Source organism: Talpa europaea (genome assembly GCF_964194135.1).
Source record: "Talpa europaea genome assembly, chromosome: 12".
NCBI lineage: Eukaryota > Metazoa > Chordata > Mammalia > Eulipotyphla > Talpidae > Talpa > Talpa europaea.
In genome coordinates, this window is record NC_140079.1 from 40,488,312 (window position 1) to 40,766,104 (window position 277,793).

At 50.7% G+C, this 277,793-nt stretch overlaps 25 protein-coding genes and 1 pseudogene across 45 annotated transcripts; 13 read left to right on the plus strand and 13 right to left on the minus strand.

Annotated features, from left to right (window-relative positions):
- Positions 1-9,668: 9,668 nt before the first annotated feature.
- Positions 9,669-25,910, minus strand: MAN2B1 (mannosidase alpha class 2B member 1; the record flags this gene model as incomplete). The annotated part of the gene is made up of 24 exons (XM_084249973.1): positions 9,669-9,850; positions 10,275-10,377; positions 10,480-10,635; positions 11,230-11,457; positions 11,839-11,919; positions 12,582-12,669; positions 12,807-12,908; positions 13,004-13,122; positions 13,831-13,948; positions 14,041-14,138; positions 15,436-15,609; positions 16,968-17,084; positions 17,350-17,457; positions 18,322-18,431; positions 18,617-18,695; positions 18,774-18,894; positions 18,991-19,070; positions 22,088-22,210; positions 22,613-22,758; positions 23,106-23,238; positions 24,187-24,380; positions 24,637-24,810; positions 24,983-25,085; positions 25,761-25,910. 24 exons carry the CDS (start codon positions 25,908-25,910, stop codon positions 9,669-9,671), a joined length of 3,087 nt encoding a protein of 1,028 aa, XP_084106099.1.
- A 1,123-nt stretch (positions 25,911-27,033) lies between these two features.
- WDR83OS (WD repeat domain 83 opposite strand) lies at positions 27,034-28,047 on the minus strand (the record flags this gene model as incomplete). The annotated part of the gene is made up of 4 exons (XM_084250828.1): positions 27,034-27,100; positions 27,192-27,289; positions 27,777-27,882; positions 27,998-28,047. 4 exons carry the CDS (start codon positions 28,045-28,047, stop codon positions 27,034-27,036), a joined length of 321 nt encoding a protein of 106 aa, XP_084106954.1.
- A 379-nt stretch (positions 28,048-28,426) lies between these two features.
- On the plus strand, positions 28,427-32,136 carry WDR83 (WD repeat domain 83; the record flags this gene model as incomplete). The annotated part of the gene is made up of 9 exons (XM_084251103.1): positions 28,427-28,529; positions 28,609-28,729; positions 28,811-28,916; positions 29,176-29,224; positions 29,314-29,440; positions 30,493-30,560; positions 30,634-30,742; positions 30,820-30,934; positions 31,930-32,136. The coding sequence occupies 9 exons, from the start codon at positions 28,427-28,429 to the stop codon at positions 32,077-32,079; spliced, it is 948 nt and encodes a 315-aa protein (XP_084107229.1). The 3' UTR covers positions 32,080-32,136.
- Positions 32,137-32,167: 31 nt separating this feature from the next.
- On the minus strand, positions 32,168-36,219 carry DHPS (deoxyhypusine synthase). 3 transcript variants are annotated; one of them, XM_084251104.1, is made up of 9 exons: positions 35,914-36,219; positions 35,130-35,294; positions 34,755-34,876; positions 34,584-34,680; positions 34,419-34,505; positions 33,517-33,622; positions 33,336-33,439; positions 32,426-32,551; positions 32,168-32,340 (listed from the first exon to the last, which is right to left on the minus strand). In XM_084251104.1, the coding sequence occupies exons 1-9, from the start codon at positions 36,118-36,120 to the stop codon at positions 32,245-32,247; spliced, it is 1,110 nt and encodes a 369-aa protein (XP_084107230.1). In that variant the 5' UTR covers positions 36,121-36,219; the 3' UTR covers positions 32,168-32,244. The 3 variants fall into 3 exon arrangements, with proteins under 3 accessions (XP_084107230.1, XP_084107231.1, XP_084107232.1); XM_084251105.1 differs by having other exon boundaries at positions 32,426-32,475; positions 33,321-33,439; XM_084251106.1 differs by lacking the exon at positions 33,336-33,439 and having other exon boundaries at positions 32,426-32,509; positions 33,512-33,622.
- Positions 36,220-42,730: 6,511 nt separating this feature from the next.
- On the plus strand, positions 42,731-43,056 carry GNG14 (G protein subunit gamma 14; the record flags this gene model as incomplete). The annotated part of the gene is made up of 2 exons (XM_084248862.1): positions 42,731-42,847; positions 42,931-43,056. The coding sequence occupies 2 exons, from the start codon at positions 42,731-42,733 to the stop codon at positions 43,054-43,056; spliced, it is 243 nt and encodes an 80-aa protein (XP_084104988.1).
- Positions 43,057-43,936: 880 nt separating this feature from the next.
- On the minus strand, positions 43,937-48,712 carry FBXW9 (F-box and WD repeat domain containing 9; the record flags this gene model as incomplete). The annotated part of the gene is made up of 10 exons (XM_084249311.1): positions 43,937-44,011; positions 44,085-44,150; positions 44,231-44,320; positions 44,434-44,547; positions 44,636-44,784; positions 45,601-45,692; positions 45,778-45,890; positions 46,863-46,991; positions 47,072-47,211; positions 48,304-48,712. The coding sequence occupies 10 exons, from the start codon at positions 48,710-48,712 to the stop codon at positions 43,937-43,939; spliced, it is 1,377 nt and encodes a 458-aa protein (XP_084105437.1).
- Positions 48,713-52,367: 3,655 nt separating this feature from the next.
- TNPO2 (transportin 2) lies at positions 52,368-65,810 on the minus strand (the record flags this gene model as incomplete). 4 transcript variants are annotated; one of them, XM_084250582.1, is made up of 23 exons in its annotated part: positions 52,368-52,475; positions 52,583-52,657; positions 52,737-52,836; positions 53,086-53,191; positions 53,450-53,545; positions 54,074-54,172; positions 54,364-54,451; positions 54,921-55,079; positions 55,176-55,283; positions 55,363-55,449; positions 55,851-56,022; positions 56,220-56,445; positions 59,106-59,258; positions 59,448-59,613; positions 59,738-59,798; positions 60,625-60,743; positions 60,836-60,958; positions 61,034-61,115; positions 61,206-61,339; positions 61,431-61,537; positions 64,436-64,585; positions 64,668-64,743; positions 65,447-65,810. In XM_084250582.1, the coding sequence occupies 23 exons, from the start codon at positions 65,627-65,629 to the stop codon at positions 52,368-52,370; spliced, it is 2,778 nt and encodes a 925-aa protein (XP_084106708.1). The 4 variants fall into 4 exon arrangements, with proteins under 4 accessions (XP_084106708.1, XP_084106710.1, XP_084106709.1 ...); XM_084250584.1 differs by having other exon boundaries at positions 53,086-53,161; positions 53,450-53,539; positions 65,447-65,545; XM_084250583.1 differs by having other exon boundaries at positions 53,086-53,161; positions 65,447-65,545.
- A 6,535-nt stretch (positions 65,811-72,345) lies between these two features.
- Positions 72,346-75,065, minus strand: TRIR (telomerase RNA component interacting RNase; the record flags this gene model as incomplete). 3 transcript variants are annotated; one of them, XM_084251107.1, is made up of 3 exons in its annotated part: positions 72,346-72,453; positions 72,753-72,830; positions 74,718-75,065. In XM_084251107.1, the coding sequence occupies 3 exons, from the start codon at positions 75,063-75,065 to the stop codon at positions 72,346-72,348; spliced, it is 534 nt and encodes a 177-aa protein (XP_084107233.1). The 3 variants fall into 3 exon arrangements, with proteins under 3 accessions (XP_084107233.1, XP_084107234.1, XP_084107235.1); XM_084251108.1 differs by lacking the exon at positions 72,753-72,830; XM_084251109.1 differs by lacking the exon at positions 72,346-72,453 and having other exon boundaries at positions 72,754-72,830; positions 74,741-75,065.
- Positions 75,066-76,558: 1,493 nt separating this feature from the next.
- Positions 76,559-84,185, plus strand: GET3 (guided entry of tail-anchored proteins factor 3, ATPase; the record flags this gene model as incomplete). The annotated part of the gene is made up of 7 exons (XM_084248726.1): positions 76,559-76,719; positions 77,490-77,637; positions 81,824-81,972; positions 82,051-82,201; positions 82,893-83,000; positions 83,095-83,292; positions 83,888-84,185. The coding sequence occupies 7 exons, from the start codon at positions 76,559-76,561 to the stop codon at positions 84,017-84,019; spliced, it is 1,047 nt and encodes a 348-aa protein (XP_084104852.1). The 3' UTR covers positions 84,020-84,185.
- A 4,762-nt stretch (positions 84,186-88,947) lies between these two features.
- BEST2 (bestrophin 2) lies at positions 88,948-93,041 on the plus strand (the record flags this gene model as incomplete). Its single annotated transcript, XM_084249974.1, has 9 exons — positions 88,948-89,166; positions 89,349-89,443; positions 90,529-90,762; positions 90,843-90,997; positions 91,258-91,335; positions 91,499-91,651; positions 91,726-91,806; positions 91,990-92,144; positions 92,597-93,041. The coding sequence occupies exons 1-9, from the start codon at positions 89,015-89,017 to the stop codon at positions 93,039-93,041; spliced, it is 1,548 nt and encodes a 515-aa protein (XP_084106100.1). The 5' UTR covers positions 88,948-89,014.
- A 2,824-nt stretch (positions 93,042-95,865) lies between these two features.
- Positions 95,866-113,485, minus strand: HOOK2 (hook microtubule tethering protein 2; the record flags this gene model as incomplete). 8 transcript variants are annotated; one of them, XM_084249082.1, is made up of 22 exons in its annotated part: positions 113,433-113,485; positions 105,272-105,357; positions 105,130-105,202; positions 104,127-104,177; positions 103,901-104,033; positions 103,753-103,820; positions 103,331-103,393; positions 102,829-102,909; positions 102,562-102,722; positions 102,334-102,474; positions 101,190-101,391; positions 100,744-100,854; positions 100,547-100,634; positions 100,124-100,193; positions 99,354-99,491; positions 99,170-99,257; positions 98,940-98,974; positions 96,730-96,812; positions 96,546-96,649; positions 96,236-96,346; positions 96,096-96,167; positions 95,866-96,015 (listed from the first exon to the last, which is right to left on the minus strand). In XM_084249082.1, the coding sequence occupies exons 6-22, from the start codon at positions 103,801-103,803 to the stop codon at positions 95,866-95,868; spliced, it is 1,749 nt and encodes a 582-aa protein (XP_084105208.1). In that variant the 5' UTR covers positions 103,804-103,820; positions 103,901-104,033; positions 104,127-104,177; positions 105,130-105,202; positions 105,272-105,357; positions 113,433-113,485. The 8 variants fall into 8 exon arrangements, with proteins under 8 accessions (XP_084105208.1, XP_084105214.1, XP_084105212.1 ...); XM_084249088.1 differs by lacking the exon at positions 113,433-113,485 and adding an exon at positions 105,855-105,993 and having other exon boundaries at positions 101,190-101,319; XM_084249086.1 differs by lacking the exon at positions 113,433-113,485 and adding an exon at positions 105,855-105,993 and having other exon boundaries at positions 96,236-96,337; positions 96,546-96,646.
- Positions 113,486-119,921: 6,436 nt separating this feature from the next.
- On the plus strand, positions 119,922-120,965 carry JUNB (JunB proto-oncogene, AP-1 transcription factor subunit; the record flags this gene model as incomplete). The annotated part of the gene is made up of 1 exon (XM_084249020.1): positions 119,922-120,965. The coding sequence occupies one exon, from the start codon at positions 119,922-119,924 to the stop codon at positions 120,963-120,965; it is 1,044 nt and encodes a 347-aa protein (XP_084105146.1).
- A 2,941-nt stretch (positions 120,966-123,906) lies between these two features.
- Positions 123,907-126,647, minus strand: PRDX2 (peroxiredoxin 2). Its single transcript, XM_084251497.1, has 6 exons — positions 126,581-126,647; positions 126,030-126,141; positions 125,782-125,935; positions 125,071-125,193; positions 124,767-124,897; positions 123,907-124,222 (listed from the first exon to the last, which is right to left on the minus strand). The coding sequence occupies exons 2-6, from the start codon at positions 126,130-126,132 to the stop codon at positions 124,137-124,139; spliced, it is 597 nt and encodes a 198-aa protein (XP_084107623.1). The 5' UTR covers positions 126,133-126,141; positions 126,581-126,647; the 3' UTR covers positions 123,907-124,136.
- Positions 126,648-126,921: 274 nt separating this feature from the next.
- On the plus strand, positions 126,922-128,306 carry THSD8 (thrombospondin type 1 domain containing 8; the record flags this gene model as incomplete). Its single annotated transcript, XM_084248728.1, has 2 exons — positions 126,922-127,075; positions 128,107-128,306. 2 exons carry the CDS (start codon positions 126,922-126,924, stop codon positions 128,304-128,306), a joined length of 354 nt encoding a protein of 117 aa, XP_084104854.1.
- Positions 128,307-130,005: 1,699 nt separating this feature from the next.
- On the plus strand, positions 130,006-134,267 carry RNASEH2A (ribonuclease H2 subunit A; the record flags this gene model as incomplete). Its single annotated transcript, XM_084249312.1, has 8 exons — positions 130,006-130,132; positions 130,272-130,343; positions 130,469-130,595; positions 130,683-130,770; positions 131,621-131,758; positions 131,861-131,948; positions 133,907-134,030; positions 134,132-134,267. 8 exons carry the CDS (start codon positions 130,006-130,008, stop codon positions 134,265-134,267), a joined length of 900 nt encoding a protein of 299 aa, XP_084105438.1.
- A 21,420-nt stretch (positions 134,268-155,687) lies between these two features.
- Positions 155,688-183,920, plus strand: MAST1 (microtubule associated serine/threonine kinase 1; the record flags this gene model as incomplete). The annotated part of the gene is made up of 26 exons (XM_084251287.1): positions 155,688-155,770; positions 157,409-157,500; positions 157,976-158,051; positions 159,963-160,041; positions 164,064-164,224; positions 164,401-164,476; positions 164,622-164,831; positions 168,423-168,524; positions 168,604-168,736; positions 168,814-168,881; positions 173,213-173,298; positions 173,388-173,596; positions 177,725-177,863; positions 177,978-178,110; positions 178,256-178,421; positions 178,524-178,625; positions 178,803-178,925; positions 179,464-179,573; positions 180,120-180,289; positions 180,366-180,613; positions 180,935-181,141; positions 181,362-181,591; positions 181,873-181,995; positions 182,101-182,237; positions 182,395-182,582; positions 182,686-183,920. 26 exons carry the CDS (start codon positions 155,688-155,690, stop codon positions 183,918-183,920), a joined length of 4,686 nt encoding a protein of 1,561 aa, XP_084107413.1.
- Positions 183,921-184,339: 419 nt separating this feature from the next.
- DNASE2 (deoxyribonuclease 2, lysosomal) lies at positions 184,340-186,438 on the minus strand (the record flags this gene model as incomplete). Its single annotated transcript, XM_084249975.1, has 6 exons — positions 184,340-184,734; positions 185,147-185,344; positions 185,432-185,596; positions 185,881-185,959; positions 186,049-186,229; positions 186,344-186,438. The coding sequence occupies 6 exons, from the start codon at positions 186,436-186,438 to the stop codon at positions 184,340-184,342; spliced, it is 1,113 nt and encodes a 370-aa protein (XP_084106101.1).
- Positions 186,439-187,758: 1,320 nt separating this feature from the next.
- KLF1 (KLF transcription factor 1) lies at positions 187,759-190,789 on the minus strand (the record flags this gene model as incomplete). The annotated part of the gene is made up of 3 exons (XM_084248863.1): positions 187,759-187,981; positions 189,222-190,038; positions 190,703-190,789. The coding sequence occupies 3 exons, from the start codon at positions 190,787-190,789 to the stop codon at positions 187,806-187,808; spliced, it is 1,080 nt and encodes a 359-aa protein (XP_084104989.1). The 3' UTR covers positions 187,759-187,805.
- A 5,229-nt stretch (positions 190,790-196,018) lies between these two features.
- GCDH (glutaryl-CoA dehydrogenase) lies at positions 196,019-201,479 on the plus strand (the record flags this gene model as incomplete). Its single annotated transcript, XM_084249575.1, has 11 exons — positions 196,019-196,109; positions 196,189-196,224; positions 196,489-196,632; positions 196,766-196,828; positions 197,024-197,194; positions 197,839-197,968; positions 198,051-198,267; positions 198,928-199,031; positions 199,276-199,401; positions 199,702-199,862; positions 201,406-201,479. 11 exons carry the CDS (start codon positions 196,019-196,021, stop codon positions 201,477-201,479), a joined length of 1,317 nt encoding a protein of 438 aa, XP_084105701.1.
- A 208-nt stretch (positions 201,480-201,687) lies between these two features.
- SYCE2 (synaptonemal complex central element protein 2) lies at positions 201,688-204,750 on the minus strand (the record flags this gene model as incomplete). The annotated part of the gene is made up of 3 exons (XM_084249976.1): positions 204,475-204,750; positions 202,389-202,577; positions 201,688-201,726 (listed from the first exon to the last, which is right to left on the minus strand). The coding sequence occupies exons 1-3, from the start codon at positions 204,628-204,630 to the stop codon at positions 201,688-201,690; spliced, it is 384 nt and encodes a 127-aa protein (XP_084106102.1). The 5' UTR covers positions 204,631-204,750.
- An 11,746-nt stretch (positions 204,751-216,496) lies between these two features.
- On the minus strand, positions 216,497-228,060 carry FARSA (phenylalanyl-tRNA synthetase subunit alpha; the record flags this gene model as incomplete). Its single annotated transcript, XM_084249977.1, has 15 exons — positions 227,896-228,060; positions 225,822-225,959; positions 225,639-225,737; positions 225,433-225,551; positions 224,479-224,571; positions 224,262-224,390; positions 224,070-224,185; positions 221,895-221,979; positions 221,710-221,809; positions 221,435-221,603; positions 221,249-221,326; positions 220,972-221,086; positions 220,287-220,419; positions 217,224-217,370; positions 216,497-216,616 (listed from the first exon to the last, which is right to left on the minus strand). Exons 1-15 carry the CDS (start codon positions 228,040-228,042, stop codon positions 216,497-216,499), a joined length of 1,788 nt encoding a protein of 595 aa, XP_084106103.1. The 5' UTR covers positions 228,043-228,060.
- A 6,035-nt stretch (positions 228,061-234,095) lies between these two features.
- On the plus strand, positions 234,096-238,281 carry CALR (calreticulin; the record flags this gene model as incomplete). Its single annotated transcript, XM_084250330.1, has 9 exons — positions 234,096-234,186; positions 234,549-234,650; positions 234,837-235,040; positions 235,416-235,510; positions 235,600-235,809; positions 235,883-235,996; positions 236,086-236,229; positions 237,678-237,770; positions 237,852-238,281. 9 exons carry the CDS (start codon positions 234,096-234,098, stop codon positions 238,050-238,052), a joined length of 1,254 nt encoding a protein of 417 aa, XP_084106456.1. The 3' UTR covers positions 238,053-238,281.
- Positions 238,282-242,130: 3,849 nt separating this feature from the next.
- On the plus strand, positions 242,131-249,087 carry RAD23A (RAD23 homolog A, nucleotide excision repair protein; the record flags this gene model as incomplete). 6 transcript variants are annotated; one of them, XM_084250967.1, is made up of 9 exons in its annotated part: positions 242,131-242,217; positions 245,002-245,163; positions 245,333-245,514; positions 245,654-245,709; positions 245,843-245,970; positions 246,242-246,320; positions 246,434-246,567; positions 248,117-248,281; positions 248,361-249,087. In XM_084250967.1, the coding sequence occupies 9 exons, from the start codon at positions 242,146-242,148 to the stop codon at positions 248,472-248,474; spliced, it is 1,092 nt and encodes a 363-aa protein (XP_084107093.1). In that variant the 3' UTR covers positions 248,475-249,087. The 6 variants fall into 6 exon arrangements, with proteins under 6 accessions (XP_084107093.1, XP_084107094.1, XP_084107097.1 ...); XM_084250968.1 differs by having other exon boundaries at positions 242,146-242,217; positions 246,434-246,593; positions 248,125-248,281; XM_084250971.1 differs by having other exon boundaries at positions 242,146-242,217; positions 248,117-248,216.
- Positions 249,088-249,615: 528 nt separating this feature from the next.
- On the minus strand, positions 249,616-251,467 carry GADD45GIP1 (GADD45G interacting protein 1; the record flags this gene model as incomplete). The annotated part of the gene is made up of 2 exons (XM_084249021.1): positions 251,117-251,467; positions 249,616-249,931 (listed from the first exon to the last, which is right to left on the minus strand). Exons 1-2 carry the CDS (start codon positions 251,464-251,466, stop codon positions 249,616-249,618), a joined length of 666 nt encoding a protein of 221 aa, XP_084105147.1. The 5' UTR covers position 251,467.
- Positions 251,468-254,581: 3,114 nt separating this feature from the next.
- On the plus strand, positions 254,582-255,102 carry LOC311181516 (adenylate kinase 4, mitochondrial-like; annotated as a pseudogene). The gene has a single exon. The product of its transcript is annotated as an adenylate kinase 4, mitochondrial-like (transcript).
- Positions 255,103-273,047: 17,945 nt separating this feature from the next.
- On the plus strand, positions 273,048-276,631 carry DAND5 (DAN domain BMP antagonist family member 5; the record flags this gene model as incomplete). Its single annotated transcript, XM_084248729.1, has 2 exons — positions 273,048-273,347; positions 276,386-276,631. The coding sequence occupies 2 exons, from the start codon at positions 273,048-273,050 to the stop codon at positions 276,629-276,631; spliced, it is 546 nt and encodes a 181-aa protein (XP_084104855.1).
- Between the last annotated feature and the right edge of the window lie 1,162 nt (positions 276,632-277,793).

Below are 277,793 nucleotides of genomic sequence, written 5' to 3' on the forward strand. Positions count from 1 at the left end.
GGCCACAGCCAGAGTCTTGTGGTGCTGTGGCTTTGGGGACCCTTGGAAATTCCCTGATTGGGCTCAGCCTGGGCATCTTGGAGCCAGGCCCTGCAACAGGGACCTTTAGCTACTCCAAGAGGTCCGGTCAATCAGAGTCCCACTTGCCCAAGTAAGTGCACCTGGAAGTCTCACTGACCAACAACAGTCTTTTTGATGGCTGCTAATGGGAGCCCATGCCCCTGTCCCCACCAGGCTGTCACAATGGCTCAGGAAGCATGAAGATCCATACAAACCCAAGTAAGAGAGCCCAGAAGTCCTGCACAGCAACAGCAGTGGTCTGGTAGAAAGGTGCTGTGGGAGTCAACAACCCCAGACCCACCAAGCTGTCACAGCAGCCCAAGCAGTGGCAGATCCATTCATGGCCCATAAGAACCTCCAGAAGTCATGCCCACCAGAACCAGCAGTCAGGTGGCTCTTTGGCTAAAACAAACCCCAAAGCAAACAGTGGGGAGAAAGAAAAATACAAATGGTCGATCAAGTCCTCCTAGGAAGAAGACACCACAAAAAGAAAATCAGGGCTTCCTTGGTGGTTCAAGGGGTTGTCTCAGCACTGTGAAGCTATTGCCAGTCACTGTAGCACAAGTTTGATCCCCAACCAGAGAGCTAATCCACCTGGTGCAGTAGACCTCTCCTGCCATGCCTGCTACTCCCTCAGCAATGTATTTCAGTAGATCTGCCTGATATGCTCCGTACTCTGTCTCTGGTGAGTCCTCTCACCCTCCACACTTGTGGCCTACATCCCAGCTCTTGTATGCATAAATAAATAAATCTTTAAAAAAAAAGAAAGAAAGAAAATCAGCCCCCAGAACTCAACAACATAACAAAACTGACAATGGAAGAATTTCTCTGCCTGACAGATAAAGACTTCAAAAGCTTCATAATTTAAAAAACTAGAAGATGCAGAAAGGATAAATGAAAGAAAAGAATGCTATTGGGAATATAATCAACAAACAGAAGGATATAATTGAATCTTTAAATAAGAAAATAAAGGAACTTCAGGATATTAAAAGATCAATAGAGGAACTAAAAAATTCTGGGAAAATGCACGAAACTAGAATAGATAAAATGGAAGAAAGAATCAGTACTCTGTTGGGAGCCTGCCTCCCTTTGGAGCTGGAGTTTTTGGAGAATACCTGTGTACTCCGCATATGGAGTTCCAGGACGTTAGAAGTTCTGCAAAAAGAACTTCTTCCCATAATTGACTCCTGTTCTGTCGAGACATACTGGTTTGTGTGCATTTTCCCTACTAATGAGGAAAACAAAGAACTCACATGACTCAACAAAAGCAAAGTAAACAATCCAGCCAAGAAATGGGCAGAAGAACTTAAAAGACACTTCTCCAAAGAGGAAATGCAAATGGCCAACAGGCATATGAAAAAATGTTCAACCTCCCTTATAATTAATTAGGGAAATGCAAATCAAAATCACAATGAGATACCACTTTGCACCAGTAAGAATGGCTCATATCAAACAACTAGCAACAACAAATGTTCCCAAGGATGTGGTGAAAAAGGAACTCTCCTACATTGCTGGTGGGAGTGGAAACTGGTCCAACCACTATGGAAAGCTGTCTGGAGTTTCCTCAGAACACTAAAAATGGAGCTACCATATGACACAGCAATTCCACTCCTAGGATTCTACCAAAAGGACATAAAAACACTAATTTGAAAGGAAACCTGCACCCCTATGTTTATTGTATCACTATTTACAATAGCCAAGATATGAAAACAACCCAAATGCCCCAACACAAAGGGATCAAAAAACTGCCCTATATTTGCACAATGGACTATTACTCAGCAATCAAAAAAAGACAAACTCATGCCTTTGTGGTATTATGGATGGAGCTGGAAGGGATTATGCTAGCCAAAATCAGTCAGAAGGGAAAAGATAAATATTGGATGGCCTCACTTATATGCAGAATACAGAGAACCCAAGCAAAAGGTCAAGAAAAAGACAAAATTTACAAGCTGACCATAGATCTGAGGCACACAGCACGAGAGTGTTAGAGAGAGGGTTAAAACAGGGGAGGGGGGTCTCCCTGGTGGTGCAAGGGGTTAAGACGCAACCTATGAAGCTCTCTGCAGCCACTGCAGTACGAGTTCGATCCCTGGCTAGGGAGCAACCCACATGGAACAGCAGACATCTCCTGACTGCCCGCTGCTCCCCTCAGCAGTGTACTTCAGTCGATCTGCCTGTTCTGTTCCTCATTCCGTCTCTGGTGAATCCTCTCACCCTCCACACCTGGTCTGTACCCCAGTTCTTACATATATAAATAAATACATCTTTAAATATAAATAAATAAATAAATAAATATAAATACATACATCTTTAAAAAAAAAAAAACAGGGGAGTGGAGAACACAAAGGGATATGGTGATGGTTCATGGGTAAAATGGTAATGGGAGAACTATGGAGACCTCACCTGAGGGGAGAAACCAATTATTGTACAAAAATGAACAATGATGTAAGAAAATGAAATAGGGCCTCCCCAGTGGTGCAGCGGGTTGAGCGCAGTGCTGTGAAGCTGTCCACAGTCTCTGCAGCACTGGTTCGATTCCCGGCTGGCCAGGGAGATTCCCACATGGCGCAGCAGACCTCTCCCATCTCACCCGCTGCTTCCCTCAGCAGTGCCTTTGGTCCATCTTCCTGTTCTGCTCCCCACTCTGTCTCTGACCTGTACCCCTGTTCTTGCATAACAAAATAAATAAATAAATAAATAAATCTTTTTTAAAATGCAATAAATAAACTTTTACTCTAAGATCAGGAACAAAACAATTAAGACAGGACACCCACTTTCACCACTTTTATTCAACACATTACTGGAAGTCCTAGTCAGAGCAATTAGGCAAGAAAAATAAATAAAAGTTATCCAAATTAGAAAGGGAAAAAGTAAAATATCTCTGTTCACATGATCTTATTATATGTAGGAAAAACTGTTAGAGCTAATTTTAAAAGCAGCAAATTTGTAAGGAGAAAAAAATCAACAAGCAAAATTATTTTTTGAATTTATTTATATATAATTTACATCACTGTTCATTTTTAAACAATGTTTGTTTCCCCGCCCCCTCAGGTGTAGTCAATTTCCTCTAGCAATTCATACACCATCACCACAGTTCCCTGTACTCCTTCCTCTCTCCTTCTGAATCAATGTTTTTGTGTCCTTCAGGTAGATCCCCAAACATATGTGGCACCCCAGCCCCACATGGGTCCTTCCAAAGTGATCTATTAATGCACTTGCCTGCCACCTTTCTCTAAAGGGGATGGGGGAGTGGGAGTAGGGAGATGAGTATTAGAGTCCATATGTGACTTTGACTGGGCCCAGAACTTCCCCCCCTGGGCCTTCCTAGGCCTTCCCGGGCCTCCCTGGACCAGTAGGGCTGGTTACCTCCTCCAGTAGAGACTTTGAAGAATAGGGAGACATGAGGGAAAAATCCAGCAATTGCGCTCCACAGGAATCTGTGGGTCTGACAGGAAGGTCCCCCCAAACCCAGGCCAAGTGCCCTCCTTCCTGTAGGACTTGGAAACTTTTTTGAGAGGCACAGTACCAACTCAGGACCATGGCTGTGCCCAAGGTCCTGAGGATGGGACCCCAAGCGGGAACACATCCAGCTGCTGGCTGCCTTCCTCAACCTTCATGACTGGCCAACTTTCTCAAGGAAACATAAAATTGTTTTGCAGAGAGGGCCTCCAGTGACCAGGCCCTAATTGACCATTGAATAGATTTCAGATGCCATCCCTGGGCTTCAATCCAGACCTCACGTGAGCTGTGGACAAGCAGCCCAGATCCCCTGCAGCGGTTTTCCAACTCAGCCTGGGCCAGTCCAGGCCTAGTGAGAGGGACTTAGAAAACTTTTCAGGAAGTGATCTTAAACTTTCACACCCACTCAGGACTATCACAGGTCAGAGCATCCCTAACCAGCCTCTCTTGCCAGCCTGGACCCATGTCCACCCCTAAAGGTGAAAGAAAGCAAAAACTAGGTCTTCGTCCCTCTCCCCAGGATACACTGGCCCATGATATCCCATCCATAGCATCAGAGAGAACTAGAAATATTTTGGGTAGACATCTCCTAAAATAGGGTCTCAGACAAGACCATGGTCATGCCACCTTCCACCCCAGAATTCCCTGTCTGGCCCTGAACCTGTCTACCACCCCAGATCAGAACTTAGAAATGTTTTAAGGGAGTACTTTTGTCAAAAGGATCCCATGATTAACCAGGTTGGGGTGCCCTTAGGCCTCCATGCATAGAAACTTTTTAGAAAGGTACACCCAATGACTGAGTCCCAACAGTGACAGCACCTTGGTTTCTGACACCCTCCATGGGATTACTTGTCCAGCCAGGCCTGTGCCCTTTTATTTTTTTGTTTCATTCATAAAATTTTATTCCACTTGCATCAACTCAATACATGTGTACTTAACAATTATGCTTGAATTGTTCATGAAAATTTCACGACATTAAACAAAGCTAGACATCATCTCAAGCTATTTCCCTGTTAACTATTTTGACAGCACAAGCGTGTTAGGCAAGCATCAAAAAAAAAATCACAAAAACCAAAAAAGGGCCTCCCTGGTGGTGCAGAGGTTGAGTATGGCACTGTGAAGCTGTCCACAGCCTCTACAGCATGAGTTCGATTCCCAGCCGGCCCAGGAGCAACCCACATGGTGCAGCAGACCTCTCCTGTCTCACCTGCTGCTCCCCTCAGCAGTGTCTTTCAGTCAGTCTGCCTGTTCTGTGTCCCACTCTGGTGAATTCTCTCATTCCTGGCACCTCTCGCCTGTACCCCAGTTCTTGTATGCACAAATAAATAAATATTTAAAAAATTAAAAAGGCAAAAAAAAAAACCCACAAAAAGTTAGATAGGAGGCTTCCCTGGTGGCCTAGGGGTTAAGTCTCAGTGCTATCACACGACAGCTTCAATCCCCAGCCAGGGAGCTACCCACATGGTGCAGCAGACATCTCTTCTTGCCCGCTGCTCCCCTCAGCAGTGTATTTCAGTAAATTCACCTGTTCTGCTCCCCACTCTGTTTCTGGTGAATCCGCTCACCCCACCCTCACCAGCACCTCTGGCCTACACACCCCAGGTCTTCAATGCAAAAATAAGTTTAAAAAAAAGTTAAATATGCAGGGGCCCTTAGCCTCAACCAGCTAAGATGCTGGTAAACAAGAGAAAGGGCCTCACACCATGAGGCCGAAGACTAATCTGCAACCCACAAACATCCCCTTGTTTTTTGTTCTTGGTCATATAAGAAAAAACTTCTCGGAAAGTACATTGGGCAATAAATTATACGTATAAGAATACTGTAAATGAGTTGCACTAAGAATTACCTGCTTAGAAACATTAATTCCAAAGAGCACCTGCACCCCTATGTTTATAGCAGCATTGTTTACAATAGCTAAGCTTTGGAATCAACCCAAATGCCCAAAAATAGATGACTGGATCGAGAAGATGTGGTACATATACACAATGGAATATTACTCAGCATTCAAAAAAGATAAACACATGCAATTTGCAGCAACATGTATGGTGCTGGAAGGGATCATGCTCAGCGAAATAAGCCAGAAAGAAAAAGAAAAACACCGGATGGGTTCACTCATAACAGGAATCTAGAAAACTTAAATAAGGGACCAGGAAAAAGAATAACTATAAGAAAGAAAAAAATCAAAATCAACAAACAAATATGAACCAGAGACACACTTTGCGGGGGGGAGGAGGGAGGCGGGGAAAGGAGGGATTGGGGTCAAAATCAGGGGGTTGCAATTGTATGAGGAATATAAAAATAAAAAATAAAAGAATTACCTGCTTAAAAATTAAACATTAAAAATCCGGCCCTTTTAACAATGGGAAATAATTTGTTATACATGAACATGCCGGACAAGCAATCCAGGACAACGACTATAGCAATTCCTTCTTTTGCCTTTTTAGAAGCTTCTTAGGAAATTTTTTTAAAAATGATCTATGAAGTTAATTGTGTTAAGAAGTTTCTAGGTAGAAAACCTTGTTAGCTGAATACCAGAAAGCAGTTGGTCTCCGACTGAAGGCCATATGGATAGAGGAGTCTTTTGATGCTTAGGCTTAAGCTGATAGGAGTGTACCGACGGCTATCGGCTGTCTTAGGTAATTGTCCAAGCTAAAATAATGAGTTTTAGTGTAAGGTTTAGTTTTTTTTTAATTTTTTATCTATTAACCTTGAAGGCTACCTTCTTGCTGAGACCCGTAGGAGCCAGATGTCCATGGGAAAAGAATGCACTGATTGTTTCTGCTTTGCTTCCATGCATTTGTTGGTGTAATCTCACTGCTTGCCTGAACGTATAAATAAAGACCTGCTGAGACCCTCAGTAGGAGATACTTGCACAAGACATTGTGTGTGTCTGCCTCATTCCTCAATTGTGCCGCCAACGCCATCCCATCCTTCAGAAACCCCTAACACCCAGTTTGCCAAGGCTGGTCCCGGCAAAATATGTTTTTTGTTTTACTGCTATGTTTTATCTACATGACGTAATGGACACCAAGCAATTCATTTTTACTGCATCTTTACTTGTGCATTTGTTCTTAATTTGCCTAAAATATTTAAATACAAATAAAATGAGTGTAGCAAAAGTAGTGAAACAAACAGCTGATAACTTCACAAATAATGGAATGTGAACCATATCTGCCCTGAACCATGGTAAAATGGGTCACAGCTTGGTCTCAAGGAACACTTTTCTGCACCTGTAGGCAAAGTTGTGTACATTATGTATTCCACAGATACACATGTTCTGACAAGTAATATTCATGGGATATATGTTTCTACTACAGCCTTGTAAGTGCTCCAAATCTGAAAGTAGCCACAGAACTACACTGTTGACTGAACCAATTATCTCTTTTATTCCCCACCAGGACAAACCAATATGCAGGCAATTTTCTTTGCTCAGACATGAAAGCAGTTCTAACAATGGCCGTTGGGAAGCCACAATGCACCCAAAGTACTATGCCAAACATTAATAACTTGTATAAAAATTCCACATCACCGGGCCTCCCCTGGTGGCACAGTGGTTGAGTGCCGGGCTGCGAGGCTGCCCGCAGCCTCCGCAGCGCCGGTTTGTTACCCGGTCACCGGCAAGGGTTCCACAAAAAAAAATTCCACATCACCATATTGGCCACCTCAAAATGAATACAGGTAATTCCCTAAATATTAACTGGCTCTACTCCAGTGCTTCCCCTTTAATCCAGAATGCAGACATGTCTCCAGGAGGCACCACCAAATGGTTCAAAAACAAGACCCAGCAGAACCACAGCCTGGCCAGGCAGCCACCCTGAGCCTGCCTGACTACCTATGCCTATCTCCATCCCCAAAGACACCTACAGGGATGCATCCAGTCTTAGAACTGAGGAAAGATTTAGGGTGACCTCCACAGATCTCCTTGGCCAGCCCAGCATAGTGCCCACCTTTGAAAAGGGATTTGGATAGGTTCTAAGAAGGTAGGTGGACAACCAGGCCCAAGAAACTACCCCTGGGGCACACTGGCTGGCCCAGTCTGACCCCTGCCACCAGTGGGATACTCAAGTAACTTCATGGCTATCTCATATGACAGGTTTCCACACAGGACAGCAGGTAGCCCTGGCACACATGTCCCAGACATCCTTGCCAGATCTGCGGCCTTCCTGTTCTAGGGGGAAACTTCAAAAAGTTTTAAAGAATATACCCACTGTCCTCCTCTTCTGCTGCCTTCCCCTATGTCCATGGAGAGAGGCTGAGGTGGCCGAGCTGAGGCTCAAAGCACCCCAGGCACTAAGACAGGCACTGATGTCAGCTTTGCTCATCTGGCCCACTGTCAGGGTGGTGAGCAAGAGGAACCTGCAGCCCACCCTGGCTAACCTTCAGCGATTAACATGAAACAACTTAAAATAAGCCTAAACAGGGCCTCCCTGATGGTGCAAGGGGTTAAGATGCAACCTATGAAGCTATCCGCAGCCACCGCAGCATGAGTTCAATCCCCAGCCGGGGAGCTACACACATGGTGCAGCAGACCTCTCCTGACTAGCCCACTGCTCCCTTCAGCAGTGTATTTCAGTCAGTCTGCCTGTTCCGCTCCCACTCTGTCTCTGGTGAATCCTCTCACCCCCAACACCTCTGGCCTGTACCCCAGTTCTTGTATGCATAAATAAATAATTCTTAAAAAAACAAAAAGATAAGCCTAAACACATAGATATGAAAGCTGGTGTCCAACCCAAGGACTTTAATAGCCAGTAAGGCCCTTCTTATATACTAGAATATATGAAGACAAAGGGGATTCTGATGTCTAAGAGAGTATTCAACAAAAAGAAAGTACAGCTAACAATTTTAGGAACAGAAATAGACTATGTGGAAGATAAATTTTCCAGTGAGTTTGTGTTCAATAACCCAAATATCAAAGAACATGTGGATGTGAAGAAAGCTTTCCTATCTGACACCCTGGACTGCCCAGCTGTAAGTCCCAGGAAGGTGGAAGCCCTGGAACTTCCTGAAGAAATAACATGACTGTCACAAGTAAGGTTTATAAGTGTGGCTGCCTTATAAGGAAAATGAAGTGATGCATTTTGAAAATAAAATAAAAAATGTGTCAGGGAAAAAGCATCAAGATAAAATTTTTCAAAAAAGGTTTTTAGGAAGTACAACCAGGACTGTAGCAGCTAGACTAACATTTAGAGGAAGAGTCAGAAATTTTCAATAGGTACATGCACACCCAGTCCCCACCTGTGATCTCATCCAGAGCCAGGATTCCCCTCTCAGAGGTTCCTAGCTTGCCCAGGCTCTTACGTGTCCCCCCCAAGGGGACAGAAATATTTTCTAAAGGCACATCTGACAATCACAGACCCTTGTATTGCCACACTGGGCTGCAGGTGGGCTTGGGATGTCCTCCTGCCCTCTATGTGCCTTTAAGGGACCAGCACACAGCCTTGCTAATCCTCAAGTTTCATCCTAAACTCTCTTTCCTCCATAAAACCCCAGTGGACACCAGAACCAGAATATTCTAGGTTCCCCGTCTCTTCTCCTAGGAGGATCCCAGCCCAGCCCACCTGTCCTCAGAGCCCGGAGCCTTCAAGACTGAGTCCGGGAGACCCTGGTGTATGTTTGCTTCCCTGCATCAAGCACAGGCCTACCCTCTGTGACACCTCAAGATACCCTATTGTGGGCCTCCCTGGTGGCGCAGGTGGTTGAGCGCCGCACTATGAAGCTGTCCTCAGCCTCCGCAGCGCAGGTTCGATCCTGGCCAGCGGCAAGAATCCCTCATAGCACAGCAGACCTCTCCTGTCTCGCCTGCTGCTCCCCTCAGCAGTGTATTTCATCAGTCTGCCTGTTCTGTTCCCCACTCTGTCTCTGGTGAATCCTCTCACCCTCCCACACATCTGGCCTGTACCCCGGTTCTCGTATAAATAAATAAATCTTTAAAGATACCCTATTGTGTGGACACCAAGGTGAAGCAGGGGTAGAGGACGAATTAGGACATGACCAGTGTATGGTCCAGTATGAACATTCAGGCTCACCAGTGGCCTCCCTACAAAGCCTCAGATGAAGGGTCAGATAGGGTTTGCTGACCTTCATAAATTCTATCCCTCTCCCAAAAAAAAATCCAGTCACACCTTGAGCCAAGTCTTGGTAGTAGCACTTTAATGGCTTTTGTTCGTGGCGGCAGCAGCAGCAGGTAAAGGATGGGGGCGTAGGCCCCCAGTAGGCCTAGTCACCCTTTTCCACTGGACTGAGACCAGGAAGGTACGGATTTCCATAGGCTGCAACGTGATGATGGTAGGGTCCTGCTGAGAGCCAGAGGGATGGGGTGCAGGTCCTGCACCTGAGGTGTAGGGGAGAAGGAATGAAAGGCACAAACTTCCTCCTCTGCCTCAGCCAGCATCCCTTATACTCTCTCTCTGGGCCTAGACATATACTCTCAAATCTGTCCCCACGGCCTCACTCCCAGACACTTCAACTTCTTTCCAGGACCTAAATACCATCCTAGACCCCCAAATTCCTCCCCAATGCCTGGCCACCACCCTCACACTCCTAAGCCCCACCCCAAGGACCATTAAATAAGTAGACAAACCCACACTAGACAAACCTTCTTAGTGTCACTGAAATCCATCTTTAAGATCCACTAGTTTGCTGGACCCACATCAGACCCTTAAATCCCTAACCTGGATCAGAGCTGACCCTGAAGTTCTACATCCAGGTACTGGCCAACTTTCCCACAGATCCCAGCACCCCACGCAGGTCCCCACCCATGTCTGAAGTCCATTGGAGCCTTGTAGCGCTGGCGCGGAGCTGGTTGGCCGCCAGCGTAGTCTCCCGCAGGTGAGTGATGGTGAAGGTGGAGAACAGGTCCTGCAGGCAGGGACGGGCCAAGTTGGGTGGGGATAAAGCAGGGTTTCCCCACTTCTCTCTCCTGCCTCTTTCCTGTCCCCTTCCCATTTGTGCCCTCCTCACCCTCAAGTCCAAGGTCACTGGGGAGCTCAGGTTGCGGCCGGAGTCCTCCCCTACTGCAAACTGATGCTCCAGGCGCAGGAGCAGCATTTCCGGGCCCCAGCAGGCCAGAGTGAGCAGGTGCACCGAGGGTGGCAGCTCCCATTGCAGCCCTGAGAACTGAGAAGGGAGAGTAACACTGAGTCCCAGGAAGCAGACAGGCTCATCAGGGAAAGTGGAGAGCTGAGCTAATGAAAGCATGGGGCAGACCCTGAGGCAGGGTCGGTCAAGGTGGGGGAGTTCCACCTTGCGGGCCCTAGCTTGAAACCACAGAATTGATCTGGCCTGAGACCTGAGGGAGTTCAAGTCTGGATGAAACCTTTGGCAGGGTAAGAAGAGGGGGACAACAGATGAAGATGGGATCAAAGTAGGTGGGGACTGAGCAGGGCCTAGGTGAGGAGGTGAGAAGGGGTGTGAGGGTCCACCCCTTATCCCACCCCACTTTCCTACCTCACCCCCACCCTCCCCATGAGACTGGGTGGGGCTAAGGTAGATAGGTGCCAGGGCCAGAGCTGAGCCAGGATGCAGTCCAGGTGGGATGCTACTGAGGTGGGACTGGACCTGGATGCCCGCAGGGACTACCCCACAATGGTGCTGAGCTGAGGGGAGGGGGGTCAGTAGTGACTACAAAAGTGTGTCCCAGCTAAGGCTTGGAAAACCTGCTCCCAAGCCCATCCCCGGCATGCTTCTGTCAGCCAGCCAGCAGCCCCTCACCTGCTTAACTGGTGTGATCTTATTGTGGTAGGGGGCACCACCACCAGAGGCCAGCACCACCTGCGGGGCCAGGACTTCCTTCTCTGCCAGCAACCTGTGCCCAGCGGCTGCTGTCTTGACCTCATCCAGCAGCACCAGGTGGCGCCCTCGCACCCAGCGGCCAGATCCTTCCTCCAGTAGCGGCTCCCCTACTCCACGTCCATCATCCTTAAGCAGCCTACGGTGTACCTGGGGGCAGAGTGGCCAGGGAAGGGTAAGGCTCTTGGGTAAGAGCTTGTGGGAATTTCAAGAGAAATGGAAAAGTGGGGGGAATGGATAAGGATAAGGTCTGGTAGATGAGACCTCAGGAGAGGTGGGGATCCCACCTGGCAAGGGTCTAAGGACAGAGGGAAGTAAGGATCCAACAAGGGTGGGGCAAGTCAGGGACTAAGTAGGGATTGTATGAAAGTTGGAGTAAACGTCTCACATAGGAAAGGAGGTTTAGCACGAACAACAGAGAAAAAAGTGCAACTGAGGAGAACTGGGACAGAACGGACTTCAGGGTCCAGTAGGGGCCAGGGCGGGAACTAGGGGAAGGACCCCGGGTTAGATGGGGCTCAGAACACTCACCATGAGCTCTATGGAGCCATCTCTCAGACTGCTGCCTCCCTGGGAACGGTCAGTCAGCACAGTCAACTGCATCTCACTATCCTGGGAGGTGAGGGGTAGAATGAGGGGGTGTGCTGCCATCCCCAGGTCCCAGACAGACCCAACAAGGGATGATGGAGCCTGCTGAGGACAGTGGGGAGATGCTAAAAAGGAGGGGTGTTACCCAAAGGACACAGAAACATCAATTCCAAAGAGCACCTGCACCCCTATGTTTATAGCAGCACTATTTACAATAGCTAAGCTTTGGAAACAGCCCAAATGCCCAAAAATAGATGACTGGATCAAGAAGATGTGGTCCATATACACCATGGAATATTACTCAGCATTCAAAAAAAGATAAACACATGCAATTTGCAGCAACATGGATGGCGCTGGAAGGGATCATGCTCAGCGAAATAAGCCAGAAAGAAAAAGAAAAATACTGGATGGTCTCACTCATAGCAGGAATCTAGAAAACTTAAATAAGGGACCGGGAAAAAGAATAACTATAAGAAAGAAAAAAATCAAAATCAACAAACAACTATGAACCAGAGACACTCTATGGGGGGTGGGGGCGAGGAAAGGAGGGCTTGGGGCCAAAATAAGGGGGTTGTAATTGTATGGGGAATATAAAAAATAAAATTTAAATTAAAAAAAAAAAGGAGGGGTGATCCCAGTCTGAAAAAGGGTGTGTCAGGAAGCAGAATGGGGGCGGGGTGGAATACCTTGATATAAATTCGGCTGTTGACTGGATAGTAGTTTCCAGCCACTGGCTCAGTCTGGTTCAGCTTCCAGGTGGGCCGGTAATCCCGCCTGGAAAGGGGTGGGCTTGGGTCTGGCCCCAGATCTTCCCCACACCCTTTCAATCCTCCCACACCCACCTTTGGGATGAACAGATGCCCCATCACCACCCCCAGTCGCCAAAAACACATCAGTGCCCGTCACCCCACCTCCTCTCCAGGATCTCCCGACCATTGCTGTCTGTGTAGAAGAGTCCTTTTGTCTCCAGTGCAGTGTCAAAGCGACTAATGATCTCCTTTCCCCAGCTGTCACTGCATCCAATGGGATAACAAGGTTGTGAGCCTCGCCTAACCTCCACTCAGTTCGTGGTACCCACCCACCCCCACTCCCAGCCTGTGCCACTCACCCCACAGGTATTGGTCCCACTGTCCACTCAAGCTCCAGGTGCCGTTGTCCCGGGTACAGGCGAATCACCTGGGAACACCAGGCTGAGAAGTTCTGATGCACCTCCTGCACCAAGGCTGTCTGCAGACACATGGGGGTGGAGGGCAGGTGTGAGCCTAACCTGAGCAGAGGTGTCTCTGCACAAAGGCCTATATCCAGATCAATCCCACTGACAGACAGCATGGGAACCTGCCTTCATGGGATGCCTGCACTTCTCACCTGAGTCACTGTCACATAATTTTTGCACTGCCCACTATTACCTACATCCCCTCCCCAAAATACAACTGGCACATGGCCACCTGGCATAAAGAATACATAGTCCAGACTGCCCTGAGGCTATCTATAGTCCTGTGACCTGTCCCATTCACATCCTAAGAAGCGTCAACAAGAGGTCTCTGCTCCCATTCAGATGCCCTCAGATATTCACCCTAAGCAAAAATCACACAAGCCCTATCCAGGTATGAATTCCCAAATATCTACCCCAGATATAATCTACCATTACAGATCCTAGATAAACTCAAGAAGCACCTGACTCCTCATTTATGGACCAAGAGGCAACATCCCACCCCCATTTTTCAAGCACAGCAGATGTGAATGCCTTTTCATGTGCTTACATGGCATGATTTTGCACAGTTAGAGATAAATACAGGCCCCAAGAAAGGATCCCCAAGTATTTCCCTCACGTCTTAACCCTCTTATCTGATGGAGAGATAAATCCTCCCCAACCCCACCCAGCACATGGCACACCACCCTCCCAGGCCCAATATACCCCACACCCTGGTTTCTGACCTTCACCAGGCGGGTTTGAACCCAGCGGCGCACAGGCAGTGGTTCCTGTCGGTAGGGTCTGAAGATGTAGGCACCTGAGACCTGGCTGCTCAGGTTATTGCCTACGCTGGCATTGTACCTAAAGCCAGGGCAGGTAAGAGTCAGGTAAGGGACCACAACTCCACTCAGGCCCCCTCGCTCCTCCCCTCGCGCTCTTGCTGACTTTCTCACCAGAAGAAGGCCTGACGAACAGGCAACAGCAGGTTCCGTTCCAGATTACGTATCTCCATCAAGAACCCCGTGTCAGGATCAAACCTAGCCTGCAAGTACTGGGCAGAAAAAGGCAGACAGATATTAATGAACATCACTTTAGCCAATAGCAGCTTCATCCCTCCTAGAGCCCAGGACAAAATCCTGAAGTACTCTTCCCCTCTCCCTCCCTAACTGTTCCACCTTCAAGCTCATCTTCAGGCTGACTGCTTCTCACCACTTTCATGGCCTTGGAGGACTGGTTTTCCACTTCTGTGCTTGCAGGCCCTCTATTCCCTGCACAGCCACCAGAGGGTGCCTGTGAGCACCCTAATCCCATCCTACATTCAGCTGGGATCAGGGGTGCTTCATGCATCTGACCATGGAATTACAGTGCCCTACCCAGAGGTTTCCAGGAGCCCAGGAAATACACAAACATTTGATTCTTTTTTACAATCAAAAGAAAACTTAAAAGTAATAAAAATTAATATTCTAATGAAGCCTGTCTGGTTAACAGTCATTTTTATATCCATAGTCATGAAATATAACCTGGGGGGCCTTCCTGATGGCGCAAGGGGTTAAGTCTCACCACTATCAAGCTATCACCAGTCACTGCAGCATGACTTTGATCCCCAGCCAGGGAGCTGACCTACATGGCGCAGTAGACCTCTCCTGTCCCGCCTGCTGCTCCCTTCAGCAGTGTACTTCAGTAGATCTTCCTGTTCTGTACCCCATTCTGTCTCTGGTGAATCCTCTCACCCCCTGCACCTCTGGCCTACACCCCAGTTCTTGTATGCATAAGTAAATAAAAATAAATCTAAAAAAAAAGAAAAAAAATATATATATATACACACACACATATATATAATTTCTAACATTTTCTTATGCAAGAAAGGACCCACAAAAGCAGTCTTAAGATATCCCTGTTCTCCCCCAGCTCCTTCACAGTAAAGGCTGAAGTCCCCTACAGCATCAAGGCCTGCATGTTCTAACCTGTCACTCCACCCTATATCCTGCTTCAGTCACAAAGGACTCCTCAAACACCTAACAACCTCTTCTCTGAAGGCTTTTGTGTCTGCTACTCCCTGCCTGCCTGGAAAGGCTTCTCCCAAATGGCCACATGGCTGCCTCCCTCAAGTCTCTAACACACCTCACTTAACTTGCAAACTCCTACTGCCACCAAGTGTCCCCATAATTACACTAGGTCCCCACAACAGCCCAAGGAAGGGACACTGAAGGCAATCACTCACTCAAGGAAACACAACAGAGGACTGATAACCCTACACCACAAACCCAAGACCCACTGACCCATGCACCTAAACATAATACCTCAATTTTGTCATGGGGTTGGGAAAGAGAATATGAATGGGGTCTCACCTCATTTTGGATGGTCAAGATGGTAGACAAGGGCTTGTGGAATTTGGGCTGCAAGGTGTGGGTCCTTGGGAGCTGGTCAGGCACCTCAGTTACTGAGTAGATGCTGAAGCCCAGGGCAGGCACTGAGGCTGAGAAAAGCAGCTCCTGACTGTCAGAGCTGGAAAGTGTCACCACCTCCAGAAAGGGAAAAAGGAAAGAGAGCCAGGAGGCTGTCAATACACATATCAAATCACACATGCACATAGGGCTCAATTCCAAAAAGAGAAGCAGTCCCAGATATTGATCAAGGGGATGGAGGTTTAAGAAATTCTGAGTAGGGGCCTCCCCTGGTGGTGCAGCGGTTGAGCGCAGGGCTGCAAAGCTTCCTGCAGCCTCTGCAGCACCGGTTCGATCCCTGGCCACTGGCGAGGGTCCCACATGGCGCAACAGACCTCTCCTGCTGCGCCCACTGCTCCCCTCAGCAGTGTATTTCATCAGTCTGCCAGCTCTGTTCCCCGCTCTGGCTCTGATGAATTCTCTCACCCTCCCGCACTTCTGACTGTACCCAGTGCTTGTATGTATAAATAAATAAATAAATCTTTAAAAAAAAAAAAAAAAGAAAGAAATTCTGAGTAAGGGGTTAAGCACCACACTATGAGGCAATCCGCAGCACCTGCAGCACAGGTTCAGTCCCCGGCCAGCCAAGGGGCAACCCACATGGCGAAGCCAACCTCTCCTGGCTCGCCCGCTGCTCCCCTCACCAGTGTATTTCGGGAGGTCTGCCTATTCTGTTCCCCACTTTGTCTCTGGTGAATTTTCTCACCCCCCACATCTCTGGCCTGTGCCCCAGCTCTTGTATGCATAAATAAATAAATCTAAAAAAAAAAAAAAAGATGCAACCTAGGAAACTGTCTGCAGCCACTGCAGCACAAGTTCAATCCCCAGCCAGGGAGCTACCCACATGGCGCAGCAGACCTCTCCTGACTCACCCACTCCTCCCCTCAGCAGTGTACTTCGGTCAGTCTGCCTGTTCTGCTCCCCACTCTGTCTCTGGAGAATCCTCTCACCCACACACCTCTGGCCTGTACCCCAGTTCTTACATAATAAATGAATCTTTTTTCAAAAAAATAAGAAATTCTGAGTAAAGGAATAGAGATGATTCATAAGATAGAAAAAATCCACTAGGATGATGGCAGCTGCGGGAAGGGGGAGAAGTGAGGGAGAAGTTGGGGTAAGAGATCTTGAGGCAGGGGAGAAAAGGAATGACAGCCTTGGGGAAGGAAGAGGTGCTAAGGAGGGGAATATTCATAAATAGGAACATACTGATGGAGGGGATTTCTCCCCAAGGGGTTGCAGTATGATAAGACAGAGGGGGAAGATACTCAGAAGAAAAAGCTAATATCATTCAGGGGGTATCCGTGGAGGTGAGGCACCCCAAGAGAGGAAGGTGTCCATTGGGTAAGGGAGAAATGCCCATAGAAGTAGGTGTCTAAAGGGGGAGAAAATTGAGGGGGGTGGTATTCATAGGACAGATATTCATTGAATAGGCTCACATCACTGGACACAACTGCATCTTTGGGATCCTTCACAATGAAAACGTGTTTGCTGACTGGTATCCGCACCACGTGATCCACTTTCCGTCCCAGGGGGTTATAAATGATGACCTGGAACTGGGGTGGGTGGTCAGAGGTAGAACAGGTGATGGCAGTCTTGTTCCAAATCCACCCACCATGTGCAGCAATGTCCCTGTGAGTTCCAAGCTCCCAACTGGTACACTCGTCCCAGTTCTGCCCCTGCTTCACCGCACCCCATGTGATCTCACCCCAGTAGGATCCACCAAAAGGACTTTGCAACCAGTCCCCACCCTGAAGAGCCCATCAACCTCAAGAATCCCGCCTCCTCTACACCCTGCCCCTCCAGGTCCAGCAGGCTCACACTCTTGGCCTTCTGGGAGAATGGACAGACGCTGACATTGAGTTCTCGACAGAAAATGAAGTCCTTCTTGGAGCCACTGAGCCGCGCAAGCGCATTGCTCAGCAAAACCTGTGAAGGAGGATAAAGAGATGGCTACGGAACCTCCCTGGAGGTGCAAAGGGTTACGTCTCAGCACTACAAAGCTATCAGCAGCCACTGCAGCGCAAGTTCCATCCCAGCCAGGGAGGTGACCCACATGGCACAGCAGACCTCTCCTGTCTCACCCACTGCTCTCTCAGTAGATCCGCCTGTTCTGCTCCCCACTCTGTCTCTGGTGAATCCTCTCACCCCCCCCACCTCTGGCCTATACCCCAGTTCTTATATGCATAAATAAATAAATCTTAAAAGAAATTGAGAGAGGGCCTCCCCGGTGGCACAGCGGTTGAGCACTGGGTTGCGAAGCTGCCTGCGGCCTCTGCAGCACCGGTTCGATCCCCGGCTGCTCCCCGGCCACCAGAGGAGGGTCCCGCATGGCGCGCAGACCTCTCCTGCCGCCCGCTGCTCCCCTCAGCAGTGTACTTCGGTCCTCCTGCCTGCTCTGCTCCCCGCTCTGGCTCTGGTGAATTCTCTCACCCTCCCGTGCTTCTGACTGTACCCAGTGCATGTATAAACAAACAAACAAACAAACAAATAAATAAATAAAAACATGCCTCTATAAAAAAAAAATTAAAAAAAAAAAAGAGATTGAGAGGTGGCTACACTCAGGAAGCCCACCTCCTCCTCACCCCTCCTCGTCTCTCTTCCCCGCTTCCCTGTTCCTCTCCCAGCTTGTCTTTCTCCACCCCTCCCCCAAGCTCCACCCCACCCCATCTCATTGCCACGCCTCTCACAAGCCCAGCTCCCTCAGGCATCTCCAGCCTTCCCCCCCCCCACCCCAGTGTCTTTGACCACGCTTCTTCCGGTCTCCACCCTTCTCGGCCCTGCCCCTCTCACCTCACAGGGCCCCCAGCCCTCAGCCAGCTGACGTGCATAGTCGTTCGCCACATGCTGTTGGGAGGTGCCGCTGACCGCATCGTGGTGTTGGAGCACAGCCATCGCCTCATCTGCAGGCAGAGGGAAGCCAGTGGAGTCTCCACAGGGCTCTTGCCCTGTCCCCAAGGATGCACAAAAGGTCATGTGCTGGGGGGGGGGGGATTTAGGGGCTTTAAAAAAGGGCTAGGGCAGTGACACAGGTCTGCTATCCAGTTTCAGTCATACCCCCTACCCCACTCCCCCAGCAGACACCTACTGAGGGGTGAACTGTCTCCAGAGCCATAGGGTCCGACGTTGGCCGCTGGACCCACCAGCGCCTCCATCTGCTTGCATACCTGGGGGACATGGGGTATGTTGGGGCATCCAGAATGTGGGGACCCCTGGGCACCCCCTGGATCCCTGTACCCACCCACCTGGAGGAAGTTGTAGCTGAGGCGCTCATAGCGTTTGAGGGCTGGCCGGCTAGAAAAGTAGCCAGTCCAGAACTTGTGCGGGCCGTCCGCATAAGGGAAGAAATCATCCTGTTTCAATGACCTGCAGCAGTAGAGGAATTGAGGGCAAGCTCATGCCCCACAGAGCATGCCAACCCCAACCCCCTCCCCCCCAAGAAGCTCTCAGCACCCCAAATACCAGGTAAGGTTGGCCTTGTTCAGCTCCCAGAGGTAACAGGCAGGAGTGGAGTAGAGAACATTGACACGGCTCCCGTTGGCCTGCTGCAGGGGGCAGGTGTGTGTGTGTGTGTGAGAGTCCACCTTCCAGGAGGCCCCACAAGTATGCAATACATTCTCACATGCACATGCCCACATCCATGCATCCAGCAGGTTGATTCTTTTTTTTTTTTTTTTAAGATTTATTTATTTATTTATACAAGCACTGGATACAGTGCTTGTAGAGCCAGAGCGGGGAGAAGAACAGGCAGAAGGACCGAAGTACACTGCTGAGGGGAGCAGCAGGCGGCAGGAGAGGTCTGCGCGCCATGTGGGACCCTCGCCAGCGGCCGGGGATCAAACCGGCGCTGCAAAGGCTGCGGCCAGCTTCACAGCCCAGTGCTCAACCGCTGCACCACCAGGGGAGGCCCCAGGTTGATTCTTTGAATACGTAGTTTAAGTGTAAACCAATGAGCAAGTATGAAAATGAAGTTTGGCCAAAACTTAAGTAATACCATCCTGAAAAGAATTTCAGGAATGCAAGAATAAACCTGAAAATTACTAAACTTTTGAAATAATTCTAATTTAATAATTCAAACATTCACGGGAAATTTCACATTATAAGGCAGGAATACTCATCTTGCAGCATTGACACAATTTTTAGTTTGTTTTTTTTTTTTAATAGAGGCATGTTTTATTTATTTATTTATTTGTTTGTTTGTTTGTTTGTTTTTGTTAATACATGCACTGGGTACAGTCAGAAGTGCGGGAGGGTGAGAGAATTCACCAGAGCCAGAGTGGGGAGCAGAGCAGGCAGAAGGACCGAAGTCTACACTGCTGAGGGGAGCAGCGGGGGGCAGGAGAGGTCTACGCGCCATGTGGGACCCTCCTCTGGTGGCCGGGGAGCAGCCTGGGATCGAACTGGCGCTACAGAGGCTCGGGCAGCTTCACAACCCAGCGCTCAACCGCTGCGCCACCAGGGAGGCCCATTGACACAATTTTTGTAATGAACTGGTGCTCAAGTTCAACAAAGGGAAGGAAAAGAACAAGAAGGTAAACGCTTCTGTGAAGAAAAGAATGTTAGTTTTGCTCATGTTGTGTGCCCAGTGCCTCATATACATTTGGTGCTTAGTAATGAAGAGAAGTACATGAGATTATATGCCTTTATGTGCATGCCCAAGTACATACACCTGCCTACACACACAAATAGACACACATGTGTACTCTTCAGCAAACAATCACTCAGTATGCTCAGGATTACAGACACGTTCCAGGATCAGAGATTAGCCTCACTCTCACAGAATTGAGTCAAGTGGAGGATCAAGACTGAACAGTCAGTTGGCTGCAATATGCTCATAGAAGTAGGTGTCTAAAGGACATGGCATCATAGGTACTTGTAGGGACTGGTGTGAACAGAGGAAAAAGCAAGAGCTCCAATTGGGATGCAGGAAGGGCTTCCCAAGGGAAACACTACAGTGGTATCAGCCCAAAGTAATGAAAAACCCTAATGTTCATTGTTTACCTGGTACCATTCCACTGATCTATGCAAATGAACTCATAAAATTCATATTAACAATCCTATCAGGTGGGAACCATCATTAAGTCCATATTCTAAATAAGAAAACTAAGGTGCTGAAATCTTGAGAATATTTCTCAAGATCACAGATCCAAGAAAAGGCAAAACTAGAATTTGAACCAAGGGACTCAATTTCCAGTAAAATGGAATGGGTAAAGAAGCAGTCAATAGCAACAGGAAACCAAGAATGTGACATCCTGGCAGCCTAAGCACATACAGGCAAAGGTAATCAAGCTGTGGAAGGTTCATCAGAAGTAAATGTCTTCTTAAAGGCTCTTGGTGATGGGACTAAGATAATTTTGGTGAAACAGCAGTGCACGGAGCTAGTAGAAGGTGAGGACACCAAGACTGTGCCACTAGAGAGCCCTGAGGAATGAAATGATAGGAAGGGACACCTCAGATGGGAGAGGAAAGACAGGGTGCTGGGCGGATGGGACACATCAACACATCTCTGGTAGGCAGAACAATGGCCACCCAAAGATGTCCATGCCCTAATCCCAACAACCTGTGACTACAGTCATGTGTTCCTTAATTATGTTTCAGTCAAGGATGGACCACACATACAACAGTGGTCCCAAAAGCTGATTGTACCATCTAGACAAAGTGTATAATAGGCTATGCCTCTTGGGTTTATGTGTTTCAATCTACCATGTTTGCACACTGACAATATCACCTAATGAGGCATTTCTCAGAACATGTCCCCACTGTAAAGCAACACATGATTGTTTGCCAAATTACTAAGCAAATGGGTATTAAGGTTGCAGATGGATTTGAGGCTATTAATCAACTGACCTTTAAATAGAAATGTTATCCCACATTAACTTGCAGGCCCCATGTAATTGCAAGGGTCTGTAACAACGGAAACCGGAACAGAAAGAGGATATGCTAACTTTGAAGATGGAAGAAGGGGGCCAACACCCAAAGAATATGTGCAGCCTCTAGAAGCTGTACAAAACAAGGAAACTTCCCCTAGAGCTTCTAAAAAGAATGTAATCCTGCTAACTAACATCTTGATGTTAGCCCAGTAAGACCCATGTCGGACTTCTGAACTATAGAATTGTTAATACATTTCTCTTGTTCTAAACCACTATGTTTGTGGTAATTTGTTATAGTAACAATAGAAAACTAAGACACAGGACCTCCCTAGTGGCACAAGGGGTTAAGTCGCAGCACTATGACGCTACTCTATCCGAAGCCACTGCAGCACAAGTTGGATCCCTAGCCAGGGAGGTGACCCACATGGCACAGCAGACCTGCAGACCTCTCCTGGCTCGCCTGCTGCTCCCTTCAGCAGTGTATTTCAGTTAATCTGCCTGTTCTGTTCCCCACTCTGTCTCTGGTGAATCCTCTCAACCCCACCCCCACCTCTGGCCTGTACCCCAGTTCTTGTATGCATAAATAAATAAATCTTAAAAAAAAAAAAAAGAAAAGTAAGACAGCACACATAGCTCTGCATGTGCCCCAAGGCCCAGGATACAAGCACACAGCCACACAGGGTAGGCACACTGACCTGGGCATTGACCAACCGGATGAGCTTGTCAAGGTTCTTGAACCACATGTTGGCATTCTCATATTGGAAGTCTGAGCCCATGGTCATCACTGTGTGGTTGGTTCGGTAATTGTGGCCCTGTAAGAGAGATAGAGTCACCTATGTATAGGTGTGTCTTGATATATGTGTTGTCAAGGGTGTGGGTAGATACTGAGGACTATGTGGAGGTGTAGAGTGGGAGCACAGGGATGAAGAGAAAAATAGCCACTGTGTGCTGCATAATTAATTCTCTTGGGCCCACCACACAGATGAGGGTCCTGAGACAGTGTGTCATGCTGTTTCACCACCATGAGGAGTGTGGGCAATGGTGAAGGATTCCCCATGCTTCTAATCAAGAATACACATAAAAATTTAGGAGGGGTCATGGTGACTGTGACCCTTCCTCCAGGTTTATGAGGAGGTTTTAGGAAATGCCTGGACATGGTAAGAGCTATGTACATCATGTACATCAGTGTCAAAGGGTCTGAACACCAAGGTTACCTGGGCAGCAGCCAACTGCAGGAAGTAAGCGACCAGTTTCTCGGCATTGTACTCAGGACTGCGGGGGTCCTCCACCACAGGCTTATCAGCACACACTGTGTCCCAGCACATACCGTCCGGTGGGTTATACATGTTGGGAAGCACACCTGTGGGCCACACCAAGCTCAGGGGGTGGCCCAGTGCCCCAGACCTGCCCTGAGGTCAAAGCCTGCCATGAGCAGCTCTCCTGCCCACCTGTGACTAGTCAGGTGCCTCTCTTTTACATTCTCCTTTTCCTAATAAACCTGTCCTTTTAAAATGCAGGGGGTGGGGGGGGGGGGAAAGCCTGTGATGGTCCACCCAGGACAGGCTTCAGAATTTACAGGGCCGATGCTAAAAATAAATTTTCAAGCATTTCAAGAAAATGACAGCAGAGTAAAAAACAAGTATAAGCTTTTTCTGAACCTGCAGCCCCAAGTGAACACACCCATGTCCTCATTCCCCATCCCCTTACTCGTGAAGAGGTCGGCAGCAGGGGGTTTCAAGCTGGCACTGGCTCGCCACACATGCTCCATCTCCCGCTCTGCCTTCCGCACAATCTTGTCTTGATAGTCCAAGCGTCCAAAGAAGAAACCATCAAAGCCCATCTGATGGTGGGGCAGAATGTGGATCAAGATAGGAGGGTACTCAGTAAGTGCCCAGCCTCTCCCCACCAATCCACCAACTATCAGCCCCCTCAGTTTGGAGGGATGGGTCAGAGTCCAGGTAGAAACAGCAAGTCTGAAACCAGAGAGACCTACAGCTCATTTCCAAGCTTGAGGAAGGGCCAGAAGGTACCCCTAGAGCAGGGAAGGGCTGGGTCCAATTCTAATGCCCACCTTTCCCCACTCAAAAAGGGGGCCTAACTCAAGGATACATTCCCACTTCCACAGCCTGAGGATGGAATTGGTCAGGGTCATAGCCTATGTAATGAAGCCTGTAGAAAACAGGGTAGGATTGGGCCTCCCTGGTGGCGCAGGGGTTAAGTCTCACGCTATAAAGCTATTGGCAGCCACTGGGGCATGAGTTCAATCCCTAGCCAGGGAGCCAACCCACATGGTGCAGCAGACCTCTCTTATCTCACCCACTGTGCCCCTTAGCAGTATATTTCAGTAGATCCACCTGTTCTGCTCCCCACTCTATCTCTAGTGAATCCTCTCATCACTCCTCCCACCTCTGGCCTATACCCCAGTTCTTGTATGCATAAATAAAATAAACCTTTTTAAAAAGAAGACACAGTAGGGTCTCTACCTACCACCCAGCTGGAGGAAGAGGCCTGACCCTACCAAATGGGGTAAAGCCAGAGCACTAGAGAGCCAGGCCAGAGGAGAAGGCAGAGCCAGATGTCAAGGGGGAAATGAGTAGTCAGTCTGGAACTGGGGCAAAGCAGAACCAAGGCCAGAGAAGAAAAGGAATAAGATCCACAGGTCACCCAAGGCACAAAGTCTCAGGGGACCAGAGAATAGGGACAGGATCCGGTACATGTGAGAGTACAGTGAAGGGATGAGCTGGAATAGCCAAGAGAGGGGTGGATCCAAGAAAAGGAGGAGAAGCACCTGTGCGAACAGGGAGGCTTGCTCCCGAGAGTGGCCAAAGGGGTCAATATGCCAGGCGACACGGGGGCGCCCATCACTGCCAAACGTGTTCTCCAGAAAGCGCAGCCCAAGTGTCATCTGGTCAATGATGGCTCCATAGTGGGTGGCCGCTTCATCGTTCATCACCCAGCCACCATTGGCAAACTCCAGGCGCCCTGTGCAAGGAGGAACAAAGTCCAACTCAGCTGTCAAAGGCAAGAGTGGAGCAGAAAATGGTGGGGAAGGTGAATACATCGGAGATGGGACTTTGTAAGATGCAGAGGAGTTCTCCAAATAAAGGGAAATTCCAGGCAGCCAGAGCCACAGCCATGATAAAATCTCAGATGTCAGAGTAATAAAAACTCTGACTGAGCTGAGTAATAAAAACTCTGTGCTGAGCTTCCTCTTTTCACTTCCTCAGGGTAGGCTTACCCTGGTGCACCAAGTCCCGCACAACTTCCTGTGTTGCATTTGTCTGCTGGTGCCACCAACGGGAGAAGAAGGCAATTTCCACATAGATGAACCGGCGGGTAGGGTCTGCCAGCAGAGCGGAGATGACTGAGTCTAGGATGTACTGCACACCAGCATGCTGAATGTCATTGTGGACTGTGGGCACAAGAGTCAGGCAGTCAGGGCCAAGGGAACCTATGGACATGCTCCTAGACACAGGAGCCCAAGCTAGTCAATGCCCTCACCCAAGTGTCCAGGGTCCAGAAGGGATTTGAAGGATGGAGAGAGGCATGGAAGTTCCAGGGGTCAGTCCCCACCCTCTACTCACTTCCATAAAAGTACTGGTCCACCGTCTTGAGCCATCCCACGTCATCATGAGTATGGGCCACCAAGTGCACATTGAGCATGTCCGGCATCACCTTGGGGCATGTCTACATAGGGAACCCAAACACACACCCGCACACCTCATCAGTAACCCCAAAGAGGCAGGCAGGGGTGGGAGTGGAAGTACACAAGATAAATTTTGATCTAGAGATAAGTGACTCCAAGCAGTGGGGTGAGGCCCTCCCAGGAATATTAACACACATAGTTATATTCCGACACAAGTCCCACTTGGCACAACCCCTCAGGGCAGTTCTCATTCATACCCAGAGGAAATAATACGGTAGCTAATGTTTATTAAGGATTTGCAAATATTATGCAGCCACCCTGGAAGGTGGGGTAATATTATCTCTAGTTTTCAGAAGAAAGCATTGAAGATCAGAGAGGTGAGGTGACTTGCCCAAGGTCACACAGCCTGGCTCCAGGAGTGGAGAAGACACTTCCAGCAGACTGACTCCTGGCCCCAGCTCCCAATCGCCCCCAAGACACCCAATCACCTAGTTAAGTGCATGCAGTCTAGGCAAGCCGACCCGCAGAAGCAAAGAGGCAGCTGTTACAGACGATCCCATTCTCAGACTCGCACAGTGACACAAAGCACTCAGACGACACTGTCAAATTAGCATCCATTCCCTAGGAACCCATAGAACCCACACCTCCGGACCCTGATCCAGATCTCACTCCGCCCAGGAGTACATTTCCGCCCCCGCCACCCCGCCCTTGCTCACCTGGTACCCCGCCGCCCAAGCGCCTGGTGCCGCCAGGAACAAAAAGAGGAAGGAGAGCGGCGGCAGCGGCAGACTAGAGTCCATCCAGAAACCCGTCGCGCCCCTGCCGCCGCCGGCGCGGACCCCAGAAAGTCGCGCGCGGACACTCATGGCTCCGCCGCCGCTGCTGCCGCCTCCCGGGGCTTCCGCGGCTTGGCTAAGGCAAGGGAAACGCCCACCCCCAGAACGCGGCCTGGCCAATGGGCGCTGGCGGGGGCGGGGCTAAGGCGGAGCCCGACGCGTCACGGGACTGCGGCGGTAACTGCGAGTAGCAGGGGCGGGGGACGGATGGGTGGGGCTCCAAAACCAAAGGGAGTTTCGAGCGCTCGCACCCTTGACATGGCCAGAGGGACCACTAGTGTCTCGCCAGTTCCATGTGGCCTCCAGCGCCCCTATGTCCCCTTGGGAGCATAAGTCTCGTTTTCCTATGGATGCTAGGTTTACCTAGGAAATGGAATGAGTGCATGGAACCCTAGGGTGTCCCATTGACACCAGGACTAGGGTCTAGAGGGACCTAGCTTCGGTGGGAGCAAAGGCTGATGGGAATTGAGACGTTGGGCAAAGGAACTAGCATGGAGTGCTGGAGACAGAAAGCACTCAGCCTGGTTGGGACAAATACCAGGTTCCATCTGTGGGGAATGAGAGCCATAGAGATGCAAGAGGACACTGCCTTTCCAAACCCTACAAAAGTCGATCCAGTTTGCAAATATCATCCAATTTCTCTGATAAGAAAACCAAAGCCCAGATTCCGCATGTCAGCAGGGTCATCTGCTGACTTGTCTGAGGTCACTGTCCTGTTCTAGGCATCTGACTTAAGGCATGAGGCTTATGAAATAAACAAGTGAACCACCAGAAGTCTTCAGACTGAAGCCCTTCCCCCTCTGGAGGAGCTAAGACACACAGGACAAAGGTCACAGCAGTTAGATTGCAAATCTTTATTCTTCACTGGTTTCAACAAGAAAACAGGTGGCTACATCTAGAAACATGGCTAGCATCTCTCCCAGCAGCAGGCAGGGTGGGGAAGGCAGGCAAGAGGAGGCCTACAGTATTCCCCTCTCTGCCCCAACATAAGTGGGAATGGGCTGGGGGGGGGGACTTCATTCAGCTACAGGCCCTGAGAGGACCTCACCCAGGGAAGCCCAGAGTGTTAGCTGAGGGCAGGAGGCTGAGCAGCCAAGGTCCAGGCCTGAGGAAAGGTGTACATAGGGGTCCAGGATGTGATTCTCTAGGCTCATCACCAGGGGGGCGTCATGGGTTGAGGGTTCTGCAGATAAGACATCACCACAGCAGAGATGGACAGCCTGAGACAAGAGAGAGATGTTAGTACTCCAAGTGAGTAGGCTTGGGTCCCCCTCCCCTCAGGAGACCATCCCTCTCTAGGCCCAGCCTCACATGAAGCTACTCATCATCTGCTTAGTGTCCTCAGAGCTACGAGAGTTGGCGAAGCTGATGAAGGAGCAGTAAACGGCCACCCACGCACACCACTTCAGCTGGGGAAAGACAGGTGGATAAGTGAGTGGGGTGGCTCACTGAGAAGCATACCAATGAGGTCCCCTTAGGGACAGTCCCAGGCAATGATTTCAAGCCATTGAAGCGGCTTATCTCCGGCCCACCCCATCCCCGATGGAGTACTCCAAATCCTTGGTTTCTGGTCCTACAACTGCATCTCTGACCCCACAGCATCTCCTGAAGCCTAAGACTGGCCTTTGACATCCCTCATCATCCTCCCCTCTAAGTTGCTTTAAAGCCTGGCCACAGCCTCAGACCGACATTCCAAGCACCCACCCAGGATCGGACCCCCGGATTCCTCCCCAATTAACCTCCCTTCCCCGCCCCCAACGCCCGGCGTCACCCAACTCCGCTCCCAGCAAAACCCAGGCCCCGCCCACTTTGCGACGGCAGGCAGCCCCCTTCATTCCGAACCCGCCCCCAGCCTTGCAGGTGGAGCTACACAATAGTAAGCTCAGCCCCGCCCACCTTGAGCATGAGCCCGCACATGCTGAAGATCATGCCAAGAAGGTTCATGTAATCCGGCGTCGGGTCGTCCAAGGCCGGGTTACACTCGCTCGGCGGAGGCTTGTACCTGCGGCAGGCTCAAGGGTCAGAGGCGCTCAAGTCCCGCTCCTGGGAAGGACAAGCGCGTCCCTGGGTCCCGACCCACAGTCCAAGCCCCGTTCCCATGACGCTGGGGTCCTCACCTCAGCACTTTGTTCGGCCTCCGTGGGTCCGACATATTGTTCGCGGACATTGCAAGTCGAAGGTGGCGCCTCTTCCGCGGCTGGAGTGCCAGCTTCCGGCGTGGAAACGGAGAGTGGCTTTTAGAGTAACACCCGCAGCCCTCCCACTTCGGTTCCTAGCGCCTGTGGCCGAGTCTTCCCCTAGTTGGGGAGACATAATTAAAAGAGGGGGAAATGTTCCTTAAAAACTGGAAGTGGGGATAGAAACCTGGGAACAGATTTCAAAATTCCCAAAGCTAGCTTCAAAAAATTAGGAATTTTTAAACCCAAAAGTGAGAAACAGGAAGTAGACCCCGGAGGACAATAGTATGGTTACACCCGAGCGTGTTTTCAGAGGGCTCGGAATCCTCCGTGCCCGCTCTAAGGCAGCAAGGAAAGGATCCTGGAGCAATGGCTTTCCCTGAGCCAAAACCGCGGGGTCCGGAACTGCCACAAAAACGGTTGAAGACGCTGGACTGCGGGCAGGGGGCGGTGCGAGCGGTGCGATTTAATGGTGAGCACCCTAATCTTCATTTCGGGTTCTCCCTCCTGCTGAGGTCGGCGGCTCTGTAACCGCCGCTGGTGTTCCCCAGTGGATGGCAATTACTGCCTGACGTGTGGCAGCGACAAGACCCTGAAGCTTTGGAACCCGTTGCGAGGGACGCTGCTGCGAACGTACAGCGGCCACGGTTACGAGGTGCTGGACGCGGCCGGGTGAGCTGGGAACAAGCCGGGGTCTGGACCCTGAGGCCGGAACCGGAGGTCGACGCTGACTTTCCCTCCTCTGCCCCCTAGCTCCTTTGACAACAGTAGTCTCTGCTCTGGTGGCGGGGACAAGGCGGTGGTGCTTTGGGATGTAGCATCGGGGCAAGCCGTGCGCAAATTCCGGGGCCACGCGGGGGTGAGTGCAAGCAAGAAGAGGTTTCCTTAGAGCGTGGATTTGCGGGAGTGACCCGCATTAGCGTGTAGGTGGTGACACGGACACACACCCCCACCCTTACAGAGCAAGTATTCTTCCCCCATGGCCCAGCATTTTTTCAAACCCTCACTTTATATTTCCCCCAAACATGTATTTCACATCCCCTACCCTTAGCCTTTGTGGCATTTATCCCAATCCCCCAAAGCCCAGCTTCCTCTGAGTGGCAGTTCCTGTTTCTCAGAAGGTGAACACGGTGCAGTTTAATGAAGAGGCCACCATCATCCTGTCTGGTGAGTCTAGGATCTAGGTAGGGAGGCCCATGGTGCTGCCCCTGCCCTCTTCCACCAAACCTGATTTAACCTCCATGCTGGCCTCACAGGCTCAATTGATTCCAGTATTCGCTGCTGGGACTGCCGCTCTCGGAGGCCTGAGCCAGTGCAGACAATGGATGAAGCAAGGGATGGCATATCTAGTGTGAAGGTGTCAGACCATGAGATCCTGGCAGGGTGAGTGGAGCCAGAACCTAGCTTCTCTTCCCCAGACACAAGCTGCCTGTGTACTTAGATTAAGAACCCTTTCTCCTTGCAGCAACTCATAAGGCCCTGAATGATCTGGTTCCTGCTGACGTATCACCTTCTATTCATTTCAAGCCTTGTTTCTGTTAAATATCAAGCATGCTCCTACCCAGGACCTTTGCGATTGCTCTTTCTCTGCCTGAACTTACCCTTCTACTACTTGTTGAAAGTGTATTTCAGCACGTATTACAGGCTACTTTTTTGGTTATTGATCATACAACAATGAACAAAATAGGAAAACAGGGGAAAAGCCCTGCCAATGTAGGGCTGATATTCTGGTCATAGAAAACAAAACTCTCACGTGGACCTCCCTGGTGGCTCAAGGGCTCAGGTCCCAGCACTATGAGATCCGCAGCCACTGCAGCACCATTTTCAATCCCCGGCCAGGGAGCTACCCACGTGGCGCAACAGACCTCTCCTGACTCACCCACTGCTCCCCTCAGCAGTATATTTCAGTCAGTCTACCTGTTCTGTTGCCCACTCTGTCTCTGGTGAATCCTTCACCCCCTGTACCTCTGGTCTGTACCCCAGTTCCTGTATGCATAAATAAATCTTTTAAATAAATAAATAACTCCCGCAGTGCTGCCCAAGTGTTGCCACAACCCTGGAGAGTGCCATTCCCACTATGGGGACAGTTGGGACAGCCCAGTGTTTGTGGCTGGCCCTGTTCCCACCCATCTCCTCTTAGACTGCATATTTTTATCCTTTTAAGTCCCAACTGAGGATGCTCATTACAGATGGGACCCAATTGGCCCTTGGGTCTGAGGCTCAAAGCCACTACCTCAGAATTCCACTTGTGAGTTTAGTTCAATCCATGTTTCCCTGTTAAGCCCTGAGTCTGAGCATGACAGTGAGAGGTGCACAGGCAGGGAAGGCCCAACCTTACCCTGAGGACCCTCGCAGAGTGGGAGGGTACAGGTGCCTAGAGCCACAAACCCACTGGCCCAAGTCCATGCTTCAGCTGGATCCACCCTCTCTTGCAGCTCAGTGGATGGTCGAGTGAGGCGCTATGACATGAGGATGGGGCAGCTCTTTTCAGACTATGTGGGCAGTGAGTATGACTGGGGCTGTGGGAGGAAGGGAAGGCAAGACAACACATTCCCCAGCCTAAACCCTCCTCCCAGGCCCCATCACCTGTATCTGCTTCAGTCGGGATGGGCAGTGCATCCTGGTGTCCAGCCTGGACTCCACATTGCGGCTTCTGGACAAGGACACAGGGGAGCTGCTGGGCGAGTGAGTCCTTAGAGTTGTGGTGTCCCATACCCATCCACTGAGGCCCAAGCCTCCCTGACCCCACTCCCATCCCCTAGGTTCACAGGCCATAAGAACCAGGAGTACAAGCTGGACTGCTGCCTGAGTGAACGTGACATACATGTTGTCAGCTGCTCTGAGGATGGGAAGGTTTTCTTCTGGGATCTGGTAGAGGTGAGCCTTCCCAACCCAACTCCACACTGGAGCACCTGTCCTTTCCACAGTCACTCCCAGGCCTGGGAAAGGGAGGGCTGTTAGAGCTGGTATCTCCAAGGAGGGAATGAGAAGACAAGGTGGGAAGGGCATTCCTGGCGAAGGGAATGATATGTGCTAAGGCTTGGAGGTGTGGCATGTACACACTAGTTAGGAAGTAACACTTTGGGATGCTGGTGGAAGCAGCAGGATCTAAGGCAGGCAGGACCACAAAGGCCACTGAGATTGACCCTGGAGAATGGGGCCTGACAGCATCTCACTCTAAGTGAGATGGAACTATAGTTATTCAAGAGCCTGAGCAACCCCATGGTTCCCAGCCTCAAGCCTTGTAAGCCCTGTCCTGATATGTCCCAGCCTGGTGGGGGCATCAGGCTGGGAACAGATCATCCAGGCTTAGTGTGGTCAGGGCTAAAGAGCCTTTGGGCTAGGGGTATTAAGCCCCCTAAGAGAGGATGAAAGGAATTAAGGGACCCAGAGACTCAAAAGGCCAGATCTGGCTCTGGAACTAGAAAGTGAAATGTTCTACTTCTGGAGGGTCGGTCAGACTGGAAATCATCCTAGGGGAAGGGCACATGAAGGGACATTCTCACAGTGGAAGGAAAAACTGTATATACTGTGACTGGAGTCATCAGGGAAGTGAGAGCATTGAGGCTCTGAACTGGGCCAGTAGAGCCCAGAAGCCAGGAAGAGAAGCTAGGAGCAATACAGGACAGGAGAGAATGAGCAGTCTCCTGACAGGGTTCCAAGGCAGAGTCAAGAGGATATACTGATAAAGGGGTGTGAGGTGTGAGAAAGACTCCTTAAATACTTGGCCTGAGCACCCAGAAGGCTGGAGCAGTTGGGGTTTAGGGGGGCAGATTCAGTTGTCAATGTCTGAGATGCAGTTAGAATCAGGTGGCTGAAGATCAGGGGACGGGGACACACTCATAACTGTTTCCCATCCCCTCATTCCGCAGGGTGCCCTGGCACTGACCCTGCCTGTTGGTCCCGGCGTGGTGCAGTCATTGTCTTTTCATCCCACGGAGCCCTGTCTGCTGACCGCCATGGCAGGTAGCATCCAGTGCTGGCGGGAAGAGGCCTATGAGGCTGAGGGTGGAGCAGGCTGAAGTCAGTGGACCCACCACCACCACCAAGGACACAGACACAGACTCAAGAAGGGCAACTGACACCATTTATTCTAGACATGCTGCTGACCAAAGAATGGGGAAGGGGCTGGGTCTACAAATGAATAAATCAAGAAGGAAGTGAGGCTTCCGTTGGGCTGCAGCCCTTTAGTCCTCTTTCTTTTCAGGCCGAAATGCATCTATCTTCTGGGCAAAGGTTTCAGCCACAAGCAGGGGGAAGACCAGAGAGGCGTCGGCATAGACCTGCAGAGGGGACCCAAATGAGCCATACGACCCTGTGGCAGCAGCCTGGGAGACCCAGCACCCCTGCTAGCTGACCAGCTCTCACCTTGACAGGCTGTGCATCCATCCGAATCTTGCCCCAGGAGACAGCTTCATCTGGCCGGGCACCCGAGTCAGAGCCATCAAACTCCTGGGCCGTGTTGATATAGACCGCGTAGTCCGCCCCGTTACGCTGTGGGAGGGGCAGGGCAGCCAGTCACAAGAGGGAGACAAAGAGGCAGGGCACTGTAGGTAGAAAGGCTAACAGCTATGTCCTAGATGAAAGAAGCCCTCGCTAGCCCCTGGCTCCAAGGAAGGGGCCCAAGTCAACTGGATGGATGGGGGTTGCTGAGCAGATGATGGGCAACATTTCTCCAAATCTACCACCTTCATAGCAACAACCTTCCTCATCTCAGCAGGAGTTACCACCCACCTCTGCATCCCTACCCAGGTCCTAGCCCCATCTACTCATAGGGACCCCACATTTGTTCCCCTCACAGCAGCCACAGGGTATCTGTGAGCACACAAGTTGCAACCCTCAAGGCCCTACAGGTTTGCCTGTCACCTCCCACTGGCCTAGTTGTTCCTTGACTTACTTCTGGTACCTCAGAGCCTTTGCACCATCTGTTCCCTCTGCTAGGGACAATCACATGGCTCATGAGAAGTACTTGCCAAAAACCTCTGTTCACACTTCCTGGGTCACATTTCCCAGGAAGGCTTCCCTTTTTTTGCACAGTGCCCCTTTTTATTATGTCCTTATTTTCTCCATAGCAGTAACTGCCACCTGACTTGGTACTGTCTCCCCAACTAGAATGGTAACATGTATAAAGGTATATAGGTGTGTGCCAAGAGGGCTTGCAAACCTTAGGCAGTTCTAATACACTGCTGTCTCCCTTGCACATGGTATTGGCCCAACAGGCACATCGGCATAGCAAGCCACCCCCACTACAGACCACACACACTGCATCCCCACTCACCATGAGGTTGGCATTGGCAATATGGTGCTTGACCACACCCCCACCCAAGATGATCATGCCAGAGCGTTTGGCGAAAATGGCCTGTGTGTTGATGAGCCTCAGGTCTGGAGGGGAAAGGCTGTGTCAGGATGTGGGCCCAATCACCCTTCCTCCCTGCTCCGTAGTGGCACTGGCACCTCACCCTCAATGATGTCCAGGACCAGGCCTGGATTCTTGTAGGAATGGAAGAAGATCATGTCACCCAAGGAGCCATCTGTGAGTGCTGGGCTCAACACGGGGATGTGGTTCTGGGGAAAGACAAGACAATGGCTGGAGCTGAGCCCAGTGGAGGAAGCCTGGTCCCATCCTAATAGCATCCCCTCCCCTGCCTGAATGTGGTCAGGATGTTAACTTCTCTGTTTCCACAATTGTAAAATGGGGATAGAAAGAACACCTCCCTCACAGATAAGGCATATGCAAGAAAATCCACATAAAATACATAAGGAATGGCAGATAACACACAGGCCATTTTTGCCAAAATACATAAGAATGGTAGCTCCTGGGCCTCCCTGGTGGCACCAGTGATTAAGTCTCAGCACTATGAAGCTATCAGCAGCCACTGCAGCATGAGTTCGATCCCCGGCCAGGGAGCTAACCCACATGGTGCAGCAGACCTCTCCTTTCTTGCCCGCTGCTCCCCTCAGCAGTGTATTTCAGTAGATCCACCTGTTCTCCTCACTCTGTTTCTGGGGAATCCTCTCACCCCACTGCACCTCTGGCTAACCCCAGGTCTTGTATGCATAAATAAATAAATCTTAAAAAAAAAAATGGTAGCTCCTATTATTTCAATTGCTGGGTCTCACAGCCTCTGAGGAACATGAGGCTATACCAGACTCCATGGGAACATTCACCTCGCCATCAATGTTCCCAGGTAATCTAGAGCCTAGACCACATTCAGTAGCTGCGTAACTTCACACAAACTGCCTTCTGAGATTGAGGTTCCTCACCTAAGAGTGAGGATGATAAAAAATAATAAACCCAGCTGACTGAAGATGAAATAATACATGCCAAGGCTTGTCATTTCTGCCCCCAACCACCCCTTACCTTCTGGGCCCAGTAATACACTGAATCTGGGTTGTTGATCTCCTTGCCAAGTCGGGCGATCATCTTAGAAGGTGTCCATTTCACACCCTGGGAGGAAACATGGGGTTCAGTCAGCAGTGCCTCCCTGACTCCATCATGCTCTACCCCCCACCTCCATTGCTCCACCTCTGTGTTCTGCTCCAGCACCATCTGGTCCAGAATAGGCATCAACCAGTCCTCAAACTTGCAGTAATTGTCATTGGGCACCAGCAGGTTCCCGATCCTGGGGACAGGAGGCAAGTGGGAGCCCAGGACCCTTAGCTCAGCTCCCCACCCAGCACCACTCCGGGCCCCTACCTGTTGATCCCATTCTCACGAAGCTCCTTCCCCCTGAGGCTGAACTCGCCTAAGTATGTGGGTGCCAGGCACTTGATGAGATCCTCCTCCACACCCCCGGCTGTGGTCACCAAGACGTCCACCTACAGTCACAAGACAGTGAAGTTGACCCAGGAAAGGGGCTTCTGCCCACATACCAGGCAGAACCCAATTCTCATCCAGGCCCATCCTGATGGTCCATCCATCAGGAGTCCCCACTGGAAGTTGGGGGAACTCTGCTGCAAAGCAAAACTCCATGCTGTTACTCTGCTTAATACTGATCCATATCAACCTATCTCACTTAGATAACCAATGAGACCCTGAGAGGCCAAGGCCACAGCCCCACCCGGTCCCCACCATGTTGTGTTGCACGAGGTAACGGATGGTCTCACGGATGCCTGAACTGATGAGGTTGGAGGTGTAGCCCAGGAAAATGGTGCAGCCAGTGAGTGGGCGGAGACTCTGGGTCAGGTCTGCGTGATGGTCTTCATCCTGTGACAGGGGCTCCAGCTTCTTCTCTATCTAGACGTAAGGGCCAAGTCCAGTTAACCTCTGACCCCAAACTCCAGTCCTAGGATCCCAAATGAGTTTCTGTCTTAGTCAGACTACACCCCTAGGTTCTGCCCGCCCAGAGATATGGGACCAGACCGCTTCTGCCTGAGCCAGGGAAGAAACGTCCCTGTGCGGGCTCGGCCCACTTCACAGTCGGAACCTCAGGGAACAAGCCAGGGATTTGCCCCCTTTCAAGAATCTAAGAGCATCTCCTTTGCAGGTCCAGGCCCCTTTCGCAGTGAGAAGAGCAAATCCAAGATCCCCTTACGATCTGTGCGCCTCCTTCAACCAAGCGGATCACCGGATCCGCCCATTCGGAAACACTTCCACACGTTTTCTATAACCCACCTGCCATTTAGAAACAGTTCCCACCCCATCTAGACACTACGATACCGATACTGGGGAACGACGTCCCCTTCAAAGCACACAAACGCCCGCCTAGGATGGACCCCGCCCACCTCCAACAATTGGACCGCCCCAACGAAGGACAAGCCTCCTTCCTCAGGGAAACCCCGCCCCGGCCGGTACCGCGGTGGCGTTTCTGGAGGCTACGCCCCCTCGACCCAGGAAGTCCCGCCCCAACTCTCACCATGGCGTTAACTTGCTGCACTGCGCGCCCGAAGTTTGTGGCCTGGAAGCCGGTGGTGCTGTAGGCCTCCAACAGCGCGCGGTAGTCCACGCCGCGGTTGAAGTCGTAGCCCCGGACCTGGGCGCTCTCGGTCGGCAGCGCTGAGCTGTGCTTTAGCACAGCGGCCAGTGCCGCCGCAGGCGCCTTCCCCTCCCGGGGATCCTCCATGCTCCTGCGGCCGCACAGCCAGGTTAGAGCTGCCCCAGGATGGGCTTCTGCGGCCTTGAAACACCAAGCCCCGGCTTAGTGTTCTCTACAAGAGCGCAGGAAATCAGGCTCCGGTAAAGCTGGGGAGGACGCAGGAAGTACTTAGTCACATGACCCTCTTTGAGCGGGTGCGCGGCCATCTTTGCGTGTGTGTTCCGTGTACGGAAGCCTGGAGGAGCCTATTTTCCTTTGTCACGTGTTTTCATCTTTGGTAGACTTTAGAACCCTGCTTTTACAGCCGCCTGCTGGAAACTCAACGCATTGCACGGCGCTTGCCTGTTCGTGTCTGTCTCCAAGAGAGATGTCTTCCTAGATACTGCCCTTGGACAGGAATTAAGTCATCAGGTAGTGTCAGACCGTTTCTGTCTTTTAGAGTCTCTTGTCAAATGGGATAATGACTCCTTTTGGTGCTTATCAAGTCTCCAGAGGCTCCACATGATGTAGGCCTCCAGCCTGTAGGCCTCTATATCTTTCCCTGGTAGAAGTAGCTGTCACTTCCTCTAGGAAGCCTTCCCTGACCTTCCTCTGGGTAAAGGACCTCCTCTGGGATCTAACACATCGCTTTTCCTCCAGAACAACTGTGAGACCCTCGGGAATGGGGTCTATCTCTTGGGCCCCCTTAACCATCATGCATAGCATCTGGTTCAGATGGGACCCCTTTAGAAATGCAAATCAAAACTACAATGAGATACCATCTTATACCAGTGAGAATGGCACATATTTAAAAAACTAGCAGCAACAAATGTTGGCAAGGATGTGGAGAAAAAGGAACTCTCCTGCACTGCTGGTGGAATGCAAAATGGTCCAACCACTATGGAAAGCTGTGTGGAGATTCCTCAACCTACTAAAGATAGAGCTTCCATATGATCCAGCAATTCCACTCCTAGGTATTCACCCAAAGGACACAGAAACATTAATTCAAAGGGCACCTGCACCCCTTTGTTTATAGCAGCACTATTTATAATAGCTAAGCTATGGAAACAACCCAAATGCCCAAAAATAGATGACTGGATCAAGATGTGGTACATATACACAATGGAATATTACTCAGCATTCAAAAAGATAAACTCATGCAATTTGCAGCAACATGGATGGTGCTGGAAGGGATCATGCTCAGCGAAATAAGCCAGAAAGAAAAAGAAAAATATCGGATGGATGGTCTCACTCATAGCAGGAATTTAGAAAACCTAAATAAGGGACAAGGAAAAAGACCAATTATAATAAAGAAAAAGTCAAAATCAACAAGCAACTATATACCAGAGACACACTAGAGGGTTGGGGGGTAGGCATTAGGGACAAATAAGGGGGGTGGGAATTGTACGGGGAATATAACCAAAATGAAAATGCATACATTATGCAAAAATGAAAAATGATGTAAGAATTATATAAAATATAAAAAAAAGGAACCCTTTAATCACTCACTCTACAATTTATGAATCTATATTATATGATGGTGTCTGCAGGGCACTGTCTATAAAAGATGTGGACTCTGCTCTCTTGGAGCCCACAGTTTGGGGAGATAGTTAACAACCATGGCTAGTGCTATTCAGGATTTAAACAGGGTAATGCTTGAATGTTTTGGATTGGGGTGGATGGAGGGGTTGGTGATCATAGTTGGAGGGACAGGTGGCTAGGAAATTACACCAAGAAGGTAACATGTGAGCCAAGTCCAGAAAGCCAAAAAGACTGCAAATGTGACAATCTAAGAGAGGCCATTTCCCCAGCTCCCCTCATTGGGAGAAAGACTAGGCAGTGCAGTCTCTTAGGCTGGAAATGAGCCTACTTAAGGAAGAACAGAACATCCTCCTTGACATCCTTTACAGTCCCCATGACCTCCATGCTAGATCCCTTCCCTCCACTTTATCTCCCAGCTGTGGCCAGAGCTTGTTAAACATAAACACATCATAACATCACACTTTGTTAAAACTTTCTAACACTGGCTTCTGTCTACGAGTAAAATACAGGCTCTTTACCATGCTCTTGGAGGATACTAACTTCCCTGCTCTCACACTTCTCTTCCACCTTCACATACTCCCTCACTGTTCTAAAACCCACCAGCTCTTTCCTAGTCAAGGGATTAGTATCCTAAAAGTTTTGGAGGCAAATAAAAAGGTGTGTTTGTTTAGGAGTCTATGACTTGCAATTTGGGGTGCACAGATTTAGTCAGAAGTTTAAAATGTACCTGGAGAAGGGATAAATTTAGGGGGTCTCATGGAAGGAAAAGAGGAAGATGAGGTGAGCAGTTAAAGAAAAAAATTGATTATTATAACGGAGGCCTCCCTGGTGGCACAAGGGGTTAAGCACAGCACTGTGAAGCTACCCACAGCCTCTGCAGCACAAGTTCCATCCCTGGCCAGGGAGCTACCCACATGGCACAGCAGACATCTCCTGATTCAACCACTGCTCCCTTCAGCAGTGTATTTCAGTCAGTCTGCCTGTTCTGTTGCCTGCTCCGTCTCTGGTGGATCCTCTCACCTCCCATACCTCTGGCCTGTACCCCAGCTCTTGTACACATAAATAAATAAATCTTTAAAAAAAAAGGAATTGATTATTACTAAGTAACTTTATTACTTTAAAGGTAAATTTTTTTTGAACTTTTTTTTCACAGCCATTCTTTTTTTTTTTTTTTAAGATTTATTTATTTATACAAGCACTGGGTACAGTCAGAAGCACAGGAGGGTGAGAGAATTCGCCAGAGCCAGAGCGGGGAGCAGAGCAGGCAGAAGGACCGAAGTACACTGCTGAGGGGAGCAGCGGGTGGCAGGAGAGGTCTGCGCGCCATGCGGGACCCTCCTCTTGTGGCCGGGGAGCAGCCGGGGATCGAACCGGCGCTGCAGAGGCTGCGGGCAGCTTCGCAACCCCGTGCTCAACTGCTGCGCCACCAGGGAGGCCCAACTTTATTACTTTAATTGGTTACCAATTCTACTCTCTGGCAAAAAGTATACAATCATCAGTTCTCAAACAGTTGTTTACTTGATGATTTCTTAAAACAATTGCTTTCCTGCCCAGTCCAAAGTTCTTTATCCCAGTACAAACAAGATGGGTAATGCAGTTTCTCTGTATTACCTAGCTGGCTCCACCTTAAAAATGGCTTCACAGGGCCTCCCTGGTGGCACCAGGGGTTGGGACACAGCCTGTGAGGCTGGCTCGAAGCCACTGCAATGAGTTCAATCCTGGTCAGGGAACTGCCTACATGGCGCAGCGGACCTCTCCTGGCTCACCCACTGCTCCCCTCAGCAGTGTGTTTCGGTCACTCTGCCTGTTCTGTTCCCCACTCTGTCTCTGGTGAATCCTTTCACCCCCGCCCCCCTGCACCTCTGCCCTGTACCCCAGTTCTTGTATGCATAAATAAATGGATCTTTTTTAAAAAATGTTTCTACAGACTTCAGCTTTGTGATTGGATGATGCATCTGCGGCTCTCTGCCAGGAACACACCCTGTTCCAGCTCCTTTTCTGGGCCCCAGTCCAAATGTCACCTCCTCCAAAAGACAGACCTTGACTACTCTCTCAACTTTACCTTCTTTTTTGTTATCTTTCATGGCACTTAATAAATTTGTTATTGTCCATTCCTCCCTGGTTAGAAATGGCAGCAGCTTTGTGAGGGCAGGGTTATCTGGTCTTACTGCTGTTTGTTTGTTTGCTTGAAGATTTACTTATTTTTTTAATGCATGGAAGAGCTAAGCAAGAGGTACAGGGCAAGAGAGGATTCACCTGAAACAGAGTGGGGAGCAGAATGGGGATTTACAAAATATACTGCTAAGGGAAGCAGAGAGCCAGACAGGAGAAATCTGCTGAGCCATGTGAGATCTCCCTGGTGGGGGATCTAACTTAGGTCATCACAGTGATAGCACTGAGACTTAACCCCTAGGCCACTAGGGAGGCCCCTGCTGTTCTTTTTACTGTGCTCAGTGCTGGCATGCTGGTATAGATGCTAAATGAACAAACATACACAAGGTGATTAGGGTAATCCATAAGGAATGAAGTTAAAGAGAGGTTGATAAATGGATTCAGAGGGCAGAAGATGCCAAAATGGTCAGGGAACTGTTGTAAGGAAGGTGGGTTGATGCTAACAGGTTGGGAAACCATCAGAGAGTTGTTTAGTTTTGTTTTTTTAAGATTTATTTATTTATCCATACAAGCACTGGGTACAGTCAGAAGTGCAGGAGGGTGAGAGAATTCACCAGAGCCAGAGCGGGCAGCAGAACAGGCAGACTGATGAAACACACTGCTGAGGGGAGCAGCGGGTGCGGCAGGAGAGCTCTACGCACCATGTGGGACCCTCGCCGGTGGCTGGGGATCAAGCTGTCGCTGCAGAGGCTGTGGGCAGCTTAGCAGCCCAGCACTGAACGGCTGCGCCACCAGGGGAGGCCCCATCAGGGAGTTTTAAAAGAGCACTGAGAAGGCCTCCCTGGTGGCGCAGCGGTTGAGCGCTGGGTTGCGAAGCCGCCTGTAGCCTCTGCAGTGCCGGTTCAATCCCCAGCTGCTCCCCGGCCACCGGAGGAGGGTCCCACATGGCGCGCAGACCTCTCCTGCCGCCCGCTGCTCCCCTCAGCAGTGTACTTCGCTCCTTCTGCCTGCTCTGCTCCCCGCTCTGGCTCTGGTGAATTCTCTCACCCTCCCGCGCTTCTGACTGTACCTAGTGCTTTATAAATCTTTTAAAAAAAAAAAAAAAAGCACTGAGAGAGGCCTCCCTGGGAGTGCAAGGGGTGAAAGGGGTGAAGATGCAGCACTATGAAGCTATCAGCAGCCTCTGCAGGCCAGATGCGCAGGAGGGTGAGAAGATTCACCAGAGACAGAGAGGGGAACAGAACAGGCAGAGTGATGAAATACACTGCTGAGGGGAGCAGCGGGCACGACAGGAGAGGTCTGCTGCGCCATGTGGGACCCACACAGGCCGGCTGGGATCGAACCGGTGCTGCAGAGGCTGCAGACAGCTTCACAGTGCGGCGCTCAACTGCCTGCGCCACCAGGAGAGGCCCTGTAATCGAGTTGTTTTTTTTTTTAAATAAAAGATTTATTTATTTATTTATTTATACAAGCACTAGGTACAGTCAGAAGCGCGGGAGGGTGGGAGAATTCACCAGAGCCAGAACAGGGAACAGAACAGGCAGAGTGACGAAATACACTGCTGAGGGGAGCAGCGGGCGGCAGAAGAGGTCTGTCGAGCCATGTGGGACCCTCGCCGGTGGCCGGGGATCGAACCACCATTACAGAGGCTGCGGGCAGCATTACAGAGGCTGCGGGCAGCATCTCAGCCCAGCGCTCAACCGCTGCGCTACCAGGGGAGGCCCTGTAATTGGATTTTTTTTTAAGATTTATTTATGCATACAAGAACTGGGGTACAGGCCAGAGGTGTGGGGGGTGAGAGGATTCACCAGATACAGAGTGGGGAACAGAACAGGCAGACCTACTGAAATACACTGCAGTGGGAGAGCCAGGAGAGGTCTGCTGTGCCATGTGGCTAGCTCCCTGGCCAGGGATCGAACTTGTGCTGCAGTGGCTGCTGATAGCTTCATAGTGCTGTGACTTAACTGCTCGTCCACCAGGGAGTCCCCATAATCAGATTTATTTTTAACAGATTCCATGGCTGCTTTGGGGAGAGCAGGTGCAGGGAAGTAGAAGGACAGGGGAGACCAAGGCAAGGAGGGCACACTGGTCCAGGGAGTAGAGATGGCATGGGACCAGGTAGTACCAACATGGTAGAAAGAAGTGACCAACTTGAGAACCTAATTTGAAAGTTGAGCTGATGACTCTTGAGAATGATTAGATGTAGGGACACAGAAAGAGAAGAATGAAAGAGTTCAAGATTTGGGCCAGGGCAGTTGGGTTGATGGTGGTGAACTTGGGAACAGAAGATCTAGGAGGAAGATGATTCAGAGTCCAGCTTTGGCTGAATTTGAGGAGACAGATGTGATGGACCATCACAGGAGGCAGAAAGATCCTTGGAGTTTTGAGGTCAGAGAATGGGTAGGATGGGGACACTGGAAACCATCAGCATAAGCATGTGGACTATCATTTGTAGATGAAATCCCCTGGGGGTGCTGAATATAGACTGACAGGAGTGACAGGGCTGGAGTCTGGAGAAAACTCTGTATATTGGGGGACAAAGAAACTGGCAAAAGAGAAGTGGTGGGCTTAGCAGAAATCAAGGGTCATACCAGGGTCCCCCCGTACCCCCAGCCAAATCTTTCAGCCTGCAGGGACCCAGGTGCCATGTGACAACAGGGCAGCACCCGGCCCCTTGGGACAGGGGCCCCCTCCACTAAGGCAGCTGCTGCTGCCACTGGTGACATTTCGCTCCATGAGCATCCTGGCTTCAAAGTCTCCACAGGGGTTGGGGAAGGACACTGGAGGGGGTTGGAGAGGCCAGGCCAGTGAGTGGAGGGAGCCAGAGCAAGAGCAGGGCCGCTGGAGGACTGAGCAGTCAGGTCGAGTCCTCAGCTGAGGTATGTGGTCCTGATGGGGGTTGGGGAGCAGCCACCCCCATCCCACAGTCCCCAGGAGACACAGGGGACATACAGGGACCTCAGGTGACCCTGAGGCTTGGGGTCTGGGGTCAAACCCACTGCCTATGGACATGCTTACCCTCCTCCAGATGTCTGGCAAGGTGGCCATTGGGACTGACATCGGGCAGGCCCGGCGGGCTGTGGAACAGCTGCGGATGGAGGCAGGCATCGACCGAGTAAAGGTGAGGGCTGGGGTAAGGTGGGCATGCTTGGGTCGGAGATCAGGTGGATAAGCTGGGCTCTGACTAACTGGGCTGCCCTGCAGGTATCCAAGGCGGCTGCTGATCTGCTGCAGTTCTGCACAGAGCAGGCCAAGAGCGATCCCTTCCTTGTGGGCATCCCTGCTGCCACCAACCCCTTCAAGGAGAAGAAGCCCTGTGCCATCCTGTGACCTTGATGACCCAGGGGACCTCAATAAACATGAAGTGAATCTCTCCAGGGCATGGCTCAGCTGGGCTACAATGGGGAGCATAGAGGGCACAGGGGGAGTGCATGCTTGTGGGAGTCAAGTATACACTTAGTCCAGCCTCCCTTCCCACCCACTCAGAGTCATGGCCATAGTGGCACACATGACCTGGGCTGTCCAAGGAAGAACACAGCCCTGCACCTAGGGGGTGGCATTAGCAAGTCCCCTCTCACACTGCCAAAACATAGCTCAGGTCAGAGTCCCTGTTTACTCGTCACATACCCACATATGATCATTCAGACACCATAATACAAACAGGTACCCACATGTGATAATCTCACCCTTCCTTATACACACCTACCTCAAATGCACAGACATGCATATACATGCAGGGTTACCCCAAACCCACCTCCAAACCCATCTCCCAGGTGACACGCTCAGCTGCAGAAATGCTCTTAGATGGGCACAGGTACGCCTAGACATAGCCATGACTATCTCAGAAGCTGCTGAGACACAGTCACAAATGAGTCCCCAGATCCCAGCCCCAAGCAGACTCAGGCAGCATCCTTGGGGAAGACCAGAGCACCAACATATCAGGTTTATTTCTCCTTCCCACTCAATAGAAAGCAGGAATCCGAATCATAATACAGGGCCCCAAAGCAGGGGAGCAGTCCTCTGGGCAGGGGGACACAACACCAACCTCCCCTCCTGTGGCCTGGGACCCTGCCCCACCATGGTACAGACTTCTTGTGTCCTAGGCCCATGTGGGCAGGCAGAGGCAGCACCAACGTTGGGGAGGTTTCCCCTGAGAACAAAGCCTGAGGATCAGTCAGCCAGCAGGCAGATCCACATCCACTCCATCAGCTCAGGCCTGCAGCCTCCAGACTTCCAGTGACAGGCCCCCAGAGGCAGCCACCACCAGATTGCCCTCAGCACATATCTGTGAAGGGAAGGACACCAGGAGTCAGGGGCACTCTGGGCAGCTGAGCAAGGCACAGAGGGCAGGGCCTTACCCCATTCAGCACATTGTGGTGGCTTCGAGTACAGATGGTCCTTGGTGGGTCTGTGGGCACATGTATCTAGTGAGAAGCAAAGAGTGAAGGTCAGGACCTCCAACTGTGGGGGTGGGGTATGGATATGGCCAATCCAGGGGTCTTACCCGGATGCTCTTATCAGTGGATGTGGTATACAAAGCCCCCAGTGAGTGCTTGATCCCTGTGATCTGAGATCTGTGGCCCACATCAAAGGACTGCAGGAGGGAGGGACAAGAAACACTCAGGCATGGCTCTCAGGGCCAGCCCCACCACCACCACCACCCTGGTATCAAAGGGCCAAGGAGAGACAAGCAGGGCCCTGGCAGACCCGGACAAGCTGGAAGGAGCCATCACGATTGGCAAATACGTGCAGCAAGCCCTGGTTGTCTCCAGCCCAGAGTTGGGGCTCCTGGTAGGACATGCAAAGCAGGTAGGAGTCCAGCTGTGGAAGGGACATGGGTTGAAGCAGCTCAGGCTGGGCCTAGCCACACAGAAGCCCTGGTCCCAAAGGGTTCCAAAGGAGAGCCCACCTGCAGCCGCTGCAGGACGCTGTTGGTCCGGCGGTCAAACACTACAAGGGTGTGATCCTCGCTGCCCGAGATGATATGCCGGTCGTCCGCCAGCAGCGCCAGCACAGCACTAGAGTGCAGCCGCCGGCTCTTCAGCAGGACCGGGCCGGCTTTGTGGACAATGGGCAGGATGGGGCGACATCACAGCCTCCACCACTGAGAATTCTGGGCCTCCATTGTACCTGACAAAACTTTCCATCTGCTTCTCCCAAATGCCCCTCCACCCCCATCCTGCAGAATAAAGTCTCTCCTCACCCCAGCTGGATCCAGTCTCCCAGGACCACAAAACCTGTGCCCTCTATCTGCTCCAGTCACGTCTATTCTCAATTCAGATCAGAGTGACCAGACTTTGGCAGATCCCAGCACAAACCACCTAGTCAGCTCAAGGGTCCACCTAGACAAGCTCCCCACACCCACCCAAACACTACCCCTAGCTGTCTGACTAAGGGCACTACTTCAATTAAACAAAATAAGAACAAATAAATAACAGAAAAGACATATACCTGGCAGTGTTCTTTTGTTCTAGGGGATTTTATGTAAACAAACTTATTTAACCCACGATGTTTTATGTCATATCCCATTAACCACATGGGACTGGAGTTGTTAAGATTTTACAGATGGGGAAACCGAGTCAGGATTCTAACCACCTCCAGGGCTATGTGTCCTACCCAAAGCTTCAGGCTCAGAGGCCCCTCCTCTGAGAGTCCTCCATGTTCCTTACCCACCAGTCCATTCCTATCACCACTCAGTCCCATTCCCCAAACTCTACCCCTACACACAGTACCAGACACTCATTGCGCAGTATGGGCTATGTGACTGTCACCCTGGCTAGGCTGTGAGTCTCAACCATCCCCTTTATAAGCATGACCCTGCAGCCCCCAAGCAGCGCTGCTCTCCCCACCTGGTGCCCGAGAGCCCTGGCCCACCTCTGGGGTCGTAGATTGTCACCTTCTTGTCATAGGTGCCCGTCACCAAGATGTCAGGCCGGTAGGACAAGCACAGAACAGCTGCCTTGCCCCTGGGGACATAGGGACCACAGTGCTGGGGCTGGAGTCAGACAGGGCCCTGTTCTCCAGGATCCCCCTGTCCAGGACCCCTCATACTTTATCTCACCAAACTGCTGCCCATCTGCTGCCATGTCCCAGAGTTTCACCGTGCTGTCCCAGGAACCAGAGCACACTCGATGGTCCAGCGCTGCCAAAGACCACACCCAGCCCTGTGGATGGGACCCTTGTGATCATTCCCATTTCACAAGAAACAAAACAGAGTCTAAGGAGGAAGACAACTGTACCCAGAAGACAGAACAAGTAGGCAGTATAAATTAGAGCTTAGGTCAGTGGGTCTGTCTGACTTTAAAGACTAGGACATTTGCACTACCACCCAATGATGTTTCTAAATTAAGTACCAATGGTGGTTTAAGGTCAGATAGTAATATGATTAAGAATGGGGCCTCAGCCTCCCTAGTGGTGCAAGGGGTTAAGCACCACACTATGAAGGAATCTGCAGCCTCTGCAGCACGAGTTCAATCCCCAGCTGGCCAGGGAACAACCCACATGGCGCAGCAGACCTCTGACTGCCCGCTGCTCCCCTCAGCAGTGTATTTCAGTCAATCTGCCTGTTCTGTTCCCCACTCTGTCTCTGGCGAGTCCTCTTACCCCCCTCCATCTCTGGCCTGTACCCCAGCTCCTATATGCACAATGAATAAATCTTTAAAAAAAAAAAAGAAAGAAAGAAAGAATGGGGCCTCGGGCCTCCCTGGTGGCACGGGCGGTTGAGCGCAGCACTGTGAAGCTGTCCGCAGCCTCTGCAGTGCCGGTTTGATCCCCGTGGGCCGCAGACCTTTCCTGTCTCACCCACTGCTCCCCTCAGCCGTGTATTTCAGTCAGTCTGCCTGTTCTGTTCCCCGCTCTGTCTCTGGTGTATCCTCTCACCCCTCGCATCTCTGGTCTGTACCTCAGCTCTTGTATGCATAAATAAACAAATCTTTAAAAAAAAAAAAGATGCATGTTCATTTCATTCATCCTCATACTAAGTGCCCCCAGGACAGAAAGAGAAAGTGAGGCCAAAAAAAGTCACACATCACACCAACAATAGCAGAGCTAGATTTAAACCTGTCAGACCTGGTGCCCAAACCCATGCACTTAGCCAGAGTCCCTCCCAGACCTCGTGTCTCCTACCTGGCCCTTACCTTGTGGGTGCTGTTCTGCTGGGAGCCCAGGGCCTTGACCAGGACCCGACTGGGCTCTGCCCCCAACTGTCGCAGGTCCCACAGATTGACATTGCGATCTCGGGAACCTGACAGACACAGGGTCCCACCCTGGGAAGGGAGTAAGGGGATGTTGTCAGGCTTACCCTGGCCCACCCTCACCTAACCCCCTCCCCCAATTCCTGCCTCACCTGGAGCAGCAGCACGGAGTCAATGGAAGCAAAGTGCCCATCGGCCAGGCAGAAATACTCAGCCCAGCGTCCATCCTCTGCCCAGCGTGACAGGTGCTGCTCTAGCTCAATGCATGCCGCTGGCCAGTCAAAGTCCTCCTCTGTGGGGCACCATGAGCAGGGTTCCCAGATGGCAGGAACCCTGCCACCCACACTGTCTAAGCCCATCTCTGGCTTCCAGGGAGTACAAACTGCAACAGTCTTAGAAGATAGGGCTACCTGTATCCCTCCCACTCCCCTAAGGAGGACCAGCTTCTGGCTTTGGGACCACCAGCCCAACTACCTCCAAGTAGATCTGATTCTCACCAATTTCTGTTTCCAGAAACTGGGGAATTGGAGCCTCAGGGTCACCCAAGCCAGGGGGATATCAACCTCATGATGTTAAGTTCTCCTCCAACTCCTTACTGAGGTCCAGCCTCAGCCCTCAATCCTCAAGCTAGAACTTCATTAACCAATACTTCCTGCCTCAGTCATCTTAACTGGATCCAGGGAAGTGCTTCTCAAACTAGTATCTGTAAACCAGAGAGTTTTGCCAAGGTATAGAACCCAAGTACTGAGTGCAGAGATTCAGTGTTAGAAATGTGGCCCAAGCATTAAGCTATTCAAGAAAGCCCAAACAGTTCAAGTTCCCCAAGTTCTCTTTCCCCCTCCTCCCTCCATCCCTGCCTAGGCTACTGGCTACTGCCTAAAATTCCGGGATACTTGAGAATCAGATCTGTATTGCTGGCATCAGGTATCCCAACCTCTAAACATCAGCCTAGGTTCAAGGGTTTTGAGGCTCACCAATTGCTACCTCAGCATCTAGGTTAGACATAAGAGTTTGAGTAGTCTTGGGTTTAACCTAAGCCCCTAGCATAGATTCTGACAGCCTGAGACTTCAAGTCTCCGTATCAAACACCAGGCAGGAGTCAAGGTCTTAGTACCACCAGAACTCAAGCCTGAGAACCTTGGATACTTTAGATCCTGAGTTGAGAGACCCCAGCTCCCACACAGACTGCCTCAGCCTCAGGACCACAAGTGCCTGTCTCATGGTCCAACCAGAGGTGAGGAGCTTTGCCCCCACCAGTAACTACCTCAGGTGCCTATCAGAGCCAGGACAGCCAGACCCTGCTCCAAAAGCTGTGCTCACAGCACCCCCTTTTCTGCCCCAAGCCTGACTTGGGTGAACAACCCCAGCCCCCAAGCTTGCGCACCTTCCACCACTGGATAGGGCGCGCGTACACGTCGCTGCGCACGTAGCCTCCAGGTGACATGGTCACGCACGAGGTCGCGCAGCGCGTGGCACACGCGCGGCAGGACGTGGAGCACGAGGCGTGCGTCCAGGTAGGCGCAGATTTCGAGCAGCAGCTCCGGGGGAAGACTCAGCAGGCCCGGGACGCCCATGACCGGGCCCTTGGATGCGGCCCGAGACTCCAAGGCTCCAGGCGATGCGGCAGGAGCTGACAGTGGAGGGGCGCGCGGCGGCGCCAGTCCGAGTTGCGGCGGAGTGAGAACACGGGCCACGTAAGCCTCGGCCTGCGAGTCGGGGTCAGGCTCTGGCTCCGATTCGGAGTCATCGTCCCAAGCGCGGGGATAGTCGCGCGGCCCTGGGGGTAGCTCCATGGCGACCGGTGGGCGCGGCCCTGACCGGCCCTGTCAGCTGAGGGCCCCCGCGTCCTGTCTCCTAGGTAGCGCGAGGATACTTCCGGCGCTAGCTGATGATGCTACACTCCCGCCGGAAGTGAGGTGCCCTCGTGGAAACTAGCGTGTTACCCAATTCCCGCTAGTTGGAGGGGTCTGATTTTGCAACGTCCTTTTGCTGAACTCATGTCCCTGGCTCCTGCCTTTATTTGTAAAAAATATTATTTATCCATACAAGAACTGGGTACAGGCCAGAGGTGGGGGGGCAGTGAGAGTGGGGAGCAGAACCGGCGGGGCTACTGACGAACACTGCTGAGGGGAGCAGCAGGCGAGACAGGAGAGGTCTGCCGTGCCATGTGGGTTGCTCCCTGGCCGGTGATGGAACTTGTGCTGCAGTGGCTGCAGATAGCTTGATAGTGCTTTCTTTAAACCCTGCGCCACCAGGGAGGCCCTTCTGCGTTTTTTTAAACATGTATTTGGTAGTGCTCCCGGTTTGAAAAACGCGGCACTATCGCGCAAAGTTCCTTTTCCAATTTGGCAGCCTGTGACACTGGTGACTCCAATGCCTTTCTCCTTCAGAGCCAGAAATACACTGTAGAGGCCACAAACTAACTTACCTAAAATCGTATTGATCTTATTTACTGAAAACCTATTTTGAACCATGTTGTGTTCATCCATAATTCTTGAATACCTGCCTCTTTCCCTCCGGTTGATTCTTCTGATGGCTCTTCGCTCAAACACCATCCCGACAGTGAGACCTTCCTGGAGTACCCTGCCATGACTGTGACCATTCTCTCATGTGCCCACCACACCTTTTCTCTACACTCCCTGCTATACCGTTGTCCATGGGACATGCCATTGTCCTCTTTCTCTGGGGCCCCTACTAAAATGCACACAGCTGCATGAAGTTTGGGTGTCAATTTTTTCGTTTTCCGATAGATGATCCTTGGGCAGTACTGAGCCTTGCACATCCCAGAGCTGACCAATTCCTCATTTGCACAGTAACTCACCCATACACACACACACACACCCCGCCAACATCCCCCGCCCCCAGGTAGAGCACTGGGCTGAGTCTTCTACAAAAACTACAACGATCCAGACTTGCAAGATCAGTCAATGATGACAGAACTGTTACCACTCAATTCAGAATCTGGCAGATGGGGGTTCATAAACCTGAGCTGTAAGGCTAATGGCTGAGTCCCCTCTAGTGAGTTCAGGATGTTTAATGAGCTGTGATTATGCTACAGAGAACACACTGCATGTTATCACATTTAATCTTTGCCTTTCAGATTCACCTTTGCATTTTACAGGGAATTGAGAGGCTTTGGGTTTCCAAGAAATGCGCCTGGTTAGTGCCTGCTTACTTCCCCATTCCCCCAATTTTCCTGGTCTGAGTCCTATGCATCCCCATTTCTAAAGCTTCCCAGGCTCCCCCCTCTTCTGTCAAAGCCGTAGACATAGCAGGCCAGATGGAGACCAAGGGTTTCACAAGAAACTGATCTTTACTCAACAAAGTTCTACACAAGTGGAATCTCACCACACCATCTCAGCACCAATCCCCAGCACAGCACAGTAACAAATGGACAGACCCCGGAGCCCGTGGAGAGGAGGGGATGGGGTACAGGGAGATGTGGTAAACAGGGTGAGAGGGACTGCAGATCCAGGCCAGTTAGGGTCTGCAGCCCCGGGCAGGGGAGAAGATTGAGAAGTTGAAACTTCGTTGTGCAAAAATCAACCAAAAATAAATTAAAAAATTAAATAGATCTCTTTAAAAAAAAAAAAAAAAAAAAAAAAAAAACCTAGAACCAGGCTCTCTCCTTCCATTCCCTGAAGGTGGCTTGAACCCCCCCCCCCCAAAAAAAAAATCCTGGGTGAAGAAAGGGTATTACCAATCCCATCAGACCCATCCACAAACCCCAAGTTCCAGCAGAGGCTGCTCCAAAGAACTGGAATTACCAGAAAATTAAACAATTTTTTTTTAACAAATGGTTCCCAGAGGACCTGCTGGAGTTTCACAGGGGGAAAAACTGTGCTTATGGAATGTGTACCAAGTGCCCCTGGGCACAGAAGCAGGGTCTGACCCTGTCTGAGAAGATACAGGGCTAATGGGGGTGAAAGCCAGGGCCCCAGAGGATGGTTGGAGAAGGTCCCAGAAAACAGGACTCCTGTCAACCCCCCCACACACACAAGATGCCAAAAGGGCCCCGCAAAGTAGAAAGTAAGAGAAAAAAGAAATATAAGGAGGCCTACAGGTTTCAGTTTCAAGACCAACTGCAAAGTAGCCATAGCCCCTCCCTCTCTAGGAGACTCTCCCATCATGACTCACTCCCCCTAATCAATCCCCAAAGTTTCTCTAGATTCACTGCCCCAATCTGGCAGGGTCCTGGGACCCACTGCAAGCTAGGATGAACAGGGTGCCAGGACCAGAGTTGGGATTCAGCAGTTACATGACCTTTTTCCCTTTTCCAAGTCCTCGGTTTCCATCTTGTTGGCAAAACTTATACCTTAGTCTTTTGCCATTGATCAATTAAATGCCCCTGCCTTGACCCTCGTGTTAAAACTTAGGCCTGGAACTTGAGAAGGGGGCTTGCAGAAGCAGAGAAATAGACTGCCCTTGAAACGAATTTGCTGAAGAAGTCACAGAGAAGTAGGTATCAGCAGCTCAGGTGGCCACCCCAGGTCTCTTCAGGAAAAAGGCCCCCCACGCAGGGTCTTCAAAAACCGCTGGAGCACAGGGGAGGGAGAAAGGGTGCCCTCTGGGCAGACCCAGCCACTCTGGAGGTCCCCACTTTCCAGGCTAGGGCGTGACATTGAAGGGGACACACTGGCTGAGGCTGCCAGAGCTGGCAGGAAGTGTGCTGAGCAGATCCAAAGCGTGCACGTGCTGACTGGGTAGCCCCAAGATGGCTGATCTCTTCCCCCCACCCCGCCCTAGGGTCCCTGCAGAGGCCCCCAACCCACCCAGCCCTCCCCAATCACCGCCAATTCTCGCAAAACAGCAGAAGCTTCTTAAACTCTAGATGCAGGTTACACGGAAGGCCTTACAGGTTAACTCAGGGGTTCACTAATTCTACTGTCTCCATGCAGTCGGGGAAATGGTGGGGCAGCTGGCCCAGCCTGGTTGGCTGCAGCGCCCACACATGCGTGTGACCACGTGTGTACGTGTGAGTGTACTTGTCTACAAGGACCCCCCTCCCCGCCTGCTTTCCCCTTGCCTCATCCTAAGCCAGATTCAGTTGGCTGTGTTGATTCTTCCCTCCCACTTGGCTGGTCCAAATGGGCTGCCTGAGGTGAACCCCAATGAGAGCAAGGGGCCCTTGCCGCCAAGAAGTCCCACCCCCCCCTCCCATTTGTAGGTGAGCATGGAGGCCCCACCCACCTGCCCATCCGCATAGGCTGGGCCAGGCAGGTAGATGGACAGGCAAGGCATCTGGATTTGGGTCCCGCTCACTCCTCCCTAACCCCCCTCGACCAGGGCTCGGCGACTTCTGGACGCAGTGCGATCCCCAGCAACCCCTCCTACGAGGACACAGAAACCTGTGGGAAGAGAAAAGGTCAGGGCTTGCACCCCTTTTGGTGCTCATCATGGCACCTCCCCCCATACAAGGTCCCCTCACCTGATGGTCCCCACGCTCTTCTAGACCCCATAGAAGGCGGCCAGCCTCTCCTTGAGCAGTGGTGGGAACTGCTCCGAGAACTGCTGCCAATTCTCCTCCCCGACTTGGTCTTTGAAACCATGGAGAATCTGTGGTGGGGATGCCCCAGCAGAGTAACATGAGCATGGCCTCCCCTCTCCAGAGGGGGTGCTCTCACCACCTGCCAAGCCTAGATAAGGGACAAGCAAAAGCTTACCTTATAAAACATGTCCCGAAGGTCATCCTTCGGGCTCACCCAGGAGGCTACAGCATCGCAGAAGAAAATAAAGTCCTGAAACATGATGGATCCCATGTGAGGGGCCGCCCCAGCCCAGTCCCAGTGCCTTCCCTCAGAACCCAGATGCCCTGACCTGCACAACGCCCCCAGGGTTGACGCCTATCATCATGCAGATGCCTCGAAAGGCTGAGTCCTTCTCCTCATTGTCCCTGATGTTCCTGAGGGAGGTGCACCTGTGGGGAGGCCAACAATGAGGTATCAGCCACTGGCAGGGCTACAGCAGGAAGGACATCTATGGGAGGAGAGGGAGTGGGGCAGGCGCAGGACATGTAACTCAAGGGCATGGGGAGAAGGAGGTGGTGGGGTAGGGACATGCATCTAGGCATGGCAGTGGGCTCAGGTGAGGGAACCAGCAGGGCCTGTCCCACCCACCCCACTGCCTGGCCCACCGTACAGCAGGCCTCACAAAGGTAGGCACACACCAAGGCCGGATGAACTGCTGCAGCATAGGTGCCACCTCCTGTGGGCACACGTAGCCCAGGCGGCCAATGGTGATGGCTGGAATGGCAGAGGAACTCGTCAGGCGACCTGCAACCCCGAGCGGCCCCGGGACGGTACATGGCGGGGCCTCTCTGAGGCACCAGCCCCGCCCCATGGGGCCCAAGGGAACAGTTCCTGCTACCTGGGTCTCTCTCAAGGCCAGGAGCTTTCTTTGGGCTCTTCCCAGAAGCCCTTGCAGATGCCCTCCCTGGTTTCTTCCCAAGGCCCTTTTCAACTACCCTCCCAAGCAGAAACCCCATCTCCAGGACAGGGAGAGCAGGCATCAGCCAAGGTCTGGGCACCCACCTGTGTTTTCCAACAGCGTCTTCGGAGTGTTGGGCCGGTTAATGATCTCCACCAGATTGTTGAGGACCATCTGCACATAGGGCTGCATCTCTGCCCCTGGGAGACCAGCCAGTCAGAGCCAAGCATAGCCCACATCATGCATGGGGGCCGATCTGGGGAACTGTCCCATCTCACTGTTTGGCCCCCACTTTCATCCAGACATTGGCCACAACCATGACATTAACAGAACAAAAACCTCTGGCTGGCCCCCAGCCCAAGATCCAACCAGACTAACCCACACACCCTAAACACTAGTAACTTTCCTTGAGTACTGCTGAACAACAGGATGAGACCAAATTCTCCCTCTCCACTCTCCCCCACAATCCATGTGAGGGGAAGTGGGCAGGGGAAGCAGCCAAGGTCTCCCAACCAACCCCAGCGTGCCTTTTAGTCAACAAGAGGGGAATTCTCAAAAATATAATCACAACAGGCTTTCTGTCCAGTCTCTTCGGAAAAGTCAATCACAAATGGTCTTTTGGCCACTGGGCCCAGCCCTAAAGAAAATGTTCAGGGCCTTTCTCAAAGATACCAGGGACCAGTCAGTCAAAGCCAGGTTAGGAACAGGTCTACTTGAGTGGCACTCACCCATCTGCATGCAGATCTCACCAATGGCCCAGGTGGCATTGTTGCATACAGAGATGAATTCAGGGTTTAGGTTGGTGCCCAAGATGGGCATGAACTCAGCTGGTGGGGAGAAAGAAGGGTGCTGAGCAGGCAGGCCAGCCAGCCAGGATGAGGTCCCAGACCTGACCCAGCAGGCCCCATCAGACAGTACGAATACATTCCAGTTTGTTCACGGTGTTTCCTGGTCATTTTTCATCATCACCTGAGGCCAGGGTTGGGTTCACGGGGTAGGGACAAGAAGGGTGTCATACCGATACAGGGCTTGACATGGATGAAGCAGGCTTTGGTGAGGTCTCCCAAGAGGGCGAAGGAACTCTGTCGGACCTCAGGCATCGAGTCCTGGGGGGTCAGAGTCCAGTCAGTGTGAGATGGTATACCTCGCCACAAATACCTCGCCACAACCAACAGTTGAACCTGTCACTTCCCAGCACCAAGGCTTTCGGCCCCATCTGTGCATATTGGACTCAGGTAACAAGAATGCCTGCTCAAGTACTGTGCAGAGGGGAGCAGACATAACTGCTACCATTCTGATACACTTTCAGGGATGCTGCTGGGGTAACATCCAAGGGATGGTTTGTATTTCCTGTTTTCCACTTTTGTTTTCTACATCATCTGCATTTCTCAGTGGGATTTCACTCATGTATTGTTCGGATCACCTTGTAAAATAATTACAAGGGTTGTTTTTTACAGGCCCCTTTTTTCCTAAAGTCTCTTGGGGCCCTGAGCACCCCCCTCACCCCCGAGTGGCCTGCACCAGCTGCCCGGTACTGTCACTGTCCAGTAGAGGTCTGCAAGGGCACCCACCCACCTGCATGCACTGGAAGAGCAGTGTCATGATGTTGCTGCGGGCCACTAGCTGTTCCACGTGGCCACCCAGGCCCTCGGCCAGGCCGCTGAGCAGGTCCAGTGCCACAATCATGAAGTCCTTGTCAGGGGCCTCATACTGCTCAGGGTGCTGGGTGTACATCTGTGCACAGATGGAGTGGGCAGGTGGATGAGGGAAGTGGACCAGGCCAGGCCAGCGGCACAGTGGGCGGCAGTTTAGTGTCAGGTGGGTGCTCACCATAGCCTGGGCCAATGTCTTCTGCACCAGGGTGACACAGCGCTGGTAGACAGGCTCACAGTAGGGCAGAAAGCCACTCTGCAGGGCAGTGGCCACAGATGACAGGCACTGGTGGGGAAGAGAGCAGGAGAGGTGAACTCAGATGTGGTAGGGCAGGGCTTCAGGAGCGGGCCTGGAGCTCACCTACCTCCAGCAAAGGGAAGAGGTCCTTGTCTTCATCCTTGAGCTCGTTCCACTTCTGGATCAGCGGAGGCATCAGCTTCTGGATGTATTCCTGGAGGGGGAGTGGGAATTTGGGACTCCCTAGGTGGAAGTGGGGGCCTCTACGACTCTGAGGCACCTGTCACCTAAGTAGTCTGGGCTCGTCATAGTGGCTCATGGAGCCCTGCAAATCCTTGCCATGCACACCCTTCTCATCCATCCTGTGTCTGTTTTCCCACTCCCTCAGTGCCTCCTGGTTCCCACAGTTCTCTGAGCTCCGCTGACACAGCACTTACCACACTATCTCATAACTGTGTCTCCCGCTAGACTCGGAGTAGGCTCAGGGCAAGGCAAGGTCTGTTTGTTGAGGTGTTGAGGTCATGGCCATGTCTCTGGCATGTGACACAGGGTTGCCACCAGGTCACAGGGTATTAAGGGGCATAGGGTTTGGGAAGGGTCTCTAAAAGGTCTCACCGGCTGGTTGAGGTGGTGGCCCACAGAGTCAGCCAGGGTACCAATGGCATCATAGAGGATAAGCAGATTCTTGTGCTGGTACTTGCCAAAGGCAAAGACAAGGGTGTCCAGGATGTAGCTGAGGTAGGGTACCAGCTCTGTGCAGGCCTCCTCCTCCAGGGTGGCGAAGGCACTGGTGAAAGAGAGCGACTCAGTGGGCAGCAGCAGGAAGGGCTGGGTGCAGGAAGGGATCAGAAAGGCGCGTGCGGGATCAGCCAGTACGAATACATGAGAAATCACCAAGAGGTCAGGGTTACATGAATGTCATCACTTCCCGGAGGACAGCCAGCATGGGAAAATGGGGGCTGTGAGCCAGGGGTTGAGGGTCACCTGCAGGCTGCCTCCTGCACCCTCTTGTTGCCATCTAGGATGCGCTTCAGCAGCTCTGTCATCAGGGGCTTGAGGTGCATGTCCGGCGGCTGGCTGACCACCCAGTGGGCATAGCGGCTTAACGTCCAGCAGGCAATGGACCGGACGAGGGCCTTCTTGTCTGACAGGCACTGGATGAGGTGTGGGATCAACTCAGGCAGGTAGGGCACCATGCCCTGCATGCAACCTGAAAGGACCAGCACAGGGGCAAGCCTGAGCTAGTTGGGCCTGCCACATCCACCCTGCTGAGGAATCAACTGAAGCATCTGACATATGGGGAAACTAAAGGGCTCTGAGACCAAATAACTGGCTCAGAGTCAGAGCCAGTAAAAGGCACGGTCGGGATGGGAAGTGGCAGAGTCTTTCCCCTCTGATGCCTCCCACCCACGCCATCCCAGGGCTTCTGTTACATCAGTCAGGCACTCATTCAAATATTCAGATGCCCTTAACTGCACAGGGACCTATGGGCAGCAGTGACCCAATGAAAGGAAAGTAATTTCTTTTTAAAACCCTTCTCAGATATTTGAGACTTTTCCTTCTGCACCTTTTTTTTAAAACCACAACATGACTCTTTTAGAGAATACAGATGATCGCACACTTCTGATAACTGAAGTCCAGTTTTACCATTTTAGAGTCAATCCCTTAAGCTCTTTCCCATTAGCACACTGAACACCTAAGACAGTCTCTATTGATATACAAATTGTGTGTGTCATGGCATAGCACCCATAATGCAAGCTATGTTATACCAATTATATGAAGAAACCTCTCCTTAGACAATTTTTTTTTTAAAGATTGATTTATTTATACAATCACTCGGTACAGTCAGAAGTGTGGGAGGGTGAGAGAATTCACCAGAGACAGAGCAGAGAGCAGAACAGACAGAGTGATGAAGCACACTGCTGAGGGGAGCAGCGGGTGGCAGGAAAGGTCTGTGCACCATGTGGGACCCTCGCGTAGGCGGCCAGGGATTGAACCGACGCTGCAGAGGCTGCGCGCAAGCTTTACAACCCAGCACTCAACTGCTGCGCCACTGGGGAGGCCCCTCTTTGGACAATTTTTAAAAGGTCTCCAGGGCCTCCCTGGTGGTACAAGGGGTTAAGATGCAACCTATGAAGCTATCCACAGCCACTGCAGCACCAGTTCGATCCCCAGCCAGGGAGCAACCCACATGGCACATCAGACCTCTCCTGACTTGCCCGCTGCTCCTCTTAGCAGTGTATTTCACTCAGTCTGCCTGTTCTGCGCCCCACTCTGTCTCCAGTGAATCCTCTCACCCTGCACACCTTTGGCCTGCACCCCAGTTCATGTATGAATAAATCTTTAAAAAATAAATAAATATGGGCCTCCCCGATGGCGCAGCGGGTTGAGCGCCATGCTGTGAAGCTGTCCGTGGTCTCGGCAGTGCGGGATCAATCCCGGCGAGCCAGCGAGAATACCACATGGTGCCGCAGACCTCTCCTGTCGCGCCTGCTACTCCCCTCAGCAGTGTATTTCGTCAGCTGCCTGTTCTGTTCCCTGCTCTGTCTCTGGTGAATCCTCTCACCCTCCTGTGCCTCTGGCCTGTAGTCCAGCTCTTGTATAAAAATAAATGCATCTTTCAAATAAATAAATACATAAATAAATAAAAAGGTCTTCAGATTAAGACCTACACTTTTTATGACAGGGCTGGATGCTGAGATGGTCATGGGTAATAACTATAACAGATTTAAAGTCCTCTGGTAGGCCTTCCCTGGTGGTGCAGGCGATTGAGCACAGTGCAGTGAGGCTATCCACAGCCTCTGCAGCGCGGGTTCGATCCCAGACGACAGGCGGGAATCCCACATGGCACGGCAGACCTCTTCTGTCTCGCCCGCTGCTCCCCTCAGCACTGTATTTCAGTCAGTCTGCCTATTCTGTTCCCCGCTCTGTCTCTGGTGAATCCTCTCACCCTCCTGCATATCTGGCCTGTACCCCAATTCTTATATGCATGAATGAATAGATCTTTAAAAAAAATAAAAATAAAAAACAAAGTCCTCTGGTAATTCAAGCTGTACACCCAAGGGGACAAAAGGACCGGAAAACCACACCAGTATCAGCACACCACGTTAAGTTTAAGGGAACACCACCACCCACTTCTGATTCTGGCAGGCCAGGCTAACAGTCTGGGGTAGGTTCAAAGCCCAGCTGCACCATGGATATACTTGACTGGACCTCAGGTTACCATTCTATGAAACCCAGCCCATAAGGTTGTGGTAAGCCCACAAGACCAGGCCACCTGCTATAGGGAACCACTACAAAAGTGACTGTACTGGGCCTCCCTGGTGGCGCAAGGGGTTAAGCATCAGCACTATGAAGCAGTCCACAGCTACTGCAGCACGAGTTCAATCCCTGGCCAGGAAGCTAACACACATGGCACAGCAGACCTCTCCTGACTCGCCCACTGCTCCCTTTAGCAGTGTATTTCAGTCAATCTGCCTGTTCTGCTCCCCACTCTGTCTCTGGTGAATCCTCAGCCCCCACACCTCTGGCCTGTCCCCCAGTTATTGTATGCATAAATGAATAATCTTTAGAAAAAAAAAGTAACTGTACTGTCGCTGTATCTGTAATTGTCTTTACAACCTCAGAGAAATACCTGCCTGGGCGATTTAAGGAGTAGGCCTGCATTTGCAGATTTCAGGGTTTCTTTCCGGCCCATGGACTGAGGGGAAAATTCAAATCCTAGAAGGGAGTGAGTAGGTCTCTGGAGAGAACCTAGGGATGATGTCACCAGTACTGTGCAGCTGTACCCCAAGGCAGCCCTGTCTGGGTCAGCCCAATAGTCTTACATCATCAGAGTTCAGGTGCAGCCAGGTTGTTGGGGGCACTCACCCTCTGCGATGGCACCCAGCACCAGGATGCCTGACTCCTTGACTACCCACTCAGGGTGGAAGAGGAGACCTTTGAGCAGGGGGAGTAGGTGGGGCAGAAGTTCCTCCCGGAAGACATTGGCCAGAACATCCAGGGCTGCTGCTGAGCACTTTCCTGGGGCGGGAGGGAATGGAGGGCTGGCTCAGGGAGCTCCACAGGCAGGCCACCAGCACTTGATTAAACCCCCAGGATCAGAGATTAACATCTTCACATCTCTGCGCAGACTTATCACAAAAGGTAAACAGCCCAGGGCATGCTGTCCCCCCACTCCCTTAGACCACTCCCCCAGACCAGGCCACACACTCAGATTCCAGTCGGACAAAGCATCATCATCATCATCATCCTCAGCGTCCTCAGAGCCATCAGGCCGCTCAGCCTCATGGGGCAATGTCACTGTGCGAGACTTGTGAAAGCGAGGTTTGATGTCCTGCTCGCTGTCAGGAACTGCCTCGTCCTCCTCCACATCCCCCTAAGGGCCAAAGAGACATTGAGCACCATAAAAAACATCAGGCCCTGACCCTGACACCAGACACTTGCTTGCCTGCCTAGGCCCTAGCCTGCTCAACCAGGCCTGGCCACTAGCCTTGACTTACCTTCAGCAGGATGATGTCAATTTCTGAGTACTTCATCCCATTTACCAGTATAGGAATCAACCTGTTGGGAGAGGCTGTTCATCAGGATGCAGAGGTCCAGAGTGGGGTTCAAAGACCAGGTGAGATGGAAACAGATGCAGGTAGGAGGTTAAAAAGTCAAGGAAGAGACTATAGAGCAGTCAGATTCTGCTTGTCTTGCATCCATTCATTCCCCATGGGAGTGCTATCCCAACCTAGTCTTAGCTATTATGATTATGACAGAATTGACACATAGCCTGGCTACTCAGTGAATTCCAAACCCCTAATACACTGAAAACTGGAAAAAGTGCCTGACTCTAGCACGCCAGAAGTTAGGGACATGTGATCTAGTCACTGGGCACTTCCCTGGATGGGGTCAGATTAGGGGAAAAATCAGGCAGGGCATCTAAGAATATGGGGGACCAAGAACATACCCTCAGTGATCCAACACTGAGTGATTTAAGGTGAGTCACAGGTAAGTAAGCCATAGGGGTTTTGCTGGGGATACTACCTGAGAATTTCTTTACTCTAAGGTACCTAAGTTGGAAGGCTATAGCACTACATGAAGAAAGGTCAGGTCTGAGAATGAAGCTGACACAGGAAATAGATCTGAGACTGGGCACAGGCCTTTCACATTTTTTGAGTACTTAGATCCAGCTATGCCTGAGCTGTTACTGCTATTCCATTTTTTCCACCTATTTTTGCCTAATATTTAAGTCATTCAAGTTACATTCTTAGTACTTGGTATAATAAGTGCAACAAGGATAGAAAGCACACTGAGCTAGACACATAATCTGAGACTAGCACAGGAGGTGACCAGAAAGGAAGGCTCAGTCTGGGGTGGGCCTAAGGGAGGAAGCAGCACTCACTGGACCAGGTGGGAAGCCAGGACTTCCTTGCAGATGGGCTGCTCGGCCAGCGTCAGCCAGAATTCACAGGCTTCAAGGGCAACATTCTCATCATGGTCCTGGGTCCTCTGTAGCATGTACTAGGGAGAGTAGGAAAAAGACTGAGGCCTCGTCCAGCTGGGGGCGGCTCCCCATCTGCCCCCCTTTCCAGTCTCAGCATCGGCATGCATACCTGGATGATGCTGTGCATGTGGGGGATGAGCCGATCAATCCGCACTTCCAGCAGCATCACCAGGGCTCGGCAGACATTCTTCCGCACCTCAGGGTCATCATCCACGGCCAGAGCAAACAGATGCTGTGGGGAAGGCAGGATCAGTGGCAGCAGGGCCTTGGACCGTCTCCCTCCCCCATCAATAGCCAAGGGACCCACCTCAATAAAGGTATCAATGTTGTCCATCAGTGCCTGGGCCCGGTCCATGATGAACTGGTTCACACAGGCGATGGCATGGGACCTAGTGGGGAGTGGGCACACAAGTCATCCAAGCCCCTGCCTACTTCACCTACTCCAGCCCCCCTGCAGACTCCTGGGAAGCCACACCCACCGGATCTTGGGGCTACAGTGCTTGAAGAACTGCAGGAACTTGGGGATCATAATGTTGAGAGGCCGGTTGAGGGCATCACTATCCAGAAGCTCAGAGGAGTCTTCACAGATTTTCTGCAAGGCTCCAAAGGCTCCCTAAGTGGAGAGGAGCAGGCAGACAGGTATAGGTCCCAGTCTGGCTCAGCTCCAGCTCACTCTTTCAGGTGGGCACCAGCTTGTCGCCTACCTCACAAGTGTTGTAATCCTCTGAGTTGAGCAGGTTGCACAGCTGGGGCAGCAGCTCGGGCCACATCTGTAGCTCACCCTTAGAAGCTATGGTGGTGATAAGAATGCCTGGAGCAACCAAAAAGGACGCTTCTCAGTTTGGATGTGGGTCTCCCTGGCAACTTGGCCTCCCTGCTCACACTCACTTCACCTACTTACATGCTACCCCATGGAATTCCTACACACCCTTTGAGACATTCTGAGCCTTGAGAGCCAGCTCATTCCAGGACCTAGGATGCCGCACAGAATATAACACAACATTCCTGCCCTTGGGAGCTGACTGTGTAATAAGGCAGGCTGTGAGGTAAAAATAAATCAACTAGAGACATGAGAGGCTAGAAGCCAAGAGCTGGGGGGAAATAAAACATAGAAGATGGCTAGCAAAAGCTGAGAGTGTGAGTGAAGATTTTGAATTAGGTGTTGACTATTAATTAGCTGTCCAGAGCAGGGCTTACACAGAAGACAACTTGCTATCTGAGCAGAGATGTGAATGAAGTATGGGAGAAACCACCTAAGGAAGAGTCCCAGGCAAAAAAGGTGCAAAGGTCCAGGGCTAAAGTGGGCCTGATGTATTCTCAGATGGATGAGGAGCCTGTGGGGCTATATGGAGAGTAAGGGGGACAGGGAAGGGACGTGAGGGTGGGAGGTGGCAGGGCCAGGGCCACATGGCCTCTGGGAGGACTTGTTCTGTTTGTTAGAAACCCAAGTGCAACCTGCAGTGCGTATCTGAAGTGTGAGGGCAGTGGGATGGTCTAGCAGTTGAGTTGAACACAGGTGGTATCAGAGATGGTATTTAGTCAGATATGGCAGTGTTCCCCAGGAGCAAGCTGCCACTGCCAAGACTCCAGATAACTCCAGCTCACACAACTGCAGGGAAAAATGATCCCTACAGTGGGTAGTCCATGAGGGCACCAATACAGTTCTAGTGCTGTCCCTGTCTATGACTGTGGGCCACATCACTTGACTTCTCTGTGCCTCAGAAGGGATAAAGGAGCTTCCTGGGGCTATTAGGAAACTTGAAGGACTTAACTCAAGTACTTAGCATACTTACCTAGAATGAGTTCATTAAGTCCAAATCCTATGATTTGCTGGCCTGGGGGTGTGGGTGGTGGTGGTGGTAAGATTTACTTTTTTTTTTAAAGATTTATTTTATTTATTTATTTATGCATACAAGAACTGGGGAGTAGGCCAGAGGTGTGGAGGGTGAGAGGATTCACCAGAAAGAGTGGGGATCTAGGGCCTCCCCGGTGGCACAGCAGTTGAGCACTGGGTTGCGAAGCTGCGCACAGCCTCTGCAGCGCCAGTTCGATCCCCAGCTGCTCCCTGGCCACCGGAGGAGGGTCCCACATGGCATGCAGACCTCTCCTGCCGCCCGCTGCTCCCCTCAGCAGTGTACTTTGGTCCTTCTGCCTGCTCTGCTCCCCGCTCTGGCTCTGGTGAATTCTCTCACCCTCCCGTGCTTCTGACTGTACCCAGTGCTTGTATAAATAAATAAACAAACAAAACAAATAAATAAAATAAATGTTTAAAAAAAAAAAAAAAGAGTGAGGATCTAGTAAAATACTGCTGAGGGGAGCAGAGGGCGAGACAGGAGGGTTAACCCACATGCTGCGCCATGTGGGTTAGTTCCCTGGCTACAGTGGCTGGTGATAGCTTGATAGCTTGAAAAGGTTGAGACTTTAACCCCTGCACCACAAGGGAGGGGCCGGTGAGGTTCACTTTTAACAGAGGCAGCAGGTCCTAATCAGCACTGCAGTTCTCAGCATTTAGTTCAAATTTAACCCTGTTTTGTTTTGTTTTGTTTTTTTTAATTACATGTCTTTAAAACTACCTTCCACTTAGGGCAAACAAATCTGTCTTTTTTGGGCCTCCCTGGTGGCGTTAGCGGTTAAGACGCAACCTATGAAGCTATCTGCAGCCACTGCAACATGACTTCAATCCCCGGCCAAGGAGCTACCCACATGGCACAGCAAACCTCTCCTTACTCACTGCTCCCCTCAGCAGTATATTTCAGTCAATCCACCTGTTCTGTTCCCCACTCTGTCTGGTGAATCTTCTCACCCCACCCCCCACACCTCTGGCCTGTACCTGTTCTTGTATGCATAAATAAATAAATCTTTTTAAAAAACCCTTTCCACTGTTACACAATTTCCTGTTGAAAGCTGACAGGAAAAAAAAAGTATGTCAATTATATCTCAACGCTGGGAGGGAGGGGAATTTAATTGGAAGAAATAGGGTTGGTATTTATCAGCAATGAAAATGCTGAAGGGAAAATTGTATGAAATTCTTGGTCATCCCTCTGTAACTTCAGGAGTCAGGAAGGCACCGAGGAAAACTTATTTTTTTTTTTGGCGCAAAAGAACTGAGGTGTAGGGCAAAGGTGTGGGGGGTGAGAGGATTCACCAGAGACAGAGTGGGGAGCAGAACTGGTGGATCTACTGAAATACACTGCCAAGGGGAGCAGAGAGCAAGATAGGAGAGGTCCGCTGCACCATATTGGGTTAGCTCCCTGGCCAGGGATCAAACTCAGGCTGTAGCAGTGAAAGTGCTGAGACTTAACATGTAGGCCACAGGGAGGCCTCATGAAAAACTTTATAAATGTTTCATCTAAATCACCATTGGTAAGAGTTAGCTAATGACACTCAGCTCCTTGTATTGTAACCTACCACATCCTTTGCATTCACTCCCAGCTTTCAATTCTGAACAATGAGTGCTAATGTCAGAAGTGAGGAGAGCTGTTGGGGAAGATGAAGGTCAGATATTCACTGACCACTTCTGAGCTCTGCTACTTACCCTTAACATCTCTTTGTCTCAGTTTCCTCATCTGTAAAATGGCAACAGTAATAGTACTACTGCCCACAGTGCAGGAACACTTGTGCTGAACCGAAAAGTTGGCTGAGAAGCTTTCTAGGCCAAGAATGAGTTCTTAATGAGTCATCACAGGCAACCCTCCACTGTCCCCCTCACCTATGGTGGCTCGGATGAGCGAGGAGGCGTCACCAATGTTGTTGAGACATTCCTGTTTGATGAAGTCAGCCACAGGTGGCGGAAAGCTCTGGTAATGTGCCTTCACGTTGTTCTTGAGGATGAGGCCACTGAGAGAGCGAGTCGGCTCATCTGGGGGAAGAAGGCTGATGCTCAGGGGACAATGAGGAAGAAAGCAGAGTCCAGCCTGCATGGAGGGGCACGAAGGGCGTACCTTCCGACTTGAGTCTGGTCAGGACGAAGATCAGGTAGTTGTTGAAGTCTGGAAACTGGTTCAGTTGTTTGAGTTTCTGTCAGGTTGTTAAGGGACTTGGGAGACAGGGACATCCCCAGATGGGTCCTCCCCTCACACTAGCAACATCATGTGGCTAACAGCACTTCTGATTATTAGGATCCTGCAGCCAGGTTTCCCAGACCCAGCCTGTCAACCACCATGGCTGGAACAACACTGTATCCCCAGCACATCAAGTTTACTGGTGGGCTGAGAAGGGGTGGTGTGAGCAAGCCTGGGCTTCCCACAGCTCCTGAACACCTGGTCAAAACAGAAGAGGGTTGACACACCCAGGTGGTAGCTGCTACTTAACTCCACTCACTAGCAGTCCAAGTTTGATTGCTTTTTTTTTAGTATATGTGCTGCCGAAGCGAGCACTTGATTGCTTTTTTTTTAAAGAGATTTTTGAAAGAGGGAATCCATATTTTCAAGCAAAATTTGCTAATGTTTTAATTATTTTGAAGGTTAACTTGTTTTAAACAATTGAAAAAAATTTTTAACCATGAAACCTAAACAAAACCCAAATGCCAGCCAATGTCCTGCAGGGCCTCTTTTCCTTTGGAAAAGGGTCCAAGAATTCTAATCCTTAACTTTCTGTCAAGACCAATTAGCCTAGACTGTAAAGTCTGGGGACAAGGAAGCAGGCCCTCCCTCTCGGGTTCTCAGGGGCTGCAGATGTCTGCGGGGTTCCCCCAAGCCCGGAAGGAAGGAAGGGTGGATACATCTTGTACGATGCGTTGGGTAGCTGTGTTGGGTGACTGCGAGTCTTTGAGCAGCTGCAGGACCTGCTGCAGCCCCTGCTCATCTGGCTGCCAGTCCATGGTGCAAGGAGAGCTGCGGGGGTAGGAGTCGTGGTCAGCACTGGGTCCCAAGGGTTGCATGTGAGACCTGGGCTTAGACCCCATGGAGATGGAAGCAGCGGCCAAAGATTGGGACGCCCTCAGCGAACAGGCAGTGGCCGCCCATCCACACCTGCCCAAGACTGAGGTCCCCGTCAACTGCACCAGTCTGGGTATCAGGGTCACGAACAGGGGGGATGTGGAAGCATGCCATGGAAGGGGGTGGCAGGACCCAGCGGATCCTCATCCGACCCAGCACCAAGCCTTCCTACCACCGAAGCCCATTCTGTCCCTCCAGGCTGGGGTCCCGCGAGGTTCCCGAGACCACGATAGCCCCCGACCCCCGTTATCACTTCGGTGTTTGCACGAAACCCAAAGATCTCCCTTCTCCCGAAATTTAGCCTTCAATCTCCACCAGATCCCTGTCGACCTCTGTCCTGAGTCTCCCCAGGTGCACCGTCCCAAGGCGCTCCAGCTGTTCACATCCCTACCACCTCTCCTAATCGGGCCCTCCAAGCTCAGCAGGATGCCAGACTCCCTCCCTTTCTGGCCTAGCAAGACTCGGCCAGAAGGGAGTCCTCTTAATTAGGCCGAGGCAGTCCCTAGACAGGTCCTCTTCGAATGAGAGCCAACTAAGCCCGCCCACCCTGCAACAGAAGCCCCCTAGACGGGCCCCCTTGTTTCCCCAATCTGGTCCGGCCAAGCCTTCCCTTATCCACCCCAGTTGCAGGAACTCTCCGCTTCCCACAATTAAGTGAGGGCAAACCCTCGACCACCTGGTGCTGTAAACCCCCTTCGTTCGATCTCTGCAGCTTCTCCCAATTAGACCTGGCCAAACAAGCCGCCCCCCCCCGCCCCCAGGATTTCCCCTAACGGATACCGGCAAAGCCCTCTAGGCCGAAACCCGACGCCCCTTCCTATCAGAGCTTAACAAGCCCCCACCCCAACTTTTCAATGCAGCCTCCCCTAATCAGACCCATCCAAGCCCCTATAAAACAGCCACATACACACACCGGTTACTCGAGACGTTCCCCCATCAGGCCCTAAACAGTCCCCAGACGCTTCCCCCAATCAGATCCCCTTCAGCCCAACCCCAGCCGCCACGCTGGCCCAACTCTCGCGGCACCGGGTCCTGGCCTGGCTCCGAGGCCCCACCCCCCTCAGCCTGGCTGGTTTCCCCCTCCCCCGCGCCGGCGGGTTCTCGATGCCTTGCGAATCGGGGGCCCAACTGGGTTCTCGGCCTTTCCCGGTCTGGCGCGGTCCCGACGCCCCGACCCCGCGCGGCGCTCGCTGGTCGGGAGCCCAGCACGAGTGGACGCAAGTCGGGGCCGGGCCAGTCGGGCCCCGGGTAAGGCCTACTTACCCAGCCCCGGGCGGCAGCAGCGTCTCCTTGCGATGTGGCTTCTCCAGAGACTCGCGCGGAAGGAGGGAGCCAAAGAGAGGGAATTGGGAAAAAAAAAAAGAAAGAAAGAAAGAAACGCGGCCGGGGATGAGCCGCCGCGGCTTCCGTATACCGTTCAAACTGGCCCAGCAGAGCCAATTAGAAGAAGCAACCATCGCACGTGGCCTGGCACGGTGGAGACTCTGGCCCCGCCAATACAGGGTCACGTGACCGAAGAGTTGTCGACTCTTGGCCCTTCTGGCCCGCCAGTCCTCCCAGCATCTCGTTTTCTCAGCGTCTCTCCCTGACCTGACAGCAGCTCTACGTTGGGAAACAAGAGTGTGGTGGCGCGTGGGGACTTTCAGTGTGCGGTGTTCTCGGGAACGCCCAACCAGAACCAGCTGCGCCTTTGTCACTCCCTCCTAGCTGTCTCCGTAACCCCATTCAGAGGGTAATTTGGGGTACAATATGTGCGCGCAAATAAAGTGAGACTGAGCATGTGGGGTGAACTTTCTCCCCCAGAGACAGAGAGTGGAAAGCCAAACAAATGGAATGCCTGATAGGCTGGGTTCCTGCAGAAGCCTCTACCACATTTTCCCACATTTATTTTCCAGTACTGCTTGATAGTTTTCAGAAGGATATGAAAAAACCCACAAAAGTGCGTGCTTTGACAGCATATATACTAAAATTGGGACATTACAGAGATTAGCATGGCCCCTGCGCAAGGATGACACACAAAGTCGTGAAGCATACAGAAAAAAAAAATCCACGAGAATATAAAATTATTTAAAATGAAATTAATAATGTAGATGCAGGAGCAAAAGAGCTAATCCTTTGCCTACCTGAAGCTTAATGAGGTGGAACAGTCCAGAAATTTTAGGTAGGCAAGGGCAGAGTCATGAAGACATCTTCGTGAGCCTTAAGCCGTTTGAGGACAAAGTAGGGCACCTCTTTCCTTTCTCAAGAGCAGAGCGATGGGGCAGGGAGGCACTAGGGAATTTGAAGCACTTAGGTTTTTCCCCTCCTAGTACTGCTAACAGGTGAATGAACTGCCACTCCAAGCTTTAGTTTTCCACTTGTCAGCAGGATATAAGAATACTTTCTGGGTTAGAGATAATACCAGTTAAGCATTACCTGTTAGTTAAAGACCCTTATTCTTTTTAAATGTAGCTTTGGGGCCTCCCTGGTGGCGCAAGGTGTTAAGTCTCAGCACTATGAAGCTATCCCCGGCCACTACAGCACGAGTTCTATCCGCGGCCAGGGAGTTGACCCACGTGGGGCAGCAGACCTCTCCTGTCTTGCCCACTGCTCCCCTTCAGTAGATCCGCCTCTTCTCTTCCCCACTCTGTCTCTGGTGAATCCTGTCACACACCAGCCCCGCACCTCTGGCCTGTACTCCAGTTCTTGTATGTATAAATAAATAAATCTTTTTTTTTAATGTGGCTTTTACCCAACAAGGCTTAAGGCCATCCCTTCACTGTAGTCAACCTCTCCCTAAACCAATATTTACTGAATCAACTGGAGTCTAATCCCAAAGGAAAACACAGCCCTGTCCTGAGAGATTTTTTGATTTCTGGAGATTACAAGGTCACTTTTTGCCCCAGTCTGGAGGTGGGGGGACAGACTTCTCAGCCCACCTTACATCGCCAATGTTATCTTCTCCATTCATTCATAAAAATCAGCTCTTTTGCGGGTCACTGGCAGAGACTTGGGGAGGGTCAGCTAACCCCAAATTCCACTTCGAGAATCGGGGAACAGTTCTAAAGAACACCACCCGGGATTCCCACATCAACTCGCTGGGATGGGAACAGAAAATTGGCTTACGAAGCAAATACGGAAAGTTGATGCCCACGCATGCGCAGTGGCCTTCTCTCGCGCACATAGGCTCTGAAACTACAAATCCCGTCCAGCAGTGCGCCGGCGTCGCGGTGCTTGCGGGGTATGCTGAGACTCAAATTCCGAGCGTGGAGCCCTCGCTTCTCCTCCTCCTCCTCCTCCTCCGGAAACGGAGAAGGTACCGGTGATATTACGCGGCTGGGACTGGGCCTTTAAGTTTCAGGCTGAGGTGCAAAGTGTAGGAGTCTTTTGTGCAGGGTTGAGGACTGCCCCAGATAAGGATCAGGTGGTGAGCGAGAGGAGCTGCTGGAGTGAATTTAATGCTCGCATAAATCTTAATAGATCAAGTTTCCCACGGCCCTGCCCGAGCCTGGGGAAGAGAGGGGTCGGGGCAGAATAAAGTGGCACTGGTTGCCTATATAAGCCCTCGTGTGATCATGGAAAATTTCTCTCCCTGGCTTGTAGATTTGAGTGAATAGAGAAACAGCCCCCTTCCACTCACCACCCTCCCCCAATTTCTTAAGCACTACTGCCTGTTAAGGGTTTTCAAATGTAATTCTCCTAACAGCCCTGTGCACAGCGACAGACTTAATTCGGTTGGACTAGAAGTGCTGAGGGCAGAAAACAAACTCAAGGAGTTGTCTCCCGACTGTGAATCTGAAATGGGAGACCAATGTCTTTGTTTACAATAGCCTCTTGTCTGGGCCTCTCATCACACTACACCCAGGCATTTAAAGGTCAGCATTTCTCAAAGTCAGCCCCCTAGCACTACACAAGTGTTACACCCAGAGAAGTAATGACAGCTATTTCAAATAATGGCAAGGTTAACTTGACTAAACATTGCCCCTACTTTAGAACTGGACTCTAGAGATACTTCTTTATTTTATCCCTATTTTATAGATGAAGACCTGAGCCACAAAAAGGCTCACTTACCCAAGATCCCACAGCTAACAGGCAACAGAATAGTTTGAAATCAGGGCTGTGTGATTCACCAAAACCTGAGTTTGATTCTCCTTTAGATTTTGCCCAGGTCAGACTGGTGAGTGCAGTGAAGGGAGGTACCAGGACTCCATCAGTTCCTCCTGCCTCCTGACACTCCAGAATAGAGGCTGAGATGCTGCAAGGAGACCTACTCCTATTTCTTTTTAAAGATCTGTGCATGTTGCTGACAGTTTTGAGGGAGGTGGTAAGGGTGGCTCCATTGGCTTCCTATGTCTCCTCCCCAACACTCCATCCCCAAGGCTAAAGTCACAACGGGGCCAGCTCAACATCCCCAAAGTAGAAGGGATATTCCAGCTGATGTGGAAAATAAACCAGAAAAGTATTACTTGTGTTTAGGAAGCATGATGGGATTAGATATCCCATTCCAAAGTCTGCTTACTCTTTCAGCTCAGGGTCTTTGCACCCGCTATTCCTTCTGCCTATAATACTTAGACCATCTTCACTGCCTGCCCCATCTCCTTCAGGACTTAGAACAAATGTCACTTTGGGGAGGCCAACTCCAATCAATTTAAATTGTCATCTCTTCTCCTCCATCATCCTTTCATACTCCGCCCACCACAACCCCCATATGTACTGTTTTGTTTTGTGTGTTTTCCAATCTAGAATGTCAGCTCCATTAGGAAAGGGAGTTTTGTTTTGATGATCAGGATTTGGGAGGCCCTACCCCAACCCCACTACTCTCACCCCCACCCAGGGTGGATCTGGCAAATTTTGAGAGATCAGGCCAGTGCCACCTCAAGCTTCTTTCAGGACCACAGTTGTCTGCCCTCCAGAGGTTCCAGGTGTGCTGCTTAGTGATTTTCCCATTCAGTGTTCTCCACTGATGCATGACACAAATAGTCCCTTTACAGCCTCCCTGGAAGGATTGCAGGTACCCCTGGTATGGTATACAACCCACTAAAATCCAGATCCTAGGGTCTCCCTGGTGGCGCAAGGAGTTAAGACGCAACCTATGAAGCTATCTGCAGCCACTGCAACAAGAGTTCAATCCCTGGCCAGGGAGCTACCCACATGGTGCGGCAGACCTCTCCTCACTCACTCACTGCTCCCCTCAGCAGTGTATTTCAGTCAATCCGCCTGTTCTGTTCCTCACTCTGCCTCTGGTGAATCCTCTTACCTTCCACACCTCTGGCCTGTACCCCAGTTCTTGTATGCATAAAAAATCTTTAAAAAAAAAAATCCAGATCCTAGTCTTCACCCCTCCCAAGACACCCATGGCCCAGACACATCTTCCCTTCACTTTATTCAGAGGATCTTGTTAAGAGAAAAAAAAATCCTGTTGCTCCTTAGCTCAACCCCTTTCCCGCCTCCGAGTCTTCTAACTTAAGAACAAAGTCCCACATTCTCATCTTAGCCCACAAGGTCCATATACCTCTCACTCCTGGGGTCCAGCCCAGTCATGTGGGCCTCTTCAAAGCTTCCCATTAGGCCTCCCTGGTGGCACAGGGGTTAAAGTTTCAGCGCTATCAAGCTATAGCCAGCCACTGCTGCATGACTTCGATGCCCAGCTATGGAACTAACCCACATGGCACAGCAGACCTCTCTTGTCTCCCCCGCTGCTCCTCTCAGCAGTGTATTTCAGTACATCTGCCTGTTCTGCTCCCCATTCTTGTCTCTGGTGAATCCTCTCACCGTCTATACCTCTGGTCTACACCCCAGTTCTTGTATGCATAAATGAATAAAAATAAATCTTTTAAAAAAGAAAAAACTCCCCACTAGGGCCAGGTTACCTTCACACCTTTCTTTAGTCTACCTCCCTTAAGACTGATCAGATGTCAGTGAAAGAAACCCTCCTCTCCATAGCCCCTCTATCCTGTACTTCCTAGTAGTCACCTCCCAAAATAGCATTCCATCTTTTGTGTCCGACTCCTTTTACCAGGGCAGGGGGCCTGGCCTGTTCTGCTGCTGTGGCCCTAGGCCCTACAACAGCCTGGGCACAGAGCAGTTTCTCAGTAAGTTTCTGCTGAGGGAACAGGGTGTGTTGTTTTGGCCCAGTCAAAATGGGACTGTGAAGAGAAACTAAACATGAGGAGAAACAGGGAGCTGTAGTCAAGGGTGAAGAAAGATGGGGCTTGAGGACCTCCACAGGAGAGAATGTGCCCCTGTCCCCAGGCCTCCAAAACCTCCTCACTAGGCCAACCTCAGGCTTTGATGGATGTGGTACCAGCAAATGGGGCGGGCTCAGGCTGGATCGAACAAAGAAACAAACCAAGCACACATCTCCAGCACTAAGTCAAGTTCTTTACTTCCCAGAAGTGATGGCTGAGGGGAGGGGAGGGTGAGAATAGGAAGACAGAAAGAAAAGAGCCAGAGAGAGTAAAGAGGTGGGAAAGTAAGGGACAGTAAACCACTGTTCTATGAAGTCTCAGGAGGCAAGTGCTCAGGTAAAAAAGAGTCCTGGAGAATTGTCCGCGGCTGCGAAAAGCATCTCAGTTTCCTTCTGTGTATAAGTCCTTGCGGGGGAAGGCTGCCGCTGCCGCCGCCGCCGCCTCCGCTGCCGCTGCATTAAATAGTTATGTACATCGCAGAGAGTCCCAGGCCGTGGGCTGGCAGGGGAAGGGGGTCATTTTACCAGGGGCCGAGTTTTATCATCATCGCCGCACTGGTGGGCTTTGTACTTTTTCACCTCTGCCATGTACTTGGCCCACGCATCACCTTTACTTGTTAATACCTGTGGCAGGTTGGGGGAGAGGGGGAGGAAAGACACAGGTGGTTGGGAAGGGTATGTCAAGGAGGCCAGGAGCCTGGGTCAGTACTGTCCAGAGACAGCTGACCCACCCCAGTGTCACCCTGAAGGTCATGGGTTTGAGATCAACATATTAAGGTCAAGTTACCTGGGAAGCTGTTGAAAGCCCTCCTATCCCACCCAGTACACCCATCCAAGGCCTGGATGCTGGACAGGGAGGGGCAGGGCTAGATGGTCAGACACAGAGGTTATAAGGGATGGCCCCCCATACCCGGCCTGCTCACCTCATCCTCCGTCTTCTGCTTCTTGGCTACTATTCCCGTCTTGAGGGCTAGCTTGTTCCCGCCTCTGCGCTTGCCCACCTGGGTGAAGGGACAGAAGACTGCAACGGTTACAGGAGTCGGGCCCGCCCTTGGCGGCGCTGAGGCCCACTACACCTTCCTAGCCCGGCCTGGTGGCCCGTCCTGACGCCACGCCCAGCTCCGCCAGCCGGCCGACCTGCGCAGCAATCAGAGAGGAGCACATGCAACTCTTAGCACCTGCCCTGGGCCCACTTTGCCCAGGCAGTCCTTGGGCCCCGGGATGCCCTCCCAGAAAACAAGAAAAATCCCTACATGGGTGGGGACCAGCAGCTCTGACCTCACTCTCCATGCCAAAGCCTCACCCTTCCTAGAAGGAACCATACAGGCAGCAACAGCTCCCTTTATTGAGCACTTACTGTATGCCATGCCCTGTGCCAAGTGCTTTGGATGTATCATCGACTTTCACTTTCTTTTATAGATGAGGAAACAGTATTTGAGAAGGCAAGGTCCTTTACCCTCAGTCATGGTAGCAGCAAACACTGGAGCTGGACTTGGGGGTCAAGTAGCTCTAAGCCACAGAGCAGCACCCTCAATTAACCACCAAAGACACTGTGTCCCCTGCATCTAACCTGGCCTCTTTGAGGATGCTCCCTAAACAGCCTCTTGATGAACAATGCAAAAGGCAGTGACAATTACTGCTACTCCCACCTACCAAGGGGGCACTGGATCTCCACCCCCAGGCCTCACACCAGCCGATAAAACTCAACACTTCTCCTTCCTCCAACAGAAATTTTACTATGGATTTACACACACTCATCCATCTTTGTCTACTGACCTAGGATTTCCTGTGTCCAGGGCTTCAACAAGCTTCACCAACATCTCATCTCTATCCCAAAACCAGGCATTAAGTGATCTGAGAGGGTGGGGCTATTCTCACTCATTTTTAACACACCAGGAAATTTGACGCCTTATCGGTTCTCAATTCACCACTGTTTTCTCCAAACCACAGGGACTTGATCTTAACACCAAAGAAAGCGCAGAGCTGAACATCAATATAGGTGCCAATTGTTAAGCCTAGAATTTCTCCATCTCACACTAATGACATTTTGAGCTGGAACATTCTTTGCTGGGAGAGGCGTTTTACCTCCCCCCCAACATCCTCCCCCGTACTCCATGAACCCTCCCTATCTCCTGTGTTTTGTAGGATAACATCTCTACTCATAGATATCAGTATCATACTTCCCCCTGTTCTGACAATTAAATATATCTACAGGTTTTGCCAAAGGTGGGGGTTAGGTGATTGTCACCAATTGAGAACTATTAGCTTAGTCCCTTCCATAAGGCAGGCCTCCTGCTAATAACCATTTTTCCAGGATTGCATCTCTGAATCCTCATCACATCAGATGTGATATGTCCGTTTTTACAAATAGCGAAAATAGGGGTAGGACACCCCAGACGCTCCAAAATCTTGTCTGTCATGTACACCGCGGCACATCCAGCACCTAGTACATGCTAGCACAATAGTAAGGTGCTCAGTAAATGAACACCGGACGAATGAAACTTAAGAAGTCATCACTTCTCATAAGATCACTCAGTAAGCGATTCAGAATCCAGACCTGAATTTGCCTCCTTACCCATACTGAGAGACGATTCCAGTATCCAAAGTTAGGCTTACCACCCACACAAGAATCCTGGTATCTTGGTATCCCCATCCCGGGGCTCTGTTACCAATGCAATTCCTCGGTTCCCGAGGGTAGGCTCTGAGGATCCCCACCTCCGCCCCCAGACCTCTCGTCAGGAATTCTGATTCCGCATCTTCAGCGGGTAATCCAAACGGACCCTTCATGCGGACGGGAGGGTGAATCTGGATCCCGATCCTTTCTCGAGCCCCGATTCCCCCAGCCACGGCAGGCCCTGGCGCCCGCCCCCACCCCCGCGGCTCCTTACGAAGCTGAGCGTGGGGCCCGGGCCGCCCTTCCTCTTCGGATCCCCGGGGCCCGCTGCGGCGGCCGGCTGGTCAGGTCGCGGCGGGCCCGGGGGCGGCTCTTCCTGCCGCTGCCGCTGCTCCTCCTCCATCTTCCGCTTGAACAGCTCCAGGAAGCTGCCGTCGTTGGCGAACAAGTTCACGCCGCCCGACACCGGGCTCGAGCCCGCTCCCGACACTTCATCATCCCCGCTCTCGGGCGACGTACCGGGGCCCGACTCAGCCCATCGACTCCCGCTGCCGCCGCCGCCGCCCGCAGGGCCCGGCGCCTCCCGACCCGGAGGCTCCGCCCGTCTCCCTCGGGCAGCCATTTTGTCACCAGGTGCCGCGCAAAGGACTCCGGGAAGGCCGTTCCGGCCCGGCGCTTGGCGCCGGACTTGCCTGGTTCCGGGCAATGCATGCCGGGAGGAGCAGTCTGGTCCGCTAGCGTCGGCAGTGGGGGCGGGGCCTGGAGAAACGCGGCAAAGGAGTTATCACCGCGGAATGGCTGGTGTGGTGGTGGACCTGCGCCCCGCCCCACGGATTTTTTTTATAGCGCTGCTAGATTTGGGCCTACTTTACTTAAAGTCTTCCCGGGACTAGGAGGGGACATCTGGGCCTGGGACTATCTCTCCGGAGCCTGGGACTGAAGGCGCATTAGCTTTCTGGGACTAGAATCCCCTTCGACACTACAGATAATCTCTGTGAGACCCCATCTGAAGCTGTGTGTTCAGCTGATACCCCGGAACCTAAGTCCCTAACTAGAGCTAGAGGGTGTATCTAGTTTAGGTCTTTCGCCTAGAAATGGAGGTATTTCTGGATTGGGTACCCGGCACTGGGATGGAGTCTCATTTAGAAATGGGGACACAATTGCTCCGTGAAATTGGGGTCCTCGTCTGAAAATAACGGTATTATTTAATGGACTGGATTAGTCAAATGAAGCTCGAGGAATTCCTAGGATGGAGCTCCCGTTTAAGGTAAAAAGTGTCCGCCAAGGGCGTACTACGTCCCAGCTTACATTCCTGCCCAGGGCAGAGATTCAAACAGGAAATTCGCCGAATTGGAGTTTCCCCTTCAACAATAAGTAAAGTACAAGAAGGATTTCAGAAATAGAGTCCCTTCTATGACAAGAAGCGGGTTGCGAGTGTAATTACTACCCTATGCAGGGCTTCAGGATGCACTGGACGAGGATTTGTAGAACTTGCTCCCAACTGGAGTCGTTCTGCCTTCTAAACTACTGGCCGCCCAGGAAACTGTCACCAGCTAATTAATCCATTCGTCTCTGACTGGTTTTCCTTAAGAGACAGGTGGTTCACAGCCAGTTGGATAACAGAACCCTGAGGCGATATAGGGACCCAGTTTAAAGTGGAAGAAAATAATCGACACGATGTGGAGCCTAGGGAGTCTGTCCAGGGAGGACCCTCCGATGTGTTTTCAAAAAAAGGGCATGGACCGGGTGTTTGGCTGGTTGCTAAGGAGAGGTTGGCGGCTACCCGAACGTGAGAGTGATTGGTGAAAGTAGAAAAGATGTAGCCAATGCAAGGAATGCTGCAAGACTTAGGGCCCAATCCGTGAAGGGGAGTATCCTGGAACGTACCAATTTGTTAATTAGGCAGGGGGAGTCATTGAAAATATATAGACAAGAGATCCACAAGGTGAACCTCAAAAGGGGGTGACATTGGAAATATAGCTCTATTACCATCTAAAAGTCAGACCACGGAGAAATTAATCCAGGCTTCTACCCTTGATGGGGATGTGATAGGGAATCTCCCCTGTAGGTGTTTTGTATGGTGTGCTCCGCTGGATCATGTGAGCCGGTTCCAAGATGGCGGCTGGGGTGGCCGGGTGGGGGGTTGAGGCAGAGGAGTTCGAGGATGCACCTGATGTGGAGCCGCTGGAGCCCACGCTTAGCAACATCATCGAGCAGCGCAGCCTTAAATGGATTTTTGTCGGGGGCAAGGGTGGCGTTGGCAAGACCACCTGCAGGTAAGTAGGCTGAGAGTGGGAAGACGGGTGGGATGTACCACCGGGCGAAGGGGAGGTCAGGAACCGGCTCTTCCACCCAGAACTGGGCAAGAGGATTGAGTCCAGGTCTCCCGGGCTATACTCTCCGGAAGTTACATGGAACAAGTGGAAGAGACCTCCTGAATGCAGGCCCGGCACAATCCATTTGGACTATCTCCATTGGGGCTCCAGGGACGAACCACAGTGAATCCAGCTTTGAGGGGAGAGGGGCACTGAGATTTCCCAAGCAGCTGGTCCATACAGTGCTCAGATTAGGGGGAGGGGCAACGAAGCAAACTATCCTAGTCTTTGAACCTTGCCATTCGATGTCAGGCGTCGGGGTGGGGGTGGAAGCGGAGGAGAGGGCACTTTATCAGACTGTCCCAACCAACTGGGAGGAGGGTGAAGGATCCCCGGGCAAATTATCGTGCACGTTGGACTTAGCATTGAGGAAGGGAGCACAAGATCAAGCCATGCTGACTGCACAACTAGACCCCTCTGCCCAGCAAAAGAACAAAGAAGCTTCAGGCCAGATCAACTCAATCAGCTGAATCATACCAGTCTAGTCAGCTAGAAGAGTCCGTAGGTGAGGTCTGAAAGGGTCCCTCTGCAGGGATTGAGACTTGCTCAGTAATCACCTATAATCTCCTCTCAAGGCCCTACTGATCCTAGTCTCCTGCTCCTGGGCCCCTTGCAGTCCTAGGGAACAGAATCTCACCCCTCTCTCCCCTTTTAACCTTTTCCTTACCCAGCTGCAGCCTAGCAGTCCAGCTATCTAAGGGGCGGGAGAGTGTTCTTATCATCTCCACAGACCCAGCCCACAACATCTCAGATGCTTTTGACCAGAAGTTCTCCAAGGTGCCTACCAAGGTCAAAGGCTATGACAACCTCTTCGCCATGGTGAGTGGACTAAGACTCAGCTCTCCATTCTGGCAAAGTCCCCTTTCAAAGACCCCTTTCCTGTGAACACTCACCATCAGCCATTATGCCCTGCCCATTCTACATCTTGTCTCTCCACTTTCATCCCTTTCCCAACATACCCAGAAGTGAGCTATGTTTTCAAAGCAAAAAGGAAGCCAAAGTCACCAAAACTTAGTGATCAAGAGGAAAGGAGGCTCATGTCAAGAGCTATGTGACTCAAGTAGGACCATGCAAGCTACTGAGAGTCATTTATCATTGATTCCAAGCTTAATGAGAAGTTTTGTTTTTTTCTTTTTAAGATTTATTTACTTATGCATACAAGAGCTGGGATGCAGGCCAGAGATGCAGGGGTGAGAGGATTCACCAGAGACAGAGTAGGGAGCAGAACAGGCAGATGTACTAAAATACACTGCTGAGGGGAGCAGCGGGCAAGAAGACAAGAGGTCTACTGCACCATATGGGTCACTTCCCTGGCCGGGGATCAAACTCATGCTGCAGTGGCTACAATGGCTTCATATTGCTACATCTTAACCCCTTGCACCACCAGGGAGGCCCCAAGTTTTTAAGCATGTTTTAAAAAGATCCTCTAGCTGCCATGTAGAGATTGTAAGTCAAAAATGGAAGCAAGAAAACAAGGGCAATAACCAGAAAGATAATGGCAGCCTAAACTCGTGTAGGGGCAGAATGTTGGGAGCAAAGTGGCTGGATGGCCAGACATGGATATATTTTGGATGTAAAGCAATGTGACTGCTTGGTTGTAATAAGTGAGAAATGAATTAAGTATATCTCATAGTTTGTTCCCTGAGCAGCTGCCATGGAGAGAACTAAGAGTAGAGTAGAATTAGAAATGACAGATCAAGAATTGTGAATCTAGGGCCTCCCCGGTGGCGCAGCAGTTGAGCGCTGGGTTGCGAAGCTGCCTGCAGCCTCTGCGGCGCCGGTTCGATCCCCGGCTGCTCCCCGGCTGCTCCCCGGCCACCGGAGGAGGGTCCCACATGGCGCGCAGACCTCTCCTGCTGCCTGCTGCTCCCCTCAGCGGTGTACTTCGGTCCTTCTGCCTGCTCTGCTCCCCGCTCTGGCTCTGGTGAATTCTCTCACCCTCCTGCGCTTCTGACTGTACCCAGTGCATGTATAAACAAACAGACAAACAAATAAATAAAAACATGCCTCTATTAAAAAAAATAATAATAAAATAAAATAAATAAAAATAAAAACTTAAAAAAAAAAAAAGAATTGTGAATCTAAAATGCCTACTAGACATTCAAGTGGAGACATCAGGAGTGTCTTAATTATGTGAGCCTGGAGCTCAGGTAGAGTTGGTGTTGATTTTGGGTTGTCATAGGATGGTATTTAACGCTGTGTGAGTAGAGCTGAGTATGATTGAACAGAGAGTTCCAGAAATGACCCAAGAGTACATCAACATTTTGGGTCCAGCAGGGGCCCTAGTGAAGGAGCCAATGCTGAGATAGAAGGAAAGCCAGAGAGTATGTGTTCCTGAGCTCCAGAACAAAGACAGTTTAGTCAGGAAGAGGTCATGGGCTATGGGCTCCAGCAAGCACATCAGTTTTAGAAAGACCACCCTGGGAGTAGTTGCAAAAGTCAAATGTGAGTGAGCCAAGGAGGCAACAGTGATCACCATTATGGGGGATAAGAAACAGGGCTATTGCTGGAGGAAAATGTGAGGGGGTGTTAAGGAGGGCATTTTGAGAATGGAGATGCTAGAGCATATTGTTTATTGATACAAATGCTTCTTCGGGGTGGGACAGCTAATGGTGCAGGAGGCAGCAAGGATACTGATTCAGGACAAATCTCAGGCAGGCATGAGCTCCATCCAGTGCACAGACCCAGAACTTGGGTTCTACCAGGACTAGGAATTCGGAGGGAAGATGGTGGAGAGTGGGGGTATCTCCTGGGGAAAGAAGGGGGTGTTGACAGCAGTGGCTTCTCTTTCTTTGCTGAGGCACAAGCGAGGGACAGTGCTCAGCAGAAAGTGAGAGATGGGAGCCTCCCTGGTGGCCTAGGGGTTAAGTCTCAGAGCTTTCACTGCAACAGCCTGAGTTCCATCGCCGGCCAGGGAGCTAACTCACACATAGCGCAGCAGACTTCTCCTATCTCGCCCACTGCTCTCCTTGTCAGTGTGTTTCAGTCAATCCCCCTGTTCTGCTCCCCACTCTGTCGCTAGTGAATCCTCTCCGCCCCCCGCATGTCTGGCTTACACCCCAGTTCTTCTGCACACACACATACACACACAAAAGCAAGGCGTGATTAGGACAGAAATTTTGAGGGAGGAGAAGAAATAACATAAACACTTCCAAGGGTGGATTGTCTGGGTTGTTGAGGGCCTATTGGAGATTTGTGATAAGGACTGGGGATCGAGGTGTTTGTCACTGGGTATGTTTCCCTGATCTTAATCATAATGCAGCTATAGCAAAGGGCTGGGAATAACCAGGGTAGGGACTTTGCCATCCACAGAGGGAAGAGGGAGTGTTTGCAGAGGCAAACTCCTGAGATGGAGAAGAGTGCTGACCAAGAGGGACAGTGAAAAGGAGCAGTGTGAGGAAATGAGGGGGCTCAAAGAGCTTTGGAATAATAGACAAAAGGTATGGAGGCCAGGCCAAGTGACCCAATAGCTAGGAATAACCCAGCCAGACTGAAACTGGGGAGCGATGGTAGGCAAGCTTCCTACAGGGAATGACCTCTGAGGCCAGCAAGTTGGGGTTGTACTCATGAAGTCACCAAGAGGAGGTTACATGGGGCCCTAGGGGTTAAGTCTCAGCACTGTCACCTCTGCAGCCTGAGTTTGATCACCGGCCAGGGAACTAACCCACATATAGTGCAGCAGACTTCTCCTGTCTCACCCCCCTGCTCCCCTCAGCAGTGTATTTTAGTCGAGCCTCCTGTTCTACTCCCCACTCTGTCTCTGGTGAATCCTCTCATCCCCCAACCCCTGCACCTCTGGCCTACACCACAGTTCTTCTACACAAAAATAAATTTAAAAAAAAATTTTTTTTGATAGCAAAAAAAAAGGTTACATGGGAAGGAGACATAGTGGGAGAACCTGAATTCAGGGCTGACCAGGGACCCCAAGGATGGTCATCTACTGGTGAATTCCATGTGCATGTTATAGACCTACTGTGTGCCAGCCACCTCCAGGTAATGGGAACACAGCAGTGAACAAGACAGAAAAAACCCTGCCCTTGTGAGACCATCATTCTGGTTAGGGAGATACATGATAAACATTATAAATAGAGGCAAACCTAGGAGATACTGCATTCCAGGCCACTTCAGTAAAGCACTTGTCACAATAAGGCAAGTCACATGAGTTTTTTCATTTCTAAGGTATATCAAAGTATGTTTATACTATATTTAATCTATTACATGTAAAACCATTGTCTGAAAAAAGCAATACTTTTTTGTCATTCCTTTTTTTAAAAAAGATTTGTTTATTTATGCATACAAGAGCTGGGGTACAGGCCAGAGGTGTGGGGGGTAAGAGGATTCACCAGAGACAGAGTAGGGAACAGAACAGGCAGACCGACTGAAATACACTGCTGAGGGGAGCAGTGGGTGAGACGGGAGAGGTCTGCTGCACCATGTGGGTCTCCTCCCTGGTCGGGATTGAATTCATCCTGCAGTGGCTGTGGGTAGCTTCAAAGGCTGTGTCTCAACCCCTTGTGCCACCAGGGAGGTCCAATACATATGTTTAAAAATGCTCACCATCTCTGAGCCTTCAGCAAGTCATAATCTTTCTGGTGCTGTAAAAACGCATTATCTGCAAAGCACACTACAATGAGGTATGCCTATAAGGCCTGTAGGATGTGAGATGGCTGGATGTAAAGGAGAAGAGAAGGGAGCAAGGGTGTTGGTTTGCATTATTAGAGTGATGAGGGAAGACTCATGTTAGAGGAATGATCAGCAAGAAGTCAGGGACCCAGGTGGGGAACAGCCAGTGAAAAGGCCCGGCAGTGGGTTTGGGCTTCCCTCTGGGGACTCTGGTCACCATTTGCAGTTTCTCATTTGGTTTAGCCATTTGTACCCCCCCACAAAATCTTACATGCCAGAGGGAAGGACATGGTACCTCCGGGATGTCCCCTGTGATGCCCTGCACCCAAGTAGGAAAACCCTGGCAGCAGCCACATCCTGAGTCTCCATTCCTTGGCACCAGGAGATTGATCCCAGCCTCGGTGTGGCTGAACTACCTGATGAGTTCTTCGAGGAGGACAACATGCTGAGCATGGGCAAGAAGATGATGCAGGAAGCCATGAGCGCCTTCCCGGGCATCGATGAAGCCATGAGCTATGCGGAGGTCATGAGGTCAGGCCTGGCTGTTGGGGTTGGGACTGGAGGGTGGGTTCTAGTGGAAGAGTGACCTTGACCCCCATCTCCCTACAGGCTGGTGAAGGGCATGAACTTCTCAGTGGTGGTGTTTGACACGGCTCCCACAGGCCACACGTTGCGGCTGCTCAACTTCCCCACAATCGTTGAGCGGGGCCTCGGCCGCCTCATGCAGATCAAGAACCAGATCAGCCCCTTCATCTCACAGGCAGGCAGGGCCCCTGAGTTGCAGTGGGCCCCCATATCTCTGCCTACTCCACCCCAGGGCTTTCTCACACACCCCTTCTCAGCATTTCCCAGTGGGTAGGGTGGTTCTCTATGGAGGGACTACACTCTTACCCACAGGACTCAGTGTCCAGGATAAAGCCAAAAAGCACATATTCCAGAGCCAGATGTCTAGGTTCAAATGTTCTTACTCTGGTTTGACACAACTTGAGGTCTTCTGTGACCCCCAAGTAAGTCACTTCACCTCTCTGGGCCTCACATTCCTTATCAAATGTAGATCATTAGGTGCCTCCATAGGTTATTCTTAATGTTACAACATGACAGTCCCAGTGCTCCTACACATCTGCATACCACCACCACCCCCTTGGTGTGTGTGGTCCCCCTATAGGCATGTGTTCCTTGGTAGTACATTTGAACACTGTACCAGGCACTGCTTTGAAGTTATTACCTGTGTCAGTTTTCTTGCATGACAGCTCTTGGAATTATAGTCTACACTTGGAGAAACAGAAACTTTTGACCACAGTTCCCTGGAAATGGCAGAACTAGGACGAGGGGTCAGCTCCAGGGCCCATGCCTTTAACCACTGGGAGGTGTTGGGGGGAGGTATCACTGGACACCCAGGGGATGTGATAAGCCACAGGGAAGCTTTGAGCCCTCCCATGTCCTCCCCACAGATGTGCAACATGCTAGGCTTAGGGGACATGAATGCAGATCAATTGGCCTCCAAGCTGGAGGAGACGTTGCCAGTCATCCGGTCCGTCAGCGAGCAATTCAAGGACCCGGTGAGTTTTGGTCCAGGTAGGCTGTAAGAAGCTCCAAGCATGGGGACAGGGCAGGCAGGAATTTCCCCTTACCATCCTCTCTGACACCCTGCAGGAGCAAACAACCTTCATTTGTGTTTGCATCGCTGAATTCCTGTCCCTGTATGAGACAGAGCGACTGATCCAGGAGCTGGCCAAGTGCAAGATCGACACACACAACATCATTGTCAACCAACTCGTCTTCCCTGACCCCGAGAAGCCCTGCAAGATGTGTGAGGCCCGCCACAAGATCCAGGCCAAGTACCTGGACCAGGTACACAAGTCTGCCTTACACCTTCTGACCCTGGAACTTGGACCTGGCCTAGCCCAGGCAAGGCATTACTAATCCCCACAATTGAAAATTCCCCCCAAAACTTGAAATCCCCCCAAAAAAAACCTTAACTACGATTGTAGTCAGGATTAGTTTCAGGAATCCCACGGATACCAAAATTTGAAGATGCTCAAGTGCCTTATAGTTGAGTCTCCATGGGTTTAGCATCTGCAGAAGGATGCAAACTCAACCCACTGGCATCCTCTTGATCCATGAATGTACAACCCATAGATATGGAGGACCGACTGTTTATTGAAAAAAATCCACGTCTTCCAACCCTCATCCCCGGCCCCTGTTCTCCCCCACTTCAGATCCTTCACCCTAATTCTGGCCTGTGGGAGGCCAAGCCTAGTGATCTTTAACCTTATACTGAACTCACTTGTGACCCTGTGAACCCTTCCCCCATAATCTCTCCCTGACTCTGGGAGACCCCCAGCCATGACCCTCTTGGGAGGCCCCCAGCCATGACCCTTTCCATCCACCCATATCCTGTACCTGCCTTATGACCCCCTGACTGCTGCCTTCTGCCCGGCCACAGATGGAGGACCTGTATGAAGACTTCCACATTGTAAAGCTGCCGCTGCTGCCCCACGAAGTACGGGGGGCAGACAAGGTCAATACCTTCTCTGCCCTCCTCCTGGAGCCCTACAAGCCCCCCAGTTCCCAGTAGTACACCTCCAGCCCCAGCCCCTACCATTTCACACCTACCCTCCACCCCATCCCGGGGCAGAGTTTGCACAAATTCCCCCCTTAGTACAGGGGGAGCCACTTGAGGGGTGGGCGGCAGGGAGGGTGTCTGTTCCCCCTGGTGGGGCTCATGGGGGCTGTAGCTGCCTCCCCACCTCTCCTCGCCTCTCACCTTTCAATAAAATGATCTTAAACCACTGTGATGTTGAATGGAGGGATTGGGATCAGCACCTTCATGAACAGTTGCACAGGTTGTACACTGCATAAAGACATCAAATATGGAGGGGCATGGTTGCAACAAAAACCTAATAGATGTATGTTTATTGTAAGAATTTTGGAAGGAGGGTTTCTCAGTAAGGAGATGCCTTTTTTAGCTCTTTATGGGTAGGGGTGTCCCTATGGGGGCTGTAAAGCCTGGAGTAGAAGGGGCACCTACCCACTTGCTTCAAGGCTGGGAACGTGGGAACCAGAAGGCCCCTTGGCCAGCCCTTGGCTGATGGGGAGCGGATTAGGTAAGCAGTCAGCCCAGCACTACCTGCTGTTTGGTTTGGGAATTAGTGGGCGCCCTGGGCAGAGGCTGGGCCTGCCAGACTGGGGATTAACAATCTACACCCCACCCCCATCCCCAATTCCTGCCTCCCATGGATGACATCGGCCACTCCCAGCACAGGGCTGCAACATGGGGGCTGACTGAGGAGCAGGATGGCAAAGAACTCAGGTTAGAGGGGTCTTTGGAGTCACATGCCACCTCTAGAGCTGTCTCCCCAATTGGTCTGTATCATGTTTGCTGCTGTCTGAGGTTCAGCCCCCTCATCCCTAAAATGGAGATAAGTATGGCCATTCACAGAACCGCGGCACAAATTTACCTGATAGTCCAGCCAAGAAGGTACCTAGCCAGCCAGCTCCCCTCTTCACTCCTCTCTGCTGTTGTCTGCATAGCGACAATCATCCCCACTTGAGAGACCCAGGAGAAGCCTTGAACCTGAGTGTTAGCAAGAGCCATGCCAGTGCTGGCTGAGGGGGACAGAGGAGTGCGTGAGGACATACATGAGTCAGGAAGTGTTCAGACATCCTAGCACACCCAGTTTGGGCGTGCCAGGGTGTGTGTGTAAGGGGGAACTCAGCCACGAGCCTAAACGTGTCCCCCCACTTGACTGCTGGGTGTGCACAAGCAGGTGTGGGCACATTGGGGTGGTGCTTGTAAACAAATTCAGATGTGTAGCCTGTGGCCAGCCCAAGACTCCAACACAAACTGGGTTCACATCCCAGCCATGTCATGAGCATGGCTGTGTCATCTAAGCCTCAGTTTCCCTACCCGGGTGGTAGGAATAACAACACTCCTGCTTGTAGGGACTCAATGAGATGAAATATCTGACAACTTTACAATAGCACTAGGCACATCCTTGCCAAGGCATGTTACAATTATTAATCATGTGAACTAACACGGGCATCCAGCCCTAGCACAGCAGAGGTCCAACAGTCAGAAGTATGTGCTGACATGTGCAAGCTGGGATAGAGGCTAGTTTCAGTAAAAGTGAGAAATCATTCTAGGAAGTGGGGGCTGATGGTCAGGATAAAGGCCCATCAACCTGTCCCCTCCCCTAGTGGCACCAACCTCTCTCCCCTTTTATGAGCTGTCCAGCAGCTGGATAGCGGAGGCGCAGGTCAGAGGGTGGCCAGCCTGGGCCGGTTCCTAATTACCCCGGGCGGGGCGGACATCTGCTTGGCTAGGAACACAGCGTCCTTGATGGTAGGGCTTCTGGGCGTGGCTGTGGGGAGCCATGAAACTTCCTAGGACACCTGATGGACTTGAGGGGCTTAGGAGCACCCCAGGGTACTTCAGGACTGGAAACCTGAGCCTCATGTCCTCCCACTCCAGTCTGCGCCATTTGAAGTTGGCTTTTTTGCCACACTGGAAGTGTCCCCTTTAAAGGGGTGTGTGTGTGTGTAGGAGTATTTGTCACGCATCCATGACAAATGTAGAAACAAAGTTATGTGTTCCCAAACTTAGGTTTTCATGGCAGGGAGGGGAAGTGAAGGGTAGGTGTCTGATGTGTTGAGGTGCAAATGCAGGTGAGTTTCACAAAGGGTTACAGGCATGACGCTGCCTGGATGTGACCCTTTGAGTCTGTGGGACTTTTGGGGAGTGATCACTGTTACATGAGTGTCTACAATATTGATAGTCTAAGGGACCACCAGGACCATGTGCCACTGTGTTGGGGACAGGGGTTCCTACATCTGGTATGTGACCACAGAAGAGACCGTCAGTAAAAATGTGTGCTACCTCCCATCTGGTGTGTGGCCATGTGGCAGTCTAGGGTCTGTGCTTAGCTGGTGTGTAACCTTATGTGTGTCTTTTTTACATGGTGTGATCATGAGGGAATGCAGGACACTTGGATCCCTGCCCATGTCCTTCTGGGAGGTTATTTGGAGCATACTGTGAGCACCTGAGAGCTGAGTACTGTGTGGATTAGGGTCCATTTACTTTTTTTTTTTTTTTAAAGATTTATTTATTTATTTATTTTTAAGATTTATTTGTTTGTTTGTTTATACAAACACTGGGTACAGTCAGAAGCGCGGGAGGGTGAGAGAATTCACCAGAGCCAGAGCAGGGAGCAGAGCAGGCAGAAGGACCAAAGTACACTGCTGAGGGGAGCAGCGGGCGGCAGGAGAGTTCTGCGCACCATGTGGGACCTTTCTCCGGTGGCTGGGGAGCAGCTGGGGATTGAACCGGCGCTGCAGAGGCTGCGAGCAGCTTCGCAACCCAGCGCTCAACCGCTGCGCCACCAGGGAGGCCCAGGGTCCATTTACTTTATATCCGCATATGTGTTGGGGAGCTGAGGAGTAGATCTAGGTGTGTGTGGAAGTCTTTAAGATTTATTTATTTATGCATACAAGAACTAGGGTACAGGGCCTCCCTGGTGGTGCAAAGGGTAAAGATGCAACCTATGGGGTGACCCACAGCCACTGCAGCACGAGTACGATCTCCAGGCAGGGAGCAACCCACATGGTGTAGCAGACCTCTCCTGCCTTGCCCACCGCTCCCTTAGCAGTGTATTTCAGTCGATCTGCCTGTTCTGTTCCCCACTCTGTCTCTGGTGAATCCTCTCACCCCTCACACCTTCTGGCCTGTGCCCCAGTTCTTGTGCGCATAAATGAATGAATCTTTAAAAAAAAAAAAAAAAGAACCCGGGTACAAGCCAGACGTGCGAGGGTGGGGGGAAGGATTCACCAGTAAAAGAATGGGGAGCAAAACAGGCCGATATACTGAAATACACTGCTGAGGGGAGCAGCGGGTGAGACAGGAGAGGTCTGCTGCACCACGTGGGTAGCTCCCTGGCCAGGGATCAAACTTGTACTGCAGAGGCTGTGGACAGCTTCCCAGTGCTGTGCTTAACCCCTTGCACCACCAGGGAGGCCCTGCAAGTCTTTTTTTTTTTTTTTTTTTAAAGATTTGTTTATTTATTTATTTATACAAGCACTGGGTACAGTCAGAAGTGCGGGAGGGTGAGAGAATTCACCAGAGCCAGAGCGGGGAGCAGAGCAGGCAGAAGGACCGAAGTACACTGCTGAGGGGAGCAGCGGGCTGCAGGAGAGGTCTGCGTGCCATGTGGGACCCTCCTCCGGTGGCCGGGGAGCAGCCAGGGATAGAACCAGCGCTGCAGAGACTGCAGGCAGCTTCGCAACCCAGCGCTCAACCGCTGCGCCACCGGGGAGGCCCCCTGCAAGTCTTTTTTGACAGTGTGTATGGCATGCTGTCTGGGTGACTCTGGTTGTGGGAGGCTGTGTTGAGGGAAACTGAATTTGTGTCTGGATCTATGATATGTGTTTCTTTGTGCATCTTTGTGACTGTGTGATCACAGGTGACTGTGGAGTGACTGACCCAGCCTCATGGAAGCCTGAATGTGTGTGTGTGTGTGTCTGGGACTGGGAAGAAGTTACCTGCCCCTCCTAGAGCTCTAGGTCCAAGATCCCTTGGACCTCCCAGTGACTGGGAGAGGGACAGGGAGGAGCAAGGAGGACAGGGTGGATTTCTACCCCCTGCCCCAGGTAACAAAACTGGCTTCTCCAAACAAAGTTCTAAGGCAGCAGCTGAGGGGGGCGGGCCAGGGCCAGGCCGCCCACGCCCACTCCCCAGCCCCCTCCCGCCCAGGGTCTGGCTGCAGCCCCACCCAACTGCAGCAGCCACCCGCCTATCCAGTCCCTGTCCCCAAGTGTCCCTGCACCAGTCACCAGGTGAGAAGGACCCAGGCTGGGGGGTGGGGGGAAACAGGGGATTCTGAGGATAGATGATCCTCAGGGTGGGGAGTGGAGGGCTTGGAAGACTGGACAGAAGAAAAGTCAAGGTGGGTCCAGAAGGCGGAGGGGACAGAGCCAGGGCAATTAAGTGGGGTGGTGGATAGGCTAAGGCAGAGGAGAGGCGCCAGCCAGCCTGAGGCAAGCAGCCTGGAAGCTTGGGGACGAGTCTTCAAGGGCTTCAGAAGGGCATCCAGGAGCAGAGAATGGGCTGAGACTGGGCGGCTGGGGGTGAGGGGGCTGGAGGTGGGACCTGAGAGAGGGAGTTGGGTTGGTTGGTAGCCGGAGCCCTGAGAACCTAGAAACTGAGGCTCTAGGCACTTAGGGAGAGGAAAGGCTGTAGGCAGAGTCCACTAAAGGGGGGTGGTCTTGAAGGTGGGGTAGAGAAGGCCTGAGGAAAGTAGGCACAGGACGCTGAGACCTGGAGTCCCAAAAGGGAGATTAAAGAACTGGGGGCTAGGGCAAGACTGAGCCAGGCTGGGAGAAGGCGAAAAACTGGGCAGGAGACGAAGCGAGCAGGTGACCCGGGCGCGGAAGAGGACGCCGAGGCGAGCCGGCTCAGTATCGCTCTACCCCGGCCCGAAGCCCCAGGTCGGCAGCCTCCCAACCCCGCTTTCCTCGGTCCACAGGCCTGGGTCCGGTTCAAGCCCTAATCCTCTGGCGGGACCCGCCCGGCGCCGCAATGACGGTCACGTACACCGCACGCGTAGCAAACGCGCGCTTCGGCGGTTTCTCGCAACTGCTCCTGCTGTGGCGGGGGAGCATCTACAAACTTCTGTGGCGTGAGCTGCTCTGTTTCCTCGGGCTCTACATGGCGCTGAGTGCCGCCTATCGGTGAGGCTGCCCCAGGGTGTGGCGGGGAACTGACCTGGAACCCGCGTCCAGGAGAAAGGAGGGGCGGCTCGGCAGACCGAGCAGGGGAGGGGTCTCGGCCGCGCCGGGGAGGGCCGCCCGGGAGGAGAGTTCCGCAGCTGGGACGGGGTGATCGCTCGTGACCCCCCACTCCTCCCTCGCAGCTTGGTGCTCACGGAAGATCAGAAGCGCTACTTCGAGAAACTCGTCATTTACTGCGATCAGTACGCCAGTCTCATCCCGGTCTCTTTCGTGCTGGGTGTGTTTGCCCTCCTCAGTTCCTCCATTCCCCTGATCCGAGAAAACCATTTCCATTCATGCATTTTATTTAATTTTTTTAAGATTTATTTATTTTTGAGCCTCCCTGGTGGCGCAAGGGATTAAGCACAGCACTATGTAGCTCTGGCCTGTACTCCAGCTCTTGTATGCATAAATAAATAAATCTTTAATAAAATTTATTTATTTTTTATACAAGAGCTGGGGTATAGGCCAGAGGTGCGGGAGGGTGAGAGGATTCACCAGAGACAGAGTGGGGAGCAGAACAGGCAGACAACCAAAATACACTGCTGAGGGGAGTAGCCCGCGCAACAGGAGAGGTCCGCCATGCCATGTGGGAATCTCCCTGGCTGGCAGGGAATCAAACTTGAACTGCAGATGCTGCGGATAGCTTCACAGTGCTGCGCTCAAACCGATGCACCACCAGGGAGGCCTCCATTCATGCATTGTAGAACCCCCTATCCCTGCCCCTCCCAGAATCTTCCCTCAAATTCAGCCCACATGGACTCTCATTTTACCTTCATGCCAGGTATGGATTTGCTCTCCGAGGTGCCCTAATGAGAGCTCCGCGTCACCCAAGCTTATCATTGAGCACTGTAGGGATTCCCATCTGTGTCTGTATGAGGCTGCTAGCACCCTCCATTCCATCTCTTGGGCTGCTAGGGACCCCATAAGATGCCATCCTCTCAAGTCAGTCTGGGGGCATTTATCTGACAGGACCTGCTCCTTAGTGCTCACATGATACCCAATCTCTGATTGAAATGAGGTCCCATGCCCACAGCAGAGTAAGGTTCCCTCTGGTAAGGGTGACAGCCTGCCTTTATGCCCCTAACATGGGCCTGTAGGAGGATCCCAATCCCCACCCCACATGACCCCAAGTAGCCAGGGTGACCCCACCGGCTAAAACCTTTCAGACCTCTGGAGCTGAACCCCCAAGTTCCCAACCCAAGTAGTTCTGCGTGGTCAGGGTTACCACCCAGCCCAGTGTCCCTGATACAGGCCCTATGCCACGTTTCTTCCCACGATCCAGATCCCCTCTGAGCATCCCCATTCCTGGCTTTCCTGCAGGCTTCTATGTGACTCTGGTGGTAAACCGCTGGTGGAACCAGTATCTATGTATGCCTCTGCCAGATGCACTCATGTGTGTGGTAGCAGGCACTGTGCATGGGCGCGACGAGCGCGGCCGTCTCTACCGACGCACACTCATGCGCTACGCAGGACTCTCTGCCGTGCTCATTCTGCGCTCTGTCAGCACAGCAGTCTTCAAGCGCTTCCCCACAATAGACCACGTGGTGGAAGCTGGTGAGTTTCCCACCAGAAGCGGAGTGGGGTGGGGCCAGGATGGAGGACAGGGCGAATAACTCCTGACCTCGCCCTTCCAGGGTTTATGACCCGTGAGGAGCGCAAGAAGTTCGAAAACCTGAATTCATCCTACAACAAGTATTGGGTGCCTTGTGTCTGGTTCTCCAACCTGGCTGCGCAGGCCCGGCGTGAGGGTCGCATCCGAGACAACAGTGCCCTTAAGCTACTACTGGAGGTGGGCCCGCCAGGAGGTCATTCCTATAAAATACCAAGGAAATTGTACCCCATCTGGAGTTGTGTTAGACCTCCACACACCTCCCAGGAAACAGATTCCAAACACCCTTATCTAGCAGTCTCCAGGTGCACATTTATCTCTGAGGCCCAAATCTAACACCCTCAAGGGTAGTAGCTATCCCAGCTGTATACTCACTAAGTGCTTTTCCTGGAGGGTTCAGAAAAACATGCTCACAGCTCATGACCTGTATCCACTGCCAGGAGCTGACTGTATTTCGGGGCAAGTGTGGAATGCTCTTTCACTACGACTGGATCAGCATACCCCTTGTCTACACCCAGGTAACTCCGTCCTGCCTCCCTTTATACCAAACATCAGGGCCCTCCCCGACCATGCACTAGTCTCAAGGGAAAACTGAGACCAGCTGAGACCCCATCACTCTGGTCTCTCCATGACTCCCTGAGGCCTGGAGAAACCTGACCTGGAAATATGCCCTGCCTCCAGGTAGTGACCATTGCAGTATACAGCTACTTCCTGGCCTGCCTCATTGGTCGCCAGTTCCTGGACCCAGCGCAAGGCTACAGTGGCCACAACCTCGATCTGTGTGTGCCCATCTTCACCTTGCTTCAGTTTTTTTTCTACGCTGGCTGGCTGAAGGTGCGTGGGTTTCTGAATCTGAGACAGAGGAGAGCTGCTCTCAGGGCTCTGCCTAATTCCCCATTCCCACTTAGGTAGCGGAGCAGCTCATCAACCCCTTCGGAGAGGACGATGATGACTTTGAGACCAACTTTCTGATAGACCGCAACTTTCAGGTTAGATTCACTCTGTCGTGGCCCTCTCAAGGGTCCCAAAGAGGCCCTGGTGACATCCCCACCAGGGCTTGCCCAGACCTCGCCCCTGAACCATGCTCTGTTGCTGATCACGACATTCCTACCAACCTGGGGGGTACACCCTGTGGTGCCGGTGCTTTGTCACCCCACCCCTCATGTTCACAGGTGTCAATGCTAGCTGTGGATGAGATGTACGATGACCTTGCCATGCTGGAGAAGGACCTGTACTGGGATGCAGCTGAGGCTCGTGCCCCCTACACAGCAGCCACTGCCTTTCTGATGCAGCAGCCCTCCTTCCAAGGCTCTACTTTTGACATCACGTGAGGCAGCAGGGCCTTTGGGAACAGGGCTTACAGCACTATGGGGTATATCTGATTGAATGGTAATATAAGTGACCAGGACAGGGATAAAAGCTAAACTCTGTAGAGTCAGAGCTAAGAAAGACCTAAAGTCTATGAGGACTGGAACTGGGGAGTTAGGCTAGGGATAAGGGATCGAGACAAGTGAGGTCTGGCCAAGTGACCAAGGTCTGGGAACAAGTCACTAATTGAGGGCAGACTTAAGGGCTAAATTCTATGTGGGTTGAATGGGCCAGAGGCAGTATCAAAGGAACCATGGCAAACTTAGGTTTTGAGGCCTAAGCTTGAATGTAGCCAGAGCTAGAAGATAAAGTCAGGGTCATGGTTGAGGGGCCAAGGTCTTTTATGATAAATAGGGCAAAGTGGTGGGTGTGTTGCAAGGCCACAGCAATGACCCATGGTCCTTTCTGCAGGCTGGCCAAGGAGGACATGCAATTTCAACGGTTGGACAGTGTGGATATGCGGCTGGGTGAAGCACATGGTGACTTCCTGCAGCGCCTCTTGCCGTTGGGTGCGAATGTGACCTCAGGAGGCCTGCTTGGAAGGCGCCTGTCCTTGCTGCGCCGCAAGAACAGCTGCGTGTCTGACTCTTCTACAACTGCCAGTTGTGCCTGTACAGGCGCCCCCGATGGCACAGCCCCAGAGTGTGGCTGCGGGGACCCACTGCTTGACTCTGGGCTGCGGGAACCTGAGCCTGATCCACCCATGGGACCAGAGCCACCTGCTCCTGTCCTCAACTTCGGGCCCACTTCAGCAGAACCCTTCACTACAGTGCCTATGCCCGCACCCCGGGGACCAGCTCCACCCTGGCTGCCCAGCCCCATTGGTGAGGAAGAAGAGTCTAACCTGAACACATAACCCCCCAGAACAGGAAATCAAGACATACCCTCGCAGATACAGGTCTGCATAAGCTGCATGTGGACTCCACCTCGCCAGCTTTTGACTGGTTCCTGCTACCTGCACACTGCCTTCACAGCTTTGGAGCAACTCTGTGGCCCAGGGATTCTTTCAACTTCTTTGCAAAGTTCTTTATCAGCAGCTCAACTTCTCATCCCCCACTGCCTGAGAGGCCTCTATTAGCGTCTTGCCTTTATTCTTTTGGTAAAATGAAGATGAATGCCTACTCATTGAGTTATGAGGATGAGATAAAATGACCTCAGAGTATTTGGTACATAATAGGTGCTCAATAAAATATTAGTGCTTTTAATGGAAAGCAAAGACTTGAGAATTCTTCCAAATTATTTGATGATCCCCCCCACTTCTTTCCAAACTCTGCTTTCTGAAATGTCCCCTTCAGTGGCCAGGGTTTTACTCATTCATTAATGTGCCAGCTGCCACCCCAGGAGGGCAGCTTCTTCCTGCCAGCCTTGCTTTATAAATCTGCAAGTGATCATCTGTCCCAAGTACTTACACTCTCAGATAGCACTTTTGTGTTCCAGGTCTTAATTTAATTACATGCTGAGGACTCCTGCATTAGAAGTCCAGCCAGAATTCCTCCCCTGACTCTAGACACAGAAAGCTAACTGCCTGTTCAACATTTCCATGTAGGGATCTCTTAAACATCACCAACATAACATAGCTCCATACTAGCTCCCTATCAGCTCCCAATCTTCTCACAGCTTTTTCCTTCCAGACGCCAAAACCTGGGTGTTGCTTTCAACTCTTCTTTCAGCCCATTCTCATCAACCCAGCAGCAAATCCCATCAGCTCAATCTTCAAATTGTATCCAGATTCGAACCATTTCCTACTCCTTCAGGGTTCCCGCCCTGGCCAGAAACCCGCCACCCACTTACCTGGTCTACTGCCTTATGCACTGTTCTTCTAATTCCAGTCCTAACAAACCCTTCTCATCACTAGTCTGTTTCTCCCACAGCAGCTAAAGGGACCAATGAATACCTGAACCAGATCATGTTGCTCCTTTACTTATGAGTCCCAACCCTCATGAGTCCCAACTCAGAATAAAAGCTAAAGTAGGCCCTGAACAATATCCCTACCCTCATCTCTTCACATTCTTTTCCCCCAAATCACTCTGCTTTGTCTGCACTGGCTTCCTCATTACACCATTAATCCTTCAAGTAAGTTATCATAGGGTCTTTGCACATGCTGTTCCCTCTGCCTGGATCACTTCTCCAGATACCTATGTGGCCCCTCCCTTACCTTGTTCAGGCCTCTACCTAAGTTGTCACTTTCTTCATGAGGCCTCTTTTCCTGACCTTTTATTAAAAATTGCCATTACCCAAACCCACCTCCTGCATCAGCTTCACTTTTGTCTGTTTCTTTTTTTTTTTTTAAGTTTTTTTTTAATTTATTTATGCATAAGGAGCTGGGTGCAGGCCAGAGGTGCAGGGTAGGGGTCAGGGGTGAGAGGATTCACCAGAGACAGAGTGAGGAGCAGAACTGGTGAATCTACTTGAAGACACTGCTGAGGGGAGCAGCAGGCAAGACAGGAGAGGCCTGCTGTGCCATGTGGGTTAGCTCCCTGGCTGGGCATCAAGCTCCTGCTGCAGTGGCTGCGGATAGCTTCATAGTGCTGAAATTTAACCCCTTGCACCACCAGGGAGGCCCTGTCTGTTTCATTTTTTATTGTAGTATTTTTTACACCAAACTTTATCTATTTTATGTATTGTCTCTACCTTCAATGAAAATGACAGCTTTGGAGTTCGAACCACAGTCAGAAAGCAAACCTACATCACGCAGCAGACCTCTCCTGTCTTGCCCGCTGCTCCCCTCAGCAGTATATTTCAGCAGATCCGCCTGTTCTGCTCCCCACTCTTTCTCCCCACCAGAGGATTCTCTGGTGACTCCTCTAACCCCACCCCACCCTACACCTCTGGCCTATACCCCAGCTTTTGTATACATAAATAAATAAAATAGGGGCCTCCCTGGTGGTGCAAGGGGTTAAGCACAGCGCTATGAAGCAATGAGCAGCTACTGCAGCATGAGTTCGATCCCCAGCCAGGGAGGTGACCCACATAGCGCAGCAGACCTCTCCTGTCTAGCCCGCTACTACCCTCAGCAATGTATTTCAGTCAATCCTCCTGTTCTGCTCCCCACTCTGTCTTTGGTGAATCCTCTCACCAGCACCCCCCGCCACCTCTGGCCTATACCCCAGCTCTTATATGCATAAATAAATAAATCTTTAAAAATAAATAAATAAATCTAAAAAAAAAATACAGCTTCATGAGGCAGGGGTCTTTATCTGAAATTCTTCAAAATCCACCACACAAACACACAGTCACATAAACATGATCCTCACCTCCCACTGAGTGCTAGAAGTCACTCACACTTTAGTAAGAAGTCAGGCCTTTCTTAAAAACAATGGTCTGCATCTCTGGTCATCTTCTCTTTCTCACCTCAGTGCCCAGAGGCTAGCCAGGGCAGATTAAAAGTCTTATTTATTTATTTTCTCAAATATAAAATTACTCTCCTCTGGCAGCTTGTGAACCCCAGGGAGAAAAATCACGGATAAGAATCACATTGCTAAAAAGAATAGGGCCATATTTGCCACCTGTCCTATCCTGCACTCCTGTCCCATATGGGAGAGCAAAGGATGGCGATCACAGTTTTGAGGCTCCCCAACAGGTGGCTGAAGCATGATTCTGGGCTCTTTGCCACAAGTTGGGGAAATTCAGGGTAGATTAAGCCCTGACTGGCTGGGCAGGTGGCAGAATCCTGAGGTCCATCAATGTTTGTCCAGGGGGCGCATATTCAGGGATGCTAAGCGTCCTAGGGGTCCACGGCGAGAGTTGGTGGCCAGCCGCTGCTGTGCTAGGAATGACTGGGCATGGGTAGGTGCCCGCTCTTCTCCTACTCGCTGCTGCAGAGCCATGCCCTGGAGGGAGACGGCATGATTCAGGTCAGATGAGCCCTTAGGACACCCCAGTGCTCTAGCCATGGTAACTGTACACTCACCATATTATACCAGGCACTGATGAGCAGTTTTTCTTCTTGTTCCCTCTGACTTCGGCTCTTCTCAAAGTCCATCTGTTAGGGAGGCAATAGTTAAGAACCTGGATACACTGGGGATAGCACCAAGGGACGTGGACACCCACCTCCAGATGGCGAATGCGGACATCCCTTTCCCGCAGCTGTGTCCTCAGGGTGTGGAGTTCTAGTGGTGCACCCCCAGGTGGCCGCTGCTTGGGTTCCAAGGTCTGTATGACCTAGGATTTGGGAAAGACACAACCAGAGTGATCTTGGCCTCTTGGGCCCCTTTACCTGTTGGAGTACGTTATGACAACTCCTGACAGTGGCATAGAAGTCTGTGACATGATGGGATGGGGAGCAGAGATAAGCAAACTGGCAAGAGACTTGAGGCATGGGGACGCAGCACCTTCCATAGGAGGTACCCAGCATCCTCACCGTGCGTGCCTTGTCCACGTAACGGCGGTACCGTTCCTCCATGGTACGCAAGTCCGCATCCTTCTTCTGCAGGCTATGCTGCAGCTCCTCAATACGTCGGGCTGCTGAGGGAACAAGGCGGCCCTCAGCTCCACATCAAGCTCTGGGAGTCCCTCCATCCATCTGACCTTCCAGCTCTACTCACTGCTGCTATCAGCAGGTGGTTCCAGTTCCTCAATGTACTCCCGCTTTCGCTGCAGCTCCAGATCTGCCTCATGAAGCTTCTGTCTATGGGCATGGGATAGGCAGCAGCAAACTGACCTTTAGGGCCATCTCTCCTCCCCCAGTGGCAGCCACAGCTCTCCAGCCAGCCAGAAAGGCTGCATAGACCTTTCTGCCTGCACAGTAAACTCGGCTTTGGAGCTCTGTGCCCTTTCCTCAGCCATTGGAGCCATAATCCCCACACCCTAAGCAGATGGTCCCTGGACCAGCCCATTAGTCCATTGCTCCCCATTCCATAGTCCTCTCCCTGATCCAGCCACACATCCCCCACCAGCCTCTGCTACCCTCAATCCCTTACTTCCATTCTTCACCTAGCAGCCAAGGATCTGTCTAGGATGCAAATCTCTCATAACAAAAGGAAACACACTCTGAAAGTTTTGCCACCTGTCCCAAAGCCCCCAAGATTTGCTAATACTCCTTCCTCCTCTCTTGAATTGTGCATTGGATATGGAACATGATATAGCATCTAATAACAAAGATGTAAACCAATGTAACCTTAATAAAGATAAAGAAATAAAATAAAACAAGAAAAATCTAATAGCAAATCATTGGTATGTTTACTAAACTTACAAAGGCATGTGCCATTTGAGACACTAATTCTACTTTTTGTGATAGATTTGTTGTCAAGCAAAATGATGCATTTACAGGTTATACGTTTCTGCCTTGTTTGAAATTGCAAATACCTTGAAAGAATGAGTTAATACATTAGTTCATTCTACAAAAATGGTACATGCCAGTCCTTTTGGACCAGAATTCTACAGAAAATTAAGTTTTAATGTCTCTAGGTATCCATCCTCTGTAAGGAAAGAACGTCTCTGTGCTTTGTAGTACTAGCTACATTCCACCTTTGGCAGAACTGAGAAAGCAGTCACCCAATTCATGTTTTGTAATGCCTAGTTGACAAAGGTCACTATATTTACAAAAAATAATGACTCTTTCTATTTATTAATATAGAGAAATTTCCCAGTCATCTTTCTTGTAAATAAGGAATGAAAATAAAAATACACATTCATTTACATTTGCTTTAAAAACTGGAAGGGGACCTCCCTGGTGGCACAAGAGGTTAAGATCCAAGACTGTGAAGCCATCCTCAGCCACTGCAGCATGAGTTTGAACCCTGGCAAAGGAGGTGACCCACATGGAGCAGCAGACCTCTCCTATCTCGCCCACTGCTCCCCTCAGCAGTGCATTTCAGCGGATCTGCCTGTTCTGCTCCCCACTTTGTCTCTGGTGAATCTTCTCACCACCACCACCCCACAGCATCTCTGGCCTGCACCCCAGCTCTTGTATGCATAAATAAATAAATCTTTAAAAAAATACTGGAAGGGGGCCTCCCTGGAGGCGCAGCGGTTGAGTGCTGGGTTGCGAAGCAGCCTCTGCAGCGCTGGTTCGATCCCCGCCTGCTCCCTGGCCACTGGAGGAGGGTCCTACATGGCACACAGACCTCTCCTGCCACCCACTGCTCCCCTCAGCAGTGTGCCTCATCATTCTGCCTGCTCTGCTCTCTGACTCTGGTGAATTATCTTGCCCTCCCGCGATTCTCACTGTACCCAGTGCTTGTATAAATAAATAAATAAATCTTTAAAAAAAAAAAAAAACTGGAAGGATTTCCATAATAAACTAACAGGGATGGGGTAAAACTGCTAATGGGGAGACTTTTTGGTGTAGAAGATCTAGGGTGTAGGACAGAAATGCAGGATGGCAACTGGATTCACCAGAGATGGAGTTGGGAGCAGAAAAGGTGGATCTACTGAATTATACTGCTAAGGGGAGCAGTGGGTGAGACAGGAGAAGTCTGCTACCCCATATGTGGGTTAACTCCCTGGCCAGGGATGGAATTCAGGCTTCAGTGGTGATAGCAGTGAGACTTAACCCCTAGGCCACCAGGGAGGCCCCTAAAATAGCTTATTTTTAAACAATGTATATAGGCAACAACTTTGTCACACCATCTTGCTGAAATCCCTTCTGTGGTTCCCCATTTCTCCCTAAAAACAGCCCATATTCCTTCCCTTTATCTGAGGCCTTGGTCTGTGTTTCAGCTGACTCTGCTCTCCTCCTAAATAACTCCCCATGCAACCCCCCCACACCTTTGCCCCTGCCTTTCCTCCCACGAGTGCCCCCTCTGGGACTCACAGATGTTCCTCCAGCTTCCTCTTCAACAGGGTGGACTGAGGGAGAGAAGAGGCAGGTGAGGTGCATCCAGAGGACCCAACCCCTTCCAGGGGTGAGGGTAGTAGGTGCCACCCTGGGCCCACGCTACTTACAATGGACTACAGCAGACATCCAGCAGCAGAGGGGGGAGAGAGGAGGGTTACTGTGGGGGGCACAAGGGGAAATAAGGCAGGGAGGAGGGGAGGACTCACATCCTCAGTCTTGCACCCCTGTTCCTGCAGGGCCTTCTGAAGGTCCTCCACTTGGGCCCGTAGCTCTGACAGCTGCTGCTGGTTCAGCCTGAGGAGGAAGAGGGGAGGAAAAGTGAAAAATCTCAGTGCCAGCACCTGTCTTGTAATTCCTTCCACGCAGGGCCCTGCTCAGCTGGGTCCTCACCGGTGCTGAGTCTCCAGCCGGTGGCGCTCCCGGTTGGCCTCCTCCAGATGGCGCTGTAGCTCCTCCTGTCGGTCGCGATCAGCTGCCTCCTGTTGGCATAGTCGCTTGTTCTCCAGCTGAAGCTGCAGAAGTGTCTCCCTGCAGAGGAAGGAGTGTGCAGGACTGGGGACAGTCACCCTCTGCAAGCTTGCCCAGGATCAGGCCAGTGAAGGTGGAAGAGGCCAGGAGAGGGACAGAACTCTGGGGGAAAGTCCTGGGGTAGGATTATATTGCTTGGGACTCAAAGTAAGAGTGGGTGGGCAGAGTTCTAGAGGTGGGGGGCAGAGTGGGTGGGGCTATGCGTAAGGGCGGGGCCAAAGAGAGGATTGGCATGCTGGGGTTGGGGATATAGGAAAAGATGCACCTACAGGGAGCGCTGAGGTGGGACCTCTAGACAGGTCACTGGTCCCTGAACCTAGCAGAGGCTACAGTGGGGACAAGGATGTGCTTTGTGGTCACAGCCCTATGTTGGTGGAGCTGGGCATAGACTTTTTGCTTGGGGGGGTGTTGGGGGAGGAGGCAGATGCACTGGCCCTAATTTGTGAACTGAGTATGGAGCCAGAGCCAAAGTAGGGCTAGAGGCTGGGTCCAATTTAGGGCAGTTTAAGAGTGGCTGTGCCAAAGAAGCAGGCTGGGATTTGGACCTGGGAATTGCATGCAGGTCTGGGGGCAGGACTGAGGGTGGGCACTGGCAGGCCAGGGTTGGCTAGAGTCTGAGTGACCCAGGATACCTGAGCTCCGCAGGAAAGATTTCCGCTGCTAAGTTTTCAGTGTCCAGTGAGGTGGGATCTAATGATAGATCTTGAGAAAGCAAGAAATCTTCAGCTTGATGCACAGTCCATGCTCCCTTTCCTAGGGTTTTCTTTCTAAGAATCACTTTGGAGACTCCAGTTGAGTCAAAAATCTGACTGGAGAGAGTGCACCCCAGGCTTGACAGGGACTGTGATGCTTGGCCTAAGTTTGCCTTTGCCACCCTGAGCCTGAAAGACAGGCATTGCCTTCTGTCGGCCCACATTACCTCTTTCCTTTCTACGCAGTCTCCCTCCAGCGTGATCCCTCAGCCTAGACAAGCCCTGGGACACTGCTTTTTCTGTTTGCCCTAACAGCGCCCTAGGGCTGTCTTCCTCCAGATCTAGTTCTGTGCTTCAACTCACCAGCCTGGGTCAATCCCTGTGGCTGCAGCTGGGCACAGCGCAGCTCCTCGTTGGCCTCCCGCAGGGAGTCCCGCTCTGCCAACAGCCGCTGGAGGAAAGGGGTGCATGAAGCCACTTGAAGCAAGACTGGCCTCCTGGGGATTGGGCTAGCCCATGATGGGCAGGACAGGGCTTGGGTGGTGGGATCTCAACCTCACCTCTTTCTCCTTTGTCACCAATTCATACTTTTCCTCCAGATTTTGGCACTCAAATAGCCATTTCTCTGCCTTCATCGCCTCTTCCTGGCGCTGCACTTGCAGTTCCTGAACCTGAAGAGAAAGGATGGGTGAGGACTGCAGGAATGGTAAGAGAAGGGGCACTGCTGGAATGAAAATAGATGGGCAGGGCTTAAGTGGTAGGTGTGGCTTACAAACCAAACAGAGCTGGTCAGGGAGAACTGACAAGGCCTAAAGGGCATGGTCTATGGTTAATGAGGGAGAGAGCTTGGGCAGGACTCAGGTCACCTCATACCGGAGCCAGGAAAGCATGATGGTGGAGGCCACACAGTGAGCTGCCTGCAGCCCGGACCACCTAGGTCTGCAGATTTCACCTGACCCATGCCCCACTTCCAGGCCTAGGCCCCAGCCCAGGGCCCCCTCCGCACCTGCCTCCGCTGTGCCTCGAGCTGGGCACGCAAAGAGCTGGCCCTGCGCAACTCATCCTCCAACTGCCTCGTGCGCTCTGCGTGGCCCACGTTGCACTCCTCCAGTTGCCGCACCTGCCGCCGCAGCTCCCTCAGCTCTCCCAGCCTGCTGCGGCAGCTGCTAAGGGTAGCCTCCAGCTGCCCTGCACGCTCAGAGGATTGCCTGGGAAGGGGGGAAGAGCAGGAAGACAGTTTGGGTCTGGGATCAGGGTTTAGTTTAGATGTGAGGCCCTCACGCCAAGGAAATGTATCAGTCTTTTTGGGTTCTAGGTAAGAGGTCATGAGGGTCGGGGTGAGACTCAGCCTGGTCCAGTTGGGGGTCATGAGAGAATAAAAAGGGAGGCCTAAGCATCAAATGATCAACCCAGGTTCATAATTAGGAATCCTCACATTGTGGGAACACAGAATGTGAACTACAGGGAAAATGACAGGGATCAAGATAATCTGAGGAGTGCCCCCATGGGCATTTTAGGGTCAGGAAATTGTGGGAACAAAGGGCACCGTGGTTGCAGGGACCATTGAGAGGGGGGGCTTTGGAGCCAGGGCACAATGGGGTTCTTAAAGATACAGTAGGGGTTCACTAGCAACTTGAACATTACAAAGTAACCATGAGACCAAACAGGGAGCCCTTCAGGAATACAGAAGGTACAGTGCAGTTGAAGGGATGAGGACTATGGGGGTCCATCAAGCATGCTGGGGTACAGGGATGCTATGGAGTTGTGAGAAGGTACAGTTGTGTTAGGGGGGCACAATGGGGATATAGGAGGCTAAAAGGCTATTGTATTGTGGGGTCCTAGAAGCTACTATGGGATCCTGGGGCATGATGAGACCCAGAATGATACAGGGGAGGCATGGGAAACCTCCCAGGCTTGCTGATATGGATGCTGTTAGGTCTAGGGGATACAATGTGGGATAACAAGGGACACTGTGGGATCATGACGGGGGCGGGCACTAAGGATCAGGGGCCATGGTAGAGTCCAGGACAGTAGGGTTGAGAACAAACTGTGGGGCTCACCTGGGCATTGTGGAGTTAAAGAGGTACTGTGGCATCAAACAGGCACTCTGACAATGGATTATGCATCAGGACTGAGGTCCCACCACTCACCGAAGCTCATCCATCTCATCCTTCAAGGTCTGAGCCTCCTGGGCCAGACTGGTCAGCGCCTGGTTCCGCTGCTGCAGCTCAGTGACCTCCCGCTCTAATTCTGCACAGTGCAGCCGCTCATCCTCCCTGCCACTCTCTAGCCTGAGGGACGCAGGGTAAAGGGCACATGAAGGAAGCCACACCTCACTAATCCTCTGGCCTGCCTGGCCAAATCCCCACTGATCACACCTGAAGTTCTCCTCCTGCAGCTGCTCCAGCTGGGACTGCAGCAGCAGTAGCTTCTTGGCCGTGAGACCTGTGGCACCCTCACCCTCAGGCCGGCCCACACTCTTTCTCAGTGCTGCATTCTCCTGTGCCAGGATCTGCTTTTCTTCAGACAGGAGCACCAGCTGCAGGCAAGGCATGCAGATGAACAGGAGCTTGGTGTGTGTGTGGGGGGGTGTTCTATAGGCAACCCTGCCCCAAGAGCATCTGTGATCCCCCACCTCACCCCACCTGCCGCTCCAAATCCAGACAGCGCTGCTGCAGCTCATCCCCCTCATCAGCCTCCTCGCTTAGGAAGTAGTACCTGCGGGACTGAGGAGGGTAGGGGATGGGGGGCAAGGAATTCAAGAATCTGGGGAGGAGACTTGGAGAAAGGAAGCTGGGATTTCTAGGGACAGAGAGGGGGCCAAGAAACCCTCAGGATCTGAAGAAGAGAGGGCTGGGACCCCAGGGGACTTTTTTTTAATGCATACAAGAACTGGGGTGCAGGCCAGAGGTGCGGGGGTAGGGGGGAGGTGAGAGGATTCACCAGAGACAGAGTCCCAGGGGACTTTCTTAGGCAATATGGGTGTCTAACAACCTGGCAAGGGAAAAGACTAGGACCCTGAGGGATAGCAGGGGTAGGAGGGTTAGGCATAGTGGAGGTTTTATAGGTTTAAGACAAGTGCCTACTCCTTAGGCAGCCCCAATAATAATGGGGTGGGGATCTTGAACCAGGTTCCGCACCACTTACCTGACTGTCAAAGTTCCCATATGTCTCCGTTGATAGGGAGTCAGGGGTGTCTTTGGTTATGAGCTGGAGAGAGATATTGGCGGGTACACTGAGATGAATTGGTATCTCTGAGGGCAGACTTCAAGGCTTCAATCATCTCATAAGCTTGAAAAACCCCTCATTCCCCTGTCATTAAAGCCAGGTCTCCCAAAGCACCCCAGTCCAGAGGATGCCCTCCTGCCATGCATTCCCCAACACACACAGGGGCTGGGTCCTTTGAGGCTGCTAGATTGTGACTTTGAGCCCAAAGGAGCTGCCAGACACGAGACAAGGAAATATGGCCAGCTGACTTCCAGGCAGAGCCCAGCCTCTGTCCAGTTCCCTCTGTCTTGGAGACATCTCCTCCCCCAAAGCTCTTTGCCACACTGGGCACCCCCACCTACCTCCTGGATGACTTCCATTACCACATGCTGAACTGATTCCTCCAGCGTCATGATTCTCTGGATGTGCTCTGGGGACCAAGGTGGGGGAGACTGAGAAGTGAAGGGAGGGAGGATAGTTTGCCCCGGGGAACCTCCTAACATTCCATACCCTGCTTTTTCTCGCAACTGATGGCACAGCCCAGCACCAGCTGGAGAAGCTTGCCGAGCTCTTCTGGTTCTGAGAACTCGCCGATGAGGCTCACATCTGGGAGGTGCTGCTCAGAAATAGGATGCCCCAGGACCTGAGGATATGGGAGGAGGTGTGTGTCAGGGACTCATAGGTGTGTGTCAGGGACTCCCTCAACCCAACCACCTAAATCCCTTTAGTTACTCACATCCTGATAGTACTCCACCAGGCTCTGTAAGATTGTCTTCAGATTGCTGACCTGGGGAGGTGCAAAGAATTGTGTTCAGGGCCCAGAATACCCAAGAAAGAAACCAAGCACTCCCCACCCTGAATCTGTCTACTCGATCCTTTTTTTTCCTGCCTCCCCTTCCAGTCCCCAGATCACATCCTCTTGTGTGATCCCACTGTCAGTCTAAATGTCCTCTCTCCTAGGGGTGACCTGTGTGGCTGCCTGCCCTTCTTATCTACTTGCCCATCTTTGTTCCTCTGTCCCCAGAATCCAATAATATCTCACAATCTGTCCTGCTAACTATTTGCCCTAGCCACCATCATCTCTCACTTAGATTATTGTGCCAGCCCATTATCAATTTCCACTTTTGCTGCCTACAATCCATTTCTCTCAGAGTAGCCACAGGGAGCTTTTTAAAGCCCTAGACAGGTTGTATCTTTCCTCTGCTAAAACCCTTCCTTGAATTTGCACAGCACTTAAAAATAGAATCCACAGCCCTAGCCAGGCCTGCCAGGCCCTGATGACCTCATTTCTACCCCCTGGCTTTCTGTTCTGAAAACTTCCTGCCATTCCGGGATCATACGAAGCTTATCCCCACCTCAGGGACTTTTTATTTGCTGTTCCCAATACCTAGAATACTGTTCCTCCAAATCTTGCAAGAAGATCAGTCCATCTCAAGTAACCACCCAAAGAGCCTAGCTGCTTTTTCTTGGAGTCCTGTTTTCACTGTTTTTATATTGTTGCTAATGTTTATGTGTTTGTAAGCATTATCAGAATATTTATTGACTGTGTGAGGGCAAGTTGGCTAGGAGCTGCAGGCCCAGACCTGCTCCATAAATGAATGAAAGAGCAAATGTTTGGTCACCAGACTTGCCCCCATCCTGGTTAGGTCTGCCTGTCCATCACCCAGGACATGACTAGCTGACGCTCCCCTGGTCATCTTTTCAACAGTCTGTCCCCCAGTTATGAGTCCATCTGTCACCTTTAGCCTCCAGTTGGAGTCTGGGTTTTCTGAGAAGCCCTGGAGCCATGTTTCGTTGAACCAAGAAGGGTCTCTGGGGGTGAGAAGGTGGGATGAGTTACTGGGGAACCCTTTGGGGCCCCTCCCCCACAGCCCCACTCACATTTGGTTCAGCACATAGGCCACTGCAAGGCCACTGCTCAGGTCCTGGGAGCTGGCACAGGGGGGCGGGACTTGGAATGTCTGGAACTGGGTAAGAGAGGGAAACACAGTGAAGGCTGGGAAGCACTGACCTGCTCCCCTTTTGCAGGATTTCGTGGTCTCCAGAAACCTCATATGGTTGGTTATGGGCTCCAGAGTACCAGAATTGCAGGGGCCTTGCTTCTGCTCACCTGGGACCAGAGGAGGCGTGGTCTCACCTCACCTCTGCTCAACAAACCCCGCAAGACCAGGATAGGGCGGAACCACAAGTCACCCGGGCCCTACAGGCACCACGTGACCAAGTCAGCTCACCTGTACCTACGCCCTACACGACCCAGCTGCGGGGGGCGGGGCCTCATCTGGTCTTTCCTTACAGACCTGCCACGTGACGGGGGCGGGTGCTCAGGCCAGAGTCCAACAGCCCCGTTGGCCGACGACCCCTCCACCTCCCAGCCCTAGGACCGTGGGATGGACCAAGCCAGGGCCGGGATTCCTGGCAGGAAGAGAGGGCGCACACCTGTCCCTGGCCCCGCCCCCCGACCTACCCAGGTGAGCAGAGACCCGCATAGCTCGGCTTTGTCCACGCTCATGGCTCCCAACCGAATTCAACCCGACCGCGGTGCCCCACCAACGCAGCCGCCTCCAGATCTGCCACCAGCGAGCACCCGCAGCCGGGACCTCCCTTTCAGCCTAGAGCGCCGCCCCGTCCCGCCCCCTAGGCGCAGGCCCCGCCCCAGACACGTGATCTCCCAGAGCCCGCTCAGGCCCCCAGTACCTCCATCTTGGATTCGGGCAGCATTTGGGCGCCCGCCCTGCCACTAGAGGTCAGTCCGGGCTAGCCTTGTGCTTATCAAGGGTGGCCCTACCACTTACTTGATTACCCCTGCTCTTTCTGGGTTAGCAGAGACCTCACAATCACTCCTCTTTTGAGATCTGAGACGGAGCTGCCCCCACCCTTTTGTGTCCCTTATCATCGTGCTTAGAGAAATTCTTTCTAACCACCTTATGATCAGAGGGGTTTTTTTAAATTTTTTTCTTTTTTAAAAAGTATTTATTTATGCATACAAGAACTGAGGTGTAGGCCAGAGGTTCGGGGGGCAGGGGGGTGTATGTGTGAGAGGATTCACCAGAGACAGAGTGGGGAACAGAACAGGCAGATTGTGGGGCCTCCCTGGTGGCCAAGGGGTTAAGACGCAACCTATGAAGCTATCCACAGCCACTGCAGCACCAGTTCGATCCCCGGCCAGGGAGCAACCCACATGGGGCAGCAGACCTCTTCTGACTCGCCCTCTGCTCCCCTTGTTACAGGGCAGGGAGAGGGACAGCCCAGACTCCGCAAACCTGCCTACTCTAAATGGGTTCTGCGAAAGGCACATCAACACAAAACATATGAGACTTTAATTGGAAGGAAATTTAATACAATTAGGAAACAATACAGGAAAGGCAAAGAATCTAGTTTTTAAATCAAGCACCCAAAGTTACCTGTCCCCTTGTGGGTAAAACTCCATCCAAATGGGATTGGCCCAGAGCCAGGCCCCAAAGCCTGCCACAGTCTAAAGCATCTTAGAGTGGGGACCCACAGAAAAGGATCAGAAACAACCAGACAAGTCTGGAGGGAAAAGAGCAAAATCAAAATCAAGACAAAAACAGCCATTGTCACCTCCCCACGGGTCTCTCACCTACATCTCTGTCACCCAGTCCACGACCAAAAGGCAAGTGCAGTTTCTTCATGTGTCTCTCCGCTCCATGTGCCTCCTCCAGGTTTCCTTCTGACTCTCCATCCTGCTTCCTTCCTTCCTTAGTCTCCTCTGCAGCTTCTTCTCTTCCTGCTCAGCTCCACCCTCCCTTTGGTGGGGCAGGAAACTTGGAAACTCCCCCTTTCCTGGGGACCACCCTGTTACACCCTCAGCAGTGTATTTCAGTCAGTCTGCCTGTTCTGCTCCCCACTCTGTCTCTGGTCATCTTCTCACCCCTGTACCTCTGGCCTGCACCCCAAGTCTTGTATGCATAAATAAATAAATCTTTTTTTTTTTAAAAAAAAAAAAAAGAACAGGAAGATTGACTGAAGTACACTGCTGAGGGGAGCAGCGGGCAAGACAGGAGAGGTCTTCTGCGCCATGTGGGTTAGCTCCATGGCCTGACATCGATCTCTGCTGCAGAGACTGCGGACAGCTTCATAGTGCTGCGACTTAACCCCTTGCGCCATCAGGGAGGCTCTGCTCGGAGTTTTTTTTTTTTTTTTTTAAGATTTATTTATTTTTATACAAGAACTGGGGTACAGGCCAGATGCACGGGAGGGTGAGAGGATTCACCAGAGACAGGGCGGGGAACAGAACAGGCAGACTGAAGAAATACACTGTTGAGGGGAGCAGCAGGTGAGACAGGAGCGGTCTGCTGCGCCATGTAGGATTCTCGCCAACCTGCCGGGATGGAACCCACGCTGCAGAGGCTGTGGACAGCTTCACAGTGCGGTGCTCAACCGCCTGCACCACCAGGGAAGCTTGCTTATTTTTTTTTAAAGATTTATTTATTTACACAGTAGGGGGTGCAGGCCAGAGGCGTGGGTGGGTGAGAGAATTCACCAGAGACAGAGCAGGGATCAGAACAGGCGGACGGACCGAGGACACTGCTGAGGGGAGCAGCGGGAGAGACAGGAGAGGTCTGCCGCGCCATGTGGGGATCTTCCTGGTTGGCTGGGTATCGAACCCCCCGGTGCAGAGGCTGTGGACAGCTTCACTGCACTGCGCTCAACCTGCTGCGCCACTGGGGAGGCCTGCTGGGAGCTTTTAACTGCACAGGGGAGAGGTAGGCCTTAACACTTTCTATGGACTTGACTGAGGAGGACACTAAAGGGGTCTTACCAAAGGAGTCGACTTGGGGATCTCACACCAGGTGTATATAAGGGGACACGGTCCTAACTTGAGGCCGCAAGAAAAGACACATGTCCTAGGTGACGGAAAGATACATTTACCTAACAGGTCAGTTCACTGAACTGCAGAACTCCTTCCCCTCCCAGAGACCCGTCACGAGGGTGCTCCAGCCTCAGAACTCAGGACCAAGCCACACTGGCCCGCGGTCCACCAGGGGGCGCGCAGACCCAGGAACTGGCCAGTGCAGGTACGAGTGGGTGTGTCCATTCCAAGATCCCTACCCGACGCTAGGAGGCGCTTGGAGGAGGGCTTATTTTAATGACAATGGCAGTTAATAACATTGCAGTCACCATTTATTGAATATTTAAAGTATGAAGTCCCAGTGCTAAGCGATTTAAAGATATCCGCAGTTGAAGTCGACTCTTGTTGGCAAGTGCTGTTTTAATTCACGTTCGTAGGCTAAGAAAAAGAGGTTCTGGGTGGAGCCAGCTTTAAGGGTAGGGGGTGAAACCGAGACCGGCGCCCTTTGACGCGTGAGTCCCCTAGCCGCCCCTCTCCCGCGGGGCGGGCGAGGTAATGAGTGGTAATAAGAGGTTATTAGTTGTACCCAGAGGGCGGGGCGGCTTATGCTGGTGGGGGGAGGGGTTGGGGAGGGTTCTAAGTTTGAGAAGAGGAACACTGCTCCCTCCAACCCAAGAATCTTCCTCCAAAGCCTCAGTCCCGAAGCGGGTTGGGCAGGATGGCTGCAGCCCTCGAGCCACATCGAACACAGTCACTCTACCACTGGACAGCCAGTTACAGCCCACTAAGACTCTCAGCTGCACGCAAGCTGGGGAGGGGGGTGCTAGGAGGCTTGTCCAAACCTCTACATCCCCTTCCCGAGTTGTTTTCAAACTCCAACCCTGGGGGAGGGAAGGACTGGGAGAGTAGGGAGGAAGGGACTGGAGCCTGCAGTGCCGGCTTCCGGACTGGGCTGCCTTCCGGGCGTGAGAAAAACTGCTGTAAGCTCCCTGATCCAGCGCTCATTGGGGGAAATGGGGTCGCTCTGATCCCCAAGTAGAATTGGAAGGTGAGAGAAGTATGGATGTTAGTTACAACGACAGGACAGGACGGGGGACTGGAAATATTTGTCAGAGGGTGTTTGGGGGGACCTTCTGAGACCCACAAATATAGGGGTGGGCTCCCTATATTTGCAAAACCTAGAAGGGACCTTGATGTTTAGGAGGAATCTGTGGAATACGTTTGAATTGTAATGTTGACGTGTTATAGGTATTCTAGATATTCAGGGATCCAAATCCCTGGATTTTTTTTTTTTTTTAAGATTTATTTATGCATACAAGAGCTGGAGTACAGGCCAGAGGTGCAGGGGGGGATGAGAGAATTCACAGGAGACAGAATGGGGAGCAGAACAGGCAGATTGACTGAAATACACTGCAGAGGGGAGCAGCTGGACAAGACAGAAGAGGTCTGCTCCCCATGGGATTTGTGCTGCAGTGGCTGTGGATAGCTTCATCGTTCTGAGACTTCACCACTTGTGCCACCAGGGAGGCCCTAAGACCCCAGATTTTTTTTTTTTAAAGATTTGTTTATTTATACATACAAGAACTAGGGTACAGGCCAGAGGTGTAAGGGGTGGGTGTGACAGGATTCACCAGAGACAGTGGGGAACAAAACAGGCAGATTGACTGAAATACACTGCTGAGAGGAGCAGGGAGTGAGATAGGAGAGGTCTGCTGCGCCATGTGGGTAGCTCCCTGACTGGGGATTGAACTCATGCTGCAGTGGCTGCAGATAGCTTCATAGTGCTGTGTCTTTACCCCTTGTGCCACCAGGGAGTCCCCCCTCCAAGTCCCCAGATATAAGAAAAAGTCCAGATCCTCAATTTGGGGGAGGAGCTGCAACCTTCCATTGGGGTGGCAGGGATTCATGTTTGGGGAGGAAAGGACCTCCCATGTTGGTAGGAAAGATCAATCAATCCCTATTATGGGATGAGATGCAGTCAGTGTGACTGCTGGAGTAACTAGGCACCTTCAATTCAATGAAAGGAGCTAGAAACCCTCATTTTGGAGCAGGAACCCTGAGGGAAGGATGCAAACCCCCATTTTCAGTGGCGGGAGCTCCAAAGTTTGGGGTATTGTCTGAAGGTTCCTTCTGTAAAGATGGATAGTGCAGGTCTGGGCCGACAGCCCCCAGCTGGTTTGGGGACCCCACCCCCCTCTTGTCTATTTCCAGGAACAGCTGGGCCCAGCCTGGGTTGGACTGCTGGGAAGTGGGTGACTCAGTCCCTCCCTGTGGCCATAGCTGGACCCCCGCCTGCCCCCTCCATCCAGCCTTTACATCTGGGCAGAAACCTAGTCATGAGGGTTAGGATGGAGACCCTGGGTTCACACGGTCTGATGATGGTGCCCCTCCTCTCTAGAGTGACCAGAACTGTGGGGTGAACATCATGCCCCCTACCACAAGGGATCCTGACAGGTCCCCTTTGTGACACTGACATCTGGCCAGGAACTCCCATCATGTCCTCCTCCTGGCGTTTTTGTCTGAGTCCAAGCGAAGTGTGCTCACATTTATGTACATGTGAGATGGTGGTGCTGTGAATTTGTGTGCAAAGGTCTGTATGTCTGCATTCACCTGTTTCCATGTGTCATGGGGACCATGTGAATATGTGGCACAGGCTATCTGTATTTTTTTTAAGGATTTACTTATTTATGCATAGAAGAACTGGGGTACAGGCCAGAGGTGCTGGGGGTGAGAGGATCTACTAGAGACAGAGTGGGGAACAGAACAGGTTGAAATACAGTGCTGAGGGGAGCACTGGGCGAGACAGGAGAGGTCTGCTGTGCCATGTGGGTAGCTTTCTGGCCAGGGATTGAACTCCTGCTGCAGGGGCTGTGGATAGCTTCAAGGTGCTTAATCCCTTGTGCCAACAGGGAGGCCCCAGGCTATCTGTATTATATGATGTTGTGGGGGCCTGTCAGGGACTAGGGCACATACTCTTCTATTAGGGATTCTGCTTTGTGTATCTCTTTGAATGAGAAGTGTGTGATAATCAGTACCTCAATGTGACTTCAGTGACTATAGGTTGTATTTATGTGACCATGTCCTACTTTTTTTTGTCATGTGTCTTTCTATAACATGACCCTGTCATGTGTGTCCTTGGTTTGTCCATACCTTAGGACAATCTGGTGTCCCTGTGTGTAGCCTTATGGGCTTGCATGTCTCACCCTAATTTACTTTGTGGATACTATTTGTGGTGATGATGTGACAGCATGACCATCTTGTGTCTGTCCCCCAACCCCCATCTCCATGTGAGAGGGGTTACTAAAGTCCAAGACTTTCATCTGTTTGTGTCTTATTTTGTCTTGATGGTGATGGCATGATTTTATCAGAGTGTCTGTATGTGCCAGCTATCTGTGTATGAAGATGGCCCAATGCCCCTACCACAATCTGTGTGATGGGTGTGCCTGCATAACTCTCTGGGTCTCTGTGTGGTTCTGTGTGTGACAGTGTGACTGTGTTCACTGTGGGGCTCTCTGGACTAGTGAAGCTTCGTGCCAACATGTGGCAGGTGTATCCTGTGTCCTTGTGACACTGGGTCAGAGAGCTTGGGACCTTACTGGGGGTTTGTCAAAGTCAACAGGGACTGGGACCACTTGCAATGCAAAGATGGACTCAACTGGTTGCGGGGAGAGTGAGCCCGGCGTCCCCCTACTGCTCTCCACAAGGAGGGCCCCTCCCCAGCTGCGGAGGCGCGTTGCGTCGTCGTGACGTGAGACACAACGGGGGTCACTGCGTGCGTGAAGCCCGACGCAGTCGTGCGTGTGAGCGCGGGGGTGGGTTAGCTGCGTGTGCGCGTTGGAGGGTGGGGGGGGGTCCCCTCCAGGCACAGCCCCACTCCTGGGACTCTGGTCACTGGTGAAACCCGGGAGGGGGCCGCTGTTAACCCCTTCCTGCCTGATCTGAAACTTGTGGCCCCTCTACCTAGCGCGGGGGCTTCCCCGGTTGGCGGGGCCGTCCCTGTTAAGGGAGGAACCCCCTCCTTAGAGCTGAGAGACCCCCCCAGTTACCATGGGAACCGGAGCTCCCCGCGCAGCCCGCAGCCGGGTGCGTGCTTCCTCCTCCCCCTCCTGTACTTACTCCAGCTCCTTTGTGCCCCCGGACCAAATGCTTCCTGCTCCTGGTCTCTGGATGAAGGGGGTGGGGTCAGCAAGGCCAGCGCGTTTGTGACTCAGGCCAGCCCAGGGGTCCCTTGGCTGCCGTTGACCTTGCTCCCCCTTTTCACCCCCATGACTCACTCCTCTCATCTTTTCCCACGTATGACTCAGGTCCCTGGGGAGGGGGCTGTGGATTTTGAGACCCCCTCCGGGCAGTGGGGGCTGAAAACGAAGTTCTGGGGATATCACACTCCAGGAAGAAGGACTCCCCCTGCAGCAGGCCGGCCGGTGGCCTCCCTTAGCTGGCCCTCACTAAATTCCCTAGAGACTTTTCCCCACTACTGAATTGTCAGGGACTCCCCCCATACCCCAGATCTCCGGGAACCCAGCCCCCAAACCCTCCTCCCCCAGCCCACAGGAAGTTTTGGCAGAGCCTGTCCTGGCGATGAAACGGTTAAAGCCGTTTTCTTATTCATTTCATCCAGAGGCCCCATTTGACTCAGAGCAAGCCTGGCGCCCCCTTGAACTGGGCCTCCTGGGGGCCAGGGTTCATACTTCACCCCACATGTACCATTTTTAGAGAGGAGAGGGAAGGCAGTTGGTGAACTAGTTGGCTGGGGGTCTTGGGTAGCTTACAGAACTGGGTTCATATCCTGATTGCCTTGTTACCATCGGGATCTCAGTTTCCCCATCTGCAAATGGGAGGTAATTATGTCTGGCTCATTGTGGTGTTATAGGGATTAGGTGAATAATAGCTGGGACGCTTTGCATCCAGAGCTGGGCCACAGGATCAGGGAGGGGGCATGGCCTGGGGAAGGACCTAGGCTTCTGTCTCTCAGGCCTGGATATTAGGGTGGCCAGCAGAAGTGACTAGTTGCTGGGCAGGCCATGCCCCACCCAGGCTCTCTGAGGCCATGGGGTTCATACTGTCCACCCCCTGTCCCCGAGGGCACCCAGGAAGTGAGAGGCGGGGCAGGAATGAGGTTGAACCAGTTGGACCCGTCCCCTCCCCATCCCCCACCCTCATTCCTGGCTCTGACAAGCCCCTACCACCACACTGTGGCCCCACCCCCGCTGCCTTGGACTCCTGGGTCCTAACCAGAGGGTGGCCCAAGGGAGGGGATGTTGGTGGAGACAGCGTCTCGGGAACATCCTGTGGACTGCTGTCTGGACAGACAGGAGGGTCAGCCCCTCCCAGACCAGGGTAGAAACTGGCTGGGGACAGAGTAAACATGGCCCAGGGTGGCCAGACTTGGGGGGGCAGGGCGGTAATGAATGTACACATACACAGTCACCCTGAGAGAAACAGTCCAGACACACAAACCCCTGGTCACAAACAGACTGCCAACCACGATACAATGACAGAGTGAGACACACATCTGGGCAAGACAACCCAGCAACAGCTATCATACACAGACACAGTGACGCAGCAGGCTCAGAAACAAGACCAAACACTTGAAGACAACAATTGACAGAACAGAGGCATGCAGCAAGGTGTATGTGACACAGGTAAAGCAACCTGGCACACAGGCAAGATGGACACACAAACAAACACAAAAGACATGGCTATTCATGGGAGAGAACACAGTCTGGCAGATAGTGGGGAACTCATGTGCACTGAGGCAAACCCGACAGGCTAGAAACATAGGCAGGCCTGACATACAGACACAAGGAGACAGTGTATGAATGTGATCAAATCAAAGAGAATGTACAGTCATATTTAGTACAAATATCTCAAGAGCTACAGAAAATATACATACACACACACACACATGCTGTCAGATTCTGACACAAGATAAAGCAACATGTATACACATACCAACAAGGTCCCAACTAAAAAGATAGTGAGAGTCAAAGGAAATACCAACCCATGGAGTTATGGACAAAGAGGGCATGCAGACACCACCATGGAGAGTGCCAGTCTGCATACACACTCAGAGATGCTTCTAGAGACACCACAGTTCTCACAGATACTTACTGTCTCACTGGTAACATACACACACTTCAGATCCACCAGCAGATATAAGCAGATAGACTGACATATTCACAGACGTGGCCTGAACAGACAGTCACAACCAGCATAGAGAGCAGGTATAGGCCATAGCCACACATTCATAGACACACTGGCACAGAGACACTGACAGACCTTAATGGTTAACGTAGTCATACCAACACAGACCAGATACATGCACATGCACACACACGTGCAGCCACAGAACTCATATAGACATACACACAGATCAGCAAGATACACACATACCACAGATTTCACATAGATTAGTTGCAAACACACACTGGCCCCACACACATGCCAGCAAGTTCACAAAGACACACATAGACAGATATACATAAATCAACTTGATAGGCACAGACAAGCACACACATATGCACACACAGACCAACAATAGACCACGCCTGGGCCAGCTAAAGACCACGCCTGGGCCAGCTATAGAACACATACACATACACGCTAGCCCCAGAGCTCACATAGACACACATATAGACCAGCCACAGACACACATGTACAAATCTTCTGGATACAGACACACACACATCTCACACAGGCAAGCCATGGACCTCACACAAACATATCTGTACCACACATGAACAGGTTAATCATATGAATTCCCAAACAACTTCTATATATGCATATAGGCCAGCCACATGCAGCCTGTTCCACAGACCACACACACACGCCCCTTCCCTTTACCCCCAACACAAAGTAGACCGGCCCTAAACACTCCTGCAGAGTTGGGCTAACACATATGTACTGGATAGATAGGCCTATATGTACTGGGAAGACAGGCCTCTCTCACAGGCCCTGACACCAGCCACACACAAACCATATTGACTAGACATACTAGATACACATGTGCTTCTGGGACCTGCCAAGATGCTGGGGGCTCCTGCTGAAGTGCTTTGGCACTCAGGGCTTTCTACCCTATGTGTCCCTCAGAGATTCTGGCACTTCCTCTCTCCAAACACATTCTCTTATTCCTCCCTCCCTACTTATCATTTCCCCCAGGATACCAGCTCTGCCATCTCCATTCCTGGTGAGGTATGAGCCTATTTTCTTAGTATATCCCCTGTAAGGGGGGCACCCAGGATCTCAGTCATGCTCAACCCCTCCAAGACCTTACCAGCAGTTGGGGGGGTGTCAGAAACAGCTTTGTGGGAAACTCCCCTCATACCCAGCTGAGTCAGCCTGAGGACACAGACTCCTTCCTGCTTCCAAGAAAACCCAGTAATTTCCTCTCTGGGAGAGGGGTTGAAGGACCCCCAAATCACAAAGGTGGGCAAGAGAAGGTGTCTGGCAGGCTAGGGGTTCTTGGGAAAAGGCCTCTGTGATTCTCAGCCTCCTCTTAACCCAGCTGCCTATCCACACCCAGGAGCAGGGACGCAGGAGGATGGGTGCTAGGACTTGTGAGTTCCTGTCCTTGTCTGCCCACTGGCTGACTCACAGGCAGCCCCCAGCCCAGTTTCCCGGTTAGGACCCAGCCAGTCAGTGGGGCCAGGGTGGGGGTGGGGGGGTCACCAGGCTATTTATAAGAAGGAGAAGTCCCTCATGCCAAGACCAAAAGCCCCAGAGAGACCATGGGTGGGGGTGGGTGAACTTCCTCCTTATTCTGCCCCCCTTAAGGTCCGTGGCCCTTGGGCAGGACTGATTGGCCAGAGGCTGATCGGGAGCCCAGGCCCTGGGCAGTACCCAGCATACAAGCTGAGCGGGGGAGGGGGCTCCCCTCACATCCTCCCTCCTCACCATCAGGCCTTGGCGCCAGCGGGGCGGCGTGAGGGGGTGGTGCCCAGGCCACAAGGGTGAGAATGGCAGGGGCCTGGAACCGGCTGTACCAGCTTGGCTGGGCCCCCGCCCTCCCTTCCTGGCCCCACCCCAACCCCTGCTCAAACACCCATGCAGAATGCTTGGAGCCACCAGCCATACTCCAAGCACCCCTGACCCCCCCCCCCCCCCCCCCCCGCCACATACACACATCAGTATCCCCCTTCCCTGACCCAGACCCTGTGCTCTATTTCTCTCCAGATTAATTAAGACCTTTTGTGAAGGGGCCTGCAGACCTTGTCATACAGTTGGTACTGCATAAATGTCTGTATAGTGGCTAATGTTCCTGAACTGTGGGACAGCAGGCAATTCCTTAACTTCCTGTACCTCAGTTTTGTCCTCTCTTAAATGGGGATAAAAATAGCACGTGCATTTCACTTAGTTGTTGGAAGCAGGCAATGACTTACAATGTGTAAACCACTTAGACGAGTACCTGGCCAATGGTCAGAGCCATATTAAGTGTTAGCTATTAAAATAATAATTATTATTTCTCAGTCTGTCTGCCTATCTTTAAGTGTCTCTGAGTGAGTCTCTATGTCTGCCTGCCTGACGCTAACCCTGCCCCCAGTTTGTCTCTCTGGGCATCTCTCCTTGCCTTGACCTCTTGCCCCCATATGTGTGCTTTTTCTTATACTGGCCTAGCCCTCCATCTGGACTCTCTCAGGATCCGCCCTCAACTCTCTCCAGGCCTCCCCTGGCATGGCCAGCCTCAGCACTGGCCAGGGCTGACTCACTGTGGCCTCTTGGCTCATGGGACCTGCAGGTTGGCTTACTGAGATGCTGCTGCCCTCTGGCCAGACCTGCCCAGCCCCCCAACGCTGCCCTCTGCGCCCCCGCAGGGCCCAGCCAGATGTCAGCTGCAGTTATTAGCATGGGCGGGAGACACAGACCTGGCAGAGTGCCTGCCAGACTCAGCGGCCACTGGAATCTCCCTTGAGCCTAGGGCGGGGGAGGGGAGCAGTTCAAGCAAGGGAAGGAGGAGAGGGGGCACCCAGGGGTCACAAGGACCCTCTAAAGACCCAAGAAGGGGATGCCCCAGCTTTTCAGGGGATCTTCCTCCCTAACACCAGTACTCTACTGGACTTCCCCTGCCCCTACATAGCTTAGTTTCTCTTTCAGTCGTTTCATTTTTCTTCTCTCTCCCATACTTTGTGAGCTCCTGCCTGTCCAACAGACTGGCTAGCCCCCTGACCCTCAGCTTCTCTCTTCCCTGAAGAAACTTTCATCCTCCAAGAGGATAGAGGCTTTTCAGAGACTGAGCTTCTCATCTTTTGTGCTAGTGGCTCATCTTTTAATTGCTTGGGAGTCCCACGTTAAGTCTAACTAGAAGCCCCACCATCTAAACCTCCACTTTGTCCTGGAGAAAGGGCTATAATTTCCTAAGATTTTCCCCTTGGATTTTCAAGCCCCTCTGACTGGAGGGGAGGGAGACACCTTGGAGAGAGTGGACACCCCCATATATATTATGGATGGTAGAGGGCCCCCCAGATAAAAACAGAAGTAGAGCCCTTAAACACATGAGTAAGGGAGCGTGCATTTCAGTTCTTAGGGACTGAGAGGGGTCCCAGGGGTCCCTAGGGGCTTGGGGAGGGGTCCCAGGCCCCCTGGCAGAAAGGAAGGGTGCCCCGCCATAGGGAGGAGTCAGCCTTGCCAGCCTGTCTAGGCGCCCTGGAGGCCTAGAGGCATAGGCCCGCCCTCTCCGCACCGTTGGGCCAGGGGCAAAGTCCGACCCAGGCCTGAGGGCAGGCAGGGACCTGCCAGGCTGGGTCGGGCCGGGCCGGACCTGGTAGGACGCGGCCCCGGATTGGCTGGGTGGGGCCGGGCCAGGCAGGCCGTGGGGCCCCGGGGGTGGCGGCCTGGGCTGGTCGGGACTAGCCGTCGAGGGCCTGGGCGCGCCCTGGGACCTGGCAGATAACCCGGGCTCCCAGCTTTTGGCTCAGGGCCCTGGGACAGCGTTGGCCCCACCCCTTCCTGTGCCCTTATATGGGCGTCGGGGAGAGCCAGGGTTGGGGGGGCGGGAAGGTACCGCCCCGCCCCCAGACTTTCCCGCGGCCGCCCGGCCAGTTGCCATGGCGACCAGGCCCCGCTCCCCGCTGCGTCCCCCTCATTTGTGCCAATGGAATCTTCTCCGGACTGCTAACCTCGGCACTTGCCGTGGGTTGAACCACTGCGGGGGGCGAGGGGTGTGATTGGCGGCATCTACGTTGGGCGTGTTTCGGCGCACCCTTGCCTCCCCGAGGGTCGCACACCCAGGTTCCTCTTCCGAGGAACTCGGCTGGACCCGAGGCGGGGCGTTATGTCCCGCAGGATCCAAATGACGGAGGCAGGGCCGGGCTCCTTCCCTGGGGCCTGTTGCCACACTTCCTGCCGTGGTGCTCTTTCCCCAGTCGGTTTCTAAGGAAGGAGTGGGGTTGGGCGACCGCGCCCGGGCTATAGGGCTGGTCCCGGCATAGGAGCCATCAAGATGTCGGTCGAGCCCAGGGTCACTGGGGGAGGGCTTTGGGATGGGGATCAAGTGTACAGGCGCCTAGCGGTGCTCTCGAGAGGGGGCGCCAATCATGGACGATCCAGCCGTCCAGGTACCCAAGAGCCTCCTCTCATGGTTCAACCGGGGACCCTCTGTCATTGTCATGATCCCAGTGATCCCCCAACCTCTGAGAGTTTCCATCTACCTCACATACTTTTCCTGATTCACTGTACTCCAGAACTCTCACTTGCTGCATGTCTATATCCCTCCAATTCCCTCTTCACTTTTATGGGGGACCCTCAAGACTTTCCCAGGGCTCCAGGACCCCTACTCTTTTCTTACATAATGGATCCTCCAGTCTCTCCCATGTATCCTTTTGATCTCCCTCCTCACTTTTCCCGGGCTCAGTCTCTGTTGTGAAAAGTCCAGAACCATATCTCTTTGAACTCGGGACCCTCACTCAATTCCTAAGTCGTGTGTCTCCTTACCTCTCCCCTCCATTTACCCTGCTTAGCCCCACCCCCTCCCCGTTCTCTCCTTCGTGGGGTCTCCCAGTGTACTTTCAGTCTTCCAAGCCTCCTCGGTTACCGCGAATCCCCCAGGCCTTTCTAAGTATATCGTAGGACCCCCCTCCCCCCGACACACACTTGCCCTGTACCGGTTCTACGTCTCTCTCCTGGCGTACTCCAGGGGAATCTTTGCTCTCCCCGAAGACTATCCCAGTGTGCCTCGAACCGCCCCTGCACCCCTTTTCTCGAGTGACTCTGTGTCCCCTGAGCCCCTCCCCTGCAGCCGCGCCGAGCCACCCAGCCCGTGGCCGCTGTTTACAAGGACACGCGCTTCCTGACAGTGACGCGAGCCGCCTCCTCCCCTTCCCCACGCTCTAGGAGGGGGGCGCGGGGGCCCGGCACCAGCACCAGCCAATCCGAGCGCACTTCCGCAGCTAACACTCGCCGTATAAAGGCGTGTGGCTCGCGGGGAGCAGCAGGGATCTTGATCGCGGCCAGGCAGTTGTCGGAGCCAGCAGGGAGCGGGGAGCTGGGGGAAGCGGCACCAAGGAAGCGAGCGCGCCAGGGAAGGCCGGAGGGAATCGAGAAGCAGCTCAGAGCTTCCGCGCACAGCAGCCGGCGGGCTTCTCCCGGCCGGTGCCAGCCTCCAGGAACGCACGTCCAGACACCCAGGCGAGCCACCACCGGGAACAGCGCGCCGCTAGCAGCCGCGAGGCCCGGGGCGGCCCCGCAGGGACAACACCCCCGCCCCCCACGACCGCCCGGGCCGCCCGGATGTGCACTAAAATGGAACAGCCCTTCTACCACGACGACTCTTACGCAGCAGCGGGATACGGCCGTGCCCCAGGCAGCCTCTCTCTACACGACTACAAACTCCTGAAACCCAGTCTGGCGCTCAACCTGGCTGACCCCTACCGAAGTCTCAAAGCTCCCGCGGCGCGGGGTCCCGGCCCGGAGGGCACCGGTGGCGGTAGCTACTTCTCTGGCCAGAGCTCGGACACGAGCGCGTCGCTCAAGCTTGCCTCATCGGAGCTGGAGCGCCTGATCGTCCCCAACAGCAACGGCGTGATCACTACGACGCCTACGCCCCCAGGACAGTACTTTTACCCCCGCGGGGGTGGTAGCGGTGGAGGCGCCGGGGGCTCAGGGGGCGGCGTCACCGAGGAGCAGGAGGGCTTCGCCGACGGCTTTGTCAAAGCCCTGGACGACCTGCACAAGATGAACCACGTGACACCCCCCAATGTGTCCCTGGGCGCCAGCGGGGGCCCCCCGGCCGGGCCCGGGGGCGTCTATGCCGGCCCGGAGCCGCCTCCAGTCTACACCAACCTCAGCAGCTATTCCCCAGCCTCCGCGCCTTCCGGGGGCGCCGGGGCAGCGGTCGGGACTGGGAGCTCGTACCCGACGGCGACCATCAGCTACCTCCCACACGCGCCGCCCTTTGCTGGCGGCCACCCAGCACAGCTGGGCCTGGGCCGAGGCGCCTCCACCTTTAAGGAGGAGCCGCAGACCGTGCCTGAGGCGCGCAGCCGAGACGCCACGCCGCCGGTGTCCCCCATCAACATGGAAGACCAGGAACGCATCAAAGTGGAGCGCAAGCGGCTGCGGAACCGGCTGGCGGCCACTAAGTGCCGGAAGCGGAAGCTGGAGCGCATCGCGCGCCTGGAGGACAAGGTGAAGACTCTCAAGGCCGAGAACGCTGGGCTATCAAGCACCGCTGGCCTCCTCCGGGAGCAGGTGGCCCAGCTCAAACAGAAGGTCATGACCCATGTCAGCAACGGCTGCCAGCTGCTGCTCGGGGTCAAGGGACACGCCTTCTGAGTGCCCCCTAACCATCTACGGACCTTTCTCCATCTTGGACGGCTGGGCGCACGCCTGCAGCGGGGCGAGGGGGCATGCGGTAGGCACCGACCCCGGGGCCTTGGGATGCCGAAAACCACAGTGACTCCAGCCCGCCTGCTCTGTGCCCAGTGCTTCCACCTCGACGTTTACAAGCCCCCCTTTCACGTTTTTTGTATTTTTTTTTTCTGCTGGAAACAGACTCGATTCATATTGAATATAATATATTTGTGTATTTAACAGGGAGGGGAGGAGGGGGCGATCGCGGCGGAGCTGGCCCCGCCGCCCGGTACTCAAGCCCGGGGAGACACTGGGGAGGGAACCCCCCACACCCTACCTTCCCCACCTCTGCACCGTACTGTGGAGAAGAAACACGCACTTGGTCTCTAAAGAGTTTATTTTAAGATGTGTTTGTGTGTGTCTGTGCGTTTGTCGTTCTGACTTTTTATTGAATCTATTTAAGTAAAAAAAAAAAATGGTTCTTTATTAATTTCTGTTGTCTTTTTTTCCAAGCCGGGAGAGCAGAGGGAGGAGAGTACTGGGTTACCCCCCACCCCACTGCTGTTTGTGGCTTGCTCCTATATCTCTGTCCCCTCGCCAGCTCTATCCCGGTTGTCCACTCGCCAGCTATCCAGCCTGGGTTTCCAACCCTTCTCGCGTACCCTTATATCGAGGGTTGGCGGTCCAGGGCTGGGACTAAGTCCAGCCGCCCAACACAAGGGAACGGGGTATTTGGGGCGCGGCGCTCAATGCGCAGGCGCGGCCCTTCCCAGCCGCGCGCGCAGGGGCTTTCCCCGCTGACGCAGCGGAAGGGATACCCATATATGGGTGGATTCTGCCCTGTGACGCGACGGCGGTCTCCGGGCAGATTCCGGGAATCCCCTCCCCCGCTCTGCCGGGCAGTGCTGCGGCGCCGGGAAGGGGGCCGGGATTTTCCCAAGCGGGTGGCTGCCGGGGCCCGGAAAACCCCAGGCCTGGTTCCAGAGCGTCCGCAGTGGGCGGGCCGCGCTTCGGGAGCCACCCCAGAGCCTCCCCTAAAGAACTGACGCGGGGGCCCTGCCGAACCCACGCTAGGTCCTTTGGGCCAGACAGGGGAGGGTAGTTGCTGCTACCCGCGCGTCGTTGCCTCCGAGGGGTACTCCCCTCCCCCGCCCCCCAGGAAGGGCGGCACCGCCTGCCAGTTTCCCCTCCCAGAGCCAGGCCCTGAGCAGGGCGAGTGCCAGGTCTGGTCCTGCCGGGGTGGCTGCTGGGGCCGCCGGGCGCGGCTACAGTCGCCCTGGCACGAGACTCCCTTTTCTGAGGCTGGGACGGGTCGGAATGTGGCTGGTGCTCCCCTAGGGGGTCTGGTTGGCTTCGGAGCTGAAAGCCCCCAGCAGAGAAAAACAAAGACCGAGAAATCAGGTCAGCCAGTGGTGGTGTGGGCAGAACAGACAATGTATTTATAAAATACTGAGCGACCCGATCCTGGAGGCACAACTTCCACCCTGTCAAACTATAAACAAACATGATTCAAAGATGGTGGCAAATGCTTGGAAGAGGAAAAAATTATATACAAGTGATAGTGAAGGACCAGGAGGTGAGATGTTTTAAAGAATGATTGGACCTTTAACCGACTTTAAATCAGATCTGAAGAATCAGGGCTCTAAGGAAATTCTGGGTAACAGCATCCTGGGCAGGAAAAACACAAGTTCCTGTGGCCAGAACAAGATCAATCTGTTAAAGAATAGGAAGCCAGTCTTTCTGGAATGGATTGAACCTGGAGGGGGAAGATAAAAGTCAAGGAGTACCATGCAGAGACTTGGGGAGGAATGTAGGTAAAATTCAAGTCCAATGTCAGTGGCCTTTGGAGGATTTTAGGTTGGATGTGTTAATATGTATATAATGTTAATATGTATATAATGTGGTGTATGAATTAAATGAGGTGTTAAGTCCTGTCCTGTGGAAGTGGGGGCTCAGAGTAGCAGTCACTTGTCTGAACTTGTCCTTCAAACTGTACCCTAGGATTTGTGCCTTTCTCCTAACTACAGCTTCCCAGCCTAACCTTCAACATTCCATCACAGAGGGGACAGGCAGACTTTTCAACATGGACTGGGGAAGAGCTTGCCATGGGGAGAATACATGCAACTCAAATTGCCACTCATGGTAATGTTCTCAGGACTCAATCCCACCTTCTTTTCCATAACATGGAACTTCAAGCTCCAGGAACTCATCCCAGTAACCGTTAAACTGGGTCCTGAACTTCATGTTCTTTCTTAACATGCACGGTGATCTGGGTTTTTTCTTTTTTTTTTTTTTTTTTTAAAGATTTATTTGTTTGTTTGTTTGTGTGTTTATACATACAAGCACTGGGTAGTCAGAAGCGCGGGAGGGTGAGAGAATTCACCAGAGCCAGAGCGGGGAGCAGAACAGGCAGAAGGACCGAAATACACTGCTGAGGGGAGCAGAGGGCGGCAGGAGAGGTCTGCGTGCCATGCGGGACCCTCCTCCAGTGGCCGGGGAGCAGCCGGGGATCGAACCGGCACCGCATAGGCTGCGGGCAGCTTCGCAACCCAGCGCTCAACCGCTGCGCCACCAGGGAGGCCCAGATCTGGGTTCTTTATTCCCATTTTCCTGACCAGAAGTTGACACAGCTCTTAAACTGCATTTGAATGCAGGCTGGCTGATGGCAAACTGTGGGCATTGCCCTACAAGGCCAGATTTCAGGATGTAGGACATTCTGGGATTTGTACCATTCAAGGGGCCAGCAAGCTCCACCTTGCAGACCAATTTCCCTCAGGTAGAAAGTGGCAGTGTGGTAGCAGTGTGAGGTAAGGCTGCCACCTCCTGGTGTAAGTAAGTAACTACCGACTCAGTTTTTTAGGGGAATTTAAAGAGAGGCAGAGGGGAGGTACAGGACAGACCACACCAACACAGGCTCACGTTCATCCCTAATACTTTATTAGTTACCTCTAGGCCTGTTTCCTGCTTAGATGGGTTCCAGAGAATCGATCAACATTCAGCTCCCAGGCAGGAGCATAAGACCTTGGCCTACCCCCTAGGGTAAGGTCTGTGGGGATTCAAGGTGCAGGTCTGGCCTTTCCTGCATCATCACAGGGTACCCAGACGGGGCACAGGTAAGGGCCAAGAGCCAAAGCTTTCCATCCATCTACTAGCTTAGTTGTGTTTGGAGAAGTATTCCTTGCTGTCCTCCACATTGGGCTTGATTGTGTCACTGCCTGGCTTCCAGCCTGCGGGACAGACTGTGGGAAGACAGAGATTCAGGTATGAAGCTACAACTCCATATACAAAGTAAAATGAAGAGGAAGGTGTAAAGTAAAATCGTGAATTCAAAAACCAAAACAAAACAGAGCCAAGTGGTCCAGGTCCAAGACCATACCTCATGTGGAGAAAAGCCCTCCCAGCCCAGCTACAGAATTTTCTGACTCATTTTTACTCCTTTTTGGACCCTGTAATCCATCTCTTCCCCAGCCCAGCCTCACTGGATTCTGAATGTTTGTGGTCAGGCTGTATCCTCCACATGAAAAGGTACTCTGATCCAACCAATATTATTCAAGCCTGCCATGCCTCTTACGTACTTTTTCCCATGGATTTCTACAACCTCCCTGGTCCCCAGCATCATATTGGGGTATTTCCTTCCACCAGCCCAGAGGTGCTTGACTGAATTCTTCAGGGACCCTCATGTCTACCCCATGCAGGTGGCAGAGCAGGCAGCGAATGTTCTGAGTGATAAAGGAGCTTCATAAATATACATGTGTGAACCCCTTAATGTATGTGTCTGCTCACCTTCCCCGTGCTCATCAGTGTACTGGAAGGCCTGGACCAGACGCAGAGCCTCATCCACAGAACGCCCCACAGGCAAATCATTGACAGTGATCTGTCGAAGGACACCTTTGCCATCGATGATAAAGAGGCCCCTAGAAACATCAGGGTCTATAGTGAGGAAGCGAGATCTCCTGTTGCTAGGACCAGGGAAGAGAGTGCTAACTCCTGCCAGCCACAGGATTGGGGGCAGGAAGCGTATAGCCCAAAAGCAGTCCCCTCACCCTGGGGAGGAGGCCATTGAGGGGTGCAGTGGGCCCCCAAGTACCTGTAGGCGATGCCCTCATCTTCTTTCAGTACACCATAATCGTGGGACAAGCTTCTGGTTAGGTCAGCTAGCAGAGGGATGTTCAGGGGGCCTAGGCCTCCCTCCTTCCTGGGGGTGTTGATCCTGGAGGTGGGGGAGAGATGTCTAGCACAGCAGGGTCCTCACCCTATGCCCCTGGGTGTGATAAGGGCTCAAGAGGGGGTGCTGGTGGTGAGAGATAAGGGGCTTTAGAGCAAGGCCTTGGGAGCTCCACCTACCGCACCCTGAAGTGGGTGTAGGGACTGTTTCCCACAGCTGGGAAGACTAACCATCCAGTCAAGTGACTTCACATGTGCTGGTAGCCTTCAGCATGTTAGGGCAAAGAGCATGCGTTAGAATCCCCATTTTCTCTTCTCTGTGTTCTGGGGCCCAGCCCTTCACTTCTTTAAACTGGAGTTTCCACGTTCATGAAATAGTTTAAATAGGGCAACACAGTCTCCCTTGCCAGAACTCAGCGAGATAAAGCAGCTGCAAGTCTCAGCGCCAAGCAACTAAGTTTCCAAATGCTAATTACCGTCTTCTTTCTTAAGGACTAGGGCGTCACATTTCCATTATTTTCAAGATGGAAAAGGGAGGCTCAGGGGTTGAGCAATGGCCAGGAGGCGGGCCACTAAGGTAGGTCACGCTAGGCTTAACTGCCCCTTCCCCCTCCCTGCTGGTCACCGCTCATACCAAGCCAGGTGAGTGAATTGAGAGTCCACAGAGACCCCCAGAACTTCGCAGCCAAGTTTGCGGAAGTCCTCTGCGTGTTCGCTGAAAGCGATGATCTCCGTGGGGCACACAAAGGTGAAGTCCAGTGGGTAGAAAAAGAGAACCACATATTTTCCTGGGGGAGAGTTGGAAACAGACTAGGAGTTAGGACCCAGCGCCTCCAGTGCCTGGGTCCCGTCCCCACCTGGGTCCCTCCAGGTCGCCCTCACCTCGGTAGTCGGAAAGCTTCACCTCTTTGAAGGCGCCATCCACCACAGCTGTGACCTGGAAGTCGGGGGCGGGCTTTCCGATGTGCGCGTTGCCGGAGGCCATGACTGAAAGCTGAGACCCCCGCCCGGTCAGGCCCGTTGTCCTCGCTTCCCAAGGTCAAGCTACGTGCTGGGCCGCGTTATCGAGTCCGAGAGGCGGAGGCCGCAGCGCTGCCCCTCCTCCTCCCCCGTACCCCGGTCTGCGCAGTCTGGAGGTTGCGGGAGACCCGCCCCCTGACCAGCAGAGGCAACCCGCCCGCCCCCCGCCCTTAGCGCGTTGGCTCCCGCGGAATGTCGCAGGCCCACCCTAGGAGGAGACGGCGAGGCCTCAGTTGCAGACGGGGGGCCCGGAGACGAGGCCTGTATTCCAAGGCTCTGGCCTCGGTTTCCACCGTCAGGACAAAGGCGGCCACAATAGCGGTCGGGGAACAAAGGCGGCCGGTGCTAATGTCTAAATAGGAGCTGCTCCTAGGGAACTTCCCCCCAGCCGGGTGCACTCTAGGTGTCCCTACCTGGGTGGGCAAGGGCGGGATGCAAGGAGCGGCAGGTTGCAGAGACCAGCGGGAGCGCGGACTCGCGTTCTCGGCACCGAGTTCTCTTGGGTCGTGGAGCCTTTTATATGCGGTAGACCCATGACGCACAGGGCGGGGAGGAGGGGGCGGCGGACTAGCGGAGCGGTCGGGTCCACTGGCACCGCGGAGTAGGGGAGCGCTGCTGGCCGGGTCAACGAGCCTGCAGCAGTAGGGGGAGACGCACGCCAGACCACCGCGCCTGCCAGTAGTGGGGAACTGCAGGCCCCGGGGCCCCGCGAGGAACTTGGCCCGGGTGCGCGCAGAGGGCGGTTGAGTCCGGCATGTTCCGGAGCCCGGCGGTGCTGCCACTGCCGCCTCTGATGCTTCTGCTGCTGCTGGCGACCCCTGCTCACGTCTCCCCCGACTATCATTACTTCGGGGAGCAAGGTGAAGGTGACACCTGGGAGCAGCTGCGACTGCAGCATCAGGAGAAAGGTAACCACAGGTCGTGGGTGTGAAGGTGCCTCATTGCCCCACTCTGACAGCTGACTGCAGAGAGACCCTTCTCCATGGACGTCAAATCTCTGCCCAGCTTCCCACGGGTAGCATCCCCTTGAACTGTGTTTCCCCCTGAGGCTCAGTTTTCACACCAGTAAGTTATAATTGAGACTGCCTGTAAGCAGCTTAAGGGGGGAAGTAAGTGTGAGCAGGCAATAAGTACTGAAGTAGACCCCTCCATAAGCTCATGGGTAGGTGCTAGGAAGGGTGGAGACTGAGATAGAAGGGGACAAATAAACTTCTAAAATCAGAGACGACCTGGCTGAAAAAAGTAGTCAGAATGACAAACAAGTCAAAAACTTTAGGGGGACATGTGTGAGGAAGAAGGAATGGGAAGTGCCAAGGCCAAAAGGCCTGACAGGAATAAAAACAGGCCAGTAATTTGTAGTGGAGGCATAGTGAGAACATGAGGTGTCAGCTTTGTGAGCTGTAGATTGGGATCAGACCTGTTTCATAGGGACATAGGGAGAAGTCAGTACAAGAACATTGTGAAGGGTATCTGATAAGCTCTTACTGAGTTGTAGCTGCTTTAAAAGTGGTCATAATAATTGTTTTTGTTCTACCTGGTTGCATAGCACCAGGGGCTTTAAGTATATTCATTATGCCAATTATGTTATTAAATTTACCACCTGACAACGCTCCTGGTCAGGTGGCCCTTTGCCAGCTGGACAGGCTCATAATCACACCCCTGAACCCAGGAGTCAACTTCAAATGGGTGGGCACCGAGGGAAGTTGCACCACACTTGCAAATAGGCAGGCTGGCACAGGTGGGAAGTATAAATTTGCAGTTCCTCTGGGCTGTTCACCAGGTTCACCTCTGAAGAGTGGCTTGCTTTCCCTGTTCCAACGAGAGGGTCAATGGTGGGGTTCCTGGCACAAAGCTGTTACTTGTTAGTCTTTATTCTCCTTTCCTAGAGGAGGGTGGCATGGGGGAGGGTGTTCCCCCCTACCTGGCCCTCCATCCCTAGACGTGGAGGACTCCATCCTTGGCCCGTGGGGAGAGTGGCAATGTCACTGTGACCTGGGCAAGCAGGAGCGCAGCCGAGAGATCCTGGGCACTGCTCCAGGCCCAGTGTTCATGGACCACAAGAACCTGGTGCAAGTGCTGCCCTGTCGGCAACAGGATTGTTCATCCTGCAAACCAATCAACTGTCACTGGAGACCCTGAACCCAGGTGAGAAGCGCTGAAGAGGCAGGGCCTGGGTGAGCTGGCAAGTCCAGAGCAGGAGTCCCCAGGGTGGACGGGAAGAGGGAAGGGCAATAGGAGAAGGGGTACCTGGAGAGCTCCAGAAAAGGAGAGCTGAGGGCCCTGGGTCTGGAGCCGGAGGGTGGGGGGAGGGTGGAGATTTGTGCCCCATTGATAACCCTGGAGAAAAGAAGAAAGTTGTGTGTGTGTTTGTGGGGGTGGGGGAGCCAGAGAAGGGGAGAGGGGACTGCAGGAAATGTGACTGAATTAGGGACAAGAAACTGATGAGGGGCCTCCCCTGGTGGCACAGCGGTTGAGCGCTGGGCTGTGAAGCTGCCCGCAGCCTCTGCAGCGCCGGTTCGATCCCCGGCTGCTCCCCGGCTGCTCCCCGTCCACCCGAGGAGGGTCCCACATGGCGCGCAGACCTCTCCTGCAGCCTGCTGCTCTCCTCAGCAGTGTGCTTCGGCCCTTCTGCCTGCTCTGCTCCCAGCTCTGGCTCTGGCGAATTCTCTCACCCTCCTGCGCTTCTTACTGTACCCAGTGCTTGTAAAAATAAATAAATAAATCTTAAAAAAAAAAAAAAAAGAAACTGATGAGAGGCAGAGAACCACAGACAGAAGATGTGAGCCCTGCTGAGGTCAGGACTAGGAGATGTGCGGCCTAAGTGGCAGAAAAATCTGGGAGGTGTGAGCCTCACTATTATAGGGGAAAAGCGGCCTCCCTGGTGGCACAAAGGGTTAAGATGCAACCTGTGAAGCTTCCGCAGCCTCTGCAGCACGAGTTCTATCCCCTGGGCGGCCAACTAGCAACCCACATGGCTCAGCAGTGTACTTTGGTCAATCTTCCTGTTCCGTTCCCCACCTGTGTCCAGTGAATTCTCTCATTCCCCACAACTCTGGCCTGTACCCCAGCTCTTGTATGCATAAATAAATAAATCTTAAAAAAAAAAAAAGATAGGGGAAAAGGGAAGAATGGTGGAACTGGATGCAGGACTCTTAAATAATAATTGAATGGAATGAGGCAAACTGCTGGGTGGAGACTTAGCAGGAATCTATTGCATCTGGGGTCTAGGTTTGTGGCTAAGGAATGGGTAACCCCAATGACAGAAGGTTGGAAGCTGTGTGTGTGTGTGTGTGTGTGTGTGTGTGTGAAAGAGAAGTTGGGGTGCCCCCAAGTTCAAACAGGAATTCAGTGAGAACTGGAACATCTGCTTCAGGGGCTTTAGACTCTCGAGTGGCAGGGACCGGGAGTACAAATGGCCTGAATCCAGGTAGCGGATGCCCACAGTCTTGTGGACACCGTAAATACGTGTGCTGTAGTGCTTGACCTTCTATGACCTGACAGGGTCTGGTCCTCCAAGACCCACCTCAGTTTCGCCATTATTTTGCTCTTCTACCAGCCCCCTTGTGGGCGGGGCTCCAAGGACCCCTGGGCGGAGCTTGTCAAACAACCCCGCCCATCTTGTTCCCTGAACGAGGAGCTCAGTGGCCGGCCTTGGAAACTACAATTCCCAGGGAGACTCGCGCTAGCGGAAAGGCGTGGGCTGCGTGTGCGTCGGAGGTGTGTCCTGTGCGCCGATTGGTCAGAAGCGAGCGCCGCCACAGGTTCCGCGGAAGAAGCGCGCGCGAAGACCGACACCGCACACCTTATTCCTGTGAGCGACTGTGTCGACCAAGGAGGCATGAATCTCAACGTGCTGGAGAGAGACAACACAGGCCGCTATCGTCTGAACTCGCCTGTGCCTGCGGTGTGCCGCAAGGAGCCCTGCGTCCTGGGCGTTGATGAAGCTGGCCGGGGCCCGGTGCTGGGTGCGCCCCCGTAGTAATAGGGACGGAAGTTGCACCACACAGGGCGGGCGTTGATGGTGGTGACGGTGTCAGCAAAAAAGGGGTTATGGTGGAAGGGGGGTGGCGCCTTTCGTGGACTCACATATTGGACCTTCCCTAGGCCCCATGGTATATGCAATCTGTTACTGCCCCCTATCGCATCTGGCAGATTTGGAGGCCCTGAAAGTGGCAGGTGAGCCTGAGGTATACTTATGGGGAGGAAGTTCCTGGGCATGTGCAGGGGTTGGTGCGAACTGGAGAGGAAAGCAGAAGCTGGAAGAGCCAACTGGTCCCCTTTTCTTCCAACCTTTCTCCCAGATTCAAAGACCCTGTCAGAGAACGAGCGGGACAGGCTTTTTGCGAAAATGGAGGAGGACCGAGACTTTGTGGGCTGGGCACTGGATGTGCTCTCTCCGAACCTCATCTCTACCAGCATGCTTGGGCGGTGAGGAGTCCCGTGGAGGGAAAGCTAATGGGCTGGAAGGGATGGTTGACTAGAATGAAGTTGAATGGTCTCTGATCCCCACTGCAGGGTCAAATACAATCTGAACTCCCTGTCGCATGATACAGCTGCTGGGCTGGTGCAGTATGCCTTGGACCAGGGTGTGAAAGTCACCCAGGTGAGCTGTTAGGTTGCTCTCTTTTGCTTACCTCCACATAAAATGGGAGTTTAAAAGTGCAGTGGGCAATACAGCATCAGGCATATCTGGACTACCTGAGGAATATTTGTTACTATTGATTTCCTGTGTCTTTTCCTGCCATAAATGTGGAGGACCAATCCTACCCCACTTCCATGTAATATGTCTTTGTATCCTAAGAGCTCAGTGTCCAGAACAAATTCTACAGTCTCTATACTAGCCCAGGGCACTCTCCCTTTCCAAGCAACTGTCCATATTCTTCCTTTTTCCCCATTGTCACCCTCCACACTACTTTCACCTCCCCCACTACCAATCTGCTGATCACACAGCAGTCATCATTTAGAAATGTAAATCTTGACATTTAATTTTCTGTTCACAGTGGAAATTAAATCAGAAACATTCACAGGCAAGTGAAGGAGGGTAAGATTAAATTATCAGCAAGAAATATAAACTGACATTGCATTGCATGCTCTGAGGCAAAGAACAGGTTGTTTTTAAGAGAAGAACAAGGGAAAAAACACACTTGAATTATTTGAGGAGATGGCTGAAGCCCAGTGCTGGAATGTGGAGCTGATGATGCAGTATTGGGGTGGGTAAATGCCTTCAGAAGTTCATGGCCTCTTCAAGGGAGACAGGTGGTGAGGGGCTAAGCAAATAATAAAGGTTATTTCTGGGAATAATTGGCATGGAGACCACTTTCCCCATTAGCTCTATGATGTCATTGTTTTGTCCCGGCCATTGGGCCTACTTCAGGGTTTTTGTACTGGCTGGGTTGTTTGTAGTTTGTCTTTCTGAGTGTTGGATGAATGAAAATATTTCTGTCACCTGGCAGGTATTTGTGGACACTGTGGGAATGCCAGAAAAGTACCAAGAGCGACTGCAGCAGCACTTTCCTGGCATTGAGGTGACAGTCAAGGCCAAGGCAGATGCCCTCTACCCCGTGGTCAGCGCTGCCAGCATCTGTGCCAAGGTCATTCCCCCATTGATCATGGCCTGCCTTCAGCATTACCTTGGGTAGGGGGAGGCATGGCTGCTGTTGGAAAGGATAACCCAAGTGCCTGTCTTGCCCCAGGTGGCCCGAGACCAGGCTGTGAAGAACTGGCAGTTTGTGGAAAAATTGCAAGATTTGGACACAGATTATGGCTCAGGCTACCCCAATGGTAAGCAGATGGTGATGGTCCTACCTGCCCTAGGAGCTTCTCTGAGAGCAATGGTAATAACCCTGAGGTGGCAGGCCTAGTCTGTGTGTTAGGTTTTTGTTTTTTATTTTTTATTTTTTTTTCTTTTTTTTTTTTTATAGAGGCATGTTTTTATTTATTTATTTGTTTGTTCGTTTGTTTCGTTTATACATGCACTGGGTACAGTCAGAAGCGCGGGAGGGTGAGAGAATTCACCAGAGCCAGAGCAGGGAGCAGAGCAGGCAGAAGGACTGAAGGACACTGCTGAGGGGAGCAGCGGGCGGCAGGAGAGGTCTGCGCACCATGTGGGACCCTCCTCTGGTGGCCGGGGAGCAGCCGGGAAACGAACCGGCGCTGCAGAGGCTGCGGGCAGCTTTGCAACCCAGCGCTCAACCGCTGCGCCACCGGGGAGGCCCAGGTTTTTGTTTTTTAAAGATTCATTTATTTATGGGGGCCTCCCTGGTGGCACAAGGAGTTAAGCACCGCAGTATGAAGCAATCCGAAGCCTCTGCAGCATGAGTTCGATCCCCGGCCTGCCAGGGAGCAACCCACATGGCGAAGCAGACCTCTCTTGTCTCGCCCGCTGCTCCCCTCAGCAGTGTATTTCAGTTAGTCTGCCTGTTCTGTTCCCCTCTCACCCCCCGCATCTCTGTCCAGTGCTCCAGCTCTTGTATGAATAAATAAATAAATCTTAAAAAAAAAAAAAGATTTATTTATTTATGCATAGAAGAACTGGGGTACAGGCCAGAGGTGTTGGGGGTGAAAGGATCCACCAGAGAGAGTGGGGAGCTTGACAAGTAGATCCACTGAAATACACTGCTGAGGGGAGTACCAGGTGAGACATAAGATGTCTACTGCACCATGTGAGTTGTTTCCTGGCTGGCCAGGGATCGAACTCATGCTGCAGTGGCTGCTGATAGCTTGATAGTGTGGTCTTTTAACCCCTGCGCCACCAGAGAGGCCCTGTATGTTAGGTTTTCTAAGTTATTCTTATTCACCCCACTCTGTGGTGGAAGAGACTAAGGCCTAAACAGTGCCACTTACTCATGCCACAGCCAATGTGGGACAGAGGGAAATTCCTTCTCCCATGCTTTCTGCCTCCCTCTGTGTTGTTTCTCTGGAACCCAGTGAGGAAATGAGACTGTAGTGGGCTTCTTCCATTAGTTAAGGGGAGAGGGTCAAGAGTGAGGAGTACTGACTTATGTTTAGTGGCTGCTTCTTAAATCCATTTTCTTCCCATTATGAGGCTCAGTCTCCTTGTCTGAGGTAAAGATAATCATAGGCCCCCCTGCCTTGCCCTACCCACACATGTTCTCACACACCACAGGACCGGAGGAAAAATTCTGTGACTGGGTTCAAGAAACCCTTCTCCAGTCCTTTCAAGGCCTAGGGCAGGACATAATTCTTTTTTTTTTTTTTTTTAAAGATTTATTTATTTATTTAAAGATTTATTTATTCTGACTGGGTACAGTCATAAGCACGGGAGGGTGAGAGAATTCACCAGAGCCAGAGCAGAGAGCAGAGCAGGCAGACTCATGAAGTACATTGTTGAGGGGAGCAGCGGGTGGCAGGAGAGGTCTGTGCACCATGTGGGACCCTCACCTGGTGGCCAGGGATCGAACTGGTGCTGCAGAGGCTGTGGGCAGCTTCACAACCCAGTGCTCAACCACTGCGCCACTGGGGAAGCCCCAGGACATAATTCTGATTGCAATAGGTGAGGCCAAAATGAGGCAAACAGGTCCAGACAAAGATAGTCAGTCAGAGAAGTACGAGTGGCCCGTAAGGTCCTCAGGCAAGAAGCTGTCTTAGCCAGTAGGTGATTCCTTAGCTACTCTGGAGGAGGCCTGAGGTAGCATGGCAGGACCTTAGATGCTAGGCTGAGGAGCTTGAACATTATGGAGCTTGGTTTGTCACTATTATCCATGTATCCCCTCCCCCAGATCCCAAGACAAAAGCCTGGTTGAAGAAGCACATGGAGCCTGTGTTTGGCTTCCCCCAATTTGTCCGGTTCAGTTGGCGTACAGCCCAGAGCATCCTGGAGAAAGAGGCAGAGGATGTTATCTGGTAGGTGTCCTGGAGGTACTATGATGAAGGTGGATGCCTGGGAGCCCTCCTCCCGCCACCCATGTCCCCAGGTGGCCAATATCACCATCTCTCTCCCACAGGGAGGACTTGCCAGCAGGGGATCAGGAGGGACTTGGGAGGATCACATCCTACTTCAGTGAAGGCCCCCGAATTCGTCCCCGCCTCCCCCACCGGTTCTTCCAGGAGCGTGGCCTAGAGTCAGCCATCACTCTATAGGTTTTACCTTGTACCCGTTTACCTACCTCTGCTTCTTCACCCCAATTTGTGATTAAAATTGTTTAAAGAAAGCCAATCTTGGGGTTATGCTTTGGGGCTGACTTTTGGAACTTAAATAGGATGGGTGGGTCACCTTCCCCTCGGTGCTTAAGTTCAGCCTGAACAACATTTAGTAGACAGGAGAGGTCTGCTGCATCATGTGGGTTAGCTCCCTGGCTGGGATTGAACTTATGCTGCAGTGCCTGCTGATAGCTTCATAGTACTGAAACTTAACCCCTGAGCCACCTGGGAGGCTCCTAAAATATATTTTAAATATATGTATTTATTTATTTATACAAGCACTGGGTACAGTCAGAAGCGCGGGAGGGTGAGAGAATTCACCAGAGCCAGAGCGGGGAACAGGACAGGCAGATGAAATGCACTGCCGAGGGGAGCAGTGGGCATGGCAGGAGATCGAACTGGGGGTCGAACCGGTGCTGCAGAGGCTGCGGGCAGCTTTGTAGCCCAGCTCTCAACTGCTGCGCCACCAGGGGAGACCCTATATTTTAAATATTAAAAAAATAAACAGGGCCTCCCTGGTGGTGCAAGGGGTTAAGCACAGCAGTGAAGCTATCCACAGCCTCTGCAGCATGAATTCGATACCTAGCAGGCCAGGGAGGTGACCCACATGGCACAGCAGACCTCTACTGTCTCACCTGTTGTTTATCTCAGCAGTGTATTTCAGTCAGTCTGCCTGTTCTGCTCCCCACTCTCTCTGGTGAATCCTGTCACACACACACCCCCCCCCCACCTCTGGCCTGTATCCCAGTTCTTGTATGCATAAATAATCTTTGAAAAATGTATTTAAAAAAAAAATAAACAGGATGGGCATCAGCTGGTATATTTTATTTTAATTTTAGAATGCATACTATGTTTGTATGATACAGAATTAAACATGTTGTGAAGCCTCCCACTCTGGCCCTAGCTTACTGGTGGGCTTACTGGTGGGTCTCAGCCTGTTTGGTCTACTGTAATAGAAGATTGCAGGTTGGGTGACTTCTAAACAAAAGACATTTAGTTCTGGAGATGGGAGGCCAGGATGCCAGAATGGTTCGATTCCGATGAGGACCCTTTTCTAGATTGCAGACTGCTGACTTCTGCCTGTTTCCTCATGGCACAGAAGGGGATGAAAGGTCTCTGTGGGTGCCCATTTTTAAGGGCACTAATCCCATTGGTAAGGACTGTACCCTTAGGACTTAATTATCTCCCAAAGGCCCACCTCCTAATTTCATCTTTGGCTGCTAGGATTTCAACATGACTGGTAGGGGCCAAGGACAAACATTCACATGGTAGCTGGTGCCATCTAGGTTGCTTCCAGAGGGAGCAGGGACATTTGCATAGACATTTTTTTCCCCTACAGAATTGGAAGTGCTCTAATAGTGCACTTTACTTTTCTCACTAAATGTATCTTGGAGATAATTCCAAATGGATTTCTAAAGACCTTGACCATTCTCTTTATAGCCTCAGAGTCCTTAGCATCATTGTTCTGTCATTTATTTAATGCCTCCTGTTAGACACTGGGTTTTCACCCAGCTTGCTGTTCAATATGTACAGTAGAGAGAAGTCAGGGGATGCTTTCAATTTTTTTTTTGTAAGATTTATTTACTTATACCCACCAGAGACAGAGTGGGGATATGAGACCCACCAGAGACAGAGTGGGGACCCATCAGAGACAGAATGGGGAACAGAACAGGTAGACTGAGTGAAATACACTGCTGAGGGGAGCAGCAGTAGAGAAAGGAGAGGTCTGCTTCACCATGTGGTTTCTCCCTGGCCGGCCAGGGATTGAACTTGTGTGGCAGAGGCTGTGGATTGCTTCATAGTGCGGTGCTTAACCCCTTGTGCCACCAGGGAGGCCTTTCATTTCTTGTGCACAGCTTTGTAGGATAAATTCCCAGAGGTGGGTTTGCTGGATTGGAGAATCTAATGTGTTTGTGATTTGGAGAGACTGCCAAATTCCCCTCCCAGAAACCTTCAACAGATGGCACTCCCACCAGCTACATCATGAGTAATTGTTAACCCCACAACCTTAGCTTTTTTTTTTTTAATAGAGGCATGCTTTATTTATTTATTTGTTTGTTTGTTTGTTTGTTTATACATGCACTGGGTACAGTCAGAAGCACGGCAGGGTGAGAGAACTCACCAGAGCCAGAGCGGGGAGCAGAGAAGGCAGAAGGACCGAAGTACACTGCTGAGGGGAGCAGCGGGCCGCAGGAGAGGTCTGCGCGCCATGTGGGACCCTCCTCCGGTGGCCGGGGAGCAGCCGGGGATCGAACCGGCGCCGCAGTGGCCGCGGGCAGCTTCGCAACCCAGCGCTCAACTGCTGAGCCACCGGGGAGGCCCAACCTTAGCTTTTTTAAAGATTTATTTATTTATGCATACAAAAACTGGGGTACAGGCCAGAGGTGTCAGGGTGTAAGAGGATTCACCAGAGACAGAGTGGGGAGCAGAACAGGCAGATCAACTGAAATACACTGCTGAGGGGAGCAGCGGGCAGGGCAGGAGCAGTCTGCTGCATCATGTGCGTAGCTCCCTGGCTGGAGTTTGAACTTGTGCTTCAGTGGCTGCAGATAGCGTCATAGGCTGCGTCTTAACCCCTTGTGCCACCAGGGAGCCCACAACCTTAACTTGTTAACCCAGCTTCAGGACAGGTATATCTCCTTGAGAAGTTTGGAAGTCAGGTGGCTCAACATTGACGCTGCTGGTGGGGAGTGCGAGGGGCGTTATGGAGGTTGAGATGTGATGTCTGGATCTATGGCAGTCATCTTGGGACTATGAGAGGCAAAAGCACTAAAGTTGGCTAAATGGAAGATGAGCTAAAAAAAATTCATCTTTAATGTTGTGGTAGGGGGTGAAGAGAGACTCAGTATCTCCACTCCCCTTTACCCTTAAACTCATGTTGACTTAAGCAGTGGGATTATAATAGAAAGAAAGAAAGCAGATGATTCTTTTACATAAAGGCTGTGATGGCAGAAACCAGGGCTTTGTACTGTTCTGTTGACAATGCCATAAAGTACCATAGATTGGGTGACTTAAACTACAGAAATTAGTTTTCTCCCAGTTCTGGGGTGTAGAAGTCTGAGACCAAGTGTGAGAGCAGGGTTGCTTTTTTCTTAGATCTCTCACCTTGGCATGTAGAGAGCTGGATTCCTATGTCCTCACATGGCCTGGGTATCAGGGTTCTAATCCCCCTTTTTTTAAAAAAAAAAAGATTTATTCATTTATACAAGAACTGGGGTACAGGTCAGAAGCACAGGATGGTGAGAGAATTCACCAGGGACAGAACGTGGAGCAGAACAGGCAGACAGACCGAAGACACTGCTGATGGGAGCAGTGAGCAAGGCAGGAGAGGTCTGTCCCACCATGTGGGTTTCTCTCTGGATGGTGGGAATCAAACTGGCACTGCAGAGGCCGTGAACAACTTCGCAGAGCGGTCCTCTACCGCTGCGCCACTGGGGAGGTGCTCTAATCCCTTTTTATGAGAACACCAGTCACATTGGATTAGGGCCCACCATAATGACCTTGTTTTTAAAGGCCCTATTTCCAAACAGTCACATTATGAGGTTGTGGAGGGTTAGGACTAAATATATGAGCAGGGCAGGGGGACAAGGATAACATGCATGATGGAGAGATTGTTTCTATGTGGGGTCACAGAGTCTGATGAGCAGATTAGCCAAAATCTGAAAGGATGAGAGTGGAACAGTTACAGGAGGATAGAGGGGGGTCTGGCAGTAAAGCAAGTGTGGACACAGTGAGATGAAAGGACCTGGTTTCAAGGCCCTAGCGCAGAGGTAGTAAGGGTGAGCCTTGGGGAGAAGCTGTAAACTCCCTGCTTCCCCAACCCAAGCGGCACCTTCTATTCAAATCTTAGACATGGGGCCTCCCCGGTGGCGCAGTGGTTGAGCGCTGGGTTGCGGAGCTGCACGCAGCCTCTGCGGCGCCGGTTCGATCCCCGGCTGCTCCCCGGCCACCGGAGGAGGGTCCCACATGGCGCGCAGACCTCTCCTGCCGCCCGCTGCTCCCCTCAGCAGTGTACTTCGCTCCTTCTGCCTGCTCTGCTCCCCGCTCTGGCTCTGGTGAATTCTCTCACCCTCCCGCGCTTCTGACTATACCCAGTGCTTGTATAAACAAAAAACAAACAAACAAATAAATAAAAACATAGCTCTATTAAAAAAAAAAAAGATTCAAATCTTAGACATGGTTGTTGTAATTGTAAAACATTACAGAGCTTGGGCCTCCCCGGTGGCGCAGCAGTTGAGCGCTGGGTTGCGAAGCTGCCCGTGGCCACTGTGGCGCCTGTTCGATCCCCGGCTGCTCCCCGGCCACCGGAGGAGGATCCCACATGGCGCGCAGACCTCTCCTGCTGCCCGCTGCTCCCCTCAGCAGTGTACTTCGGTCCTTCTGCCTTCTCTGCTCCCCGCTCTGGCTCTGGTGAATTCTCTCACCCTCCCGCGCTTCTGACTGTACCCAGTGCGTGTATAAACAAAACAAACAAACAAACAAATAAATAAATCATAAATAAATAAAAATACATGCCTCTTAAAAAAAAAAAACAACAAACATTACAGAGCTTGATTCCATTTATAATTCTGTCCTTTTCCATGCTGTAAATTTGAAGTTTCTCAGACATGCCTTTTTTCCTTTCAGAATTATTAGAATTACACTTCATCTTGATATTATAGGCCCTCTGACTACTGATGGAATTTGTGTTGTCAGTAAAAGATAAGTTGCAGGCCTCCCCGGTGGCCTATGGGTTAAGTGTCAGCACTATCACCACTATGGCCTGTCCCTGGCCAGGGAGCTAACCCACATATGGTACGGCAGACCTCTCGTCTCACCTGCTACTCCCCGTGGTGGTGTATTTCAGTAAATCCTCCTGTTCTGTTTCCCATTCTCTCTGGTGAATCCTCTCATCCCCCTGCCCCAACCTCTGGCCTACACCCTAGTTCTTAAATGCAAAAAAAAAAAAAAAAGATTGATTGCCTCTCTTTACAGCAGGTGGCATGCAGAAATTAATGGGTATCCTTAAGCTGTAACTCGCCAACATTACTTCTAACAAAAGCCTTTGGATCCCTAAATATTCAAAGTGGTGTCCCCAGATCAGCATTATGGAGCTCACCTGTGAGTTAGAGCCACTGAAGAGCCCAAGGTTCCTGTTTTATTTTTATTTTTTTAAAGATTTATTTATTTATGCATTTAAGAACTGGGGTGTGGGACAGAGGTGTGGGGCAGGGTTGGTAGGTGTGAGGATTCACCAGAGACAGAGTGGGGAGCAGAAAAGGCAGATCTACTGAAATACACTGCTGAGGGGAGCATCGGGCGAGACGGGAGAGGTCTGCGCCATCTGGGCAGCTCCCCGGCCCTGGCGGGGGGTCAATAGCTTGATAGCGCTGAGACTTTAATCCCTGCGCTACCAGGGAGGGCGCCCCTCTTGGTTCTTGTCCCAGTATCTGATGTTCCTTCCCTGTATAAATCGGCTACTACTCTCATACCCATTGTCATCGGGTCCAAGTGCCTTTGCCTGCCGTTCAAAGCCATCCATGATCTGACTGCCTCTCCTATGCTGGGCTCCTGGCTTATTGTGTGGCTGTAAGTTCCCAGAACCAAATCCCTAGGCCTGTGTAAATACCTTCCCTGAGACTGACTTGATCTCATCTATCAAGATCCTTCCAAGGCTGACTCATTTTCTTCCTGTTTCTCTTCCTTATCTGATAACACTGTCTATAACACCATCAGCACCACCAGCAATCATCATGGACGATAACTACATTCATTGAACGTTAATTATATACTAGGCACTTTCTCAGCATTTGTTATTTGATATTCCTACCCTTAGGAGGTAGAGGCTATGACAATTCCTCTTGAATAGGCTTTAGTGACTCACTTCAGTGAATAGAAAGCAGAGGTGACACTATTGACCTCCAGAACTAGGTGGCCTAAGGTGAGATAATTTCCACCTGGCTCTCTTTCTTGGGACACTTGCCATTGGAACCCAGATGTCATGCTATAAGGAGGCCCAGGGCACAGGGAGAGGCTGTGTAGCTATTCTGGCTAACAGCCCCAACTAAGAAGCATTGCCAGTCGCCAGATGTGTGAATGAAGTCCTCAAAGTGACTCCAGCACTAGTCACCATCTGAAGTTGCATGAATTCTTAAGCAAAAAATGCCTAGCTGAGCCCAGGAAAATCCTAGGACCATGATAGCAAATAATGATTTTTTTTTCCCAAGATTTATTTTTATTTAAGCATACAAGAACTGGAGTATAGGCCAGAGATGAGGGGGTGGGTGAGAGGATTCACCAGAGACAGAGTGGAGAGCAGAGCAAGTGGATTTACTGAAATACACTGTTGAGGGAGCAGCAGGTGAGGCAGGAGAGGTCTGCTGCGCCATGTGGGTTAGCTCCCTGGCTGGGGATTGAACTCAGGCCATCGCAGTGTGTAGTGCTAAGACTTAACCCCTGGAACACCAGGGAGACCTTGACTAAAGGAGTTTTTTTTTTGAAGACTTATTTATTTATGCAAATAAGAACAGGGGTACAGGCCAGAGGTGCAGGGGGGTGGGTGAGAGGATTCACCAGAGAGAGTGAGGAACAGAAAAGGCAGACTGACTGAAATACACTGCTAAGGGGAGCAGTGGGTGAGACAGGAGTGGTCTGCTGCGACATGAGGGTAGCTCCCTTGCTGGCCAGGGATCGAACTGAACTACTGTTACAGAGGTTATGAATAGCTTCACAATGCTGGGCTTAACCCCTTGCACCACCAGGCAGGCCCCTAAAGGAATTTTAAACTGAGTTTGTCACTTGCAGCCGAAAGAGGCCTGTTTGCTACTCTCCCTGTCTGCGACTTCTCTTCTGCTATTCCATCTTCCCTATGGGCAGAAAATGTGCCTAATCTCTCTCAGCACATCTTGGAGGCATCCTTCAATCTTGCTCTCTATTTTTTTTAAATATTTTTTTTTCTGGGCCTCCCTGGTAGTGCAAGGGGCTAAGCACCACACTGTGAAGCAGTCCACAGCATCTGCAGCATGAGTAAGAACCCTAGCCAGCTAAGGAGCAACCACATGGTACTTCAGACCTCTCCGGTCTTGCCCACGGCTCCCCTCAGCAGTGTATTTCAGTCAGTCTTCCTGTTCTGTTCCCCACTCTGTCTCTGGTGACTCCTCTCACCCGCGCATCTCTGGCCTGTACCCCAGCTCTTATATGCATAAATTGGTAAATCTTTAAAAAATAAATAGTTTTTTGCTTTTTGTTTTTTTAACATTTATTTATGCATACAAGAACTGGGGTACAAGCCAGAGGTGTGGGGACTGAGAGGATTCACCAGAGATAGAGAGGGGAACAGAACAGGCAGACTGACTGAAATACACTGCTGAGAGGAGCAGCAGGCGAGACAGAAGAGGTCTACTGCACCATGTGGGTCACTTCCCTGGCCAGGAATCAAACTCGTGCTGCAGTGGCTACATTGGCTTCATATTGCTACGTCTTAAGCCCTTGCACCACCAGGGAGGCCTGTATCTTGCTCTATTTTGAACAGAACTAAGGGGAATTCTATGTCATGGGTAAATAAATGGAGGCCCTTTAAAAGCCTGTAATGAGGGTTAGGAGCAGTCACAACCCAAATCTTGAATCTGAGTCCAATCCTTTGTTTTAGATCTAGATAAGGATTTGGGAGAAGGGGAGGAAGGAAAGAAAGGGACATTGGGCCTTCCTGGTGGCTCAGGAGTTAAAGACACAGTGCTATCAAGATATCAGCAGCCACTGCAGCACAAATTCAATCCCTGGCTGACCCACATGGCTCAGCAGACCTCTCCTGTCTCACCCGCTGCTCCCCTCAGCAGTGTATTTCAGTCCATCCACCTGTTCTGTTCCCCATTCTGTCTCTGGTGAATCCTCTCACCCCCCCACACCTCTGGCCTGTACCCCAGTTCTTGTATGCATAAATAAATAAATCTTTAAAAAAAAAAAAGGGCCAATAACACAGACACCATTGGGCCTGCTTAATTAGAGGGGAAGGCCATAATGGATGCCTTTTTTTTCAAAGATTTATTTATTTATGCATGCATATAAGAACTGGGGTATAGGCCAGAGATGTGGGGGGTAAGAGGATTCACCAGAGACAGAGTGGGGAACAGAACAGGCAGGTTGGCCAAAGTACACTGCTGAAGAGAGCAGTGGGCGAGGCAGGAGAGGTCTGCTGCACCACGTGGGTCAGCTCCCTGGCTGGAGATTGAACTCATGGTACAGTGGCTGCTGATAGCTTGATAGTGCTGAGACTTAACACCTTGCACCACCAGGGAGGCCCTTTTTAAAAAAAAATTATTTTTGCATAGATGAACTGGGGTGTAGACCAAGAGGTGGTAGTGGGGAGAGGATTCACCAGAGACAGAGTGGGGAGCAGAACAGGTGGATCTACTGAATTCCACTTCTGAGGGGAGCAGCAGGCAAGCACAGGAGAAGTCTGCTGTGCCAAATGTGGGTTAGCTCCCTGGCTCTGGATCTAATTCAGGTGATAGTGCTGAGACTTTACCCCGAGGCCACCAGGAAGGCCCCATAATGGGTATCTTAAAGTCTGTACACATCATGGAGCTTCTTGGCACGCCTGGTAGCACACAGTAGGAGTGCATACCTCTGGCCTTTGTAGTCCTTCTTCTGCCCGTACCCCTACTTTTTCTGACACCTGTTTATTCCAAGTTATGACAAATGTTCCAGGATGTAGACAATCCAGTGTGAATCAGTTGCTAATTCTAGGACCCTAGGATTAGAAGTAAGATACCTATAATTCCTGGAAATTATTCTTTCCACTTTTCCCCCAAGAAGCAGCCACATGTGCTAGATGGCAATTTTATTCAGGAAGGAAGGAAGAAAATGAATGAGATCTGGGTTATTTCTCTGATAACCTGAGGAGAGGAGAGTCGCCTGGATCCCAGGGAACAGGGACAGCATTTTGGAAACTAGAGAAAGAAAGAGGTGGAGATCTGGGTGTCTGAGAGGTCGGGTGCACGGCGCTATGTCTCCCCTCCAAGGCCAGGCGCCCTCTAGAGGCCGCTGCCGCTTCCTCTGCCACTCCCGCTGCCCGGAGCTTCCAGGATCCAGGCCCCAACGCCCTGGGAAGGGGGGGAAGTGGTTTCCTGTGTTCCCTGTCCAAATCTGGGATATGGCATCATCGAGATGGAGAAATTGAGACAGTGCTGAGAGCCAGGAGGTGCCATTGGCAGGACAGAGCCTAGTACTGAGCGGCAAAGGTCGATTCCATTAGCGAAAATCTGGGAGAAGGTGTAGAGTTAGGATTCGAATGGGCAGAGCCCATATGCTGGTGGTGTGGCTATCTGGGGGCTGACAGAGGGCATTTCTCTGCCAGACCTGGGTGAGGGAAAATCCCAGATTTCCTTGGCCGGTAGGGCCAGGGGGGAGGGGGAGAGTGGTTTTGGAGTGGGCAATTCCTGCTGCCGATCCTCCTGGGAGTCGGGGGCGGGACCATAGTGGAGGCAGGGTCCTGGAGGAGGACTAGGGGTTCTTTTTTTTTTACAGTACCAATGTCTTTTTTTTTTCATTGTATTTCCCCAGAAAAAAAGAGGTGGGGGTACAAAAACGTTCGGCATATATGTTACTGAGTGATGATAGCTGGACCCCAGGAGAAGGCTTGAGGTGTGGGATAAAATGACTTGGGGCCTCTGGGTTTTCCAGGGAAACTATGGGCCTAGAGTAGAGATGGTCCCTTGAGGAGAGCAGATATGGACTCAGTGGGCCCTAGGGAGGCTTGTTCCACTATAGAATTCCTCTATAGAGGCTTATTCCTTTGCAGAAAGGGGAAGAAAGGGAACCGGGACCTTAGGAGTGCTAGGCTGGACTCTGGACCCTAGGCTGGTAAAAATGAGACATAGTAATGTGAGGTCTCAGTCTCATTCCCACATCCTCTGTTCCATGCTCACCTGCCTGTAGATGGTGCAGCCAGGGCTGCATAACTCTTTTCTAAGATTGGGAGCCAAGTCGGACTACAGGTGATACCGGTTTCGCAAGAAGCAAATCTGGGAATCATACTTGGAGAGGAGTAGCAGGGGTAAGGTCTCCACTTGAGCGGTTTTTTTTTTACTGGGATTACTTCTCTGGAAGCTCTGGCGCTTGTATGACCCACCCCTTTAAGACCTCGCCTCTTGAGGCCACACACCCCACACGCTGTTGGTAGATCACATATTCTATTGTTTTTTGTTTTAAAGATTATTTATGTATACAAGAACTGGGGTACAGGCCAGAGGTGTGGGGGGTGAGAGGATTCACCAGAGACAGAGTGGGGAACAGAACAAAGAGATTGACTGAAATACACTGCTGAAGGGAGCAGCGGGCGAGTCAGGAGAGGTCTGCTGCGCCATGTGGGTACCTCCCTGGCTGGGGATCGAACTCGTGCGACAGTGGCTGCAGATAGTTTCATAGGTTTCATCTTAACCCCTTGCACCACCAGGGAGGCCCATATTCTAGTGTTTTTGAAAGATTTATTTATGCATACAATAACTGAGGTGTGAACTGGAAGTACGGGGGCAGGGGAGCGTGAAAGGATTCACCAGAGAGAGTAGGGAACAGAACAGGCAGATCTACTGAAATACACTGCTGAGGGGAGCAGTGGGAGCTGCGCCATGTGGATTGTTCAAACTGGTGCTGCGGTGGCTGGAGATAGCTTGATAGTGCTGTCTTTAACCCTTGCACCACCAGGGAGGCCGCAGATCACATATTCTAGATCACATATTCTTCACCAAAACCCAGGCCCTGTCACAACTGATTTCATCTCTGCTGACCTCAGACCATCTCTTTCCAGGCCAGCCCCTTATATTTCCCACCCTTTCAGCTTCTCTTTTCAAAGCTCCTTAAAAATCCAGGTCTAAGGAAGGCCATGTCCCAGTATAGCTAATCTTAAAAGCCCCACCCCTTTCTGCCTAACTCTAAATACTAGGCCTCATCCTTCAGATTTTGGCCATATTGGAGGCAGGCCGCACCCCCTCAAACTCAAGGAAGAGGAAGCAGATTCAGTCTTGGACCCCACCAAACCATAGACCACACCCCTCACACTTCTCTTCTCTTACCAGGTGTCACAGAGCTCCACACACAATGGCTGAGTCTGGCATATTCCCAAAAGTAGCAGGAGGAAGTGAGTATGGAGGGCAACTTGGAGGCTGCCCAGGAAGGAGTCACACCTGGACATTGGGAGAGATAAGCATGGATGGGTCAGGATGCACAGGGCATCTGGCTGCAGGCCTGGCAATTGGAACATAAAAACTAAGGAAATGCTGGGGTCGTAGCTCTCACCCAGGGTTTGCTGGCTGACAGTGCTTTGGGAGGAACCCAGGGCTTGATTCTTCTGATATGTCTTTCTCTGAGGCATGGAAGAACAATATGTGAAAGGGGATGCCTGTGAATTGAGGTAGGGTAGGGGAACCAAGGCTTGGAGGGGGTGGGGGGGTTGTTCCTGAACAGGGGAGACCTCAATTATATCAAATCTCCCTAATATAAAACTTAAAGACATTTTGTTTGGGAAGCAAATGTAGCTTTGTATAATAATCATTTATCACAGTCATGTTACATACACCCCTTTACAACACTCCTATGATGTAGGCTATTATTTCCCCCTCCCCCCCTTTTTTTTTAAAAGATTTATTTATTTATACAAGAATTGGGGTACAGGCCAGATGCGCGGGAGGGTGAGAGGATTCACCAGAGACAGAGCGGGGAACGGAACAGGCAGACTGACGAAATATACTGCTGAGGGGAGCAGCAGGCGCAACAGGAGAGGTCTGCCACACCATGTGGGATCCTCGCCAGCCGGCCGGGATCAACCAGCGCTGCAGAGACTGTGGACAGCTTCACAGCGCTCAACTGCTTGAGCCACCAGGGAAGGCCCCCCTCCCCTTCCTTTTTTTAACTTTTTTTTTTTAAAGATTTATTTATGCATACAAGAACTGGGGTACAGTCCAGAGGTATGTGTGGGAGGGTGAGAGGATTCACCAGAGACAGATTGGGGAGCAGAACAGGCAGATCTACTGAAATACACTGCCGAGGGGATTAGCGGGTAAGGCAGGAGAGATCTGCTGCATCATGTGGGTTGCTCCCTGGCTAGGGCTCAAACTCGCGCTGCAGTGGCTGTCAATAGCTTGATAGCGCTGTCTTCAACCATTGTGCCACCAAGGACACCTTCCGCCTTTTAATAACCTACATGAAGCCCAGAGAGGTTAAGTTATTCATTCAGGGTTATACTGCTGCAAAGTAGCAGAGTTGGAATTTGAACTCAGGCAGTCTGACTCCAGAGTCTGCTCTTGAACCACTATTCTTCAGCATGAGCCCTGGCCGCCACCCCTCACTTATGGCTACACTAAGCCCCCCTTATAAGGAAATTCCTGTATTGCTATTATGGAGTGAGAGATCCTAGCTGTTGGGGATCAGGCAGGGTCTAGTCTGCTCACCTGCTCAGTGCAGCTGGTCTATGCCCTATCAGCCACCAGCCTATGGTGTCCTTGGGACTCAGTTGTTAGTGGGTGGCTCCCTCCACAGGCCCCCACGAGGATCTATGCCTGGGTCAGATGCAGAGCTCAGACCAGGCCCACGGGTCGAGTGTGGCCCCAAAAGGCTATGTCCACCTGAGATAAGAGTCAGCTGGGGTATGGGGTAGAGTTCAGCTGTTCCTTTCTGGGAGTGTAAAGTATCGTCCTATCACCAAGGAGACACCCAGTGCCAGGCAGAACAGAGAATAGGCAGCTGGTGAGGAGGCAATGGCCAAAGATTTTCAAATCCCTGGAGGTAACCAAGGCCTGCCTCTGACCTATGAGCCCCTCCCTACCATCAGACTCATGTCTCCTCCATCCCTTCAGGACCAAGTGCCAATCCCTTGTCCCCCAGTTTGTCTATGGTGCTTCTCTTACCATCAGGATCTTCCATGCTTTCAACACTCAGGCAACTTCTACTTTCATTTTTTAAAAAAAGATTTTATTTATTTATTCATACAAGAACTGGGGTACAGGCCAGAGGTGTGGGGGATGAGAGGATTCACCAGAGAGAGTGGGGAGCAGAACAGGCAGACTGACTGAAATACACTGCTGAGGGGAGCAGCGGGAAAGACAGGAGAGGTCTGCTGCGCTATGTGGGTAGCTCCCTGGCTGTTGATTAAACTTTTGTTACAGTGGCTATGGATAGCTTCCTATGTTTAACCCCTTGCACCACCAGGGAGGCCCACGTTCTACTTTCTCAGAACCAAGGAACCTCCCTAGTTCTTCCTGTCTCCCTCTTCCATCCAATAATTCCTCCCTCACTTCTGCCGAGTCTTCTCCCTCCCTCTTGATCCCAGCTCATGGTTACCTTCTCTTGGCACACAATCGGCTTAGGGACTGCCACCCAAGGCTAGGCCTCTGGAGTCAGACTTTGCTGTGGCAGGACCTGGGTTCTGCTGCTGGGTTCCAAAAACCAAGCCAGGGGAAGCTGAGGGGTCTGTGGAAATAAAGTAATTCCCTTCTTCCCCCCTGGCTGCCCTCACCTGTTGGATGGATTGGAGTCTAGGGTGCTGCTGACATATCAGGATCAAGTCCAGGAGACAGTGGCACCTGAAAGGGCTGTGGCTTGTTGCAAGGGAAGAGTTTTCCACCACCCCCCACCCACTTCCCCCTTCAGCTCACCAAAGATTAGTGGACCTGGGGCTTGTATGTATATATCCTTGTGTTTGCTTGTGTGTTCACCTTGTGACTTACTCTCTGTATCTACATATGCAGGGCATGTGTGCATCAGATGAGGATGTGTGTGTGTTGAGCACATATGTGTGTTCATTGTGTGAGGGTATGTTTATGTGTCTCTCAGTTGGGTGGTTTTGTGTACGTGTTCAGAAGCTGGGGAAGGAGGCTGGTATGTGTTCAAGCCAAATGTATCCAGGTGAGTAAGACCCAGATCATAAATGTAGGTGTGGTAATGTAGGATAGATGCCCTGTAAAAATGTTGTGGATAAATCAGTGGGCAATGGTTGTTAACCATGTATATTGACCAGGAGTCAACAAGATGGTAGTGTAATGTGTGTGTCTGCATCTAAAACCTGTGTTTAGGGCCTCCCCGGTGGCGCAGCGGTTGAGCGCTGGGTTGTGAAGCTGCCCGCGGCCACTGCGGCGCCGGTTCGATCCCCAGCTGCTCCCCGGCCACCGGAGGAGGGTCCCGCATGGCGCGCAGACCTCTCCTGCCGCCCGCTGCTCCCCTCAGCAGTGTACTTCGGTCCTTCTGCCTGCTCTGCTCCCCGCTCTGGCTCTGGTGAATTCTCTCACCCTCCCGCACTTCTGACTGTACCCAGTGCATGTACAAACAAACAAACAAATAAATAAATAACATGCCTCTAAAATAAATAAAAAAATGCCTCTAAAAAAAAAAAAAGATGAAAAAAAAAAAAACCTGTGTTTATGTGTTCCTCCCCAGTTTCCGTGAATGTGTGTCCCTTGTGACACACATCATTCATTCACAAACATTTATTGAGCACCTACTCTGTGCCAGGTTCTGGGGATGCAGTAGTGAACAAAACATGAAATCTCAGCCCTTGGGACTTCCCTGGTGGTGCAGGGGTTAAAGACACAGTGCTATCAAGCTATCGCCAGCCACCACTGCAACATGAATTCAATCCCCAGCCTAGGAGATAAACAACAGGGCGCAGCAGACCTCTCCTGTCTTGCCCACTGCTCCCCTCAGCAGTGTATTTCAGTACATATGCCTATTCTGTTCCCCACTCTGTCTCTAGTGAATTCTCTTACCCCCACACCTTTGACCTACACCCCAGCTCTTGTATGCATAAATAAATAATATATATAAATATATTTTTAAAAGCTCTGCTGTAGGTTTGTGTGTGTGTGTGTCCCCATGTTATGTTGGGAGGATAATGTGTCTGTTGGATAAGAGTTTGTGTGTAGCTGAGCTTCCCTTGGTTCTGGGACTATATATGTGTTGTAACTGTCGAGTGTTTGTATATGTTATTTTTGGGTATCTATACTTGATGAGTGTGTGCATATCTGTGTTTTCTACATATACATGTTTTCGCCGTGAGTTTATAGGTATATATTTAGATGTGTCTGTTTGCTGAGTACAAATTTGCAAGAGTGTAGATGTGTTTATATGTGAGTTTGTTGAGTATGTATGTGCATATTTGCTTTTGTGGAGTGTGTGTTCATGAATATGTGTGTGAGGCTGTGTTTATTGAAAGTGTGTTTATGTTGGTATATTCATGTTTGTGTGCATGTTTGCAGTGTTTGTGCCTGTGCTTCTGGAGTGTGCAAATGAGTTTTTGTGAGTAATGACCACAACCACAAATTCTCTCCCTCCCAGCTCAGGCTAGTGCAGAGCTTTTGTCTGTTTCTTTCGCTGCCAGTTTGAAGATACCGAAATAAGGGGGTCTCCCCTGGCGGCGCAGTGGTTGAGCGCTGGGCTGCGAGGCTGCCTGCAGCCTCTGCAGTGCCAGTTCGTTCCCCGGCTGCCGGCGAGGGTCCCACAAAAAAAAAAGATACTGAAATAATATTTTGTACACACCAGGTGTTCTTTTACATATTGAGTAAATGAATGAATAAATGCCCCTCTATGGGCACTCACTAATATCCTGGAGGCTTCAGCAACCAAGACCTAGTGGACTGATCCATTTTGGGGTAGTCCAAGATACTTGTGAGTCAGATCTGTCCAGCATAGATTGTGTTTCCCGGAAAACTTGGGCTTCTCTCCTCTGACCTCAGCTCTCCCACGGGCTTTCAGATTTCAGTACCGCGGACAGTAGTGCACAAGATCAGCACCAAGGAGAGTTCCCAAGGCTGCCGACTTGAGAAGAGGGGACTAGTGCCTTGGACAGAGAACTTTGAGGAACAGACTCAGCGAGATAGCAATACAAACTTGCAAACCAACACAGACGGAGCGAAACAAACAGAGATAACTCAGGCAAAAGCACAAAGAGGAGACAAACGCCCAGGGAACACTAGACGCCAGACCTCTCTGTCGCCCCTGTTGGCCGGCAGGGGTCGCTCCAACCCAATGACCGCACCCTCCAGGTTTTTGGGCCAATTATGGGCAGGGACACTTGGGAAGTCCCCTTCCCACCCTGTCCCTCTATGCCTAGGAGTGTTTCCTATTCCCACTCTGGAAAGCACACTCCATCAGTTTGGCCTCAATTGTAGGAACACTGCAAAGGGTGGTGAAAATTGTTTCAGTCACCCCCCAACCCCCCTCACCCCCACCATCGCTCCTAAAAATACATCCCAGCCTGACTGGCCCCTTAATCCTGATAATGTGAGAGAGAGGGTCTCTGGAGGGGCTGCAGGAGTCCCTGAGGAGACTTTGCCTTGGAAGGGGGACAGTATGCATGTAAATTTTCCTTTAAGGGGTCATCTCCTGTGAGGATGGGTCACCTTATTGAGAACGTCACTCCATAGGAATGTATTTCTTGGAGTGTGGGGGTCTTGGGGAGGATTTCCCACAGAGAATGTGGCTTTTATGGGGTCTTTCATTGGGGGTATCCTCACCAGGCACCCCATGTAAAATGTGACCTGTGGGGCTATTTCTCTGCAGAAATGTCACTCCCTAAGGGAGAGGGGGGACTTCTGAGGAAGTGTTAACCTCGGAAACCGTCTGTCTTAGGAATGACTTTCAGAGTGAGGGAAGAGTCCCCGACTGAAGAGGACTCTCTCCCCATGGGGTGTCTCTCTGGAGGGGGACCAGGTTTGTCCTCAGAGGGAACGTGTGTCGACGAGAGCGTCTCCCTGGCGTGTCTGGGCTGGGGGGCCCGTGCCCGGGGGTCTCCCCTCGCTGTGCTTCCTCCCCGCGGTCTCGGCGGCTTGGCTCCTCCCCCCACCCCGGCCTCCGGCCCCCCGCCCCCCGCCATCGCTTGCCCTTTCCCCCTACTCCGCCGGAGCGGGCAGCCTAGGCGGGTCCGGGCTGAGGCTCCCAGACGCAGTGACGGCGCCGGGCTCGCCCCACCTCGATCCGCCCCGCCCCCCCCGCCCCCCAGTCGCCGCCGCCGCCGCGGTCCCAGCGGCTTCTCCCGCCTCCCTCCGCCCGCCCTCCCGCCGCCTCCCTCCGCCCTCCCCGGGGCCGAAGCCTCCGCCGCCGCCATGGACGATTCGGGCCTGATCCGCCGCCGGAGGCTGCAGGTATGCGGCGGTCTTGCCCGGGGGGAAGGGGAAGGGGTCGGCGCCCCGAGGCGGGGCCCGGCAGGGCGGGAGAACTCGAGCCCGGGTCCTCCGGGCGCCCCCTCCCCTGGCCCCGGCGCTACCCACGGGGAAGGCGGCGGCCGCGCGTCTGGCTGCGCTGGGGACCCGCCCCTCCGGCGCCGGGGATCCAGGCTGCTGGTGGAGGGGTGCCGCCTAGCACCACCCCCCGCGGGTAGCCTGAGGGGGCCCGGCCCACTAGAGTGAGGGGTGCGGGGGGCGGCTGGAGGGCGAAGTCATCGTTCGGGCGCCCGGCCAGGCTCAGGGGTGAGGGGCCGCGGAGCAAAGTTGTTGCCCCAGGGCTCTTGCCCCTCGGGGCCATCGGCGCCGCAGCGGTAAACATGTTTGTGCGGCAGCATCGCCCCTCACCACCCCATTAGCCCCCATTTGAAGCCTCAGAACCCCTGCGACCTCCATGCAGCTGCCGGACCATCAGGATTCTTCCTACTGTCCTAATTGGACAGGCACCTGGACTACCGCCTCCCTCTGCATCCCACCCCCCACTTCCACTACAGTCCCTCCCCTCCCAGCGCCGTCCTCAAGTCCAGCCCAGCTTGTGGGTGGGCGGGAGCGATTTTTAGTTCCTTGCAGCCTTAAAAGATACTGGTCTCCAGGCTGCGCAGGCGCCGAAGGCGCGGGTCCACTGCTCGGAGTGGGACGCTGAGGACTGTTGTGGTGTGTGGGGAAGGTGGGACAAAGGCAGGCGTCAGCGGGGGGGGGGGGGGGGGATTCTGAAGCCAAGAAGGACCTCGTCTCCTGTCTGGTTTCTGAGGGTTAATACGGGGATTCCGGGGTTGAGTGCCGGCCCCCATACTGACCCCAGAGGGAAAACTGATCAAAGTTTCACACCAAGGTGTGTCATTGGTCTGGTCCTACTGAGCCTCCTTGAAGCCCTGAGGTGCTCGAAGTAAGCCAAATGTGGACCGAGACTCAGGTTACATCACTAGTCTGGAGCAAGGGAAAAGAAGAGGAGGCTTCAAGCCCTCACCCTGGGCCCCTCCATTTCTGAACTGCTCTAATCCACCATCCCTGATATTGGAGACCAAGATAAGCTGATAGGTCAGTGCAGCAGGAAAAAAAAAATCAGAATCAAAGCCAGGAAGGACTTTTCAGGCGTCTGCATGATGCTGGAACCAAACATGGATTGGAAAACTAATTTGCTTTCAAACAGAGCCCAGACGACCACATCTCAGAGACTTGGCCTCTTTAGGTCTTCTTTGGATTTGCTCCCCATTCTAGCGTAGGGTTAGGAAAAGAGTTCTGAGAAAAGGGAGGGAGCTCTGCAAAGGTAGGAATTGCTGAAGCAGCCAGAATCCTGTTCGCGCCGTCGGGTCCCCAGGAAAAGGCGGGGCCTTCTTGGGGTGTTTCCCCGCCCTCCTGGCCGGCGCCGACTCCCATTGGCTCAGAGACCTGCGGGACTTCAGTCAGGCACGCAAGCCCTACCTGCAGCCTGGGATCCGCCTACTCACCCGTCGTTCTTCCCCAGGCGACCTCCGGGTCTCCTGCTCGACTTCTGCCCCTTCCCCTTTCCTTCTAGAAGTGTTAACCACTTCGCTGCGTGGACACACCATCACACACTTGGGCAATCCTTTAAGAATTGTCCCACAACCGCGGAGCACCCGAAGTCCCCCGTGGACAATTGGGATCATGTATATGTACAGTTTCCTAAGTTCTATTGCCCTGTTCGCAGCTCTATCCTTTAATTCCGGGGAGAAACAGAATCCACTGGGCTGAGCCGCTCTGTAGCTGGAGGTGGAAGTGGTGTCTGCCCTCACTGATGCCAAATCCAAAACCTCTCTGGCTCTAGTGTGCCTCTTTATTCGACTCTGGTATGTTAAGAGACGCTAGCGGATGAGACTAGGTTCAAATATTTCTCTGAGTGATGCTTAAAAGTTTCCCAGGGGTTCACCCTCCAAGGCCCATTGTACACTGGTGGGTCTGAAGTACTGGGATCCGTGCCTGGGAAATCCAGGTTTTGATTTCACTTGGGCAATTGCAGTAGCCCAGGTTGGTCTGCTGGTCCAAGTTTTGGCACATTCAAGATGATCCTGCAAAGACAGGATGAGAACCTTGTGTGAATTTCCAGTCACAAGTGACTTGGTATGGTACAGCTGCCCATTTGTGACAGTGTGTCCTTTGACCCCCGATCTGTCCTCTGTATGTGGGAATGGGAAGTGCCTCTGGTCCAACCTCTGTCATGCGGCAGGTCCATTCATAGTAACTTCTGTTTCTATGACCCAGTATTTATGAGTGCTTACTATGTGATAGACACCATGCTAAGGTGGTAGACACCTGTATCAGTTCATTGAATTCTCTAAGAGGAATGGACTTGAAAGGTCATTTACCAAGGTCATGACAGGTAAAGGATTTGAACCCAGAGGTCCTGAAAAGAATCTAGACCATCCCCCTGGTTGCAGTCCCCAGGGATTTAGAAACTCTTGCCAGAATCTTTCTGTTTGCAGCCCTACCCAATCCCGTCATTAACTTCAGTCTAGCTTCAAATATTTCTCTATGAACATGGACACAGAACTCCCCTCCACAGTTTCTGATCGCTGTAGTGACTTTACAACTGCTTTATAAACAGAACACAACCTTCTTCTGATGTGGACACATACATTTAACATCTACCAATTATAATTATTATTGCCATTATTGAAAAAGACCACTACTTACCACCTGATTCTTATTTCAAATTCACTTTTAAAAAAAGATTTATTTATTTATTCAGACAAGAACTGGGGTACAGGCCAGAGGTGTGGGGGCGGTGAGAGGATTTACCAGAGACAGAGTGGGGAACAGAACAAGGAGACTGACTGAAATACACTGCTGAGGGGAGCAGTGGGCGAGTCAGGAGAGGTCTCTTGCGCCATGTGGGTAGCTCCCTGGCGGGGGATTGAACTCGTGCTGCAGTGGCTGCGGATAGCTTCACAGGTTGCATCTTAACCCCTTGTGCCACCAAGGAGGCCCCTCAAATTCACTTGTGAGTCACCTTAAGTAACCCTCGCCTCTGTGAATCATCTGGGGTTGGGACTAATGGAGAAGTCATTCATTCATTCATTCATTTATTCAACCATTCATGCTTGAGCATGCCAAGTTCATTCATGCCTCTAGATCTGTGTAGTTCTTTCGCTATCAGGAATGCTCTCTCCAGAGATCCTCCCACGACTGGTTCTTAATTTTGGTTCTTACTTTTAAACAATCATCTTAAAAGTCACTTCTTCAGAATAGTCCTCTCTGACCATTGTTCCCGTCTTAGCTATCTCCCCCCACCACTTTATATCACCTTGCTTAATTTTATTCATAATTTATTATAATCTAAAATTATTATGTTCACTTCTGAAGCCCCCCACCTTAGTGAACACTATTATGTTCACTTCTAGAACATTAGGTTTTTTTGTTTTTGTTTTTGTTTTGCTCCCCTCCTCTAGTCCCAGGAATTTTTGTCTCAGCACTGCTTGTCTCCAGTGCCTAACTCAGGGCCTGGCAAACAATAGGTGCTCAAAGTATTTTTCTTCCTCTTTTCTTTTTTGAAAGATTTATTTATTTATTTATTTTGGTATAGAAGATTTGGGGTGTAGGCTAGAATGTGGGGGGTGAGAGGATTCATCAGAGACAGAGTGGGGAGCAAAACAGAGAGGCCCCTCAAAGTATTTTTCTAACAGGTTCCTGTTTCATTGGTGCACACACTGAGATGAAATTCAGGACCCTGTGCTAGTCTCTGGGGGTAGGAAGAGGGACTGACTCTGCTACTCTCCCCCAAGGAACCCTGCCCCTAATGCATCGCAAGGGTGCAGGGAATGATGCTGATGAGGGGCTGTCTCACCCCACTTCTGCTCCTCCAGGGCCTGAGAGGGCTTGTGAGCAGTGGCTGCTGGTGCACGCTGACCTCTATCCTTTTGCCCCTTTGCCTTCCAGAAGGATTTGCCCCTGCCCCGGAAAAGTAGCAGGTGAGCCTTGGGGAGAGAGAAGCTGGGCTGAACGCCCCTTCTCAGGCCCGGGTGGGGGCGCCAGGGGCGAGCAAAGGCTGGGCTTGGTGCGCTGAGGTTACGGCAGCGCCCCCTCCCGGCGGGCGGCAACCGAAGGGCCCTCCCCTCCCCCGCCCTCCCCTGCCCGCTGCGGCTCAAGCCTCCGCCCCGCGCGCTCGCTCCCCGCGCCGCCGCTGCTGCCGCACCTGCCACCATGTCGCCGCCGCTGGGTCATGTCTGACTCTCTCTGGACCGCGCTTTCCAATTTCTCGATGCCCTTCTTCCCTGGCGGCAGTATGTTCCGCCGCACCAAGAGGTAGACGACCCCCCCTCCCCATCCCTTCGACCTTGACCAGGCCCTCCCCGCAAAGCCACCCCTCTGGCCGCTGCCGCAGGGCGGGGCCCGGGTTGCTGCACCCAGTCCAGCTGCTCCAGAGGTGCCTGCGCTGAGCCTTCCCGCCAGGGATGGGACTGAATGGGGACAGTGTGGGGCGAGACTTGGGGGACTGCACGCCGGGAAGGACCACCGCGGGGGGAGGTGGTCTGGCTGGGTGGGGGGTTGCGGAGCCTTTGTCTGCTCGCGCTTTGGGCTTGGGTAACCCAATGGGGGTAGGGAAAGAAGGGGAAGGTGGGGGGGCATCGGAACAATAGCCACAGACTGGCCCCCCCTCCCCCTTGCCGCGTGTTTCTGTCCGCTCTAATATGCTCAGTCACTGCGGCTGGGCGTGAAGGGAATGGTGAGGCTGGGGACTTGCAAGCAAGCTGGCATACGGACAGACAGAAAGGGGGTGGGGGGGAGCTTATCATAGCACAAACTCCCTCCCCCAAGAACATAGCCTCATATGGAAAATAGTGACACAGAGAGTCAAACAGGACATGATGTCACACACATACAGACAACAGCCCTAGTGGCTCAGATACATGCTCAAGGCGCCACACACATACCCACCAGTACAGTGTCCATAGGTCAGAGCTAACAGAAACACAGGGGCATCCCCCCCAAGTGACACACAGACAAGTAAGCCCATAGGCACTATATTATGTACACCCAGTATGTGTACACCTAGTTACACCACATGCATGGGAATCAACACACAATTATGCCTTCTAAGAGACACAGACACATGTGTGGCAATAATATACATACACCAATAATGTCACAGTTCATGATATAACCTAAGTATGTTACATGCTGTGTCACACGGATGCTAGAATATACAGACACAAGGAATCTTGCAGAGATGAAGAAACACACAATATCATATGTTAAGAAGCCAAGATTCATGCAGGGACTGCAACACATGGGGCATGCTCAGACATACCCAGTGTTGCTGGCTGTGAAACTCACACAGTAGACACCACACATGGACATTCATGTTGGGAGTCATATATCCACATCCACAGTATCGCACACTGGCTCAAAATGCCAGGGGCATAGGCACATGTAGCAGAGACCACTCATCATGCACATGTTACAGCACACCCTGACACATCTTGTCACAGACACATGAGTTACACAGTGTCACACACACACAGAGGCACAGGTTTTGTCACTCGTGATGCTCCATGAGGATGTGCCCAGCGCAGAATTCCCACACTGGGTGCCACATGGGGACATACACACAGAATGTCACATACAGATCCAAAGACACGCAGACACCATTTCCAGTGGTGTCACATAGACAACATGATTATCACTCCATGACTGACACTGGTCCCACATGGTCACACATGATCTGCACCAGCAGTGTCACACACATGTCACATGTGCATCCCCTCCCATCCACAAGCCTGCTGAAGCCATCATTGACTCCTGCCGAACAGTCCTCCTGAGGCATCTTCACGCACACGCTTGGGAGATAGGTCGTGATCTGAGATGGGAGGGCAGCTGGTTGGGCTCATAAACTCACTAGGTGGCGGCCGACTAGGTCCCCTTGCCTTGTATTCCCCGCAGTTGCCGCACCAGTAACCGGAAAAGCCTCATCCTGACAAGCAGCACTTCGCCCACGTTGCCACGACCTCACTCTCCACTGCCAGGACACCTGGGTGAGAAAGGTGGTAGGTGTGGGCCATTCTGGGGAAGGCGGTTCCACAGGCGAGGGGCGGGACCATGCTGTAGGAGCCGGGCGGAATCTGGGTAGACGTGGAACCAGGCTGGACAAGATGCTGGACCATCTTTGTGTGGGCGTGGTCTGTCAGAGAGGGCAGGGCATTGGGGGGCGGAGGGCCAGGCGGAGCTATCAATAGATTGAAAAGGGGATGAGGTGGATAGGTGGAGCCATGCCTGGGGGCGGAGCCACCTCAGAAAAAGGAGGAATCGGCCTGAAAGGGGGCCAGGCGAACTCGATTACCAAAGCCTCTTAGGAGAGGAGGGGCCACAGCGAAGGGGCGTAGCCAAATCATACCTGGGTATGAGCCGACTAGAGGGGACAGAGAACTGTTTGCAACCCGTTTGGGATCAGGAGACCTGATGGGATGGTCTTCCATGCCAGGCCTGAAGATCCCCCTCTTTCCACCACAGGTAGCAGTCCCCTGGACAGCCCCCGAAACTTCTCCCCTAACACTCCCGCCCACTTCTCATTTGCCTCCTCCCGAAGGTGAGTCCCTCTCCCAGGGCCCTAGAACCCTGGCCGGACCCTCCCTTGTCTCTAGGCTGCCGTCTGTTCCCCTCCTAATTACACCTGAGCTAGGGTCTGAGGAGCCCGCAGAGAGTCCCAAGGTCCCACCGGGAACAGGCTCCTAGCCTTAGGGGAGGGGCCTATGAGAAGAGGGGGTCAACCGCCAAGCTTGAATGGGGAAAAGGCGGGGCTTTCTTTGCAGCGGAGCCAAAGCGCTTGCGCCGCGGGTCCAGGGTCTGAGTTTCCAGAACCTCAATCTCCAGGCCAGGCGTTTCCATAGCAACAGAAGGGGAGCGGAGACGAGCTGCGCAAGCGCGCAGATGCGCGATGCCCATTCTGGGACTCTTGGTCCCCAAAGTGGGGGAGGGCGGCTAGGGCTATTTCTAAAGGGCCCAAACGGAGAAATCTCAGCTTTTCCTCCAGGGGTCTTTACAGGTTTCTGGAGTGTTCCACAATGAATTTTCTGGGACCTTTAGTGAAATTGGGGAAGGTAGAGAGATTCCGCGAATGTTTTTTGGAGAAATTTCTGGGAGTTGTCATGTTTGGGTGTTTGGGTGGGTCTCATTTTCTTTGACCTATATTCATTCTAAACCACGTCTGAATATCTGCTCTGTCTGGGAGCTGGACATACTGGGTGAATAACACTATTTCTATGTTGGGAGTTGAACTGGAGAGGCAGGCCAGAGAAACCAGATCACTGCAAAGGCTGGTGAAGGTTGTGGTGTGGGAATTGCAGGGGCTGAGGTGGTAGGGGCTGTGGGTGGGGGGGAAGGCCCCCTCAGCTTTGGAATTCAACTGTGAGCAAGAGGAAGCCAGACCACAGATTGGGCCTGATGTGGTAACTTGCATGGAGGCTGGACTGGGTGAAGGTGGGCATTGCCTGGAGGGAAGAATCCAGTGTGTGGAATTGTATGTCTATATGACTTTGCAATCTTTGTGCTGATGTGGATGCGCATGTGTGAGTTTGTGCAACAACCTGTACCTACATGTGTCCATTGGAGTATGCATTGGAGTGCATGTATAAATGTGTGTGATAGTAAATGTGTGTGAATGTGTGAGGGAGCACGTACCTCATGTATCTCTTGTGAGTGCGTGCAATCTGCGTGGGAGTGTGAATGAGTCTGTGGCTGTGTGACAGTTTGAATGTGTGACTGAGTGCATGACTATGTTGAATATGTCTGTGTGAATGTGAAAATATAGAATGTGTGTGAAGGAGTATGTGTTTATAGCAAAGTGTCAGTACTGGGAATCTAAGTGTCTGTGTCATGTGAGTTTGTGTCTGTTTTTGCATGTGTGATTGTTAGTGTGGGGAAGTATGCTATTTGGGATAATGTATGGGATAGTTAATTTGAGGGAGTATCTGTATTGAGGAGTCACATGTGAATGTGTGTGGCTGTCAGTGTGTGTGAACTTGACTGTAGTAGTCACATTAGTTGGTGTGGCCATCAGAGTGATCGTGTCTGTGTGAAATTGAGTGTACTGACTTAGTCACTGTGTATATTTGAGGGAGAAGGCTTCCTTCTGAGGAGATCCAAGGGGTCTCCCTCAGAACTTTCTCATGGTGGGTGCTCTAGGGACTGACCTTGGCTCTTTCTGCAATGTCTTCTTGGGTAGGCTTTGGGGATTCTCCTTGGGATCTATTCTGGGGCCTTATTTGCTGTAAGGATAAAAGGACAGGAGATCATGGGATAGATCAGAGGAGACTGATCTTCACCCCAGGTCTCTGTTGCCTGGATGAAGGACTCCTTACACCGTAGACTCTGAAAGTCTTAAGAAATCTCAGAGCACAGGAACTGTGCTATTTCCCCACTGCCTGTCCAGTGGCTTCTCTCAAGGAGTGGGGGGATGGGAGTGATCTGCTGGCCTCTGAGCACCTTGGCTGGGTTCCAGGGCCGATGGACGTCGTTGGTCTCTCGCTTCACTCCCTTCATCTGGCTATGGAACCAACACACCCAGCTCTACTGTTTCGGTGAGTATGGTGGGACGGTGGGTGGAGAGAGGTTGTATGGGACTCTCCTACCCAAAAACCCACCCCAGGCCAGCAGCTGGCTTAGTATTTTTTTTTTTTTTAAAGATTTATTTATTTATTTATTTATTTATTTATTTATTTATTTATTTATTTATTTATTTATACAAGCACTGGGTACAGTCAGAAGCGCGGGAGGGTGAGAAAATTCACCAGAGCCAGAGCGGGGAGCAGAGCAGGCAGAAGGATCAAAGTACACTGCTGAGGGGAGCAGCGGGCGGCAGGAGAGGTCTGCGCGCCATGCGGGACCCTCCTCCAGTGGCCCGGGAGCAGCCGGGGATCGAACCAGTGCTGCAGAGGCTGCGGGCAGCTTCACAACCCGGCGCTCAACCGGTGTGCCACCGGGGAGGCCCTGGCTTAGTCTTAATGAGAGCTTTGGGTCTCTCCTGTCTTTCAAGGTGTCACCTTTCCATGTATTAGCAAGTCACAGGTCCCCCTAAAGTGCTGTTCTCTACCCTGCAACATATGTTATTGGTGAGCCTATTCATCATCAAGTTATTTTGCAGATAATAATATTGTCAGATAATATTGCCATATAATAATATTATACAGATAATAATAATAATAATAGTGTCTGCAGTTGACCAGGTCAAGCTATACTTCCATCCAAAGCCCATTTGCTTACCCACCACAATACCCAAAGTCTCTCCATATGCCCCTTTTTCTACCTGTGTCTCTGGTTTGCTCACCTATCCATTGGTCTAATGTTCAGACATTTATCAGGTGACTGTCATGTAGTGAGTAGCCTCTACAAACTGGGCCAACTTCCAAGGACTCAGGAAACTTTTTTTTTTTTTTGTGCATACAAGAACTGGGGTGTAAGCCAGAGGTGTGGGGTGGGGGGTGGTGAGAAGATTCACCAGAAAGAGTGGGGAGCAGAACAGGCAGATCTACTGAAATACACTGCTGAGAGGTGAGGCAGGAGAGATCTGCTGCGCCATTTGGGTTGCTCCCTAGCCAGCCATGGATCGAACTTGTGATACAGTGACTGGCAATACCTTGATAGTGCTGTCTTTAATCCCTGAGCCACCAGGGAGGCCCCTAACTCAGGAAATCCCCTCTTTAGGCTAGCATTTAATCTTACATTAAAATTTTGTCTCCCCTTGTAGGGGAGACAAGCCACTAAGAAGGTATTTACAATACAGGGATATCAGATCTGTGGTGTGGGTGGCATAAGACAAGGTGAAACCAGAGGCATCTGGAGGCTTAAGGCAAAGGAGGCATCTGACTCAACTGGGAGGAAGGTGAAGGAAGGCTTCTGGGAGGAGGTGTTACTGAAGCTCAAGCAATCATCAGGAGTTTGGCAGGTGAAAAAAGGGAGAGAAAGGTGTTCCAGAAAGAGGGAATAGCATGTTCTAACTCCCAGAGGCATCAGGAGAAATTTCCAAGTGTGAAAGGTTGAAAATAACTTTGTGTGACTGGAGCTTTGGGCTGGGAGTGGAGGAATGGAGGAGATTTGGCAGTGAACTTGATCATGCTGGAGTTTGTCAGTCAGGGGGAGGAGTTAGATTGTATTTGAAATGCACTCAGAAGTCATAGAAAGATCTTTTTGCTTTATATTAAATTGTACTTAAATTTTGGTCTAAACTGTCTGAAATTGTCATTACAGAATGACAGGTTATGAATCATTTGTTTTTTCTATTTTTTTTCTTTTCTTCTTTTTGTAAAGATTTATTTTATTTAGGCATACAAGAACTGAAGTACAGGCCAGAGGTGTAGGGGGTGAGAGGATCACCAGAGACAGAGTGGGGAACAGAACAGGCAGTTGACTGAAATACACTGCTGAGGTGAGACGGGAGAGGTCTGCTGCACCATGTGGGTAGCTCCCTGGCCAGGGCTTGAACTCATGCTGCGGTGGCTGCGGGTAGCTTCATAGGTTGCGTCTTAACCCCTTGCACCACCAGGGAGGCCCTGTATTTTAACAGAGACCAATGGAACAAGGAGTTTCGAGCAGGGGAGTAAGTGATGTGATGTTTAAAAAGATCATTTTGGGGGGCCTCCCTGGCGGTGCAAAGGGTTAAAGACAACGTTATCAAGCTGTCGCCAGCCACTGCAGCATGAATTAGATCCTCCGGCCAGGGAGGTGACCCACATGGTGCAGCAGACCTCTCCTGTTTTGCCTGCTGTTCCCCTCAGCAGTGTATTTCAGTCAATTGCCTGTTCTTTTCCCCACTCTGTCTCTGGTGAATCCTCTCACCCCCACAACTCTGGCTTGTATCCCAATTCTTGTATGTATAAATAAATACAAGGAAGGAAGGAAGGAAGGAAGGAAGGAAGGAAGGAAGGAAGGAAGGAAGGAAGGAAGGAAGGAAGGAAGGAAGGAAGGAAGGAAGGAAGGAAGGAAGGAAGGAAGGAAGGAAGGAAGGAAGGAAGGAAGGAAGGAAGGAAGGAAGGAAGGAAGGAAGGAAGGAAGGAAGGAAGGAAGGAAGGAAGGAAGGAAGGAAGGAAGGAAGGAAGGTCTCAGTGCTATCAATTTTTCGCCAGCCACTGCAGCATGAGTTCAATCCCAGGCAGATCCACCTGTTCTGGTCCCTCTGGTAAATCCTTTCACCCACCTGCACCTCTGGCCTACACTCCAGTTCTACACAAAAATAAATAAATAAAATCTTGAATTAAAAAAAATTATTTAATTTATTTATACATACAAGAATGGGGGTACAGGCCAGAGGTGCATGGGGTGAGAGGATTCACCAGAGAGACAGAATGGGGAGCAGAACAGGCAAATCGACTGAAATACACTGCTGAGGGGAGCGGTGGGTGAGATAGGCGAGGTCTGCTGTGTCATGTGGATCAGCTCCCTGGCAAGGGATCGAACTCAGGCTGCAGTGTCTGGTGATAGCTTGATACTGCTGAGACTTAACCCCTTGTGCCATCAGGGAGACCTAATAAATAAAATCTTAAAAAAAAGGATCATTTTGGGGCTTCCCTGGTGGCACAAGAGGTTAAACACCGCACTATGAAGCAATCCGCAGCCTTTGCAGAATGAGTTCGATCCCCGGCCGGCCAGGGAGCAACCCACATGGTGCAGCAGACCTCTCCTGTCTCACCCCGCTGCTTCCCTCGGCAGTGTATTTTAGTCAGTCTGCCTGTTCTTTTCCCTACTCTGTCTCTGGTGAATCCTCTCATCCCCAACACCTCTGGCCTGTATCCCAGCTCTTGTATGCATAAATAAATAAATCTTTAAAAAAAAAAAAAAGATCATTTTGCCTGCATCATCAAGTGGGTGTCTTCATGTCTATCCACTGATGTCTGTGGATCTGTATTTGCCCTGACCAGGGACTGAGGGGAGCCAAGTCTCTGCCCTCAAGGTTTAGACAGGAATAACAAATATGTAGTATGTCAGGAGATAAATCCAGCTAGAAGAAACAAGATAGGGCAATGATGGCTATGTGTTCAGAGGAGGCTTTCCTAAGGGATGACATTTCAGCAGAGACTTGAAGGAGAATGAGTGATCCATAGTAGATGTGCTCCCAGCAGAGAGAACAGCTAGTACAAAGGCCCTGAGGCAGGGGTGTGCTTGGCTTGTTCCAAGACCATCAAAGAGGCCTGTGTGACTAGAACAGAAGACACAAGGGGGAGGGTGGGAGGAGGCGATGGCAAGGAGACAGGACCAGATCTTACAGGACCTTATGAGCTATGGGGAGAACTTCCACATTTACCCTTATTAAGGTGGGAGGCATGGGGAGTCCTGAACAGCGAAGGGGTGTGGCTTGATTCAGGTTTTAACAAACTCCCTCTAGCTACAACTATATGGGTGTCACTGTTCTCATCCATGTTTGTCCCTGTGCCCTGTCTGTTGCCAGGACAGGGCAACAGACAACCTGGGTTCTGGGATCCAAGGAACATTAATCAGGTCCTGATCCCAGCCTGGTGTTGTGACCTGTCAGCTCTGGGGGCCCTAGTCCAGGGTCCCCAGCTGTGGGGGGACCGCAGTGGCTCTGACCCTGGCCCCGCTCCTTCCGCAGTCTTCCTGCTCCTCCCAGGAGCGCCTGCACCAGCTGCCCTACCAGCCCACTGTGGATGAGCTCCACTTTCTCTCCAAACACTTCGGCAGCACCGAGAGCATCACCGACGAGGATGGTGGCCGCCGCTCCCCGGCCGTGCGGCCCCGATCGCGGAGTCTCAGGTGGTCAGAACTGCCCTCTTTCAGGTTGGCAGTATGGGGGGTTGTGCACTGCGAGACGCTGTGCCTACGAATAAATTGGGTTTGCCACCTGGAGGGTGAGATTAAACCTGAGGGGATCTGACTCCTGTCTGCAGTTTCGAGGCAGGGGGCTAGACGCTGAATTTCTCTCCCCGCAGCCCCGGGCGCTCTCCCTCCTCCTACGACAACGAGATCGTGATGATGAACCATGTGTACAAGGAGAGGTTTCCGAAGGTGAGGCGGGCCCAGGGCAACCCCGGGAGGCTGGGCGGCGGGAACCCTCCCTGTCTTAGCTCCGCGCGCCCTCTGGTGGCCAGTGCACGCAGCGCAGGCTCCTGCTGGCGCCCTCTCTCTAGCCCTGCTTCTGTCCCTCTCACAGGCCACTGCGCAGATGGAGGAGAAGCTGAGAGACTTTGCTCATACCTATGAACCCGACAGCGTGCTGCCCCTGGCAGACGGCGTGCTCAGCTTCATCCACCACCAGATCATTGAACTGGCGAGGGATTGCCTGACCAAATCCCGCGACGGCCTTATCACCACTGTCTACTTCTACGAATTGCAAGAGAATCTGGAAAAGCTGCTGCAGGATGTGAGTGCACCCGAAAGCTGGCCCCATCTCAGGCTCTGCACACCCCCAAATCAGGTCCCATGCCCCAACCATTCCTTCACTCTACATCAATTCAGGGAGTGCCCACCACGTGTCAGGTGCTGCTGTGGAACTGAGGGTTCAGGGGTGAAAGAGAAAGACACGGCCCCTGACCCTGGTCTGATGCGGAAGGCAGGGATTTAACTTCCCTCATCTGCAGGTCTCTTCTCAAATGTTACTTCCTCTGATGGTCTCCTAGACAGACCTCCCTCATTTAAAATGTTAAAGTCTGTTCACACTTTCCACTGTTTTTTCTTTTGTTTTCTCCTTAGCACATAGTACCGCTCATCATCTTGTATATTTTTGCTTATCTTATTTCATGTCTCCCCTACTTGAATGGAATTTCACAGGTGGGTAGTGGGTTATCTTGTTCTGTTTACTGTTGTGTCCCTGGTGCCCTGCACAGTGCCCAGCACACTGTAGGTGCTCTATAAATATTGGATAATTGGGCGGATGGATGGATGGATAGATGAATAAGTGAAGGTAAAAAAGGTAATGCTCCATTCAAGTGAAAGATAATGGATAACATTAATTGAATACCTATGTGTGCTGGGATACTGTGGACTGGGACATGGAACATAACAGTGAAGAAACCAGAGAAGTATTCTTGCCCTTGTGAGGCCAAAAATTCCTTTTTTTAAAAAAGATTTATTTATGCATACAAGAACTGGGGTACAGGCCAGGCCAGAGGTGCCGGGGTTGGGGGGGAGTGGTAAGAGGACTCACAGAGACAGAGTGGGGAACAGATCAGGCAGATTGACTGAAATATACTGAGAGAGCAGCAGCAGGAAAGGTCTGCTGCGCCATGTGGGTCAGCTCCCTGTCCAGGGATGGAACTTATGCTGCGGTGGCTGGTGATAGCTTGATAGTGCTGAGACTTAACCCCTTCACCACAGGGAGGGCCGAGGCTGCTAATTCATTTGTGGAAGATTGACTAGAAACATGGAAACAAACACATCAAGGAATTCAATGATTTCAGCTGATGCTTATGGCTATGAATCAACTAGAATAGGACAATTGGAGGAAGTGTCAGGGGCTTCCTTGTAAGGCTCAGGAGGCCTGCCTGGAGGAGGTGACATAATAAGAGTAATGTGGGCCAAGAATAATGAGAGTGGAAGCTATGAGAAGAGTTGAGGATGGGGGTTGGGTGCTGAGCAGGATGAACAGCACATGTAAAGGCCTTGAGGTAAGAAGGCAGCCTGGGAAATCCCAGCCAAGTGATTACACTGTCATAAGGAAATGAGATTGGATAAGGTCACAGGAACAAGAATATGGGATTCTGGGTTCTAGGTCACAGAAACCAGAATATAGGATTCAGGGTTCCAGGACCCTTCCTCATGCTTGCAGCCCTTTGGTGTCATTATGGGCATTGGCTTCAGATGGAGTCAAGAGTACAGACTCCAGGTGGCCTCTGTTCACATCTAGTTCATCACTTCTTGCTGTGTAACCTTTGCCAAGTCACTTAGCCTCTCTGTACCTCAGTTCTTCAATAAAAGGGGGATTTGCTCATTCATTCATTCATTCTACATATTTATTAAGAAGCTTATATGGGTCCAACTAGAAGCTGAAGAATCAACTGGAAATAGAAGGTCCCGTTTGTCAGGGAGCTGACATCCTAGCAGGAAGAGACAGAAAACAAATTGGACATCAGAGATGGGAGTAGGGTGACACAGTGATTAATTTTGTCCCCAGTATACTAAAGGAATTATTGAAAAAGTTGAAATGTAGGTATACTAAAAGTTAATATTATTTTAAGTTTCAATCTTTTAATTGTAATCAAATAAGAATTTGTTATAATTTTACTTTCCTGATTTTATTTATTTATTTATTTATTTATTTATTTATTTATTTATTTATTTAGTGGGACCCTCGCTGGTAGCCAGAGAACGAACCAGCGCTGCAGAGGCTGTGGGCAGCCTCCCAGCCCGGTGCTCAACCACAGCGCCACCAGGGGAGGCCCCTACTTTCCTGATTTTAATGGAAAAAATTAATGACTAGGGCCTCCCCGGTGCTGCAGCGGTTGAGCGCTGGGTTGCAAAGCTGCCCCACAGCCTCTGCAGCACTGGTTCGATCCCCGGCTGCTCCCCGGCCACCGGAGGAGGGTCCCGCATGGCGCGCAGACCTCTCCTGCCGCCCGCTGCTCCCCTCAGCAGTGTACTTCGCTCCTTCTGCCTGCTCTGCTCCCCGCTCTGGCTCTGGTGAATTCTCTCACCCTCCCGCGCTTCTGACTGTACCCAGTGCTGGTATAAATAAAATAAAATAAAATAAATTAATGACTAATAAAATTTTATTTATTTATTTAAGTTAATTTTTTTTCAGATTTATTCAGTTATTCATACAAGAGCTGGGGTACAGGCCAGAGGTGTGGGGGTTGAAAGGATTCATCAGAGACAGAATGGGGAACAGAGCAGGCAGAAGGATGGAAGTACACTGCTGAGGGGAGCAGCGGGCAAGTCAGGAGAGGTCTGCTGCACCATGTGGGTTGCTCCCCAGCTGGCCTGGGGAACAAACTTGTGCTGCAGTGGCCAGGGACAGCTTCATAGGCTTCGTCCCAACCCCTTGCGCCACCAGGGAGGCCCCAACTAATAAAATTTTAATAGAAACCGTTAACCATTTTAAAACTGTGCATAGATTGCCTTTTGTTTTATACTCCAATAGGTGCATTGTTATCCTGTTGGATCCTGTATTTATTTACAATGTGCTCTTATCATTTTTAAAATTATTTTGAGATTTCCAAATATTGCATTAAAATGAGTTATCTTGAAGACTGAGGTGTTTGGTGCCAAGGTGAGTGCCTCATTTACCACAGTAGGGTAGGGCCTCCCTGGTGGCTCAAGGGGTTAAGATGCAACCTATGAAGCTATCCACAGCCACTGAAGCACGAGTTCCATCCCGGCCAGGGAGCTACCCACATGACTAGCAGACCTCTCTTGTTTTGCCCGCTGCTCCCCTCAGCAGTGTATTTCAGTTACTCTGCCTGTTCTGTTTCCCACCGCCCCCTCCCCCGCCCCAGCCTGTATCCCAGTTCTTGTACGCATAACTAAATAAATCTTTAAAAAAAGTACAATGGGGTAATGGTGATTAAAGGTGCTATCAGGAGGAGGAGTGCTATTTTAAATTGGGAGTTCAGGGTAGGTCTTCATAATGCGATGACATGGGGGCTATACAGAAATCCCAGGAGAGAGCATCCATTGTAGGCAGAGGGAGTCTAACTCTTCTTGGATTATAGGGCTGTTTTGAAGTTTAATTGAATGACAGCTTTAGGATAGTGTTTACTATAGAAGTAATAATTATTATAGCTAAATTATTTTTATTAAATATGAAGTGCTAAATCATCAATATTACATATTAAATTATTGAATAATAATAATTAAAGCCCTTTATCATGGGCTTTAACATGGTCTCAGCCTCAGACTTCTTACGTGTAAAGTGGGACCAATAGCAGTGTGCACTCCATGGGGTTGGGATAGGGGTCTGGCTGAGGTAGGACCCCTGTAGACCCTATCCCCACACTGTCCCTCCCACCCCCCCCAGGCTTATGAACGCTCGGAGAGCTTGGAGGTGGCCTTTGTCACTCAGCTGGTGAAGAAGCTGCTCATTATCATCTCACGACCAGCAAGGCTGCTAGAGTGCCTGGTGAGGGGGTTGGGCAAGGCAGGGGGGCCTGTGGAGACCTCTGAGAGCCTGCTTCGAGCCCACCCCTGCCCTGCCTCAGGAATTCAACCCTGAGGAGTTCTACCACCTACTGGAAGCAGCCGAGGGTCATGCCAAGGAGGGCCACCTTGTCAAGACAGACATCCCCCGCTACATCATCCGTCAGCTGGGCCTCACCCGAGACCCCTTTCCAGGTGCCAGCGGGTGGGCACAGGGGTTGTGGGTAAAGTAGCCCAGACACCAGCTTTTACTCACTTTCAGTCCTTCCTAGATGTGGTGCACCTGGAGGAACAGGACAGTGGCGGCTCTAACACACCTGAGCAGGACGACCTCTCTGAGGTAAGGCCAGGTGGCCAGTGGTTGGTACTTTGGTTCTGGCCAGAGTGACAAGCCAGGGCTCACCCAGCTCTCTGCCCTCAAGCCGAGTGGATCCCTTGGTTCCCAGTTCTGAGCCTTTTAAAAATGTATTAATAATAACTGTTCCTCCCATTACTTTTTTCTTTTCATGGTAAAATACACATGACATAAAATGTGCCAGTTTAGGTATTTTTAAATGAACAATTATAAAAAGTTAAAAAAGAAAAAAACATAAAACAATTCAGTGGTTTAGTACATTCACAATGTTGGGCACTCACTACTACTGCTTAGTTCCAGAGCACATTCATCCTGTCACAAGGAAGCGTTGTAATATTCACTTCCCATTCCTCCCTCTGCCTCGGTCCCTGGCAGCCATTAATCTACCTTCTGTCTCCATGGATTTGCGTCTTCTAGACATTTCATATAAATGGAATCATTTACTTTGTAGCCACTGGTGTCTGGCATAATGCTTTCATCCATCTTGGAGCATGAATCAGTGCTCCATTCCCTTTTATGGCCCTTTTCCATTGTGTGGATAGACCACATTTTGTTTATTCATTATCCAGCATTTGGGCTGTTTCCATCTTGGGCTATTGCATGAATAGAGCTGCTATGAACATTTGTGTACACACGTTTGTTTGAATAATCACTTCAGTTCTTTTGGGCATATCCCAAGGAGCAGAATTGCTGGGTCATTTGGTAATCTATGTTTAATTGACTAAGGTATCCTGTATGGAGTCAGCATAGTGAAGATTGCCACAGTCCCACCTCATGTCTAGTGGAGACTGCCTGCCATGGTGGCCACACGTATTTTCTCTGAACTATCTAGTATCTTCCAAAAAATTGAAACAAAATACAGAAAGCAATAGATTTGAGCTTGATATTAGGGTTTGAGCTTTCTTTGGAAAATTTAGAAGTTCTGATCACACTGTGTTGACCATACTGTGTTGTAACCATCTGGCACTGAAAAGGTGGTCCCCATGGACCCCACCCAGTCTGTCTAGCCCCCCAAAGAATTTGAGTTTGTAATTTTTAAAAAATACTTTGTTTTTGCACAGAAGAACTGGGTGTAGGCCAGAGGTGGGGGGGGGTGAGACAGAGTGGGGAGCAGTATAGGCAGATCTGCTGAGGGGAGCGGCAGGCGCAACAAGAGAGGTCAGCTGTGCCATGTTGGTTAGCTCCCTGGCTGGGGATTGAATTCAGGCTATTGTGACAGTGCTGAGACTTAACCACTAGGCTACCAGAGAAGCGTGAAATTGTTGTTTTTGTTTCAAATTGTACCTATCAATTCACAGCTGCACATCTTTTTATTTTATTTTTATTAAAGATTTATTTTTATTTATTTATGCATACAAGGATTGTGGGGTAGGCCAGAGGTGCGTGGGGGGAGAGGATTCACCAGAGACAGAGTAGGGAGCAGATCTATTTAATACACTGCTGAGGAGAGCAGTAGGCGAGACAGGAGAGGTCTGCTGCCTCCTGTGCCATGTGGGTCAGCTTCCTGGCCGGGGATCAAATTCATGCTGCAGTGACTGGCAATAGCTTAGTAGCACTGAGACTTTAACCCCTGTGCCACCAGGGAGATCCCAGTCACACATCTTTTTAACTACATCTTAAAAGAATCTCACTATAGGGCCTCCCCTGGTGGTGCAGGCAGTTGAGCGCAGCACTATGAAGCTGCCCGCAGCCTCTGCAGCGCTGGTTCAATCCTGGCCAGCCAGCTAGGGTCCCACATGGCGCGACAGACCTCTCCTGTCTTGCCCGCAGCTCCCCTCAGCAGTGTATTTCATCAGTCTGCCTGTTCTGTTCCCCACTCTGTCTCTGGTGAATCCTCTCACCCTTCCGCACATCTGGCCTGTACCCCAGTTCTTGTATAAATAAATAAATAAATCTTTAAAAAAAAAAAAGAATCTCACTATACATGCCATTTAATTTTTTAAATAGATAATGCAATCATATCATTCATAAATCTAAAATTCTAAAAAGGTATTTATCTTTAATGTTGTTTATAGGAGTCTATGTATGTCCACACAAATTTGTCACTTAGTGATTCAAATCTTCCATGTCTCTATTCCTTTTTTTTTTTTTTTTTTGCCTCATTGATCTAATAGTTTCTGAGCGATATGTGTTAACTCCTTGTTTTGATCAATCGGTCCTGTAATTCTGTCCATTTTTGTGTCAGGTATTTTAGGCTACATTCTTAGGTGCATACAAGTCAATAGTTTTATATTTCATATCTTTTTGTGTAATATTTATATAATGAAACTTTTTGCCCCTAAGGAAAATAAAAGTAATTTTCAAGAAAGATTTATGGGACCTCCCTGGTGGCACAGGGGTTAAAGTGTCAATGCTATCAAGCTATCACCAGCCACTGCGGCATGAGTTCGATCTCCAACCAGGGAGCCTAACCCACATGGTGCAGCAGACCTCTCCTATCTTGCCCGCTGCTCTCCTCAGCAGTATATTTCAGTAGATCTGCCTGTTATGCTCCCCATTCTGTTTCTGGTGAATCCTCTCACCCCATGTACCTCTGGCCTATGCCCCAGTTCTTGTATGCATAAATAAATAAGCAAGTAAATAAATAAATCTTTAAAAAAAAGATTTACAATGAAAAGTCTTATATCCACACTTGTCTCCCATTACCCAATATCCTACCAACTAGGATTATAGCCATGTATTGCTTAATGACATGTCAGCCCATGACAGACTCACATATGATGGTGGTCTAACAAGTCTTACCCTCTAGCTTTGGTGTGTGTTAGGCTGTACCACCTAGGTTTGTGTAATTACACTCTGACTTTTGCACAACAATGAAATCATCTAGGGACACATTTCTCAGAACATATCTCTCTAAAGTCACGTGTGACTGTATATAGTTCCATTTGCTGCCTTTATTTTTTTTACACAAAAGTATAGAGCACATATTGTTCCTTGCTCTCCCCCCATTACCAGAGTACTTTGAACTTTATAATTTCTGAATCAGTGTACAAAGAGGTTCCTCATTTTTTTAGACAGTAGCAAATATTCCTTCATATAGATGTGCCTCATGTTTATTTAACCAATTTCCTATGGATGGGAATATGAATTTACTCTAATCTTGTGATGAGCAAGATAGTACATGTCATTTTATCACATGTGCAAGTATGTCTGGAGCATGAAATTGCTGTACTAAATTTGCTGTAATTTTGATATACAGCAAAGTATTTTCCAGGGAGGTTGTACCAATTTAAACTCCCAACAGCAAGGTGTCAAAGTCCCTGCAGCTTTGCCCTCAGAGATATGTCAACCTTTTGGATTTTTTCCCCCAATATGCTAGGTGAAAAATGGTATCTTGGGGGTAGTTTTATTTCTTTTTTATTTTTTAAAAAGATTTATTTATTTTTGCATACAAGAGCTGGGGTACAGCTCAGAGATGTGGGGGGCGAGAGACAAAATGGGGAACAAAACAGGCAGACGGACCGAAACACACTGCTGAGGGGAGCAGTGGGCAAGACAGGAGAGGACTGCCTTGCCATGTGGTTTCTCCCTGGCTGGCTGGGGATCAAATTTGTGCTGCAGAGGCCACAGTTTGCTTCATCATATGGTGCTCAACCCCTTGCGCCACCAGGGAGGCCTCTTGGGGATAGTTTTAATTTGCCTTTCTGTTATTATGTGTGAGGTTCAGCATCTTTTCATGTGGTTACAAGGTCTAGGTCTAGTTCACATATTTTTCCATTTAAAAATCTTCAATTGGGGCCTTCTCAGTGGTACAGCAGGTTGAGCAAAGCACTGTGAAGCGCTCTGCAGCCAGTTCGATTCCCGGCCAGCCAGGGAGAATCCCATATGGTGAGGCAGACCTCTCTTGTCTCGCCTGCTGCTCCCCTCAGCAGTGCTTTCGGTCCATCTGGCTGTTCTGCTCCCTGCTTTGTCTCTGGTGAATCCTCTCACCCTCCTGCGACTCTGGTCTATACCCCCGCTCTTGTATGAATAAAGAATAAATCTTTAAAAATAAATAAATAAAAATAAAAATCTTTAATTGTTAGATTTTCTGTTAATGATTTCTGGGGGTTCTATATATATTAGCGTAATTATCCATTTTGTAGGCTTCTTACTAGGTGTATAGTAATATGATGTATACCAAAGTGTCCATTAAAAAATTTTGAGAATGTGGCTTCAGAGTCCATCATTGTTCAAGTCCTGACTTGGTTATTCCCTCACTGTGGCACTTGAATGAAGAACCCACCCCCATGTTCTCTTTGCCTCAGTTCCCCTGTGTAAAGTAAAATAGTGAGAGTCCCAATCTCATGATGATGATCTCCGTCTTTCCCTTACAGGGCCGCAGCACCACCACAAAGGCTAAGAAACCTCCTGGAGAGAATGACTTTGACACTATCAAGCTCATAAGCAATGGTGCCTATGGGTGAGCCACCTGGGGCTCTAGTGGGGGGAGTGTGGCAGAGGCCGGGTGTCTCCGAGGTGATGGCCAGTCCTTGCTCTCTCCCCCTGCAGCGCAGTCTACCTGGTGCGGCATCGTGACACCAGGCAGCGCTTCGCCATGAAAAAAATCAACAAGCAGAACCTCATCTTGCGCAACCAGATTCAGCAAGCCTTCGTGGAGCGGGACATCCTCACTTTTGCCGAGAATCCCTTTGTGGTCGGCATGTTCTGCTCCTTTGAGACCCGACGCCACCTCTGCATGGTTATGGAGTATGTGGAAGGTGTGGCTACCTACAAGTTGAAGGGAAAATGGGGGAGTGCACACTGATTGGGGCTGCTGGGTGGCCTGCTGGATCCCAACTCCCCATATTGACTATTTATCCACCTATTTACCCATCTAGTTATTGATTATCCACTCCATCTCCTTACTTGTATCCAGTCTTCTATTGGTTTATTCATTTCATTCAATATATATCCATCCAACTAGCTGTTCATCTATCCATTCATCCATCTATTCACATCTAATCCATCATTTTTTCTATCAGTACATCTATACACCATCTCTCCATCTATCCATCCATCCAGTTATCTATACAATTGCACATCTATACAATTGTTCATCCAATTTAAATTTATTTATTTATTTTAACTATTTATTTATGCATATAAGAACTGGGGTGTAGGCCAGAGGTTCAGGGGTAAGAGGCTTCACCAGAGACAGAGTGGGGAGAAGAACAGGTGGATCTACTGATATACACTGATGAGGGGAGCAGTGGATGAGACAGGAGAGGTCTGAGGCACCATATGTGGGTTAGCTCCCAGGCCAGGGATTGAACTCAGGCCACAGTGATGACAGTGCTGAGACTTAACCCATATACCACCAGGGATGCCCCTACATTTATTTTTTAAAAATAAATAGATTTTATTTTTTATTTTTTATTTTTTTATTTTTTAGATTTAATTTTTTTAAAAGATTTATTTATTTATGCACACAAGAACTGAGGTACAGGTCAGAGGTGCAGGGGGTGAGTTGATTCACCAGAGACAGAGTAGAGAGCAGAACAGGCGGATTGACTGAAATGCACTGCTGAGGGGAGCAGCGGGTGAGACAGGATAGGTCTGTTGCGCCATATGGGTCACCTCCCTGGCCGGGGATTGAACTCCTGCAGTAGCTGCGGATTGCTTCACTGTGCTAATGCTTACCCCCTTGTGCCACCAAGGAGGCCCCTAGATTTTATTTATTTATTTATTTAGATTTGTTTATTTATTTATACAAGCACTGGGTATAGTCAGAAGCGCTGGAGGGTGAGAGAATTCACCAGAGCCAGAGCAGGGAACAGAACAGGCAGACTGACGAAATACACTGCTGAGGGGAGCAGTGGTCGCAGCAGGAGAGGTCTGTCGCACCATGTGGGACCCTCGCCCGTGGCCGGGGATTGAACCAGCACTGCAGAGGCTGCGGGCAGCTTCACAGCCCAGCACTCAACCTCTGCGCCACCAGGGGAGGCCCTATTTTATTTTATTTTTAAAGATTTATTTATTTTTTTATAAGAACTGGGATACAGGCCAGATGCACTGGAGGGTGAGAGGATTCACCGAGACAGAGCGGGGAACAGAACAGGCAGACTGAAGAAATACACTGCTGAGGGGAGCAGCAGGCAAGACAGGAGAGGTCTGCTTTGCCATGTGGGATTCTCGCCGTCTGGCCGGGATCAAACCTGCACTGCAGTGGCTGTGAACAGCTTCACAGAGCAGCGCTCAACTGCCTGGGCCACCAGGAAGGCCCTAGATTTTATTTTTTAAGGGCAGTTAGATTTACAAAAAAAGTTGACTGGAAAGTGCAGAGTTTCCACTTAACCCCATCTCCCCATTTCCCTTGTTATTTACATCTTGTATTAGGGGTACATTTGTTATAACTGATCAATCAATATTGATACATTATTAACTAAAGTGAATTAGGGTTCATTCATTGTGTTGTACATTTATTTTTTATCCACCTTGCCTTTTATCCATCCATCATTTATTTATCCACATACTTAACCATTCATCAATCTACCAATACCTAATTATCAATTTATTAATGTATCATCTATCTCTGCATCCATCTATCCATTTCATATCTAGTCATATTTATTCATTCATCCAACCCTCCATTCCAGCATCTATAGCATCTAGCTATCCATCCATTCATCCACAATTCATCCATCAGTTTATCCCTCCATTTTTTTTTTTAAGATTTATTTATTTATACATACAAGAGCCAGGGTACAGGCCAGAGGTATGGGGAGGTGAGAGGGTTCACCAGAGAAAGAGTGGGGAACAGAACAGGCAGATCAACCAAAGTACACTGCTGAGCGGGTGAGTCTGGAGAGGTGTGCTGCGCCATGTGGGTTGCTCCTTGGCCGGTTGGGGATCGAACTCATGCTGCAGAGGCTGTGGACAGCTACATAGGTTGCATCCCAACCCCTTGCGCCACCAGGGAGGTCCTATCCATCCATCTTTTTACTATCCATCCATTCATCCAACCACCAATGTATGTTTTTCATGTTTATCCATACATCCATGATGATATTCATTCAACACTAATCCATCCAAAACATGCATGGCCTCAACTACATGTTGAGGGCTAAAACTCCATGCTCAAGCTTTATTCAACTATTTGGTCACTCAGTTGATATTCTCCCATCATCTCCTTCATTCCATTTTCTGTTTTAGGCCCTGGTGTCACAGTGGGGGCCCAGACAAACACCTCTTCCTCAAAGAGGTTCATTCTGATCTGTATAGACAGATAATAACTGGGCATAACAAGGCAAAGAGACTGGGTCCTTTCATGTAGTGAGGACAGCACTGAGGACCATGAAATTCAAGGAGGCCATAGGGTAGGCAGGGGACCTCTTTGAGGTCTGCCCTATACCAGAAGAGGGAACCCAATGCACAAAGTCTCCTAAGTAAGCATGTGTCAGTTTGGTGAAGCAGTGAGGAAGCCAATGGAGCTGTAGTCGAGTGAGAGAGTAGAGTGAGGGATGTGGAGATGAGTGATGGGTGAGCATGCAGGATTTCGGAGACCCCAAATTGGCATCAGATTCATACTGAGTGTAATAGGCAGCCACTGAGGCATTTTAAGCTGAGTTGCTATGATCTGGATTTGTGTTTTAAGAATATTCATTTAGCTGCCATGGGGAGGGCAGAAACAGGGAGACCAAGGTAGAGGTGATTAGGTCACTTGGAGGAGAGAGAAGTGAGCAAAATCTGAATTTTTTTTTTTAAAGATTTATTTATTTATTTATTTATCCATGCACTGGGTACAGTCAGAAGCGCGGGAGGGTGAGAGAATTCACCAGAGCCAGAGCGGGGAGCAGAGCAGGCAGAAGGAGCGAAGTACAGCGGGCGGCAGGAGAGGTCTGCGCGCCATGTGGGACCCTCCTCCGGTGGCTGGGGAGCAGCCAGGGATCGAACCGGCGCTGCAGAGGCTGCGGGTAGCTTCGCAACCCAGCGCTCAACCGCTGCGCCACCGGGGAGGCCCAAAATCTGCATTTTTTTTGGTGAGTTGAGCATTATCTAGCCCCCGAAGTCTCATCTGGAGTCATCCCATCTTGGTTTTTAGCATAAGTATATGTGTCAGATTACCTGGGATTGTGGTTAAATGCAGGTTCCTGGGCAGCACCCTCAAAGAATCTGATTTGTAAGTTTTTATAACCCAGCTAAGTATGGCTCACGAAAAAAGAAAGTTATGACTTATAATAAAAAACTCATGATCACCTTCAGGAATGGCTGTATCTAGGTGCTCAAATCATGTCATTAGGATTCTTTCCATGTCTTGGCTCTGCTTTCCCATGTATGGGCCACCCTTTGGACAGTCTCTGATATAGTGAGGTTGCCATCCAGCGATCCCAGCTTACAACCTATGAACTTGGCAATCTTTGTGAAAATAGGAAAGTCCAAGAACTGACTCATTACAGCTGCTTTGGTTTTGTGTTACCCTAGATACTACACTTGGAAGAAAATCTGACCCTGGGAATGCTGCTTACAATAATTCTGGTGCGGGCTGATCATTACTTTACATCTTAAGGCTCCGACTGTCATTGTTCAGACTCCAGTTATATCAAGGGTAGGGCTATCAGACTCAGTTCATAAGCAGACAGCCTTCAGTCCTCACCTCCCACCATCAATTCCTTGCATAACCCAACTTCTCTCTGAGTCTCAGATCATACCAATTTTGGACGATGCCTAAAAGCCCGGTAAAAGGCACTTCCTATGTAATCTAAAGATAGGGAGACCTTTCTTTGAGTCTCGGTTTCCCTTATCTGTAAAATAGATTCACATAACTTGCGAACCTGGTGTTTATCAAGTGATCAGCTCTGGGCCTGGGATGTCTCTCTCTTCATGTGAGTCTACTCCTTCACCTGCAGGGGGGGACTGTGCCACCCTGCTAAAGAACATCGGGGCACTTCCTGTAGAGATGGCCCGCATGTATTTCGCCGAGACAGTGCTGGCACTTGAATACTTGCACAACTATGGCATTGTACACCGTGACCTCAAACCTGACAAGTGAGCCTTGACCTTTCTTGTTATTCCCTTCCTGCCTCTTGGGAGGCAGTGGCAGAAAAAGTCCCTAAGTGACATGTTTGGGCCTCATCTCTGAGCCCCTACTCATGTTTGTAGCCTTCTCATCACCTCCATGGGGCACATCAAGCTCACAGATTTTGGCCTCTCCAAGATGGGGCTTATGAGCCTCACCACCAACCTGTATGAAGGCCACATTGAGAAGGATGCCCGAGAGTTCCTGGACAAACAGGTGTGTGTGCAGGCATGGGGCGGGGGGCGGTCCCTGTGGGTGGAGTGACCTGGCAACACTGTGGGGTACAGGGCCTGGTGGGGGGTGTGGTTCTCCCTCGAGGACCCTCCTGCGGTCAGGGCGCAGGCTGACCACCTGCCCCCAGGTATGTGGAACCCCAGAGTACATCGCACCTGAGGTCATCCTGCGCCAGGGCTACGGCAAGCCAGTGGACTGGTGGGCCATGGGCATCATTCTCTACGAGTTCCTGGTGGGCTGTGTGCCTTTCTTTGGAGACACACCTGAAGAGCTTTTTGGACAGGTCATCAGTGGTGCGTGCCTCTGTGTTGGGCAGGTGGGGCATATGGAGACACGGGTCGGCCCCGTGCCACATGGACTCCAGACACAACCCCCATCCCCTCCTTGCTCTGCAGATGACATCCTGTGGCCCGAGGGAGATGAGGCCTTGCCCACAGATGCCCAACTCCTGATATCCAGCCTCCTGCAGACCAACCCCTTGGTCCGGCTCGGGGCAGGTAAGGGACCCATTGTGCTGAGAAACAGGCCTGAGTGCCTGCTGCTCTGGAATAAGGGCTCCCTAAGTCCAGAACCAGCCTCAGCTCTAAATGCAGTGATCTGGGGGCCCAGGCTGGGCAGGCCATCAGCTGTTACTGGAATTCTTTCCCCAACCCCTTCCACCCTATCTTCCCTAGGTGGTGCCTTTGAAGTGAAACAACACAGTTTCTTTCGAGACCTGGACTGGACAGGGCTGCTGAGGCAGAAGGCTGAGTTCATCCCTCACCTGGAGTCAGAGGATGACACAAGCTACTTCGATAGTGAGCAAGAACAGGAGGAGGGTGGGAGTTGAGGGTGGGATCCTGAGGATGTAGTCCTTGAGTAGGCCTGGGATGGGACCCACTGAAGGAAAGGGCTAAGGCAGCAGAGGCATGGTGTGATGTGGATGTGGGGCTCAGTCTAAGAAGTATGTGACAAATTGAGTATAAGTCTGGTGAGACCAGGAAGGGGATGGCAGGCTGAGAGGGTGGATGTGGATGGGAGCAAAGAGATTAGTCATAAAGTTGAGCCAAGGTGTGGGCTTAGGCGGTGCTAGGGCCGAGAAGGAGGCAGGGGCTAGGGCTTGGACAGAGGTGGAGCCAGGCTAGAGAGCACCCAAATTGGGATCTGGGAGGGTGGCCTCTCTGAAGGGGGTGCTACAAGGCATCTTGCAGAGGACCAGGGACCCAGTCTGGGGGCGGCACCTGAATCAGGTAGGACCATGGGGCAGGGCATGGCCATACTAACACCAGGCTCCCATGGGGGTATGATCTGAGGAATGGACCCGTGCCCACTGACATGGCTCACGTCCCTCCCCAGCCCGCTCAGACAGGTATCACCACGTGAACTCTTATGATGAGGATGACACAACGGAGGAGGAGCCTGTGGAGATCCGACAATTCTCTTCCTGCTCTCCACGCTTCAGCAAGGTGGGCTGAGGCTGGGCTAGGGGCCGGGTGAGGTCTGAGGTTGGCGGCCTGAACGGAGTGGTTCTTTTTATCTGGGCAGAGTCTAGAATCAGATCCCAGGCACTGGGTTTCACTTTGGGAAGGTTACAGAGGGGGTGAGGTGGGGGTCTGTGAAAGATGGGAGGAGAGGTGGGGAGGCAGCATGAGAGTCTTGGGATAGTCTCGCATTGAGTGGGTTCTAACAGGAACCTGGACAGTTTTAGAAAGGAGGGCCCCAAGGGGGCTGGGTTAGGTCAGGACAAGGTGGGGTCAGGACCTGGGATGGAGAGGATGAATAGTTTTGTGGCAACACCAAGCTCTGTCTCACTTTGAGGAGCAGCATTTAGAGGGGCACTGGGCCTAATTAGATGAGGGTACATATATTTGGGTGGGGCCTGGAAGGTCTGGCTGGATGGAGAGCAAATAATTCAAGGTGGGAATTGAAATAGGGCAAGACCTAACTTTGGGGGTGCAGGAGGATGACACAAAATTGGGCATGCCCGGCCCGCCATCCACCCTCCCTCACAGGTGTACAGCAGTATGGAGCAGCTGTCTCAGCATGACCCCAAGACCCCAGTGGGGACCAACAAGAGGGAGCCGAGTGCCAAAGGCTCAGAGGAGAAGGTGGCCGGCAAGCGAGAGGCCCTAGGAGGCCTGACCCTGCGTGAGAAGACCTGGAGAGGGGGCTCGCCGGAGATGTGAGCTGGCGCAGGGCTGCGTTTGGGGGCGGGGCCAAAGGGGCGTGTCTTCTCTGACCACACGCCCCTTGCACAGCAAGCGTTTCTCAGCGTCTGAGGCCAGCTTCCTGGAAGGGGAGGCCAGTCCCCCTTTGGGCGCACGCCGCCGTTTCTCAGCGCTGCTGGAGCCCAGCCGCTTCAACACCCCCCACGAGGATGATGATGAGGCCCGGCTGCGCAGGCCTCCTCGGCCCAGTTCCGATCCCCCAGGCTCGTTGGATTCGCGGGCCCACAAAGAGGCAGCTCAAGGGGATGGCACCCTCAACGCCAGGGACCCTGAGGCCAGTGAGTGTCCCCTCCGTTCCCCTTCCCCCATTCACTAATGAGCTTATATTGACATTTCAATGAGCCTGGTACTGTTTATACAAGATCTCACCCACTCTTCACTCTCCAACCTGGGATTCCCATCAGCATGAGGAACACCCCATATCCATGCACAGTCAACAAATGTGTTTGTATCAGGATCTGTGCTCGATGCATGTGTTACCTGCTCCCATAAAACTCACAATCCAGTGAGAGAAGTGGAAGAGCAGTCCAGGCAGAAGGAACAGCATCACAGAAGTCTGTGATCTTGGAATGACCTTTAACCCACCTGCTCTGTTGCAGCAGAACAGCCACGCCCTGGTGACCTGTGCCCAACCTTGAAGGATGGGGATCCAGCAGGCCCTAGAGCCACCAATGACCTAGTTCTGCGTAGGGCACGGCACCAGCAGCTATCAGGAGACCCTGCGATAGAGAAAAGACCTGCTCGAACTGGGGGCAAAGTCATCAAGTCAGCCTCAGCCACTGCCTTGTCTGTCATGATTCCTGCAGGTGACACTAGGCTGTTACAGGGAAGGTGGGGGAGGGGCTGTCCCATTTGTGCCAGATCAGGCTAATGAAAATACTGTATTTTCCTTGTCCACAGTGATTGACTCTGAGATGGACCATTGAGAGCCCTGGGACTTTGTTTGGCTTGTGGGGGAGGGAAGAACAGATACTGGGAAAGCTGTGTCTTATTGCCTGACCTCTGACCATGATTCTGTGTCTACAGTGGACCCTCATGGAAGTTCACCCCTGGCCAGCCCCATGTCACCTCGATCTCTCTCCTCAAACCCATCCTCAAGAGACTCCTCACCCAGTCGGGACTACTCTCCAGCTGTGAGTGGGCTTCGCTCTCCCATCACCATCCAACGCTCTGGCAAGAAGTATGGCTTCACTCTTCGGGCTATCCGTGTCTATATGGGTGACTCAGATGTCTACAGTGTCCACCACATTGTCTGGGTGAGCACTCACGGGTGATGTCCCCGGATGGGGTTGGGGAGAAAGTAGGTCTCCAGGGATGAGGGACAGCTCAAGCTCTGGAGCTAGGCAGTCTTGGTGACCCCTGCCATCACTTCCCTTTCAGTTTCTTTATTTGTGAAATGAGGAAAATAATTTCCATTTCATGCAGTGTTATGAAGTGCGTGTGTTATACAGTACATGCAGGTGGCTGGCATATAAGCTTAGTGAGATTTCCTTGTTACTAATCCTGTTAACCTGTCCTTGTGGGCCCCTGTTCAAAGCACGTGGAGGAGGGGGGCCCAGCCCAGGAGGCGGGGCTCTGTGCGGGGGACCTTATCACCCATGTGAATGGGGAGCCTGTACATGGCATGGTGCATCCTGAGGTCGTGGAGCTGATCCTTAAGGTGAGAGTAAGGGAAGGAGCACCCTGCGGGGAGGGGAGAGGTTGGTGGAGGAGGTTCTGGGGAGCTGTAACTTCTTTCCTCCCCTTCCACCTCCTTCCCCCCCAGAGTGGCAACAAGGTGGCTGTGACCACAACACCCTTCGAAAATACCTCCATCCGCATAGGCCCCGCGCGGCGCAGCAGCTACAAGGCCAAAATGGCTAGGAGGAATAAGCGGCCTTCCGCCAGGGAGGGCCAGGAGAGGTGTGTGGGGCCAAAAGCTAACTGCAGATCTCAGAACACTCCAGATTTTGAGTGGTGGGCGGGACTTCAGGCTGAGAGGGGCACTGGTGTGGACCCTAAAATGGGAGGAGCTGGGAGTATGGAGTCTGATCAAGGGTTGGTGGTCTTGTCCCGCCAGCAAGAAGCGCAGCTCTCTCTTCCGGAAGATTACAAAGCAGTCAAATCTACTGCACACTAGCCGCTCACTGTCATCGCTGAACCGCTCCTTGTCGTCCAGCGACAGCCTTCCTGGCTCGCCCACACATGGGCTCCCTGCCCGCTCTCCCACCCACAGCTACCGCTCCACACCAGACTCCGCCTACCTAGGTAAGCTGGTCATGTGCTGGGGTCAGAGACTGTGGGATGTGTGGTATGACTGGTCTGGAGCCCTGGTGTGCCTGCTGCACACAATACCCTCTCTCAACTGTAGGTGCCTCCTCTCAGAGCAGCTCACCGGCCTCCAGCACACCCAACTCACCAGCTTCGTCTGCATCACACCACATCCGGCCCAGTACACTGCATGGTCTGTCACCAAAACTGCACCGCCAGTACCGCTCTGCTCGTTGTAAGTCAGCGGGTAACATCCCTCTGTCGCCATTGGCTCACACACCATCCCCGACGCAGGCCTCGCCACCACCACTGCCAGGCCATACTGTGGGTAGCTCCAACACAACACAGAGCTTTCCTGCCAAACTACACTCATCACCACCTGTGGTGCGCCCACGCCCCAAGAGTGCTGAACCCCCACGCTCACCGCTCCTTAAACGTGTGCAATCAGCTGAGAAGCTGGGAGCCTCCCTGGGTGCCGATAAGAAGGGTGCATTGCGCAAACACAGCCTCGAGGTGGGCCACCCAGATTTCCGAAAGGACTTCCATGGTGAGCTGGCGCTGCATAGCCTCGCTGAGTCTGATGGTGAGACACCCCCTGTTGAGGGTCCTGGTGCTCAGAGGCAGGTTGCCGTTCGCCGCCTGGGCCGCCAGGAGTCTCCCCTGAGCCTGAGCTCAGAACCACTGCTGCCTGAGGGTGCCCTCAGGCCATCGAAGTCTAATAAGGAGGAGTCACTCTGCAACACTGAGGCGTCCACCCCACCCCGTGCGACCACCCCTGGGAGCAGGACCCTGGAGCGGGACACCAGCTGCACGCGGCATCAGAGTGTGCAGACAGAGGATGTCTTGGGTGGGGCAGCAAGGGCTGTGGCTAAGGCTGCATTGAGTCCAGTGCAGGAACACGAGACAGGCCGGCGCAGTAGCTCTGGTGAGGTGGGCACACCTCTGGTGCCCATTGTCGTAGAACCAGTGCGGCCTGGGACCCAGGACCAGACTCTCCAGCCACCAGGAGCAGACTCCAAGGGGTCACGGGAATCTGTACACTTGGCATCTCCTGCCCCTGAGGTCCCCCGGGGCCGGGAGCGCTGGGTACTGGAGGTAGTAGAGGAACGGACCACGCTGAGTGGACCTCGTTCCAAGCCCGCTTCCCCCAAGCTTTCCCCAGAATCCCAGACCCCGTCCCTAACCCCCACGAAGAATGCACCCAGTGGTGCAGGACCCCCAGCCCCACCGACTTCCCTCCTGGTTCCTGCTACCAAACCTGAGGTGGGGCTGACCTCCCGGTGCCCTGCTGAAGCTGTGCCCCCAGCAGGCCTGACCAAAAAGGGGGCACCCTGACCCACACCACCTAGCCCATAGCTGAGAGGACTCCTGGCCCTGCGCTGTACAGCGACCTGTATACATATGTACACATATAAATAAAGTACGACCGTGCTCCGTGACCTTTCTGTACTCACCCCTTCTATAAAACATGTTTGTGGCCCTGTGTCTGCTCAGGGGCAGAACTCCAGTCCTGGTTACCAAAGAGGGAGGTGAGTCTTAGGTGGCCCCCCTCTTGCAGTACCACTTTGGAGCTCAGTTGCCTCAAGAGGCCCTCTGGGAGCTGCAGTGCTGTTCAGAGATCAGTGCTCACCTGACAAAGGGGTTAATAACCCCATTCATCGATTTGCCTTTATTCCTCAATATTCCAGCGTCAGGTGCTATGATTCCCATTTCCCAGATGATTAGGCTGAGTCACAGTCAGATCAAGGACATAATTAAGGGTTAGCTCTTGTATGCTCTCCTGGGCTTGCTGGAGAGAAGTTCCTGCTTTCTTCCCTACAGGGTTCCCAGGCCTTCACCAGAGGCTGGAAGGCCTTCCAGAGGGTGGGGAGCTGGGCACACAGTATGCCACCGCCCCGGTGCTCCTCTCTGAGGTTCCGATTCATGTCACCCACACAGGCCCAGGGTCCTTCTGGGGCTACACACCATTTGGAGTGGTCTTCTGTGGCATTGAAGGCTGGCCCAGCTGGCCCAGGGAAGGCTATCTGGGTCACATCGAGCACATGGTGGACCCCAGAGCAGTTGGAAGGCAGGGTGCCACGAGAGTTTGGCCAAAACTGCACCTGCAGGCTGCTGCCAAGGGCTTCTGCCAACCAGCCAGAGTACAGGTCTGCAGAGAGTGGAAAGAGGATATAGGTAGCGTCAAGGTCACTGTAAGGCGTTTCCTAGGCCCCTTCCCCTCTCTGAGCTGTTTCCCCAGTTGCCAATTCCTGTCAAGCCTGGAAATGACAACAGTAAGATTCATAGCCATTACTAAACACTTTCACATGCATCATAAAAATCCTTTAAAGTAGCTACTGGTATCACCATTTTTTCGGTAGGCAAGCTGAAGTTTCAGGTAAATCATGCATCACACAGTTAGAAACTAATATTTGAACCCAGGCCTATTGATTGTCTGCCTCTCATGCTATGACTCCCAAAGAGTCCTGGTCCTCCTTATCCTTGATCTGCCATTAGCCATGTACACACCAGATATCCCCACCGCAAAGAAAGTTTCTCTAACTCTCAACCACAGGGCTCACCATCTCCAAAGTTTCCAAATTTGGCAAAGCTCTGGAAAGTGGCCCCTGCCTTTGATGTGAGTGTCACACTGCTGTTCCAAGGTCCATAGCGAACGTGGTGGCCCTTGATCAACATCTCCAGCTCAGGGAATTTCTCAGAGAAGGCCCCTTCCAGCTTGTGTTCATATACCAGGGGGTAGGTGTAGGTCAGCTGTCTGCCTGAAAGACAAAAGGAGGAGAAAAGGAACTGTTCCACATCGTAGGCTGGGGCTGAGGCACTCAGTGTGCCTCCCTCTCCCCACTCACCAATCTTCAGGAACTGGGCGGAGGGAAAAGACACACAAAGCAGTGTCTGCCCATAGGTTTGGGCATTACGAGGCCAGCTGTATGCAGCAGAGGAAGCAGGTGGAGGGAAGCGAGGAACACTGTGGACCAGCCATAAACCCTCTTCTTGGTCCAGGAGCAGCACACCTGAACCAGAAGACAGGAATCAGGGGACTGCTGGAGGCTCCCAACAAGCACACATGCAACCAGGAACACGCTTGGTTTGCAGGGGGCCTGAGAGGGCTTGGGCAGTGTAGAGGTCACACTGTGGAGCTATTGCCACAGTAGTCAATTCTCATAGTCCAGAGGAAGGATAATTTAAGAGGAGGAAACAGAGGCCCAGGGTCTGACAGCACAGCCACCTCCTCCGAGGTCAGGGGAAGATACCTAGGGAAACCAGAGCCCTTCCCAGTCTCCAGTTTAGTCCTCACCCTTTGTGTGCCCCCGGCTGGAAGAGTCCAGAACTCTGCTGGGTTTGGGCGGCTGGTCGTTGTAGAGTAGAAAGGCCAGCTGAAGAGATGCACAGGGCAACGTCAAGGTTTCCCCCAGGCCTGATCCACCTTAAAGTCCCACCCCGGGTTCACCCAGCACCCCTTCACCTGACTGGCATTGTTCCGGTACAGCGGCAGCAGGCTGCGCCCCACCGCCCCCTCCGAGCTGTTGATGGACCCTGCGCCGTCGCGCCAGCCCCCTGAGTGCTCGTCCAAGTATCTATACCGCAGCCCTCTCTGCGCCGCATCGCCGGATCCACTTTGGGCCGGCAGCTTGTAGACGACGAACCTGGAGTTTGGGGCGTAGACAGAAATGGAGGACGAAATGGTTACCCTAAGCCGTGAAGGAGCGCAGCAACCCCCAGACCAGAGGCGCTGGAAGGGTGGGTGCCCGCGCACTCACCAGTCCACAGGCTGCCCTGAGTCTCCATAGCAGGTCAGGCTTCCTGCAGGGACCCACAGCAGCGCCGCCAGCAGCAGCGGGCTCAGCGTGGCCATGGCCCTGGAGTGGAGGAATCTGCGTCGGGACCGCGGGCCGCTGGGTCACGAGCTGGGGCACGTCCGACCCCAGGCGACTTTCACTTCTCCAAACCTGCTTGGGAATCGGGGCAGCAGCATCACAAGTTTGGAGACTCCGCCCGCGAGTAGAGAAGCAGTGATCAGAAAAGTCAGCCCCGGGCCCCCCGGGGGCGGGGCTTCCTTTCGGGGAGTCGCTCCTCGCAGGCCCGCCTCCGGCTTCCCTAGAACAGACCAGATACACTCCACCCTCCAGCGCTCGGTCCGGACCACGCCCCTCTACTGTCAGGTGGCGCCGAGTCCGGCCTCCTATTCCTCTCCCGGCGAGTCAAAGCTCACGTCCCTCGTCTCTTTAAATCTGGCCAATGCCCGTGCACACTCCTACGCGGGACCCCGCTGCTCCACAGCTTTCTGGGTCAAATGCAAATTTGGATTTTGTTTTCCTTTCCTGCTTTACAGCCTGAGGTTTAATTCCTGTGATCTTTGCTCTGTTAAGTTGTTCTGTACTTCAGTCCTCCCCTTTTCATTCTGCATGTTTTCCAAGCTACTAGCCTCGCTTAGAGGCTAGTAGCTTGGATGGTAACAAGACAAGGGGTACTAGGGCTCTGGTACTAGGCTGAGGGCTCTTAAATGGAGGGACACGGTCACTATGACTGTCCCTGGTGTTCTAGGCAGAAGGCAAGGACGATGTGGACTGATCTTGGGTGGGTGCTAGGAGGCTGAGGGGAAGAGGTAGCAAGGCCTGCAAGGTGGTGTAGCAGAGGTTTAGGAGATAATGGTGTGTATGACCCCCACTTCTGGGGGTGCACATTCCTCCCATCTGGGGGTGCACATTCCTCCCATCTTCCAGCACTCAAAACCCACAAAGTCGGTCCAACACTGAAGCTTTATCTGGGAGGGCATTTTTACAGGACCCATAATAACCATTCACAGCGGACTGCAGCCACTGTGCAAGTCACAGTGTGAAGCCCCTTCTGGACCCAGGGAGGCCTCAGCCCACAACCCCTCCCACTTTCCAGGGCCTCCTGTGAGCTGGTCTAAGGGTCCAGCGGAGTGTCTCTCTGGCGGAAGTCTGAATGTCTATCTGAATTGTTCATTTGGAAGTCTGTCTCGCTGTGTCTGCATGACCGTTGGACATTTCTGTGTGACTATGTGTCTAAGGACACGTGGGAGCTTCTTTTGGAGGCTCCCCAGGTGTATGGGTCAGTCCTCAATCTTTAGGCGGCGGGATCTGTGGTTCTGAGGGGCAGCGTTTCCAGGCAAGTGTCCATCAGAAGGAAAACCACACTCATAGATCGGCTCTTGTTCTATCCTCAGTCCACAGGAAGGTCCAAGTGGCTGGACAGGACTCAAAGGTGACGCTTCAGATGCAAGGCTAGGTGGTCAGAACGTGAAAAAGCACGCGGGCAGAGCTGGCAGCGGAAGGGACGCTGTCCCGTGTGCTTCCGGTAGTGGCGGGTCAGCTCATCTGAGCGCGCGAACCTCCAGCCGCAGCCGTCCCAAGTGCAGGCGTATGGCTTCTCCCCTGCGGGGCAAGGAAGTCCTGAGCACCACCGAGCTCCCAGCCCACTCCCCCCAGTCTTGTCCTCCTTTGCGCAGCCTAGGCAGGGACTAGAATAAAGCAAATAAGGGGCCTAGAGTACAAAATGCAAAGAGACACCCACTCTCGGGAGGGGGGAAAGAGTCTCTCCTCCTCTCTGTGACCCTCACCTTTTCTCAGGTACTAGCATGTTCCTGAAGCTGCCTTCCTCACTTCCTGGGTGTATCCCGTGCACACTGCTTCCATTATTATTATGCTTGTTTTGCTTGGGCACCCTTCCTGTGTCCTAAAGTCACCCACCCTGTTTTTTGGTTTTTTTCTTTTCTGTTTTGTTCTTTTCTTTTTTTGGCGCTGCACCCTGTGTTCCAGTTCCTCTTTTACCCCAGGGAGACTTCTAGCTGCTGCCCACCCCTGGCCTTGGCTCTTAAATTCTGCAATTCACCTTGTGTTAGATGTCAGGTGTGGGAGGATTGCACTCTCCCTGTTACACCCGGCCCCTCCCTGCCTGCGACCCTGGACAGGTCTGTGCACCTGGCCCCACGGTTGGTAAGGCCTCGTTCCTCCTCTTCCTGCTTCTCTTCCAGGGCCCTGCCCTGGTCTTTGGATCCTTCGGGCCCAGCTTCTCCTAAGCCTACTCTTCTCTGTTTCCCTGCTAGTCACCCTCCCCTCCCGGACCTGCCTGTGCTGGTGGGCCCCTGTACTTCTCCATCTTGTAGTCTCACCTCCTGAGTCCAGGTCACACTTCCTGACGTCTGGTGCACCTCAGTACCTAGCAACCTGCTTTAGACACCTTTATACTCCTGGTGACGTCTCCTAACTCTGAGCTCCTGGCTTGCCCCAACCCTGAATCCTGTGTCTTTGGGGCCTGTCCCTGGCATTCCACGGGGGTTTTATCTCGAAGTCTTCCTCTAGTCTAGGGGTAACCTTAGGCCGGTAGCCCGGCTTTCATCTCCTCAGCTGGTGCCTCGTCCAGGTCTTACCCGCCAGTTCCCCGAAACACTCCCCAATTGCTCTAGGTCTCATCTCCATCCCCACCTACCTTCCACACCGCTTTAGGTACTTTAGCCCCGCTCCTGGCGTTGCAAGCGTGCCCTCAGCTCGCAGACTCCGTAGCAGTTGAAACCTCAGGTCCGACCCTAGTACAGGGTCTTCCCTTCCAGCCACTCCCCTAACTCGGTTGTCCAGCCCCAAGCCCGGCCTCCAGCTCCGCATTTCGCTCACTCACCGGTGTGCGTGCGCAGATGCGCCTTCAGGTGTGAGCTCTTGGTGTAACTTTTGCCGCAGCCCGGGTGCGTGCAAGTGTGCGCCGCCTGCCGCTTGCGCACGCAGGAGCGCCTGCTGCGCTTGGACGGTGCGACTTCGGCTGTCCCTCCTGGGTCTCCTACGGTCCCCCCGAGTCCCACACCCGTTGTTCCGGGCCCCAGACAACTTAGGAAGGAGGCGGGCGCGGCAGGGTTGGGCGCGGGAGCCCGGAGCCCCCGGAAGAGCTGGAAGTGCCCCTGGTATTGAGGCGACGGGTACAGCGCGGGGTACCCAGACACCAGCCCATAGGGGGCGCTGGGTGCCGCAGGCACCGAAAGCCCGGTCCGAGGGAAGTAACTGCCGGGGGTTCCCACACCCTGTCCCGGGTACACCGGTTGCAGCGGCAGCGCCTTCGGCTCGGGGGTCGGGACCAGGGTTGGACCCACAAAGGCGTCGGGGGCTGAAACTCTTGGGGCTGGGCGCGCCCAGCCTGGGTGTCCCTGGGGACCCAAGAGCCCAGCCACTAGCCCCAGGCCACCAGCATAGGCACCCAGAGTCTCGGGCTGCTGCGGGAATTGTGGCCCCGAGCCTTCTCCCGGGGTCTGGGACGCACCGACCCTCTCTGGGTAGGGGAAGTTGGTGAGGAAGAGATCCAGGTCCCAGGCGGTGGCCTCTTCCCTCTCAACTTCGTCCTGGTCCTCCGCAGGTGCATCCTCTGACTCCAGCTTCACGTGGAGGGGCAGCCCCGTGGGGTCGGGGGGGCCAGGACCCAAGTCCTGTGCCTCCTCAGAGCGCCACCACTGCAGGAGGGAGCCAGTAGAGAGAGATTTCAGGGTACCCAGAGTTCCCAGCCCAGAGATGGAGGGTACCAGATGCCCTAATGGGCACAGGTTAGCCAGAGGTTCTGGAAAGGGGTCTTGTTTGCTTGTGTCTCATGTCAGTAGGTCGCTCTCCCTGAACAGTGCCTCCACCCCCACCCCTCAGCTCCTGGGATAGAGGTCTAGTGGGTCTGGCTGGAGACAAGAGATAAGGCTTCTATTATCTGCAGCCACATTCAAGCATGGGGGAAGGGATGGCAGAGTCAAGAATGGAAGACTCGTGGAGGGGCTAACTTTGCCTCAGTTTCCCCCAGAATCTCCTTCGCCATCCCCTCAAAAGATTGAGCCCCAAGATTAATTCCCAGATGTCCCCTAGGCACATTTGCTGTACTCCCCTTAATCTAGGTTTGTCTCACTGAGCCAAGATCCACAAGGGGTTCAGCTCCTAGTCTCATTTTCTATGACAGAAATACCCCCCTACCTCAGACCAAGTCCAGACCCCTGACCTCAGCTGAGGACCCCTGATTCCTGGCCAGGTCTCTGGACAAGATCTGACCACATCTCAGGGCAAGATGCAGACCTGACCCCCAAGCTATGACCCCAGCCCAGGACCCCAGCAGCCCACCCTGACCCCGCTTGGCCCCACCTTGAGGAAGTCTTCCTGCGTGTCTGGGAAAGGGCCCAGGGTTGTCAGTGTGCTGATAGAGGGCAAGGCAGTCTCAGCGGCACCCATGGCTGGTGCCCACCCTGGGCCTCAGGCCTCCTCTCCCTCAGCAGCCTCGTGGACTCTGAAGCTCTAATGGCCCCTTGGAAGGCTCCTCTCTGACTTTAGCTGATTGGCTGCAGCCCCTGATAAGGGGTAAGCAAGGCGGGGGTCACTGTTTCTGGGGACTAGACCTCTCTTCTGACAGTTTGGGACTAAAAGAGACTGTGTGTCTAAAGCCAAGTCTAATGTCAGGGGCTGGGGGCTCAGGGATAAGGGGATCAGGGGCTGGGGGTTCAAGAGTTGGGTAAATGAGTTACTGGGTTTGCCAAGGAGAGATTTGAGGACCTGATTTCAGTTAACTTCTTGGAGAAGACATGACAAGCAAAACATGTATGCTGGGAAGGGGCTTGAAGACCCTCTCTTTCCAACCTGGGGAACTTTAGCTCTCCCCTCCCCAATAAAGAGCCGCAACCGTGCTGATGGTGGGACTTGGCACAAACTGCCTGCCAAGCCAAGAATTATCAGACACCCCAGATGTTGGTGGCTGCTATCAGGTAGGGGCCCAAAACAGCCAAAGTTCTGTCCCTGGTGAGTGGGAAGACTAGTGGCTGGGGCTTCATGTTAGGCTGACTTTAATTTTTCTAGATTGTGAGCTCCTAAGGTCTGCACCTAGTGGCATGAGGGGACTTTGCAATCAGCTGAATCTACCAGGGAGCCCCAGGCTGTGCTGCAGGGCACGGGGAAGTGTGGAAGCTGAGGCCGGTGGAACTACACTGTTCCAGTGTAGTGGGTGCTAGGGAGGGGATGTGACCCCCATTCTGTATGAGATGAAACTGTTGGATAGGGCCACAGGACGTACCTGACCCACATAAGACATGTACCACCCTGCTTTTGACCAGGTGCTGCTGGGTTTCCGACTCATGGGGGAGGGAACCAAGATTCTACACCAGGGACCTGCATGTGGTGGCCTGGGAAGCCCCATGTGGGCAACAAGACGCACATCACAGACACAGCTCATAGTCACTCACACTTGAAATATGTAATTACACAGTGACACGCACCATACAGTACCTGTCCATATAACTGTGTGTCATATAGATCATGCACACACACAATTCCCAGGCACCAAAATACAATCATATGCTATACTGGTTACACAATGCTCTGGCCACACAATCCCTCAGACATAGAATTCATCATCACAGACAGGTGCTAACACAATCACACACAACCATATTGCATGGGAATTCCTGGATATATTGTCACAGAGCTATAGTCTCAGACACAAAAGCCTACTATATGCTGCACCCGACCATCACAAACAGAATGCTACAGCCACGAAAGCAGCTATTCATGAGACAGAGATAACTGTGCATAGCTCTGCCACGTATGTGATTGTTTAGTCACACAATTGCACAGCTACCACTACCCTGCCACAGGGGCTATCCAGGCAAACACAGACAATCATACTAACATGAATCAGTACCCTGATAATGAGAGACAGTTTTGTCCAGACATAGACCCATCACACACAATTGGTGTCACACAAAGCCTTCACACAAAGAGAGAAAAAAGTTTGTGCTAGGGCCTCCTTGGTGGCTCACAGTGTTGACACAACCTATGAACCTATCTGCAGCCAATGAAGCACGAGTTCGATCCCCGGCCAGGAAGCTACACACACAGCACAGCAGACCTCTCGTGTCTCGTCCACTGCTCCTCTCAGCAGTGTATTTCAGTCAGTCTGCCTGTTCTGTTCCCCACTCTGCCTTGTGAATCCTCTCTCCCCCACACCTCTGGCCGTACCCCAGTTATTGTATGCATAAACAAATCTTAAAAAAAAAAAGTATGTGCCATTGGGGATGGGGGTGGGGAGCAGAGACAAAAAGTAATAGAATAGCCAGTTGACATACCCAGCAGAATGCCTATAATAACTATGAAGTATGTACATAATTTACCACTCTCAGGGACCTCCACCAAAGCCCTAGTGCCCAATACCAAACCACCTTCCCTCCTCTATTTTTTCTTCCCTCCCCCTGAACTCCTTAAATAACTATTACATTTTTCAGAATCTAAATTATTTCTTGGTTTGTTTTATCGGTTTGTCTGCTGTGGTTATTTATATCCCACATATGTATGAAGTAATCTGTTTTTCTGACTTATTTAATTTAGCATTATTACATCAAGATCTATCTGATTTGTCCCAAAGGCATTATTTCATCATTTTTAGTAACTGGGTAGTATTCCATTGAGTATGTACCCACCCATTGCTTTATCCAGTTATCTGACAGTGAACTTTTTCTTTTTTTTTTTTAAAGATTAATTTTTATTTATACAAGCACTGGGTACAGTCAGAAGCGGGGAGGGTGAGAGAATTCACCAGAGCCAGAGAGGGGAGCAGAGCAGGCAGGAGGACCGAAGTACACTGCTGAGGGGAGCAGCGGGCGGCAGGAGAGGTCTGCGCGCCATGTGGGACCCTCCTCCGGTGGCCAGGGAGCAGCCGGGGATCGAACTGGCGCTGCAGAGGCCGCGGGCAGCTTCGCAACTCAGTGCTCAACTGCTGCGCCACCGGGGAGGCCCTGCATTTCTCTTATAATAAGTAATGCTGAGCATTTTTTCATGTGCGTGTGGACCATCTCTATATTTTCTTTGGAGAAGTATCTATGTAGGTCCATTTTTTTACTGGATTTGATTGGGTGGTTTTGGTTTTTGTTGTTGCTATTGTTGAATTGTATAAATTATATGTTTCAGAAACTGACCCTTTGTCAGAACTGTGATGTACAAATATCTCTTTTCTAAATTATAAACTTAAAAAAAAAGATTTATTTTTATTTTATTTATGCATACAAGAACTGGGGTTTAGGCCAGAGATGCAGGGGGTGAGAGGATTCACAAGAGACAGAGTGGGGAGCAAAACAGGCAGACTGACTGAAATACACTGCTGAGGGGAGTAGCAGGAGAGACAGGAGAGGTCTGCTGTGCTGTGTGGGTAGCTTCTTGTCTGGGGATTGAACTCAGGCTGCAGAGGCTGGTGATAGCTTCATAACGCTGAGACTTTAATCCCTGTGCCACCAGGGAGACCCATGAATTATACACTTTAAACGGCTCATTTCATGTTATATGAATGAAATATGCTATGTGAATAAAATGATGTGGTTGGAATTTGAGTGGCTTCCTGGAGAGGAAAGTGGTCTCTCTGGAAGAGACATCTGTTTGGTTTAGGAGGAGGCACTAAACAGGTATTTTTGACTCTGAAAGATGAGACAAAGGGCCTCCTTGGTGGCGCAGGGGTTAAAGACAGTGCTATCAAGCTATCTCCAGCCACTGCAGCTGAGTTCGAGCAACCCACATGGCGCAGCAGACCTCTCCTGCCTCACCCGCTGCTCCCCTCAGCAGTGTGTTTCAGTCAGTCTGCCTGTTCTGCTCCCCACTCTGTCTCTGGTGAATCCTCTCACTCCCATACCTCTGGCCTACACTCCAGTTCTTGTAAATCTTTAAAAAAAAAAAAAAGAAAAGAAAGATGAGGCAAAGGCTTAAAAGTCCAGAGAGAAGGGGCATTTGGCTGAAAGGCCAGGCCCTGAGAGCATGTGGCCAAGAAGGATGATGGAACTTCCAGGGTGGCAAAACCTGAACCTCCACCTGAGTTTCCAAGTGTTATCCTCCTGCTGTTATCCTCCTCTGACACCCATGGTCAGAGCAGCTTTGGGGTTCGGTAGGGATGGAAGAAGAGAGGCCACTGCTATTAGGAGGAAGGTGACCAAAAGGAGAGATTTATGAAGAATTCCAGACATTTCAATGGAAGTGATGGACTCACACCTGTTTGATGAAGAGGGTTCAAATGATTTCATTTGGATATTAGGGCCCAGAAGGCCCCAGATGTGGGAGGGCCCAGGGAAACCCAGGTCCTAGGTATGGGGAAACATGGTAGGCCAGTGATCACATTCATACATCACCTCACAGCTACTCCCACCTCTCAGGTGGGAAGACAAGCCCCTGGTTAGGGAGGGGCCTGTTCTGGGAATCAGGAGGTGAGGATCTCTCTCCATGCTCTGCACCTGGCCCATTGTGTCCTTGTGCAGTAAGATTCTGCTTTCTGGGACTACTTTCCCCATCTGGGAAATGGTCAGGTCATGGTAATATGTGACTTTCAGCTAGAGATGGTGAAGTTTGATGGACTTATCTCAAATGCACAACACACAAAAGCTCAGAAAAGTGATTTAGATGAACACAGCCACTCATTCAGACATATGCTCATGTCACATTGAGTCACACAATCACACACTGAGACCAAATCACACTGACATAGAGATACACACAATCACACAGACATGCATGCAAATATTCATATTATCACAAGGAGAACAGTCACACACAGAAAGAAATCATCAAAACACAATCATACAGAGTACCGCTCAGACACACCATCTCACAGAATGCCATTAGACAAGTTTGTAATTACACAGACAAGAAACCACAAAGACATTCAGGCACAGGAAGTCACAGATAGTTACACAGGCACAGTCAAGAACCCCAGTCACAGACACAGTCAATTCCACTTACATACCAGATACACAAACACAATCACGCACATAGATAAACAGAATCCTATAGCACACGAATTACACTAATCATACACAGGCGACTAGGTGTGCATTCTGAAACAGCCTCGCAGGCAGGTTGGGCTGAGGTCGCCTACCGGAGCCTACCTTCACACACACACAGCTCCCTATTAGAGGAAACCTCGCGGTCTGGCCTGGTTTCCTGGATTCATTTTCCTCCAGCCGCAATTTCTTTAACTCTAGAATCCTTCCGCAACGCCCCCTGCAACTGACCAATCAAGAGTGGACCGAGCCCCTGCTTAGGACCAATCATAGAAGGGATACAGCGGACCAATAGTGTTGGCACAGTTGCTTTCCGCCCCTTCGCGGTTCTGCCCCTTAAAGGGGCTAAATCGGCCTCCGCCTGGGGAGCATCGACCTCGGGGGGGGGGGGGGGGGGAAACTGCCGGGGCCTTTTTAAAAGGCAGAGCCAAGAAGATTCTGGGTTCTAGGACCAAGCAATGAGAGGCTCCGTATGGCCTCCACCTCTCCCTCCCCCTTCTGAGGTCAAATGCCATTGTCAGTTGCGCCGTAGTCTGTGCGGTGAGCGGTGCAGGTAAGGATTGGCGCGAGGCTTGCGACGGGGAGCTGACCCTCTCTGACGCCCCGCTGCTCCAGATCGGGGTGTCTTCAGAGCTTCATTTGCCGGCCTGCTGCCCACATGGCCCTCAGAGGGATCTCCGCGCGGCTGCTGAGCTGCCGATCTGGCCTGCGCATCCTGCAAGCCTGGGGTTCGGCGGCGGCACAGACTGGTCAGTACCTGACCAGCCTAGGATGGGAAGGGAGGAACTGGAGACGTTCCCTGGTCGACTTTCCCGTTCTGTTTTGCAGAAAAGAGCGGAAAGACACAGAGCAAAGCGACCAAGTGTAAGGACCCTTCGTCGCACCTTGCGTCTGCTGCCTTATCCAGCTGTTTACTGTTTGTCTGCCCCATGTCGGCCCTGTCCCAGAATACGAAGCTGCCTGGGTGGGGAGGCAGGGCCGTGACTAGGGCTAGGGGAACAGAGGCCTGCTTGCAGCCCACATCCACCGGGAGCCAGATGGGGGTGGAGGAGTGGGGCTGGTGATTGCGGAGAGGAGGGCGCTGGGGCCTGTGAGCTGGGCTGAGTCGCGTCCCATTTCCCGCCCCAGCCTTGCGTCCGGAGTTTGACTGGAGGGATCCGCTGGTGCTGGAGCAGCAGTTGACGGCGGATGAGATCCTTATCAGGGACACCTTCCGAACCTACTGCCAGGAGCGTCTCATGCCCCGCATCCTGCTGGCCAATCGCAATGAAGGTGACCAGGGCCTCCACCAGCCACTCCAGCCCTGCAGTGCTATTGATATCTGGGCTTCTAGGTCCCTCTGTCCCTGGGATGGGGGCGACAGTGGCCTAACGTTAGATCTGAACTTGGGTATCTGTCTTTGCAGTTTTTCATCGGGAGATCATTTCAGAGATGGGAGAACTCGGAGTTCTGGGTCCGACCATTAAAGGTAGGGACACATTTCTCTCCACACTTGCAGCTCCCTAAACCCAGGCTTCCCAGTCTGTAAATCAAAGCTGCTAACCATCCCTCCATCCTATGGTCATGAAATGAACTCAACCCTCAGCCTCCATCTTGGGCCCTAGAAATCACTGTTCTTAGCTGGGCAGGGTTTTGTCCCCTCTATATTCCCTTTCCCCACCAGGATATGGCTGTGCTGGAGTCTCATCTGTGGCCTATGGGCTCCTGGCCCGAGAGTTGGAGAGGGTAGATAGTGGCTACAGGTCAGCAATGAGTGTCCAGTCCTCCCTCGTCATGCACCCTATCTACGCATATGGCAGCGAGGAACAGCGGCAGAAGTACCTGCCCCGGCTGGGTGAGTAGCTGCCGGGGACCCACATGGAACATAGTCCTAATGGTCTGGAACTTGGGTGGGGCTGTCCCCCAGCCTGCCTTCTCTCCCCACCTAATGGATAGCACCAGTGGCCACCTAGATCTCCAGCTACATCATAGACCACACCTCACATGTGATCTTCACTCCCCCTCCTACGTTTGTCTTGATTTTGCTCCTTTCTTTCTCCTTCCTGATTGGCTTTCTCTGCTCTCCCAATCCCAGCCCAAAGTTTAAAGTCTTAACTTCTGGACTGGGTCCACAAGGCCTCACTGACCTTTCCATCTCATTGCTGGTCACTCTTTTGTTTGCCTTTCTTCAATCAGACTCAGCTACTTGAAATTCTGCAATGTACAACTGGCCTTTGCACATCCTGTTGCCTCTACCAGAACAACTCTTCCCCACACCTTTTCCTGCCCCCCTCCCCTTTTACTACTCTTCAAGACAGTGTAGCCAACTCCTTCCTGATTCCTGTGGGGGTCCATCCCCAACGTGTCTCCCTACCACCTGGGGAATGCCATGAAGGCAGGACCAGGTCTGCCAGAACCTGATTTGGTAGAAAGGCTGACAATTTTCATGAGGGGATGAATGGGAGACAGGCAGCCTTTGACTTAACCTCATGCCTACAGCCACTGGGGAGCTCCTGGGCTGCTTTGGGCTGACAGAGCCCAACCATGGGAGTGACCCTGGCAGCATGGAGACCAGAGCCCACCACAACCCCTCCAGCAAGAGCTACATCCTAAATGGGGCCAAGACCTGGTGAGAGACTTGGGTTGCTCAGGTGGGTGGGCAGGGGCAAGAGGGTGGTGGCCACATGCCTCACTGTCTGCCCTGCCTCCAGGATCACCAACTCGCCTGTGGCAGACCTATTTGTAGTATGGGCTCGGTGTGAAGATAATTGCATTCGGGGCTTCCTGTTGGAGAGGGGGATGCGAGGCCTTTCATCCCCCAAAATTGAGGGCAAGTTCTCCCTGCGGGCCTCAGCCACGGGCATGATCGTCATGGACGGTGTAGAGGTTCCAGAGGAGAATGTGCTACCCAATGCATCTGGCCTGGCGGTAAGCAGTGAACACCTTGGGAACTGGTCACCAGCTGGTGAATAGACACATATGGTTCTTGTGCTAATGGAGCCCACATAATACAGTCATGAGTCACTTAATGTTGGGGACACAACATGTCCCCAGTGCATGAGAAATGCACTGTTAGGCAATTTTATCATTGTGTCATTGTCATAGAGTTTAATTACACAAAGATAGCCTACTACACATGTAGGCTTTATACAGAGACCACCATCTTATGTATGGTCTATCCTTGACTTGAATGCTGTCATATTGCATTACATGACTGTTGTGATTCAAGGAGTCTGCCTGACTTACTGATATGCAGAAACTGCCCCTTATGGGTGGCTATCTGGCTCATACAGCTCTGCCCATGAACCAGCTTTATCCTTCGGTATGTGTACATCTTCTTGTCTCCTTGCACTGAACCCTAGATCTGAGACTCCAACCTAGATCTCAGGCTAGGTAGAATTGTGTTCCAACCAAGAGTGAGCAGGCACTGAGCAAGCCTGCCATACACGTGATTTAAATGGCTGCCCCATGTCCCTCTTATTATACTGTGTGTCCGGGGAGGGGAATCCTCCTTACTCCATAGTTGGTTATACATAGGTCCTTTCAGCACCTCCTGGATGAGCCTGAGGCTCCCTCTGAACCCTACAGGGTCCCTTTGGCTGCCTAAACAACGCCCGGTATGGCATTTCCTGGGGTGCTCTTGGAGCTGCTGAGTTCTGTTTGCACACCGCCCGGCAGTACACCCTGGACAGGTGTGTGAGGGCTACAGTGAGATCTCCTAGGGATATGGGAGGCTTGGGTTCCATCCTTTACCCCACTGGTGAGCCCCAATGGCAGAGGAGTCCTTCTGAGCTGGGAGGGGCCAGACAGGGACAATGTGAGCTCAATAGAAGCTGAGACAGTCTGGGAAGGCTTCCTAGAGCTGTGGGGCCCTGGAACAGGACTGGGGAGGGGCTCCCCTCCTATACTTACTTACCCCTGACCTTGCCCATCTAGGATCCAGTTTGGCGTCCCATTGGCTAGGAACCAGCTGATTCAAAAGAAGCTGGCGGACATGCTCACTGAGATCACATTGGGCCTTCATGCCTGCCTACAGCTTGGCCGCCTGAAGGATCAAGACAAGTAGGGGCTTTGGGAAGAAGGGGAGGTACCTCATGCCCCTTCTGCACATAGTGGTAGTGGGCCCTGGGGAGAGGGTGTTCTGACTTGAGGCATCTGGGGACCTGTCCTTTCTCACCCTCTTGACCTTAAGGGTCCAGGGCTGTGCCCCTTGTCCCTCTTTGGGAACTCTGTCTGCTATGTGACAGTACTACAGGGAACCCCCTTTTTGGCTGGGTTTGCCCAGGGTATAAGGAGCCTGTAGCCTAGAGCAGGTTCATTTCTTCATAATCTAATGCTATTACATGTCTGTGCCACTCCCAGGGCCACCCCAGAAATGGTCTCCTTGCTGAAGAGGAATAACTGTGGGAAGGCCCTGGACATTGCCCGCCAGGCCCGAGACATGCTGGGGGGAAATGGAATTTCTGACGAGTATCATGTGATCCGCCACGCCATGAACCTAGAGGCTGTGAATACCTATGAAGGTGGGAATAGGGTCCCTGCAGGATGTATCACAGTGGCCTGACTGTGAGGAAGGGGGTGGGGACAATAGGACCCAGTCCTACTTCAGCTAACCCCACTGGCAGTGTGACCTGTGTCAAGTGCCCTCCATACCCTTCATCTGGTATGACTCCCATCAGAGCAGGGAAAGTGAAGTACTCTTAGCCCCTCTCCTATTATGCTTGGGAAGTGTATGTTCAAAGACTGTAGTAAGGTTTCTTGAATAGCCTGAATGGGGCATAGTGCCCAGTGAGCTGGTGGATGCCAGGGAGACAAAGTGCCTACAGGAATCATCACTCCTATTTAAGAAAAAAGGTCAACTATTTATAGGTTGTAGTGTTTGTCCCTGGCAGCTCTTTGAGACTTGCAGGGGGCCCAGAACACCTGGCCTCAAAGGAAGACAGACATGGACAAAGATAATGAAAAAGAAAAAAAAAAAATGGTGTACAATCCATTGTGAGCCACACAGAAATACAGGGAGGAGGCAGGTACTTGTCTCTTAGGAAGAAAGTGGGACCACATTAGGCCCTGAGGGAGACGGAGAAGCTCTGTGTACTATTTAGAATGGGACATTCCAGAAAAACCTCAAGGTCAAGCACAGGGGGTTTTCAGGTGGTTTTGTGAAGAAGATGGATTAGATTAGAGCTGCACTTTAAGAAGAAAATAGAATTTTTTTACTCTATGAAAGGGAGGCAGTGATCTTTCCTTGACTTCTGGAAGCTGAGGAAAAGGAAGCAGTGCTGAGGGCTATAAAGTATAACCCAGACAAGAGGGCGTGGGAAGTGGATATGAGGTATTGGGAGATAGGCTGGTTGAGGCATTGTCTGATATTTGCTTTCCTGTCTCTCCTGTGGATAAGAAAGGATCTGATTCCTTTCTAGAGCTCACCAGATCTCTGCCTTTATGGGAATGAAACTTGGTAGGGTTGAAAATCAAAATGTTTAATCAACTATGCAGGGATGGGGGTAGGGAAAGTAAGTTGGCCAAGTATGGGGAGCACCAAAGCTGGGCCTATAGTAGGGACTAGATTCACAGTATTTTGGGGTGGTATAAAACTTTGGGTTGGTTTTTTTCCCCCACCAAAATGTATTGCAGAACTCTGAAAACAAATTTTCTCACTATAGCAGGAACTGTGGCCTCTGAGTCTTCTCTTGGCAGTGGTCACTAAGAAGGGATGATCTCGGTAGTTATCAGGAGTTGCCACCTGTGTGGGTCTGGTCTTCCAGAGTAGTAGCCTGGGGAGGAATATAAAGATTGATTTTAAATTTTTTTTCTGAAAATACTTTAATAATGAAAAAGTTATCTTTCGGTAAACATTTCATTACACTATAAATGAAAATACTATAATCCATTACAGACCATAACATTTCTTAACACTTAAAAATCAGAATAACTAAAACATTGACATGTTGAATGTTTAGATAGCTAACAACCATTCCTTTGCCTTCAGCTTATTCTGAGGAATGATGTTAAAGGGAAGTTGTAAGCTCTTAAGACTCAAACCACCTCTGCATTTGTCTTATCCAGGCACTCATGACATTCATGCGCTGATTCTCGGAAGGGCGATCACTGGGATCCAGGCATTCGTAGTCGGCAAGTGAGCACCTGTTACCCAGGAGACTGGATGGTCTAAGACCTGGGACCTGCGCTTAGGGAGATGGCAGTTTTTATGGTGGGAAGTGAGAAACTCATTTTTAAATATCAAAATTTTCCTTTTGAAGTCATTCAAATGTGCTCCCTAAAAAGATGGGACTATACAGAGCTTCTCAACCCACTTTTAATGGTGGGTAGGAAAGGATTCCGATTATCTTAGAACAGAAACTCCTCTTGACAGGGTGCAAGGAGAGACTAGGGGACATAAAAGCAACCTCTGAGAGACCCACCTGGCATCTGAGAGACCCACACCTCCTTCCCCTGCACAAGAGTTCCCTGTGTGCCCTTGACCCTTCCATTTAGGGAGCCATGCCTTAGGCTAGATATTGGAGCAAAAAAAGGGTGAGAGAGAGAATAATAAAGAATCTGCACTCTTGACCACAGTTTGGACCACATTTACTTGTAACCACCTGGAAGGTGCTGGGACAGGGAAGGATTTTCCCACGGCCCAAGGGAACTGGACTGTGTCTGAGCCTTGGTCTCCGCTAGGATAAATAAACTAAATTAGGCATTGCTGAGGGCTTAGGGGTATGGGCAGACCCCTCCTGCCCACAGGAGATTTTGCTTTTTGTCACCAGAGACGAATACATAGTGGTGAGAATAACAAGTTGGCTTCTCTTCTTGGACACACCATGTCGGGGTGGGAGGTGGGTGGCAGGATGGAGAGGAAGAAGAGAGAATATGGGCTACAACCAAGATAGCAAAGGCACGACTTTGCCAGTGGCCCCTGTGGGGTTGAGGGCTAGGCACTGGCATCCTTGGTTTCTGATGACATGTACTTTCAGCTTAGCCCATTAAATTCTCCTTCCCTGCTGTGCCTCTACCCCCATCCCCACCCTGTATGAGTTTGCTTGTACCTCAGGCTGGAGACACAGGTCTTTGTACACGGTCTCCACTGTGTGACACGCTTGTTTGAGCTCTGTTTCCAGGTTGCTGATCTTTGCCATTTTCTGGGTGAATTCTTGGAGTTTCTCCTGAATGATCTTGTTGTGGTGATTATAAATCTGGTACATCCTCTCCTCTAGCTTCTCTGTCAGGTCAGAAACCTTTGAAAGAATAAGATGTGTTCTTGGAAAATCAAACAAGATGCATAACAAGTCATTTGGATCAAATGGATCTCTTCTATTTCTGCAATGTATTTTATAAAAATGGTAAAAGCAACTCTAGTTACTGAGGCTAAAATAGCCTATATGTCAAGTTATTTTTTAAAAGCAAGATGCAAAATTATGAGAATTAGACTCTTATTAGTAAACAATATACAGACATTTATTTGTAATGATGCATACCTGAAATTTATATTATAATGCAATGTTACATGAATAAAAAAAATCTAAAAAAAAAAATGGTGCAAAATTACATATATATTATAAGCTCAATCAGGTTGGGAAGAATGGACTGTAAGAAACCATGCAACAAACTGCTCTCTGGGTGGTGGTATCAGGGATTTTTTTTTTTTTCCTGCTATGCTATACTATACTCTCTAAATTTTCTTTTAAAAAAAAAAAAAAAAAAAAGGGGCCTCCCCGGTGGCGCAGCGGTTGAGCGCTGGGTTGCGAAGCTGCCCACAGCCTCTGCAGCGCCGGTTCGATCCCCGGCTGCTCCCCAGCCACCGGAGGAGGGTCCCACATGGCGCGCAGACCTCTCCTGCCGCCCGCTGCTCCCCTCAGCAGTGTACTTCAGTCCTTCTGCCTGCTCTGCTCCCCGCTCTGGCTCTGGTGAATTCTCTCACCCTCCCGCGCTTCTGACTGTACCCAGTGCATGTATAAACAAAACAAACAAATGAATAAATAAATAAAACATGCCTCTATTTAAAAAAAAAATAAAATAAAAAAAAAAAGATTTTTTTTTTAATGTATACAAGAACTGGGGTACGGCCAGAGGTGTGGGGGGAGAGAGGATTCACCAGAGACAGAGTGGGGAAGAGAACAGGCAGACTGACTGAAACACACTGCTGAGGGGAGCAGCAGGTGAGTCAAGAGAGGTCTGCCGCATCATGTGGGTAGCTCCCTGGTCGGGGATCGAACTCGTGCTGCAGTGGCTGCGAATAGCTTCATAGGTTGTGTCTTAACCCCTTGTGCTACCAGGGAGGCCCTACTTTCTAAATTTTCTTTTTCTTTTTTTAAGATTTATTTATTTATGCATATAAGAACTGGGGTACAGGCCAGAGGTGTGGGGGGGGTGTGTGTGTGAGAGGATTCACCAGAGACAGAGGGGGTCACAGAACAGACAGACTAAAGGACACTGCTGAGAGGAGTAGCAGTCAAGTTAGGAGAGGTCTGCTGCACCATGTGGGTTTCTCCCTGGCTGGCCGGGGATTGAACTTGTGCTGCAGTGGATGTGGATAGCTTCATAGGTTGTGTCTTAACCCCCTTGCACCCCTACTTTCTAAATTTTCTGTGATGCATCAATCAGGGTGTTCACTAGTAGGGATGGAGGGAGGGGGGCCGGGGAGAGAAGTCAATGTGATAGAGATGACGTGTGGACTCCAACTCACAGGACCCACTGTGCATCAAGAACAACCAATAGCATCAGGTAGTTAGATGTAAATCCAACCATGTCGAGATGTCTACTCTCCCGTTACAAACCATCCAACTTCTGGAGGACATCTGTGTATAATAAGGCAGGCAGGTTATGCTCAACACCCTGCTCCCATAGCCATGAGCCCTTGCATGAATAAGAGGGCTGGACTGAGGTACAGAAGGACCTTGGTTCCTTGTCCTGGCTATCACTCAGGCAAATTATTTGCAAACATTAATTTGCCCTTCTATAAAACAGAACCAATCATCTCTTCTTTGCAGGATTATTGTAAGGGTGAAGCTGAAGTGTGGGTATTTCATGCACCATACAGAGAACATAACACCCTTCCTTTTCACCTCTGGCATAGTGAACCTCCCAAGCAATGAGTTTTGCATTGTCTAAGTTTATGTCCAGGTAGTCTGTCACCTTGATCTTAAGGCTGTCCCTGAAGTTGGTCATGAGTGCGTGGTCCTTCTGCCTGCTCTCATTGATGTTTTCGATCAGTTCCTGGGCTCTTCTCTTTAGCATGTCAATGCTGGAGTCCAGAGAGGAAAAGTAGGGTCCTGACTTCCCTTCTAGCATCAGCTGACGGTTGGCACTGGAAGTGGTGGCAGAAGGACTAGAAACCTGACTTCTGAAAGTAGAGGAAACTGAGATAAGCACAAAATGCTCTCAAGTGGCTGATGAGAATTAGTTCTAGGTAGTGGGAGAAGCTGGGTTGCCTCCCATGGGCAACACTTGGCTATTTCACTCACACACCTGCTCTGAGACACAGATGATACACCCCTATTTTATAACAGAAAACTGACCCAGAAGTCCACACAAAATCTGCCCAATGCTGTAGAACCAGGAGATCTGCCTGAATCCAAACCCCACAGTCTCTTATTACACCCAAGTGCTGCTTTAAAATGGATTCTGATAATATTATAAATAGTAAGATGCTCTTAGATGGTCCTGTCATGAACTTTCTGTGTCCTTTTTCATCCTTTTCTAAACCTACTAGGTTATGCCCACAGCACGCAGACCACCTGGGGCTAGTGTACCTGCATGTCCTTAGTCCCACCAAGTGATATGGCATTGAGTTAGTTATGCTATAAAGACATTAATCTGAAAAGGTATCTGCTACCCTTTGTTCATCACAGCCTGTTCACCATAGGCAAGAAATGGAAACAACCTAAATGTCCTTGATGGATTACTGGATAACAAAGATGTGGTATATATGCACAATAGAATAGTATTCAGCTATTTTTAAAAAAGGGTGAAATCCTGCCATTCATGACAACATGGGTGTAGCTTGGGGGATCATGCTAAGTGAAACATGTCAGAGAAACAAAAATATCATATGATTTTATTCATCGGAAATATTAAGAAACAAAGCAAACCAACAAAATAAAAACAAACCCTTAGATTCTGACAAGAGAATAGTGATTACCAAAGGGTAAGGGAGTGGGGGTGGGAGGAACAGGTAAAGGGAGTCCAGAGGGGAAAAACTGGAGGTTGATGGATGGTAAGTAGACCTTTGGTCATGTGCCTGGTATGGTGAATACATATGTGTGGAGATGTGAAACTACTCCTGAAACTTATGCTGCTGCACCTCCCCCTGCAGTGACCTTTAGGGCTAATGGCTTTCGCCATGGTCCCTAGGTCCGGCTGGGCAAGGAACCAGCTCGCAGGGGAATACAGTTCCCTGAAGACATAGATAAGACAGATGCTTATCATAAGATAACGACCACCAGGAACCACTACAAGAATGCTACTACAAAAAACCTTATCTCGTCTTTCTAGAACTACAAACTTTATTCCCTTATTGTCTTTCTAAACTTCCTTCTTTCTTCTATAAAGGTCATTGGTTGTTAATTAAAAAAATCATATGAAATCCTTAACACAAGGCTGACTCAAATGAAACATTACTAAAGTTAGTAAAACAAAAAATGCGATTATATAGTTTAAAAGCAAAACTAATGGTCTATCTACTTAGGAATGAGGCTAGGTCCAGATGTAAATCACTGCCCTGTCAGTGATAAGCTAAACCCATGAGCAAGCTGATTTCGTTGATATTCATTGTTCCTATGCTTTTAGAAAACATATATATACTGGTCACAAACTCAAAAAGAATTACACTCAGATTTACACTCTCTCTTGAAGTGTGTCTGTTTGTCATTTCTTTCGCCGAATCCCTGACCACCCTGCGCAGTCTCTCAACCCCAAGACGGCCACATCGTTCACTGCTGTGCTGGTCTGCGGCATTATGCAGTGTTGTAAACCTATGTTACATATAAAAAGTTATGTGAAAAAACTAAATATGCAGTGAGTTATATTTGCCTCATACTATACATGTGACTGTGATTTTGTAATTAAATATGTTAGCCAGTGAAATAGCAAAAAAGGGACAACTGTCTAATATAGCTAATTGAATGAAGTCAAATAAAACATAACTATTAAATCAGGTATGCAGGAGACAACTTTAGATTGGGGCAAAGACCATACAAATCTAGGGTTCTGCACACAGATCACTTTGTCAGGGCCTGTAGGTTTTCACCATGTATTGAAATCACAAAAATAGAAATTGTAACACATTATGAATGATATTTTATGCAAAAAAACCAACAACAAACAAACCTGCAATCTGTTCAGCAGACCCACCAGTATTTTATTTTATTTATTTATTTTTTAAAGGTTTATTTATTTATGTATACAAGAGCTGGGGTACAGGTCAGAGGTGTGGGGGGTGAAAGGATTCACCAGAGACAGAGTGGGAGCTGAACAGGCAGACTGACTGAAATACACTGCTGAGGGGAGCAATGGGGAAGTCAGGAAAGATCTGGTGCACCATGTGGGTAGCTCCCTGGCTGGGGATCAAATTTGTGCAGCAGTGGATGTAGATAGCTTCATAGGTTGCGTCTTCACCCCTTGTGCCACCAGGGAGGCCCCTCCACCAGTATTTTAAATTAAGAAACAGGGCCTCCCCAGTGGCGCAGCAGTTGAGCGCTGGGCTGTGAAGCTGTCCGCAGCCTCTGCAGCACTGGTTCGATCCCCAGCCACCGGCGAGGGTCCCACATGGAGTGCAGACCTCTTCTGCCGCACACGCTGCTCCCCTCAGCAGTGTACTTCGTCAGTCTGCCTGTTCTGCTCCCCACTCTGGCTCTGCTGAATTCTCTCACCCTCCCGCGCTTCTGACTGTACCTAGTGCTTGTATAAATAAACAAATAAATAAATCTTTTTAAAATAAATTAATTAATTAAGAAACAATGTTTAGGGAGTTTCTTTTTTTCCTTTTCCTGTTTATCTGCTTTACCTGATCCGTATTTTCTATCTGCCAGCCATTGTACTAGACTACATGCCTCTTCTGTTTTATTTTTTTAGCCCACTGCCTAATAACTGTCTGGGAAGGAAGTTATTAACTCAAGAAAAACATGTTCACATTTTGTATTTTAAAAAATTATTCACATTTTGGCCTCCCTGGTGTCACAGTGGGTTGAGCGCTGGGCTGTGAAGCTGTCCGCAGCCTCTGCAGCTCTGGTTTGATTCCCAGCCGGCCAGGGAGAAACCTACATGACATGGCAGACCTCTCCTGCTTCGCCTGCTGCTTCCCTCAGCAGTGTCTTCGGTCCATCTGCCTGTTCTGCTCCCTGCTCTCTCTGGTGAATTCTCTCACCCTCCCACACCTCTGACCTGTACCCCAGTTCTTGTATAAATAAATAAATCTTTAAAAAAATTATTTACATTTTGATATAATGGGCAAAATGGGATAAACAATATAGTCCTTTTTTAGCAATAATTTTTATTTTGGGGGGAGCCTCCCTGGTGGCACAAGGGATTAAGTGTCAGCACAATGAAGCAGCCTCTGCAGAATGAGTTCAATCCCCGACCAGGGAACTAACCCACATGGTGCAGCAGACCTCACCTGTCTCGCCCCCTACTCCCCTCAGCAGTATATTTCAGTCAGTCTGCCTATTCTATTCCCCACTCTGTCTCTGGTCTGTACCCCAGTTCTTGAATGCATAAATAAATCAATCTTTTAAAAAAATGATTCCAGAAACAGTGAAACCAGAGCTAGAGAACTGGGTGGGTAGTCAGAGTTGTCATCTGCATGAAAGTCAGGCTTGAGGGTCTGGCTGTGTCCTGGTCCTCATATAGATACTTTCTGCTGCATGTGTCTTTGATTTGACCTGTGAGACCTAACCCACATCACTGGCTACTTTGAGAAGCCATCGGGACCCTATGCCCCTCTCTTCACTGAGTATGCTGGTCACTTATCGCCATCTCCCCAGACGGCTGTGTCCCATTTATCTCCTCTTTCCAGCATCCAGCATGTAGCAAGTTCTCAACTGTTGGATGAATTTATCACACTTTCCATCCCATTGTTTCCTCTCTCTGGATTCAGAGAAGGTAAGATGCTTGTGTGGAATACATTTGTCAAGACAGTCTCCAATTGAGGCACAAGACTTACATAGTCAGGTAAAGGCTAGCTAACCAAAGTCTCCCTGAGGACTCTTGAAAAAAGATATTTTGCTATGGGACAAAGGTTTACTAAGGCGTTTAGAACCTCTGAGACTGTAATTAGTCATCTTTTCAAAGAGGAGATGAAGGAGACTAATTCAGACCTGGGACTGAACAGTCAGCCTTTTACAACATTTGGATGCCTGTGAAGAAAAGAATGGGTTATTTTTAAAAGGACAGACATGCTTTTGCAGGGTAATAGGATTGGAGTTTGGGTTCAAGAAAATCTGGCCTTTGACCTTCCTGAGATTACAGCATTTTACTGGCCTTCTACTCAGCCTAAATTGGGGCTCCATCATGTCAAACTCTTGCGAGGGGTCTTAGCCCCTTTTTCTTTTAACTCAGTATCACACCCACCCATCAGAACCCCGCCCTAGGGTGTCCCTGGTGGCATAGAAGGTTGAGCACAGCACTGTGAAGCTGTCCGCAGCCTCTGCAGCACGAGTTCAATTCCTGGCCAGCCAGGAAGATACCCAAATGGCACGGCAGGCCTCTCCTGTCTCGCCCGCTGCTCCCCTCAGCAGTGTTTTTGGTCCATCTGCCTGTTCTCCCCACTCTGACTCTGGTGAATCCTCTCACCCTCCCACACCTCTGGCCTGTACCCCAGTTCTTGTATAAATAAAAATAAATCCTAAAAATAAACCAAAACACCCTACATCTCCACAATCAGGCAGTATGTATCCTTTTCTCTTGTCAGGAACTTGAGTGACACAACAGGGTTGCTGCAGAGCCCTGCTCTCCAGCCTCTGGAGGCCCTCAGAGCCATTGGGCATTCAGTCTGTGTTCTGGTCATCTCCCTCTCTCATTCCAAACCTCCTGTTCCTGACTACATATTGGCCTCCCTTCACCCTGAGCAGATTCAGAAGTAGTGGTCTGATAATTCCCCTGCCACTCTCCCAGAAATGTATCCATAACCACCCTTTCTCTTTACAAATGCCCAACTCAGCAGGTAAGTGAGGTGTCCCATACCTTTGCCAGGCTCTTGACCTCATCCCCTCTGTACCTCAAACACCAAGACTTCCTAAGAGCCACTTTCCTTCCTTTCATGGTTCTAGGAAGAGCTGCCAACACTTTTTGAGTGCATTTGTCACACCGCCCTCCCTCTTAATCAGGTTCCTGGCCCAGTCTTTAAATGAAGCAGCACCTGCCAAGGTCTCTAGTGACACCTGGTAGACACCTCAGACCATAGCTCTGACTTTAGGAAGTAGCTGGTGCTACTTCCCCTTCATTCTCACCTTCTTTTCCCTTCAAACCCTTGTTTCCTGACTGCTCTGCAGCCAGGCGCCCATCAAATCTCCTCACTGTCAGCCTCTCCTGCTAACCTCCTAGGACCCGCCCCACAGTGCACAACCTGTCATCCACCAAAGGCAATCTATAGACGGGAATTCCTGGCAGTGCCTTTCCCTACCTAAGTCATGTTTCTTCTAGAAAGTCTTCCTTGGCAGTACATGCACACAACACCTACTATGTCACTGTCTGCCTCCCTTCTGGTCCAAAGCCTTCCCATCTGGTCTCTGAAAGGGCTAGCTGAGCCTCTCCTTCATCTCTCTAGAACCTACTCCACGCAGTAGGAGGGATAAAGATGTATCAAATAAATGATTTACCATCCACACTTCCATGTCCCCCTAACATCACTCCCAGCCTGTACTGCCTTCCTGACTACCTCTGTGTCTGCTCCACTTGGCTGTCCCAGAGGCATCTCAAACTCCCCTGCTTGCACATCAACATAATCATCTTCCACCAACCCAATTTTGTCTTCCCTCCAGCCAGTGAATGACATATGCCAGAAACTCAGCAGTCAGCATGGAACCCAGCTCTCTATTCTTTCATCTCCTGTCCAGAAATCCTCTCCTTTCCATTTCCTCAATAACTCTCAAATCTAGCAATTCCTGTCTGCCTAGTCATTTGCCACCCCACACCTGTCATTTCTCATCTAGGTCCTAATGACCTCAGAACTGTAATCTTATGTCCCAGTCCTGCCCCATAGCCTAAAAGAGTGCCTCAGCTGCCACCAGATGCAATCTACATTTTTCAGCAAAGCACACAAGGCCCTCCAGGGCCCTGGCATGTTACCTTGTTCTAGTCTTCCTCTCCTCCCACCCTTCACTCCTAGCAATTTAAAACCTTCCACAATCTTACCAAATGCACCAGCTCTGTGCCTGAAACTACTATTTCTTTCTGCAAACTTCACAAGGCAACAATGGAGCATCCCCCACTGCACCTTAGTCTAATCACCATGTTGCCACAATTTACACACACAGGGAGGGAACTGTCTTCTAATCCCAAAGGCAACACAAATCCTCATTGAATACCTAAATGAAAGAGCTACCCTGTTCATGTCTCCTTGAACCAGAGGCTGCCTTGTTATCCATACAGTGTAAAGATCCTGAAATTACAATCAATGAGATAACCAGGTGCTTGCTTCTTTTTTTGTAATTGTTCACAACCTGCTTGAGCTGCTTATGACCCAAAGTCACACCTTTCTCGGGCTCGAGGGAAGAGCCTGGAATAAGTCTTCTTGGCAGCTCTGCAAATGGTGAAAAATCACTTGAATCCAGATCATTCAAATTTCGTTGTGGGACAAAGACCTGCATCAGCTGTCTGAAAAGAGCTTCTCCAATTTTCCAACCTCTCTTTTGGGGATATATTCCTTTCCATTTCATTTTTCTTAATACTCAGCAGCTGCATATAATCAGGATGCTAATGAATCATAGGCTTCCCTGGGCCTGCATTCACCAATTAACTTTAATAAACAAAACTCATGGTGTCCTCTCTGCTGGCATCCCCCATTCCTAGGCCTGCTTCTGCTGCTGAACCCTGGACCCAGGCCAGGAAATGGAAGTCGTCCCAACACAGCAGGCCAGGTGTGTGCAGCCTGCTCAGGGGCTGGGCAGAGGGAGGTCAGGGTGGGAGCTGTGAAAACATCACAGTGCTCATCTGTTGCAGCCTGTCCTTCGAAGAAGTTCCCAGTGCAGCTGCGAGGTTTAGGACAGAGTTTCAGAGCAGGGCCCAGGTTGGCAGGGGGCCTAGTTATGTTGGAGGAAATGGGTCTTAAGCAGAGAGACCATCTGTTCACTCCAGGTAAAGCTGTAATTGGCAGGTGTATGAGCCAGCGCCACCCACTGGTGGGCCCTCCCCCTGTGGCCTCTAACAGATATACAAGTAAACAATCCACCAGCCACTTATGACCACCGCAGGCAGCAGTCCCAGGAGGCAGGGCAAGCTAATCAAACATTCAAGGAGGAACACAACAGACTCTGGCACTGGGGTAAAATGTTTTGCTGAAGTACAGCCAGGAAGGGGGAAGGTTTAAATAATCACCCTCTGCTTTTCTCTCCCAAAATATGTTCACATTTTAATCCTTTCACTGACTGTCTGCGGCTGGAGCTATTAACTGGTCCTTGTATTAGTTTCTAATCCATCTTGTTTTTGGCTCAAAGCTCTTGTGGAACTCTTGAAGTCACTAAATGATTGCACACAAAAATTATCTGTGTCTCCTTGCCACTTAGAAGTGGGTCTAAACATGCTATTTGTGAGAAGACAAATCAAATGACTTTGGTCACTTCCTTTTTCCCAGTCTCTAATTGATAGCACACATCTACAACTATCCCAGTCTGTGGCTTGCTTTAAAACTAAGGAATCTGAGAGATAAGGGGAGGTTGGTTTTATGGCTGGAGTCCTCAGGACCCTGTAATACTTGAGCCTGGTCTGGTCTCCCTCCCCTGGTGAGATGCCAACAAAACAGACTCCCACAGCACCATCTCCAGTGTCTCGCCCCTATGTTCTGGGTGTGGATGGACACATGTTCACGTGGATGCCCCCGGTCACCTCAAATTCAACAAGGGCAAAACAACACCTGTTAGAAAGTACAGTGGGGAGCAGTGGTGTAATGGTAAGCATTTAGCAACTGGTTTGGGAAGGGGTGTTAGTGGTGGTGGTGGAGGGAAAAGCTCTGATTTGTAGTGTTTGCCAATTTCCAAGGTGCAAAGTCTCCAACTAGAGTCAATTTTCAGTTAACATGGTGAAGTGATTAAAAGCCAGATTGAGAAGAAATGCATCGAACTGGTTTCTGTGAGAGCTAGTAGGAGACAACCCCCAGATACTAGGGCCAGGAGATACCCTTGGCTCATCTACTTCCTCATGCCTCGCTAACTGATCCCCCGAGCTTTTATCCATCTGTTGTGCTAAACGCCACCCTGCACAGGAGCCTCCATCTGATCTTCCCATGCCCACTAGTGTCCCCACCCACCCAATGTCCACAAAGTAGCCAGTGGTGGTGTTGTTTTGATTTTTTTTAAAGATTTATTTTATTTATACAAGAGCTGGGGTACAGGCCAGAGGCATCGGGGGGTGAGAGAATTCACCAGAGACAGAGCAGGGAACAGAACAGGCAGACGGACTAAAGACACTGCTGAGGGGAGCAGCGGGCGAGACCGGAGAGGTCTGTTGCGCCATGTGGGAATCTCCCTGGCCGGCTGGGAATCGAACCAGCGCTGCAGAGGCTGCGGACAGCTTCACAGCACTGCGCTCAACCCACTGTGCCACTGGGGAGCCCTGTTGTGTTTTTTTTTTTTTTTAATACAATTCCCCTCTTAGATATCTATTCCAAATAAATGAAAACCTACATCCACACCAAAACTTGTACTTCGCTGTTCACAGCAGCATTACTCACAAGATTCAAAAACCACAAAACACCTAACTGTCCATCAACTGATGAATGAATAACCAAAATGTAGTAGATTTATAATACAGGATATTATTCAGCCATATAGAAGAATGCAGTTCTGATACATGTTATAACACAGATGAATCCTGAAGACATTATGCTCAGTGAAAAATGCCAGTCATAAAGGACCACACAATTGTATGATTTCTTTTATATGAAATGTCCAGCTGAGACAACTCTATTGACAGAAAGCAGAGTAGAGGTTGCCAGGGGGTGGAGAGGATACAGACCTTACATTTTTCACAAAAATTAACTTAAAATGTATCAGACTTAAATGTAAAACACAAAAACTATAAAATTCCTAGAAGATATCATAAAAGAAAACCTAAGTGACCTTTTTTTTTTTTTAAAAGATTTATTTATGTAGGCATACAAGAACTGGGGTATGGGTCAGAGTTGTGGGGAGTGAGAGGATTCACCAGAGACATAGTGGGGAACAGAACAGGCAGATTGACCAAAGTAAACTGCTGAGGGGAGCAGTGGGTGAGTCAGGAGAGGTCTGCTGCACTGTGCTGCAGTGGCTGCAGCGAGCTTCATAGGTTGCATCTTAACCCCTTGCGCCACCAGGGAGGTCCCCTAAGTGACCTTCTTAGATACAACACCAAAAGCATTAACCAAGAAAGAAAAAATTGATGAGATGAATTCATTAAAATTGAAATTTTTTGCTCTTCTAAAGACAGTTAACATAATGAAAAGCAAGTCACAGAAAGAGAGCAAATCTGGGGCCTCCCTGATGGCCTAGCGGTTAAGTTTCAGCGCTGTCACCACTATGGCCTGAGTTCTATCTCTAGCCAGGGAGCTAACCCATATATTGTGCAGCAGATCTCTCCTGTTTTGCCTGCTGCTCCCCTTAGCAGTGCATTTCAGTAAATCTACCTGTTCTGCTTACCACTGTCTCTGGTGAATCCTCTCACTCTCACCCCCTGTATGTGGGGACTACATACCAGTTCTTCTACGAAAAAAAAAAGAGCAAATCTTTTCAAAATATAAAGGCTGATAGCCAAAATGTATAAAGAACCCTTAAAACTCAACAAAAAGAAAACAAAATATCCAATTTTTTAAAATAGGCAAAAGTTCTGAATATGCACTTTACTAAAAGATATAGATGGCAAATAAGCATATGAAAAGATGTTCATATTTCATCAGAAAATTGCAAACCAATACAAGAAGATTCTATCATACAATGATTGGAATGGCGAAAGATTAAAAATACTGACAATACCAAATACTATGCTAATGAGGAGGTACAACAGAACTCTCATTTGTTTCATTTGGGAATGCACAATGGTACAGACACTTTGGAAGAAGGTTCACAGAACTAAACATACTCTTACCATATGATCTAGCAATTTTGCTCCTTGGTATCTACCCAAAGGAGGTGAACACTTATATCCACACAAAAACCTACATATAATGCTAATAGTAGTTGTATTGATAATTGCCAAATCAGAAGCAACCAAGATGTCCTTCAACAGGTGAGTGCATAAACTGGTACATCTACATGATTACCTAAAAGGAAATGAGCTATCAAGGAGGAAACTTAAGTGTTTATTACTACAGACAGAAAGTTAGCTCTGAGAAGTCAGGAAATCTGATTTGTTCACTGCTGTAACCCTAGCATCTAAAAGAGTGTCTGGCCAAAGCAGACCCTCAATAAATGCTTGTGAATAAACGTGGCCAAAGCAGACCCTCAATAAATGCTTGTGAATAAACGTGCAAAACAAAACCTTTTCAAAAATTTTTGTGCAAGGTCTCCCTGGTGGCGCAAGGGGTTAAGATGCAACCTATTAAGCTATCGCCAGCCACTGCAGCACGAGTTCGATCCCCTGCCAGGGAGCTACCCACATGGGCAGCAGACCTCTCCTGTCTCGCCCGCTGCTCCCCTCAGCAGTGTATTTCAGTCAGTGTGCCTTTTCTGCTCCTCACTGTCTCTGGTGAATCCTCTCTTCACACACACACACCTCTGGCCTGTACCCAGTTCTTGTATGCATAAATAAATAAATCTTTTTAAAAAAAAAGTTTTTGTGTAGAACTAGGGTATTGGGCAGAGGTGTGGGGGGTGAGAGGATCCACCAGAAACAGAATGGGCAGCAGAACAGATTTACTGAAATACACTGCTAAGGGGAGCAATGGGCAAGATAGGAAAAGTCTGCTGCGCCATATGGGTTAGCTCCCTGACTGGGGATTGATCTCATGTCGCAATGGCTGGAGACAGCTTGATAATACTGAGACTTAACCCCTTGCACCGTAGGGAGGCCCAGTTCTGTCTTCTTAAGTATACATAGAATTTGAAAACTTCTCATCACCTCCATAATCTGAATCCATAATCCAGAGTTACTCTGCACCTAGATTATTTAAAGTGTCTCCTCACTGGTCACCTTGCTTCCACTCCTGACACCCCCACAATCTGTTCTCTTTTACATGGCAGTAAGATGGAGCTTCTTAATTCTTTAGTCCAGAGAGCTGCAAATGTCTGTGAAGGGCCAAACAGTAAAATCTTTTCAGAATTGCAGACTACTCAGTCTCAGTTGCAACAACATAACTGTAGAAGCAGTGATAGCAATGTGGCTATGTCCCAATAAAATTTTATTAACAATAGTGGGGCCTCCCTGGTGGCGCAAGGGGTGAAGACGCAGCACTATGAAGCTATCTGCAGCCACTGCAGCACAAGTTCGATCCCCACCAGGGAGGTGAACCACATGGCACAGCAGACCTCTCCAGACTCGCCTGCTGCTCCCCTCAGCAGTGTGTTTCAGTAAATCTGCCCGTTCTGCTCCCCACTCTGTCTCTGGTGAATCCTCTCACCCCCACACCTCGGGCCTACACCCCAGTTCCTCTACCCAAAAATTAAAAAAAAAAAAAAGTCATTAGTTGTCCTACTCATGTACAGCCCTCCCTTAAGGGTCTTTGTTTTCCTAACATCAGTTCTCCCTAACATTATGGTTCACCTGTGACCTCCACCACTAAGCCTTGACCCTCCCATATAAAATGACCACTTGCCACTGTTTTTCCTCAAAGGCGCTTGGCATCCCAATTGCTATACAGTCCTGTGTTTACAGTCTGTCTTCTCAAGAGTGTCAGCTTTGTTACCAGCACTTGTAACCATGTCAGACCGGTGGATGCTTGACCAGCAAATCCGACAAATATGCCGGGAGCAGCCCCTGGCATATAAACAGGAGAAGGACCAAGGGGTCTGTTTGGATCTGAGGGCGGGGTTCTTCCTCACCTAGCTGACCGCCGACCTGCTTCTTCTTGGCGGCTCTCCTCATCCGGCTGCTGCTCCCTGCTCTCCCCCAGCAGCAGTGGCTCCTGTTTCTTGCCCTCTGAGTGGGGCATGTTCACCTGTGAGCACAGCGAGCACTCAGGAGGCGCAGTCTGCTGGGCAGAAGTGATTAAACCCCCCCTACTTCCGATTGTTCCATGCCCGGAACCTCGCGTGCTGACTGGAACTCCGCGGCCTGGTGGAGACCCGGAGGAGATGGGCGGGGCTGGGGAAGGCCCCAAGAGTTTGGGGATGGGGAGACCCCGCGGCTGGGGCCTGGGTGAAGTCAGGGGCTCCAAGGCATCTAACTGGTGTGGGGGGGGGCCGGGGGGAGGGCCTAGGCCTTCAAGAAATAAGAGGTAGGGGGGGTAAGAAGGGAAACGAGTGCAGTACAGTGCATGGGTGTCTCAACCTCTCTCTGCCCTCTTCCTGCCATGCGCCATGCATGAACGTCGTCCCTGACCCTGGATGTCGGCGCCAGTCAGTCAGAGTGAGCCCTTCAGTCAGTCAGGGTCCGGTAGGTCTGTCAGGAATTCGGGGCCCAATCCGACGAGGGATGGCTCCGATGGTAGGAGACAAGTGGCTGGGCTCGGGTTCACCTGGGAAATCTGAGATTTCGACCGTTCCCTGCCCGGTCGCCCGCCGCCCGCCGCCCGCGACCGAGCGAAGGAGGGAAGCCCGGCATACTCCCTGTCGCTCCATCCCGTCCTTTCCCGCCTTCGCGTTCGCACACTTGACGCATGCGCCGACCTTCACCCCCACCGCCCCGGCCCCACACACTCCTCCTCCTAGCACGTGCGGCGGCGCGCGCTCCTTGCAGTCTTTTTGTAAGACCTGCGCGCGCAGCGGGGCGTGGCTAGCCGTTAAGTGGCGGTTGGGCCGTGCCCCAGCTGCGCGCGCACCCGGCGTCGCATGCGGAGGGGATGTGGCGGTTTTAAGACCCTAAGTAGGGTAATGCGGAGGACCCTGCTTTCTTTCTTATCCGCGCTTTCCGCAAGAAATGTTTCCGACAAAAAATTTTGACCCTTGCTATTCCATAATGACTTATTGCCTTCAGTGAAGTTTATCCATTTGCCATTTTGAATCATTTACTTGTCTGCTCCAAAACAATCATTTGTCTGCTCCTTGACAGCATAGCCCAATCTGGCTCTTCCAGAGCAGTATAAAGTAATAATACCTTAATAGTTAACAATAATAATTGGCACATGAAGAGCCACCAACTGGTAGAAAATATTTGCAATTTTTATTTGCAAATATTTGCAAAAATATGGAACTTATCTTGCATGTACAAAGAACTCCCGCAACTCAGTAAGATACAACCCAATTTCAAAAACTGGCAAGATTTGACAATGCAGGCAAAGGCCCTGAGGTAGGCGCAAAGCCAGTGTGCTTGAGGCCTGTGGGGAGCTGGAGGCGTGGGCAGGGGCTGAGCTGGGACCAATGCAGGGGGTCAGCATTTTGTTCCCACTGACTGGAAGGTGTCCCAGTGAGGGAGGCAGGGCAATCTTCACATTGCTTCGTTCTTGCAGGACACAGGCTGACTGACTAGGGCAGACATTTTTACACCTATATTCTGGAGGACGTGGATTTGTTTCTGGGCTCTGCCTCTCAACCAGCATGAATCATAAAACTGCCACCCACTCTCAAAACCCATCTTTGTTATAGGTGTTAACATTCGAAGCCTTGGCTTATGGTAAGAGTTTCAGGGATAAACATCTGGCACCTACTGGGCACTCAGAAGACACGAGCTAACTTAATATTTTATAGCATAGCCACAAATTATACAAAATGCCTGTTTCTAAAGGCATCAGATTGGAAAATCTGTGGATTATCTATCAACAAAAATCCAAACCTACACACACAGATACACACACAATACACAAGATGCAGGATTTTTTTTTTTAATGGTGTACTGCTGGTATACTTTTGAAAACATCAAATGAAACCATGTCTTGTTAAAATAACATATAGGTAGTAAAAATGTAAAACACACTAGAATAAATACCAACTTCAGAAGAGGGTATTAACGTCAGCAATGTAGAGCAAAGGGAACTAGGCAAGCCCATAGGAATCTTCAAACCCACCACCCGTCACATAAATCTAAAAAATGAAATACCTAAATAGTCAATATTCAGGTTCTATCAAACTAGGGGTGGATATTTGGGTGTTTGTTGTATTATGCTTAATATATGTATATATGCTCCACCCGCCTAACTTGCCTTTATTTTTCTATGTGGCCTTTACCCCTCCCACCTTTATTTATCATGTGTATCCTGAAAACTCCCCTCCTTCTTCCCTATATCAACTGCCAACTATGATTTGGCAGCTCAGTTCATGAGTTTTCAGCTTACGAAAAGTGCTGGCACTTTGAAGGTGCACATTTATTGCATGAATATTTTTTCTGTATGATTCAACTGTTTAATTCCAAATAAAAGATTTGATTGAGGAGCTCTCAGGAGATGGGTGCCCATAGTGTCCCAGACCAGCACAGCCCATCACCTCAACTAACTGCCAAATGCCCTGAGTATGATAGTAGCCTTGAGGTTATTTAAGAAATGGTCCATTTCCAAAATGCAATGCAAAGCTGAGGTATGGGATAAGCCCTCCAATGGCTGGAATTTGCTTTAAAATATTCCTACAGAAAATTAATAGATTAGACGCTCAGCACAAGACCCCATTCATTGTCCAATATAAGCACTGGGCTCATGGATCTTTGTTCTACTCTGCTATCCTGGGCTCAGCTGAAATTCTTGAAAAAAAAATTTTTAAAAAGAGCAGCATTATTTTTGGTGGCGGGGGGAAGAGGGATAAATAGGGAGAGCACAAAGGATTTCTAGGGCATTGAAACTATTCTGTATCATAGTTATGATGGGTAAGTCATATAATTGTCCAAACCCCCAGAATATACAACACAGAAAACGAACTTCAGTGTTAACGATAGACTCTGAGTAATGCTGCGTGCCAGTGTAGGTTCATCCATTCTAATATATACTCTTCTCTGCAGAGGGATGTGGATAGTAGGAAAGCTATGGAGGAAGGGGGATAGGGGGTATATGGCAAATCTCTGTATTTTCCATTCAATTTTGCTACAAACCTAAAACTGCTGTAAAAAAAATATATTTTAGAAAAACCAAATAACCTAGAAAAAGAGGACAGCTTTTAAAAGTTTATATTGTTCCACCCCCTCCAAATGCCAATTAGAGGGAATCCTGGTTCCTGGGGTTCTAACAACAGCCTATCCCTTACCCCCTCCTATATAGCAGGTCCATTTTGTTTACTTAGAAGAGGGCCTGGCACCAGTTGGTGATGAGTAAAAGCTTGATGGAGCCTGTCTTTCCTCAGACATCTGGTTCAGGCTAGCCCAAAGATTCAAGATCCCCCCCAACCTACCATCCCTCATACCAAGGGCTCCAGCACTCAGATTATCCCCATCAAGTACCTGATAGGCTTCAGAGAGCCAACCAGAGCCCTCCACCCCTAAAGAAAGGCACCAGATGAAGGTGACCTCCTACTTTATTAACTGATAGCTGCCCTCCAGGGCTCCCCATGCTCATCCTCACAAGTAGGCAACAGAACAAAACCACTACCCAATTCCCTGTCCCTGGGGACACTTCAGGAAGAGGAGATACCAGGGGCAGCAGGGATGGCCTCAAAAGGCCTCATAAACAAAGGGTCATTGGCAAGGGATGTAAAGAGCCGGACAGTAGGGACTTGGGAAGGGAGGCCTATCCATGGCAGCCCATGTCATACAGCCTCCTGTGTCCTCGGAGGTCCTGATCCAGCGTCTAGGCGGCACAGAGGACTATCATACACCATCTGCAGGTTCACCTTGTGGCCCACCAGCTCCCGGATGTTGTTGATACCGTATTTGATCATTGTTGGGCTTGAGGGGAAGGAAGAGACATGGTTTAACACCTCAGGCTCTCATCGGAATCTTTAAGGGCTCCTACTTCCTCAGGAGAAAAGCCCAAGTCCTCCCAGAGGTCCTGCACCATCTGCTGTCACCTCCCCACCCTCATCCCATTTCCCTCCTTCTCCCCTCTCTTTAGCCTCCATGCTATTCTTCAAACACAGCAGACATGCTCCAGCAGCAGGATCTTTACAAAGGTTGTTCCCTCTGCCCTTACCTAAATATTTCTGGCTCACTTTTATCCACCTCCAGTCTTTGCTTAGATGCCACCTCCTCTTCCAGGCCCTCCCTTGCTACCTTGTCTCCTTAGCCTTGCCTGTCATGTTTTCTCTATGACATTTACTGTCTTTGAAGCACTTCAGGCTTTTTTGCCGAGTTAACTTATTTATATGGCTAATGATCACTTTTCTCACTTTCTGGAGCAGACCTGGGTATACAGTAAGTGCTCACTAAAGGTTTGTTGAATAATGAAAATGAATTGACAGCACCCAAGTTCACCTCAGTGAGGCAGGCAGACACACTCACCGCTCCAAGGAGAGACCCCAGGCAATGACTGACACATTGTCAGGGAGCCCCATGGGCAGCAACATCTCAGGGCGGAAGAGACCAGAGTTCCCGACCTCCACCCATTTCTTCAGGCCTGTGGTGTGGGAGGAAGATGGAGGAGTTCATGTGGGTGACACTGGGCCTGGCAGTTAGCTCAGAAGGCAGGGTATAGGCTTGAGTGAGGAGATTGGGGCTGAGCTGTGGGAAGCCTGAGACTTCCCTCCCGCCCTGGTTCAGACCCAGGCTCCATCCTGACCTTGGTGGTAGCTGAACACCTCCATGCTGGGTTCTGTGTAGGGGTTGTAGGCCGGCTTGAAGCGAAGCTGGGTGATACCTGGGTAGAGAAAGCAGGCAAGCAAAGGGGTAGAGGATAAGGCTAGTGATCAAAGAGGCACCCTTCTGTGGCCCTACCAACAAACCCCAGCCCTGGCTGCCTGCTCACCCAGCTTGGTGAAGAACTCCCGCAGGACACCCATGAGGTGGCCCAGGGTAAGGCCATAATCAGCCACAACACCCTCAATCTGGTGGAACTCAGCCAGGTGTGTGGAGTCCAGGGTCTCGTTCCGGAACACGCGATCAATGGAGAAATACTTGACTGGTGTGAAGGGCTTCTAAAGATGACAAGCAGACCCAGCCAGGAATGGACCAGAAGATTGTTGTGACAGTCACCTCCCTGCTGCCCCATGCCCACCCCCAGCTGCTCAAGCCAAGCCAAACCTTCTGGGCAAGGCGGTAGAGAGCTCGGGCACTGGCTGATGTGGTGTGTGTGCGCAGCAAATTTTTCCGGGCTTCTTCCAGCTTCCAGGTGTATTTGTACCTTTAGGAGAAAACCCTGGAAGTCTGTGATGTGGTCTTTGGACCCCAAACTCCTTCACAACACCCCCAAATCCTGCTTCACTCACCCCTGTGAGCCATAGCCACCTTGGGAATGGGTCCGCTTGACCCGACTGACATAGTCCATTGGGAGCTGCGGGGCCTCGGCCGGATCTGGGCAGGAGAGATCATAATCTGGTCAGTTAACGGGCTTTTCTCCAACCACCATAGGTGTGTGACCCCCTGACCTCAACCCTGGGAACCTGGGAAAACCCAAGTCAGTCCCATCCCTCTCTGCCCAGAACCCTCAAGGCTCTCACCTTCGTGTAAGAGAAAAAAAAAACAAAAGTCCCCAGTGGTCATAACATAGGGCACACTGTCCTATCACCTACCTGCCCTCATCTCTTCCTGCTCCTAACAGGGCCTACTGCCTGATGTGTGAGAATTCCTTTGCACTGGCCATTCCCTCTGCCTGGAATCTCCCTTTCTCAGATATAGATCTCTCCCTCCCCTCTACTGTCTTCCTTTAAGCAAATATTTTACTTTAAATGGACAGCTCACCCCCTCAAACACACGGCATTTACCACCATCTACCCCACTGGAGAGAATGCTCAGAATTTAACACACTCTCTAACCAAGCTGCAGATCTCACTAGGGGAAGAACTTTCATCCTGTGCATGGTTGTGACCCAGGTGTGTTACAAAGACCTTGCCATAAAGGAGGGGCTCAGAACCACTTCTCATGTGAATGTACAATTTTTTTTAAAAGATTTATTTATTTATACAATAACTGGGGTACAGGCCAGATATGCAGGAGGGTAAGAGGATTCACCAGAGAAAGAGTGGGAAACAGAACAGGCAGACTGACAAAATACACTGCTGAGGGGAGTAGCGGGCGAGACAGGAGAGGTCTGCTCACCATGTGGGTTGCTCTGCGGCTGGTGGGGATCGAAACCGGCGCTGCAGAGGCTGCGGACAGCTTCACAGTGCGGCGCTCAACCGCCTGCGCCACCAAGGAAGGCCCATGAATGTGCAAATTTTTTTTTAAAGATTTATTTATTTATGCATACAAGAGTTGGGGTGTAGGCCAGAGGCTGAGTGGATTCACCAGAGACAGAGTTACAGAACAGGCAGATCCAATGAAATACACTGCTGAGGGAAGCAGCCGCCAAGGAAAGGTCTGCTGCAACATGTGGGTTACCTCCCTGGCTGGGGATTAAACTCGTGCTGCAATAGCTGCTGATTGCTTCATAGTACTGCAGTTTTTTTTTTTTAAAGATTTTTTTTTTTATTTATACAAAGAACCGGGGTACAGGTCAGGTGCACTGGTGGGTGAGAGGATTCACCAGAGACAAAGCGGGGAACAGAACAGGCAGAGTGACTGAAATATACTGCTGAGGGGAGCAGCGGGCAAGACAGGAGAGGTCTGCTTTGCCATGTGGGATTCTCACTGGCCGGCCAGGATGGAACTTGCGCTGCAGACGCTGAGGACAGCTTCACAGCGCAGAGTTCAACTGCCTGCGCCACCAGGGAGGCCCAGTACTGCGATTTAACCCCTTGCACCACCAGGGAGGCCTGGTGAAAGTGCAAATTTTTAAGATCCTCTTCAAGGAACAATTTTGGTGTGCCTGAAAAGCCTGATGGAATCCCAGCTCCACTACTTACAAACTGAGACTACTCAACCCCTTCTTAAAAAGGAGTTAGCAGTGCCATTTTCTCTAGCTAACAGGAAGACCAGAACAGTAAATGGAACATTTTGGGTGTTGGGATTGTGACCACAGCAATGACAATATGCTCCCAGTCTAGTAATAGGCATTTAATGGCTTTTTCTATCCTCCTTCTTCCACCACCTGTGGGGACATGACAATCACTGGAAAATCATTAAATATAATAGTACCAAAGACTTTGTAGTCCTTTTTTCTTAAAAGGAAACAGAAACCAAGATTGAAGACTAGGACTGAGGAGTTTTTAGAACTTGGGGGGACAAGAAGCATGTCAAGGTGGTCTCTCTGAGGTGACACTTGAGCAGAGGTTTGCTGTCAGATCTAGCCTTGAAGATCTGGGAGAAGACAATTCTCAGTAGAAGGTAAACATGGGCAAAGGCCCTGTGGTGGGCAGGGGGGAAAGTGGGAGATCAGAGGTAATGGAACCAGCTCACACAGGCACCATTGGATTGATGAGGATTCAGTTGATAAGTCACCCCGAAAGCCTCCATCCAAATCTGGCAACTCTGATGGGACAACTAGGCCCACAGGGCTCACCCACCTCGCAAGAAGAAGGTATCATGCTGGTCTCGTGCTGGGTGCTGCTGAGGTTGGAAAAGAGCATCGAAATTCCAGAAGGAGCTCTCGATGAAGTTGTCAGTGGGCATCTCAGTGAATCTGGTGGGAGAGGCAGCCTGATTGCCCTGCCTGTGCCTAGCCACTGGACAGCCCTACCCCCAGCGCAGTGCCTCACCCCATCTCCAGGAAGATCTGCCGGAACTGTGTGCGGACCTTGAGCAGAGGGTGTAGGTGGCCACTGTCTGGGAGGACGCCATGGGCCAAGAAGTTGTAGGGCTTGAAGGGCCGATCCCTCCAGGAGCCACTGTGGGGTTGGTGCAAGGTACATGAAAGCCTGATGGGAATGCTCATAACCTTCCCACCTATTCCTGATCCCAGGCGATACCCCCTACCTGGAGATCATCTCTGGGCTCAGTTCCGTCTCCTGTTTGGAGATAGTGGTGCTGAAGGCACTGCCTTTACTCACCCAATAGGTCTTCAGGGTCCTGTGGCCAGAGGAGAGGGAATACCACCGATCAACTTCCTTGATCCCCTATCTGATGCTACCCACCATTTTCTTCCTGATGTTTGCTGTCACCTGAAATCTTATTTGGCCACCAAGTATGTCTCTCTGTTCAGTCACTTTTTCATTCAACACATACTTATTGAGAATTGCTGTACCAGGGCCTGACCAAGACATGAAGCATACTGTTGGGAAGGATACTAATAGGTTCAATTTAGAGGATTTATTCTAAACTTATTCCAGCCTCTGTTTCACTGAAGTCACCTCACAATTTTGTAAAAAGGGTCCATTTTGCAAATGAGGAAACAGACCTATAAATACAGGGGACTGGGTCAAAATCACATAGCTAGTCCATGTCAGAACTGGGATATGGATGAGGGAACCTGCCTCCAGTTTGTTTTATAACCATGTTACTCAGTATCTACTTAAAAGGAAGTAAGTCCTATGACAGCAAGGACTCCAGCCTGTCCAGGTCCCAGGATGCAGGCTGCTGTGGAGTCAATCAATTTCACACAGTGCTTAGGACTGTACAAGAAATAAACAGACCACAAAGGATAAAGAATAAAAGTGAGGGACTTTTGTGGAACTCAAAAGGAAACAAAGGTGTCAGGGTAGTCACTAAGGTGACATACAAGCAAGGGTTTGATGCTTAAGCCTGGCATGAAGATCGATGGGGGAAAAGTTCTCAGCAGAAAGAGCAGCACTGACAAAGTCCCTGGGATACATGCATGACAACCATGGTGCAAAGCCAGGTTGGGAGAGGATAGTCAGCTCATGGCTGGTAGGAACAGCTACTTCCCCCACCAAAATGCCTCTCCCCCAACTCCAGGCAGTACCCACTCACACTTCCGTGAGTAGTTTTCTCTTCCTCAGCTCACTCTTCTCCTTCTCACCCAATTTCTCTGCCTGCCCACCTTGGACCAGCTGAAGCCGCCGCTGTACCTCATCTTCCACACTGTCCACCTGCCCAATAAAGGGTGATAGAGGACATGGGGTCCAGGGGCCCAGTTGTCTACCCACCCACCCACCAGCCTATCTGCAAGTACTCACCACTCGGAAAACCCGGGGCCCATCAGGTGTGCTCTTGTCCACTCGGATCCACTTGTTGGACATAGCCTTGCTGAAGCCCACTTTGCCACTGGGCAGTTGCTAGAGGAATGAAACTGCATTGAGGGGTCATCTGTGCACCCCCCACCCCATCACATTCATAGGTCCTGCCCCTCGGGCCCTTACCATGAGTGCATTCTGGGTCAGGCCCTCTGGAGGAACACTGTGAAACACCCGGGCCTCATGGCTGCCCTCCTGGGCAATCTCCTGGCCTTCAACGGTCAGTTCCCAGTGCTTGGTAGAGCGTAGCTCAGCCTCTATGATCTACAGGGAAATGTGGGGGAGGGCATAGACCAAGACAGGGTTCAGGGCCTCCCCTGGTGGCACAGAGGTTGAGCGCTGGCCTGAGAAGTTGCCCGCAGCTTCTGCAGCGCCGGTTCGATCCCCGGCCACCAGCGAGGGTCCCACATGGCGCCCAGACCTCTCCTGCTGCACCCGCTGCTCCCTTCAGCAGTGTATTTCGTTGGTCTGCCTGTTCTGTCCCCCACTCTGGCTCTGGTGAATTCTCTCACCCTCCCATGCTTCTAACTGTACCCAGTGCTTATATAAATAAATAAATAAATCTTTAAAAAAGACATAAGACAGGGTTCAGAGCCAGGCACCCCTCACAGAAGCACTGGGGCTGCATGGCCCCTGAAGCCTGCTTCACATCCCAGCTGCACCACTTCCCAGTAGTGATCTGCAATTGCTGAGTATAGTTTCCCTTTGTGACACTGAGATAATGACAAGGATGGCTCACATCTCCCAGAGCAAGGTAAAGTACTAAGGATGCTGCCTGGCAGAGCACAATTTTTTTGGCATTTGAACCTGAAAAAAATTAAGGCCTCAGGTAAATTAATTTGTGTCCTTATTAATGTACTTGTATCTCAGTGGCTGGAGAGTCAGATAAGGGCCCATGAGGGTCACATGACACACAAGAAACCCAGGCTCCACAATGAGGATGAGTTCCAGTCACGAAGGGGCAGTTTGGTGGCAGTTCTTCCCTTCCTCCCTCCTTCCCTCCCTCCCCTCCTTCTTTCTTTCTTTTTTTTTTTAAAGATTTATCTATTTATGCCTACAAGAACTGGGGTACAGGCCAGAGGTGCAGGGGGAGGGGAATTCACCAGAGACAGAGTGGGGAACAGAACTGAAATACACTGCTGAAGGGAACAGGAGCAGTCCGCCTGGCCATGCGGGCAGCTCCCTGGCTGGTCAGGGATCGAATTCATGCTACAGAGGCTGCAGATAGCTTCACAGTGCTGTGCTTAACCCTTGCGCCACCAGGGGGGCCCTCCCTCTTCTTTCTAATTCCCAGTTCTGCTCCTCACTCACTATAACCTTGGGATAGTTGTTCAACCTCCGTGAGCAAGTTTCTTCATCCGCGGGAGAGGAGTATGATGGGTACCACCTTGGTAGTTTTTTAAAAGGAAAAATAACTTGATACACAGCAAGGGATGCAGGGTGCTTAGCACGCAGCAAACACTGCAGAAATCTGAACTACCACTGCATTATCATTGCTATGACCACTGCATTATCGTTGCAGTCTAAACTACTGCTGCACTACATCAAGCTATTACTATTAAACCCTTTGTGACCTATATAAATGTCAATTTCACATTTATAAGTACTGTCACCCCATCTCATCCCTCCATCTCTTCTCTGAACTAACATTCTTGCATTCTGTAGCACGGCCACTCAATTTCAAATCTGGGATCACCCATTCCTACTAGTGACCCTTATCCAAGTTACTGATCAGTGCCTAGAAGTTGTCACATCTCTTAAATAACAGTGCCATTCTGCCAGAGTTAAGGCTTGTTAAAATGTGATGGTTTTCCTCCTCAGGGCAAGAACAGACTTAGCTGTCACCTCCGCAGTGCCTCTCTCCCTGATCCCCAAGGATGGGTACACTTTCAACTCCGGATCCCCTTTACTTCCTCATCACTCTGGTCACTTGAGTATTGCCTCGATTAGACGTCAACCTCAGTGAAAACAGCGACTGCATCTTCCTTGTTCACCTTCGTCACCCAACCTCCTAACGCTAATCATGCCGCATCAGACGCTTACTGCATGAGGAAAGTCGTTGCGCCTGACCGTCACTCGTTCCTAACTCCCTGCCTGAACCCCCGAGGGCTGAACTCATACATTATCCCTAACAGGGCCTACCAGGTAAAGAGATTAAAAGAGCGGAAGCTAGGAGGCCCAGCATGCGCGTACAACTCACTTCACCCAGCGCCTGCAGACTCTTTACGGCGCCCACCACGGCCTGGTGCTCCACGCCCAACTCGGCCGCCAGGTCCGCGCTGTCCAGGCCGCCATCGGCCGCCTCCAGCCTCCGCAACAGCACTTCGGCCACTGGACCATCCGCCATAGATGAGCTCCCAGGTATTCAGCGTGTCCCGGTGGTGGCGATGGAGCGAAGCGGGGGAGCAATCGGAACCGGAAGCGGCGCGAAGAGCGCGTTCAGCCATCTAAAGTGTGGCAGGTCTACAAGGGCGGACGAGGTCGCCATCTTGAGTGTGGTAATTGAACGTCGCGGGTGGAAGGGCGTCAGGTCCCCCTCTCCCCCGACCCAGCCGTATCTTGGTAAGTGGTATTGCAAACGACCAAATACTAAACGTGTTGCTTTAGGTCACGCCCAGAAGTCCAAACTTAAAGGACAAAGTCACGGCGTTTACTTTTTATTAATGTATACTGACATGTATAAGATGTAAATGAAACTAACACTATATTAGTTTCAGATAATACAACACGATGATTCCATTTGTACCCTGCGAGATGATCAGCACAATAAGTCTAGTTACCATCCGTCATCATACAATTACAAAAATGTTTAAGTGCTGTTTCAGTATCATCCAGCCCCACCTGCAGCAAGGTTGTGTGACCTTGGTCTTCACACTTTCTGGGCCTCAGAGCTCTCTGTCCTGTTGGAATTTTCTCTTGCCTGTAAGAGGGCTCGAAGTGGCAGACACCTGAAATAGTATTTGCTGATGTCAACTATTTTTAAAAAATTCTCATTCCTCAAGTGAAATCTTTCTTCATTTATAGATGAGAAAGGGACTCACCTAACATTACTGTAGCCAGGGTAATTGCTAATCTGCATGCCTCGTCCAGTGCTAAGCGCTTCAGGCATGTTATTCCATTTGCTCGAAATCCTTACGGTGTAGATACTGATATAATCCCTATTTCAGAGATGTGAAAGCTGAGGTTAAGAAGGTGGTATGATTTGGGCCTCTCCTGGTGGCGCAGGCGGTTGAGCGCAGCGCTGTGAGGCTGTCTGCAGCCTCTGCAGCGCCGGTTTGATCCCGGCAGGCGAGCGTCCCACATGGCGTGGCACACCTCTCCTATCTCGCCCGCTGCTCCCCTCAGCAGTGTATTTCGTCAGTCTGCCTTTTCTGTTCCCCACTGTGTCTCTGGTGAATCCTCTCATCCTCCTGTGAATCTGGCCTGTACTCCCCGGTTCTTGTATAAATAAATAAATAAATCTTTAAAAAACAAAGAAGGTGGTATGATTTGCTCAAGGTTCTACGAGGAGTTGGTGGAGAAATTATAAACACTCCAGTTCCTCCTGAGTTCTAGGGCAAGATAGGGCTAATTAGGCAGCTTCAGGGACAGTGCAGGCAGGAACTTCGGGAGAGTTACAAAAGCTTCTGAGATAAGGAAATCCAAGAGTGCTAATGAGGGCGTAAAATTTTTTTTTTAAAGATTCATTTATTTATTTATGCAAGATGGGGGGTACAGACCAGATGCGTGGAAGGGTGAGAGGATTCACCAGAGACAGAGCAGGGAAAAGAACAGGCAAACTGATAAAATACACTGCTGAGGGGAGCAGCGGGCGAGACAGGAGAGGTCTGCTGTGCCATGTGGGACCCTTGCCCGCCGGCTGGGGATCGAACCGGCGCTGCGGACAGCTTCAAAGTGCAGCACTCAACCATTGCACCACCAGGGAGGCCCAGAGGTCAGTAAATATTAAGGCTAATAAGGAGAGTAAATTTTTAGAGAACTTCGACAGGAGCAGTGAAAGCAAGACCTAAGAGCTGAAAACCTGCATACAGCTGCCCAGGGAAGTACAGCCAATCACAAAGAGGATGATGAGATTTTCCACTAGAGAAAAGAGGTTTAAATATCTCCTAGACATAGGCCCATTCGGAGTCTTCTGCCCCTCCTTGGCATTGCTGCCTTGGATCTTTGCTTTTGTTCTTTTTCCTCTAAATAAACTTTACTTTTAAAAAAAAAAAAAAGATTTATTTATTTATTTATTTATTTATTTATTTATACAATCACTGGGTACAGTCAGAAGCGCGGAAGGGTGAGAGAATTTACCAGAGCCAGAGCGGGGTACAGAACAGACAGACTGACGAAGAAATACACTGCTGATGGGAGCAGTGTGCAGCAGGAGAGGTCTACGAGCCCTGTGGGACCCTCGTGGTGGCTGGGGATTGAACCGGCGCTGCAGAGGTTGAGGGCAGCTTTGCAGCCCAGCACTCAACTGCTGCGCCACTGGGGAGACCCTATACCTCAGTTCTTGTGTGCATAAATAAATAAATCTTTTTTTAAAAAATGGGTGAAATTTATTTTTCAACTAAGATTGCAGAAGGGATGATTAATTCTACATGTGTTACATTTGGCTACGTAAGAGTGGAATTAGTCCAGAAATTCACTGGTCTAAGCAAAGAACCAAAATAGGTTTTTGGAATGAGAAAAGTGGATCTCTCAAAGGTGATCATGGCAATCAGGATCCATGGATGTTGTAGATCCACTGAGACAAGTTGTAGACAGTATCATGCAGTCCAGTTTGTACCATATACCCTTGCCTCTGGCGTTCCTTATTTCTGCTCTTGTTGCTTCCAAAGGTACACAAACTTGTGGTTAACTTAGGCTTCTGACTCATCTTTCTTCTTTTGTGCTTCAACCTGCACATTTATTTCTTCCTCCATTGGCTCTCATGGCACAGAAGCTTCTAAGAAGACAGGCTAAGGCCAAAAAAAATTGGTGAAATTAATGTGAAGGATTTATTGAGCCTAGTAGGTCCGATTTATCATTTCAACACTTAGTATAGAATTAGATATTTTATATTATTTTTTCATACTACATCTTCAAAATCTGATGTGTGTTTTCCACTTGTAGCATATCTCAGTTCAAACCAGCCACATTTAAATGGTCAACTGTTGCATATTGATGTCATTGGAGACTCTTTTAGGCAGCACAAGTAGACTCTAATCCTAGTTCTGCTATTGATGTCACTCAACCAAAGTGCTTGATCTTTCTGTATTCTTTCCTTCCTGTATATCCATATGAGCCAGGTTCTTGTCAGATTAGTGACAGCATCCCCACACATGTATGTAGTACTTGTAAATACTAAATGGAGTGTGGACAGTGTGTCAGGTAGTATTCTAAGCAGCATGCATTTATTCATTAACCATCACAATTGTTATTGGAGCCTTGAAAATGGAGTTACTAGCCCCCCCCCCCAATAGTGAGGTCCATATCAAAATTTAGAATACATCCTTCAAAGTCCCTTCCTAGCATCAAAGCACTTTCCTTGCTGTTTTAGGCCAACACTAAACAAGGAGAAAGCCATGTTTACTTGAGGGCAAATCACTGAAGGTTGACTAAAAACCAGGCAAATTTTTGTCTGGCATCTCCCCAGCTCTCCTTGAATTGGAGATGAACTCAAACCTCAAGGCCTAACTGAGGGAGCTGAATATAATAGCAGGCAAGGAAACTGAAGTTGATGGTGGTCAGAAAGCCACATAATTTTTGCTCCCTTTCGTCGACTGAAATCTTTCCAGAAAATCCAGGTCCAGCTAATAAAATTGGAGAAAAAGTTAAGTGGGAAGCAAGTTGTTTAATCACCGAGGAGAATTCTGTCTAAGCTAATTTGAATAAGTTGTATAAAAAATAAGCCAAAATATCCCAGGAGCTGCACTCCAACAACTGCAAGTGATACGATCTTGGAAAACTTGAACTTTCCAAGTGAATTTGTGGATAAGAGAATCCCCATGAAATTGGGTGACAGTAGGCTCATAGGTTTCATTGGGATAATGCATGGAACACAGGATTCAATTTTTTTCTGGTATGTACAAGAAGCTCACAGGCAATGATATTAATTTTGAATTCCAAAAGTTTGTTATAAACAAAAATAACTAAATAAAATAACATTATATACTCCAAAACAAAAGAACCCCACTTTTCCCATTCTTATTTTAAAATTCCCACAGGAGTCCCTCGTTCCTCTCATCATAGTAAGTTTTTTTTTTTTTAAGATTTATTTATTTATGCATACAAGAGCTGGGGTATAGGCCAGAGATGCGGGGGGCGGGGGTGGGGTGTGTGTGTGTGAGAGAGGATTCACCAGAGACAGAGTGGGGGACTGAACAGGCAGATTGACTGAAATACACTGCTGAAGGGAGCAGAGGGCAAGACAGGAGAGGTTTGCTGTGCCATGTGGGATGCTCCCTGGCTGGCTGGGGATCGAACTTGTGCTGCAGAGGCTTCAGATTGCTTCATAGGGCGTTGCTTAACTCCTTGTGCCACCAGGGAGACCTTCGTCATATTAAGTTTTAAACTTATTTCATACCGGTTGCTGCAGGGGACACTGAGTGACCATGAGGTGAATAAGACAGGTAGCCTATGGTGGAAGGAAGGGAAGGCAGAAGGGTCAGTGGTAGGGCTGAAGTGATTATCCCAGACCTGGGGCTTCTCATGAGGGGGACCAGTTTGTACCATCCTGGATTCTGTCTGAAGAAAGGTGTGGAATCTCAGCTTCTCTAAAACTATTCATTCCTCCTTTATCTGAGTCCCTACTGCTGGAGGGAAGCAACCTCTTGCCAGGATTCCCTACCACCCCCCTTGCACAGTACACTACCACATTACCAGGTCCAGGGCTTGTTTGCTCAGAATTTGGAAAGCCATCAACCCTCCTTCCTCTTTCTTACAGCCTGGGGGCGGGGAGCTGGTGTCAGTCACATGCCTCTGGTTTCAGGAGACTCCAGACCCAGGGGTCCTGCTCCTCTCCCTTGGATCCTTTTTTTTTTTTGAAAGATTCATTTATTTATGCATGAGCTGAGGTACTGGCCAGAGGTGAGGGGGTGGGGGGTGAGGAGGGAGGAGTGGATTCACCAGAGACAAGAGTGGGGAACGGGGAACAGAACAGGCAGATTGACCGAAGTACACTGCTGAGGTGAGCAGCAGGCAAGTCAGGAGAGATATACTGTGCCATGTGGGTTGCTCCCTGGCCGGCTGGGGACCGAACTTGTGCTGCAGAGGTTGCTGATAGCATCATAACCCCATCTTAACCCCGTCCTATCTTCCCTACCATCTGTCTCTTTTTTCCCCTCTTCCCAACGGAACCCCCTGTCCTCTAGGTTAACCCTCTAGTCTAGCCGTTTAATTGCAAAAGCCAGGCCGTTTGTGGGAGACCACAAGGCATAGACCCCTTCCATTTATTGGTTGAGAGCAAGTAAAGGAGAGGCTGCAACTAGGGGAACAATCCTACCCCCACCATAGGAGCCACAGCCTATAGACACTTCTAGAGGCTTCTGGGTTTTTCACCTCTGCGCTAGGATATCCCTAAAGATTTGACGGAATTACTGCCAGACAGCAGCTGACCAGGGTCGTTCCTTCTGGCCTCTTAAGAGGTCCCGTGACTTTAGAGAACCTAAGAGATTTGTTCAGGTCACACAGCACCAGTCTGACAGGCTGTCAGGGCACGAGGGGTCAGATGGTTCGGCTGGCATTCTCCTCGTTGATCTGTAAGGCTGCAGCATCAGGGTAAAGGGAAGACCCAGGTTTCCAGCTCCTTAATTCTGGTGCCCTCAGTCCCATGCTGGGAGGCAGGGGTGGAGTGACATAACGCGGACGTGTTGGGACGGGAATTCCCGAAAGACAAGGTAAATACGAGCTAGGAAAACCGGGCTAATCCATTCCCGTAGCAGGACGGCGAGAGGATGAGGCTTGGGTAGGGTCCTGGTGTTGCGCGGTAACACCTGCATCGCGCGGGTTCTTTAAAAGCCAACATCCGGAGACACGCGCTCTTGCCAGGGCGGGGTTGGGGCGAGATCTGGTCACATGACCGGGTCTGAAGGGCTCCCGGCCCCCACCCCACCGGTGGGCGTCCTCCACAACGCGTGGTCGACCCTCATTGGCTAATGGTTCGGCCAATAGAAATCGGCCATCTGGGAACCCAGCGTTCCGAGGCACACCCTAGCTTGCTGAGCCCACAAGAGCCCAATGGAAAGGCAGAACCGTGGCCACAGGCCAATGACAACGTGTGTGGGGCGGGTCCAGAGGTCGGACCAGGTTGGTTTGAGAGGCGGTGGGGTATAAGTCACCGCGGTCGGTGGCAGCGTCCGTCCCCACTGCAGAGCCGCCTTCTGAGGAGCGACTGGAAGGGTCCGCGCGCCGCCGCCCCCTCGGCCCGCCATGCTGCTACTCGTGCCGCTGCTGCTCGGCCTCCTCGGTCTAGTTGCCGCCGAACCCGCCGTTTACTTAAAAGAGCAGTTTCTGGACGGAGGTAACGCCTGGACCCGCCTTGAGGCCGCCCCGGCGACGCAGCCGGCCCCTCAGCCCAGATTTGCGTCGTCGCCTCTAATTACTGCTCAGAGGGCCAACAGGGTGGTCCTCGGGGACTACAGCCGCGGGCGATTCCTTCTGAGTCCCTGGGGAGCGTGGAGGGTGTAGCGGTGTCCTGTTATGGGAATCGGGGTTCATCCGAGAATCTTTTAAGACACCTGCTTGTCAAAGTAGAGATGTGTGAGGGAAATCGGTGGGGGGGGGAGGGAATCTCCTTCCTTGCCCATGACAGTTAGAGGCCCTTGGCAGATTTTAGGGAGGGAATCAGCATGGCGCCGCTGACCTGCCTCTCTGATCCCCTAGATGGGTGGGCCCATCGCTGGATTGAATCCAAACATAAGTCGGATTTCGGCAAATTTGTTCTCAGTTCTGGCAAGTTCTATGGTGACCAGGAGAAAGATAAAGGTAAGAGCTTCCGAGTGATCCCTCATACCCGGGAGAACTTCCTGGAGGAAGCCCTCCTCTTCACTGCCTGGGTATTCCCAGGAGCAGGGCATGTTGAAGAAGGGGGCGGGGAGGTCTGTATCTCTAATCCTTAGTGTCCCCCGGGGACACTAGCTGAGCAGTGACCTAGCTGCCGACCTCTACTAGGGCTGCAGACAAGCCAGGATGCCCGCTTCTACGCTCTGTCGACCAGATTTGAGCCCTTCAGCAACAAGGGCCAGACGCTGGTGGTGCAGTTCACCGTGAAACACGAGCAGAACATCGACTGTGGGGGTGGCTACGTGAAACTGTTTCCGGATGGTTTGGACCAGACAGACATGCATGGAGATTCTGAATACAATATCATGTTTGGTGAGGAGCCCTTCGATTAATTAAAAGGAGACTGAGACACCATGGATCCCTTAAAGCTCGTAAAGGTTGAGAACATAGAAAATTTTTACTGTAGTTGGCTCTTTGGAAGGGAAGCTGAGGTTAACAGTAACATTGCATTTTTCTGTTGGTTTGAGATTAATGCCTGTGAATGAGTGGAGGTATTTTCTAATTTTACAATTGAATTTTGTAGTACTGCTAATTTTAATTTTTAATGCTCCACCTACAGCCCCTTAGATGTATCAGGGTCTTAATCCTGTCTTTTGAACCTTTACAGACCTGGATTTAAAATCTGGTCTTGGCTTTGAAAAGAGGGGTGGGGCCCCCTATCTCTAACCAGCCTGCTCATCACCCCAGGCCCTGACATCTGTGGTCCGGGAACAAAGAAGGTTCATGTCATTTTCAACTACAAGGGCAAGAACGTACTGATCAACAAGGACATCCGCTGCAAGGTGTGCCCCAGGGGTGGTGACAAATGGCTGCCTGGGGAGGTGAGAGATGTGGCAGGTGGGCGGGGCCACTCACTTCCCTCCCTCTTCAGGATGATGAGTTCACACACCTGTACACTTTGATTGTGCGACCTGATAACACCTATGAGGTGAAGATTGACAATAGCCCGGTGGAATCAGGCTCTTTGGAAGATGATTGGGACTTCCTGCCCCCTAAGAAAATCAAGGATCCTGATGCTTCAAAACCAGAGGACTGGGATGAGCGAGCCAAAATCGATGACCCCACAGACTCCAAGCCTGAGGTGGGTGCTGGGGTCAGAGCTCCCCAGCTGGGTGCCCAGCCTTGGCAACTCTGACTTCCTAATGTCTCCTCAGGATTGGGACAAGCCTGAGCACATCCCTGACCCTGATGCTAAGAAGCCTGAGGACTGGGATGAAGAAATGGATGGGGAGTGGGAACCACCTGTGATTCAGAACCCCGAATACAAGGTGAGCATTGGGTTTAATGCTGCACAGAGTGGGATGCACAGTAGAAAGCACACCATCCTATAATCACGATTCTCTGTTACCTTCTGCAGGGCGAGTGGAAGCCCCGGCAGATTGACAACCCGGATTACAAGGGCACTTGGATCCACCCTGAGATTGACAACCCTGAGTACTCTCCGGATAGCAATATCTATGCATATGAAAACTTTGCTGTGCTGGGCTTAGACCTCTGGCAGGTAAGACTCTGGGAAGGGGAGGATCCCTGGAGTGCCTCAAGTAGTCAGAATCAGTCTCTGAGGGTCAGAGGTAGGATTCAATCCCAGGCAGGCTTGGACCCCTAAATGGGGCTTTTTCTTTTTCCTTTTTTTTTAAAGATTTGTTTATTTGTTTATATAAGCACTGGGTACAGTCAGAAGCGTGGGAGGGTGAGAATTCACCAGAGCCAGAGCAGGGAGCAGAGCAGGCAGAAGGACCGAAGTACACTGCTGAGGGGAGCAGCGGGCGGCAGGAGAGGTCTGTGCGCCATGTGGGACCCTCTTCCGGTGGCCAGGGAGCAGCCGGGGATCAAACCAGCGCTGCAGAGGCTGCGGGCAGCTTCACAACCCAGTGCTCAACCGCTGCGCCACCAGGGAGTCTCCCCCCTTTCCTTTTCTTTAAATGATTCATTTGTGCATACGAGAACTGGGGTACAGGCCGGGGGTGGGGGTGGGGTGCGGGGATAATGTGTGTGAAAGGATTCACCAGAGACAGTGGGGAACAGAACAGGCTGATTGACTGAAATACACTGCTGAGGGGAGTAGCGGGTGAGGCGGGAGAGGTCTGTTGAACCATGTGGGTAGCTCTCTGACTGGCCAGGGCTGGAACTTATGCTGTAGAGGCTGCATATAGTTTCAAAGTGCTGTGCTTATTAGCCCCTTGCACCACCAGGGAGGTCCTGGGGCTTTTTCCGGAAGTATTTCTTGGTTTGTCTTTGGGGACCCTTCTTTTTGAGGTTGTACCTTTATGTGAACCAATTCACCTAACCTCCTTTGCAGCAACCTAGAAGGGAGTTAGAGAACTCGCTTAGGAAATTAGCTTGAAGAGTATCAAACTTTTGCTTACTTTGTTCACTGACATACTTGTCTAGAACTGCTTGGCATCTAATAGGTACTGAAATATATTTGAATATAAAGAAATGAGTTCTCATTTTACAGATACAGAGACATGAGGCACAGGGATGTGCAAAGTCAGAGTCAGGAAATGGCAGAGCTGGGATTTGAATGTAGGTAGTCTGCTTTTCAACTTCAACCTCAGCCTGGCATTGTGTAGTGATTGTGGGAATGAAAGTGGGAATCCTGGGACTCCCTGATGGCACAAGGGGTTAAGCACAGCACTGTGAAACTATCCGCAGCCTCTGCAGCATAAGTTTGATTCCCTGCCAGCCGGGGAGCTGCCCACATGGCGCAGCAGACCTCTTCCTGTCTCACCCGCTGCTCCCCTCAGCAGTGTATTTCAGTCTGTCTGCTTGTTCTGTTCCCCACTGTCTCTGGTGAATCCTCTCATGCCCTGCACCTCTGGCCTGTACCCCAGTTCTTATATGCATAAATAAATCTTTAAAAAAAAAAAAGTGAACCCTGTCTAAGGCCAGTGTCATTGGCTCTCCTCTGACGCCTTCATCCCAAACCTGTGTCCCCTCTCCCGACAGGTCAAGTCTGGCACTATCTTTGACAACTTCCTTATCACCAACGATGAGGCCTATGCCGAGGAGTTTGGCAATGAGACCTGGGGTGTCACAAAGGTGAGACAGCCATACTCCGGGGCTTGGGGATAGGCAGGGCAGGCAGTGGGTTGGGTCCTGAGCTCTGTGGTCTTTGTGCAGGCAGCTGAAAAGCAGATGAAGGACAAGCAAGATGAAGAACAGAGGCTAAAAGAGGAAGAGGAGGATAAGAAACGTAAGGAGGAGGAGGAAGCAGACAAGGAAGATGATGAGGACAAGGATGAAGATGAGGAGGAGGAGGATGACAAGGAGGAGGAGGAGGAAGACGACGCTGCCACTGGCCAGGCCAAGGACGAGCTGTAGGGGCCATATCATCGCCTCCAGGGCTGGACTAAGGCCTGAGCGCGCCTGCTGCAGAGGTGGCTGCGCCAAATAATGTCTCTATGAGACTGGAGAACTTTCTTTTTTTCCAGGCGGGTTCTGATTTGGGGTGGATTTTGGTTTCGTTCCTCCCTTGCCACCCCACCTTCCCCCCCCCCTTTTTTTTTTACTGGTGTTTTGTCTGACTCAGCCATTATCCCTGGCCCTTGTTTTTCTTGATTGACATCTTTGTCTCCCTCTGTACCCTTCCTTCCCTACCGCACTCCAGATCCCTTAGTTCCCCTCGAAATGGGGAGCTGTATATGGGGATATGGAGAAGCCCCAGGCCCAAGATTCATCTGCTGTCCTACCTGGATTAGGGGGTGGGGGAGGCAGAAGAAGGTGGTATCTCTAGCCCCTCCCCCCCAGCACTGAGGAAAAATGGGGCTCTTAGGAACCTGAGCTCTGACACCCCCCCCCCCCACATCCTTTTGTCTCCTTACCCAAAGACTGGGCCACTTCTAGGTGGGGCAGTAGATTTCCATCTCAGCTCATACTGAGAATGTAAGAACTACAAACAAAATTTCTATTAAATTAAGTTTTGTGTCTTCCTCTTGTGTTTCCTTCTGGGAAAGGATGGGCTTCAGGGAACCAAAAGTGAACTTTTTTGCGAATCACTCTGAGTAACCTTCTAAAATATTGAGTGTCCCATAATTGTAGTAATTCAATTTATAGAGTTCTTGCAACAATTGAGGTTGGGCTCTAGTAACATAAGTTAGATCAGATAGGTACAGAATTTAGTAGGAGGTAGGGCAGTGATTTGAACACACTAGGGTTATATACACTCCTTTATACACTGAACCATAAGCCCCTCTTATTTAAGACTACAGTGAACAATTAGAAATTTTTTTAGGGCCAGCCAGTGTTAGGAGCTCTTTTTTTTTTTTAAGATTATTTATGGATACAAGAGCTGGGGTACAGGCCAGAGGTGGGGGTGGTGAGAGGATTCACCAGAGACAGAGTGGGGAACGAACGGGCAGATTGAAATAACACTGCTGAGGGGAGCAGTGGGCGAGTCAGGAGGTCGCTGTGTCATGTGGGTAGCTCCCTAGACTGGAATAGATCTTGCGCTGCAGTGGCTGCAGACAGCTTCATAGGTTGCTTCTTAAGCCCTTGTGCTACCAGGAAGGTCCCTGTTACGAGCTCTTAACCTTCTAGGGCCTCCCTGGTGGCCTAGAGGTTAAGTCTCAGTGCTATACCCCTGTAGCAAGTTTGATCCCCTGCCAGGGACATAACCCACATGTGTAGCAGTCCGCTCCTTTCTTGCCCACTGCTCCTCTCAGCAGTATATTTCACTAAATCTGCCTGTTCCCCACGCTGTCTGGTGAAACCTTTCATCCCGCACACATCTGACCTACACCACAGTTCTACAAACAGAAAATTACTGTAGGGTAAATGGTTTTTCAGGCTTTTCTGCCCTCCCACCATTAGGATTGCCCTGCCTGATGGGGCATCTATAGTTGTTACATTGTTGCAAACTGACTTGCTTACCTCTATGGGCCATGGGAGGGGTATTGAGATAGTCAACAAGAGAAGCAGAAGCAGGAGAGATGCGGGAGAAAGAAGTCCAGAGAAGCCAAGAGTGAAGTGTTGCCAGGGGCTTGGAAGCCTAAGGGCCTCCTGGACCCCTTAACACCCCTGCCTGCCATGTACCTGTTAGCCACACTACATGTAAAGCTCAATAAAAGCCTGAGAAAGCCACCAGGGGCTCCAGGACTCCTTTACCCGTCTGCCGGATCAGAAAATCTGCTCAGTGGCCATCCTGCTACTAACAATTACCTTTTCTTTCTTTTTTTTAAGATTTATTTATTTTTATACAAGAGCTGGAGTACAGGCGAGAGGCGCAGGAAGGTGAGAGGATTCACCAGAGGTAGAGTGGGAAGCTGAACAGGCAGACAGAAAGAAATACATTGCTTGGGGGGGGGCAGCGGGAGAGACAGGAGAGGTCTGCTGCGCCATGTGGGATTCTTGCTGGTCGGCCGGCCGGGATCAAACTGGCACTGCAGAGGCTGTGGACAGCTTCACAGTGCAGCGCTCAACCTGCTGCCCCACTGGGGAGGCCCCTCTTTTTTTTTTAAGAGTTATTTATGCATTCCAGAGCTGGGGTACAGACCAGAGATGTGGGAGGTGAGAGGATTCCCCAGAGACAGAGTGGGGAACAGAACAGGCAGACTGACTGAAATACGCTGCTGAGGGGAGCAGCGGGCAAGACAGGAGAAGTCTTCGCCATGTGGGTTGCTCCCTGGCTGGCGGGGCATTGAACTCCTGCTGCAGAGGCTGCAGATTGCTTCAGAGTGTGGTGCTTAACCCCTTGCGCCACCAGGGAGGTACCTACCTTTTCTTCTATAACCAAGGAAATAGGCTTAGAAATGTTATCAAGCCTGTTGATGGTTTTCAGTCGTCAATTACAATTCAAACTTTTTTAAAAAAGATTTATTAAGGGCCTCCCTGGTGGTGCAAGGGGTTAAGTGAAGCTATCCACAGTCTCAGCAACACAAGTTCTTGTATGCATAAATAAATCTTTAAAAAAAAAAGATTTATTTATGTATACAAGAGCAGTGTACAGGCCAGAGGTGTGGGGGTTGAAAGGGTTCACCAGAGACAGAGTGGGGAGCAGAACAGACGGGTCTACTGAGATACACTGCTGAGAGGTGCAGTGCACAAGACAGGAGAGGTCTGCTTTGCCATGTGGGTCACCCCACGGGCCAGGGATGGAACTCCAAAGCACCTTTTTTCAGCTTTGGAGAACCAACTTTTCAAAATCCTTCCTTTGATGGCATCATGCTTCCCTTCCATGTTCTGTAGCCCAATCCCACCTCTCAGAAATTCTCTTGGTGCCTTGGGTTAGTGTATCCAGGGAAAGGTTAGGAGACTGATACAGTCAATGCAAAGATGCCTTCAAAGCTAACATATTCCTTAAATATATTTGGGGTCATACTGGGATAGTGAACAAAGAGGTGGGGGGAGGAAGGAGCAGCAGAGAGCTGTACATCCAGTAATTAGAACAGCAGATTCATTCCAGAATGACTCTGTGCAACTCTTTCCATGACCAAATGCCCTTTTAAAAAAGATTTATTTATTTTTAAAGATTTATTTTTTATTTATTCAAGTGCTGGGGCACAGGTCAGATGCACGGGAGGGTGAGAGAATTCACCAGAGGCAGAGCGGGGAACAGAACAGGCAGACTGATGAAATACACTGCTGAGGGGAGCAGTGGGCAAGACAGGTGAGGTCTACGCACCATGTGGGACCCTCGCAGGGGGCCGGGGATGGAACTGACACTGCAGAGGCTGTGGGCAGCTTCGCAGCCCAGCACTCAACCGCTGCACCACGGTGGGAGGCACTTCATGAATTTTTAAAAAAGATTTATTTATTTATGCATACAAGAGCTGGGGTGTAGGCCAGAAGTGCAGAGAGGTGAGAGGATTAACCAGAGACAGAGTGGGGAGCAGACTAGGCGGCTCTTTTGAAATACATTGCTGAGGGGAGCAGCAGGGGAGACAGGAGAGGTCTGCTGAACCACGTGGGTCGGCTCGCAGGTGGAGGATTGAACTGGTGTTGCGGTGGCTGCCAGTAGCTTGATGGTTCTGAGACTTAACCCCTTGGGCCACCAGGGAGGCCCCTCACTACATGAAAATATACTTTAATATCAAAACAAGGTAATGAAACTCGTGGGTGTTAAACCGGGAACCCATGGGAACCATTTTGTGGCGGCATGACGTCACCGCTACCGAGCGTGGTGTCACGTGGCGGAAACCACATGACGGGTATACGTTCGGAGTGAGAAACCCTCTCCGGTTCCGCGGAGTAGAGTTTAGTTTGCGCATGCCTGGTCCGAGGGCGCGCCCGTGCGCATGCCTATGAAGGTCAAAGGGGGTGGGGAAATGAGCGAGGGTCACGTGCTCTGGTGGTCGGCGCGCGCACCACCTGCCCCGGAAGCGGTCGGAGCGCGGCACGACTGGGCGCTAAGATGGCGGCGGCGTGAGTTGCATGTTGTGTGAGGAACCCGGGGCCGCCGCGTCGCTCGGGCCTCGCCATGGCCGTCACCATCACGCTCAAAACGCTGCAGCAACAGACCTTCAAGATTCGCATGGAGCCTGACGAGACGGTGCGAGCCGGGCCGGAGCCCGCGGGCGGGAGTGACTGGTGCCGGGGTGGGTGGGGGCGGGGAGGTCGGAATCCCGACGGGAGGGGCGGGGAGGACTGCGCGGGCCGAGCCGGACTCAACTCCCCTCCCACCTGCCAGACTTTCCCAGACACCAGGCCGGTCCCCCGTCCAGTCTTCGGCGGCTCGGCGAATGCTCCGGGCAAGATCTGTGGGCAAGGCCCTAACTCCGGGGTGCCTGCCAGGTCCCGGCTCCAATGTCAGAGCTCTCGCGGCGCACGGGAGCCACAGGGTCAGATTCCCGATGGGGCCTCTCCGAGACGGGGGCTCCCGAGTGCCCAGCTTTGCAAGCGTTTTTTCGGCCCTTATTTAGCCGAAACTGGAAATAGTACCCGGAGATGTCGGATGGTACGGGCGACGATATTAATGGGCTGTCTGAGTTTCGGTGGTGTGTGTTTGTTGGCCATTTGTTCTTTACTAGTCGCCGAGCGTATCAATATAACCTTGCTAAGTTTACAAAACAATATTTCTTACTTGGGGACTTCGACGCTCCAGATTTTGCAGATGTTTTAAGGAACTTGGCACAATCACAAGCAGCAAGTAATGGCGGAACTGGGATTCAGATTAGGTTCTGCTTCACGTGAGAGCCCAGAGTGTAAACCTGCAGACTTTTTAGCTAAACAGAGACGTAGGGCCTAACAAACACTTTGCTTTTCTATGCTCTGGGCACATTTTGCATAACTACCCCATGAGGGAGGGAAACACCAAAGTCCACTTTCATTTTTTTTTTTTAAGATTTATTTATTGGGGGCCTTCCCTGGTGGCGCAGCGGTTGAGCCCTGGGTTGCGAGGCAGCCTCTGCAGCGCCAGTTCGATCCCCGGCCACCGGCGAGGGTCCCACCAAAAAAAAAAAAAAAAAAAAAAAGGTTTATTTATTGGGCCTCCTGGTGGCACAAGGGGTTAAGATGCAACCGATGAAGCTAGCCGCAGCCACTGCAGCACGATTTCGATCCCAGGCCAGGGAGCAACCCACGTGGCGCAGCAGACCTCCTAACAGGGCAGCTTCTCCCCTCAGCAGTGTGTTTCTGTCATTCTGCCTGTTATGTTTCCCACTCTGTCTGGTGAATCCTCTCACCCCCCACAACTTTGGCCTGTACCCCAGTTCCTGTATGTATGAAATCAGTATTTATTTATGCATACAAGAGCTGGAGTGCAGGCCAGAGATTGGGGGGGAAGGTGTGTGTGAGAGGATTCACCAGAGTTGGGAGCAGAACTGGCATATCCACCGAAATATACTGCTGAGGGTGTTGTAGAGCAACCCCGATACAAAACGGGGTGCCTTACTGTGGGTCCTTACTCGTGTGCTCACAAGGACTTATCAATGTTTTACTGCAGGCACACGCGAAAGGTTAATAAAAGGTTTATTTACAAGGGAAGGGAAATTAGGAAATGTACAGCTTAGGGAGAAAAGTGGGAGACAAAGTTTTAAATGAGTCCTACCTGATCCACAGATCAGGAATCCCAAAATGGTGCTCTGAGAGCTGGCTGCAAGCCAGGAGCTGTGTAACCAGGAGGCCAGCGACAGCAAACCCTCAAGGCCCACGTGTTTGGTTTTTATATCCAACCTGGCTGCCCAACTCCACCCTCAGGTCAGCCACCCTCCCTTTGGTGGTGATGGGATTTGTCTTTCCCAATGTCTTGATGGCTTAAGTCTGGAGTCGGGGTGGAGTCCACAAAGTCTGTATGGGATTAACTCAGGACATTATTTTCCCCTAACAAGGGGAGCAGCTGGAGACAGGAGATGTCTGCTGTGCCATGTGGGTCACCTTCCTGGCTGGGGTTCGAATTCGTGCTGCAGCGGCTAATGATAGCTTCTTAGTGCTGCGTCTTAACTCTTGTGCCGCCAGGGAGGCCACTTTTTGTTGAAAAGGAAACACTTGTTTTTTGACCAGCCCAACTGTTTAACTTTGGGCAAATTGCTTAACATCTCTGTGCCTTCTCCTTTAATACAAAGTGAGGCCAGTATCAAAGACATACTATTATGTGATTATACTGTGAGACTTTAAAAGTCTGCTGTATTTATAATAGTAACGTCAACTCAATGTGCTTTCACAGTAAAAACTGATCACTTAGTGGTGAAGGTCAACATGAATTGGGGGACCCATCTATTTCCCCTTTATTCTGTTTCTTCATAATTTACATAATCTGAAATAGGTGTATTTTCCCTTTCCTACCATAGTGTCATCTCCATGAGAGCAGGAACTTTTTTTTTTTTAAAGAATCATTTATTTATGCATACAAGAACTGGGGTACAGGCCAGAGGTGCGGGAGGGTGAGAGGATTCACCAGAGACAGAGTGGGGAACAGAACAGGGAGACTGACTGAAATACACTGCTGAGGGGAGCAGCGGATGAGACAGGAGAGGTCTGCCGCACCATGTGGGATTCTCCCTCGCTGGCCGGGGATTGAACCTGCACTGCGGAGGCTGTGGACAGCTTCACAGCTCTGCGCTCAACTACCTGCGCCACCAGGGGACGCCCGAGAGCAGGAATTTGTGTTAGAATTTTAGCTCTTTGGTGTGTTCTCAGTGCTTAAAACAATTTTATGGCTTGTAAGACACCTTGGTATATGTTAAGTAAATATGCTGTTGAACAGAATGATTGAAAAAATTCAAATATAGTCTGCTTGACTGTAAACTTAGTCTCTCTGCATCAAGACTCATAACCATACTAGAGGGGAAGTCAGAATCTTGGAGTCTGCAATGACTATCTGTACCCCTTCTTGCAGGTAAAGGTGCTAAAGGAGAAGATAGAAGCTGAGAAGGGTCGTGATGCTTTCCCTGTAGCTGGACAGAAACTCATCTATGCTGGCAAGATCCTGAGTGATGATGTCCCCATCAGGGACTATCGAATTGATGAAAAAAACTTCGTGGTTGTCATGGTGACCAAGGTGGGTGAAGTGTGCTGGTTGGGAGGGTGGATGGATTAGCTCAGGAGCTGGCAAATAGCCTGCCTGCCCAAGAAAGATTAGACATGAATAGGGTGGTGCTGAAACAGGGCAGGATGTTGGGACTAGATAGAAATACTGATGCCTGCTCCCTTTTTCTGGGTGTCACCAGGCCAAAGCTAGCCCAGGCACCTCAGTAACCACAGAGGCCTCCCCCACTGCTGCCCTGGAGTCCTCCATCTCCTTCCCACCGGCCCCTGCCTCAGGCATGTCCCATCCCCTGCCCACCACCAGAGAAGACAAGAGCCCATCAGAGGAATCTGTCCCCACGACGTCTCCGGAGTCTGTGTCAGGGTAAGGCAGGGAGCAGCAGCTCCAGCTTGGGTCCTGTCCTCCCATCACTTTCCAGTGCCCACACATGTGGTCCCACACACCTGGGGGGAGGGCACGCCGCCAGAAGCCAGGGTCCGATTTCTCTCTCTTGAATTTGCAGCTCTGTTCCCTCTTCAGGTAGCAGCGGGCGAGAGGAAGACGCAGCCTCTACGCTAGGTGGGTGGGTGGTCCCCAGGGCAGAAGCAACTGAGTGCCCCAGCCATCAGCTGGGCCTTTTTGTGGGTGTGGGAGGGTCTGGGAGCTTACCTTTCTGCTCCCTGGTGACACAGGCCCACTGCTTCCTCCACAGTGACTGGCTCTGAGTATGAGACGATGCTGACGGAGATCATGTCTATGGGCTATGAGCGGGAGCGGGTCGTGGCTGCCCTGAGAGCCAGCTACAACAATCCTCACCGAGCCGTGGAGTATCTACTCACGGTGAGGTGGGGCAGCTGCCTCCTGGGGAGGCCTCAAGGGAGTATGTGGGCATTAAAACCCTGATGGGTGGTCAGGGAGGCAAAACCTACTCTCAACAATTTTGGGTAGTGGTATTAGCCAGGAAAGCCTTCCTGTAGGACATTGGACATGAGTCATGGGTGGGCCTGTGGAGGGTGGGACTGAGATCTCATCTGTCTCATTCTTGTGCTGAGCCTACAGGAGGGAGGCAATGGGAGGTCTGTACATTAGAACTAAATAGGACCCCTGACAGGGAATTCCTGGGAGTCCCGAGCCAGAACATGGTTCCGTGCAGGAGAGCCAGGTATCCGAACAGCCAGCCACGGAAGCAGGTGAGCGGATGGGAGGTACGCCTTTGGTCTGTCTGCTGTGAAGCCATCTGACTCCGCACTCTTGCATCTAGGAGCCCAGCGTGGTGTTTAACTGTACCTCTTACTCCCGCCAGCAGGAGAGAACCCCTTGGAGTTCCTGAGGGACCAGCCCCAGTTCCAGAACATGCGGCAGGTGATTCAGCAGAACCCAGCGCTGCTGCCTGCCCTGCTCCAGCAGCTGGGCCAGGAGAACCCTCAGCTTTTGCAGGTGCGGCCATGGGAGCAGGAGAGCCAGTATAGTCACCACTTCCTCTCCCTTTCGAGTACTGCAGCCCCAAAGAATGAGCTTGGGCCAGCATGGCACATAGGGGTTCCTCTGTATACAGAAAGTAGGACTCATGACAGCCTCTATGTGGTGTGGGCCCTGTTGCTGTGGCCCTCACAGAGGAAGATGCCAGAACCATGGAGCAGCCTGGTAGCTGGGGGAGTGTGTTCCTCTGGTCCCTAGGTCTTGCACCCAGCCTTCTGGATCTTGTGATTCTGGCTCCACATACAGTTGGTGCTTCACAAATGTCTGTGGGGTGGCATGGCAGTATCTTGGTCCAGTGGGCCCAAAGCCATCTAGAGCATTGGACTCAGCAAGGTAATGTCCTGCCCTTAGAAGGCTCCTCGGCACAGGGACAGTGGCTCTGGGTGTGGCAGGTGCAGTACCCATTCTATTTCTCCCCCAGTTTCTCAGTCTCTTTTGTTGGCTTCTCCTGCTTGCCTCCTCAGAATGTTGGAGGGCCCAGGACATGCACCTCTGCTCTTTATCTGCACTTATCCTCCTCACATATTACTTGGGCTTTCACCCTGGTGACTCCCAAAGTCACATAACCACCTCTGGTCTCTAGATTTATGCTCATCCCTGGCTCACTTGACATCTGCATGAAAGTGCTTTTGAGTCATCTAACACTTACGAACATACCCTCCTCCCAGCCAACCCTGTTTCTGCAAGAACTAGCCTGGGATTGTTTGAGCCCCACACCCTGGGTGCCTACTGGGGTGATCCCTCCCTTGTCCTATCTGCTCTACTTCCAGAACATCTCCCAACACCCAGTCCTGCACTTAACCTCTCTGGCTGCCACCTGATCTCTTACCTGCTTTCCTGGCAGCCACTGCCAAAGGCCTTTGTTTCTGCATAGCCCCTGTGGTTCTTTCTCCCCAGGACAAAAGCTGTTCTGTCTTTCATGTGAAAATGGTTAAACAAACGAGTAAAGAGTTGTATCAGAAACCCCCAATCTGCAACACCTGCATGAATTAATCGCTTTCAGAGGTACACAGGTGGCTGCTCTTCCTATTTAACTTATATCACCGTGGTTTCTATCCTCCTCGAAGGCAGTAGAAGAAAGTGGTCTGGTTCCTGCCTTCCTCTGGTCTCATCTACTTCCTTCCCCTTCCCTTCCTTATTTACTGTTTCTGGGATTCACCTTTGCTGCTTGTTCTGCCTGAAGAAACCTGTTCTCCCTTATCCCACAAGTCACATGCCCATCCCCCTTCTGGCCCTTAGTGTCTCTCCCAGCCCAGGGTCTTCCCTGCTGGATGCCAGGCCTGGTCTTTATATTATAAACAGTTGTCCATTTGTTTGCTTGTTTATGGCCTAGTACATCAGCTCCAGCAGCACAGGGTTTGTGCTCCCCACACACTGCTTTATGACTTTTTGGTCAGAATAGGCACCCCCTAAATATTTGCTGAGTGAATGGAAAACTAAGGACTGGGAGGGGGAGAGGAGGTAACATGGGCTGTGGGTCATGTCCCTTCCCCTTCACCTCCTGCAGCAAATTAGCCGGCATCAGGAGCAGTTCATCCAGATGCTGAACGAGCCCCCAGGGGAGCTGGCAGACATCTCAGACGTGGAGGGGGAGGTGGGTGCCATAGGTGAGGATGCCCCGCAAATGAACTACATCCAGGTGACGCCACAGGAGAAGGAAGCAATAGAGAGGGTAAGAGACCTGGTTGATGGGTTCCCTGTTGGTGGGCAGGGCCCTTGCCCAGGGCTCATCCCTACCCATCTTCCCACAGTTGAAGGCCCTGGGCTTCCCAGAGAGCCTGGTGATCCAGGCCTACTTCGCTTGCGAAAAAAACGAGAACTTGGCTGCCAACTTTCTCCTGAGTCAGAACTTTGATGATGAGTGATGACTGGGAGACCCGGCCACCCACAGCCCCCACCCTCACGCCCCTCCTCCAAAAAGTTTTATAAAAGAAAAAAATATATATATATATATTCATGTTTATTTAAGAAGTGGGAAAAAAAAACAAAAACCTTAAAAAAAAAAAAAAAACCCAACTTTCCACCCTCCTAAACTGGCCCCTGTTCCCATCTTGGCCTGAAAAGACCCTTGCCAGACATCTGTCCCCCATCCCCCACTCCAACCCAGCCTTCTCCAAGGAGCTGGCAGAACTGGAGGTGACAGATGGGCCCCTTTTGGCCTCTGTCCCAGCTCCCTGCAGCCAGATGGAGAGGCGGCTGCCTGCTTCCCCATCCCCCGAAGAGCCCCTGAGACCTCTCCCCCACCCTCTTCCTGGGTGTGGGGAAGCTGGAGCCCCAAACTTTGATCTTCCATTGGAGTGGCCCAAATCTTTCCATCTGAAATGAATACTCAAGAGGTCCACGGCCCCTTCCCCAGTCTGGCCTTGGCCTCCAACCTGCATCCCTTTGCTGGGGAGGAGGCCTGGTTTGTCCTGCCTGGGAAAGGGATAATGTTATGAGGCGGAGACCACCCCCACCCCGAACACAGAACTGTGTCTGATAAAGGTTTTGAAGTGAATAAAGTTTTAAAAGACAGTCCTGTGGTCTGTGCCTGCTGGGGCTTCCCACTCCTGGACTGGGGGCTACTTGGGCACAGGTGACTTGGGAATGCCAAGGAGGGCAGAGGGTTATGTCAGCCTTTGCAGATTGGGGCTCCCAGTGTCCTCCTCCCACAAAGCTGTCTTGTTCCCAGTGAGCCCCAGTTCAGCCTTGGAAGGAAGAAGTGTTCACCGTCCCCCACTATCATCACTACAGTCTGTTTTGGCTATACTTTTCCTCTGGTAATTGGCTAATTACTGGAGATTAATGTTGGTAAACAGAAGCCTCCTTCTCTGCCATCTGCTCCTCCATTATTTCCCCATTGCATCTCCTTTACTCTCTCTCTCTGAAGCCCCAGTTAGTCAGTGGGCTAGCATCCCTGAAGGAGAGGCAGGCACCAGGTGTTGGGGAAGGACCCAAGGAGGGGCACACACAATACAGAGCCCTCTGAGGTTGGGGATAACAGATTTTATTGGGAAAGGACACAGCTCAGGAGCTGGGTGCTGTGGAGACTGGGTCCTGGGCTGTACTGGCAGCCATTGCAGCAGCACGTGCCTCCTTCTTCTGTCTTTGTTTCTCCTCCTTGAGGCGCTTTCGCTCCTGCTTCTCCAGGTCCTGCAGCAGCTCCTGGAAGCGGGTGCTCCGTGGGTCCACGTGGTAGCCCAAGCGTTCCTGGGCCTCAGCTTGCAGACGGGCCCGCCGCTCCTTGTCTGCCTGTGCCTTCTCCCTGCGCTCCTGCTGTTGTCGCTGCCAGTTCGCAATCATCTGTGGCATCTTGGCCATTCGCTCTGCAATGAGCTGCTCCCTGCAGGGGGAAGTAGCGTGGGCAGTAAGAGAATAACCCCCAGCCAGGGCAGCGTCCATTTTTCTACACCCCACCTCTCCCAACTCCTCTGTGAAGAGAAATGGAAGGTTTATTATGACCTTTATACTTAGAAGTCCTTGACAAGAAAGAGGGGATGAACTAACTTGTATGTAACCCTGAGCACGAGCCAGTGCCAAGCCCCAGAAACTCTTGGAAGCAGACCCCAAGTCATCTTTACATTTCACTAAGCTGTCTACTGAGCCATCCAAGCGCTGTTCACCATTTGGGGCCACTCCCACAGCTCCTCCATTGTACAGAAATTGAGCACAGCTGATGCAGAGGGCCTAGGGTAGGAATGTGCTGTATGCTAAGCCTAGTTCTAGGCATAGGAGTGAAAGCAAGAAACGACTGGACCTTTTCCCCTAATTCTATTAGTTTGTAGAGGCTAATCACAGCCCCACTTTAAGAACTAGAGAAATGAAGCTTGAGGAACTCAAGCTTCTGGGTAGGGTTATCTAGCTGGGATGGGACACAGACCTATCACTACTTGGATAGCTGGACAAGTGACTGCCGTCCCTGCCTGTTTCCTCATCTCTAAAATGAAGGTATCCCCTCTTAGGAGTTGATGGGAGGACAAGAACATTAAGTTCCAGGAACACACAACCTGCTACCCCAACTTGCCTCCCTCAGGTGTTACCATCCAAATGTCCCTGGACTTTCTTCCCTCACATCTAATCCTTAAGATGTGCCTCCTATCCTTCATTCTGGAATGCTTCACCTCCCACTCTTCCCCAGTTACACTGACCTTAATTTAAGACATTTCTGCCTCAGGGCCTTTGCACGGCCTGTTTCTGCTGCCAGGAGCTCCCCTCCATCCCCCCACCATGGCAAGTCATCACTCAAGTCTGCTTAAGCATCAAGTCCTTAAGAGGCTCGGGTTCTCCCAAAAACGTTTGGCACGTACTCATCTGTCTTTTATCTTCCTAATGGCTCTCTGTCACCATTTTTTCACACCGTAGGCGCTTAACTTAATCCTGAGGTCTGTTTTGCGGCTAGGAGAGCATGCACGTAAATCCACAACAATGCAACCCATGTGATAAAAGCTCGAAGGAGTAAGCACCCCTAGAGCACAGTTCACACGGTAGACCGCCCGGGACGTGGGTCCTACCGCCTGCATGCACGCACCTGGCCTGACGCTTCTGCTCCTTTGCCAGCTGCTGTAGGCGCAGCGATTCCTGCATGGTCGCCAGGCTTGGGCACCATTCACGCTCCTCTTCCTCCAGCTCGCGCAGCTGTTCCCGCGACGGCCACAGGGACCCCGAGTCCACCCCCGAGGCGGCGCCGTGCCGCGCAAACTGTTTGGCCGTGTAGCGCGGCCCCAGTTGCCAACGCGGGGTCAGTGGGTCGTCTGGATCCGGCCACCAGGGCCCCGGCGAGCGGCGCGGGGGCGGGGGCGCTCTGTAGCCACGGGAGCAGCGGCCGACTGTCGCCACCAGCCCTAACAGGCCGCGCACGGGCCGCCCGGGCGCCGCCATCTTGACCGTGCCGGGTCTTCGCGGGCGCGGGCTGGCCACGGCGCTGCCTGCGCGAGAGGTCCGGTGGGGCGGGGAGAGGGGTGTCCTTGCTGCCTCAGTTTGGGTAACGGCGAGTAGTATTTTTTTGCATTTTCAATATAATTTAAAATTTTACTTTAGCAGTTATTTATTAAAACTTTGAAAATTAAATTTATATTTTAAGTTATAATGCATTTTGACATTGAAATATACTTAAATATTTAAATATTTAAATAATTAAATATTTAAATATTTCAAAGTTAAATCAATCTACACATTCTATTTTAATTTAATATTTAGAAATGCTTTCAATGTTTGTAAAATAGCGCCTGCTTGGTGGTCTAGGGATTGGGTCTCAGCGCCATGACCTCCGTGCCTGAGTTCAGATCTCCGGCCAGGGAGCTAACCCACATGGCGCAGCAGACCTCCCCGCAACAGTGTATTTGTCAGTCCACCTGCTCTGTTCCCCACTCTGTCTCTGTGAATCCGCTCACGCTCCACACTTCTGGCCAACACCCCAGTTCTACGAGCAAAAAATTTAAAAAGAAATATATATAAATATATTTCAGTCAGTGTATTTCTGCTCCCCGCTCTGTCTCTGGTGAATCCTCTCACCACCCGCACTTCTGGCCTGTACCCCAGTTCTTGTATGCATAAATAAATAAAATATTTTTTAATTAAGAAAATTAAAAATGTAAATACTTACATTTTACTTTATATATTGTTCATAATTTATGCTTTTTAATTTGATTTCTAATATCTTAATTAAAAATTTCATTTTAAATAATTATCTGAAATTTGCCTGGACACTTATTTTATTTATTAATATTATTTTTTAGTCTTTTTAAAAAAGATTTATTTATTTATACAAAAACTGGGGTATAGTCAGAGGCTCCGGAGGGTGAGAGAATCCACCAGAGACAGAGCAGGGAGCAGACCAGGCAGATGGACCAAAGACACTGCTGAGGGGAGCAGTGGGCAAGACAGGAGAGGTCTGCTGCGCCTTGTGGGCTTCTCCCTGGTGGGCCTGGAATCAAACCTGTGCTGCAGAGGCTGTGGACAGCTTCACAGTGCCGCACTCAACCAGCTTCGCCACCAGGGAGGCCCTGGACACTTATTTTAAATAAAAATTATTTTAAAGTTATTTAAAATTGTATGTTATTTAAGATGTCTGTATATAAATTTTGTAGGTGCTTCATTACTTAATGCTTTTTAGATTTTTTTGTATTTTGAAATGTTTAAAATGCTTGATTTTATCCACAGCTAAGTGGTTAAATTGCTCTCAGACCTTATAGCACTGGAAAAATAAGGTGTCTAATTTTCTTTTTGAGGCTATCTGTTACTGCAGATAACCCATCCTGAGCAAGCAGAAACCTCTAACCTTCAGTGGAGCCCCTGGGCTGACTGGAGCCAGAAGACTGCAAATGCAGATGAGAGGAGCTCCTGAGGTGGAAGATGGGAGCCCGCCAACAGAAATGTATAATTTTATTTATCTGAAAAGCCTCTTCATACTTTTTCATGCAATGAACTTCAACTAAGTCCACATTTCTTTGGCTTTAGCTTTCTCCTTAGCCAATAATTTTAACTCCTTTGTTTTCAAACCTAGTCCCTAAAACTTGTATAACCTCATCTCTTTTTTTTTTAATATTCATTTTATTTACTTATGCATTTAAGAGCTGGGGTGTAGGCCAGAGGTGCAGGAAGGGTGAAAGGATTCACCAGAGACAGAGTGGGGAACAGAACAGGTGGATCTACTGAAATACACTGCTGAGGGGAGCAGCAGGTGAGACAGGAGTGGTCTGCTGCGCCATGTAGGTAGCTCCCTACCTGAATTGAACTGGAGCTGCAGTGGCTGCAGATAGCTTCATAGTGCTGCAACTTAACCCCTGTGCCACCGCCAGGGAGGCCCAACCTCATCTCTTTTCTAACCTAACCTGGGAGGCAGATTTGAGATTACCTCCTGGTGTTTGCCAATTGGATTTGCAATAAAGTTTCTTTTCTCCAAATCTGCTGTCCTGGTGTCAGCATCTATTCAGGTCCAGTAGTGAGTATAGTGCTTGGTAACCTGATCCTGGTGTAGAAATTAAACATTATTGTATAGAAGGATTTCGGCCTTTAAAAGGAAGGAAATTCTGACACACTACAATGTGGATGAAACTGAAAACATTATGCTGAGTGAAATAAGCCAGTCACAAAAGGACAGATAATTTATTTGAGATTCCTAGAGGAGTGAGATTCAGAGAGACAGAACATAACACGAAGGGTGCCAGGTACCACAAAGACTAAGAATAGTTACTGCTTATTAAGAACAGAGTTTCTGGGACTCCCTGGTGGTCTAGAGGTAAAGTGTCAGTGCTATCGCTAAGGCCTGAACGGGAAGCTACCCACATATGCGCAGCAGACTTCTGTCTCACCTACTGCTTCCCTCAGCAGTGTATTTCAGTAAAAAAATCCTCCTGTTCTGCTCCCCACTCTGTCTCTAGTGAATCCTCTGACCCTCCACACCTCTGGCCTATATCACAGTTCTTCTATGAAAAATAAATCTAAAAAAAAAAAAAAAAAGAGGGCCTCCCTGGTGGCGCAGGGGTTAAAGACACAGTGCTATCAAGCTATCACCAAACACTGTGGCATGAGTTTGATCTCCGGCCAGGGAGCTGACCTACATGGCGCAGCAGACCTCTCCTGTCTTGCCGGCTGCTCCCCTCAGCAGTGTATTTCAATACATCTGCCTGTTTTGCTCCTCACTCTGTCTCTGGTAGATCCTCTCACCCCCCACAGCTCTGGCCTACACACAAGCTGTGTGCATATATAAATCTTAAAAAAAAAAAAAAATTAATAGCTCTGACCCCCAACCCCCATGCAGTAAAAAAATACAGGTATGACTTTTGACTCTCCCCAAATACAACTACTGTTGACCAAGGAGCCTTACCAACAGCACAGTGGATGAGCACATGTTTTGTATATTATCTATGTTATGTACTATATTTTACAATAAAATAAACTAGAGAAAGCTCTAGTGGTAGGGTCATGTCAGAGGCAGGACTGACAGAAAAGCACTTTCTGTGCTTTCCCAAGCCACTCCTTTCTGATGAAGGCAATGGCTACAAAATTCCTGCACCCAATCATCCTTGGACCACCCCCTTGGGCAAGGACACCGTGTGCCAGAGGATCATCCAGAACTTTTGTTTCCACCATCTCTCCAGCGGCCACTTGCGAAGGTCAACATAGAAATTGGTAATATGGCAAAGCAGAAATAGAGAAAGATGTTTCAGTTCCAGATCATATAATCACACATCTAATCATATCAGAGGTGGACATTTGGCATGATCAGCATCAGCTTCCTGATGGTTTTCCTAGGACGTTAGTTCAAGCTGAAGTCCTGGACAAAATCTATGATGTGGATTTGGAAACACTCAAAGATTGTCCCAGTTGATGCTGAATTCACCCTCATAGTGGAAGGGTGTACAATCTCAGTTTCTGTTCCTGTGTGCATGGATTGATGGCATCGTGGAGGAATCATTAAACCAGCAGGAGGATGATAAACCTGAAGCAGTTGCTACCAGGTTAAGACAGTACAAAGATGTGGCAAAGCCAGTCATTGAATTCATTAAGAACTGAGGAATGCTCCACCAATTTGGGAGGATGGAGCCAACAAAATCTGGCCCTATGTTTACATGATTTTCTAGGAAAAGAGCACACCCATTGAGTCCAATGAAGGTTAGCATCTGCTCAGTGAAAGAACCAGGATGATGTCATTCATTTGATTGTATGTATAGTGTGCCGTGTTCCAATTAGAAGCTAGCTGAGATAGCTTGCAGTGTATTTTCTAGTTTTAATGGGCAACTGATAAAAAAACTAATAAGTATAAAGAGGCTTTCCTCACCTTTCCAAAAGAAGAGTCACCTACACCTGTTTAAGATGTCTCTGCATAGGTCTCAAGCAACCCCACAGGAAAGCAAGCATGAAATGGATTTCAAACAGTGTGTAGCCCAAACTCCAGCTGAGTTTATATATATATATATTTTTTTTTTTAAAAGACCAGGTTTATTAGGGAAAGGGACAGAAGAATATAGGACATTTGCATAGACACAAGCCGGCAGAAAGAGCTGCCCCGAAAGGGACAGGTGTGCTGAGAGAGGCCTGCATGGTTGCAGGCAGGTGGCCTTGAGGAGAGCGGCCTCCACTGAGGGAGGTCAGTGAAGAGAAGTCCCTGCAGATACAGGTCACAGACAGGCAGGAAGACTGCTGCCCTGCAGAGGGAGAGAATTGGTGAAAAGAAGCACCTTCATAGTCACAGGTGGGCAGTGGGAGTGCTGCTCCAGCTGAGTTTTAACTGTTATGTTGTTGCCATGCTAGCCTTTTTATGTGTGATGGTGGTGGACTCTGGTTCTCCCTATCCCCAAAAGCTGCTGACCCTCAGCACCAGCCAGCCTGTCTCAGGTTCTCTGATTGTGACCCCTTGGTGACAGTGAGATTAATGGCAGTTGCTCTCAGTGGTCACTTCTCTGGCCTTGAGTGGCTGTGTCCACAATTCATATTTTTGTTAGGAGTGACAGCTTCTTTGTATCCATGTTACAGAGAATCTCCCCTTTTGAATCTTGCATGCTCATATTTATTGCAGCACTCCATGCAATAACCAAGCTGTGGAAACAACCTAAATGCCCCCAAACAGGTGAGTAGATCAAGAAGATGTGGTAAATATATACACTATGGAATATCATTCAGTGATCAAGTAAGAAACTCATGCTATTTGGGGCAGCATGGATGGAACTGGAAGGGATTATGCTAAATAAGCCAGAAGGAGAAAGATAAATACAGGGTGGTGTCACTTATTTGTGGAATGCAAAGAAACCAAATAAAGGGTCAAAGACAAACTTTATGACCATCCACTGAAAACTGACCATAGATCTGAGGCATGCAGAGGGAGAGGGAGGGGCAAGCACAGAGGGAGGACTATGGAAGCTTCAGTGCTCAGTGGTTGGTATGCTGGGGTGACTATGCCTGAGGGGAAAATCCCTAATTCCCAAACACTGAAAAGGATGTAAACCAATGATACTTCCATTAAAAACATTTTTTTTTAAATTTCTATTTTTGACATTCTGGAATGAAAGAATTTGGTATCTACTATTTTTATTAGACTGATTTTTTTTTTTACATCTGTTTTCCCCTTCTTATGCTATTAAGTAATATGAATAGTTACTATGGAAAGGACCTGAAAGCTGAGGAATGATAGTGAATCCCTTCATGCACCAGGAACTGAACTCTGTGGAGGGTCTCACTTTTTTTTTTTTTAAAGATTTTATTTTTATTTATTCATACAAGCACTGGGTATAGTCAGAAGCATGGGAGGGTGAGAGAATTCACCAGAGCCAGAGCAGGGAGCAGAACAGGCAGGTCGAGGAAGCACACTGCTGATGGGAGCAGCAGGCAGTAGGAGAGGTCTGCACGCTGTGTGGGACCCTCCTCCGGTGGCCGGGGAGCAGCCGGGTATTGAACCGGCGCTGCAGAGGCTGCAGGCAGCTTCGCAACCCAGTGCTCAACCACTGCACCACCGGGGAGGCCCTCACTTTTTCTTTTAAGATTTTTTTATTATTTATTTATACATACAAGAACCAGGGTACAGGCCAGATGTGCAGGAGGGTGAGAGGATTCACCAGAGACAGAGTAGGGAACAGAACAGGCAGACTGACCGAAACACACTGCTGAGAGGAGCAGCGGTCAAGACAGGAGAGGTCTGCTGCACTATGTGGGCATCTCACTGCCAGCCAGGATCGAACCTGCACTGCAGAGGCTGCAGACAGCTCCACAGCACTGCACTCAACCACCTGCACCACCAGAGAGGCCCTGGAGGATCTCATTTTAACTGGTGGCCTGGCTCTCACGATTCACTATTTTTTTAAGATTTATTTATTTACACAAGAACTGGGGTACAGGTCAGAGGTGCGGGAGGGTGAGAGGATTCACCAGAGAGAGCGGAGAGCAGAACAGGCAGACGGACCAAAGACACTGCTGAGGGGAGCAGCAGGTGAAGCAGGAGAGGTCTGTTGCACCATGTGGGTAGCTCCCTGGCTGGCCGGGAATCAAACCTGTGCTTCAGAGGCTGCGGACAGCTTCACAGTGCAGCGCTCAACCCGCTGCACCACCAGGGAAGCCCATGATTCACTTATTTTTTTATGGAAAAATTAAATCGCCAAAGTCTTTTGCTGATTTTCAAAAAATGGGAAATTGGGCCTTCCTGGTGATGCAGGGGTTAAGTATCAGGGCTAGCAAACTATCACCAGCCACTGCAGCATGAGTTCAATCACCAGCCAGGAGCTAACCCCTATGGTACTGCAGCCCTCTCCTGTCTCATCTGTTGTTCTTCTTAGCAGTATATTTCAGTAGATCTGCCTGTTCTGTTCCCTACTCTGTCTCTGGTGAATCCTCTTACCTCCCACACCTCTGGCCTGTACCCCAACAACTGTATCCCAACAAAAACTGTACCCCAGTTGTTGTATGCATAAATAAATAAAATAAATCTTTGACTTAAAAAATGGGAAATTGCAGTTTGTTTGTTTTTTTTTTTTGCAATTTCCCATTTTTTAAATCGAAGATTTATTTTGGGCCTCCCCGGTGGTGCAGTGGTTGAGCGCTGGGTTGCGAAGCTGCCCGCAGCTTCTGCAGTGCCAGTTCGATCCCCGGCTGTTCCCCGGCCACCAGAGGAGGGTCCCACATGGCGCGCAGACCTCTCCTGCCGCCCGCTGCTCCCCTCAGCAGTGTACTTCGGTCTTTCTGCCTGCTCTGCTCCCCGCTCTGGCTCTGGTGAATTCTCTCACCCTCCCGCACTTCTGACTGTACCCAGTGCTTGCATAAATAAATAAATCTTTAAAAAATAAAAAATAAATAAATAAAAATAAAAAATGGGAAATTTCCACCTCCATAAATGTTAAAAGATCATATCTTATACATAGAAATAATAAGACAGTATGGAATTATTGGACTAAAAGAATAGTTCAGGTTTTTTTTTAAAGATTTATTTATTTATGCATACAACAACTGGGTTACAGGCCAGAGGTATGGGGGAGGGGGCTGAGAAGATTCACCACGGACAGAGTGGGGAAAAGAATAGGCAGATTGACTGAAACTCACTGCTGAGGGGAGCAGCAGGCAAGACAGGAGAGGTCTGCTGTGCCATGTGGGATTGAACTTATGCTGCAGTGGCTGTGGATAGCTTCATAGTCCTGCACCTTAATCCCTTGTGCCACCAGGGAGGCCCAGAATAGTTTAGCTTTTCACTCAAGACAAAAAATTCCATTTTGAAAATGTTGCTAAATATTGATGCTGACAGTATTTTTCTTCTGTGAGTGATCCAAGCAAATTATAAATAGTTGGTAAAGGGGATGGAGGAGTGGGGTTGAGAGAAATGCTATATTAACTGTGCCTAGTCTGAGTATGACAGCTTTACTATTACAGGAAAACAAAATCTTGAATTTGTTTTTCTATTTCAAAGATGCTTTCTATACAGTGACCACTAAGTCTTAAATTTTAGATACTGGGGCCTCCCTGGTGGCGCAAGGGGTTAAATCACAGCACTATGCGGCCCAGCCACTGCAGCACGAGTTTGATCCCTGGCCAGGGAGGTGACCCACATGGCACAGCAGACCTCTCCTGTCTTGCCTGCTGCTCCCCTCAGCAGTGAATTTCAGTCAATCTGCCCATTCTGTTCCCCGCTCCGTCTGTGGTGAATTCTCTCACCCCCCACACCTCTGGCCTATACCCCAGTTATTATATGCATAAATAAACAAATCTTTAAAAAAATTTAGATACTATTTTGTGGTTTCTTGTACTGTAATATTAATAAACTATATGCTAAAAAAATAAAAGCATAAGGGAAATACATTTATGGTTCTATGCTGTATTTATCAACATCATAAGTTTATGTTGTCTGTTTGTAAGAAAATCTGTATATCAGTTGACCCATGCAGTTCAAATCTGTATTGTTCAAGGGTCAACTCTAAATCTCTATTTTAAAATACCATAAATAAATAGTACCATGTATTAGTATTAGTTTGTATTAGTTTGCAACTTACTTTTCTCCTTCAAACTCATGCTTTCCAGATGTTTTCATGTAGATCCCTATAGATTTATTGCACATGCTTTGTAGTTGTGTCTTTCGCAGTATGAATCAAGTGGCCATTATTGACCCAGGAACTCAGTCAACCAGCATTTATTTATTTTCAGGTTTACAATTAAGGAAGGAATGAGTCACTTTTAAGGAAGGAATGATAACTTTTTTCAACTTACTTTAATTAAAAAGCCATTTAAAAAACTGTGACAAAAAACATGTAAAAATTTTAATCTTGGGCCTCCCTGCTGGTGCAAGGGGTTCAGCACAGCACTGTCAAGCTATCCACAGCCTCTGCAGCACGAGTTTGATCCCCGGGCAGCCAGGGAGCTACCCACATAGCACATCAGACCTCTCCTGTCTTGCCCTCTGCTCCCCTCAGCAGAGTACTTCAGTCAGTCTGCCTGTTCTGTTCCCCACTCTGTCTCAGGTGAATCCTCTCACCCCCTGCACTTGTGGCCTGTACCCCAGTTTTTGTATGCATAAATAAATAAATCTTTAAAAAATAAAATAAAATAAAAATTATAGTCTTATAAATAACTGGGACTACATCAAACTAAAAAGCTTTTGTATAGCAAAAGAGACAATAACTAACTGATCAGGAGAAAATATTTGCACTCCAAAAAACTGATAAGGGACTGATATCAAAGATCTACAAAAAGCTTACACAACTCAACAAAAACAAACCAAAGAACCCAGTCAAAAAAAGGGCAGAAGATCTAAAAAGACATTTCTCCAAAGAGGAACTGCAAATGGCCAACAGATACATGAAAAAAAAGCTCAACATCACTTATAACCAGGGAAATGCAAATCAAAACCAAAATGAGATACCACCTCACACCATTGAGAATGGCCCATATGAAAAAAAAACTGACAACAAATGCTGCTAAGGATGTGGAGAAAAAGGAACCCTCTTACACTGTTGGTGGCAATGCAATCTGGTCCAACCACTATGGAAAGCTGTGTGGAGAACCCTCAAACTACTAAAAATGGATCTACCATATGATCCAGCAATTCCACTCCTAGGAATCTACCCAAAGGACACAAAAACAAATGCAAAAGGATACCTGCATTCCTACGTTTATTGCAGAACTATTTACAATAGCTAAGATATGGAAACAACCTAAATGCTAACAACAGGTGACAGGATCAAGAAGATGTGGTATATAGTCAGAATGGACTACTATTCAGCAATCAAAAAAAGATAAACTCGGGCCTCCCTGGTGGCACAAGGGGTTAAGCATAGCACTATGAAGCAATCCTCAGCCTCTGCAGCACGAGTTCAATCCCTGGCTGGCCAGGGAGCAACCCACATGGCACAGCAGACATCTCCTGTCTTGCCCTGCTGCTCCCCTCAGCAGTGTACCTTGGTTGATCTGCCTGTTCTGTTTCCCAGTCTGTCTCTGGTGAAACCTCTCACCCCCTGCACCTCTAGCCTGTACCCCCAGCTCTTGTATGCATAAATAAATAAATCTTTTTTTTTTTTTAAGATAGATTCATGCCGGGCCTCCCTGGTGGCGCAGCGGTTGAGCGCTGGATTGCGAAGCTGCCCGCAGCCTCTGCAGCACCAGTTCGATCCCTGGCTGCTCCCCGGCCACCAGAGGAGGGTCCCACATGGCGCGCAGACCTCTCCTGCCGCCCGCTGCTCCCCTCAGCAGTGTACTGGTCCTTCTGCCTGCTCTGCTCCCCGCTCTGGCTCTGGTGAATTCTCTCACCTTCCCGCGCTTCTGACTGTACCCAGTGCTTGTATGTATGCATGTATGTATGTATGTATCAATCAATCAATCAATCAATCAATCAATCTTTAAAAAAAAATAGATTCATGCCATTCGAAGCAACATGGATGGAGCTGGAAGGGATTATGTGATACAAGTGAAACAAGTGAAAAGGAAAAAGAAAAATATTGCATGGACTATAGGGAAACTGAACAAAGGGTCAGAAAAAAGAGAAAACTTGCAGGCAAATTATAGATCTGAGGCATACAGTTTGCGGGGAAGAATAGGAGTCAGAACAGGGGAGGGAAGAGCAGTTGGGACTGTGGTGACAGTTCACAGGTGATGTGGTGGTGAGAGATTTATGGAACTACACCTGAGGGGAGAAATCAAATATTGTATAAAACGAACAATGATGTAAGAAAATTAATTTTTTATATATTTTTATTTTATTTATTTGTTTGTTTGTTTGTTTGTTTACACATGCACTGGGTACAGTCAGAAGCGCGGGAGGGTGAGAGAATTCACCAGAGCCAGAGCAGGGAGCAGAGCAGGCAGAAGGACCGAGGTACACTGCTGAGGGGATCAGCGGGCGGCAGGAGAGGTCTGCGCGCCATGTGGGACCCCCCTCCGGTGGCCAGGGAGCAGCCGGGGATCGAACCAGCACCCCAGAGGCCGCAGGCAGCTTCGCAACCCAGCGCTCAACCGCTGAGCCACCGGGGAGGCCCTATATATATTTTTATTTAAAAAAAAATATTTATGCATACAAGAACTGGGGTACAGACCAGATGGGCCTCCCTGGTGGTGCAAGGGGTGAAGATGCAACTTATGAAGCTATCCGCAGCCACTGCAGCATGAGTTTGATCTCTGGCCAGGGAGCTACCCACATGGGGCAGCAGACTTCTCCTGTCTCACCAACTGCTCCCAGTGTATTTCAGCAGTGTATTTCAGTCGATCTGCCTGTTCTGTTTTCCTCTGTTTCTGGTGAATCCTCTCACCCCTCTCACCTCTGGCCTGTACCCCAGTTCTTGTATGCATAAATAAATAAATCTTTAAAAAAAAGAACTGGGGCACAAGCCAGAGGTATGGGGGGTAAGAGGATTCACCAGCAACAGAGTGGGGAACAGAACAGGCGGATCAACTGAAATACACTGCTGAGGGGAGCAGCGGGCGAGCCAGGAGAGGTCTGCTGCATCATGTGAGTAGCTCCCTGGCCGGGGACTGAACTCGTGCCACAGTGGCTGTGGACAGCTTCATAGCCTGTGTTTAAACCCTTGCGCCACTAGGGAGCCCCGAAAATTATTTTTTTTAAAGTATCCTCTTATTTATTTATTTGTTATTTTTTAAAGATTTATTTATTTATACAAGCACTGGGTACAGTCAGAAGCATGGGAGGGTGAGAGAATTCACCAGAGCGGGGAACAGAACAGGCAGAGTAACGAAATACACTGCTGAGGGGAGCAGCAGGCTTGGCAGGAGAGGTCTGGGCGCCACGTGGGAACCTCGCCGGCTGCCGGGGATCTAACCAGCGCTGCAGAGGCTGCGGGCAGCTTTGCAGGCCAGCACTCAACCGCTGCGCCACCGGGGAGGCCCTATTTTTATTTTTTAAAGATCCTTCTGTTTCTTTCTTTTATTATTATTATTATTATTATTATCATTTTAAGATTTATTTATTCATGCATACAAGAACCAGGGTACAGGCCAGATGCGTGGGAGGGTGAGAGGATCCACCAGAGACAGAGGGGGAACAGAACAGGCAGAGTGACTGAAATGCACCACAGAGGGGAGAAGCGGGAGAGACAGGAGAGGTCTGCTCGCCATGTGGGTTGCTCCCAGGCCGGCCGGGATCAAACCCACGCTGCAGAGGCTGGCGCTCAACCACCTGCGCCACCAGGGGAGGCCCTTAATTTTTTTTTTTATAAGAACTGGGGTACAGGTCAGAGGCGTGGGAGGGTGAGAGAATTCACCAGAGACAGAGCAGGGAGCAGAACAGGCAGATGACCGAAAACATTGCTGAGGGGAGCAGTGGGCAAGACGGGGAAGTCAGCCACGCCATGTGGGAATCTCCCTGGCCCGCTGCAAATCGAACCTGCGATGCAGAGGCTGCTGCCAGCTTCACAGTGCTGCACTCAACTCGCTGTGCCACCGCCAAACCTGCGCTACAGAGGCTGCGGACAGCTTGGCAGTGCGGCACTCAACCGCCTGTGCCACCAAGGAGGCCCTCCTCTTAATTACTTTTAAGAGTAGTACTCAGTGGCATTAAATACATTTATGTTGTTACGCAACCATCATCAACATCCATCTCCAGAACTTTGTCACCTTGCAAAACTAAAACTCTGTTCCCATAAAACTCTCACTCCCCAAGTCTCCTCAGCCAGCCCCCTGGCACCCACTACTTTATTTTCTGTCTCTTTGAATTCCACTCCTCTAGGGACCTCAAATAAGTGGACTCATATAACATGAATGACATGAATGACTTATTTCATTGAGCACAACATCTTCAAATTTCATCCATAATGTAGTATGTATCAGAATTTTCTTCCTTTTTTAAATATAGTATTTTTTTTTTAATTTTCTAGAGGCATGTCTTATTTCTTTACTTATTTGTTTGTTTGTTTTTTGTTTTTGGTTTATACATGCACTGGGTACAGTCAGAAGCGCGGGAGGGTGAGAGAATTCACCAGAGCCAGAGTGGGGAGCAGAGCAGGCAGAAGGACCGAAGTACACTGCTGAGGGGAGCAGCGGGCGGCAGGAGAGGTCTGCGCGCCATGTGGGACCCTCCTCTGGTGGCCGGGGAGCAGCCGGGAATCGAACCGGCACCGCAGAGGTGGCAGGCAGCTTCGCAACCCAGTGCTCAACCGCTGCGCCACTGGGGAGGCCCCTTAAATATAGTATTTTTTAAGATTTATTTATGCATACAAGAGCTGGGGTACAGGCCAGAGGTGTGGGGGTTGAGAGGATTCACCAGAGACAGAGTGGGGAACAGAACAGACAGATTGACAGAAGTACACTGCTGAGGGGAGCAGCGGGTGACACAGGAGAGGTCTGCTATGCCATGTGGGTAGCTCCCTGGCTGGGGATTGAACTCACGCTGCAGAGGCTTCGGACAGCTCCATAGGTTGCGTCTTCACCCCTTGCGCCACCAGGGAGACCCCAGAATTTTCTTCCTTTTTAAGATAGAATTATATTCATTGTATGACCAGACCAAATTTTGTGTCCACTAATGGACAATTGGCTTGCTTCTACCTTTTTTGGGGGGTGGGGGCAATTGCAAATAATCCTGCTATGAACATGGGTGTACAGTGGTTATTTTTTTAAAGATTTATTTATTTATGCATACAAGAGCTGGGGTGTAGGCCAGAGGCCTCTCACTAGAGGGTGGGAGGATTCACCAAAGACAGTGTGGGGAGCAGAACAGGCAGATGTACTGAAATACACTGCTGAGGGGAGCAGAGGGTGGGGCACCATATAGTCAGCAACCTGGCTGGGGAATGGGACTCATGCTTCAGTTACTATGTATAGCTTCATAATGCTGATACTTAGCCTCTTGCACCACCAGGGAGGCACAGTGCAAGGCATTTTTATGACTGAATCTCAGAAGAAACATGGTATCATTTTTGTTGATCCTATTGGTCAAGTTATCTAGGCTCAAGGGCCTAAGGGCACAGAGACCTTGCCACTTGATCAATTTTGTCAGGGTCACATGCTACCTACAAAGATAGTAGGTAGCACATACAGGGTAGCATTAAAGTCTAGTTGGAAAGTATAATCTGTTACCTTTGGTTTATAGTATAAAATGTATTTCTTTTTTTTTTTAAAGATTTATTTTTATTTATATAAGAACCGGGATACAGACCAGATATGCAGAAGGGTGAGAGGATTCACCAGAGACAGAGTGGGGAACAGATCAGGCAGACTGACAAAATACACTGCTGAGGGGAGCAGCGGGCGAGATAGGAGAGGTCTGCTGTGCCATGTGGGACCCTTGCCTGCCGGCCAGGGATCGAACCGGCGCTGCAGAGGCTGTGGACAGCTTCACAGTACGGCACTCAACCGCCTGCGCCACCAGGGGAAGCCCCCCAATTTTTTTTTTAAGATTCATTTATTTATTTGTGCAAGCACTGGGTACAGTCAGAAGTGTGGGAGGGTGAGGGAATTCACCAGAGCCAGAGCGGGGAACAGAACAGGCAGACTGACGAAATGCACTGCTGAGGGGAGCAGCGGGCGCAGCAGGAGAGGTCTGTCGCGCCATGTGGGACCCTCGCCTGTGGCCAGGGATTGAACCGGCGCTGCAGAGGTTGGAGGCAGCTTCACAGCCCAGCACTCAACTGCTGCGCCACCAGGGGAGGCCCTATGGTTAAATTTTTAACAAATAAATCTGTTGCATATTAGCCATGATATGAATAAACTGTAATTATTCATCAGGCTGTTCTGGTGGACAATTCAGTTTTTTCCAATTTTCTTGATTCCAGAAAGACAGTGTAGTGAGTGTCCCTGTCTGTGTCCCCACATGGGCATGGGAAGTTTCCCTGAGCACATAATAAAAACAAAAACTCAAGCCTTTTTAGGGTTTGCCAAAGGATAGATGACCAGGATGACTGAGGTTCAGTGAATGAAAGAAATTGAAGGAGGTGATGAAGTGAAGGATGTTAGGTAGGAAACTCCCATGCAGGCCTTAGAGGTCATGGTGAGTGGTTTTGATTTTATTCCAAAGGCAATGGGGAGCTATGTGAGGTCTTTGAGCTGTATCCTATTGGTGAATGATTTATAATTCTCCTGTGACTGCTGAGCAAGAAAGCAAGAAAGATTTTGAATTGGTCAACATGTAGAAGCAGGAAGACGATTAGGAGGTAGAAGGGGCTATGTGGTCCTGACCTTTGCATTACTTCTGCTGTTAACTTCCACCACCTGCATTATGCCATGACCCTTGCTCTACCTTTGCTGTTACCATGTCTTTAGAACATTCTCCCCAGTATCTTTAAGGTTCTTGTCTTCCAGGCTGAATTTAGCAGTCACTTCCTCTGTATCTTGGTCCTTTGAAAAAATAGGAAAGGAAATAGAGACAGTCCCTGAACGCAAACAGTTCACAGTCTTGTTGGTGAGACACATAGATCATTATAATGGCAGCAAGGGAGGAAGAAAGTGGTGGATTGGGGTTGATAGGGAGCTAGTTGTGGGACTTTTCAGATGCAGTTTCTTACCTCCAGGAAATTTGAGGACCACTTTGAGAAACAGTGGTAGATATGTCAAGGCAGCCCAAGTTGAGTTCCCGCTACTAGCCTGCACTCTATATACAGCAGGGGCAAATACTCATGGAGGTGGAGCTTCTAAGGGCAGGCCTTTTTTTAAAAGAAATTTTAAAAAGATTTATTTATTTATATAAGCACTGGGGTACAGGCCAGAGGCGCAGGAGGGTGAGAGAATTCACCAGAGACAGAGCGGGGAGCAGAACAGGCAGAAAGACTGAAATACACTGCTGAGGGGAGCAGCGGGCGAGACAGGAGAGGTCTGCTGCATCATGTGGGAATCTTCCTGGCTGGCCGTGAATTGAACCAGTGCTGCAGAGGCTGCAGGCAGCTTCACAACACTGCGCTCAACCTGCTGCGCCACCAGGAAGGCCCAGGCCTTTTTTTTTTAAAGATAAATTTGCCATTTATTTATTTATTTATTTATTTATCTATCTATCTATTTATTTATTTATTATTTGTTTATTTATTTATTTAACTAGAGGCATGTTTTATTTATTTGTTTGTTTGTTTGCTTTGTTTATACATGCACTGGGTACAGTCAGAAGCGCGGGAGGGTGAGAGAATTCACCAGAGCCAGAGCAGGGAGCAGAGCAGGCAGAAGGACCAAGTACACTGCTGAGGGGAGCAGCGGGCGGCAGGAGAGGTCTGCGCGCCATGCGGGACCCTCCTCCTGTGGCGCGGGAGCAGCCGGGGATCGAACTGGCGCCGCAGAGGCCACGGGCAGCTTCGCAATCCAGCGCTCAACCGCTGCACCACCATGGAAGCCCTATTTATTTATTTTTTAAAAGATTTTTTAAAATTTATTTATCCATACAAGAATTGGGGTACAGGCCAGAGGTGCAGGTGGTGAGAGGATTCACCAGAGACAGAGTGGAGAACAGAACAGGCAGACTGACTGAAATACACTGCTGAGGCAAGCAGCGGGCGAGACAGCAGAGGTCTGCTGCACCATGTGGGTAGCTCCCTGGCCAGCCAGGGATCAAACTCGTGTTGCAGTGGCTGCAGATAGCTTCATAGTTCTGTGTTTAACCCCCTGCATCACTAGGGAGGCCCAGAGGGCAGGTCTTAATGGAGGTAAAAGCTATACAACATTAAAGCAATCATTTGAAAGTGGACCATTCAGTAGTATTTGGTACATTCATAATGTTGTGCAACCAGCACCTTTATCTAATTCTAGAACCTTTCCACCACCCCAAAAGGAAACTCCACAATTGTTAAGCAGTCACTCCCCATACCTTCTCTCTTTAGCCTCTGGCAACCACTAATTTTTTCCTGTCACTGGATTTACTGATTCTGGACATGTCACATAAATGTAATCATATACAATGTGGCCATGGATTCTACCCCTGGCATACTTTCAAGGCTCACCCTTGTTGTCCTCCAACACTTATGTTGAAGCATTAATTCCCAGCATCTCAGAATGTAGTCAAATTTAGAAGTAATCCAGTCAAAATGAGGTCATTACATTGGGCCCCATTCAATATGACTGGTGTCTTTAAAAAAAGAAGAAATTGGGACACAGACACTGAACAATGACGGTGTGATGGTATAGGGAGAAGACAGCATCTACAAGTCAAAGAGAAAGACCCCAGCAGAAACCAACTCTGCCAATGCCTTGATTTTGGACCTCCAGCCTCTGGAACCACAAAAAAAGCAATTTTGATCATTTAAGTACTTTATTATGGCAGCCCTAGCAGATTAATACAGGCTTTGTCCCCTTTTTATAGCTGAATGATATTCCATTGCAGGGTTTTTTTCCCCCTGTAGTATAGTAACAAAGGACAGAAAACAAGTTAAATGCCCAACAATAGATGACTTGTTAAAGAAATTACCAACTATCCACAGGCTGGAATACTACACCAAGATTTAAAAAGAATGAAGGATATATTTATGTCGTGGTTCTCAAATGTAATCCTTAGGTCTGCCGCATCAATATCATCTGGTTAATTATTAGAAATGCAGGTTAACAGGCTCTATTCAGAATCAAATGTACATTCCAGTTTGACACCTCCTGCTGTTTAGAATAGCAGTGCCTGCGGCTGTATCAGGGTTATCAGTACAGCCCAGTGGCTCATAGTCACCCTGAAGTACTTTTTATTTTTATTTATTTATTTTAAAGATTTATTTTTATTTATTTATTTATACAAGCACTGGGTACAGTCAGACGCGCGGGAGGGCGAGAGAATTCACCAGAGCCAGAGCAGGGAGCAGAGCAGGCAGAAGGACCAAGTACACTGCTGAGGGGAGCAGCGGGTGGCAGGATAGGTCTGCGCGCCATGTGAGACCCTCCTCTGGTGGCCGGGGAGCAGCCGGGGATGGAACTGGTGCTTCAGAGGCTGCGGGCAGCTCCACAACCCGGTGCTCAACCGCTGCGCCACCTGGGAGGCCCTGAGGTACTTTTTAAAAGCACCAATCCCTGAGTCCCATTCCCAGTGATTCTGGTGTAACTGATCTGTTGCAGGGTCTGGGCATTCCCCCAATTAGAAGTGACTTCAGTGTGAACCACTGACAGCACAAAATTCCCAGAAAGATTAAGAGCAAGAGGTCAGGTGCAAAAGAGTCACATTCCAGAATGTTTCTTGTATAACTGTTTGTGAGGATTAAAAATTGAATAATAGAGAAATAAATTTGGGGTACATATGGGGAATACTTTTCAGTAGTGAAAATGAAGGACTTTGAAATGCAGAGTGGAGAGAAGTTAAAGGATATTGTGATACCATGTATATTAAGTTTAAAAAAAACAAAGCAATTTTATCTGTCTTTTCTGAGTGGATACATATATAGTAAAATTATGAATACAGGCAAAGGAATTATAATAGGCATAATCCGGGATTAGGGAGAAGTACAGAGCCAGTTCCTCTTATATCTGTAATCTTTTATTTCTTTTTTATTTATTTATTTATACAAGCACTGGGTACAATCAGAAGCGCAGAAGGGTGAGAGAATTCATCAGAGCCAGAGCAGGGAGCAGAACAGATAGACTGACGAAATACACTGCTGAGGGGAGCAGAGGGCGCGGCAGGAGAGGTCTGCATGCCATGTGGGACCCTCGCCAGCAGCCAGGGATCGAACTGGTGCGCAGAGGCTGCGGGCAGCTTTGCAGTCCAGTGCTCAACTGCTGCGCCACCGGGGAGGCCCTGTAATCTTTTATTTCTTAATTGGAGAATGAGTACAAGGGTGTTTGTGATATTTTTATCTATTCTTATTTGAATGCCAGAATTCATTCAATTAAAAAACAAGCGATATAGGGCCTCCCTGGTGGCTCAGGGGTTAAGTATCAGGGTTATCAAGCTATAGCCAGCCACTGAGGCATGAGTTCGTTCCCTAGCCTGGGAGCTACCCACATGGCGCAGCAGACCTCTCCTGTCTCATTTGCTGCTCCCCTCAACAGTGTATTTCAGTCGATCTGGCTGTTCTGCTCCCCACTCTGTCTCTGGTAGATAATCCCACCCCCATACCTCTGGCCTATACCCCAGTTCTTGAATGCATAAATAAGTAAAAATAAATCTTTAAAAAATATAAATAGGGGCCCTCCCTGGTGGTGCAAGGGGTTAAGACACAACCTATGAAGCTGTCCGCAGCCACTGCAGCACGAGTTCAATCCCCAGCCGGCCAGAGAGCAACCCACATTGCACAGCAGACCTCTCCTGGCTTGCCCACTGCTCCCCTCAGCAGTGTACTTTGGTCAATCTGCCTGTTCTGTTCCCCACTCTGTCTCTGGTGAGTCCTCTCAATCCCCACACCTCTGGCCTGCACCCCAGCTCTCGTATGCATAAATAAATAACTCTTTGAAAAAAATTATTAAAAAAATAAAATAATAAAAAATATAAATAAATAACTAGCAGTGTAACAAGGGTATAGACTGCTTTCATTTGTGTTTAAAGACAAGAAAGATATAGTGCGCATTTACAAGAAAGTCACGATGGTTGTTTCTGGGATGGTAAATGTGGACTTTAGGGGTAACAGGAAGTTTTTCCTTTCTTATTTTTTTGTGTGTGTTGATAGACATGCATGTGACTCAAAAAATTTTTAAATTCTAAAGTGAAGCTCCCCCCCTTAGGAATAGCCTGTTTTTCTTTTCAATATGCAAATACAAGTCAACTGTAAATACTGTAGTTGTAAGTTCTTATCTCCCTCTCCCTAAATGTCAGTGCTTACTAGACACCCTGTTCTGAAAATTTTTTTTAAAGATTTATTTATCATACAAGAACTGGGGTACAGGCCAGAGGGATGGACATAAAACACTGCTGAGGGGAGCAGCGGGAAAGTCAGGAGGGGTCTGCCGCGCCATGTGTGTATCTCCCTGGCCAGCCGGGAATTGAACCCATGCTGCAGAGGCTGCAGACAGCTTCACAGTGCTGCGCTCAACCAGCTGCACTACCAGCAAGGCCCCATGTTTTGAAATTTTGAACTGAGTATTTCTCAAGTATCTTTCCATGTTGAAACATAAAGAGAAATTCCCTGGTGGCACAAAAGGGTTTAAGATGTAACACTATGAAGCTATTAGATCCCTGGCCAGGGAGCTACCCACATGGTGAAGCAGACCACTCCTGCCTCCCCGCTGCTCCCTTCAGCAGTGTATTTCAGTCAATCTGCCTATTCTGTTCCCCAATCTGTCTCTGATGAATCCTCTCATCGACATCCCCGTCCCCCAGCACCTTTGGCCTGTACTCCAGTTCTTGTATGCATAAATAAATAAATCTTAAAGAAAAAAAAACAAAGAGCTTTACAGCATTGCACAGCTGTATAATATTATGGGATTATGCCTGGTGAGTCTGGGACAGAGAATAGGGCAGTGTGGATAGACGGAGAGAGAAAGGGGGAGAGAAGGGGTGGAGTGATGGGAGCAGACTGGGTGAGGCCTGGTGGGCTGCAGGGAGGGCTTTGGTTGTGACCCCAATGATGTGGGACACCGGGAAGATTCTGGGCGGAGGAGGAATGTCCCTAAACTCAGGTGCCGTTTGCAGGCGGTGTGGAGGATAAGCTTTGGCGGGGTAGGGGAAGGTTGGGGGGCCACGGCAGTGGGACTGTTTTGGTCCAGGTAGGCAATAATGGGGGTTTGTACAAGTGGGGGAATGAGAAGTCTGAGAGAAATGGGAGAATTCTGAGTAGATTCTGAACCAGTTACGACGTGCTGTCATATCAGATTTGGGGGAGGAAGGATCAGAGAGAGGGGTCAAGGATGCTCCAAAGTTTGGGGTTTTAGCATCTGACAGATCGGTGCTGCCACGAGCTGGTTCTAGAGGACCGTGGGAAAGTTGGGTTTGGTGTGCTAGTGAACTCGGATGAAATGGGGTGAATGGGAGGCGTCAGCTCATCTTCAGGTGAGTTTCCAGGTGAGTTTCAGTTTCAGGGGCTTCGTCGAGAGAGGTCTAGGGTGCAGCCACGTCGCAGTCCCGAGAGTCGCCACAAGAGGGCGAGCTCACCCCGTCGCTCTCGCAGCTGGGGCCAGGGTACCGGGTGGGCGGGCACGGGAAGGGCGCATACTGCTGCTTCTCACGCCCAGCGACCTGCAGTTCCTCACAAGGGTGCGAGATGAAGACCGCAGAGGCTCCAGGGCTCGGCCGGACCCCCAAGGCGCCTCCGCAGCCCCACAGCCTCGGATACGGCTCCAACTCCCTTAATTTGCTTTTAACACTTCACCCCCACCAATTTGTTCTCACAGTTTCCCATGCCACCTCTGGTCTTTGTAAAAATGTCACCTCCTCTGGGAGGTCTTCCATGACCCTGAGAGCAGACACTCCTGCCCCTACTTCTCTAAGGCACACGCCATTTCAGTATCTTCTTAAACTCAAGCCTCTGAAATAATCTTGTATTGTCTATTTTCTGAATTAATGTAAAATCTGTGGCAGCAAGGACCACTTTCTGTCCTAATCCCTTGTTATCCAGAGGGCTCAGATTTCTACCTGGCTTCTAATAGGTGCTAAAGGAAAAACAAAAAACCAAAAAAACTCCAGCAACTATGTTAATCACAGCTTGTTCATGGTGCTACTATGCATCAGCCTTCATTTTAAGCTGTTTACATAAATTAGTCCCCCATAGGGACTGTCATTAGCCCCATCTAACAAAAGAGGAAGCTGAAGTCCAGAGTGTCCAAGGGACTAAATCAGGTTGCACAGCTAGTAAGTTGCAATGCTGGGATGGAACCCAGAGACTCTGAGGGCAAATATGATTTTGCTAAATGGATGACTGGGTCCATCCCAAGGGGCCACTTGAGGCCTCCAGATATTGTGCTTCTCAGTCCCTGCCTCTAGATGTACCTTTCCAGGTCCTCTCAGCCCACACACCCATAGGCCCCACCCCCAGGCCCCCAGCCAGGTTGGGGGAGGGGTGGGAACCAGAGGGTGTGGGATTGCAGAGTCCCTTCCCAGGCTGCCCAGGTTGGGGCAAGCCCTTAAAAGTAGATCTGGAGGGCCCAGATTCCACCCACCAGACAGCAGGGTCTACTACTTACGACCCTGAGCCCAATAGCAGACAGACAGGCAGATAGACAGACAGATGCTCCTTAGTCAGCTGATTCCTCTTCTGAGCCTGCTCAGCGGAACTTGGCTGTCCACAGGCTGGGGGAGGCCTGGACCCTGGGATTCCCCACTACAGTCCTGGGCTGTGGCCAATCAGACCTCCCCTGTGCCAATATCTGCCCTTAGCAGCTGGCAAGTCTTCTTGAACCTGCAGAAAAGCGCACAATGGGAGGCCCGCAGACTCCAGCACAGGCAAGAGGTGACTGCCCCCGTGTCTCTGCCACTAGACCCAGAGGAAATGACCCAGGAGATATGCAAGGCTGTGCCCTTCACTCAGGTGAGGGTAGGTGGGGGAGGGGGGGGAGGACTGGGTTTCCGTGCTGGCAGAGCACAGGCTATGGCACTGGACAGGTTTGGGTGCAAACTCTGCATTGTCCCCAAGATGTTCTTGATTCTCTTGTTTTCTCCTTTGTAAAATGGAGCATAAGCCTCTCCACCTGGGCTGATGCTGTTGTGTCTTCATCCTGGTCTCCCAGCTTCTGCTATCCATACTCCTTCCCACACCCCTCCCTTCTTTCCCCACTCCCCAGTCTGTTTTTCCAACTAGTGGCCAGGGGATGCTTGTGAGCACCTGACTCAGGTCCCTCCATAGCTCCCACCTCACTCTAAGCAAAAACCCAAATATTTTCAACAGTCCAGTCCATAGGCTCTTCATGTTCTGCCTGTCCCCTCCTTGCCCTCACCTCTTCTTTCTCCTTCTCCTACTGAATTGTCTCCTGCCACAACACTAGTTGCCTTGCTCTTCCTCAGACACACCAATACTCTATCTACCCCAGGGCCTTTGCACTGGCTGTTCCCTTTACCTCTACTAGTCTCCCACCCCCAGAGTGAAAACATTCTCTAGGTTTTCACTCAGATATAATTTTATTTATTTATTTTTATAGCTTTATTTATGCATACAAGAACTGGCATACAGGCCAGAGGTGGAGGAGTGAGAGGATCCACCAAGACAGAGTGGGGAACAGAACAGGCAGACTGACTGAAATCCATTGCTGAGGGGAGCAGTGGGGAGACAGGAGAGGTCTGCTGTGCCATGTGGGTAGCTCTCTGGCTGCCTGGGGATCAAACTGGTGCTGCAGAGGCTGCAGATAGCTTGACAGTGCTGTGCTTAGCCCCTTGCGCCACCAGGGAGGCCCTCAGATGATCATTTTAAAATGTAGTGCCTCCCACTCCATTTCCTCATTCTGTTTTATTTCTGTCTGTAGTACACACATTATCACCTAACATAAGATTTTGTTACTGATTTTGTGACCATTGTCACAAAATTTTTACAATTTTATTTGTCATCTTTACAATTGTATTTGTCATCTGTCTCCCTTACTAGAATGTCTGCTTCACCAGGGCAGGGATCTTTATGTCTTGTTCCCTTCTATGTCTCTGCCTCAGGCCTCAGAGCAGAGCCAGGCACACAGCAGGTGCTCAGAATCTATTGAATGAGTAATGGTAGCCTCTGCCTCCTCGGGGCTATTTGGGAAGCCTGTCTGAGAACAGAATGGATCTGGGCATTCAGTTGGTGCTCCTTAAGGGCATTGGGCATTCATTGTCTGTTATTTATGGTCCAGGTTTTGTAGCCAGGTATACATGGGTTTAAATTTGCCATTTGGTTTCTGTGTCCTAGGGCAAGTGGTTTCCCTTCCCTGAGTCCCAGTTCCTACTGCTGCAAAGTGGAGCTAATGATGGTGGACAATTCAGGCAAAGTGTTTGGGACCATGTTGGTTAGGGTGTGTTATTCATCAGCAACCTACAATGAATCTAGGGGATGTTGTAGTGATTGCACAGCCCTGGACCAGGTGCCTTTGCCCCGAATCCTTATTCAGTTGCACCAGTAAAACCATGCACAATGCATCCAGCAAAGGGGGTCCCTGTTCTGGGATCAGGCTATGTACTCTCTCCCGGTTCTGCAACTGCTCCAAGGGGGCAGAGAGATGTTCTGAGGACTAACAGCCCCCTTAGCAGCCATGTAGCCTTGGGCCAGCAAGGGACTTCTTTGAGCCTCAACTTCCTTATCTGTAAAAGGGGAAAACAGTCGTTCCAATGTCGTAACATCATGGGGAAGAAGGAGTTCATCTAAGGTGAGTAGCATGGGCACAGCATGGTGTTTGGTTTGGTAGGTGTTAGCTTTTGTTATGATGAGCTGATGGGGACTAAGCCACAAATTAGATGGAAAAAGCCCCTGCTTCCTGCTAGCTTATATTCTGGGAGAGAAAGAAACATTAGAACAACCCCCAAGAGACCTAACTATATACATTGCTATGAGCCCATGAAGAAAGAGATGAGGGCTCTAGGAGAGAGAGAGTATCAGGGAGCAAAGTATCCCTTGGAGGTGCTTCTGAGGAAGGCAGAGTTGGGATGGGCTTGGGGAAGGGTGGATGAAAGGATGGGCCAGGAGGAAGGCACAGTAAAGGTGTGGGGGGCAGATGTGAGAAACAGCAAGGAGGTTAGGGGGTGGCTGGGGCCTAGTGAGTGAAAGAGAGCTGGGGAGGAGATAGGGGAGGGGTGAGTAGAGATGCAGTTTAAACAGGGCAGAATGGTGTTCTGTGGGTGAGTTGAAAGACCCATTTACTGGGAGGGATTGTAGGAGGAAATAACATATACTGGGCTGTGTATAGCAATAGGTTAAGGTCTTTCTGCTTAACCCCTCCCCCTCCCATTGCTGAAGTCCTGTAATTCCTCCCCCTTCTGCCAGCCCTCAGCTTTAGTGGTGGCAATAGCTTCCTGGTGGTGCCAATCCCCATGCCACTTTGTCATCCTCTGCTGTTTGGGAGAATCAGCCCTTCCCTGTATTTTTTTTTTTTTTATAGAGGCATTTTTTTTTTTTTATTTGTTTGTTTGTGCATGCACTGGGCACAGTCAGAAGCGTGGGAGGGTGAGAGAATTCACCAGAGCCAGGGCGGGGAGCAGAGCAGGCAGAAGGACCGAAGTACACTGCTGAGGGGAGCAGCGGGCGGCAGGAGAGGTCTGCGCACCATGTGGGACCCTCCTCCGGAGGTCGGGGAGCAGCCAGGGATAGAACCGGCGCCGCAGAGGCCGCGGGCAGCCTCGCAACCCAGCACTCAACTGCTGCGCCACCGGGGAGGCCCAGCCCTTCCCTGTATTAGTCCTCCTTGTTGAAAGACCTAGAGTGGTTGAACTTTGATGATTTTATAGGTCAGGAAACTGAGGCCCAGAGAGGTTGTGTGACTTGCCCCAAATCACAAAGTCTTCAGAAAATGACAGAGTCAGGGTTTGAACATCTATGCTGCTCAAGGTGTGGTATAAGTGGACGGAAGTTGATTCATGCCCTTGACCTACTTGTCTCCCTGTTTCTGGCTATAGGTGCTCTCCCGGCCTGGCTGCACAGCCATTCGCCTACGTAATCACTTCTGCTTTGGCCACTGCTCCTCCATCTATGTCCCTGGCTCAGGTCCTGCTCCGCTTGTCCTCTGCAGCAGCTGTGTGCCCACTCACCAGCGCAGGGCACCGGTGGTCCTGTGGTGCTGGGCAGGTGGCCGAGCCGTCCGTCGTCGGGTGAAGACAACCACCGTGCTGGTTGAGGGGTGTCACTGCAATCTGAAGGCATGAGCTGAGCATGATTGATGGACACCCAGACACACAGATCTGGAAGAGATGGAGACAAACTCAGAAAGATACCAACCTGGACCGTGCACACTGGATTTGGGGACAGCCAGATAGGTCTCCAGTGTCCTCACACTGCTCCTGGGATATCAGGCACCGCCCCAGACAAGGGCGTGACTACTCATAGTGGCAGTGCACACTTCCTGAGCACTCACTGTGTGCTGGGCCCTGTGCTCAACACTAGGCACGTACTAACTTGTGCTCAGAGCAGCCTAGTGTCATAGGGTTAGCATTACCCCACTACACATAAAAAGGAAAGTCACTGACTGAAGGTCACAAAGCAGTAAGTGATAGAGGTGGCATTCGAACCCCAGGCAGTGTGCCCCCCCAACCACCTGACTGGGCCACCTCTCATAGGGAGTCAAAGACACACTCCAGCTGCAGGAGGACAGATGGCCCCACTCAGACCAGGAGACACAGGGATCACCCCATTCTGGGGAGCCCAAGAAATTCAGGCAGGGAGGCAGAGGCAGCTGTTGGGGGAAACTTGGACTCCCCAAGTCAGGACCCACTTGCTTCTTGCTGCCCCTTCTGCCCCAGGTCTCACATCCCCTGTGCTCCATGGCATTCCACAGAAACCATAAAGGTTGGCCAAGTCCCAATGTCTGTATTTGTTCCTCCCACTGAGGTTCCCCAGGAGTGGGTAGCCCCGAGTTGAGGTGTCAGCAGTGGGGATGCTTCCTTCTCAGCTGGGCACAGGGTCTGTGGTGGGTGAGGGCAGCCTGGCTTTGGGCGGCTGGAACTAGGGCCCTAGCAGATGGGCCCGTCTGGCACAGAGGCAAGGACATGTGGTGCTGTCAGGGTTGCTTCCAAATGCCCCTGGAGTGTGTGTGGGGCAGCCGGGCCCCCCTCAGCCCTCTTCCTGCCTCAGGAAGGAAGGCCCCAGGTGAGGGGAGCAGGAGGAAGGGAACTGAGGAAACAGATGGGCCAGTGGGCTGTGGGAGCCCGTGACCTCTGACCCCACAGGCCTGCACAGAGGGGTGGGAACACGCAGGTCAGGCAGCTCCCAAGGCCTGGCTCCAAGGCCCTGGAGGGGAGGGTCATGAGGGAACCATGGGGGGCACACTCTCCCTCCTCCTTCCAGGGTTCTGTGCCAAACCCCAGCAGC

Excerpts from the sequence above, each read along its gene's own strand:
- DHPS (XM_084251104.1), bottom strand. The coding sequence starts at position 36,120 with ATGGAGGATCCCCGGGAGGGGAAGGCGCCTGCGGCGGCACTGGCCGCT. Across the intron at positions 33,623-34,418 it reads TGTATTACTGGGCCCAGAAG|AACCACATCCCCGTGTTGAG; the intron begins GTAAGGGGTGGT and ends GTCTTTCCCCAG. Across the intron at positions 32,341-32,425 it reads TGGATGCACAGCCTGTCAAG|GTCTATGCCGACGCCTCTCT; the intron begins GTGAGAGCTGGT and ends TCCCCTCTGCAG.
- PRDX2 (XM_084251497.1), bottom strand. The coding sequence starts at position 126,132 with ATGGCCTCCGGCAACGCGCACATCGGAAAGCCCGCCCCCGACTTCCAG. Across the intron at positions 125,194-125,781 it reads CAATTCACTCACCTGGCTTG|GATCAACACCCCCAGGAAGG; the intron begins GTATGAGCGGTG and ends CCCCACCTCCAG. Across the intron at positions 124,898-125,070 it reads GATGAGGGCATCGCCTACAG|GGGCCTCTTTATCATCGATG; the intron begins GTACTTGGGGGC and ends TGATGTTTCTAG.